At 38.4% G+C, this 288,358-nt stretch overlaps 3 protein-coding genes across 10 annotated transcripts in view; 2 read left to right on the top strand and 1 right to left on the bottom strand.

Moving 5' to 3' along the window:
- SCGB3A2 (secretoglobin family 3A member 2) overlaps positions 1 to 1,943 on the bottom strand; it is a 3,711-nt gene extending 1,768 nt beyond the window's left edge. The window contains exon 1 of the mRNA XM_003829064.5: positions 1,568 to 1,943. Coding sequence (XP_003829112.1) covers positions 1,568 to 1,622 — 55 coding nt within the window. The 5' untranslated portion in view covers positions 1,623 to 1,943. The remainder of the gene's footprint in view (positions 1 to 1,567) is intronic.
- A 32,195-nt stretch (positions 1,944 to 34,138) lies between these two features.
- SPINK1 (serine peptidase inhibitor Kazal type 1) lies at positions 34,139 to 48,747 on the top strand. 2 transcript variants are annotated; one of them, XM_003829065.6, is made up of 5 exons: positions 34,139 to 34,199; positions 41,564 to 41,809; positions 43,706 to 43,737; positions 45,209 to 45,315; positions 48,623 to 48,747. In XM_003829065.6, exons 2-5 carry the CDS (start codon positions 41,755 to 41,757, stop codon positions 48,666 to 48,668), a joined length of 240 nt encoding a protein of 79 aa, XP_003829113.1. In that variant the 5' UTR covers positions 34,139 to 34,199; positions 41,564 to 41,754; the 3' UTR covers positions 48,669 to 48,747. The 2 variants fall into 2 exon arrangements, with proteins under 2 accessions (XP_003829113.1, XP_063460738.1); XM_063604668.1 differs by having other exon boundaries at positions 41,531 to 41,809.
- Positions 48,748 to 90,511: 41,764 nt separating this feature from the next.
- Positions 90,512 to 287,863, top strand: JAKMIP2 (janus kinase and microtubule interacting protein 2). Of its 7 annotated transcripts, XR_008625448.2 has the most exons (25): positions 90,513 to 90,829; positions 177,809 to 177,938; positions 201,220 to 201,496; positions 211,736 to 212,233; positions 222,632 to 222,841; positions 224,704 to 224,802; positions 228,156 to 228,302; positions 228,955 to 229,095; positions 231,398 to 231,454; positions 232,342 to 232,461; positions 233,404 to 233,532; positions 236,118 to 236,201; positions 236,882 to 236,944; positions 240,388 to 240,486; positions 241,655 to 241,753; positions 243,422 to 243,475; positions 244,352 to 244,417; positions 249,511 to 249,579; positions 252,463 to 252,540; positions 255,148 to 255,351; positions 260,892 to 260,957; positions 271,469 to 271,539; positions 281,625 to 282,961; positions 284,344 to 284,429; positions 287,068 to 287,863. XR_008625448.2 is itself a non-coding variant. In XM_024928905.4 (23 exons), the coding sequence occupies exons 3-22, from the start codon at positions 201,368 to 201,370 to the stop codon at positions 271,517 to 271,519; spliced, it is 2,463 nt and encodes an 820-aa protein (XP_024784673.1). In that variant the 5' UTR covers positions 90,513 to 90,829; positions 177,809 to 177,938; positions 201,220 to 201,367; the 3' UTR covers positions 271,520 to 271,539; positions 281,625 to 287,863. The 7 variants fall into 7 exon arrangements, 4 of the variants coding, with proteins under 4 accessions (XP_054968739.1, XP_024784673.1, XP_054968738.1 ...); XR_008625446.2 differs by having other exon boundaries at positions 284,344 to 287,863; XR_008625447.2 differs by having other exon boundaries at positions 281,625 to 284,429.
- The last annotated feature ends 495 nt before the right edge of the window (positions 287,864 to 288,358 follow it).

The following is a 288,358-nucleotide window of genomic DNA, read 5'->3' as shown; positions in this document are numbered from 1 at the left end:
AGGGAGCGAGGCTGCAAAAGTTGAGTGAGGTCAGATTTTTTAAAGTGTTGGATGTCACACAAAGGAGTTTGGATTTTTTTTTCCTGAGGGCAGTGAGGCGCTATCAAGCCTTTTACATAGGAAAATTACATTTTATATCTTTGGCTTTAGGAAGATAACTTTCCCATAGAAGATGAATGGTGGGAAAAAGTAGAGATTGAGGAAAATATGTACGATGTATTTTTTACAAAAACATGTGCAGATATATAAATGCACACATGCATGTGAGCACACATGTAAGAACACACATCCTCCTACTGGCTAAGACCTGCCATAGTTTATTTTCCTTTGGAAACCTATTATTTCCCCATTCAAATTATTAAAATGGAGCCTGTATATATATATTTTTAATTTTCAATCACCTATTGTCCCTCCAAAATTCTCACCCAGAGGGGGCGGTATTTATTTTCCCCACCTCCTTTCTGCTGCCACCTTTGCCCATAGATACCTGTCCCTGGACATTAGAGAACAGTGAAATATCCAAAACTGGTGAAGTTACAAATTCCTTCAGAAATTCAATAAACATCAAAAGCCAAAGTTGCCAGTGTAGGTGTGGGCGGCAATCAATTTTTCATTATTAATCTCCATACTTCTTATTTCAGACATTTTGGTAAATATCTTCTCTGTATGTGTTTACAGCTTCCTGGGAGAAGATCTTCAAAGCCTTCTGTTCTCTCAATGAGCAGTGGCTATCACGAAATCTCTTTTTCCCATGTGCCCACACTGTCTTCCTGATAGTTACAATGATTCCTTCCAAAAAAATAAATCAGTTCCCATTCTCCTCCAAGAAGCCAGCTTCTATACCCTTACCTGAAAATTAAACTAATCACCCACCAATACACTAAAAGAGTTCTATCTGGATATCTCACAGTACGTTTACAGTAGTCTAGAATTATAGTAACTTAGGTAGAAGCCCTATCTACCCTACCAGAGTGGCACCTTAACAACAATATTTATGACTGCTTCATGTCTAAATCTTCCAATGCTTATCCAGTGCCCAACAAATTGTAGCCATTCAATAAATATCCACTGAGTGGATAAACAGATGAATGTAGCTATCTCAGGAGAACCAAGCTAGCAAATTGGATAACTGGAGATGATAGCAAGAATGACTCCATATAATTCAAAAGCACAAAAGAAATTATAAAGTCAAATTTTAACTCAAAATTGAGGAAAATAAGAAAAACAAATGGTGACCAATATCCAGCAGTGAAATGTGCTTTGTTGACCCTCTGTGGAAGTTGGCTAACTTCCTATGTAGGATGTATTAGAATACTTATATTGGGCTAGAGCTTAGATGGTGGGGATCTGAAATACTTTCCAACATCACCATTTTCTGTGATTCCAAAACTTCTTCCAACCCTGCAAATATGTGCAATTATTATGTGTCAGTTAAAAATAAAATAAAAAAAAATAAAATTCCTACCACCATATTCCACTGTCAGTGAGGCAAGGCTTACTAGTTGTGCTCTTATTAACAGAGAAGTAAAGAAATGTCACATATTCCAGATGTATTCCAGTTACTTACCAGAGTAACTACAAAGGCTGATGGTCACCAGCAGGAAGATAGTTACCAGCTTCATGACAGTTATCTGGGATATTTTTCAGGAGTTTTAAAATCAGAAAAATCTAGCAAAATCCACCAAGCCAGTGGTTCCACTTGCCATACAAAGTGTGATGGCTGCTTTTGCACACACATATTTATATGCCCATCGAGGACCTGAATTCTAGTCCCTACCACTTGACTCACCCCACCAAAGAAAGGGATAAAGGTTATGTTTTCTCACTAAACAATTTGGAGGGTTTTCCACTTCCCCTTGTGTTCCCATGAGAAACAAAGCTCTACAGTATAGCATTCTCAAGTACCTCTTGCATAAACCCTTGCACAGAAATAAAAGCAGAAGCCAAAGAGCCCAACGAATCCTTCTCCTGGAAGAACATTGAAAAGAAGTGAAGAATTTATATTGGGATTAGAAGGAGTGTTTTCCTCTGGTTTTCTACATTTTTCCCCAGTTTTCTAATCATTTAAAGTTTGGAGAATCACATTAGCTGATGAACTACCCAGTTGTGAAAGCAATCTGGAGGCCACCCTGGTATAATACAGAGTCAGCTTCATGACATTTAGTGCCACATTTCTCTGGAATTCACCTGCCCCCAGCCCACTCACACATCTACTATGGTAAGATTTTCACATCTCTGTTACCTTTTCCAGTGTCAGTTATTTTGAGTATGTTCAGAGCATGTCTTCTCTGAGCCTTTGAATAGAATAATAAGCTTAAGATCTAATATCAGAGTGCCTTTAGAAAAACCTGGAATTCAATTTTCACTGTTTGTGTAATCTTGGATTTAACATTTTTAATCTAGGATATTGGTCCTCTCATCTAAAATGGGAACATAAATAACAAGACCAACCATAAGGTGTGTAGCTTGGGGAAAAAATTGTTTTTGCAAGATTCTTTGGCAATCAAATCTGATAAAATCATTCAAAAATACGTAATTATAAGGTACTGGCTACAGGAGTAGTAATTTGTTTCCAAGGCTGTCTTTCTGGATCCAGGGTTCAGCCAGAGGACCTCAGGACAACTTCATTTGTGAGCACAAGTCCTGGAGTTCTTTGGGGCATCAAGTGGGCCCGACATGCAAGGAAGAGGGTAAGAAAGAACCATGAAGGGGTGAAATAGAAAGCGGAGTCCATATGGGCACAGGACCAGCTCAGGGCTCCCCGGCCACGTGGTACTGCTGGCTCCAGCCATCCCCACCACCAAAGTGGAACCCAGAAAATTTTGAGAAAACACACCTTAAGATGTAAGGCCAGAGGTTGGGGCTTTATTTATCCTCATCTGAGGTTGTGGTATTATAATGAGGATCTAATAAAATTATGCAGACAGAGCATTCTGCTATGCCAAACCAAAATTAATATCTAATTTATGTCACATTTTACTAATTTTTATGTTACCATGTTGTAACTGTCATTCTTTATCTTTCTGCTACTTTATAAACTACTTTATAAACTACGTGAAAGACACCATGAATGCCTACCATGCACCTCAATCCTGCCACTTCTCCTTCTTTCTCTACCAGTACTGCTTCCATTTCTCCTACATATTCCCACTGATGCCAGTGATATTAATATACCAAGCCCCTCAAAGAGCCAAGGTTGTGTGCATGAGTGGTGGTAAGATTGATGCCGTTGCCGGAGGAACAGGGTCCAGCTGCTTGCTCTCATGGTCCAATGATGAGATGCAGGTGAACTGGGAAAGAAGCGAGTTTATTTTTGTAACCAGCCACAGGGAGAAGGTCGGAGTAATTTACCAGACCAACTAAAAGTTATGAGTTTTTCCTTTAGTATATATAAATGAATTTCAAGCTCTATGCCTACATGCAGGAGTATTTCTACTTAGCCTAAATCTAATCTTTAACTAGTGGTCTGTGGGCTGGAAAGTTTCTTAATTTTACGTGGGTCCTGGTATGGTTTGTATGTGCATGAATGCTTTTATCACTCAATCAGGTTTGAGGATGAGAAAGCCCAGGTAGGGTCTTAACGGGTTTGTTTCTGCATTCCAGGTCTCCTACTCAGGCACCAGTTTCTCTAGTTCTTCAATGTTTAACTTACACATTCATCATTACAGCAAAGGGTTTATGGAGACTTGGTTGCTTGTGGAGATCCAGCCTGCCACAATGACGCCCTTTAGTTTTTTATTATGGTCTCTTTTGGAATATTAAACCAGTGCTGCCCTCAAATTTGTTTGCTTGCTTTTAAATCCTTTCTCTTCACTTTCATTCCTGGCTCTGTATTATAGAAAGTTGACTTTTTAAAATGTGGTTTCCAGGCTTCCTTGCTTCCAGGCTTCCTTGCCAACTGCATCTGATTAAGTTAACCCAGGGGAAGGCACAGGTGAAAGAGTGGAGAGAGAGAGAAAAGGAGAAGGGATATGTCTCCCTCTCTCCAATTCAGGAGCTATCTTGGGTAGTGGCTGCACGCTCTCCAAGGCTCATCTCCTTTCGGAAAGGTCCTTTATCTGTGGTTCCCCCTGTGCCACGCAGGCCAACATTGTTCCAGCTTTTACTGCATGGCCCCAGCTCCTAGACCCCACCTTCTGATCACTGTCCTTCCTGACCTAGAAGGAGTAACAACTTTCTGCATTTTCTAATCTCAGAGTTGATTCATCTTCTGCTTGGTTGCTTTAACTGCATTTCTAGCACTTTGTAAATTACCCTACATGTTGAATTCTTTCTGTGTGGTCACTTGGTATGGTTTCAACTTTTTGGCTGGACTCTGACTGACACAGCATCCTAAAATATTGTAGCGCTTTCAATAAAAAATAGGTTTTCCAGTTTCTAAACTGACTTCTTATAAATGCCAAGTTATAAATCCATGAGGGATAGGACCGAGGCCCTCTCAGGTGAAATATAGCATTATACATGCAGAAATGCTTCTCTCTTTTAACCTCTGAAATGATTGGTACTGTATCAGGCTTCTCTGCTGGTCCTAGAGGGCAAGTTCTTTCCAGGAGATTCCTGAGACCCCTGGGCAAATAGATTTCTGTTGGGTCTATCTAGTAGTCAGCCAGCCATGCAGTCTTGACTGGAACGTACATGAAAAACATCAACTCAAAAGCACCCACAAATATCCACATACGTATACATATATGAATAGTAGTATGTATGTGTACATGCAAATCATATTATGCATACACACATAACCATCAAGCACTATTGTTTTCACTCATTTGTTCAACAAATGTTTATTGAGTATCCATTGTGTGTCAGGCACTGTGTCAGCAATTAGGACTAGTGCAGAAAACCAGACAAGCAAATTTCTTGCCTTCCTGGAGCTGACAATGTAGTGAGATACACAGGCAAGAAACATGTAAACAAACAGAAAACACTAGTGGTTAGTGCTGTTGAAGAAGCAAATAGAAAGGTGTGAAAGACAACAAGTGGATTGGGGGTATGCTCAGAATTGAAAAGACTTGGACTTGTTCACTTCTGGGCTTCCTATGTTTTGAGCCATTGTATTAATTATGTCTTTTAATTCTGTATTTTTAATGTTTTGACCCCTTGGGGCCTTGCTGACCTTGAAAGGACTGCCCTTCCCAGGACTAGCTAATTCCTAGAGATACCACCAGGAGCATGCCTTTCATATGCAAATTAACCAATCCAGAGCCCAAAGCCCCAACGACCTTTATTGGGCTTGTGCACTGTGGGCCATTATTCCCATGCGTTAATCACCCCATGATCAACTAGGGACAGCCCCAAGACCCCAGAGCCCACCAAAATTATTCAAACTAGCCCATTTAAAACCTGCTTACCCCATCTCTCCTGTCTTCCTTCAGAAACCACAATAAAGACTCCTGCTCACATTTTCCTCCACTCCATCTGTCTCTTGAATAACCCTGGTGCTTCCTGTGTGCCTCCAGCCCCATGGTGTGTCATGGCCCCTTGTATTGGGATCTGAGCACACTAAAATCTCTTTTCAACAGCAGTCAACTCCTGATCTGTTCACAAGAAGAATAGAATCTACACTTTAAAACAGCCATGTAGCCTTTTCTTGTGCCTTTGTTATGGTATTGTTACTGTAACCACTCAACAGATTCACCTTGCCTGCTGCCTAGACAGAGCCAATGTATGAAGACAGGGGAATTGCAATAGAGACAGAGTTATTCACTTAGAGCGGGCTGTGGAGGAGACTGGAGTTTTATTATTACTGAAATCAGTCTCCTCCGGCATTCAAGGATCAGAGTTTTTAAGGATAACTTGGTGGGTGAGGGGCCAGTGAGTCAGGAGTGCTGATTGGTTAGGTTGGAGATGAAACCACAGAGAGTTGAAGCTGCCCTGTTGCACTGAGTCAACTCCTGGGTGGGGCTACTGTCAGGCCTCTGAGCCCAAGCCAAGCCATCGTATCCCCTGTGACTTGCACATATACGCCCAGATGGCCTGAAGTAACTGAAGAATCACAAAAGAAGTGAATATGCCCTGCCCCACCTTAACTGATGACATTCCACCACAAAAGAAGTGTAAATGGCCGGTCCTTGCCTTAAGTGATGACATTACCTTGTGAAATTCCTTCTCTTGGCTCATCATGGCTCAAAAAGCACCCACTGAGCACCTTGCCACCCCCACTCCTGCCCGCCAGAGAACAAACTCCCTTTAACTGTAATTTTTCTTTACCTACCCAAATCCTATAAAACGGCCCCACCCTTATCTCCCTTGGCTGACTCTCTTTTCGGACTCAGCCCGCCTGCACCCAGGTGAAATAAACAGCCATGTTGCTCACACAAAGCCTGTTTGGTGGTCTCTTCACACGGACGCGCATGAAATTTGGTGCCATGACTCGGATCGGGGGACCTCCCTTAGGAGATCAATCCCCTGTCCTGCTCTTTGCTCCGTGAGAAAGATCCACCTACCATCTCAGGTCCTCAGACCGACCAGCCCAAGAAACATCTCACCAATTTCAAATCCGGTAAGCGGCCTCTTTTTACTCTCTTCTCCAACCTCCCTCACTATCCCTAAACCTCTTTCTCCTTTCAATCTTGGTGCCACATTTCAATCTCTCCCTTCTCTTAATTTCAATTTCTTTCATTTTCTGGTAGAGACAAAAGAGACATGTTTTATCCGTGAACCCAAAACTCCGGCACCGGTCACCGACTGGGAAGGCAGCCTTCCCTTGGTGTTTAATCATTGCAGGGACGCCTCTCTGATTTTACACTCACGTTTCAAGGGTGTCAGACCACGCAGGGACGCCTGCCTTGGTCCTTCACCCTTAGTGGCAAGTCCCGCTTTCCTGGGGCAGGGGCAAGTACCCCTCAACCCCTTCTCCTTCACCCTTAGCGGCAAGTCCCGCTTTCCTGGGGCAGGGGCAAGTACCCCTCAACCCCTTCTCCTTCACCCTTAGCGGCAAGTCCCGCTTTCCTGGGGCAGGGGCAAGTACCCCTCAACCCCTTCTCCTTCACCCTTAGCGGCAAGTCCCGCTTTCCTGGGGCAGGGGCAAGTACCCCTCAACCCCTTCTCCTTCACCCTTAGTGGCAAGTCTCGGTGTCCTAGGGGGCAAGAACCCCCCAGTCGCTTATTTCCACACGCCAACCTCTTATCTCTGTGCCACAATCCCTTATTTCCGTGCCCCTAGCCCTTCTCTGCTTTTCTGGAGGGCAAGAACCACCCCCCCCAACCCCTGCTCTGTGTCTCTACTCTTTTCTCTGGGCTTGCCTCCTTCACTATAGGTAAGCTTCCACCTTCCATTCCTCCTCCATCTATCTTCTCCCTTAGCCTGTGTTCTCAAAAATTTAAAACCTCTTCAACTCATACCTGACCTAAAACCTAAATGTCTTATTTTCTTCTGCAATGCCGCTTGACCCCAATACAAACTCAACAGTAGTTCCAAATAGCCAGAAAACGGCACTTTCAATTTTTCCATCCTACAAGATCTAAATAATTTTGTCGTCAAATGGGCAAATGGTCAGAGGTGCCTGACGTCCAGGCATTCTTTTACACATCAGTCCCTTCCTAGTCTCTGTGTCCAGTGCAACTTGTCCCAAATCTTCCTTCTTTCCCTCCCGCCTGTCCCCTCAATACCAACCCCAAGCGTCGCTAAGTCTTTCTAATCTTCCTTTTCTACAGACCCATCTGACCTCTCCCCTCCTCGACAGGCCGAGCTAGGTCCCAATTCTTCCTCAGCCTCCGCTCCTCCACCCTATAATCATTTTATCGCCTCCCCTCCTCACACCTGCTCCGGCTTACAGTTTCATTCTGTGACTAGCCCTCCCCCACCTGCCCAGCAATTTATCCTTAAAAAGGTGGCTGGAGCTAAAGGCATAGTCGAGGTTAATGCTCCTTTTTCTTTATCCCAAATCAGATAGCGTTTAGGCTCTTTTTCATCAAATATAAAAACCCAGCCCAGTTCATGGCTCGTTCGGCAGCAACCCTGAGACGCTTTACAGCCCTAGACCCTAAAAGGTCAAAAGGCCATCTTATTCTTAATATACATTTTATTACCCAATCTGCTCCCGACATTAAATAAAACTCCAAAAATTAAATTCCGGCCCTCAAACCCCACAACAAAATTTAATTAACCTCGCCTTCAAGGTGTACAATAATAGAAAAAAATTGCAATTCCTTGCCTCCACTGTGAGACAAACCCCAGCCACATCTCCAGCACACAAGAACTTCCAAACGCCTGAACCGCAGCGGCCAGGCCTTCCTCCAGAACCTCCTCTCCCAGGAGCTTCCTACAAGTGCCAGAAATCTGACCACCAGGCCAAGGAATGCCTGCAGCCCAGGATTCCTCCTAAGCCGTGTCCCATCTGTGTAGGACCCCTCTGGAAATCGGACTGTTCAACTCACCTGGCAGCCACTCCCAGAGCCCCTGGAACTCTGGCCCAAGGCTCTCTGACTCCTTCTCGGCTTAGCGGCTGAAGACTGACACTGCCCGATCGCCTTGGAAGCCCCGTAGACCATCACGGATGCCGAGGTTTAGGTAACTCTCACAGTGGAAGGTAAGTCCAACCCCTTGTTAATCAATATGGAAGCTACCCACTCCACATTACCTTCTTTTCAAGGGCCTGTTTCCCTTGCCTCCATAACTGTTGTAGGTATTGACGGCCAGGCTTCTAAACCTCTTAAAACTCCCCAACTCTGGTGCCAACTTAGACAGTACTCTTTTAAGCACTCCTTTTTAGTTATCCCCACCTGCCCAGTTCCCTTATTAGGCTGAGACACTTTGACAAAATTATCGGCTTCCCTGACTACTCCTGGACTACAGCTATATCTCATTGCCGCCCTTCTTCCCAATCCAAAGCCTCCTTTGCGTCCTCCTCTTGTATCCCCCCACCTTAACCCACAAGTATAAGATACCCCTACTCCCTCTTTGGCAACAGAGACAATAAGGTATGCCAAGAAAGCTGCATGGGACAGTGTCTTTCACTTTTCTATGCCCACCACTCTTCATGCATAGCATCTGCCCATGACAGATATCGAACAATGTTTAGTTTACAATCAGACAAGCCAAGAGTGTGTAAGATGAGTTAGATGCGAGGGTATGGCTCCAGAACCCTAAACTCTGATTGACTGATAAGTTTTGTCCTTGATCTGGAATGACTTGATCACTGGGAATAAATATGAATTCTCAAGCAGGGTATCTGCTCATGGGGATTATAAAGCAGATTAGTGTAAGAAAAGACAGGAAGATTTTTCAGTGTCCGGGAAGACTCTGGCCCCACCCACTACTGATCCAAAACCTTTTAGCTGAAGTCTACCATTCGCTCCTCAGCGGCAGCATTTCCCAGTGCAGTTATTGGGCCCTTTTGTTTGGGTGTGGTCTTTTCTGATGTGTGGAATATGAATGACAGGGGTTTGGCACTTTTGGTTTACTCTTCTGATATCTATCTAAGTAATAAATGCTAAATCTAAAAGTGTCTTCTTGCATCTTTACCAGTGTAATCAGTCAGGCTTTGACCTTGGCCCTAATGTCTTGTATATGTAAGCTCCACACCCTTCCAAAAAAAATGCCAGACTGCACATCCATCATGTGGGTGCAACTCAAAGAAGAACAAAAGTTCATGTTTTACTTTGCCAAGTTATAGGTCCAGGATTAGTGTCTTGGCTACAAATCATTTCCCCGTTGCTAAATGTTTACATTGTTAAAAGAAAACTTGAGACAAATTAAATTCAAAAGGGTTTAATAGAGCAAGGAAAAAAAAGGTTAATGAATTGGACAGCCTCCAGAATCACAGCAGATGCAGAATGACCTCAGGGATACCTCGTGATCACAGCAAATTTATAGACAAAAAAAGGGAAAGTGGCGTAGAGAAAACAGCAGTGAGGTTCAGAAACAGCTGGATTGGTTACAGCTTAGTGTCTGCCTTATTTGAACACAGTTTGAACAGTCAGCAGCATATGAGTGGTTGAAGTATGGCTGATGGGATGGGCTGAGACTCAGCTGTTGCTATAGAAGCATATTCCTAAGTTAGGTTTTCAATCTTATCTACCCACTAAGGTAGGATACAGTTCATCCACAAGGACTCAAAAATGGAGTTACAGAGGCTTTCTCAGGCCATATTTAGTTCGATTTAACAATTCCCCATTTTTGGTCAGTCTCTCCATTTAGAGAGATTGACCAAACTTTAGGAATTGACACCATTCTCTGTCACCATCATGAAAGACTTCTTCAGTCTCATTACGGAATTCACAAGTCTTCTTTAATGTCAGTAGGAAATTCACAAGTCGCAGCTTTGTACCAGCTGAATGTTTCTTTGTTGTTGCTGACACAGTTGGAGTGAGACCATTTAACTCTCAATGGATAGCCACATACAAGACATTTAGGACTTGAGAGATACAGTGCACCAGGGGGGCTATTATTAGGACTATAAAGAGGATTATACCAAAATACCAAGGCGTACTTCTTAACAGGAGTTCTTGTGAAAATGAACTGAACCAAATTAACCAAGTGAAAGTTCAGACAATATAAGCAGTTCGACAGTCTTAGGGTCAAATTGGTCATAGTCCTTGCTCAGAGAGTGAGAACAGTTAAGGATCATAGCGCTCCGTAAAGTGGCCTGATTTAAAGAGGATCTCATTTTTACTGTTACCCTGGTAATACAAGCCATAATAACTTGGAAAGCCTCTAGAAAAAATATAAAGATTAAAACCCTTGGCCTCTGATTATAAGTACTATCATGAGAATTTTCAAGAGAAATTATTTGAAAGGAGCAAGGAAAATTGCATGTGCCCTTTTAGTTTTGAAAGTAAATCTCGCCCTAGCCAGTTTACTGGAGCAGTATCACATAGTAAAAAGTGTGTTATTATGAAAAGGCCCCAAAGTTAATTGGATGGATTCAGATAAGAGATCCTCTTGTACTTGATTTGAAACCCCCACCACAGGAATGACCTTTTTACTCCAAGGGATTTGTTGGCTTATTGAAGCGGAGTTTATGGTAGATAGGGTAGCTCTGGTATCCACCATGACTGTACATGGCTCCCCATTTATTTTAACCTTTGTTTCTCCATGTTTATTTAAAGGTATTATAGGGAGAAATTTACCAGAGAATCCCTTGGAGCCTCATCAATGTTGATTTTTATCAGAAGGGCTGAGGTCTCTTGGGTTCTTTTTAGGGTGGAAACAGTCGGCCTAAAGGGAGGCTTATTGGCATACTGAAATAAAAGCAGACCATCTCTTTTCAAGTGTCTTGATTGTCTGCAATGAAGGCAGACATCTTGGGGTAAAGAACTTCTTGTTCTAGGTCCTTTTGGTTGTGATTTAAAATGAGAATGAGAAGGTCCCTTCCATACCTTTGCTCCCAGTCCCTGTAACTATTGTAGTTGAAGGGTCATAAATTTGTTAGCCTTTTGAGTTTTTTCTTCCTCTAGAGTCATCTCCAAATGTTCAGTTAAGGCCACCAATTCAGTCATTCCTGTAACTTCCTATTCCAGTTTATGTGTTCTAATCAAACTGAAGTTCAGGATGGAGTCCATGTATGAACAGAGCAGTTAACGTCGTTTCAGTCCCTGCAGAAAATACTCCTTGCTATACTTTGAGCCCTACATGTTTCACAGTGTTTCTAAGCGAGTTCTGTAATCTGAAACTGGTTCATCCTTTTTCTGTTTACAAGATCGTATGATGGGCCAATCAGTTTTTTGTGGACAAATTTTAGGAATTAAATTTAAAGGGTATTTACCAATTTTTAGAGCTACTTTTTGTCCTTCTCATGAAGAACTTTTGGAGGGGTCTTTAATATCCACCTCAGGTTTGTCCCAGTCTGCTGCTGCCATCCATTCCCAAGCTTCACCAGGCCCCAACATCATGTGAATAAATTGATAAAGGTCAGGAAGTCCTGGATTGTAAGCTCCTATGAGGATTCTAAATTCCTCAGTAAAGTTTTGAGGATTTTCACTTGGATCAAGAAAGTACTTCACAATGGCTCTAAGCTTAGTTTTGGACCATGGAGTGAAAGTAGTTACAGCAGGCAGGCCCGGCTGGTCAGAAGGTCTCACTTTGTAAGACATCTGTCTGATTTCTTTTTTTTCATCATCTTCAGGGCGAAAGGGTAATTTACCAAAAAGGTTAGTGGACTCAGACTATGTAGGTAGAGATACATAAAGAGAAGGAATAGTTGAGGTTAGTTCAGTCAGAGTACAGTCCTCTTTTATCACATTCTTGGTCTTTTGCTTAAGCTTTTCATTTGTTTTTTGCAAAGAATCTTTTAAGGAAGCAATGTTTGATTCATGTCTTTTAGAGGCCTCTGCATACCAGTGAAAGAATACGTCCCACTGTTTTCATGGGGCTTTTGATCCCCCCTTTTCTAATGTGCCTCACAAATAGTTTTATCCAAATTAAAACTTCCCCATTGTGGCCATCTTAATTCTAAGTTTTCTTTAGTGCGGTTAACCCATTTTTCTAAAAATGCACATGTTCTGGGTACATAATTTTTATACATAAAATTTACATGGAGTCCTGGAAGGTGGAGTCCCAGACTCTTTGGATTCAAATGATCCCATTTTAAAAATAAGGTACCTTCCTGAGGCCTGAGACCTCTAACTGAATCCAATTCAGTTAATTATCAAATCCAATTCAATCCTGGACTCAGTCCAGCCTAACTATTGCTCAAATAAACACATAGAGCTTAGAACACAAGTTGGTGGAGCTCGGAATCTGAGAGCAAACTCACCCATGACCTCCAGCTACAATCAAGAGAGCAGTGAGCACAATAGTCTCCTCAGGTACCTCACCTGGTCACCTGGTGTTCCTGGGGGTTGCTGGAGTTTTACTTTTAATCCCACTCTGACACCAGATCTGTTAAAAGAAAACTTTAGACAAATTAAATTTAACAGTTTAATTGAGCAAGGGAAAAAAAAAGATAAAAAAATTGGGCAGCCTCCAGAATCACAGCAGATTCAGAGTGACTCCAGGGATGCCTCATGGTCAGAACAATAAAAGGAAAGTGATGTATAAAAAAACAGAGGTGAGGTACAGAAACAGATGGATTGGTTACAGCTTGGTGCATGTCTTATTTGAGCATAGTTTGAACAGTCAGCGGCATATGAGTGGTTAAGTATAGCTTCTGGGATTGGCTGAGACTCAGCTGTTGTTACAGAAGCATATTTCAGTCTTGTCTACCTACTAAGGTGGTTATAGTTCATCCACAAGGATTCAAATATGGAAGTATGGAGGCTTTCTCAGGCCATATTTAGTTTGATTTAACAACATGCGCTATGATTCTTTTGATAGTACAGGGTGGAGGAGGCCTTTTTACTGAGGTGTGTGGGCTCCTGACAAGCTTGATGTTTGCTAAACACTGTCTCCAGCTTCTCCACATATTTCTAGGGTTGAGGCTGCTCTTTTGTGCTTTGAGTGCCCTTGTTCTTCGTTTAGTGACAGAGAGCACAGGTCCTGAAGCCAGCCTGTCTGTATTCATGGCGCAGCTTTTCCAATGGGGAAGTTATTTACCTTGCTGGGCCTCAGTTTTACCAACTATTTTATAGTTGGGCTAACAAACTTCCTTCCTTCTAAGGGTGTTATAAGTCATAAGTTAACATATGCAAAATGCTTACAAAAATTAGTACTTGGGAATGAACACTCAAGATATGTTAGACTATTATTATTATTATCCCCTCTCTAGCTTTACTTTAAGCTATCCAGCTTCATAATTATAACCTCAGTCACAGCAGCCACAATCACCAAGCTCGTGAACACTACTTCTCAACACTTTAATTTTGAGTGATGTTTGGGGAGTTTTATTTGTAATTTCTCTTTAAAGAATTTTACCTTTCTTTAGCTTGTACACAGAATAGAAGTAGGAGAATGGATAATCACTGCATCCAGTGAACAAATTATAAGATTTTTTTGGTATAAGATTTTAAATTTGAGACAATTTCAAACTTACAGAAAAGATTTGAATACGGTACATAGAACTCTTTTTTTCAGAACCATTGGAGACTAAATTGCTAGCCAATGTCCTATCACTCACAAATACTTCAGTGTGTGTTAAAGGGTTATTAATACTGCCATATTTGTTTGTGTGGATTAAGTGAGATGATGTATGTGCAAACCCTTGGTTTACAGTTAAGTATTGTATTAATGAAATCATGTTTGTCATTCCATCAAGTCTAGAAAAATTCAGGATTTATTTTTTGGCTGTCAGAAAAAACTGAGGAACTGGGGAAAAAGTCACAGGCTCTATTTCAATGGTCTTTCTTTTTAAGTCAAGATAAGCGACAACAGCTCTGGTCTCAGAAATCATTTCAAATATCACAGGTTATGAAAATATGGCTGAAAAAATCTGTTACTATGAAAATGTGCCATCAAAATCAAATAAGAAAAAAATCTATTTTACAGGTTATTAGTCACAGTCAATACATTCTATTTAGATCTGAACTCAACCCAGTGAGATCATTTGCAACCTGGACCTCTCAGTTATCTAATGCCATATAACAAAATACTCCAAAATTCAGTGGTTCAAAACAAGCACAGTGTACTTTTTTCATGATTCTTTAAAAATACCATATAGTTGCTTCATCTGTTTCATTGATTGGTATTTACTGGGGCACTGGGATGGCTGGAGAGCCAGAATACTGGCATTTGTGATTGGCTTTGGCTATGAGCTCAGTGGAGGCAGTTTGCAAAGCATCCAGTAATTCATGAGTTCCAGGAAAATGCATTCCAAGATATGAAAATTAAAACCCTAGATATCCTAATGTTTAGCCTCAAAAGACACTTGGCATCTCTTCAGCCACATTCTATTATTCAAATGAAGCCATAGGACGTGCCCAGTGCCAAGAGGAGAGAAAATAAACTCTACTTCTTGGTAGGAGGAATTGCAAAGAATGTGTGGTCATATTTAATTCACAACAAACCCATAATAAGAAGATTATCCAGGCTTTTGAAGGATCATATGAGAGACAGTTAATAAACTTGGTGACATCTGCCTGGAGAGAAGATAAACCAAGAACCCCTTAAGAGATTGTTCAGATATTTGGAGGGCTATCATCATGAAGCAAGAATAGATATGAATTTAGGATTGAATTTAAGAGGTTTTTGAAATGTGACTAGAAATTACAAGAAAATAAAGTTTAATGGCTCCATACTGAATCCTACAAATAAAGGTTAGCTAATAGCAAATTTACTGTGGAAAAGGCTCTTGTAATAGATAAGAATGGATGAGATTATCTTCATTACACTTTCCAAGTCTATTAGGTTGGTGCAAAGGTAATTAATTTTGCACCATAATATCATCATATGACTCCAACAGCCTCCTTAACCTAAGATTTAATTCAAGAAGAAGATACTTAAAACTGAAATAAACAAAGCACTTTAAACCTGATTAAGCTTCTCACATATCATTTCTGGGACTCTATCACAAAAAGTATCAAATTCAATAAATGATGCACACATTATTTTCCCCCACGGGTCTCAATATTTTAAGGTTTTGACTGTCAAATCTATAATAATCTAAGTCAAAAGTACAGCTACTTAAGCCTCAACACTAATTAAAATATTTAAAACATTTCTTTTTTTGAAATATTTAAAATCATTCACAATGCTTCAATATTTTAAAGAGTTACACTATCACAGGTCCTGAGATCTGGAATCTTTGGAATGACAATATGGATTAGATTATGTCTGATATGACTTCAGCTTCATTTTCTTTCTTTCAGGGTGGAATTATTAAAGTTCAAACCATGGGAAACTATGAATGTTTGTGGAATGAGATGTTGAACATGAGTAACTTTCAAAGTGGTGCACAAATGCCCTCTTGTGACCATTTCAGGGACTGTGCTACAGTTTACAAAACAAAAGCAACCTAACAGGCAATGTTAGTGATGGCCATCTTTGTGCCACATCCTGTGCTAGAAGAAAATAATGAATTGAAAAAGGAAAAAATATATGTTTAAAGAGGAGGAAGAAATATTGTTTTTAGTTTTTGTTTTACTTCTCATATGATAAGCCAGCTAAAACAAATACTACCTCAAATGCTGCAGAAAGCTTAGGACCTTTTATATTGAATTTGGGGTGATGGAGAAACTCAGAGGCTTAGAAACTTTTATATTGGATTTGGGAATATGGAGAATTTAAGAGTAAAGACAAAGTACTCAAATTGGCTGATGTACCTTGAAGACCTGGGCCTCTAATCTTAGGAGATTTCATAGCATCCCCTAAATATTAAGCAGTATAGGGGGGATCTTCAGGATCCTTCTGTCACACTAGGATTTTGATAAATCAACAGACATTTTGGTCGACACAGGCTGCTACTCAGCCCTCCCTGCATTCCTTAGTCCATGAGTGCCAACTCCAGAAATTCCAACATATTGTCATCAAAAATTGTGGAAAGCATTTAGAAAGGACAGAACTAAGTTTATGTCCTGGACAGAAACTTAGAAAGCAGCACTAATAATAAGATGTACAGGTCACATTTGGATACCTAAGGTCAACCATTGTCACCTCCTCCACACAACCAGAAGTGTTTCCAAGAATCTCCAAAGTGGTGCCATAGCTAAATGTAATACTTCAAATGGTCTTGCCTAGCACAGAGCAGAGCAGGTCTATCAGCTTCTTTGAAGAAGACATCAGAGTTTATTAATGGCCCCAGATCACATTAAGCTTTTTTAGTTCAGATAATGGCTGCCAGAATCAAGTTCTCACACATCATAAACAATATTAAAATATCAGGCTAACAAAAAGTAGCTTAAAAGAATAAAATTGTATTGGCGTGTGAATATGCATCAGACAAGCCTAGTACTGGCTTAGCCTAGGAGTATTTATTTGACCCCAAGTTTATTTTCATTTTACCTATTGGAATAATTACAAAACCTGCTACCATCTATTAACACAACTTTCCTATAAGGCTGTGCTTTGGAAGTTTATCTTTCTTCCATGGTCTTCTGCTGGAAGGTGGAAGAGTCAGAAGAGATAAGAGATAATAAATACTTAGGCATCTAAGTATTTACCAACATATTTTGTTTTTTAAGAGTTCTGGATGAAAGTTCAATTCAAAGATATATGACCCCTTGGGTGTGTAATCATGGCCATTATGATGATATAATGGAAGAGGCTTTGTACCAGAGTCCCTGCATATCCAAGAGGGATACATTCCAAGACCCCCAGTGGATGCCTGAAACCTCGAATAGTTCTGAACTTTATATATACTATGTTTCTCCTACACATTCTTACCCATGATAAAGTTTAATTTATAAATTAGGCACAGTAAAAGATTAACAACAACAGCTAATAATAAAATAGAGCAACTATAACAACATACTGAAATAAAAGTTATCATGCACTGTGGCTGTAACTTTTGCAGCTTGAAGTGTGACAGAAAAACTAGCACAATTTTTTCTTCGTAGTTTCACAGATAAAGTATTTGTTCTTACTATAGATCTTAGCAACTTCAGCATATTATTTTTTTCTTTCCTTATTAAGTCAAGAACTTTTATATTTTCACTTAAAGGAAGCACTTCATGGCTTCTCTTTGGCATTTCCAAATTGCCAGCATCACTGCTCTTGTACTCTGGGGCCATTACAAAATAAAATAAGGGTGACTTGAACATAATCACTGTGATACTGAGACAGTCAGTGTGATAACCGAGTTGGCTGCCAAATGAGTAACAGGCAAGCAGCATCCACAGCATGGGTACTCCAGACAAAGGGACAAGTCATGTCCCCGGGCACGAGATTTCATCATGCTACTCAGAGCAGTGTGATATTTAAAACTTATGAGTTGTATATTTCTGAAATTTTTCGTGTAATATTTTTGAACTCCAGTTGGCCATGGGTAACTGAAACCAAGAAAAGCAAACTGGGGATCAAAAAGGCTACTGTACACTAGAGATTGTTCTGAGCTATTGTTAACAGGAATGTGCCAGGTTTATGTAAATATATTTCGTTTAATATTTAAATTCAGATTTATGTTCATATGTTTGTATTCAACATTTACCTCCAACACTAGCCTTTCCCCTGTCTTGCAATTTTAAAACTTCACTCACTCTTTGTTCCTCCCACAAAGTTGCCCCTCTCATCATTGAGGAAGCATCCACTTCTGACTTTCTGCACATGGGGGAGATCCCTCACCATCACAACCAAGCCATAAACAGACAGGAGCTCTCTGAGCATCAGTTTTTTCATCTACCCAGTGTCCCATGAGGATAGCCTTTCCAAATACTATTTAATAATATTGCATCCTAATAATGTCCATCTATTTTAAACCAAATCGTAAATCACACATTTGTATTATGCTTTCTGGTTGTCCAATTACCTTTATTTACTGGGTTTATTTAAGCTTCAGAGGAATATATACGGATTTTATAGCTAAAGCTCAATTAGATTAAGCTCATTTTACAGACTGGTCTCACAGTTTAGATTCAAAACTAAGCCTACAAAGTTCAATCATCTCATTGCCGTCTGTGATTAAGCAACCACTCTTTCCATTTCCACAGGGGATCCTCTGACGTGGTTTTTACAAAATCCTATCATCACACCCTTCTGATTCCAAAGTACAGAATAGTGAAGGGGTTAAACCTGCTCTATAATAAGCACTCCATAGATATTAGCTGTTACTGTTGTAATTAACGTCAAGCTTTACTATGCTCATGCACTTTTAAATTGTCTTTATATTTGTTTCAAAATCTTAGACATAAATTTCATCAAAGATGAGGTCACATTTCCTAAAGTCTTAATTATCTGGACCAGTGATCACTGAACTTCAAGGCCCTGATGAATAAAAATTGTTTGTATCCCAAGCTCCCTCCCTAAAAGAATTCTAGGCGTTTAGACAAACCTCAACACGAGCCCCCAGGTTTCTCCTTTCTACTGTATTACTTAGGTCCTCAGCACAGAGACTTCACCAGTCTGATAACTGACACAGATGCCTTCAGAGTCCCTTGGCCCCATAGATTCAAAAGCCTCCAAAATGGATTTGGCTGCTATAAAACCCCAGCAGGGAAGCAGAGCTCCAAGCTGGTGAAGGTGAGTGTGTGGGGTTCCACTACTGAGAGAGGCATAGGCAGGTTTCACAGTTGTCTGGGGGTGGCCATTTGGGGGCAGATGAAGGGTGAAAAGTTGGGAAGAGATTGTGCAAGAAGAGGAAATCTTCACTTAAATAAGTAAGCATCTAAAACAAGGGAAATAACTGGTTCCTTCTGGAAAAAGGATTCTGCTTTATATAACTCTTGATTCTATAATTTATACTCACAGGTATCATCTCATTGAATCTTTATCCTTTATCAGCACTATAATAATTAAACAAGTGTTTATGGAATGTTAATATAAATCAAATGTGGTGCATGAAACAATAATTAGGATAGTAATGATGGTATCAATAAAAAGAATAATAACCAACATGTTGGGTGTTTTTGATGTATCAGATATATTTCTAAATATTTCACTGAAATATTCCCTTAGATTACCACAACAACCCTCTGAGGTATGTATTAATATTATATATTGCTTTTAAAAATTAAGGCTGTAAAGCTCAGAGAGGGTAAATGCCTTGCCTAAGGTATTTAGTGGTAGAAGTAGAATAAGCTGTGACTCCTGAGATAGATATCAAAGCAACCATTTCTAATATGCAGGCAAGACTGCTAGAATTAAACGGACATCCGGTGCTATGAACAAACAGAGAAAGAAGCAGGTAAGTCTACTAGCATGTATGTGTGCAAGATTTCACCAACAGAAAATGGTGGAGGGGAAGGCATTCTAGGTAGCGAGAACAGCATAAACAAAAGCAGGCATTAAGTAGAATTGAAGACTGGCCCCACACATTGAGGAACTTAAAAATTGAAACAGGAAAATAGGACAGAAACAGATAGCAATGCCAACAATATGCAGCAGGCATTTCCCATAAGGAAATGAGAAAACAATAATTCATATGGGTTAGACAATAATTCATGTGGCCCCTAAATGCAGCTGACGTGACCATCTTCCCTTAAGAGAGTTTGGAGGGTCAGTCACCAGGAGAGATCCCACTTCCTCCAGGATGGACACCCACCTCCTGATGTCCTTTACCCATAAAAAAGAGCATTGTAATGAGGTGAGGAAAAGATAAGATTTGGTTTCAGGACGTTTGGGTTCAAGACCCAGGTCTGCTAGTTCCTAGGGCAGTGAGCTACAGCTCAAAGAAAACAACCTTTTTCAGTCTTTGCTTTCATATATGTCAAAAATCACTTCAATAATAAAACATTTGTCTTACGTAGCTAACATGGCATTTTGGAAATTATTAAATAGTGTGAAGCACAGGAAAGCCCTTTTGTAAACTAAATTAAAAATACGAATATGAGCCCCCCTTCAGCCCATTGAAGGAGGAATATACAGTAAAAAGAAAAAAATCAGGTAAAGTATATGAATTTTTAATTAAGCAGAACTAACGTCAAAATTCATTTCTGCTTTTTTACTGCTGAATGTTTGATTTTCAGTAATTTAGTAACCTCCCTTTACCTCAGTTTTCTCATTCGTAATCATTCTTTTCCATATGACAGATTTGTTATGGGAAATAAATTAAATGCAATATATGAACAGAACATTGGACTCCTAGTAGCTGCTTAATTCATGATATGCAATATATGGAACATAGCTAGCATAGTGGCTGGCATAGAATAAGTGGTGAAAACTGTGGTTAAGAATATGGATAAGAAAACAAGAAGAGGAGGAGGAAGAGGAGCAAGAGCACATGGGGGAGGAGGAGGAATATCACCAACAGAGAATGGCACATCCTAAAGCAGGGACATGAAAGCTGCCTGCGGTCATCATAAGAAAGGAAGTGGTGATAATTTAAGCAGTTTATGTAGTTTGAAAGTTTGAGCCTAACTATACCTTGGCTATTTTTAGGTAGCATGGAGAATGTGTCTGCATTGTCACTGCTGACTGTGGAGAGTCCGACGTCCATGTTTGACTATTGTGATGACTCTTTGGAGAGGGTCAAGTCTGCTCTTGTCATCTTTTCCATGATCATCTACACAGTGACTTTCTTCCTAGGCTTGGCTGGCAATGGCCTTGTCATTTGGGTAGTTGGATTCCACATGTCCTGCACAGTCAACACGGTGTGGGTGGTACCTCAACCTGCCCGTGGCTGACTTCATCATCATCTTCCCACTGCCTCTCCAGCTGGTTATGGTAGCTCTGTAACCCTTTGGCCAGCTGCTCTGTAAACTCAATAGCACCACGTCTATTTTTAACTTTCTGGCCAGTGTCTTCCTTCTGACCCTCATCTCCATGGACCACTGACTTGTGATCCTGTGGCCAATCTGGTCCCGGAACAATTGCACACCAGCGAAGGCAACTCTGGGGCCCTTGAGAACCTGGCTTTTGGCAATTTGTTTCTCTGTTCCCTACTTGATCTTCAAGGAAACTCGTGGTGGAAAGTGTCACCTCTTGGTACAACCAGTATGATCTGCGGAATGAAACTCAAGGAAGTCACCAACTTTGGAAAGAGATGATCATTCCATGGCACCAAAGGCTGGTCACAACAGCCCACTTTTTCTTTGGCTTCTTTCTCCCTCTGGCTATCATCACTGGCTACTACATCCTTGTAGCCTTGGAGTTAAGAGAAAGGCAGCTGGTTAGGTTCAGCTGACCCTTCCAGGTCCTTGCGACTGTGGTAACCACCTTCTTCCTCTGCTGGTTGCCCTTGCAAGTGTCCCTGTGGCTGGACTTCACATCCTTTCAGGAAGATAGAGAGGGCCTGAACCAGGTGGCCTTACTCCTAAGACCCCTGGCCTTGTCTATGGCCTTTATCAACAGCTGTCTCAATCCAGTTCTCTATGTCTTCATTGGGCATGATTTCTGGGAGCACTTGCTCCACTCCCTGCTAGCTGCCTTAGAACAGGCACTTAGTGAGGAGCCAGACAGTGCCTGAATCCCAGCTCCCAGGCAGATGAGTCCTTTATAACATGACCCAATTTCCTACTCCATTTTCCCACCACTCAATCCTCTTCCCAAACAGCTCTACCATAATCCAACATCCAACAGAATTTAAGAGAATAAACCACAACTTTTAAGTGAGCTCTATGTGCTGGGTCATGTTTTAGAATACAACCTTAAGTGCCTGGAAGATGGAGGCAAGAAACAAACAAGGTCTCATTCTTTAGAGGAAGACAGTTCACCAAGACTCAAACAGAAAAAAAGATAGTTATCTTGTGACAAAACAAGTCAGAAAATTGGGTCAGGACCTGCAGCAATGACTTTATGCTAGAATCCAGAGCACTAGCAGGAAACTGCTTAAATTTTACTTAATCAAAGTCAAGTTTGGACATACGTGTCAGGTAAAACCTAGCAGAGATGAGCTACCTGGATTTTAAAACTTCAAGGGATAGCTCAATGTCATCAAGATCCTTTTGATGACTTGAGGGTAATAGGATGTTTTTGAACCAAGGAACTTGAAAAATGGGCCAACACTCTGCTTCTGTGTATGTTACATGCTAAGCACTTGGTGAATGTGTAATGAGGAAAAGGAGTGGGGTAAAAATTAGCAAGAAACCTCAGTCGTGCCCAACATTAAAATGAACCTTTATCAATGGGTATCAATGGGTACAAAGTTACAGTTAGGAGAGATAATTCTCATGCTCAGTTGCAAAGCAGTGACTGTACTCAACAATAATGTATTATAAGTTAAAATAGCTAGAAAAGAGGAGTGTTGAGGTGAAGGATATGGTATTTACTCTGATTTTATTGTCATTTTATATATATATATATACACACACACATATACATATATATAAACATCACACTGCACCCCATAAATATGTACAATGATTATGAGCTAATTAAAAACAAAAGAAAACTTGTTTTTTTAAAAAAGAACCTTTCGTTGTAGTCCATGGGCATGTTTCAAAATCTCAATGCATGTTCTTGCACACACACACACACACACACACAATTTTTAACAATCTTTATAAATATAAGGATTGTAAATCTACTGTTCATTTTTCTCTAATAGGAGTAATTCTTTGCATTCTGGAAATGTTCCTGGTTCGAAGCCCAGAGTTACTAAGGAGGTACTCCACAAAAGATAAATGGTAAAGATGCATTTTCCTTCTAAATTCAAGGTTCCTTGACAGTTTTAACTCTCCACCTCCCAGGCTTACTTGGGACACTAATGTATATTATGAAAGTGGCTGCCATCTGGCTGCCTGAAGTAGACTCAGAAGCTGGAGTCACCACCCCTTCCAACTTACAGCAGGTAGAAGAGGAGTCAGCTCCCATTCTTGTCCCAACCCATAAATAAAGGGACAGTGATAGACTTCCCCTTCTATAGGAACCACAAAGCTGTTCATAATAGAAAAACTGGGAGTCACTAGAACAAGTATTTATAAATCAATATAGGACCAGGGTACCAGGCTCTGATCATTTTTTTTGCTATTCACCAGAGTTCTGATATATTAAATGACAGGTTTGGGGAGGGCACGAAGAGGGAAGCTTAATGAACACCAAATCTGCCAAGGCCTAAAGAAATGGGAGCCCTTCATATATCTGATATCACAAATTCCCTTTGGGTTAGAAGTAATACATCTCCTGTGGAAGTGATAGTGATTCAGCTTTTTATTTTAGCTTTTGTTAAATCAATAAAGAGAAAAAACCTAGAGGGTAGAAAATAGATTGAATACTAAAATGAAGACCTAACTCCTTAATGGATAGGAAGGAGGTAAGACAGCAGGCATTTGCCATTTCAAAGAGAGCCCTGTCTTATCAAGAATGATATACGTGGGTAAGCAGCAATCTCAAGATTTGGGCCTATGCCAGGATAGATAAAACCTAAAAGGATAAACATTTGAAATACATAATTTTAGAAACTAAGGAGAAGAGTTCCTGGGCAAAATTAAATGAACTAACCAGTCATGATAGTTGTTCCTCAATTCAGACTTATTGCTAAGAAAACACTTGAAAATCTGTAAGTCAAAGTTTCAGAGACAGAACTAAATACAAAAGAAATAGAAGTTGGAAGGAGAGCACAGCCATGGTCCTGGCAAAACAATTGTGAGTGCTGGAATGGGAAGTGGGATAAGTGGCCCCAAGAGTAGGTAGATGAAGGATGCAGGCTAAGCCTGAGAAAGCCCTCAGGGAGAGTAGGAATTTTGCCCAGGCCTGGAGAGATAAGAAGAACCTAGGAATGTCTAAGTGAAGAAGCAAGAAAGGCAAAAGGAATTCCAGCTACACATCGTCTCTGTAGCTTCCATGGAAATGTTGTCAAAAGCACAACTACCAGTTGGATCTCATATTCATTTAAATTTGTGCCAGAAACACCCAAGCAACTAAGATAATGGTATTTGGTAATCAGAACAACAGCAGGGCAGATACTGGGGTGAAGCAGCTAGCAAGACACCTGCCTCAGGTGCAAAATCTAAAAGGACACCAAAATCTCAAGCAACCAGGATAAATAAAACTTCAGTGTAGTCAGAATTAATACGAACACATCATGATAAACAAAATGTGACATTTTAAATAAAGACAGGATTCAACCCTGTGCTTGAACAACTCCATCTCACTTACCCCACCCTCATACCAGTTCCTAGTAATTAGCTAGTGTTTCGTCCTCAAAGGAAGAGAAAAGGAAGCTCATTCCATTCTATATAGTAACTTGGAACAAAGACGAACGCATTTTTTTAAGATATGTTCTCAACAAGGGTTACAGCTAAAAATATTATATGAAATAACCAACATTGAAGGCCACTTTCAATGAATGTTAGAAAACATTGTTTATGGTGACAAATAAGTGCTGAGTAATAAATATTTTTTGCAAAAGAATTTTCAGTTAAAGCCAGTGCTGTGAACCAAGGAAACAAATGGATGCTTTACCTGTACTTTGGGTCAGCAGTGTCCCAGGGGCTGGAAATCAGAACTTTTGTCTTCAGTGACTCATTTTTCTGTATATGAATGTTCAACTTCTGGAACTAACAGGGGAGAGTAATAATGGGAAAAGAGCAAAAAGCTAAGAAACCAAGGAAGGTAGGACTAAATTCCATCTGGGGAGGCAAGAAAAGTTTCACAGAGCAGATGTGTCTAAGCAAGACATGAAAAATTAAATAGGAAATTGATAGGTAAAAGAGAGAGAGAGTATTGGTGTGAAAGTTAGCTTCATGAGATACTTGGGATTATGAGAAACTGAAAATTCTAAAGCTGTGGGAGTTCTAGGTTTTTGCAGGGAATGGTGAGAGAGAGAGGGCTAGGCAAGGTCAGATTTTATTCTATTTTTGCAAAATTACCACATTTATTTACATGGTTTGAATAATACAAAATACTTTCTTAGCCTTTTTTATTTACCCTTGGATCATTTCTATATGTAAACAAAAGTAAATAAAAAATAAATTGTTTTATTCCTCCTCTTTCATACACAAATGGTGGCATACTATATAAACATCCCAGCACCTTACTTTCCCCCTACTTAACAATATGACCTGGAGCTCTTTCTGATTAATACACAGGGAACTTCTTCATTAACCCTGTTTCAGTTGTATATTTTTCCAGTGTAGGGATACATTGCAGTTTCATTACTAAGGACAAGATTTTGGATTTTAATGTCTTAATCAGAAGAACACACGTGTTCCCTAAAGGCACTAAGGAGCCACGAGAAGTTTTCGGGTGTTAAGTGGTGAGATGAGAACCATGTTCAGGGAAGCTTATTCTAGCAACTATGTGAACTACAGGGAGGCAGGGCAGGGGTGAATAGTGGTGGTGGGTAGAGAAGGAGTAAGAAGAGACAAACAATAAGAAAAACATCTATAATTTCTATCTTGGTTCTTCTTTGAAAAGGAATTGAATTATGTGTTGTCGATCCATGAAGCAGCCTGCTGTTGTGGAAAGAATTTAGGACACAGGGCCATTTGTTTCTAATCCCTGTTCCCCTTAAGACTAGCTGACTAACCTGAGGCAAGACATTTTTTCTGGGCAGGGGTTTTCAAATGAAGGGTCCCATGTTCGATAAATCATAAGCTTCCTTATGGCTCTAACATTCTAGACATCTACAGATCCCTGTCTCCCCTGACTCAACGCTCAATCTTCTAAGCTTTTCCTTTGGGATCAAAAAAATTGGAGGTCTCAAAAAAAAAAAAAAAAGTAACTGGTGTCTGACAAAGAATGTAGAGAGCCACAGATGCCCTGAGACTGACAACTGCCAATTTCTAAGCTCCTGTCAGTTTTCTTCTAGCAAATTCCCCTGATCCAACAAATCTTCCCCAATGGGACTTGCTATTTCATGAGCCCCAATACAAAACTCTTGGCACACAGCTGGCATGCACACAGCATTTCTAGGATAAGTTATTCTGAACTGGGCAAAAGCAGCCAGACTGTTTCTCTAGATTCTCATAACTATCCCAAATTTACCAACTCTCAGATTTTCTTTTGGTAGCACACACATAACATACAAGTGGCCATCTTAATCATGTTTAAGTATACAGGTCAATGGCATTAAGTACATTTACATTGCTATGAAACCATCACCGTCATCCATTACCTGAACATTTTCATCCTCCCAAAGTAAAACTCCTGTCTAGTAAAAAATAATTCCCCATTTCCCCCACCCCTTAGTAATCGACATTCTACTTTCTGTCTCTATAAATTTGACTATTCCAGTTAGCTCATATAATTGAAATAATAAAATACTTGTCTTTTGTAACTGGCTTTTTTTCACTTAACATAATGTCTTCTAGACTCTTCCATATTTAGCATGTGTCAGAATTTTCTTCTTTTTTAAGGCTGGATAATATTCCATTGCATGTATATACCATATTCCATTCATCATTTCTTCTTTTGATGGGCATTTGGGTGTTTCTACATTTGTTTATTGTGAATAATGCTATTGTGAATATGAGTGTAAAAACTCTGAGTTCCTGATTTCAATTCTTTGGGTATAGACCCAGAAGTGAAATTGCTGGTCATATGGTAATTCTGTGTTTAATTTTTTTTGAAGAACCATCATACTGTTATTCATAGTAGCTGCCCATTTTACATTCCAACTAGCAATGCATAAGGGTTCCATTCCTTTCCAATACTTGTTATTTTATGATTTGTGGTAATGGCTATCCTAACATCTGAATTTCCTTTATGATCTCTAACTTTTTTCTGACATCCCTGTTTGCAGAGCAGAATGGGAATGCTCAAGGAGCAACATTATTATTCCATTATCATAACCATTATTAGGATTTAAATTTTATACTTTACAAAGTTTATATATATATATATAATTTCATGTAATATTCACAAAAATACAGGCATGTGGTCAGCATAAATATATCCATTATGCAGACAAAGAAACAGGTTTGGTGTTTATTTGACCTATACCGGTCTAAGTGACCTATACCGGTCTAGGTAATTGATTAGATCAATCACATTAAAATGCTATTTAGGGAAGCCCCCATGTCCCTGATCCAGCCTTGTAAATGACTGGGTCTATATTCTCTTCCAGGAAAAACAAAAGTTCATGAGGTCCCAAATAACAAGGAGCAACTGAAATAGAATTATATCTGCCGGTCACCTGGTTCCAGCTTACTCAGCTGCTAAAAACATTTGCATCTTACAACTGCTTATCAATGAGAGCCTCAGATGAAGCCACTTACATCGAACAGTGGTTCTCAGCGCATGGTCCTCAGACCAACATCAAGGTCCTCTCCTGGAAATTTGTCAACAAATTCTTTTGCTCCCTTGTAGACAAACTAAATCAGAAATCCTGGGGGTGGAGCTTAGCAATTTGTGGTTTAATTATCCCTCCAAGTTAGTCTGATACATGCCTAATTTTGAGAAACTCTGATAGAGAAGAAATAATGCTTGTCTTAAGATGAAATAGACCATGATTCTAGACAACTCTTGTTAACAGGGTGGCTTTGGATCAGATACTTCATATTAGTTGCTCTGTCTTTTAAAACTTAAGAGTAGCTACCTTACAGTGTTGGTGAGTATTAGATAAGTCATGTGTATTCAAAAGCATTTTGTACACAGAAAGCTTTCAAGGTATGTGTTCTCACCACACACAAACAAAATAAGTATGTGAAGTAATGCTTATGTTAATTGGATCTATTTAGCCATTCCACAATGTATATATATTTCAAAACAAAATTTTATACGCGATAAATATATACAATTTTTATTTGTGAATTAAAATAACAAAATTTTAAAAGGCTTTAAGCCAGTGTAAGGGATTATTGTACTGGACAGGCTGAGTCTCAGGATACCTGAGGGAAGCTGCCCACTACCCCAACAGCCCCTATTACTAGAAGACCATGAGGCACACCACAAAACCCCACTCCAATGGCTCCAGAGCAGACGAGCTACAGACAGCCTTAGGACTGTGGCATAACCTGATATACACATGCACATGCATGCACACACACTGAACTAGGTCAGAGTTTGTATTTTAGGACGATGAAAGTGCTAATACAAGAAAATGAAGCAGCAGGTGGTTGAAGCTAAAAATAAAAGTCTGCCTTGAGCCAACAGGGGACATGGCAAGGTGAAATCATAAGAAAGTAGAAATTTTAAGAAAAATAAGAAAAATAATATAGAGAGGCTAATATCTGGAAAGAAAGAGCAGAGGAGGGATAATGCAGAGTTACCTTAAAAGACCAGCAAGCCAGTGGCCCACAAAAGAGAGAAGAAAGAGGAGCTGATCCCAGAAGCAATCTCAGCTTCTGATGACTTTCCAGTGCCAACTTGAAGCCCTCCTATTGAATGACTCTTTCAAGTCTCTGTTTCTTTAAAGCCAAAAATCTCAGTTCAACGCATTTTTATTATTATCGTGTTTAGACTGCAGAAGAGAAGACTTACATTGGCAAGGACATAGAAGAATGGGTCATTGCCTGCAGTTACACGACGAGCTATCATAAAAGCTAGAGAATGGGCTTTTTCCATATATCTCCAGAAGCCTAGTCCAGGAGAAAGAGATAAAGGTTATAATCCATGAGGGCTTACACAAGGAAGGCTTTCTAACAACTAAATGTAATCAACGATGATGTTCGCCTCATAGCACAGTGATTTCTGTGGCAATGGCAATGTTAAATTTGTTAGAGGGAAACTGTATAAATGCCTAAGGTCTCTTCCTAGAGTAAGATTTGATATTCTGTTGAGGAATGACAAAATTGGGTCCTGAAAGAATCAACAATATGGGTTTGGGTATATCTGAGAATGGCAGCAAAGAGAGTATCCATCCTCCATAATATATTGGAGCTCACTAAAGATAATAATAAAATGTGGCATCTGGGGTTGAGATGGAGATAATGTGGCTAAACTGGATAAAACTGAGAGGATGGAAAAAATTGCAGAGGTCACCTGTTCATCATAACAGCCAAGAATGGAAGCAATTAGGGGACTGACTTCTTGGATTTAGGCAGTAATTTTTTGTTATTTTGGTCTTCATCGTGCATTTGGTAAATTCCTCAACCTTCTACCCACAACTTTATTCTATAGCTCCTTTTACCTCAAGTGGGAAGCAAGTGTTCTTGCTTCTTACTTGATTTCAGCTTTAGCATCCTCATCTGAAAGGTGATAGGATCAACTGGAGGACCTCTGCAGTATTTTAGAGCAGCCTTAATATTGGATAAATCATTGTATGACTCAGTTGCTTTTGCCCACTCTTTTCAAGGTTCTGGCGCTGTACTAAACTCAATTATAATTCCTCTCTCTTGAGACAGAGGTCTCCAGGCTGAGTTCACTGTTTCTGATACCTCCTATTAGCTTGTTCCCTCTCACTTTACAAGGGCTTAGTTAGCCATTATAGGAGACTCTTTCCAAAGGCAGGCTTTGCAAAATGATTAGTGCTATGTGCCATACTTCATAAATAAAATTGCATTTAGGATAATTTTCTCATATTTTAAAATGTTACTTTCATGATAAAAAATAATACAGGAAAACATTCTTATTGCTTAAAAAAATCCAAACTGTACTATACAGTGAAATTACTGCTTGACTCTGACCCAATTATATTCAAGTCTTCTGTTAATAACCATTTGCAATGTTTTATACATAGATGGGATCATCCTGTAACTTATTTATTTCACAATACAACATGGGGCTCTTTAACATCAGCAGGTAAAGATCTAACTGAGAATAAGGTAATAATTTTTAAACACAATTTTACTTGGTTCAATCATTTACTTTTTAAGCACCTACTATGTGTTTGGCACATCATTTACTTTTTAAAGACCTGTGATCTACTAGGTACTGGGAAAAGGAAGCTGCAGACTCTGCATTCCAGGGACCTCCTGGTTCACATGGAAAGCTATAATAGAAGCTATTCAGCGGTACTGGGAACACAAAGGAGAGCCTGATTGATTAGGTCTCAAAGTGTCCAAGAGTTTCCAAAAACAGAACTGAGGACCCTAGAACGAATGCAGCTTATTGGGTAAACACTCTGTTTGGGAATGATAAAGTCTTTCTCACTGTCTAAAATCTGTCTCTTTCCTGAAAGACATTTGGCAAACCCTACACATTGCATTTTTCCTAGAACAGAATTTGCCCATTTTTAATCATAAGTGAACATACTATTCATTCAATGAAAATAAGCCTTTTTAAAGTACTTTGTGATAAGTACTATGCTAGCTTCTGTAGCAGCCATAAAGATATATAAAACCAAATTGCCGCCCTAAAGAAGCATTACATTTATTAGGGGGATATAAACTCGTAAACAAATACACAACTCAAAAAAAACAAAAACAAAACAAAATCTTTGCATGCTAGAGCCTACAAAGTAGCTCCTTGTTCCACAAGGAAATACCATACAGATGTATCCTAAAACCCTTCCACTGTGAACTTTGATGGAACTTTGAAAAAGACTCAGATGTTCAGCAGATCTAATTTAAAGGGCTATATGAAAATATGTCTGGAAAAAAATTAAAGTTAACGATGACCTCTGGCTCCTTATCAAATATAAAAGGAGACAACTGGGTGGCATATAGCCTCCAAATCATTCATCCTTAGTCGGCTTCAGAGATTCTGAGCCCTGACCACTCTATTTTCTCATTTACATTGAAATACCCTGAAATGCTCCATTCTGTCCTCCCAGTTCAGGCTCCCAATAGTTAACATCAAATTATTTGTCACCTACCAATGTTCCCTCCCAATTGTAATCCATTCAAATCCCCACCAAAACAATATTCCTAAAATACAGCTTTGATCAGGTAACTCTTAACTCTCCTGCTTAAATATCTTCGCTATGTGTCCTTTATATGTTAAGTGAAGCCCAAATTTTGTAGCCTGATATTCAAGCAAGACCCTTTCCAATCTGGTTTGTAGAATTTGGTTTTCCTCCTTATTCTCTGACTGCATATGCTTCATTTAAGCAACAAAACTTGGGGAAAGGCCATATCTCATTCACTTTCACATTCTCCTCATACTCAGTAGATACTTAAGGGATGTTAGACATATAAAAAGGTTTTCTATAAGCTTGAGGTCTTCTTTACTGCTCGTATCCACTCCTGCATGCATTGAATGTTAAGTCCACTGTTCACAACAGTAAAAGAAATAGCAAGTTTCCCTGTGTAAAAGAAGCCCAAGTTGCTCACGATGTAATCAGAACAATGATGCACCCCTTTTTCTCCTTTTCCTGACTTACAGTTGGTTTCCTACTCCTGCTTGCTGCCAAGTAAACTACTTGTCTTGAGCTTTGCGTTGGAGAGGCGTGGGGGAGAGTTGATTCAAATTAATGTAATTTGTTTCCTTTCTCACCCCGATTTTCTAACATAATTTATATCTGTGAATTGATAACAATTCACATAGCATTTTCAAAAACTTATTTCATTGCATCCAAACTATTAATGTCTAAAAAGCCATCACATTTGTTTTACAAATGAAGACACTGTGGTTAATTGCCATTGTGAAGATCACAATATTATTCATTCAATATAGTTTATTCAGAGTCTGCTACCATGTGGTCAGCACACTACGGAAATACATAGAAAGATTTCTAAACCCATGTTTTAATGGGAAGGGGCAGCTGATAAAAGAAGTCTTCTCAGAATAGCTGAAATTTAAACTGAGATACAGATGAATTTGTTCATAAGTAAGGAGTAAATCACAAAGGATCTCTTATGCAATGCTAGGGATTTGCATTTTATCATAATTGCAAAAAGGAATTTTAAGTAAGGTAGTTGCAGGATTAAACTGGGAATAGGGAGGCCAAAGGGTACAAAGTTATACAGATGAAAAAGTCTAGATATCGGCCAGGCACGGTGACCCATGCCTGTAATTCCAGTACTTTGGGAGGCCGAGGAAGGTGGATCACAAGGTCAGGAGTTTAAGACCAGTCTGGCCAACATGGTGAAGCCCCATCTCTACTAAAAATACAAAAATTAGCCAGGCATTGTGGCGGGTGCCTGTAATCCCAGCTACTCGGGAGGTTAAGGCAGGAAAATCTCATGAACCCAAGAGGCGGAGGTTGCAGCAAGCCAAGGTTGCACCAGTGCACTCCAGACTGGGCGACAGAGCAGAACTCCGTCTCCAACAAAAAAAAAAAAAAAAAAAAAAAAAGTCTGAATATCTAACATACAGCCTGAGGACTATAATTAATAATATTTCATTGTATACCAGAAATTTTCTAAGAGAGTAGACAGATGTTAAGCGTTCTTATCATTTTTTAAAAAAGATAACAATGTGAGATGATGAATGTGTTAATTAGCTTGACTGTAGTAGTCGTTTAACTATGTATATAAAAACATGTTGTACACCTTAAAATATATAACAATTTTTAAATGTTTTCTTAAAACATGTATATTATATATATATATAGAGAGAGAGAGAGAGAGAGAGAGAGAGTTGAGCATCTCATAGTGCCCAAAAACAAAATTTTCAACAAACAAAACAAACACAAAATAAAAGTATGTCAAAGTGCTATAGGAGCCAGTCTGAAAGCTCACCCAATGGAATGACCAAACCTGGAACAATTTGACCACCAAAATAAATAGTGTATTATTGAATTATAACCAAAATATTAAATACATATTCATGAGACTTTGTACTTATCTATCTCAATATTTATACTGATATAAATCCTTTACTAAGTACACGAATATATCAATAAAGAGAAAGAGACATATGTTCCTTATAGAGGAATTTGAAATGGTTTATGGAGATACTGTGTTCTCAAAGAGTTGAAGCTTAACTCCTCATTCCCCAATGTGGGCTGCACTTACTGGCTTTCTTCCAAATAATGGGCTATGAAAAGGGGGTCAAAATTAGTTTTATAGTTGAGAAACACCACCTGGACCAGATGATAAAGTTTAGCATCACGGGTGATGTCATATTAATAGCATGTATCCATAATATCTGATGAGAAAGGTATCTGATCTCTTTAATTTAGAGGTTCTTTCCCCAAATCCCTAACTCCAGTCTACTCATGAGAAAAACATTTTTTAAAAATTGAGGGATATTTGAAAAAATACCTGACTACTCCTCAAAACTTGCCCAGGTAATGAAAAACGAGGAATAACTGATTTTCCTTAATATTTTCTAATCTGTGACAGAAGAGACTAAGGACAATCAGTTATTTTTTCCCACATTTAATGGTTGTGTTTTCTTAGTCTGTTCTGTCACAGATCAGAAGAGACTAAGGAAACACAATCACTAAATGTGATGTTATATCCTAGATGAGATCCTGGAACAGGAAAAGAATACTAGTGGAAAAACTACTGAAATCACAATGAAGTACAGTGTTTAATTAATGGTAATATGCCAATGTTTGTTTTGTAGTTTTGAAAAATGTACCCAGGTAATGTAAAATGTTAAGAATAGGGAAAACTGGGTTAGGGATACCCATACATTTTCTGGACAAACTTTACAATTTTTTGACAAATCTAAAACTATCCTAAAATACCTTCATATTTTTAAAATAGCAGGATGCAATGAACAGTTAGGCAACTTCAACAAGTTGATAATCATCTGAATGGAGGAAGAATCAGCAAAACAAATATGGAGATAGAGTCAAGTAGGTTTAACGTGGTTTGATGACTGATATGATTTGACTGTGTCCCCACCTAAGTCTCATCTTGAATTGTAGTTCCCATAATCCCTATGTGTCATGGGAGGGACCCGGTGGGGAGGTAACTGAATCATGGGTGCGGTTACCCTCATGCTGTTCTTGTGACAGTGAATAAGTTCTCACAAGGTCTGATAGTTTTATAAGGGACTTTTCTCCCTTTTGCTCAGTACTTCTCCTTGCTGCTGCCATGTGAAGAAGGATGTGTTTGCTTCTCCTTCTGCCATGATTGTAAGTTTCCTGAGGCCTCCCCAGCCATGTGGAACTGTGAGTCAATTAAACCTCTTTCCTTTATAAAATACGCAGTCTTGGGTATGTCTTTATTAGCAGTATGACAGCAGCCTAATCCAGTGACTTTGTTAGGGGAAATAGGAGGCTGGTGAGGGAAAGAGGAGACAGGGATCACAGTGTTGGTGAGAGGCAGATCAAGTCATCAATCCAGGTCCTCTCCCTCTTCAGGACCATGAGATGGATAGCCTATAGCAAGTAGGAGAGACCATGGGGAACCGTGGGGGAATACTGTAGGCCTAGAGTGATGGAAGATGAATAGAAAGATGAATGTAGATGAAAGATGAATTAGGAAAGTTGATGATGGATTAGATCAAGAGCCATGGAAAAGCAAAGAACAAGATCCCAGGAGACTGTAAACCAAAGATTTGAAATAATGGCTATGCTCTCAAGAGAACTGGAGAAATTTGGGAAAGGAGAATTGTTAAAAAATAATCAGATATGTTTTATAAAGTATAAAAGTTTGAAATCATATCAGGGCATTATGTGGAAATGTTTCACAGTACAGTGAAGACAACTAGAGTCTGGAGACATATACAACACATCTAGAAAAGTGAGAAAAAGTAAAAAAGATCATATGAATTGGCAAGAATAAATTCATTAATAAGACATAAGAGGTTTGGTTAAGAGTATGGGACCAGAAGCCAGAATCTACTGAAACTGTTTTTATGATCTTCATACACTCTCCCTCTTGCTATAGTTGTTCCACAGCATTCTATATTTCCTTATCTGAAATGTGGTTATTCATTAATTGACCTTTTGTCCCCAGATATACACTACTACCTTTAGCTACAGAATTCTTCTTTGATTTTCATACGTTACAAGAAACATTTGTTTTTTCTTCCAGTAAACACGTTTCTCAACTGGATGCTTCCTTGTCTTATGTTTGAACATTTAGTTAATGATTGCTGTAGGGGATCAGTGCCAGATTGAGAGAAGAGCAAAGCTTCTGGAAAACGAGACTTAGAGGTCTATCAGTGAAAAGAGCTGATGGGAGGCATTCATAAAACTCTTGTGGGTCCAAGACAGGTGGCCTCCAACACGGATGGCTTGTCCCTGTAAGAAAAGTTAATGTGGCTGGGCACAGTGGCTCATGCCTGTAATCCCAGCACTTTGTGGGGCCGAGGCGGGTGGATGACCTGAGGTCAGGAGTTCGAGACCAGCCTGGCCAACATGGTAAAACCCCCTCTCCACTAAAAATACAAAAATTAGCCAGGTGCCACGGTGCTTGCCTGTAGTCCCAGCTACTCAGGAGGCTGAGGCAGGAGAATCACTTGAACCCGGAAGACAGAGGTTGCAGTAAGCCGAGATCATGCCACTGCACTCCAGCCCAGGCGACAGAGTGAGACTCCATCTCAAAAAAGAAGAAAGAAAGAAAGAAAGAGAAAGAAAGAAAGAAGAAAGAAAGAAAGAAAGAAAGAAAGAAAGAAAGAAAAGAAGTTAATGTAAGAGCAGTTTCAGAAGTTTCCTATAAATTGAACATACAATAAGGAAAGATTACACCAATATAAGGAAAGAGAAAGGGCAGGTATTTGATCCCAAATTTGACATGAGCCACCATATGGCAGCAATAGTAGCAGTAGGCACAGGAACTTATTAACCCCTTGTTGTCCTGGTGTGAGCTATGAGCCTTATGCAAAGGCATTATCCTCTTAATTCCTCATAACAACTCTGTGAAGTATCTACAGGTCCACAGTCCCTAATTCATCATTTCAAACCCCATAGAGGGGTTTGTTTTGTTTTTGTTTTGTTTCCGAAGTTTTTCTTTTGTTTCATTTTGTAACTCATTTGACAGCAAAATCGGTCAAGAGATGATTTAAGGATAATTATTTTCTCTACATGATACATTTTGCCGAAGAATTATTGGTGTATTTGATTAAAGGGTGCTGTGCCAGGCACCACTGGGCTTTCTGAACTGCATCATATAACTTTTTAAAAATTTACAAAAAAATTTGAATTTTAAACCCCATCCAGCCTGAGGGTATTTAGAGGAAAAATTGTGAAAATTGAGGGTCATAAATATGAAGTTTAGCTCAAAGTTACACATAGGTTTGAACTGAGGTCTGTCATTCTGCAAAGATTAGACTTTCAATCATTAAATCACATGCTGGAAATGTTATTATCTTTACAGCTGGCACCAGAATTTATTTTAGGGAAAGAACTGTCTTTTTTGGGAAAATATCCTGAAAAGAACTTGTTAGATATGGTATCTCCAGAGCCAAGGTGTCATCTGTTTCTGTTCTAGACAAGGAAAGAAACTGGTTGTTTCATTCCTGGCTGGAGAGAGTAGAAAAGAGAATGAAGATGGAGTAACAAACATTTGTAAGTTTGGCTACTGCTTGGCGGGAAATGACCAAGAAAAACTTCCAGTTAAGAGTAGTTATAAAGTCTGACATGTTTTTAAAATATTTTGTTGCCTAGTGTGTGATGCAATTCTTTGCAATCTTATTGAAGTCTACTATGCCCACAAATGCTTAGAAGGCATGGATTTCGCACATATTATCAGGTGCCACTGGATCTAACAGTGTACTTGACTGTGTAGATAAAAGGTCATGACATCCAGGAGTTTAGTAAAGGAGACAAATAAGAAAAATGAAAAATTAGAATTTCCAGTTTAATGTGCTATAACAGAGACGCTTAAGTGCAGGGTTTACATAGATGAGGGGGCAACCCTTTCTTTGTGGCAGTATTAAATTAAGAATCCTGGTCTCTTGGAGTTTAATCCAATGTTCTAACCATGACATTAAGTTTGTACACACACACACACACACACGCACACAAATCAGTAAATACCATATCTGTTAATCTGTTACCAGGAACAAGAAAACTGAAATCTCTGTGCTTCAGTTTCCTTTCTTATAAAAGAGAAATAACAATGATATCAGGATTAAAATGATGAAAATAAAATACTGCAGTGACTGATGAATAGAAGCTTTTGAAAAATATTAGTAGTGGCTATAGTGATAATGATGATGAGGAGGATGTAATCAATGTAATTATTAAGTGATAGCTTTACAAACTGCTATGAGAGGCAAAGGAAAGTGAGTAAATCTTTCCTAATTGCATCAAGTACCACAGACATTTTACCCAAGCTGTAGAGGATGGGTACAGCAAATAGGTACACATGCAACCTATTTGGAGAACAAGCAGCGGAATAAAAACAAGAGGTCATTTATGAAAAGCCATGAAGTTCCCTAAATAATGAAAAATAAAAGTTGAAGAATTAAGTTGCAGCTAGGTCAAGGAGGTCTCCAAATGTCAAGGAGGTCTCTAAATATAATAAGCTGTATATCTCTAGTTTCTGTCATTTTTTTCTTACTAGTTAAACTTTGGGCACAGAATGTGAAAATCAACAGGTGCCAGCCCAATATCCCCATTCCAGCATGTATTATCAACATCCATTAGAGCAGTTCTCTTGAGTTTTGTCATCACTCTTTACTCAGGTGAATAATTAGTCCTTGAATCAGAGGGGAGTAGGTCATAATATGTTTGCTTGAGTTCCCAAAGATAGACATGCATAAATATGTACTCAGAGCAGTAAAGAAGAAAAGGAAAAAATGTACACAAGGTTGAGCAATGTAAACACATTCCATATGACTAATAGTCTAGCACGGTGGCAGGATTTCTCTGGTCAATGCACTCCTCATCTCCCAGGGCAAACAATATTTATTCTGTCAAGAATTGATCGTATGAGGCCTCAGTATATTTTCTATTGTTCTAATTCACGGAAGGAGGGTGATATTATTACTAGCTAGCAATTATAATTCCTGGACATGTGAGGAATAATATTTTTGCACAATATTTACTTATGGTTTCTTGGTTTATTCTCACACCAAATGAACACTGTATGATGTGTATTTTTGTAGTTGAGAAAACAGTTTTGCCCACTCATGTCATAGTTGAAATGGCAGATTTATAATTGGAGACAGGCCCCTTTCTCCATGGGTTTTTTTAATCCTCTTTAACTTGTTGTCTGCAAAGGGCCATTCCCTATCACAAATTTAGGGCCAGTTTTTAACTAGAATTCATCTTATTATTGTAGTGATTTAAAAAACAAGATTGTCTAGGGTCCATAGGATATGTTTCTGTAGTGAAATGTTTTTTCTAATCACAGATTAGGATTGGCAAACTGAGATGGAATAGAATAAAAAAATCTATCAAGAGTCCTCACATATAATAAGACTATGTTTTATTTTTTAACAACTGTATTTGTCTGCTCACATATCTACATATAATGCATATGCTAGGCCATAACTCAAAATTTTTACTTTAGGTTCACAGTCAAAATGTTTAAAAAGCACTGTTTGGTGAAAAAAGTCCAGGCTTTGGCATCAGGCAGGCCTAAATCTAAAGTTATTACTGCTGCTATTATTATCTAATGAGTTTCTGTGACCAGATCCCAGCCAATTCCCTTCTCCCCACACTGCTTGTGAAACCCAAGAAAAAAATCCTTTTCTCATATATGAACCTTCCTTAACAGTGGTTATTGGAAGTTTCTTACGGGTCACAAAACTACTATTTATATAATGATTTGAGATGAAAAGAACCAATATATTTTCATCTCAAATCAAATCAAATATGATCTAACCAATATCTATCAATGCTAAGACTAAACTCCATGAGGGCAGACATAATATCCATGTCCCTAGCACTCAGCCAAAAATTTTTGTATAGTAAGGACTTGATGAATATTTGAATATATTAATAGTTGAATGAATAAAAGGCCAAATGATGAACCAATGAATGGCTACTCAACCGGAGGCACTGGAGACACAGAAGTGAACAAGGCATAAACCTTGGTCTTCAGAAATATATACATTTACCACTTAATTTATGTTTTTAGCAAATATTTATTTAGTATCAACTATTTTCCAGACACTTTGTTAGGTGCTACAATAAATAAAGCAACTGTATTTGCTCCCTAAAAATAAAGATATTACATAATAATCGTATGAATAGCTATAGAGTTGGAATTATTTTAAGTGCAATGAAGGGTTTTATGAGATCATACAATAGGAGGGAATAATCTAGATGCAGAAAGAAGTAAAGGAAGACCCAGAAAGAATGGCTTCTTGAGAAAATACCACTTAACCTTTTAACCTTAGAAGGTGAAAAGCTGTTTTGTATTATTTTGTTTTGTTGGTCCTAGTAAAGGGTAACAGAGAAATGACCAACGTAGCAAGGAAATGACCAGATTGAGCAAGGAAGAATCTCTTGGGGAATAAAGATAGAAAGGAGCCAAGTCATGCAGAACCTAAATTCTTCCTGAGCATTCTGAACAATGAGAAACTGGACAGAGACATGATCAAATTTGCAGTCCATAAAGATCCCTTGACCGTTCTATGGGCAGCAGCTTTAAGGAAGAAATAACAACAAATACTGAGAAACTCTTTGCAGGAAATGCAGAAACCCAGGGGGAAAGGATGGCATTATCTTAGATATGACAGTGGAAGCTAATGAGAAGTGTCCAGGATTGAGGTTATTTTGAACACGAATCCAAGAAGAGAACTTGGTAGCAAATTAAGTGTGGAAGAAGATGCATAGAAAGGGGAAAGGGAAATATCAGAGAGAACAACGAGGTTTGGGCTTGAGTGATCTACTGGAAAGAAAAGAAGCTGTAGGGAGAATAGAGACAAAAATATTGTGGTGAAAGATCAAAATAGTAGTATGGAACACATTAGATTTGAGGTAGCTGTAAAACATCCAAATAGTGATGTCAAGAACTAAACACTTCCAAAGCTTCCCTTTGATAAAAACCAAAGTCCTTACTCTAGACTGCACTAGATTTAGACCCTCACTGCTTCCATTATTTCATCTCCCATTTTGCCCTCTATCACTTTGCTCAAGCCAGAGTGTCCTCCTGGATGTTTCTCAAACATGTCAAACCAGCGTCAGCCTCAGAACCTTTGCGCTTACTATTCTCTCTGTCTGGAATGCACATCCTTGGAATAAATGCATAGTTCAAATCCTCATTTCCTTCATGTCTCTGTGTGATATCACCTGAAAAGCAAGACCTTCTCCGATTACGCTATGATACATATCTCCTTAACCCTCCAGCACCCTTATCCTTCTTGTCCTTTTCTCCATAATATTTATCTGATATATTTTATAATCACTTGTTATTTTTTGTCACTTGCCTCCCTCAACAAAAAGGCAATGGAAGCTCCATGAAGACAGAGATTGTTATTTTTATTTACTGATCTGTCTCAAGAGATAAATACAGTTCTTGTCATGACTTGGGAAGGGTTTGAGATTTTATCCTACTTGGAAGCTAAGAAGTTAGCCTGCCACATTATAATGGTTTCTGGCAGAAGGCACAGACTCCTGGCTCAGAGAAAAGGGACTTAATTATTCCATAGCAACAGCCAGAGTATTGGAATTTGTTCTGGTTTCCCAAGCCCCAATTTCCACAGGCCAATGTAAGGGGCATCAAGTGATAGTTGCAGGGAAAGTACAGTGTGTTAAAGGAAAGAAAGACCAAGCTTTTAAAAACCCGAAATCTTTTGTAAAGGGCAATTAACATGGTCTTTGCCCTAGAAGGAGATATTAACTTTATTACACTAAACAGTAAACAAACCTGCCTTTTGGTGCAGAGGGAGACATTACGTATTTTCTAAGGTCGTTTGTTATATAAACACCCTTAAAAAGATAGTCTGAAACAAAGGTTATCAGTACCTCTACTCATAAGACACACCAAAACATGAGAGAGGATGGAGAATTCTCTTCTAATAACACATGGTAGATATCCAGCACATATTCTCTTTTACCCAGCACATATTCTCAGATGAAAGAGTAACCCTTTGAGTTAGGTGTTGTTATTATTTTAATTTCCAGATGAATACACAGAAGCACAGCAAAAGTGGCTCCAACAAGCACCCTCTAGCTCCAGAATACATGCTTTAGGGAACTGAATCCTCTCTCTCTCTTGCTTTCTCTTTCCCTCTCATCTGCCACTCCATCAGCTACTTTAGGTTTTGTGAATGAGTGAGGGAAAAATAGAGAAAAGAGAAAGAAGAATAAGAAAGGAAGAGTGGAGGAAAGGAAGAAAGAATGGAGAGGTTTTACCCTACTTGGAATAAAATTCTTTCTAGTAGCTATCCATACCTGCTCATCTATCCAGAACTACAGAGTAGAAGGGATCTTTGAGTTCACCTTACAGGTGAGAAAACAGGCTTGAGAAGGGAATGACTTTCCCACAACCATAGAGGGAGCTAGGGATCAAACTAACCACTAGAACTATTTTCCTGACAGAATCTTTGCCTTGCATGTTTCAGGCCCACCTGGCTCCTTTCACCTTTCTTACACAGGTGACATTCCCAGAACCTGGAGGCCAGGCTACGACACAGAGTCAATCAATAACCAGGGAGATCTGTGATATAGCCCAGTAGGTGGGGCCTTGCTGCCATCTGCCATATGACCCTTCCAGTCCCAGGCTTCTGAAGAGACGTGGTAAGTGCGGTGCAGTTTTCAACTGACCTCTGGACGCAGAACTTCAGCCATGAAGGTAACAGGCATCTTTCTTCTCAGTGCCTTGGCCCTGTTGAGTCTAACTGGTAAGTGTTTTTGCATATTTTTCAAATTTAAATAAAACTGTTTTGACCTGTTGCTTTGTGAAGCACATTATCTTCTAGACTTTTGATGTATTCTAGTCTTCGAGAGATGTTTTGGACCTAATGAGATGAAATAAAATCAACAGGTAAGAATTATTTTTTAAGAGGAATTTTTAACCTACTATAAGCAAAACAATTCTACTAGTAAGAACTTCCCAGAAATAAAATGGTTTTCCTCTATTGATGTGGCTGACCCTTTGTTGGGATATGGTAGAGAAAAAAGGGCAAAAATATTTTAACTTTAAGTATACTTCTAATTCTGTAAATGTGTAAGGCCAAATTACAGATTTTAAATTCTCATGGGATTGCATAAAATAGATAAAATGGCTTCCAGTTATTCAGTATAAAAGGCATAATTTGACTGATTAAAAATTTATTTTTTTATTGTATAGGTTTCAGTGTACTTGAATCATATATAGTTTGTCAGATTTATCCCTGAATAGCTAATATATGTGATATAAAGTGAATTTTTTATTTTCAATTCCTGGTATTTCTTATTAGTATCTGGAAATACAAAAATTGCATTTTGTGTATTTACATTACACATTTTGAATGTTTTGAAAGAAAATATTCTGCTTGAATAGATGGTGCACATATACCTCCAACTGCATCTTGACGATGTTGACAGACAACTCTGAACCCGCAGAGCCAAGATCAGTTTCCTTTTTATCACTGGAAATGGTTAACATTTTCAACTTCACCTCTCATGTAGTGAAGGATCCTGTGGAGAGCCAAATCAGCACTTTGCTAAGAAGAGGAAGAATATTGTTTGTTGTATTTGCTGAATATTTATGGCAGAAGTCAGTGTTCCCTTTCCCCCTCCTCATGCATGTTAATTAATACAAATAGATGCCTGTGATGAGCACCTGCTCTTCAGTTTTTAGACTCAACTAGATTCTAAAAGCCAGTGGGCCCCCAACAACATCAAGTTCTGACTATCCCAGGGGAAATTCTCCAAGCTCATAGATACCTCCCTAATTTTCATTACATTTAGATACAAAGAACTACCTCTTTGCTCAGATCACCTCAAAGATTGATGATATTAAAATTAATTTTCAGGAATGTTTCCTTATTTGATTGCTATCATATTAGTTCCCCTTCCCTTCCATGAACTTATCCACAGTTATCATTTCCTATATGTTGTCAGCAAAACCTCTGCTATTTTCTGGGGGAATAGAGATTAGCTATTTTGACTACCTGTAAATTCAACGAATGTGAGTTAGACCCATAGTCCATATGATGCAATTGTTGGAAATAGCTCTTTGGGAACTGATAGTGAGTTGGCAAAAGAACTCTATTTTTTCAACAATACTTACAAAAGGGAATTTAAATGTAATTGAAAAAGCTAACTTTGTATCAGAAGACCTGGTTACTGCTTATGATAACTGTTTCACAGCTAGTTATAAAAACTCTCCATACTTTCATCTGTAAACTGAGATAAAAATTATACTTCACTAATTGTGAGATTAAAGATCTAGTAACTGGTTTTGAGAATGTTTGTGAGTATTCAAAAGATAATTTGCTCAGTGCCTGATTCATTTCCAGCAGTAAGTGCATAATTTCTATTTTCAAGGAAATAGATCAACTTCCTAAAACATCAAATCGAGATACTTTGGTCATAATCAAAGTTTTACTCAAACTTTTTAAGGTTTCGCCAAGGAAGGGGTACAGGAAAATCAGTCAGATACTTTTGGAAGATTATAGAAATCAGAAAGGGTGGGGAATGAAAGAGCCTAGTAAAGAAGTCACAATCTGCAATGAAAGCAGAGAATTCTGATGAAGAATAGATCTGACTTCTTTCATTTAGGACCCAACTTACCATATCTGATTTATTTCTAGGTAACACTGGAGCTGACTCCCTGGGAAGAGAGGTAAAGAGATATTTGTAATTTCTTATTTCTCAGACTGGAACAGTTTGATCCAACAAAAATGCAGCCTTGCTGTCACCTTTCAGTTTAGCCTGAAGTTAAGAGGAGTATGAATGCTAGGGAGGGTTAACGTGAGAAATGCAAATGGTAATAGTAGTTCCAACCCACAGGCGTATATTGAAGGACAATTTCACTGATGTATAAGCAAGTTCCATATAGTCCTACAGTGCTTGCTGTGAAGGGGTTTTTATATAGACTAGTAATAGCTGTAGACCAGTATTTGGGGTGGAAGCCTTCTCAACTTCACTCCAAGTAGCCCTTCCTCCTTACAGCCAGTTTGACCATGTTGGCATGCAGCTCTCCCAATCACCAAGGTGTGGCTCTAATTTATAATGAATGACAGAAAATAATAAACTAGGTTCTCCTTCTAGAAAAATATTCTAACTCTAGCCTTTTCATATTTTTTTGTTTAAGAGGTAATTTCAGTAAATTTGGAGACCAGAGGAAGAAGTGTCCCTGTTCTCAGTACATTTATATCTAGTCGGAGACAGCTGATAGACCAAAAGTTCATGAATGAATGCAGTATTACATTTGTGATAAGTGTTATGAAAAAGTTCTGCTGCCGTTAGGAACTTAGCCTAGTTAGAAAAATCAGGGAGGGTGCTCCGAAGTAACTGAGGGGTTATTTTGAGCCAAAAAAAAAAAATGAGTGTTAGTAAAACAAAACTGGTGGGGAGATGTAGTAGAATAAAGTAGTTAAGGGCTAAAGCTCCGGAACTCTGACTAGGTTTGAATTCTGAATTTAGGAATTCCTTAGCTGGGTGGCCTTGGCTAATTTTATTGCTTTGTGCCTCATTATCTTCACCTGAAGAAGAATATAATAGTTAGTTCACAGGATAGTTAGGAGGTTTAAACAGAAAAAATATATAAAAAGCACTAGAACAATGTCTAGGACAATGACAATCATTTGATGATTATAAACTCTTACTGGAGTAGAATGCAAAGACTTCCAACACTGGACGATGCCTAGTGCCTTTAAGTGCCTAATAGAAGACCAGTGTGTGTGGACTACAGTGTACAAGGAAGAACGTGCCCCAAGATGTGGCCAACCTGAGAGATGCCGGCACCCGCAGTAATTGCAAACTTGAACATTATCTCGCCCATCCGTGTAAACCTCACAACAACACTATGAGATAGGTGGGAAATGGTAATATCATCACCGTTTTGCAGATGAACTGACTGAGTTTCAGAAGGGCCATAGGACTTACTAATGTCACACGGCTTAGAAATAGCAGGGGCATGACTTAAAACAAGGTTTTCTGTCTCCAGATAGTAAGTTATTTCTCTTACAACACACAGTATCATTCTCCCAATCACAGTTATTCCCCAGAGAAATAAAACCATTTCAGAGATTTTGCTATGAACTCGAGAATGGAGAATAATGGGAAATGATTCTGTTTAATTCCATTTTTAGGCCAAATGTTACAATGAACTTAATGGATGCACCAAGATATATGACCCTGTCTGTGGGACTGATGGAAATACTTACCCCAATGAATGCGTGTTATGTTTTGAAAATCGGTGAGTACAAACTTGAGTTTCTTTTAAACTATATATTTTAAGTTAGTTATCTTCAAGTGTACTGATAATATGAATCTCGCCCTGAGAAAAGCAAACTATTTACTTTTTCCAAAAACAGTTATCTCTTTCTTATTCTCCCTTTTATATATTTAGCATTAAATATTATTTTTTAGAAGTCACTTGTATGATAAAAGCCTACATTTTTTACAGCAAAATAGTCGATAGCTTGGATTTTTATAAATCTTATACACACAAAATACCTTTAATTAAAAAAAATTATTAGTGGTTGCAATGATTGTGTTTTTTAAAGCCCTCAGTTATGCAAATATAAATTGTATAGATTATATAACCAAAAATATATTTTTACTTATGGATATGAAAGCCAGTTTCAGTAAAGCTTCATTTCCTCAGTGACCATAAGTAGGTGATGTGATACAGAGAAATAGATTCAACACAGATTTCCTATCTCACTCAGCAACTGAAACCTTAGCATGTGTCAAGCATCATGCTAATATTCCCTGTCTTACTTGTGCTTATGACTAAGAAAACATCATGAGCATGTATAGGATGGCTTCTTATAACTTGAGGCAAATGCCAGAAGATGAGGTGTAAATAAAGTGCAACAGGAGTGAAGCAGAGATACATATTTTTTATTAAAAGGGGCCAAGAAAGGATCCATGAAAAGAATAGAATGCCAGCCAGGTGCAGTGGCTCACTCCTGTAATCCCAGCACTTTGGGAGGCCGATGCAGGTGGATCACCTGAGGTCAGGAGTTCGAGACCAGCCTGGCCAACATGGTGAAACCCCGTGGTGGCGAGCGCCTATAATCCCAGCTACTCAGGAGGCTGAGGCAGAAGAATCGCTTGAACCTGGGAGGCAGAGGTTGCAGTGAGCTGAGATTGTGCCACTGCACTCCAACCTGGGTGACAAGAGTGAGACTCCATCTTAAAAAAAAGGAAAAAAAGAAAGAATAGAATGCCATTTAAATAGAGTTCTGAATTTTGGCAATATCAAAAGAGCATGCCAGGTTAAATAAAGGTGTGGAATGAACAAAGCAAATAAAAGGGATTCCACGAGTGACTTTAGTTTTTCTGAGATTGACTTGATATTAAAGACTTTGACTCAGGCTCAAATGACTGTGTAAATTTCCATTATATTCTACTGCATAAATTCCCTTTTCTGTAATGCAAACCTTCTTCTTGGGCTGTTTTAAACCATTTCGGAAAATTCTCAGAGTTTAGCAAGTATTGTGGAAATAGGACCTCTGGATGAGAGGTCTAATATCCTGAAGTTTTAGACCCAAAACATTAGGTATTCTACTTTGTAATAAATCTGTTTCCATAATTAAGACTTGTAAAAAGAATTTGAAGCCACCTGTTAGTTTTCTCATGACCCATGTTCTTGACATTAAGCTCAAACATCATATTTCCATCCAATGGGAGGAGAAAGCAAGAGAACAACAGCTTTGAGACTTGGGAAATTTCCAAGTGCTGCTCAACATTTACAGTGAAACATTAGAAAAATATTAGTAGAGGGCTGGAACACCCTATCTGCTTAGTCTCTGAAACCTCCGAGTTTCTGCTTATTCTTTCTATTTGTTCAAAACTATGTAAATATGGGAGGCACATTTGTATGCTAGAAAACATGACCTCTCTTCCTATATTTCTCAGTAAGAAAATTTAGGTCTAGAGACAAAATGTTGCTTTCTCAAATACAACATATTTCCTAATGTATGACATTGCCTTTTTTACTGTTGATTAAAAGTCCCAAACTTATTACCTAGTAACTAAAGCCAGACGCTGACCCTAGTTTGAGACAAGTAGATAATACCAAACAAGGGCTTGCAAATCAGTCTTTTTGGTGATTATGTGCTTGGCAAATATATTCAATAAACACTTTTTGTATTCCTTCTACGTCTTCATAGGGAATCTGTACCGGCAAATTCTTTTCCATAAACCTGCATTTCCAATAGAACCTTCTATAATGATGGAAATGTTCTATGTTTATGCTGTCTAATACATAGCCACTAGCCACAAAACAGTAGCCTTAATGTGGCTAACACTAACTTAAATGTGGCTAGTACAACTGATCAGCTGAATATTTAATATTATCTAAACTAATTTACATTTACATAGCTCTATGTGGATAGTGAATATATGAAACTAGAGTGAACAGCATAGCAACTCTTGTTTATTCTGTTTAGGTGTGTGTGCTTATGTATGCTAACTGATTTGGAAATCAGTATTAATGAGCAGTTAATGATTGTGGGACAAGAAAGCATTAAAAAATCTTAAAGAGTTTGGCTGGGCATGGTGGCTCATGCCTGTAATCCCAGCACTTTGGAAGTCCCAGGCAGGTGGATCACTTTTGTTAGGAGTTTGAGACCAGCCTGGCCAACATGGTAAAACCCCGTCTCTACTAAAAATACAAATATTAGCCAGGCATGGTGGCATGCACCTGTAATCCCAGCTACTTGGGAGGCTGAGGCAGGAGAATCACTTGAACCCGGGAGGTGGAGGCTGCAGTGAGCCAAGGTCACACCACTGCACTCCAGCCTGGGCAACAGAGTGAGACTCTGTCTTAAAAAAAAAAAAGAAAAAAAAGTATATGGAAGTCAGATGTCCTCCAGTAATAGAGAAGTAGAAGAATTTTTGTAAGCCCGTACATTCAAAGAAAAAATGGTTAGAAAAATTAAAGACCTGGAAACAGTCTTCTAGGGAACAATTATAAAATTTAGAGATATTTAGTTTAGGGAAGAGAAAACTAGTTTGGTAATGGTAGTGTGGGGCGAACAGAGAGGTTTTATCTGGAGGGGAGGATGTTTAGAACTGGCAGGAATCATGTGGAATAAATATGTGATTTACTTTTGTGAGACCTCACAGATATGAATCCCCAGAGCTCTAAGATGAAAGGTCAGTCAATTAGAAGGTCCAACAATAGCTCAGGCATCAGCTGAGATGGAAACCTGGTGGCAAAGGCAGAGGCATCAGGAGCAAAAGATGCAACAATAGTTTTGAGTTTAATTTCAGGGGTTCACTGTAACACCCCACGAGATCTGTAAAAACTGTAAGGACAGATATTTTTCCTTTCTGTTGTATCCTTAGTGTATTCAACAGTAATCAATAAATATTTGATGAATTAATGACTAAGTGAAAGTATAAATGAATGAAAGACAGAGAAAAGATTATAAATCTCAAACCTCTCCAACTTTAAATGAAGCTGTTATTTTTCCCCCTGTTTTTCTCCCATAGTCACTTTTTCATCAGTGAAGTTTAAGCTGATATATTTTTTTTAATCTCTACTGCAGGAAACGCCAGACTTCTATCCTCATTCAAAAATCTGGGCCTTGCTGAGAACCAAGGTTTTGAAATCCGATCAGGTCACCGCAAGGCCTGACTGGCCTCATTGTTGAATAAATGTGTCTGAATATCCCCTGTTGTTTCCATTTGCTTTTTCCTCAAAGGTATGTTTGATTATACCAGGGTCAGGGGACTTTGGTAAGACTCAGAATAGACCAAGTTTTAAAAACATCAGGAATCCTGTAATTTCAGACAGGGTTTCCCTCACAATTCCTTTTCTTTCCTCATCTTTCTCACATCCTGAAGTCACTGCCTTAGAAAATGTGATTGCAGATATTAAATGGCAGAGCACAGATGATCATGAATACAAGTAATTCTTTGAGGACTGGACTACTATTTTAAGGAACGATTGGAAAATACCCAGTCCAGAAACATGTTACCCATCACAGTCTGCTGATTGGAATAACTCCTTTAGGTTTCCTTGGGATTTGATTGAGCATCTATTGTGGCTGGCACAGGTCTACGTGCATGGGCATAGAGCTGCCTACATGGTGGAATAGAGTTTAGTCTTTGAGATTTTCCACTTATCTCAGAATGTAGATTTTGGGTCAGACATAATTGTCTCAAAAAGATTTGAATCATTGAGAAAACAAACAAAAAAAGTACATTTTCTTAACAAGGCTGTGGAGCAGCTTCTGGACTTAGCCTTAGTTCTTCCCCAGCAGGGCCAGTTTCCCATTAGTTACTAAGGTGAATGGTGGTAACATAGAGCCTGTGGTTGTCCCTGATAACCCGGGGCTTGGATGGAGGACTTCCTCTTGTGCTTCCCTGGGAGATCTGCTTCATAGGGCCTGATGGGTTTGTGCTGTGCTCACCTGAGGCGGGTAGGTAGGGAGGCCTGATTCTGGATTAACTTTGGGAATGGTCTCTTCTACTATCAAACCATTCCCAAAAGATAATCTGACAAGGAAAAAAGTGACTATAGACTGGATGAACTGATCAAGAGACCTTTGTGCAGCACACTTTGGTTTATGTGTGGGCCAAAACAACCCTATAAGATTATCCTTATCTTATGAGTAAACTTAGAACTAAGTGAAATCACCTGCCTAATATTGCAAGCAAACAAAGCGACAGGCTTAGGTTTTTATTATAATACAGGACTGACTTCAAATCTAATGCTTCTTCCATTAAACCACAATCACCTCACGTGAGTTACTCATTGCCTATTTTTTCTATAGAAACTTTAGATAACACCTTCTTATTAAAAAGGACTATGTGTTTATATTCAGGGAAGCAAATCAGATAAAATTAAAGAAGTTCCCCAAAAGAAACAAAAGGTATGTACAGCTATTAAAAGAAGAATAAGGAGGAGGAGGAGGAGGAAGAGGAGGTAGAGGAGGAGGAAGAGGAGGTAGAGGAGGGGGAAGAGGAGGTAGAGGAGGAGAAGAAGGAGAAGGAAGAGGAGGAGGAGAGAAGAAAGAGGAGGAGGAGGAGGGGGAAAGGAGAAGGAGGGGCAGGGGGAGGAAGAGGAGGGGGAGGGGGAGGAAGAAGATGAAAAAGCAGCTTGAATTCCCAAACTCATGAAGAACTAGCCTAGAATGGAAAACTGGGTAGAGAGCTAACAGAGCCTGAGATAACAGCAGGTTTTCTAATATACAGCAGGAAATAGATCACCCATTGAATCAGAAATAATCAGTCAAAAGCTATTGCACACTTGCCAAACACAGTTGCCTGACACTCTTAAGGTTTAAGTTAATTTCTTGTGATATTCAGAATATACACGTCTTGAGGTTTAAATCTGACCACTAGAGGATGCTGTAGTCTGCCAAGTGCCTCAGCCAAACCCCGGTCTAACAGCTCTCATTAAATATCACGCTAACAGCAGTTATGGATGCAAGATGGCTTCCAACACCTTGTCTGTGATGCTAGAGGACACTCGAAGGACATCCCTAATATTAAGGACCTTTGCCATGATAAACAGAATTTAAATAATTGAATGCTACAAATTTTCATGTCTAATTGAACCAGTCTACAAGTCTGGAGAGACAAGACTTGGGGATTATAAGCAGAAGCAACCCATTAACCCAAATTGTCTATCTTTAATGGTTCTGTTCTCTCTCTGACCCATCAGAAAGCATGTGGATTGCTATGTTCATGTATGGTAGTTTATTAGGCCATTCTCCCATTGCTCTAAAGAAATACCATGTGGCCTGGCATGGTGACTCATGCCTGTAATTCCAGCACTTTGGGAGGCCAAGGCAGGTGGATCACCTGAGGTCAGGAGTTCAAAACTAGCCTGGCCAACGTGGTGAAACCCCATCTTTACTAAAAATACCAAAATTACCCAGGCATGGTGGTGGGCACATGTAATCCCAGCTACTTGGGAGGCTGAGACAGGAGAATCGCTTGAACTCAGGATGTGGAGAATGCAGTGGGCAAAGATTGCACCATTGCACTCCTGCCCGGGTGATAAGAGTGAAACTCCAACTCAAAAAAAAAAAGAGATACCTGAGACTGGGTAGTTTATAAAGAAAAGAGGTTTAATTGGCTCATGGTTCCACAGGCTATACCGGAAGCATGATGATGCGGCATCTGCTCAGCTTCTGGGGAGGCCTATAATCATGGTGGAAGGTGAAGGGGGAGCAGTCAGGTCACATAGGCCAAACAAGAGCAAGAGAGAGGGGAGGTGCTACACACTTTCAAACAATCAGATCTCAGGAGGACTCACTCACTATTGAGACAGCCAAGTAAAAAGGGCTCCCTGGAGAACCTCCGACCAGGCTGAACTGGGAGAATGACGTGGAGCCACAGAAGTTCATGCCCTTTGCAGAGGGGAGGAGCCTGACCTCTTGAGTTCCTGTGTGGTGGGGCAGAAGCTGGATAACAGGCTTCCTTCTCACTCTACTGAAAGTTTGAAAGTTTTTCTCTTTTTCCTTTTTTGCCCGATAAATTCCGTTTTTCTCACCCTTCTATGTGTCCACAAGCCTAATCTTTCCTGGTTGTGTGACAAGAACCCAGTTTTTAGAAGAACTGAGGAGGAAGTCGTGTAACAGTATCACAGGAACAGCACCAAAGGGATGGTGCTAAATGATTCATGAGAAATTTAGCACCCATATGATCCAAATTACCTCCCACCGGGCCCCACTTCCAACACTGGAGATTTTGACATGAGATTTGGATGGGGACACAGAGCCAAACTATATCAGGTAGTTGTGTTTTAAAAGAGATGATTTACAAACCAGAATATGTTTAGAGGAAGGAAACTACCAATATTGATAAGAATTTGAAATTTTGCTCCATGATGAGTGGTTGGAAGAAGCAGGAATATTTGGGCTAAGGAAAGGAAAACCCTTAGAAGTTGGTGGGTCTTTTCAAAAGATTTAAAGGATTAAAATGTTAACACCATGAAAGCAGAAATTTTATCCTTTTTTCACTGCTGTATTACAGGCTCAAAACAATATCAAACACCTAGGAGGTACTTAATTAATATTCTTTTTGGTACATAAGTGAATGGGGAAGAGGAATGAACATGATCTGGTTGGCCCCAAACGGTAGAATTTAGACTAATTGGGTAGAGATTAAAGAGATACTAATTTTCATTCAGTGGGAAAATGTACCCTATAATGGTTAAGATCAGAGGCTCTGATTTAGAGAGGCTGAGTTTGAATCTGGCTCTGCCTCCATCAAGCCCTGTGTCCTGGGAGAAGTTGGAGAATTTCTCAAAGTCTCAGTTTCCTCATCTCCAATAAGGGTTAATAATAACAATTCCCTCATAGAGCAAATAGCACAATGCCTGCCATATAGTATGTGCTCAAGAATAATTAGTTATTGTTATTGTTATTATTCATCTTATAATACTTTGGGCTCACTAAAACAGTGACCAATTGTCTCCTGGTATATAAGCATTTCTATGACAGAAACTTTACTTCCTCAGGTAATAATTTGTTGCATTATTTATTTCTTCGGGTAATAATTTGTTGCATTATTTACTTCTTCAGGTAATAATTTGTTGCATTATTTACTTCTTCAGGTAATAATGTGTTGCATAATTTTGTAGAAAACATTCCTCAAATGCGTACAAGATTGGACTAAAGTCTCTCTGCTTTTAATTGTAAAAAATTCCAGAATTACAAACCATGCCTCCAAAATAGAAATTCGAGAGTAATGGCTGAAGACGAATTTTGTGGACTAAGAAGGGTTTTGTAGCCCTGTGAGGGAATAGGGTAATAAACCCAGCTCACACTATTAGATTCCCCATCCATGGATAAAAAAAGAACTATAATCCTCATTAAATACAGGACCACAGAACTGCAAGTAAACTCCAAGAGGGCATAGTCACAGGGCCAATACATTTCTGTACAGTTTCCTCTATTGGTTTCAGAACATTTGAAATATGAAGCTATCTGGTAGGAACAGTGTATCGAAAACAAACAAAAAAAAATTGTCCCATTGGAAAAGAAAATGTGTTTGAAATTAAACATTTTAAAATATAATTTATACTAAGCCTCTTGAAAAATAAGAACTTGAAAAATATTGTCCTTTTATTTCCATTTCTCTGACCCAATTTATCCCTTAAAAACTTTAGTTTATTCCACCTATGTACAAATACAGTTTAGTTGCATAACAAGGGAAGCTATTAAATTAAAAAACATGCAAAGCTTTTACTTTTCCAAGCCCTAGCACTGCCAATAATTTTGCTTTTTTTTACTCTCACAATCCAGTGCAGAGAGATCCTTTGTTTTCTTTCATTGTTTAAACAAAAGCTAACTTTTAGCTAAAAATATGGAAAATGTATATAACAAAATGACGTTCACAAAAACGGAATAACGCAGATCTTTTCCTTTTAAACAAATCAAAAGTCACTAAAAAGCCAAGAAATAGTGAAAACAAACAGACTGATTGGAGATCAAGTCAAAACCTTGTTACTTGGTTGGGATGCTATTTGTGGCTAGGTGCCTTTTAGATGTGTTCAAAATAAATAAATAAAAATGGAGGCTACAATTTAGATTACCCCATGGTCAACTGCCCACAGCCATGTAACCAAAATTTTAATCATCCTGATTTGCCTGAAATCTTAACCTTGAACATAAACAAAGCATAGACATTAGCATTTTGTCCTTTTCCGCATGGTTCAATGAAATTAAACCAGTAGCTACAGATAAATCAGCTTAAACAGGCTCTGTTGCCTTAAAAACAAATATATGACAGCTAGTCATGAAAAAGGACAAAATACTTCCTCCTCCAGGCTCTATAAATTGTGGTGGAACTGCTGTTAAATGGAGATTTCATGCATTCTTCAACTTGAGGTTTCCCAGTTCATGAACTATTCTTTTGTACTCACAATAAACTCTTAAAATTCTTTGTGATTTAACTTTATTTTTGACAGATAATGGATAACTCATTCAACTCATTTAATTTGTATTCATGAATAAAAGGTGTAATACAAAATAAATAGTAATTTTTTGGCTCCATATAGTCCGTGTTAAAAGAAGAGAAGAAGAAATAAGAGAAAACTAGGAATTAGAAGTCACCAGAGGAAAAGTTGTGTTAGAAATAAAGAAAAACTTTAAATGTGTAACTGTGGAAATTAGAAGGAAAAAGGCAGAAAGAGCCATGCATATTATTAAATTAAGCAAAATGTAGACATAAACACCTGAATAGACAAAGAATGAGAAGTAGAGAGAAAGACCGTGAAATTTTGGTAAGATTTATAGTAAATATGGTTGTGGAAGCACAGATGCACAATAAGTTATATTTTGAATGTTTGTGCTAAATTTCAGGTTTTTTTTTTAAAAAAAAACAACACTTTTTTTACAGAAAGAATTCTATGTGCTTTTCTTGAAAGCTTACATCTACATTTTTGAAAGTTTTTTATATTCTAGGGACCTTTAAAATACTTAAAAGAATGACTTAATAAAGATTAACTTTCAAACCTTAAAGATGCAAATTAGTACAAAGTGAAAGTTAATAAAGAATAATAAAAATTATAGGAGCTAACCTCCAGGTAAAATTCTATGTGCCAGATCCTGTATTAAATATTTCCCATGCATCCTCACAAGGAGTCCTGGGATCCTCATTTAGGAATGAGAAAACTGAGGTTTTAACTCCCTCAAGGGTTGAACCACTCAAACTGCAGAGCTCCTTGGCCCTTCCGTGATGTTACACTGTCTGTCAATCTCCTTTACTGCTGCTGTTGCCTCTGCTTTCTGTAACAGTTAGCGCTGATGACCTCCCTTTCTTTGAAAAATAATTGCTCCAAGTTCCCTGAACATGTCATGCTCTCTGGCCTCTGTCCTACTTCTCTGATTGAATCATCCTTTTTGTTTTACTTCCCCACAATACAAACACACACAGGGAAACACATGCATTCCCCAACACATACACCAGATCCATCTGTCTAACTTTTTCTTGGCTAGCAGAACACAGGTACAACCTCCTCTGGGGACCCTTTATTAATTCTCTACATCTGAGTCAAGTGCCTTCCACTTTTTACTCTGTCTCTGTGTTTGCCAATTTCTGAAATGTCTTTTTAAGATCTCTGCTACTGCAGAAGACCTGGACTCCCCAAATTTTTCTAACTTTTTCCCTTCTCTTAGTTTTTTAAGTATCCTAAGGGTGGTATTGGGATGGAGTCAATAAATTTGCTTCTTAGCCAAATATATCCAAATACTATAATCCCTTTCCCCACCCCATGCTCAGGAGAAAATCAACTGGTATCTAGCAGATAAAAATCAAGGACCAACAAAATTTTCCATGGAATCTAGACAATGGACTCTATTTCTAAAACATACTGTCTTTCCAATCCGATCTCTTTTCTTCACCCTCTTCTGACATGGTTTAATGTAACAGACCAGGGGTTCTACCTGCCCGAGTTTACTCAGCCCATCTTCCCTCCAACGCATCCTCCTACACGCCCCACTGAACAATGCCAATTCATTCCGAACCACAGAATGCTTCTAAACTACAAAATAATTACAGTAGTGCTGTCATGAAAAACCTGTCACGGCTACACACTGTCTACTAAAGAAAGTCCTAATCTCTTCTGGTGATATAGGCCCTCAATAATATTAAACCTCAAGTGTTCCAGTCTTTAGGCATTTTTCCTGCTAAATCATCTTTATGCACTCCTTTTTCACCTATCAAAATTTTACCTACTCAATAAATATCACACGCACAAGTGCTGTCACTTACAGTAGTGGTCCTCAAACTTTAGAATGCATAAGAATCACCCGAAGAGCCTCTTTACAATTTGGATGAATAGGCTACAACCTCCAGATACTCTGGATCAGTTGACTTGAGGTGAGGCTCACTGATTTGTCACCTAACTCAGCTGTGGGGTGCTCCATGAATTTTTCTTGCTTTCTCAAACTAATCTCTTCCATATTCCCATAATAATTTGATGCTTCTTCTCTAGTAGTAATTGCAGTCAACCTGAAATACAAGAAAGTGTGTGCATATTTGTTTGTTTATTTTAGTTTCCCAAATAATTATCTTTGTATCCCGCATTATACAATCACAGTAAATTATCAGTATACTGCCTCAATAAATAAAGTTAATTCTGTATCAAGAATACTGAAGCATTGAACATTTTTTAAGAGTTAAGTTTTACCTTTCATATTAGCTAAAAATTCCTGTTTGAAAATTGATCAGAGCAAATGTTTAAAGAATTTAACAAGATGTTTTCATTTAATGAGGTTGTAATGAAATTTTGAACAGTAAAACCCTGAAAAGGAATCGGAACATGTTCATGAGGGAAAAAAAGTCTTTACTAATTCAGTGCTGATTTTTTATTTTTTACTTCACTGACTATTATGTATCTGTATTTTTATGATCTTCAAAAGCCAAATTAGATTTCTTAAAATTTCATAAATAATATCCAACATAGATTTCACCTTTGCAACTACAGTTTTACTGTGCTAGAATAATTAACTAACTTTGTTTTTGTTCCTGTTAAATAATATTCTCTCTAGTGTCCCAAATATCAGGCATCAGAAATCTTTCTTCTTTACCTATTAGAAAAAACAAAAAGAAAAAGGAATCTGCTATATTTCATTTAGAAGGCTTTTAAAATGCTAATTAGAAGCTATTGATAGTACGGAATATCACATCTATTCATGATGATGAGTGCTTTGGAATTAATTCTTTTAGGGCCCAGTGCAGATAAACCAATTGTCTATAAACCCCACTCTGCTTATGTTACCTGCTGAATTCCATGTCTGAAAACTCAAGAGACTCTAAAATAAAGGTCAGGAGAGGACTACTGTTTAGATTTATGAAGATATATCACACCCCTCTTTAAAAATAGGGTGTATAATCTGTAATGAAAACAACTTAAATTTTATCAAGGATCTGAATGATAAGTTATAGAAACTTTCATAATTATAATAATGCAATCACCTTTTCAGCTGGAAAATATCACCATAATACATTCTTAAGAAATAATCTTTATATAAATGTTGTATAATTCTACAGTTCAGTGAGTTTTTACAAAGATATATGCTTTTGAAATCTCATCGTAATTTGAAAAAATGAAATATTTCTATCACCCCAAAAAGTTCCCTTTGCTCCTTTGTAGTCAACACTGCTCCTTCCAACTCCAGACAACCACCAATCTGCTTTCTATCACTAAACATTGTTTGCCTTTTCTAGGATGTTACACGGATGGGGTAAACATTTTGTATTCTTTTGTGTTCACCTTCTTTTATGTATCATTTTTTGGAATTCATCTGCATTGTTGTATATATCAATAATTTATTCTTATTTTCTTCCTCAGTAGTATTCTATTTTTGAAGATACCACAATTTGTTTATCCATTCATCTCTTGTTGGGTAATTGGGTTGTTTCCAACTTTTTATTTTAACATTTCTCAACTATTATGATTAAAGTTGCTATGATTATTCACATAGAAATATTTGTGTGGGCATATATTTTTATTAATCTTAGGTAAGTACATAGTACAATTGCTGAAGCATATTGTAAGTGTAATTTTAACTTGATAAAAAAATCCTGCCAACTGTTTTCCAAAGTGGTAGTATTATTTTGTATTCCCATAGCAATGTATGGGAGTTCTAGTTACTCCACATCCCAACCAAAACTTGATATTGTCAATCTTTTAAACTTTAGCTATTTTAGCAAGTATGTATAGTGATATTTCATTGTAGTTTTAATTTATATTTCTCTAATGACTAATGATGTTGAGAATCATTTTGTGCATTTCTTCAGTGAAGTATTAAAATCTTTTGCCCATTTTTAAATTGGTCTATTTGTCATATAATTAAGTTGTGAGTGTTCTTTATTTTCTCCCAGTATGTCATTTTGTTTGTTATTGTGTCAGTGGTGTTTTTCACAGAGCAAAAAATGTTAATAAAAATGAAGTTCATTTTATCAGTTGTACATATATGTTTCATACATTTTTCCTTGTAACAAATCTGCACATGTACCCCTGAATCTAAGTTAAAAATGGAAATTTAAAAAAAATTGCCTACTCCAAGGTCACACAGATTTTTGTCTTTGTTTCTTAATATAACTTTGTACTTTTTAAAATTTATTTATTTATTTATTTTTGACAGAGTCTCGCTCTGTCACCAGGCTGGAGTGCAGTGGTGCAATCTTGGCCCACTGCAACCTCCACCTCCTGGGTTCAAGCAATTCTCCTGCTTCAGCCTCCTGAGTAGCTGGGACTACAGGCACATGCCACCACACCCCGCTAATTTTTGTATTTTTAATAGAGACAGGGTTTCACCATGTTGGCCAGGATGGTCTCAATCTCTCGACATTGTGATCCGCCCACCTCAGCCTCCCAAAGTGCTGGGATTACAGGCGTGAGCGCTGCACCTGGCCTATAGTTTTATCTTTAGGTCTATGAACTCTTTTGAGTTCATTTCTATACATATAGTATACTATTCTATAATATTTGAGATCCATTTTTTCCCATGTCATCATATTTTTGTTTTCTGGCACTATTTGCCAATATCTCCATTTTAAGGTGAAAGAATAAAAGAAAAAAAATAGTGTACTTTTAATGTTCTTAGATAAAGAGGATATGGTATTAATTGCATAAGGAAGTAAGAAAAGAAAAATGAGGAACAGAAAGAGGTAGAGAAGGATAGCAGGAGAAAGGAAAGAAAAAGAAAAATTAAAAAAAAAATGGGAAAAGCAAGGAAGAAAAGAAAAAATCCAAGCATTTCTCTGAATCAACAGCCACATTTTTATGCTTTCTATTCTAATAGTTTTTAAAGTCAAGCTCTGTTTCCACGACTACAGATACAAAGAAGTTACTACATATTGGTTCAAGAAAAATCTCCAAATAGGTAATATCTCAATCCAAAACAGATCAAGACAAAACTATAAACTATTTAGTTGAAAAAGGCTCTCAATATTTTGTGCTGAATTTTACAGATGCCATAGGATTAAAGATAGTCTGTAGCTGCAAACAGTCCATTCAAAAGCAAGTGTCTATGTAGCAAGGATATACACCTTGTAGGGGAGGAAAAGATTGTTTTCTTTACCGGTTGCAAGGTTCTTGGCTGTGGCACCTGTAACAAAAGATAGACTAACAGAAAAAAGCATACGAGTTTATTTAATGTAAGTTTTTGTGACAAGAGAACTTTCATAAAGAAATGAAAACCCAAAGAAACAGGTAAACTTGTGCTTTTTAATCTTAGGTTTGAGGAAAATGTGGTCAGTCAGTGACAAGTATGATTGGATAATGAAGGTCTGATTTAATGGCAATACGCTGGGGGGAATTTAGCAAGGCCTGTTTATTCAGATTCTTATCTGTGTCTATGACTTCAGATATAAGAATGTTTGCTTTCTCTGGGTATGTAGAGGGCATCTCTCCAATGAGGGTTTAATGACCTTCTTCAGGGGAGAAGAGAGAGAAGAAGGTAAGAGAGACCTTCCTTTTTCTGTGGTTTTCTCAAATGCCAATGTGCCATATTTTCTGGTAGCACGTCCTGAATTCCACCTGCCTCAAATCTATACTTCAATTTGCCAAGGATAATCTGGTCATAGAGTTACTCCTTAGACATTTTCAGAAGAGAAGATCAACTGGAAACTTTTTTTGGATACTTGCATGTAAAATAAAGAATGTTAATTATTATAATGTCATCATTGGGTACCAACATAATATTTTCCCCAGTTCATTTCCTTAAATTGAATGTGGCTCAAGAAATCTAGTACTCTCCTTTCAACACCTCTAACTTTCAGTAGTCTGTGATGAATAACTCACTTGTCTTTGCCTCAGCTGTTGATAGAGAAAAGAGAAGAGAGAAAAAAGACAAGAGGGTAGTATATAGAAAAAGAGATTATGGTAGTTGGTAGAATAACTTGACTTAATCTCCATAACTGTTGGTAGATGTTGATTAGAGAATGGAACTTCAAATTGAACCCATTTATTTGTTTCTTATAATGGCATGAGACTTGTAATACCAATAAACCTATGAATGTTTTCAATGTTCTAATTTGTTTTTTATTGAACATTTGATGTAGACAGTAATAAATTAGGCACTGTTTTTACATTGTCTGTCTTCCCTCATCCTTCCACTTCTGGAACTTAGAAAATAGTCCCCTCTCTTCTCATATCTCTCTTCTCACTATGCCAGAACATGTAAGTAGGTGAAGTAGGTTTGTCTTCAGTAATGATTGGGTACCCACTGTCCTCATACTACCAACTAACTTTTTCCTGTCTCTCCATTGAACTCTCATCATCCAGGCCATTCATTCTGCATTCTCTTTCTGTGTGTGTGTGGGTGTGTATGTGTGTGTGTATGTATGTATGTGTATGTGTGCCTGCCTGCCTCTGTGTCTCTGTCTCTCTCTCTCTCTTTCTCTCTGTTAATGACTCAACCATTCACCTAGTCACCCAAACTATAACCTGAAATTTACACTTAGCTCCTTGCTTCTAATCTCCCTCTTGCTCTCTATCACAAGATCATTTATATTTACTTCCTTAAAAATACACGTAAGAAAGTCTTTATTCTCATTTTGCAGATGAGGACTCTGAACCTCAACAGGTTTAGTAATTGTCTGCTACTGAAGACTAAGTAAATGGAAAGGCAGGATGGGAATGCCTAGCTATGTGATTCTCATTGTGCCATGCTGCTTCCTCTATGTCTTAAGCAGTGTCTCTGGATGTGAATTTAATACAAGAGCTCAGTTAACCTCTACATGGACTATGCATTGTTTGTGGACAAAGGAAACTACTCCTATAAATAGGTAACAAAATTGTTCAAATATATTTGAGGGTTTGATTCATAAAAAAAAATTTAAAGGCAATATTAATTTGTTCATTTAAAAAAATACTAAAGTTTTTGTCTTTGTGCACTTTCTTAACTAATGGATTATAAACGTTTTATTTTTTGGCATTAGGGAGTTCCGCATATGCAAAGAAGTTGGAAACCAGTGGCCTTCAGGATGTAATGCGAAATTTTTTTTTTTTTTTTGAGACAGAGTCTTGCTCTGTCTCCCAGGCTGGAGTACAATGGCATGATCTTGGCTCACTGCAACCTCTACTTCCCGAGTTTGAGCGATTCTCCTGCCTCAGCCTCCCTAATAGCTGGGACCATAGGCGTGTGCCACCACGCCCTGTTAATTTTTGTATTTTTAGTGGAGACTTGGTTTAACCATGTTGGCCAGGCTCGTCTCAAACTCCTGACCTCAGGTGATCCACCCGCCTCGGCCTCCCAAAGTGCTAGGATTATAGGCATGAGCCACTGTGCCCGGCCAGAATGTGAGCTCTGTTACAGGACATAGCTGCTGGAATTCAGCTTTTGCATAGGTGCTAATTTAAACTCCAGTTATCCCTACTCTTTCCCTGTCACAGGTTAGACTTACTTCTAATTGCTTGGAACACACTTTGCTTTTGCTCATTTACTACATTTCTTTCCTTCTCTGTCACCATCTTCTAGCACTGATGAACAAGGTGGGCCATACAATTCCCATGGCCTTGCTGGCCCTGTGTGCACACCACTACCACAGCATGCCTCATGTTTTCATTATCCACTTGTGTAATCTTTATCCCTCATTATAATAAAATTCCTTAAATGTAGAAGATATGTCTAATCCATGCCTTTGTCTTCAGGATGCTCAATAAGTGCCTATTGACCTACATTTTCCTGAATAACTTTGAGTTTACTACTATACTGTCCCACAAATATACTACTATTATCCATCCATACTACTACTGTCCCCCAAAACTACAAATCCATAAATTAAAATGAAATTTTATCTTTCAGACTAATTTAAAACAAATTCCAGTTAGATGGGAGGGAGAGATAGATTCTATTATTTCCAAATATAATGTAGTGATAAAATAGAAGTTTAAAAATAATCTTAATTGAAAAAATATTTTGATATATTTTCTTTTTCTCGGTGCTGTCTTAAAATCATGTGGGGCTATTCCTAGTTGACCTTCTTCAGCTTTACATAGGACCTTCCACAGAAAGCAGGCTACAATGGGACTTCATATGATAAGTTAATTCTCAGTTATTGGAAGATAGTAAGATAATGCATAGCAAGGGCTGTCTGTGATTATTTATTCAGAATTTGAACAAGAAAATAAAGCAGCATTTTAATTTTGTTCTAAAACCTACTCAGAACACAAACAGGCCACGAAATCCTGTTCATCATTCATAGGACTTCTCACCTTTTATCTTCAGTCAGCCTGTCCATTCAGCTCCCAGAGAGTATTCAAGGGAAATAATTCCAAATCACTGTAAGTACTAGTCTTCTGTTGAACCAGGTATTCTGAATTCATGAATTCATTCATACATTAATTCGCTCGACCATCATACCTTGACCATTTTTCATATGCTAAGTAAGGACTGTTTGCTGTTCTAATCCCTGGAGCTTCAATAATATCCAAGTCAGAAAAGATGCCTCTTGTCATAGAGCTCACACTGAAATGGAAGGAGTAGGACTCATTACCAAAAGAAAACAAATACACAAACAAGATAACTTTAGATAATGTTAAGAACTATAAAATAAAGAAATATGAAATGGAAGGAGCAGGACTCATTATCAAAAGAAAACAAATACATAAACAAGATAACTTTAGATAATGTTAAGGACTCTGAAATAAATAAATAAGAAGATATGATAAAGACTGATGGGAGGACACAGGAAAGGAGGCAGGTTAGATTTGAAATCACCAAAAATTATATGCAGCAATGCTTATCAGGATGTAGAGTCTATTTCTCACCCATTAATCTTGGCTAACCTCATGATATACTTTGGCCAATACACTGTGGCCAAGGTGATATGGTGCAACTTTCAAGCAATACCTCAAGAGGCCTTTTAGTTTATGCTCTCATTCTCTGGAAGCCCAGGTGTTTTGTAAGAAAGGCCAAACTAGCCTGCTAGAGAGGCCATGTGGAGAAAAATCAAGGCCCTCCAGCTGATAGATTCCATCAACTTCCAGGCAGGTGAATGAGGACGTTTGAGAGCCAGCTCCAGGGCTCCTTCCAACTGACCACAAATGCATGGGTGAACTCAGATAACAAAATGTGAAGCAAAGACAAACTATCCCAGCAAAACCCTGACCAAATAGCTGGCCCTTGAGTCATGACTAAATAAATAGTTGTTTTAAATCACAATGCTTTTGGTGAATTGTTACATGGCAATAGATAACTGAAGCTGAAACCAAGGTGGTAAAGCTACTTTAGATGAGATGGTGAAGGAGAACATGCATGAGCAGGTAGCATTTGAGCAGAAGTTTAAACAGGAAGAAGCCAGCCCTGCAGAGGTTCGTGAGACATGATTCCAGGTAGAGGCAAATGCAAGTGCAAGGGACCTAAGGCAGGAAGATGTGCAAGAGAAACCGAAAGAAGAACATGTGGCTGGAGTGTGATAAACAATGGGGAAAGTAGCACTGTAATAGGAGATGAAGGAACAGAGGTAAGGGAGGCCTTATCAGGTAGAGCCTTGTAGATTGTGGAACCAGGTTTTGATTTTATTCTAGACAAAATGAGAAGTTATAGCAGGTTTTCAAAAGAAAACTGATATGATCTTTCTACATGTTTACATATTATCCTGGATACTTTGTGAAGAATGGATAATAGAATGGTGGAACAGGAAGACCAACTGAAAGGCTGTTGAGTTAGTTTAACTGATAGATCATGGCTTTGACTAGGATAATGATTGTGAAGATAGAGGGGAGAAAATAGGTTAAAAATGTGTGTTGAACATAAAAATGGTAGGACTGTTGATTTGGATGTAGTGGGTAGTTAAGAGGAAGACAAGAATGGAGAATTATTGCTAGGTTTTTGGCTAGATCATATCAATTAAGGAATAAATTGAGGGTACAAGAGAGGCAATGAATATTTAATTTTTATTAAAGTGTGTTATTTTGAGTGGAGATGCATAGCAGTTAATAGTAGTTAATTGGCTTTTTGCTTGAGACTCAGGGGAGAGAACACAACTAGAGATATACATTTAGGAATCTTTAGCATATAGATGGTATTTAAAGCCATGGAAGAGCATGATCTCTGCAGCGAGTTTAGGTAAAGACGAGAGCCTCGGTCCTATAGACAAGGAAAATACGTTGTACTGATGTAAAAAGAGTCACCAGTTTAATGGGAGGAAAATAAAGAGAATATGAAGTTGTGAAATACTATATATATATATAATATAGACCTGAGGGATGTTTCAGCAAGTAAAGTATTAATGACAGAGACAAGAGCAATTTTGGAGAAATCAAACCAAAAAGCTAGAATGGCATGAGCTGAAGAGTGAATGGAAGGTGAAGGGGTAGAGACAGTGAGTAAAGATAACTATTTCAAGAAATCTACTGTGATAGGGAGTGGAGAAATGGATCTGCATCTCCAGGGAAATGTGGAGTCAATGGAGGACTTTGGAACTTTCCAAAGCATGTTTTTGAACTCATATTGGGCAAAGATGGAGAAATTGATGATGCAAGAAGGTAGGGGATAATTGTAGATGTAATATGACCAGGTTTGATGACTGGAAAGTTTAATCTCCCTAGAAAAGGTTTCACATTACTTTTTGTTGTTGTTCATTTTTTGTTTTTTGTTTTTTGTTTTTTGTTTTTGTTTTTGTTTTTGTTTTTTTTTAGACAGTCTCAATCTGTTGCCCAGGCTGGAGTGCAATGGTGCAATCATGGCTCAGTGTAACCTCCACCTCCCAGGTTCAAGAGATTCTGCTGCCTCAGCCTCCTGAGTAGCTGAGATTACAGGCCCCCATCCACCACACCCAGCCAGTTTTTGTTTTTTAGTAGAGACAGGGTTTCACCATGTTGGCCAGGCTGGTCTCAAACTCCTAACCTCAGGTGATCCACCCGCCTTGGCCTCCCAAAGTGCTGAGATTATAGGCATGAGCCACCATGCCTCGCCTCATGTTATTTTTTTTTTTTTTTATAAAAAAAGCTTTTGGAAATGACACTGTGCGCTGAAGCAGTGGATGCTACCTGAGCAGGCGGCTGGGACTCCAACAGCACCTACTCCTCTTGCTCTGATGCTCCTCCCTCAAGCATACAACTGTGGCCTCACCTGAAATTCTTTAATTTCAGTTGACAGAGAAAAAAATAAATGGGTTGTGATTACAAATGGCTTTGCATATTGTGCTGGTGTAAGGCTAGAAATGCATGATGCAGAATTACAGCCCTATTAAAAGCTTTTGTGTTATAAAATGAATAAAAGAGAGCCTCCCCTTTAGAATATCTTCTCGAAGTTTGTTTGTTTTTTGTAATTTTTTCTGGGTAGAGTTGGCTCAAGTTACTAATATATACTACTTCATGGGCTAGCCAGATCATCAGACACTTGGAAAGAACACAACTGAAGATTTAGTAACAAGGAGATCTGGGGAGAAAGTATATCAACTTTCTCAGAATGAATATAGGATATAAGGATATTTGTGTTCCATGTGAATACTCACTCAAGAGTACCCACTGAAGAGGATGTTCTCAGTAATCACATGGAAAATGCTATGCTCTGCAGATGTCAGCCAGTCTCTTTCCCCAAGCACTCTAGCAGTCACTCAATCTGATGAGGTTAAAAATATTCATGGCAGTAGGGATGAAAGCTATGCATTGGCTCAACAACATGGATTTCACCAGGGCTGACCTGGCTACCACCACTGCTGAATATCCACCTGACCATAGCTGATGCTGAGTCCTTCTACTAATAGTAGCATCATTCCTCAGGGGACTAGGCAGCTACTTGGTGTTAGGTTGATTTTACTAGACCCCTTTCCTAATGGTAGGATAAGTAACTTATCATCACTAAAATACATAGTTATTTTGAAAATGGATTTCCCCTTTCCTGCACACAGTGCCTTCATAGATACTCTTGCAAAGGACTTATTTGGAATCTTCATATTCCACAGAACATTGATGCTTTATTAGTTTCTTATTGTTGCTGTAAAAAATTACCACACACTTAAGGGCATTAAACAATACTATTTTATTCAGTTACAGTTCTGGAGGTCAGAAGTCTAAAATTATTTCATTGAACTAAAGTCAATGTCAGCAGTACTGGTTTCTAGTTTCTACTGGAGCTGAGGGGAGAATCTGTCACCTTGCCTGTTTCAGTTTCTAGTGGCCCATCAATGTTCTTTGGCTTGCTACCCCTGTTTCCATCTTCAAGTTCATCATTCCAGCCTCTACTTCTGTCATCATGACACCTTCTCCTCTCCCGTGGTGGTACCTCCCTCTGACCCCCTCTTATAAGAACACTTGTGACCAGGCGCAGTGGCTCACGCCTGTAATCCCAGCACTTTGGGAGGCTAAAGCAGGCAGATTGTGTGAGCCCAGGAGTTCAAGACCAGCCTAGGCAACATGGTGAAACCCTATCTCTATGAAAAATATGAAAATTAGCCAGGCGTGGCAGCGTGTGCCTGTAGTCTCGGCTACTCAGGAAACTAAGATCGGAGGATCGCTGGAGGCCAGAAGGTGGAGGCTGCAGTGAGCCGAGATAGTGCCACTGCACTCCAGCCTGGGTGACAGAGCAAGACCCTGTCTCAAAAAAATAAAAATAAAAAAAATAAGAACACTTGTATCATTGGGACCACACAGACAATCCAGTATATTCTCCTCATCTCAAGATTCTTAACTGCATATGCAAAATCCCTTTTGCTATATAATATAATACATTTACAGGTTTCAGGGATTACTAGGTAGACATATTGGGGCATCATTGTTCAGCCTACCACAGCTAGTGACCAATGAATGTATTCCATAGAAAATAAAGTGGGTCGATGGGCTGACACTCATTAAATTTACTGATCTTGCCATGTGCTCCATTAACCAGAAACACTCGGCTCTGCGGAGCATTAGAATGGCTTACTGAAGATGTAGTCATACTACTTTCTGACTGAAAACATCCCCCAACCAGCCTGGAAAACATAGTGGGGCCCCTGTCTCTACAAAAATGAAAAAACATAGTCGGGCATGGTGGTGCATGCCTGTAGCCCCAGCTACTTAGGAGGCTGGGCGAGAGGATCACTTTAACCCAGGAGGTTGAGGCTACAGTGAGCCGTGTGTGTTCCACTGCACTCCAGCCTGGGTGACAGGGCAAGACCCTATCTCAAAACAAACAAACAAATAAACAAACAAAGACATCCTTCAAAGACGTGATGCTGTCCCAAAGAATGTGGTATATTCTTTGAACCACCAGTCAAAATATGATGCTATTTTTTTAATAATTGCCAGATTTCACAGTTACGGGAATCAGGGGTTAGAAGTATACTCAATGACCAGCTTGAAAAATTTCAATTTCCTGGCCCCATAAATTTAAACTCTGCTTCTTTTAAGGTCTTAATTCCAAAAGGAGAACACTTCTACCACATGACATGATGGTTTCATCGATCTAAAAGATAAGACCATCACCTAGCCTTTTGAGGAATCCTCATGTCACTGAAGCAACAGCCAAGGTGAGGTAACTGATCTCTATTAAGGGAAAATACAATGTTCTCCACAATGGGACATGGTTGACAACATATAGAACCCAAGAGATTCTCTGAAGTGCTTCCAGTAATAAAAGTTAATGTAAAACTATAGCAACTCAACCAAAAGGACTACTAGGGGCTCAGACTCTTCAAGAACTAAAGTTTGAATTACACCACTAAGTAAATAATATCAACCTGAGGAGGACCTGCTTGAGATTAAAGGAAACATGAGGCTGGGTGCATTGACTCATGCCTGTAATCCCAGACATTGGGAGGCCAAGGCAGGAAGATGGCTTGAACACATGAGTTCAAGACAAGCCTGGGCAACATGGCAAGACCCCTGTCTCTACAGAAATTTAAAAATATAGCCAGGCATGGTGGTGCATGCTTGTGGTGTCAGCAACTCGAGGGACTGAGGTGGTAGGATCGCTTGAACCCAGCAGGTTGAGGTTACAGTGAGCTGTGTTGTTCACACCACTGCCCTCTAGCCTGGGCCATAGAGTGAGACCCTATCGTTAAAAAAAAAAAAAAAAAAAAAAAAGGAAACATAGAAAAGCAGAAGAGGAAATTGCAACTATCACCAGAAGCTGATGATCTGTTAACAACCAGTCATAGAAATGATGACTGCAGTTACACATGATTTATTCCTCGTCTGTTATGCAATATTTGTGTATGTTAATAAGCTGTTTCCTTTTTCGTCTTTCCCTTTCTTATCCTATTTTATATATAAAGTGGGATGATGGCTATTGTGCAATTTAGTGTTTAAATTACAGAATATCCAGAGTGACAGCTTTTCTGTTTGTATGCAAAATTGTTAATTATGTTAGGTAAAAGCACCATATTGTTGTGATTGTTTTTGAATGAAATTTAAATAAGGGTACAAGGGAGGCAAATGGACACTGTATAAGCAACAGGTGAACTATGTTGACTCTTTGTCTATTAATTGCCAGCTCTACCCCTACTCTGTAGTGCTCTTTTCTGAATAACTGGCAGAGATGGGAGCCTGAAAACCATTTTTTCCAGGTTTCATTGACAGTGGAGGCTGAGAGAATATAGTATAAAAGAAGAGGGAAACCATTTTATTTTCTATTATTAATGGTCATCAAGATGTGGCAGCAACATCAGTAGAAGTGTAATCTCCTGACTTTCTGCTCAGCTGCAAGTGGTATGAATCCAACTGAAGAAGTAGCAGCAATGCATTCAGCAGCAACAGCAGGATTATAAACTCCTGCATTTCCTGCTCAGCTGCAGTGCTGTGGATCCAGCTGTAAAAGCAGCAGTCATGCATTCAGCTGCAGCAGCAGGAAGATAAACTCCTAACTTTCCTGCTCAGCTGCCCGGATGCAGTTTCAGCATCAATGGCAGCACCTCCAGCAGACAGAGGGCAAGGGCAGCTAGGCTTCAGTCCAGGTTCAATCACAGCTTCCAGTGTTTTTATAACACTTCTTTTTTGTGTTCTTTCTGTGTTTCTAAGAGCACTGTAACCAATTGTCTGCATTAAATCCCTCTTTGCTTGAAATATTTAGAATGACCTCTGATTTCTGGGCTTGGCACTAACTGACATAGATATGAATCTCTCATTTATATAATGTGTAATAAAACTATTTTCCAAGGTTGTTTGCTCTTTCTAGTCACAATTTTCCACCCTAGACTGGAATATTGTTTGGGAAATTGGGCTGACCATCTCACCCAGAGAAACAGTGATTCACAATGAAAAAGCAGTCATGTGATCTTAGGCAAGTTAAAATTACCCTTCAGGGTAAATGTCCTTAAAAGTGAAATAATGAATATAAGCTTGTCCAAAGAATTAAAATAATTATGCAAACTGAAGTATGCAAATTATTTGCTTATGAAATTAAATGGTTTAAGAAAAAAAGAATCAATAGAAGTGAGGCTAACTGACTGCTATAAGGGATTGGATGTTTCTATCTATTCTCTTCTTTTGTCCCTCTTCTCTAATATCTCTCTTTCTGTCTCTCTCATTCACTTTCTCATTCTCCCTCCCCCGCTCTCTAATGAGACTTCTATTATTCTAGAGTATTTTGCACCTATTTTTCTACTCATTCTCCCTCCCTGTATTATGGCTCCATTCCCAGAGAATGGATAGTTCAGTATCTCCCTCCCATGGTCAAGGTCACTGACAATGTAGTCCCATTATCCCAACATCTGCATCTACAACTAAAACTTAGTTTACCAGACATTATAAGCATGATCTGTATTAGTCTGTTTTCAGACTGCTGACAAAGACATACAGAAGACTGGGAAGAAAAAGAGGTTTAATTGGATTTACAGTTCCACATGGCTGGGGAGGCCTCAGAATCATGGCAGGAGGTGAAAGGCACTTCTTACATGGCAGTGGCAAGAGAAAAATTAGGAAGAAGAAAAGTGGAAACCTCTGATAAACCCATCAGATCTTGTGAGACTTATTCACTATCATGAGAATAGCACAGGAAAGACTGGCCCCCGTGATTCAATTACCTTCCCCTGAGTCCCTCCCACAACACGTGGGAATTCTGTGAGATACAATTCAATTTGGTTTCGGTGGGGACACAGCCAAACCATATCATTATCTGTGAACATTCCCCTGCCATGGAAAGAATAGAAGTTCCAAAGTCTATAGAACTGCAATTCAAATGTAATTCAATTAACTTGGAATTATCACATATCATTTAATTATCTGGGAATTTAAGTACCATGGATAGGTACTTAAATACAAATCTGGGAAGCTCTGAAGGGGATGGTTAGGCACGTTATTGGTCCAAGCTGAGGGTGAGGGGTCAGAATCCTATCTGAAGATGAAGCTACTGTGTTGATGGATCCTAGAAAAGGAGCACCACTCCCCTTCTTTGCTCTGCTGAATCATAATCCTCTTAAGGAAAGAAAAAAAGGTTGAAAAATTAAAGAATGTGGTGGAACTGTGAGATAGTACAAAGAGGGGATGCTAAGTCTGGAGAAGGAAGAAGAATGCCAATGATGCCTTCTTCTCATCCAGAGACTCCCTACCCCTGGCTGTTACTGCTAATGGGTTGTCCTTTGTGACTCCAAAGGCATAGAGTGCCAAGATATTCAACCCTGCAGCAGCCTCCTCTATGGGACTACTGCTAATCATAAGCATAACTCAGCAAAATGTCCCAATCATAGGGGATCCCTGGATGAACTGCTCCTTATGTTCAACAGATAAAATTCTAGACACAGTAGAATGGGAGAAAGGGCCACTGCCCATTTAAAAAGAAAGCACAGCCATCAACAGAGGCAAGGATGTGGTACTGGGAACTGATGCCTACTGGCATCTCTTGCTTATACCATAGAATGGTGATATAACAGAGCTTCTCAAGGGCCGGAACAGAGGAACACGTAAGGCATGGGGAAGCAAGCTTAAGCATTGGGGCAAGTCATCTTCAAGGAAGATATTGTTCTCAAAGATATCATTCCTGTGGTACAGTTCTCATTCATTTCACATCTCTATTCCCAACACACTTCCAAAGACTGCCCCAGCGTAACGTATGCAGTTACTTCTCTGCATAAGTCCTGCTTTTCCCTATCGAGTCTTACCACGTAAAGCTACAGTTCTATTGCAAGAGAGGGAAGCACATCTCTATAGATTGTGTCTTTAAGAACTAACATAAGTATTTCACCCATCTGACTAGGAAGGAGGAGGCTTATCAAGTGATAGTTTTATAAATCTAGATAGAATTTTTCTCTCAAACATTCAGAGTCAAAGGCCAGAAGTTACTTACCTGATGTAAAGTACTTTCAATTAAACATACTGGAGACAGACTTGTATCAATGACGTTAAGTTATGAATGACAAAAGAGAAATAATTCAACCTCTTCTAAGGAACATGTGTGAAATACTCCCTTGGAGTGTCACCAAGCCAGGCTAGGACAGAGAGTGAGGCCTCCAAACCCCTGGGCAGCACTTGCTTTCTTGAGATAGCATTATCTGGGGATCAGTTTCAGGTGGGAGGCAAAAAGTTAAGGAAGAGTTTGCCACTATGGCAGAATTAGTTTAGCAGTGGGAAGGTCTACATTTTGGTCTCAAGGGAGGAAATTGTGAATTTACCTAGAAAGGGTGAAGTTTTACCCAGCAGATAACCCTGCCCTTTCCTGTAAATTTACCTAGATGGGGTGAAGTTTACCCAGCAGATAACACTGCCCTTTCCACTATGACCCATGTAACCTGGACAGCCCTGTATTGCCCAACACAAAGTTACTCTTAGAACATAGAAGACCTAGGCAGGAAGACCTGGTGGTGTTTATGATGCCCACTGTGGCCTTGACACCAGCTAACCAGAATAAGAGAATTTTAGGGACCACTCCTTTTTCTTTCTTCGAAAAGGAAAACAGACAATTGAGCATCAATAGAAACATCAGCCTCTGTCCTTCCTGACTTCTGATGTCTACCCTTGGACATCCATGAAATCCCAAGCTGTCTAATTCCCCTTGGAAATGAAAAAGTAGAGAGGGGTATGCACTTCTCCGGCATGATGCCTCCACCTTATAGGAACCGGTTAAACATCCCCAGGACAATCATCAGCAATTGCCTTTGGATACGTAAGGATTCCTAGGATCAGTTGCTCCCCCTGAACTTGAAGAGATCACTTTATGTGTAAGAGAATGAAAAGCACATATATAGGGCCATCAAGGACAACATTGGCCAGAAAATGTAAGGTAAGGACCACAGCAAAACAAAGACACATTCAGGTAGGATTTCCCGGGCTCACATCATACTCACATCAAGGTCAAGGCTATTTTTAGTGTTCCCTTCCCTTCATCTCAGCTAAGGTCTGTCATTCTCACTGCCAAGTCCCAGGTTCATTTAGGCATGCACTTGATGCCGCTTCTAAATCCTTATCTTTACCTGTTTATCTTGCTGTTTTCTCAGTAGTTGTGGCTGGATGTATCTGCTGTCCCAGGCAGACCAAGTTTAAGACATGTACATTGGTCTCCCAGATCAACTTAATTTAAATGGGTATGTCCTCCTTGCTACACACAAGAGGATTTTGAATTGATAATCCAGGAAAACTGGAGTCACTTCTCCTAGGATAGAACTCTGCATTTATTTGCTCAAAGCAACCGGTAAAGAATGATGGATGAGCCAAGGTTTTCATTTCACCATATGGAATCAAAGGAGTTTGCATTCCTTGTTGCTATGTCTCTCAGTCTGTAGTCAACGGAAAATATATTTCATTAGAACAAGAGGGAGCTATTTAAGTTACCTCTTTTATGTTACTATTTATGTTAGATCATAAATCAATCTAGTCTTTGATATAAAATCTAGTATTTCTAAAGCCATTACGTAAATACAAAATTACCAATTTTCAGTGCTTAAACCAGGGATGATGCATCTATACTAAAGCATATGAGAATTTTCTTTTTGTCAAAAATACTGGTTCTCAGGCCTTTGAGATTACTTTAAATATCAATGGGAGACTTTGACTAAAAGGCTTCTTTTTAAAGATTTGCATAATGTTGTCTGGATGGTATTGCAGAACCTGGATCCTGCAATCTGCCCCTACCTTTAACTTGTTCCCACCGTGTTTGCTTGCCTTGACCTACTGGTTAGTCCTGCTCTCCCTGCCATTTTCACTGGGATTTTTCTTCCTATGTGCTTATTTGTAGGAAACTCTTCTCCATTTCAGACAACATATTCTAAATGCTCTTTACTGCACTATACTTGAAGAATGCTCCTTTTAGCATGGACTGGTCTAAAAATTATATCAGTGCCAATGCAGTAAGATTTATAAGAGGAAGGAAAATGCAGAGTTTGGCTCTTTTTAAATTCTTTTATGTAAGTAGGCTCTACAAGACATTTGAACTATACTTTACTGAAAATAATTACATCAAAATTTGGTCAACAATGCAAATTGTTGCTGGACCAGGGCCAGGGCTAAGATGATACCCCAGGCATTCAAAAACTCAGCTGAGTGCTCCTGTCACATATGAACCATGAAGAAGGACCTGCAGAGTCAAAGGGAGAAAACATACATCTCATCTCCTATCTCTTCTAGTGTCTGCTTTACTTATTTACTCTTAACTGTGTGCATTTTCTTTATTCAGTCATTTATTGGTTGGCTTTATCCTCTTGGGGGAGTTAACCAATTACAGAAACAAAACTTTTATTTTATCTGATTAGAATCAGATTATACATTTTGGTAGAAATACCTCAGAAGTGATGCTGTGTCCTTTTCAGTGCATGATGTTAAGGAGACACAGGGCCAGGCGTGGTGGCTCACGCCTGTAATCCCAGCACTTTGGGAGGCTGAGGCAGGCAGATCACCTGAGGTCGGGAGTTCAAGACCATCCTGGCCAACATGGGGAGACCCCGTCTTTACTAAAAATACAAAAATTAGCCTAGTGTGGTGGCATGCACCTGTAGTCCTAGCTACTCAGGAGGCTAAGGCAGGAAAATCACTTATCACTTGAACCCAGGAGGCAGAGATTGCAGTGAGCCAAGTTCATGCCACTGCACTCCAGCCTGGGTGACAGAGTTAGATTCTGTCAAAAACAAACAAACAAAAACAAAAAAACAAAGAGAGAGAGAGATATAGGATGTCTGTTCATTCTACTCTTGGTGATGTTAACTTTGATCACTTGATTAGAGAGATACAGTAGCCCCCTCTATCCCCTAATCTGGGGGATATGTTCCAACACCCTCAGTGGATGCCTAATGCTGCAGAAAGTACTGAACCCTATATATGGGCATACTTTAGTGAAGTTACAGGTTTGGTCCAGACCACAATAAAGTGAATATCAGAATAAAGCAAGTCACAGGAATTTTTTTTGTTTCCCAGTGCGTATAAAAGTTATGTTTACATTGTACTGCAGTCTATTAAGTGTGCAATAGCATTATGCCTTAAAAAAACAATGCGCATACCTTAATTTAAAATATTCTGTTGCTAAAAAATGCTAATGATCATCTGAGCATTCAGGAAGTCATAATTGTTTGCTTGCCTCGATACTGATGCTGCTGACTGACCAGGGTGGGAGTTGTTGAAGGCTGAAGTGGTGTGGCAATATTTTAAAGTAAGACAACAGTGGAGTCTGCCACAACAATCGACTTTTCCTTTTATGAAAGATTTCTTTATAGCTACCAATGTTGTTTGAAAGCATTTTACTCACAATGGAACTTCTTTCAAAATTGTAGCCAATCCTCTCAAACCCTGCCACTGCTTTATCAACTAAATTGATGTAATACTATAAATGCCTTGCTGCTATTTCAACAAGGTTCACAGCATCTTCACCAGGGGTAGTTTTCATTTCAAGAAACCACTTTTCTTTGGTCATCGATAAGATGCAACTCCTCATCCTCATCTGTGAAAGTTGTATCATGAGATAGCAGGAATACAGGCACATCTTCAGAGTCCACTTCTAATTCCAGTGCTCTTGCTATTTCCACCATAACTGCAGTTATTTCCTCCATTGAAGTCTTGAATCCTCAAAATCATTCATAAGGGTAGAATCAAGTTCTTCAAAACTCCTATTAATGTTGATCTTTTGACTTCCTTCCATGAATCTCGAATGATCTTCATGGCATCCAGAATAATGAATCCTTTCCAGGAGACTTTCACTTTACACAGATCCTTCCCAAGAATCACTATCTATGACAGCTATAGCCTTGTGAAATGAATTAAATAATAAGACTTGAAAGTCAAAATGACTCCCTGAACCATAGGTTGAAAATGAACATTATGTTAACAATCATGAAAAACAACGTTAATCTCCTTGTACATCTTCATCAGAGCTCTTGGGTAACTGGGTACCTTATTAGTGAGTAGAAATATTTTGAAAGGGATCACTTTTTTGAGCAGTAATTCTCAATATTGGGTTTAAAATATTCAATAAACCATGCTGTAGACAGAAGTGCTGTCATTCAGGCTTTGTTGTTTCATTTGCAGAGCATAGGCAGAGTAGATTTGGCATCATTCTTTAAGTGCTCCAGCATTTTCAGAGTGGTAAATGAACCCTGCTTCAATTTCAGGTCACAGCTGCTGTCCCCTAACAAGTCAGTTTGTCCTCTGAAGCTCGGAAGCCAGGCACTGACTTTTCCTCTTTAGGATGTTCTAGATGGTAACTTCTTCTAATAGAAGGTTCTTTTGTCTGCAATGAAAATCTGTAGTATAATATAGCCACCTTCATCAATGATCTTAGCTAGCTAGATCTTCTGAGTGGTTTCCTGCAGCTTCTACATAAGCCCTTGCTGTTTCACTTTGCACTTTTCTGTTATGGAGATGGCTTCTTTCCTTAAACCTCATGAACTAACTTCTGCTAGCTTCCAACTTTTCTTCTGTAGCTTTCTCACCTCTTTCAGCCTTGTAGAATTGAAGACAGTTAGGGCCTTACTCTAGATTAGGCTTTGGCTTAAGGGAATATTGTGGCTGGTTTTATCTTCTATCCAGACCACTCAAACTTTCTTCATAATAACATAACAGTAATAAGGCTGTTTCACTTTCTTATCATTTGAATTTTCCTCAAGCACTTTTCCTTTGAATTCACAACTTGGCTAACTGTTTGGCATAAGAGAACTAGCTTTAAGTCTATGTTGGCTTTTGACATGCCTTGCTCACTATGTTTAATCGCTTAAGTAGAATAAGTTACTTGAACACAAAGACTGCAATACTGTCAGAGTTGATCTAATAACTGAGAGAGCTACTAAGTTACTAACAGGCAGGTAGCGTATACAGCGTGAACATGCTGGACAAAGGGATGATTCATGTCTCAGGTGGAACAGAGTAGGAACATGAGAGATTTCATCATCCTACTCAGAATGGTGCACAATTTAAAACTTAGGAATTATTTATTTCTGTAATTTCTAACTTGATATTTTTAAACTGCAATTGATTGCAAGTAATAGAAACTGTAAAGCAAAACTAAGGATAAGGGGGAATTCTGGTACCAACTAGGTTTCTTCACTGTGAAGTTATTCCTTTTCCCCTTGTAAAGAATGGGAGGGGGACCTTGTAGAGATATAGTCTGACACTCCATAAATATCCTCTTCCTCATCAAACATTTACCCATCAGTTTTAGCATTGATGATTCATCCTTAGAATATTACTATGATGTTTGCTAAATGCTGATTTCCCAAATGATGGATCATTCCTTTTATAGCTATGAGTTGGCATTCTGCTGTAAGAAAAAGCTTTCCTCCCTGTTTATTTCATTTTATTTATTTATAAAAGAATGGAATCATGGATTCTAATTTTATTATATGAATTACATTCCACTACTATTATTAATCTTTTTGATGCCCAAACTCTTTCAGATTTTGTGAATGCCACTCCTTTCAAGCTGGTTCCTTTGACTTTTGAAGTGTTTCCATCTTCCTTTAAGTACTTCTTTACTTTCTACAACAGCAAGATGTTCCAGGCTCATTTTATCTTTATTGCCACAGATCTGGAATCAGCCATTTTGTCCAATGAGTCCTGATTTATTTTCTTTTAATGAAGTATGACCTTTAGAATTCATGCTCTGGATATTGTTGTGTCATTGCTACCAGGCCCTCTGAGCAGACAGATCTGGCATATACATGTCAGCAATCTCTCTCTCTCTCGCTCGCTTTCTCTCTTCCTCCTGCATCCCCCCATCTCACTACCAACTTTTGTTCACACATGCAACCTATGAGTATCTGTTCCTCCACAACCTCATCAACAGAAGCTATTTTTATAATAATCTGATCTTATAAGACAATTCCCAATGATCTGTTCTAGTCATGAAGGCCAGACTCACATGGATCTAGGAAGAGACAGCATTCACTGCGCTGCAAAAAAGTGGAGGCACAGGGTAACTAGATGTCACCAAAGGGCTCCCCTCAGTGTGGCAAGCTATGAGTGAAGTTCCGCCTGTAGCTTTTAAGAGAAGGCAGGCTAAGTGTTTCCCTGTAAACTTTGTCCATCTGCCCAAATGTATATGGGAGACATAAAAAGAAGGGTCAGCGCAAATCAGAGTACAAATTCTAAGACAGACATGAAGGCTTGTTTCAAAGACTGGTCCCTGATAATAAGCTTTGGATTATTGACACTTCTTCTAAGCACATCTAGGGTACTCAAAGGTGGCTCAATGAAAAAAAAAAAAATCTCCCTTTAAAGACTGCATCTTAAAATTTTGCCACAAAGAAAATTTAGAGTGGGAATGGATCTTGGAGAGATGAAAATGTATATGATAAAAGCAAATGGTTCTATTATTCCTCTGTGGCCTGTCTTCAGTGAGATGATTCTTGACTACAGTAAAGGTCCTGCGAGAAGGCATGATCTGAAAAGATCCTGGCCTTGATGGTTAGACTTACAAAGTTCTGGGGACAGTGTTGGGAGAGGTGAGACTGAGCATTTCATTGATGAACTTTTAATTGAACCAAAACTGGAGAAAAGATTTAAATGAGATGTCTTCTAAAGCCTTTTCATTGGGGAAGAAAGGGGCAATTCTAGTTTCCAGTTGCAGTTCTCATCCACATCCAACTGCAGTTCCCCAAAACTGAGGGTTTTACAGAAATCCTGATGACAGTCATGGAGCCACTTCTCTACTGAAGGTGTGGATGGAGGAGGGGACGGTAGGAATATCAGTGACACATTACTCACATACATGTTAAAGGAAAAGGAGAGGAATAGCATTAGGATTCCCCTTTAAGTTTGGTCCCTCAAACTAGTCCCTGGATTAAGAAATTACTATGAATTATCTTAATAAGACATTGCTAAGAATTACCATGTACTTGGAATTGTTAGTCTCAATCATCTTCATTTTCTCATCCTCTGTTTTATACAGGGGTTTCTCTGATCTGAAAATAGGGTGTCAAGTGGAGGAAAGTATGAAGGTTGAGGACACTGAATGAAGCAAAGAATTAGTTTGTAATAGATTAGTTAAGGCTTAGATTTTTTTAAAAATGGGAAGCACAAGAGATGTTAGTAGCCTAAGCCTGAAGCTGCTTTATCTTGGTCTCATACAATCTGCTTCTAAAATCTCATTTATAGCACCTTACTCAGGATAATCTGTGGGACAGAGCTCAAAAAACAGAATTTAATATTTATTACAACCTTTGATTCAAGAAATAGGAGACATTGTTATTATGATCTATAAAAGACCAGGCCTTTGACTTGGTCTAATTCAGTCACAGAGGCTGTAATTAGGTATAAATTATTCTTTCTAAGTCTGATATCCCATACTTAGATCTAGGACATGAAGATTTCTCCTTCAGGGAAGGTACATAAAGCAAATATACTCTTGTCTCCGTACTTATGATCTTTGCATAAAGTCAGACCCAGGCCATTTTCCAGAAAATTCTGGGAAATTAGGGCATTGTATAATGCAAAGCACTTTTCTCTTCTGTGACTTCTCTATGCTATAATATCCCAGGGCCAAGACAGAAATGGTTGGAAAAATGGAGAAAATATTAGATCCATTGCGTCTGATTCACACTGTTTTAACTCCAATAATTAGGTGTTTGAACAAGATAGTCATTAGACACACCACTGTATCAAAAGGAAGAATAAAAATATACGCCTGATTGTGAAGGCTAGCAAATCTCTAGAATTACAGTGGAATTTGCATGATTCTCAATATGCTATATCTTCTTTTGCTCTTATATTTAAAAAACCTACTCATCTGACAAATGGCTAATATCCAGAATCTACAATGAACTCAAACAAATTTACAAGAAAAAAAACAAACAACCCCATCAAAAAGTGGGCAAAGGATATGAACAGACACTTCTCAAAAGAAGACATTTATGCAGCCAAAAGACACATGAAAAAATGCTCATCATCACTGGCCATCAGAGAAATGCAAATCAAAATCATAATGAGATATATCATCTCACACCAGTTAGAATGGCAATCATTAAAAAGTCAGGAAACAACAGGTGCTGGAGAGGATGTGGAGACATAGGAACACTTTTACACTGTTGGTGGGACTGTAAACTAGTTCAACCATTGTGGAAGTCAGTGTGGCGATTCCTCAGGGATCTAGAACAGAAATACCATTTGACCCAGCCATCCCATTACTGGGTATATACCCAAAGGACTATAAATTAGGCTGCTATAAAGACACATGCACACGTATGTTTATTGCAGCATTATTCACAATAGCAAAGACTTGGAACCAACCCAAATGTCCAACAATGATAGACTGGATTAAGAAAATGTGGCACATATACACCATGGAATACTATGCAGCCATAAAAAATGATGAGTTCATGTCCTTTGTAGGGACGTGGATGAAATTGGAAATCATCATTCTCAGTAAACTATTGCAAGGACAAAAAACCAAACACCGCATGTTCTCACTCATAGATGGGAATTGAACAATGAGAACACATGGACACAGGAAGGGGAACATCACGCTCTGGGGAATGTTATGGGGTGGGAGGAGTGGGGAGGGATAGCATTAGGAGATATACCTAATGCTAAATGACGAGTTAATGGGTGCAGCACACCAGCATGGCACATGTATACATATGTAACTAACCTGCACATTGTGCACATGTACCCTAAAACTTAAAGTATAATAATAATAAAAAAAAGAAAAAAATAAAATAAAATAAAAATGCTAAAAAAAAATTGTTCCATGTTACAAAGGCAGATCACAGCTTCTGGGAATCTGGGGAAAATAGTAATGAAGCCATGTAACCTATTCCTCTTTCTGGGTCTCCACTTACTCAGTGACTATATGTAAAATAAGGAAGGATTGGAAATTGAGCTGTTTGGAAATGCAGAAAGCAGTGACATTTTTCTCACTCAGTGTTAATATGCACCTAATGTAGTGACTTTGAAAGCCTCACCTAGAATAATATGGTAGGCTGAAAGGGAAGGGTAAATTCACTATTCATAGCATTATTACACACGAGGCCTTTCAGGAGATAAGAAGATGGTGTAATAACAGAACAGTCAACCTGACGCTTTGGCTCAAGCCTGTAATCCCAGTACTTTGGGAGGCCGAGGCGGGTGGATCATGAGGTCAGGAGATTGAGACCATCCTGGCTAACACAGTGAAACCCGTCTCTACTAAAAATACAAAGAAAATTAGCCGGGTGTGGTGGCACTTGCCTGCAGTCCCAGCTACTCAGGAGGCTGAGGCAGGAGAATCGCTTAAACCCGGGAATTAGAGGTTGCGGTGAGCCAAGATTGCGCCACTGCACTCCAGCCTGGGCAACAGAGAGAGACGATGTCTCAAAAATAAATAAATAAAAATAACCAAAGAGTCTTGAATTTTACCACTGATACTCTGCCCCCATATTGAAAGCCAAGTATTCCAAACTCTGGAAAAGGCTCTGGCCCAATTTCTTACATCATAATATAAAATCTCCATATGCATGGAGTTGGGATGATGTAAATGACTCCAAGAGTTTCTCTGTAGTGTAAAGTCTGCTGATTCTCTGCGTTGCCCAAAAGCACAATCACCATAACTCTGTGGAGAAAAATGACTACATGGTGTTAGGCTTTGCAAGAGGAGCTTCCACTGGAAGGGACCCTAGAGAAGCAGGGTCTGCAGAGTTTACAGTTCTGTTGAACAGAGGAGAAGCATGAAGTTCTGAGCACTGAGCTGTGAAGACCTCTGCCAGACAACTCTGGACAAATCAAGGGGAATTTATGAAGCAAAAATGTCTCTCTTTTTCTTCCTGTTTCAAGAAATTCTCTTTTATGAAGACAAACCATAGGATTAACAGGAAATATAGGCATGAGCAAACTGTACAAATAAAACCATCTGTATTTTCTGCCACTGTCCCAATGCGCTCTAACATAGAGGCAATGAAGCACGAAAAGTAAAATGATAGGGATGTAGCACGGCGCTGCGCTGTTTCTATAGCACACTCGGCTTACCTGTTGGCAAGGAAGATATAAAAGATTGGATAAGGAATTTAACAAGAACTATTTGAGTGGCTCATGCTTATAATCCCAGCACTTTGGGAGGCCAAGATGGGAGGACCACTTAAGGCCAAGAGTTTGAGACCAGCCTAACCAACATAGTCAGACTCCATCTCTGCAAATTGTTTAAAAACTAGCCAGGCACAGTGGTGCATGCCTGTAGTCCCAGTTACTTGGGAGGCTAAGGCAGGAGGATTGCTTGAGTCCAGGAGTTCAAGGCCTCAGTGAGTTATGATTGTGCCACTGCATTCCAGCCTGGGTGACAGAGAATGACCCTGTCTATAAAAACAAAAAACAAAAACCCAACTATTTGCTATATAACCTCATATCTCAAACCCTGATTCATCTGGATGAATGAAGGAGATATTCACACTGAAAGACCACATTCCTGCTGCATATATTCCCTAACTGCCCTCCACATCTTCCACTTCGATGTCTCTCTTAAAGTCCCCAAGAAGTTTATTATATGAACTTAAGAATCAGTGCAGCAGCCTCTGGCCTCTGCATGTAAGGACCTGCCCTTCTTCGGCACCACTAAGCACACAGCTGCTGTTGCTTCTCAAGCACCTCACACATGGTCTGTCACCCTGCAGGAGTCCTCATCTCCTCTATGTCACAGTGGTCGGCCCATTCACCCTGGCCACCAATGTCCCCAGTCCTTGTCAGATCAAAATGCTTAGCAGTCTCTTTCAAGGTAAAAAGAATTCACTCTCACCTCTACTTTATGCTCTTTTAGAGAAGGAGAAAGCTCTTTCCTCTGTATGTTAACCTTTGTGAGTGAGGTAGGAACAATCCTCTTCACCTTCTTCTGGAAGAGTTGTCAAAGCAGGATCTCTTGGGCCCTAGTGTGTGAAAGCGTTGAATAGAAGGGATCTTTCAGTTTCCACACAGAGTACAGCATGCCTCACACCCCCAGTGTCACTGGGTCAAGAGCGGCTCAGGGTCCAGTGCATAGTCTACCTGAAAGCATTGTTTACATCCATTATCCTTTTTTTCCCTCTATATTTTGGTTATGTATCTCTTTGTCATAAATGTATAGCTGTAAGATGGGAAGATATTGTGAGAGATGAAGACATTGCTGAAACAATAACTCCAATATCTAACTTTGGCCATATTGTGTTTCAGCAGATGGGTTTAAAACCCAATCTGGCAAGACCAAAGAAAGTTAGAAGAAAGGGTATGAAATTGTATTTCTCCGACTTCAGGATCAGATAATAGTGTCCTTAACATCCAGTGTGAGGTTTCTCACAGATATGAGAAAAGAGATGAATATTCATTAATCTGTTGATTCAGGTGATGCAAAGGCTGGCTATCATGACCTCAAAAAGTCAATCACTGGCTTAGTTTATTCAAAGTCGTAAATTAGATCAATCATATGTATAAAATTTTATCTCAAGCTTGAAGCACAAGTGAGTTGTACAAGTAAACTTCCTCTTGTCCTCTTATTTGTACATTTTCTATAAAAATCTAATTTCTCAAATGTACTTTGGGTCAGTTTTAACACCTCATTAATTAATTAATTAAAATAATTGACATGAGTTCATTTTGCATTTGCCTAAGGATCCTGGTAGTGCCATTTTGAGAATTATACTTCAGCCAGAGTTAAGAGTTTAATAGATTTATTTGAGAAATGGATTGGAGTTTTATTAAGAATTCAGAAATGTATTAGAAAGAGAAATGGATGATGAGAAACAAGAAGGAATTTGGACTTAGGGTAAAAGAGGTTTAAAAGAGTTAATATGAGGAAATCTGCTGCCCTGAAGTCTAAATCCTTCTCTCTTGGCTTGGCCCTGCCTTTCTTCCAAAGCCTTAATTCAGGAATAAACCCACTAGTTTCAGGCATCTCATGAGAAAGACCTTCAGCTTGTAGCAGTAGCTAAAGCCAAGGACATGTTAAGCAAAATGTCCCATGAGGAGGCAGTGGGGCAGCGAGTGGACACAGAGATCTCAGAGATTAGCTCACAAGGTTTTGTGTCCTTGGCAGGGAAAAAAAAAAAAAAAAACCACACAAAACACAAAACACAAAACTCAAACTCTTTCATTGTACATTTTTTCTAACATGGAAGTGTTGGCAAGCTCCAGGCTCCCAATTTCACACTTTGGATCAACTGTAAGAAAGAAATCAAATAGTAATAAAATGTAAATACAGGATATGAGTTTATCAGCCAGAAAGCTGGCTCATAAACATGTGAGACAGATCATGAAATCTGTAAATGCCACATTCCGGCAACCCTTTTGTCCATCAGTCTCTCTGTACCTGGCATGTCTTTCAAAGGAAAATAAGTACTTAGCTGTTTGAGGTACCTAAAAGATTATTTGGGGGTCTTGAGGTGGGAGGTATTAAGAAAAATGTTCAAACACCTGGGGTCCTGAAGGAAAAGACTAAGGCCCTCAAGGCTTTCATAAGAAATATTCAGATCCGGGGAAGAGCATTATATAATAGAATAGCTGGCACTAAAGAGACCCTTCTACATGCCAGACTTGTGCTCAGGTCTTTACAAACATAGTTCATTTACATCTCCGCTTAATAGCAAAGGCAATTATTATCCTGGCCTCATAGATGAGGACAATGAGGCACAGAAGATATAGTTACAAGGTCTCATGGTTAGAAGGTAACAGGATCAGGAGTGTGATCGAGGGAGAGGCCAAGCTAGCTGTGGGAGAAAATGCATTCTGAGTAGGTAGAGGAAGGCCGTTTCCTATGGCAACCCACTTCTAAGGTCCGTGGGAATTTTCTGAATGAAAATCCAGGGCCTCACCTGCCCTTTTTAGCCAAGTTGCTTTCATTGCAGTAGCATAAGCTCAGTGATGGTTTGCCTGATCTACTGACAAGTTGTTCATGCCTGATTCTCAAAAGCACTAAACCTGGGGAGGCACAAAGAGGAGTCCCACAAGTTGAGCATTTAGAACACCCTTAAGTTTCCCCACATTTTCCCAGAGCCAGTGCTCTGAGGCCTTTACTCATTACAGAAGGTAATAAATGAACCTTGACAGTGTATCCTTCCAAATGAAAGAAGTAATCCTTGACACCTCTCTCTCCCTCAACCCTAACATCCAATCCCTCAGCAATCCCCAGAATTCTACCTCTAAAATGCATTTGAAACAGTCCAATTGTCTCCATATCCACCCTAATCTAACAGATATCATCTCTGGCTTAGATTATTGTAGCATGCTAACTGCATCCACTTTCACCCACCACCAATTCATTCCACAATGCTTTAAACCAAATTTAAATTCTGCAATGGCTATTCATTGCAATTAAGAAACTCCAATTAACTTACAGTGGGCTACAAGGTGCTGAATGATTTGACCCCTGCCCACCTTCCAAACTTCCCCTCATGCCAATTTCACCCTTGCTCACCATATTTCAGCCTTCAAAAGTATTTCTCATTCCTAACTTTCTCTTCAGAGCTCATCCATCCACATGAAACTCTCTTTTCTCAGCTCTTACGTGATTGGCATAATTCAAATGTCATTTCTCAGTTTGAATGTCACTCCTCAGTGAGTCACTCTCGTTTTCCCTACCCTCAGTCCTTCTTCATCCTTTCTTTCCTTGCTTCATAGTACTTGTGAAAATTTGCTACTATTTTAGTGGTTTGATTTTTGTTCTTTGGCTATCCCACACATTTGACTCTGAGCTCCACAGGGGAAAAGCTATGTCTGTTTTTTCTCTGTGCAATGATGCGTTTATTGTACTCTCTGGCTCATGTTCTCTACTCCCAGTGATGTAATAAGACATTTTGAGTCCTTAAGCACTGTAAAAATTATGAAAATTATGGTGCTTCCCATAAATGACTAAAAATAAAAACTAAAGTTACAATAAAACTTATACATATACTGAAATTAAACTGGCTTTTATTTGTAGAATTTCTGATTGTAAAATCTTGGAAAAGGTCATTGAAACAGAAGTTTTCTCATTTCTTTGGTGTCCCTGATTTTTTTGTAACCTAAGCCCATGTGTTATCTCCCATGGTAATATACAACTGTCCAGGACCTGAAAGGGAAAAACTGCTTCTCATTTCAGCCTCAGAGCAAAGGTTTGTATTATCATGTAAATCTTACTTAATAAATCTGTAATGCAGCAGTAGTTACTGTGAGCATCATACCTCTTTTTCTACTGTTAGAAGAATTAATCCTTTGGCCTGTTTTCATTCATTCTTATCTCATACAGCTTCTCAGCTCCATAGCTATTGACAAGCCCTAATCCCCTTAGTAAATTAACAGAAGAAAAATGGAAGAAAGAAGTTCTGCGTTTACGTGTGTTGGGAGATGGAGAAGCCAGATTATTTTGACAAACATGTAGGTGGCACATAATGGGTACCATGTTCTGTGCTAGGTATTAGGATTAAACAACATTTAAGCAGCATGCCATGTTCTTTCACATATCAGGACCTACATGCGTATTCCAAATCACCTGCTCCCATTTCACCCCACAATCTCTCCAGTAATATCTTCCATGGGATTCCAAACTACATTATACTTTTCTTTTATCTGCTGTCAGAGCTGCCTGATTTTCTCTATTGTAGTGCTCAACATAATTTATTTTAAGTAATTATGTAATCTCTCTTTCCTCTTAGACTATAAGCTCCATGAGGGGAGTTCTCATGCTACCTGACTCACAGCTACATCTCTGGTACCTAGTAACAGCACACAATAGAAACTAGCAATAAACATTTCTTAGATTAAGTAACATTAAATGAATGGATGAACTTTAACCTTGACCTCAAAGGCTTGCACTAAAATAAGAAAGACAAAGGAAAGAATATTTACCATTCACCGTGTTAAGTGTAGTTAGGATGTGTCACAGTACAATGCTAACCCTGGTATCAGTGAAGATCCCCTGAAGGAGTTGATGGATACATTTTAAAGGTTGAAGAATTGAGGCAACAAAGGAACCTCAAGAGGAAATGGACTGAGCAAACACAGAAATGTCTACTTGTTATGCAAGGAGTCATCTGTAAGATCATTGGCCATAAGAGTGTAGAGTTCATAGCAGAGTTCTTCTAATATATTTGCTTACTGATACTATTGATAAAGGACATACAGTGAGGTCAGAATGAGATCCTTTATTCTTAGCAAACTCAAGAAGACCCTTACTGCTTACATTTAATGTTCTCTGTAAATATATTACTATATTAATATAAATGTATACTATATTAATAATCCCTTATAAAGGAGGCAAGGGATAAACAACAGTCACTTATGAATGCCTTTGTTTTTGCCCCCTTTTTGGGGGAAATCAGGCTTTTTACTAAGTGTGACATAAGCGTCTCCAGAATTCCTCATTATCTGTTGACAGCTGGTCTGCAGCCATTAACAGCAAGCTTGTAGAATAACCCCAAGTGATCTGAGTGCTTTGGAAACATCCAGAAAAATGTGCTAGGCATAACCATAGTTAATAAAATTGTGTTTATAACCATATTGATATGACTTGTCATTTATTACATGCCAGGTACTCCTTAACATTTTGCACACAAAAACTTCAAAAATGACTCAATGGGACCAAAGACTTCCAACAACCCTAGGAGTGAGTTTGGACTCACTTAACTCAGTTAAGCCTTCATATGAGATGGCAACCACAGCCAACTGTTAAACTACAACCTCATGAGAAGCTTTGAGCCAGAAGCTCTGAGCTAAGCCACTCCCAGATTTCTGCCCCACAAACACTATGAGATAATAAATGATGTTTCAAGGTGCAAACAAATCCCTCAGAACAATAATTCAGTGGGGTAGGTACTGCTATCATATCACACAGATAAAGAAACTGAGCCACAGAGGAATAAAGCAACTTGTCCAAGGTCACTCAGAAAAGAAATGGTAAAGCCTGGACCCAATCCAGGTAGTCTGTCTCCAGAGCCCACACTTTGCAGCTTCCTCCCATTATGCTGTGGTATCTCCTGAAATTTTAATGCCACTTTTGGAGCCAAGACCCATACCCTGTACTTTTTCAGACATCTCACAGAATTCAGAAGTCAAAGTTGTAAAAGTCCCAGGAGAGGCAGACAGTTTGGTCACAATTAGTACTATTGGCCAAGAAGCTCTTAGAAGAAAATCAGGGTTTCCCAAAGAACACCATGCCTACCCACTGAGGACATGTTAGATGACTTCGAACATACGTGAGCAAACATGTTTACTTTCATAACTGTGTAGTTTTAAAATCTGTGTCAGATAAACATTATGTTAACATGCATGTGTGCTAGATGAGGTAATTAGTATCATTATCTAAGTAATTATGAGAAATATCAACAATATATCTGAACAAATGATACTATAAATATTATTTTATTTATATATATATATATATATATAAATTACAGAGCCATGATTCAATGCAGATAGTTATTCTTTTATTTATTTACTGGTCTATTCTTCAACAAATATTTATTGAGCACCTAATATGGCCCAGACACCATTCACAAAAAAACACAGAAATAAAAATCCCTACCCTCTCATAGTTTACATTCTAATAGGGAATAATACAGTATATTACTAATATACAATACAGTACACATTATAGTATAGCATGCCACATTAAGCAATGTTATATTATCCCATAGTATATTATTCATATTAATTTCATATATAGTATATAGAAAAATAGAACATGGTATGAGAGGGGATGGTAATAGAGAGGTGAGAGTTTTAATGTTTCTTTTTAAATTAAAAATTATTATAAATAAAGTTGAAGTCTTTGTTTTACTAAAAAAATTAAGAATTTGTTTTCGTTTCCTTCCTATGGGTCCATTATCTTTACCATGTCAATTTTCATTTATGTTTTGCTGAAGTCAGAGAAACATTTCATTAAAAAATGAATAAATAGCAAATCAAGTAAATCATAAATAATTAAAGCAAATAAGGGAAAACTATTATTAAATAATGATAACAGTGCTGCCTGGACGTGACCAAAAACAAATGAGTAAGTTGTATTTGAATGGTTAAACTGGATACTTCTTCAGATAGGAAACACCAAACTTTTCTCTTACCAATTGACTCTTGACCAGCTGTTTCATGTTGATGGGAGGAGAGGAAAAACTAGAATCACCCACCCCTAGACATTTGGCTCCTAGCGCTAAGGATGAAATGCTGTCCCGAGGACAGTGTGGAGGGTTCTGTCATCTAGTGTGTCATAACTTCTACAGCCTGCAGCTTCCTGGTCTGCTTACTTACAAGAACATCTCTGCAGAGAAAGCAGAAGATAAAATACAGGAATACAAAAAGAAGCGAGATGATCACATCCCATTCCTTTATGTTACACATTACACATAGGTGATGCTGACTTGGAAGTGTGTGCAGGTTGTGTGGCTGCTGAGACTTTGACAGAAGGCAGGGGACACTAGCTGCACAAAGGAGGTTGCAGGCTTTCCCACCAAGTGGATGGAAAGCCAGTGAGTGTCAAGTGCTGGGGAACTGCTGCAACTCTTTCCTCATCACCTAGTTATCTTCAAGCCAGTTTTATTAGAAGAAGCCCCTGACATTAAGAGTGACACCATGCAGGAAAAAGTCTTCTCATGTTTTAATATTAGTTACTTACAAATGAGTAACAAGTAACTGTAGCTACATTTATTGAACATTTCCTATCTGCTAAAGACCGTACATTTTACACACGTCATCTAGTTTAATTTTTGTAATGACTCATGAGGTTCTGTGATTATTTCTTTTTACAGATGAAGAAACATAGATTTGAGGAAGTTAATAAATATGTTCCAAATTATACCTATAGTAAATACTGGCGCTAGGAATGGAGCCTAGATCGTCTGACTCTGGAACTTGTGTTAATCCTATTTGAACCTGTAAATAACTCTGTGGATTAAGAACAAAGATTATTTCCATTTTATGGAGGAGTGGCAGAAAAGTGTGGTGGTTAGGAGAGCAAATGTAAGTGTTAGAAGAGTCCATTTTGATTCCGGTTCTGTCGTTTATCAGTTGTGAATTTGGGAAATGTACCTAACTCCTCTGAGATTTACAATGTCCTCAAATATCAAGATGTAGAGAACACTTAATCTCTTAGGGCCTCTCTGTCTTTGCCATCATCATCATGGTTATTACGTATTTTGGGTTTTCTCATCTTAATTTTTTCTCCTACCTGAAATTGCCATGTTATTCCCCTTAAACCCTTAGATTAAGAGATGGCTGCAATGTACTACTATGCTGCTAATAGTAAATATTTATTGTACACTTACTACATGCCAAGTGCTTTTAGTGCATTATCTCATTCAATCTTTACAACCCCTCCACGAGATAAATACTGGTGTCATCTATAATTTATAGTTAGAAACAGAACTCGCCTAGAACTGGACATTGCTGATTTCACTTCCCCCTTTTCCTGCCCACCACCCTGACTGCCAACTGACTTCGGAACTCCAAAAAAGGCATCCATGAAAACGACAGGAATTGCCTGCAGGAAATTGAATGCTCCAGGAGTTTGACACTAAAAAGATTGGGAACTGTCCACCAACTTGTGCTACCGAGAATAGTGGTTGTTGAAAGGAATTTCGGTCTCTATCCCAACTTACTTTTCCTCAGGGATGTGTCAATTACCTCCAAGTCCTGTTCAGAAGGGTAGCTGGAAAAACAGTGAAACTAAGTAACTCACCTGAGAACAAGATGGGAGTAGTGCAAAGGAATCAACCAGACTCTTAATTTATTACAAAGTCCAGCCACTCCGTTTGCTTTCTAAAAACCTTGTTGCCTGGTATTGAGTAAAAGATGCTATAAAGGACGAACACGTTTGGAAGTAATAATAATCTGCTATTATGCGACATAATTTTCTCCACATTTGTTGTTATTTTTCTGATAATAAATTTCATACATTTTATTGGAAAACCACAGAAAATGCAAAAAATAGCTAAGCCGTTGGTATGTTTCTATCTAGATTTCAATTAAATTTTAATTATTCTCTCCCCGTGCCTAGCCCCCCTTGCCCCATTTTTAAAAAGACCTGGAGTTCAGGGTAGGAGACATCAAGAGCATCCTAGAGGGCAGCAGCACAAATTCACTCCCCTCCAGACCATGCAGCTTGCTTCACCCATCTCCCCTCCCCCTTAGCTTGGTCGCTTATCATTGGTCATTGCCATGGCAACCAGCAGCTGCCGGGCCAGCAGCCTCTACCGCAGCAGGGGTGGGGCACTGGGGGAGGGGGAGAGAGAGAGGAGGAGCCAGAGGAGGTGTCTGCTGCAAGTTCCTGGCTGCTTCCGAGCTCACCCCATCCTCCGAGAGGGAGGAGGCCCAACTGGTGATGCTGCTGCTGCTGCTGCTGCCGCCGCCGCCGCCTCTATTGCTGATACTCTAGTGGGGCTGGAAGGGTGGTTCCTATTCGCACCATCGCCAACCAGAGACAGAGGGAAAAAAAAAACCGGCAGCCACTGCTGATGTTGGGTTCGGAGGCTGCATCCGACTCGGTCACAAGGAAAATGGATTCAGTTTGCATCTTTCCCTCCTTTAAACAGCTTCTCCGGGTCTCAGCATGGTGAGTAGGAAACAGTAGGGCTCCCTTCTTGGTTTAGAGTGTTATTATTTGACCTGTGTATACATTTCTGGCCTGAACTTGAACAATGACTCCCGTGCCTCAGACTAGAAGGGGGAGATGTGGAGACAGAGATGAGGATGGAGGGAGAGGAAGCTTGCCAGGAAAAGAGAAGTGAGAAGACAACCGCTTGTGTTTTAAAAAAAAAAAAAATGGTGTTCTGATTTTATCTCTAACTGGCTCAGAATGCAGACTGAGCCACTTGGTGCCTTTTTTCCTAAGCTTAGCAACAGCATCAGGGGTTGGAAAAAGAGCTAACAAGAAGAAGAGGGTGTTATTGAAAGGAATCATTTCATTTGCAGCTCTCACATACAGGGTTGGGCCTTCTTCAGAAATACATTTGGTGTCTCATAAGCTTACCAGACTCATTATAAGGTGGTTTTGCTTATTTTATTGATTGCTTAGAAAAAGTGGCCCCAGAATTTGACATTTTATTTTATATTCTAATATACTCTTGTTGAGAAATCATTTGCAAGACCCAGTTTTATTTTATACGTAGATATGACTGTGAACTTACACATGTATATCTTATGGATGTACAGATCATATATACACATGTCACTTAGCATTTATATTGCATTTATGAAGCATATTTATATGTAGGGTGTGCTTTGCAACCATTTTTATGGGTTACATATGTCCTTGCATGCCTGGAAGTAATTGCATGTTTTTGAAACTATGCTTCTGGTTTATATTATTATTCATTGGCTTTATTTGGATTAATGTGAAATTTACTCTGGTTATTGTCCCTTAGTTTCATTGTGACCGATTGGAACAGATGCCTATCGTTTGATCTGTGTCATAGAACTAGATGCAAATTTGTAGCCTGCCTCTTTATTTTTAATTGGGTTTGTGGGGGATGATATTGAGGACTCCGAATTTACAATGATGGGAATGGGAGGCGGTTTGTGGTATTATTTTGTGTCTAGCATCTTACCAAATCAATGTTGAAGCAAATCAGTTTTCTTGAAATGCCACCCCAACCTTTTCATGTTTGTGCCTTGTGTCCCAGGAAGCACAGCTAAGCTGGAAGGTGAAATGCATTCATTTTATTTAATAGTGCTGCTATCTGATGTTCATTCCTTCAGTATCCAGGAACCATTTCACAGTTCTCTCAGATGTTGTATTAAGGGTCTCCTTCTGTAAATAATTAAGTAGGAAAGTAGGATTGTTTTGAAAATCTAGGTATTCCCAAGCACCCTAGCCCAGCCGTTTCCAAATTAGTCTGCTTATACAATGAAATGAAACCAGAGAGTGAGCAAAGCGAGCAGGAGAATGTGTGGCTTGTAGCTGAAATGGGGGTCTATTGTAATTTACAAATGCTTACTGGGATCTGCTTGACCTTTTATTATGTCAAGGCTTTAAGGCAGTTCAGGAGACTAAAGATGCGTGAGATGAGGAGGTTCCATTCCCGCCCAGGATAATGGATTTCATTGAATTAAAGCCAGAAAAAATTATGTAGGTAAAGTGTATTAGTAATATTACGTTTACCACATGGGCTATTATAGTTTTATCCATTATTCTCTTCTCTAACAATATCATTGTCAGTACAGACATTTTTTACAATGTAAAATAACAATTGTTTGGGTCTTTAGTCTTGCATCTGATTCTACATACACCCCACACATTTATAATTTTCACATGTATTTGAACCAGGTTTATAGTTTAATTTTGCTGAGAATAATTGTTCTATTTGGTTTATACATGAGAAGGGCCCTTGGTGACTCAATTGTGCATGTGCTCATAGCATGTTATATATTATAGATCCATAGCTTTGTAAACTCATGCTACTTTGTGCCTAATTTTAACAACTATATGAAGTAGGGCAAGGAAAGAGGTACTGGGCTTGTATGTTATAACAAATTGTATAACACATTGCATCCTGAATCTTTTAGTGATAACACTTGACTTCCAAAAATTAAAATGTTAGATATGCCTATAGCACACTTAAAAAATTAAGATTTGTACTAGTTGACCCCATTTCATGCAATGAAAGCAGATATCCTGGGGCTTTGTTTTTGTTTCTTTTTTTTGAGTTTTCATTTGGAGGTGGTTTTATAGGCAAAGTTGGTACAGTTTGAACAGAGGCAAATCCCTTAGGCCATGTGCTTAAAACTCCTTGTAGATAGCCTGTTTCAGCTATGTGTCAGCTATTACCCTGATAGAAATACAGGTCTAGCTTTTGACCCCACTATTTAAGACAATTATATGGCCTTTGCTAAGGGGCCATAGAAAAGTGAAGTGTGTTTCAAGCACTAGAAGTTGAACTCTCTGAGGAAAGATTTTTAAAAGCTAGGATCATTTCATTTAGAGAAGAGAAAAATGAAATATGGCAATCGTTTGTTTCAGATAAGCTAAGCATGGGGCGTAAGCACAGGACATTGCTTATTGCTATTTTTTGGAACCTCAAATGTAGTCAATGGGCTTCAACTTTATGAGGAATTATGAAGATTAGAAATATGCAAATGTAGAAGTTCCTCATAGTAAGTGTGAGTAGTCAACTGGCTAATCAGATAAAGCAATGAACTCTTCTCTCATCAAAACCTCCAAAAGTGTGACCTAGATATGCATTTGTCTAGGATGTACTAGATTTCCTTCTCAAGAACTTCTCTTGCTTTTTCTAGAGTGAGTCATTTATTTGAGGGAGTACATTAGTTGTTTAAGATCAGACACTTCTAGGTTATAACAGTAAGACTCCATTTTGTAGTTGACTTCTAAATTTACAGGTTCTAGGTATTTGTAAACAAATCAGCTGATCATCTTCTTAGAGAAATTTACATGTAATCCTGCCAGAATTCAGGAAACTGAACATTTACCTGTTCATAAGAGCCCTTCTTTCTCAGCAGCTTTATGGAGTATGATGTCAAATACCTATATTAAAATTATTTCATATTGTATAGTTAATTTTGAAAAATGTAATGTGTTATTTAATGGGGTCTTTATACAAAGTAATTCAAGGGCCATCAAGTTGTTTTTTTAAAGAAAACAAATTATATGAAAGGTATATACAAATTAATGTTTAAATGTGCTGTTTAACAAACTAATCTTCCACTCAAATGCTATCTTAAAAATGTCATTCATGTTAGAATATTAAAGTTAAATATTTTGATGGGTATGTAAGTCTTTAGTAAAACTTGTTTTAATTAAGACACACACTAATTAATTTCTCACTTTGTAATAGGATGTTTCTTATTTCAAGTGACATCAGAACATATTTTGATTTTATGTGCCTGCTACAAGTCCGCTTCAGGATGACTTAGGCAATATTTGGAGAGTGAAACAGTTTTCTACATTTCTTTTTGGTTCATGAAAAGTCAATGCTTTGTTTCTCATGATTGGAGCTTATTGTGGAAGTTTTAACATAAATAACGCAATGATGGTCTTTTACTGAAAGACATAAATTAGGTTTATACTTGGTTGTTACTCTGTGAAGTGTGTTGCAATTCCCTGTTTACACATTCCACTATTATTCTATCAAGGGAAAATGTGCTTTCAAACAGGATAAATTAATAAATTGACTAACAACTATTTGTAGAGCTTTTATATGACTAGCAGCATTTGCGTATGCTAGCAAGAAAGAATTTCCTTGGAGAATATAAGATATACATCCATGAAACAGTTAATGTTGAAAACAATATAGTTGTAATTAGTACCATCACTTCACCTTATATTATTACAAGTTTTTATGATTCTGTCATTTTTCCATTCTTTTTCATTTTATATTCTATCAATTTCAGTTTATATTCTATCATTTCAATTCTATCATTATCAGCAAAGCTAGTGTCATAATAATTATTTAAAATAAGTGAAAACAGATTCAGGGAGGTTAGACTTGTCCAAATTTGTGTTTGGTGAGTGGTGTAACAGGCTGGATCCCTAGTCTCATGAGCACAAACTACAATAGTAGAAAGGTAGCAAATTATCTTACCAATTTGAATTTTAATTGGTAAGATAATTTTAATTCAATTTACTAATCTGTGTTGTGTGGCTCATTTTATTTGAATATTTCAGGTACCAAAATTTGTTCTTTGGCCATATTTAATTGCCAAATACACTAACTATGTGCTTAGGGTATCAGGCAAAAAAACAAACAAAAAACAAAAACAAAGCAAAACAAAACAAAAAAAGGCTCACACACACAAAAAAGCATTTTAGAGAAAATCTAGGCTTCTTGATATATCAGAAAAACGTAGAAGCATTTGTTTGGGTGAAAATCAGAACTTTGTTGGACTAATATGCACTTATTTTATAGATAAATATTGTTTTTGTTTTTAATGACATAGAGGTTGGGAGGTGACCACTTTTTTCTGTGTTTAGGATCCGATTAAAATTCCTCTAGGTCCTGAATCTTGAAAAAAGTTATGCCACCTCCTACCTATATATCCTAATTATCTCTCCACCTACACATTCTTAAAAGTAAAAATGATATTGTCATAAAATAAGTGTGCATCAGTTCAACGACTTTCTGATATTTTCTCTGAACAAATTCTCCTACATTTTTCTGAAATATCAAAAATATTTATTTGTTTTTCAAATATTCTAATTTTCTGGTGTCTCTTTTTCTTTATTAATGTCCTAGGCACATACTGGTGTAAGTATTGGGTAATTCAGCCCTGGCCAAATAGCAAATCATGGCGTCTGAACTGTATTCTACATTTGGAAAAAGTGTCCTTTATAATTAATTAGCTTGCAGTAAAAATGGGACCTGTCACACTAAAAAAAATTATTCTTTTAATCATTATTCATTACTACAAGTAAATTTTGTTGCTTAAAGTTTTTTTTATATTTAAAAATAACACATCCTCATTGTGGAAAAATGATAATATAGAAATGTGTAAAAGGAAGATGAGAACCACTCATAAGCCTACCATCAAGAAATCATTACTGTTAGCATTTTGGAATATTTCCTTTTAGATCTTTTTGTATATGCACATAGAGACACATGCAGACACACAGTTTCATAAATGGACCATACTGTATGCATTGTTTTATAATGCTTCTGCTTTATGTATAGTGGCCATCTATCCGTGTCAACAAATGTGTCTCTACTGAATTTTAAATTTCCGCATGCATTTTTCTTGATGATTCAAGCTGTTTTTCCCCCACTTGAGAGTCTTCACACTTTACTTTTAAATACTTCTTATGATACAGATAGATCCTGCTTGATTTAAAGCAGTCGTGAGTCAGGCATTATATTCAGGAAATATGAACTCTGTTAACCTGACCTGCCACTGCATCTTACAATGGGTATTAAATTAACCTTGGTCATTCTTTGTCTGCTGATAATGAATGAGGTCTGAATCCAAGGCAGTGAAATCCCTGTTTGAGTCACTAGGAGTTTCACCAGGTGCATATATCAGCAACAATTAGAAAACAAAAACAAAAACACATCTGTTTCAGATTCATGTTAGTTTTCCCCAGTGTTGTAGTGGTATGTCGTGTAGTTTTATTTTTTAATTTTAAATTTATTATTATTACGATTTTTGAGATAGGGTCTCACTCTGTTGCCCTGGCTGGAATGCAGTGGCATGGTCTTGGCTCACTGCAACCTCCCCCTGCTGGATTCAAGTGATTCTTGTGCCTTAGTCTCCTGAGTAGCTGGAACTACAGGTGCTCACCACCGCGCCTGGCAAATTTTTGTATTTTTAGTAGAGACGAGGTTTTACCATGTTGGTCAGGCTGGTCTTAAACTCCTGACCTCAAGTGATCTGCGTGCCTGGGCCTCCCAAAGTGCTGGGATTACAGGCATGAGCCACCATGCCCAGCCTGTCCTGTAGTTTTAACCTTGGTTAAGCAACTCAAATCCATTATGGGAAGATATTTAAATGACTTCTCAGAATAAACCAAGTGTATTAGTCCATTCTCACACTACTATAAGGACATACCCAAGACCGGGTAATGTATAAAGGAAAGAGGTTTAATTGACTTACTGTTCTGCAGGGCTGGGGAGGCCTCAGGAAACTTACAATCATGGCAGAAGAGAGAGCAAGCATGTCCTTCTTCACATGGTGGCAGGAGGGAGAAGAATGAGAGCTGAGTGAAGGGGGAAGCCCCTTATAAAACCATCAGCTCTCGTGAGAACTTACTCAATACCACGACAATAGAATGGGGACAGCCACCCCCAAGGTCCAATTACCTCCCTCTGGGTCCCTCCCACGACATGTGGGGATTATGGGAACTACAATTCAGGATGAGATTTGGGTGGGAACACAGCCAAACCATATCACCAAGATGTAGTTTTGCTATTTTTTTCACTATATTCATTATTTCATAATGAATTCATGTATATCATAGTTTTCAAATAAAACCCCAGTCATCTGACTCTTTCCTCTTTTTTAAATATGAATGGTTGACTCTTCTTAAACTTTGAGCTTTAAACATAATACCTTGGAGAAAATTCCCTAGGTATATATCCCCTTTACTCTCTGCAACCTGTGTGTTTCCTTCATAATACGTATCAAAAGTTGTAATTACAGAGCTATTTATTTGCTTTCCCTACTCTTCATTAGAATGTAAGCTCCATGAGGGCAGAAAATGAAACTGTGTTGTTCACCAGTTGTAACGAATGCCTTGGTACAACATGCATACTCAATAAAGACTGTTTGACTGAGTGGCTGAATGAATGAAAGAATGAGAGTCCCCTAAAGGGCTCCTGGCCTAAGACTGTAGAAGACTTCAACTAGTAGCTCTTTCGACTGTGATTCTCATTCTTTTAATTTGACTGTAAAAACAAAATGAATTGCATTCACATCCTCAGGATGTTATGATTTTGATAAGGCAAAATCATATTCTTAAAGGTAATATAACACTTAACAATCCATCATTAAAGGCTGCTCACTACATGCTACGATATAAGTAAGAAAGATTATGAACACTTCCGTGGATCTTTTTATTTTCTTTTAAAAATTGAATTGCAAGTCAGAAATAGTAACATCATTAATGAATACCTTTTAATTCACTGATTTATTAAAATAAGTTAGTAATTTAATTATTATAAGCAGCAAGTTATATGATACACACTCACAGCTATTGTGCTATTTTAGAAAGCTACTCTACCAAATTCACTAATCATAAACAAATCATTCCATCCTATCTCCATTCAAAAATTAAGTTGAATAAGAAATGCATCTCACTCCAAAGATAAATTAAGGCAGCATCCTGCTTTCATGAGAGTTTTGAAATCAAATATAAAAAGAGTGACTTGTACAAGAGGGTTAGCTTGACAGACACACGGACATGCCTTTGAACCACTGAGGACAGCGATTTCTACGGGTGTCTAACCTGCTGATACGCTGTAACTTAAGTATGAGGAAAAAGCCTTTGTTGCCTTTCTTTGTTTGGCACCTAAATCAAGATCATGGCACTTACTGCAATTCTTGAATTTCTGGAGTCCAGTTTCAGTTAGAATATGCATGGAAAACTAAATCTGACAAATTTTAGCTGACACTATGTGGCCAGAAAACCACTCGATATTATTTTCAAGAAGGGAAATTTGCTGAGATTATTATGACTCTAAAAAAGCCTCTGAGCATGTGCTTAGGAGAAGAGGGTGATATTTTCATCATGCCATCTTTTCCAAACTGGAAATGTTCCCCTGAAAAATGCTTATAACCACAGTAAAAACCAGGCAATTGTTTTTTACCCGCATTTCTTACCTGGCTCTTTCTTATGTAGCACTTCATGGAGAGAGGTACATTCCAAAAATAAACTGAGCTCTTACTCCGTAGTCATCACTGACGTATATTTAAGGCCCTTAACCTACTCATAGGTCAAGCATACCTAATTTGAACCTATTTTCCGAAATGAAATTATTAGGTCTTTTAAGTGCAAGAATACTCATGAAAACAACTCGACAATATTTTAAATAAGTACCATTCTGTAAAATCTAGGCTATTGTCTCATTCTACCAATAAGCCATTAAATGAAGAGCAAAACAGTCAACAAATTTTTATATGATGATAACCAATTTGGAGAATTTATATTAAAAAATCCATGCTGAGAATTCACGTGAGAATTCACAAGCTGCTAATTCTGCTAATTGACATTGGCAACAGAGAGAGAAGGACTTAGATGTTTTGAAGATATTATAGGCCCTCAACTTGCTTTCTTATGGATTTGCTAGGTAATTCAGATTATGAAAATGAGTACTCTGGAATTACAGGGGTTTCTCCATCATCTTCTCAGTTCTAGTTTCCTAAACCCAAAGGAAGGAATTATTTTGACCACTGGCTCAGTCTCTGCCTCCTGTTGTCTTTTAAGGAGTAATTTAAGTTGTAGTTAATTAACTATAAAATGGGTTTTGTATTTTAGAGAATGTATTATTTTTAGCTATATTATGGAAAACATTTGAATTTTGACTTCTTTTTAAAGCACTTCATTAAATAAAATCATCTATAAAATTTAGAATACAGAGTATTTTGAGCCAGATGCTTAAAATGTTTAGCAATAATGAAAAATAAGTCTCAGCTTTTTAAAAAATGAAGTAGCAAGGAATGCCTTCCCCCAATCAATTTCACATAGAAGGAATGCTTTACCTGTCTTGCTCTCTTCTTAGCCAGATTGTCCACATTTTTGACCTACAGGGTGCAATGCCACACTCTGAAACAAGAGAAAGGAAAATATTAGCCTACGACAAGGGAAATCGATTGTTGCATCTGAGTGTGACCTTTGGGTTTTTGCTCTCTACAGGTTTAAGAGTCCAGTATCCAAATTCACACTTAAACATGCCTGATTCATACTAACACTCTTACATGGGCAGATTTGACTACATATATACTGTTTAATCTCTTTTAACTATGGTATGTGACTTTATATTTTTCTCCTTTCATCCTACGTATGGTTATTGAAATCAAGCCTACATGGTTTAGTTGAGGCCCCTGAAACGTAGTAAAGAGACAAGAATTAATATTTCTAGCCAGTCGCTGGTCATTTGCTTGCTGAACTTTCACTAACATATGTGTAGTTTGAAAACATGAACTGTCTACATTTATTTTGTATAATCCTCTCGCTTTGAAACATTGATCTTTGGCCGTGTAGTCAACTGTAATCTAAGCAGAATTGATCAGTTCTCAGTTCACGTGGTGCCATCACTAACCATAGTCTTGTGGTGCTTAAGTGCTGTTTGACCAACGAAAGGATCCTTATGACAGAGAGTAGCTGATGAAGCAGTGGAAAAGCATCTCGTTCAAGGCAGACTTTTGCCAAAGATGCACTTCCCCCTAGGTAAATTTGAAAATTTTTTCAGAGTTGATGCTGACTCATCTTTACTCTTTAGAAGATGTGGAGAGACCCATAGTTTAGAATTTTCTTTATAATTCAAGTAAAACTATTTATTCCAGTAGTTAATGGGTTAGCGCTGACCTTCCTAATAACAAGGATATCTGATATGCTCTGAATATAGCTAGTATGAAAGGAACAAAACAGAACAACTTCCTTTTTAAAGTTATCCAGAAAATGAGAAAAAGACCTAAATTCTTTGAGCATCTATTATGCATCTAGTATGCTGAGTATTTTCATCCATGCCTGTTTTTGCAGTTCTCACAGCAGGCTGGTGAAGTAGGCATTTTTCTTCCCATTTTGCCAATAAAGATGAAGATTTGATAGGTTAAATGTTATACCCAAAGCCATTCAATTAGCGATTTTTTGAACTGAGATGGAAATAAAGTCTGTCTGATTATGTAGCACAGTGGTTACAAACTGGAGCCTTGTGGACTGGACCCAGCTCAAGAAAAGTGTTTGTAAACATGAGTAAAATGTTAGTACAAAGCAATATATGCTCCTAACACAATATTTTTTAAAACACACTTTTATCCAAATTTTATAATTTTGACATTTCAGGAGATATTAAAATATCTCCTCTTCTTAGGAAAAAAAAAAAAAGAAAATCTGGCAACACCAGGGCCACCTTTCTTCATGGCATCTGGAGTTGAACTGTGGGTATTCTGGATGGGTATTGTGCTACTTCAAATCCCTAGCCTGCCCCCCACCACCCCCTCATAATTGATATTTATTGTTCTTCAGGTACACATTCAGTTTTCATTCATATAGAAGCTGAAAATCATGAATACAGGAAATAATCCTGCAGACAAACATTTGCTAAAAATGAATTATCTGTATGAAATTTAATGCTTTAGATCTGGTTTGTGGGCAATCCCAATGACATTTCAACAGTATGATTTGCAGCTTCAAATGTTTCCCTTATGTCCCAGCAATTATTTATGTCTTTCATAATTAGTAGACTAAGGCATTTTTTTCACAATTTACATATGTTTAATACTTAATTTTTCAAGTTATAAAAAAAACTTTTAATACTTCACATTCTCACAAGAATAAAGGCAGGGCAGATATTATATATTAATATGTATATCTTAGGTCATTTAATTATCCTCATCAGATCTTTCCATTCACATGTAATTTGTGCCAGCAAATCTATGGTTCCTGTATGTGGAAACAGCAAAATAAACCAAGAGCTTTTTCTTTTTGGTGGTAGGGGGAAGAATATGAATAGATAGTTCCTGCAAGTATATTATTATCAGCAGCAGCAATACCACAAAAGCTTCACTGAAGACCCTCAAAATAGAAAATATTTATAGGCTTCCAATTGTTAGCCCTGGTCCCTGTCCAAAAGGAACTTTTGTTTTTAAAAGGATAAAGGGCCAAATATAAATGGAATGTTAATGCATGTAACAATTACAGGAGAAACACAAGTAGCACTACAGTTCCCTGTCCAAGTCTTTATTTGTGTGAACTGATCTCTGTGGCTTGTAACTAGTGGCCCTAAACTATGAATGCATACGGTGATGAGAATGCTTTGAATCAGTATTTAATCCTTCCTTTCTTCTCAACAGGTATCTTTCATTTGATGAATCAAATATAATAATGTTTATATTAGCAAATAGGAACTATTGAGATGTGTCAGTTTACTTTTTGGACTAAATCCAGGTTAAAATATATCTAAGGGTTTCTTTCAAAACATATTTGATATTAATGCTAGTTTTTGTTTTGTGTTGGTTTTTATTTTGCTTTACTACTCTTACTAGATACTAGCATTGCACTAAATTTGTTGCATACCTTTTACCATCACACTTTGAAAAAAGTGATTCTATTCTTATTTTATTCATAATTAAACTAAGGCATATTGAGGTCAAGCAACTTAATACTTACTCTAGATCATCCAACTAATGACTGATGGAACGAGATTCTGACCTTAATTCTGTCTGACTGCAAAGTTGCTCTTAACAAATAAGCTAAACTACTTTCCCCTTTTAATGAAAACATGATTGTGATTCTGAAAATTAAATGAAGAAAAAGGCAAATATATTTGAATGTTATTGTTACATATTCATCAAGACACAATTCTTGCTAAAAAGGACAGCAACGCTCTGCTTAAATCTACATTCAAGAACAAAGCCCACATAAACACACTTTCCTCAGTGAAAAAAAGAAAATAAGGGGAGAATGAATCCCAGTCCTAAAATAAACCATTCAGAGATTTTGTGTTTAAATAACTATTAAGAGATTTTGTGTGAGTTCTGTGTATTTCTACAGTGTAATCCAGGATTCACTTTTTAAAACAAAAATGTAAATAGGCATTAAATATATTTTTAAAAAGAAAATTATCTAGTTTTCCTTCCTACTTTTTTCAAGCAATAAATAAGAAAGACAAAAATTTTGTTCTGTATTTTTGACAGTTCTTTAAACTGTAAACATTTTCTTTTCCTCCAGATCCAGAGAGCAGTTTCACAGGAATTTCACCTCTGGATAAATCCCCAACTGCAAAATAGACTGGGCAGTACATATTTCAGAATTTAATGCTATGAACAATATAGTTTCTGTGGTCTTATCATTTACATGGTGTAAATTCACGCAACTCAAGGCTTTTTTGTTTAAATTTTTTGTTTACAGTAAATAGCAGGAATTATAACAAGAATAGGTTTGGATGAGAGACTGAAATTTTGATTTGGTTGTCTGTCTGTACACCCAACGGGTATTTTGTGTAGACAGCCTGGATCCTATTGTCCTTTCTTTTCCTTTTTGCTATGGCTCACCAGAAATTGTGTTTGTCTATGTAAACCCATTTAGAACCTCTGACCCAGGTGGAGCAATTTTTCAGAAGTCCTTTGGAGTCACTGTAGATAGTCAAATATACAGATATATGGATCACATATATATGATAAGTTAATTGTGACCTATCCCAAATGTGGAATGCAATGAAGCCCTTTAAACAGTATGTTGTAGAAAAATGTTTAGTGATATAGAAAAATATGTAAGATTTGTCTAAGTTAAAAAAAAGTCAAAAATCAAAAGATAGAATTTAATCCCAATTCTGTGAAAAGAAAATTACACAAACATATATACATACGTTTTAAAGGGCCAAAATAGTGCAAATGAAAATATTAAAAGGAATTCGTTGTAGGTGGTAAGTTTATGAGAAATTTTTCTTTGAGTTCTCTGATTTCCAGATTTACTAGAATGCATTTTATATCTTTAACAAAATGTGGTAAATATTTTTAAGGAAAGATGTTGATATCAAAATGTTTGAATCATCTACAAACCCAAATATTTGACTATCCAGTTTTGCTCCACCTGGGTCAGCAGTTCCATCTGGTTTACAGAGACAAACACAGTGTTTCTGCTGAGCCCTAGACAGAAGGAAAAGGCAAGGAGGATAGGATCCAGGCGCTCTACACAAAATACCCATTGATGTCCTAATATTTTGAAAAAAAAAAAAAGATCTTGTCTCAAAATAGTTTGAAACCCAATGATATAATTAATGCAATTGACATTCTGTATACCTAATTTCTTTAAAAACTAAAAATTTCAATTGTCACTGGGATATTCAGCATCCTATTTTCATTAGTCTATAGTGGGTTTAGTTCATAGTAATTATTAGAATACATGGTAATAAGACAAAAATCCAAGTTTAATACTATGTGGCTCAGTCGTAATCCATTTTTATTGAAAAGCTCTAACAAGGATTATTACATGACAGGACAAAAATCCATACACATTCTGCAGAATTCTGAGCTTTTTCCCTTTAGGAGGTAGGCACAGTCATCCTCATCATGAAGGATCTGCTTACACTTTTGCCGCCCTCTCCGTAGTTTAGATGAAATGAAATCTTTCTCTTCTTGGGCCTAATAATCATGATGATGAGGAAGATGATTATGACATCTCACACTTTGAGGGTGGGTTCCAGAGGGGCACAACTCCAGGGAGGACTGTGTGAGTGGCACCTCCCTGAGTTGTACAAAGGAGGAGTACTGAATGAGCACCTGCTGTGTGCCAGGCGGAGTTCTGATCATTTGACAACCGTGATATCATTGAGGCAGGAACTATTGTACTCCCCTTTAACTTCTGTATTTGAGGAAACTAAGACAGAGAAATGTTAAGGAACATGCCCAAATTCAACCAGCTAATAAATGGTTAGCCAAATGGCTTCTTCATGCTTGTTTTCATACTAGGTGTATGGGATAAAGATCAGGATCCTATTCTCAAAAGGCTTATGTAGGAAGACAAGTCTATAAACAAAAAAGTTAACAATAAAACATTACAAACATTGTGATAGTATGTGTCTCCCATTCAGCCACAAAAGGACCAGGCCTCAAACAAAATTTTAATACTTTAACATTTGCCATAAAGATATAAAGTCTTATTTAAGCGAAATCATATTTGTTCTTTATTGGGGAAGTAAAAGCAGAGTGTGAATTATTTTATAGTGCCTACTTCCTGATGCTCTTTATTACACATTGTAATGCTGTCCATTAGATAGTATATTTTAATACTGTCTGACCAAACCCATCTCAGTGATGAATGTTAAAATAACTCACATGACTTATTTTTATGTAAATTACTACCAAAGAGTATCTGTTTTTTAAAATGATGTCACCTAATAAACCTGTTCAATTAGGAACTAGAAACATATTTGAACATTTTGAATGGGAACAGAACTGAAAAATATATTTTAAGCTGAATGCAAACAGGTATTTGTGAAATTTGTGGTCTTGATTGTAATACAATGAAGAATTAAGTTTAGAAATAATTCTAACACCTACGATGGGTTCTTCTAAGTTAGGTGTATGTGTGGGGGAGTAAGTAGTGAGTAGGGAACCTACAAAGATGAATAAAACTTAATCCTAAAAGCACGGTAAGCTGTAAGCCTTGAGGCACTAAAATTTTGCTGAGAGACCAAGAGGCCTTTATCAGAACATAAGAACATTTACAAATTGAGTATCAAATATGTAAAAATCTATACAAGAAAACTTAAGAACATCAATCAAGGCACATGAATGAAGAAAAACAGTAAATTCATGAAAATTGAGTTTACAAACCTGAAAGTGTGTGTGTGTGTAGGGGTTTTGTAACCTGTCTTGCCTTAAAGTTAAAAAAGAATGTTAGTTACATGGAATCAAGCCATGAATGGCCATGATTCAGGGAGTAATGCAAGAAAATGGATTTTTAAAATAAAGCAAACAAAACAACACAAACAGATCACTTTGCAGAGTGAATGGTTTGCTGTGCTCAATTTCAGCATGCTTGAAACTTCATCACTTAGGAACCATTAGAAAACAGAGTATAAGACTGAAGTAAGAAATGACTATTAAATCCTACGAGAAGAATTATGAATGGCTTTTTAAAGATTTTTTTCCAATTTGAACCGTTTCTTGCATGTGAATCTAATGAGGGCATATGCATGAGAAATATTGGAAAACACATTAGATACATTGATTTCAGTTACAGTCAAGGGACTCTTTCATTATTATTTTTTCTGTATGTAATACAGAAAAATCAACCCAGAAAGTGAGAAAAATATAACCTGGAGCGAAAAAGGTCACTGAGTACTTAATGAGAGTATTGATTCTGATTTGCCTACCTTCACTTTGGATTTTTCTTCTTTGAGCTATGATTATCAGTACTTCAACCTTGGTATTAAATAATCTGTAAATTCTCTCTTGGTGTGTAGTCAAATGCCACTGAGCCAGAAACCTGTACAACTATTGCAAATCCCTTAAACTGTTTATTTTTCTTTAAGTAAAAAGGAAGTGTTGAGATGGATTCTCTACAAGGACTCATCCAGCTATAAGCCAATGTGTTTATGACTTTGTGACTGTCCATCACATTTTCTGTCAGTTCTTTGTCATAGTAAATGCTTCTCAAGGTAATAAGGCAATATCAGCTTATTGTCATTTTTCTTTTTCACTCTGTGTGTATGTGTGTGTGCGTGCACGCGTGTGCACGCACAATGTTGCCATTCAGTTTAGCCAACAGGTCATTAAATTCAAGCTGTACATCAAACAGTGCATATAATGTGGTATGCTGCCAGGCTAACTATTCAATCCAATGCATAAAAGAATTGACTACTGTTTTCTCTGCTGCAGCCCAGATACTGCATCCTTAAGGCCAATGTGCAAGCAGAAAGTGAGTGATTGACTGGCCGATCTTATTGAGAGGTTTTTGGTTTATTTAAGGGCTTTTATCAGTTTATATTACGGTCACTTTCCACTCAGCATTATGAATCTGTGCTAAGTGGACCCCCAAGGTAAGAGCATTCTCTGCTCTGCAAAATATTTGCACTTGCACATTCAGGAAGCCACTGTCTAGCTTTCCCTTTTTAGAGGCCATGTTGGAAGCCAGCTTACCCATATGTGTGATATTTTAATCAAAGTATGAATATAGCTCTCCTTAGAAGGAAAAATCAAATGAAAAAAATAAAAGATTATCTTTTTCCTTCTCTCCTATCTCTCAGGGCATGTACTGCTGTTGTATATGGAGTCAGAAGAATATCTCATAAACAGAGAATCCCTTGACTTGACAAGTGTTCTTTTCCCACAGTTGTTATTTTGGTACCAAGTTCACTTATCCCAGCTCTGATTTGTTTAGAGTAAAGCAATGTGACACAGTGGAAAGGCACAAATTTGGGAATCAGAAGTCAGAGTTTAATATTTGTTCAGCTACCAGCTGATTGTATGACATAAGCATGCATCCTGTCCATTCTGGATTTTTGTTTTGTTAATTGTTAAAAGAGAGAGATAAAAAACATCACTTATTTTTTTCCTCCTTTCAAAAGGAAAACAAGCAAAAAAAAAAAAATTCTACAGAAAAGTCTCTTAATTCCTTTGCCTTCAGATATGTAGGCATGTTTGTAAGCTGACTGAAGAAATCCTCTTCTGAATCCAAAGTCTTTTTATTTGCCAGTGGTAGTGATTACAATTATTTATGGACTTCACTTATTCTCCCATTGGCCTACAGTGTCTCTTTGAGGGAAGTGAGACCGAGAGGGAGAAGGAGAAAAGATGGGGGGAAACACAATCCTAAGGAGTAGATCATAACCCAAGGTTGGGTGAGGGAATAGCAGATGCCTCAAAAATGCATAGTCATTTAACCTCTAAGTTTTTAATATCTAGCTACAAAGTATAAAACTGCATAAAATTGCCTTGACTGGTTGGAATGTAATGAAGATATAAAGAGCATCACAAGATGGACATGTTATAAATGTTTAAACAATTATCACAGATTAAAAAATGGCTATGAACTCAAAGGTGTTTAGAATATATTCAGTGAAAATGTAGATTTGAAAACACTGTCTATTAAAATTTGTTTGTATGTGCATAGAAAAAAAGACCTGAAGGAAATATAAAAATATAAAAAGTGTTCAGGTGGTAGAATTACAGGTGAATTTTTTTTTTTCTTTTTGTTGACTTGCATTTCCCAAGATTTTGCCAATGAACACATACTACTTGGTTAATGTGAAAAGGGACAAACCAAAAAGAATTTCAAGAAGTTGTCTTTACCTGAACATTAGGAAGTCCCTGATGGATATTAGGTAGGGGAAAGCGAGCCTCATATTTTTTCCACCTTTAGAGCAAGTGATTCCTTTGTTCTCTTGGCCTTTCTTATTTTAATATGAGTGAATTAAAGGAATTCACTATAAAGATATGCAGGAAATGAAAACCCTAGGATTTAGACAAGCCAAGTGAAGACCAGCAGGGCTGTCCTGCCGTGATTAAAACTGTAATGATACTGAAGGGAAAGCCATGGTGTCACGTCAAGTGGACCAAAGTAATTACATCATCACCATCAGTTGGAAAAAAGAGCTTTCTTCATGTCCTATTTACTAATCATTATACAAATTAATACTGGGGTCATTTCTTTTTTGGAAAGTGTGACCAATTGGTTTATATTCCCAGATCTTTTTCTTATTTCCAAAATGAATTGTGATAAACCATTATTTTCATCTATTAGTATTTATTCAGTACATGCTCATACCATAATCCTCCTTGGTCATTCCAATTATTTTTTTTAATGTATCTATTATGAGCATGAATTGCTTTTTTCTTTCTTTCCTTCTTTCTTTCCTTCCTTCCTTCCTTCTCTCTTCTCTTCTCCTTTCTTCCTTCCTTCCTTTCTTTCTTTCTCTCTCTCTCTCTCTCTTTCTTTCTTTCCCTTTTAGACAGAGTCTCACTCTGTCACCAGCCTGGAGTGCAGTGGCATGATCTTGGCTCACTGCAACCTCTGCCTCCCGGGTGCAAGCAATTCTCCTGCCTCAGCCTCCTGAATAGCTGAGACTACAGGTGTGTGCCACCATGCCCAGCTAATTTTTGTAGTTTTAGTAGAGACAGGGTTTCACCATGTTGGCTAGGATGGTCTTGATCTGTTGACCTTGTGATCCTCTCGCCTTGGCCTCCCAAACTGCTGGGATTCCAGGGTCGTGAGCCACTGCCCCTAGCCGAATTGCTCTTTCTATAGATTATGGATCACTTGAAAAGCTTTTAAAATCTCTTTTACTTAACTCAATATCCCTACCATTTTTTGTGTCTTTGCTCCAGCATCCCACCCCACCCCGCCCATTTTCAATATCCTCTTTCCACAATTTCCTTCTTTAATGTTGCTTTTCCTGGAACCCCAGTATCTATGACCCAACATTTAGACGAATCTTTCACTGGCAGAGTAGCCCAGCACATTCAGACCTCCCTTGTCTGAATTCCTGTCATACTTGTGGTCAGTATGGTACTGTTCAGTGCATAATTGTTCTCCTTGTTTCACATGTTCTCATTGGAACATCGAGATTCCACATCAAGATTGAAAGGCCCTTGAAATATCTGCAATCCTCCTTCTGCTCCCAGAAGTGCAAGGACACCTCTGTTTGAGGAACAAATTCTGTGTGCCATGTACTATGCTAGGTGTTTTGTGTATTCTCTCATTTAAGCCTGACAATTACTCTGTTAAGTTGGTATTAATACCTTCATATATCATGAGAGGAGAATGAAACAGAGAGATTGTGTATTTTCCTGAAGCTATGCAGCTGGTTACTCACAGAGCTATCTGTCTCTTGGTCTGTAAGTATTTTCCATTCCCCCATGGTGTCTGGCTGGGTGATCCTTAGGTGACTTTAATGTGGCAGCTCATTTACAACGTTATTTAATTTTCTACCTTTCTCTATTCTTGCTTGGTTTAACATAATTGAGGTAAATTTTTGTGGTAGCAAACATCAAATATAACCAACTCTTGATTATTTGCTTTTAAATGGCCTTCCCTTTTCATGCCAAGTTTTCATTCTTCTCTTGGTATCTTCCCAAAGATAAAACTACATTAAAGCTCAAAGTGCCTAATTCATTAAACTACTCCTGTTTCCCAGGAACTATTGTTAAGCGCTCTCCATTACCTGGGTGAAAGAACCTACCTTCTCTATATTTCAGTTTCAGATTCCTCTCCACCTCTAAATTAAAATATTTACCCAATTGTGGAAGTACCAGTCTCCAGAGACAAAATGCAAAGAAGAAGAAGCAATGATTCCATATTTAATTTCCTGCAATGCATCTAGGATATTCGAAAGCCTGTAGTAACCTGACCCCAACAAGAGACAGCAGAACAGAGTTATTTATGAAAAGAATGCTGAGTAGGAAAAGGCTCTCCTTCAACAGTGTGCATGTAGCCAGAAGAAAAAGACAGCCTATAGCTGCCCCCAAATAAACCAGAATGTTCCCTGTCTTCTGTCTGTGTTTCTCTTTGTCAATGGGATGAACTGGGAGTTTTATCTTTCCATTAATGCCATGTGAAGAACTGAAAGGGGGTAATTTAGAATATAGAAAACAAAGACTGTCTGAACAGTCTGAACTCATCTATCCAGGCTATTCTAACTCTTCACCTTCCTTACCAATTTCTCCTCTACTCCCCTAAAATTCATATGGAACTCAGGAGTGAACAAACTGGCTGCCTGTGGTCTGGTGTTTGGAACTGGAGTAGTCTCAGGCTACTCACCCTTTGTCATAGGCAGTCAAGAGGTGATGGCTTGACCAAAGATTTAGCTCCGGGTTAGAGAGTTCTACACCACATGTATTTATTGTTCCTTAGAATGCTTGTGTTTTCATTCTCAAACTCTCCTGGCAGAAGTTTAAAGGGAAAAAACTTTCCAGAAGATTTTTGATATGAACTTGTCAATTCATATCAAAAGCCTTAAAATGACACACCCTTTGACCTAGCAATCACATCACACTATTAGGATTATATCAGTGGGAAATAATTGGATAAAAATCACTTTATAATTTATCGTCAAATGATCTATACCAACAGAAATTGGGAAACAACCTGTTATGGACTAAATTATGTCCCTTTACCCCCAAATTCATATGTTGAAGCCCTAATCTTCAATGTGACTGCATTTGGAGATAGGCCCTTTAGGGAGCTAATTAAGGTTAAATGAGGTCATAAGGGTTGAGTCCTAATCCAATACGACATGTGTCCTTATAACAAGAGAAAGGGACACCCAGATTGTGCACTACAGAGAAAAGGCCATGTGGGGACACAGCAAGAAGGTAGCTGCTGTCTGAAAGGCAAGGAGAAAGACATCAGGGGAATCTAAACCTTCCAACACTTTGGCTTGCGCTTCAAGCCCCTAGAACTGTGAGAAGATAAATTTATGTCGCTTAAGCCACCTGGTTGATGGTATTTTGTTATGGTAGCCCTGGCAAACTAATACACAGCCCAATCATTAAACAATAGGAGAAAATTACATGAATAAGAGTACAATCTAACATTAGTATATAATGTAACTATAAAAAAATAAGGGTTTGCGTCATGTTTATTGCTATAGAAAATGCTCTCAATATGATTTTAGTTAGAAAAGGAGGTAACTAAAAAATATACTAGAATGATCCTGTTTGTATACAAATATATTTATCTGTGCATGTGTGCATATGTGTAAGTGTCAAAGAATTACATCAAACAAACCCTCAAATCCTTCCTAAATATAGCTTTCTTCTTTCTTCTCACTTTCCCTCCTTTCCTTCCTTTCTTTTTTCACTTGTCTGTAAAGCCTATTTTTTCCCAATGAACATGAGTTATTTTTGGAAATATTCATAAGACATATGTATTTTTATCCCATGTTTTAAAAGTGCCTTTCAAATGTAATAAACTTATTCAGATTGTAAAATTCTTGAGCTTAGTAACTACCAGTATCCTATAAATCCATGCTTATAATATCATTAAATGTTTAATTACTTTTATTATCATTATAATTTAACTATTTTCTTTCCCATGACTAAAAGTTCCATTTTTATACCATTTGTCATATTTATTTAGCATTTTTGAGTGATGAAACATGTAACATTTTTACTCTCTGCTTCTGACACTTAGTCTAGTGTTAAGTGCCAATAATACACACTTACAGAAAGATCCAGATTTGAATATTTGCCCAGCCACTTAGCATGACCTTGAGAAAGTCACCTAACTTTTCTAAGTGCCACTTTTCTCAGCTGTTATATATAGAATAATTATATTTTCTTGTAAGTTTGTTGTAAGATAAAGTTAGATAATAAATCCAAAACACAGTGGAGAGGTTAAGGGCAAGGAGTCTGCCATTAGAGTGCCTGGGTTTGAATCTCAGGTAACCGACTTGCTGTATGGCTGTGGACTTAAGGTACTTAACCTCTCTGTGCCCCAGACTCCTCATGTGTAAAATGGAAAAGGTGATGCTCCCTACATAATCAATATTATTTTCAGTATTAAATACATTATTTATAAAATTCTTATAACAATTTTGGCACATAGGAAGACTATGTAGATATTTATTAACTATATGAAGAATTAATACAGGAGCTGGATTACCATCAGAAGAACTACATTGTCAAAATATAATAGCTCAGGGGTTTTGTATATTTTCAGTGCTTTTCTTGTACAACTGCTGGGAACACCTTGATTTAGAAGCATTTTTGAGAATCCGTTACTTTACAAAAACTCTATTTAGTATAAAAGCAGACACTAAGAGATATTAAAGAAAGAAGATTCACCCTGTGTCTTTATTTAACTGTTTTTAATTACTTGCATTTCTTCCCAGTCTATCTAATACAAATATGAGGTCATAGAATTAATGTGTCTTGGTATAGGAACCTCATACTTTTCCCAATGGGAGAGTGTCCCTGTACCTTTCCAGACCAGTGAGAAACCTAGGGGCTATGGATCCCACCCCTCTCACCTCTCAAGGTCTTTCCTCCTGCAGTTATTTGCTCATTCTCCAGAATCATCCATTTCTTCCTCTCAACTGTATCACTCACATCAGCATATAAATAGGCTGTCATACCTCACATCTTAAAAGAAATTATTTGAGCTTAACATCCCTTTCAATCATTATTCCATTTATATTCTACCCTTTACAGCAATGTGTGTTGAAAAAGTCTTCTCTCAAAGCTGTCTGCACCTACTTACCGCACACTTTATCCACAGCTGCCCTAGTTGGGCTTCCATTGTCATCATTTTAATGATACTGCATCTGTCAAATCCTTAACAAACTATGTCACTTGATGCTTAATTCTAAAGTCATTTTTTTCTCTTTCTTTTTCTTATATTGACCTCTCAGATAAGACTGTTGACCACACTTTTCTTATTAATGGCTTTCCCTTCATGGTTTTGATAACTACACACTGAGTGATTTTTTTTTTTTTTTTCACTGACTGCCTCTTCTCTTGTCCCTCTTCTGCTTTCCATCTCTAAACATTTGGGTTTATCAAGGCTCAGTGCTTGACTTCCTTGTTTTCTAGCTACATTCTCCCCAGGTAATCTCATGCATCTGCATCTCTAGGATAACACCAGTCTGCAGTCCTGACTTCCCCTCAGAAGTCCAGGCTCACACTCAGTTGTTGACTTAACATTTCCACTAATGTGTTTACAAGTCTTTCGATCTTCACAGGGGCAAAGTAAACTTCTTTACTCATATTCATGCTCCACCCCAGCACAAACGTGTCCTTCTTTCTCTCCATTTTAGTAAATGGCATTAATTAGGTTTTAAAGCCAATTTGAAGAGCTGTCCTTGATTTCTTTCTTTCCTTTATAACTCTCATTCAATCCGTTAACAATCCTGTTGCTTTTACCTCAAAACATTCCCTAAATCTGTTTACTTTTCCATCTCTATTGCCACTTTCCCATGTAGGGCTGCCATCTTCCCCTGCCTGAACTACCTCAGTAACCCACCACTGGGACTGCCTGCTTCTCTCCCCTGTATGGTAAATTCTCCTCACAGAGAACACAATGACCCTTTTAAACATTGTCAAAATTACCAAATCCTACTAATTGACTTTGCAGACTCCTCTCCTGATCTCTTCCTCATGTCTTCTTCTTCCTGTTAATCAGACACACTTTTCTTGACTTGCACTTCTCCTTACCTTATTAGGTTAGCTGCTGCTTGTCATTCAAATTGCAGCTTAAGTGTCCTGTTTTAAGGGAGGCTCTCTCACCATCCAGTCTAGAGGAGCCACCAGGTACTCTCCAGCACCATCTTAATGACCTATATTACACTTATCATTGATTGATATTTTATTCAGTGGTTGGTTTCTTGTCCACCACTAGCACTCTCTTTGCTCATTTTCATATCCCTGAAGCCTAGAACAGTGCCTGAAGAGTAGATACTCAAATTTGTGCATATATGCTCTAGATCAGAGTTCACGTAAACATTGCTTCATGTGACTGCACGGTCCACAAAACTATCTTTAAAAAATGATAATTAGTCGAATTGATATGCCATCTCATTTTTTAGACATTCAGTTCATTTTCTTTTCTTTTTTCTTTTTCTGTCTCTCTGCTCCCCTTCTCCTTTCTCTTTTTCTTCCCTCCTTTTTTTTGTTTTCTGTTTTCCAACTTCTACCTGCCTCTATTTATTTTCTTTTCTTTTCATTATTAGATAACACTGATAAGAACATCTTCTGGTATGGGCATGTATTTTTACTCTTCCTCTTAATTATTTTCTGGAAACAATTTACCCAGCCATGGAAATAGGATCAAAAGATAAGACACAACCCTTAAAATTTGTTGCCTCTCTTTCCACTTCTTAAAGTCTTTTTCATCAAAAATAAAAGAAGGTCACAAGAGAGATTTCTAAGAGTAAGAGCAGACACTTTCCAGTAATAGAGGGACTAATGTCCCTTAGTGTATGGGTCAGTGGTAGAGGCACTGGACAGTGCACCCTAAACAATGCACCTGCACTATACATAGTTCAATAAATTGCATTCTTGGGACTTTTTATTTGCTGTTTTCTGACTTAGTTTTGCATGCATATATGATATGTTTATATATGTTCTAGTGGGGATTTCATTGTATAAAACTCTTATAGCTGGTCATGATGATATGCACACCTGTAGTCTCAGCCACTCAGGAAGCTGAGGCAGGAAGTTCCCTGGAGCCCAGGAGTTCAAGGCCACAGTGGGCAATATAGTGAAACTCCATGTCAAAAAACAAAACAAAACACTTTTATATTCAATTATGTTGAAACTTTTCTTTGTGATTTACTGTTTTATTTTCAAACCTTTGGAATTATTGCCTCTTTAAAGATCTGATAGTCCATTTTCAGTTAGTTTTGTTCTATGATTTGAAGGTCATAGTTAACTCATTAAACAGCCTGAAGCTTATTTTGTTATATGGTATAAACTACAGATTATGTAAGTTTTTCCAAATTATTTTTCTTTGTTCTATGTAACATTCGATTTGTATTTTAAAAGAAGTTATTTTTACCTCTCCTAAAAATTAGCCTTAATTTGCATTTAGCTATTACTCACTATGCCTTTTTGTTACCAACAGAAATTATTTAAATTATTTAGTTGCAACATTGCCACAGACTTTTCTGTAGCTGTTTACATAAAGTTGTAAAATTTGAAACTAGTGGACAATATTCTGATTACTCTAGTATTTACATGTTCTCATTAGAGGAATTAAACTTCAGAGACCTTCATTTTTTTTTGAATCTTTACGAAACCATGTGTTACTACATTTGACTATTTTACCTAAAATAAAGTCCATGATGAATAAACTTTTAATAGATAAATTTATCCTTTGTAAGTTAAATAGCACATGATACGGCTTATGCATGAGTTTAAAAAATGTCATGGCTCATATTTTGAAGTCAAAATCAGGTTAATCAATATTAGTACTTGACACATTCCAAAGAGATGAAGAAACAGAACCTGTGGATTGAAGTTGATTCCATATATGTCAAATTTTTCATCGTATTTCTATCAAATATTATCATAATACTTTAAAAATTTGTGGATTGATGCAGAGCCTCAGGTGCAACTGCATTATCATTTCAGGATTTTTAAAAAATTGCTACCAACATCAATTAATATGTGTTAAGTTCTTACCATGTCTGATACTGTGCTAAATGCCCACACGCATTATCTCATTTCATAATTATCACAGCGGCTCTGAAAGTCAGTTATTCTACATATCATTATGATCACTCCTTTCAGAAATAAGGAAACTAGGGTCCAGAGATAACATAACTGGGCCCAGGTTAAAGAACAGAGGCTGGATTCTCACCAAGGATGATTAGACTCCAGAACCAGTGGGATCCCATCCCTGACTCAGTTGATTTGAGTAGCTCTCTTGTTTCATGAAAGCTATTACTTCTCGAAGGTCTTTTTATAGATATTTATAAAAATTTAAGGACCACATTTAATCATGTGGATGGAGAGAGTAAGAAGAGTTTCCCTAATGCCACATCACAGTCTCAGTTCTGCTACCAACATCAAGAACTAAGATAGTGACTTCACCTGTGAAGTGTTCTCCCTCACCCTTGATAGTCCACTTTACTAGAAAAAAGGTTTACAGGAAGGTTGCATTTTTGGTCCCAGTGGCTACCTCTATCCTTTGGGTTATTTTTCATAGTCATATTTCCTACAAATGGAATGGGTCCTACCTGGGTGTAATCACTGTATGGACCATGCAAACAGATCATGACCCCGCACCATGCCTCCCTTTCCCTTTATGCCTCCATGCATGCATATATTCATTTATTTCATGATCAGCAACATTAATTCACAGGGACTCTCTTCCTTTTCTCTACCAAAAAAACCAGTTTCTTTTAATCAGATAGCATAAATTGTGTGAAGGGGAAGAAAATAATCATTTATTGAGCACCTACTATAAAATATGACAGCATCTAGCACAGTTTACAGAACACAGACAGTACTTTGTAATTGTTGATTTTTCATGTCCTCTTGTTCTTTACCTCCCTACTCTGCACTTCTGCTGTTTTGTTCTCTGTTGTGCACCTGTGTTAACAGATGGTAAATCTGGAAACAGCAGCTACCACATGGGAAGGGTAGAGCACAGACTGTTTATATTGACAGGCCCTGTAGGAGGATAAATGTGAGTAGCCCTGCACCTTCTTGGTGACTTTAGAGATCTGCAGCTACCCATCCACCCTCCTTTTCTTCTCTCAGTGTTTGTTCTCCCTTTACCTGTCCCAGTCTGCATTGAGTGGAAAAGAATTCCCATGAGCAACAGTCTTAAAGAGATTTACTGGATGTTGTTTGTAAAGCTTTTTGAATTCCTCAAACAAAAAGAAATATAAATATAACACATCATGCCGAGCAAGGTCTTTCCTGTTTTAATGTCTTATAACCATGAGAACTTTTCATGAACAAAGGCTTTTTGAATAGCTCAGAAAGTAACGTCTGCAATAATTCTAAGGCTGGGTGGTTAGAATGCTCTAATTTGTGTGTGTACCAGAGTAAGGGGTGAGGGCAGGTGCCTCCCTATCATTTTTTTAAAACTGACCTTTACTGACTTAAATGATTTCTCCTGTAAAGACAACACAAATACAAGTTGTCTTTGATAGAATTCTTCTCTCTGATGCTTCAGTCACGACATGAATCTATAAGGTGCTTTGAAAGGAATAATAATTCTTTCAAGTAATTGTACTTCCATTTAATTCATTATAGTCAAACTATTTGTAATCAAAGAGAATATTCCTTTTTGAAAAGAATGTAGATATTCCTATTGGTCCCTTCCCTTTGCACTGGTATGCTCATTTATTTCTCATGCTTTCACATGGATATTTGCAAATAACCTGTGTTTCTTTTTGTTAGAGAAATACAGGATATACATATATAGGCAGAATAAATTAAATGATTTCAATTCTCATTATGGCTCTTCAAAGGGAGTATGTTTAATTGACTTATATCGTAGTATCATGGAATGCTCAGAAACCCCTAGTCATTCATTATTTGTGTATGGACTAGTTACTTTCAAAAAAGAGCTGGGGTCATTGGCATGGACCAATAGTCCCAACTATGCCGGTGGCTGAGGTGGGAGGATTGCTTGAGGTCAGGAGTTCACTATGAAATGCACTATGATTGCTCTGTGAGTAGCAACTGCACTCCAGCCTAGGCAACATAACGAGATCCTATCTCTAAAAAAAATTAAAAATAAAAGTTAATCTGCCTTGGTTAGTTTCCACCAATTAACAAATACAAATTACAGAGGTACTTGGAAGAATGGTGCCTAACATCAAATTAAATGTTATTTTTAACATCCATGTATCCATGTATCACTATTGTGGGTGTTGCTATTATGTCTGAACCCAAAAGTATCTGAGAGAGGCATCAATCAATTTAGAAAGTTTATTTTGCTGAGATTAAGGATGAGCCCGTGACACAGCCTCAGGAGGTCCTGATGAAGTGTGCCCAAAGTAGTTGGGGTACGGCTTGGTTTTATTCATTTTAGGGAGACAGGAGACATCATTTTATACATTTTAGGGAGACATGAGACATCAATCAATATGTATAAGATATACATTGGTTCAGTCCCAAAAGGGGGGACATCCTAATCTTCTTTGTCCTCACTGCCAGTATCCTTATTTAAGACTGTTGTCTTTTGTCTGGATTGTTTCAATAACCTCCTAGTAGATTTGCCAGCATTTAATTTCTCCAAAGCTTTGTTCAAAACTCTTGGATTTGTCTAATGAGTTCATTGTTGATCTTGTTATTCTGATTCTTACAAGCATCCCAAAAGTCCTTGCTACCTATGGAATAATGCTCCAACTCTATAGTCATAAAATCTGTACCCAGTTTACTTTGCAAGCCTTACACTGAAATATTCACAGCTGCTCTTCATGTGCACACCTACCCCCAAAGCTCCTTGATGCAAGCTCTCATCCACTCATAGTGGCCTAATCTGTAGTCCTCAAACCACAATATTTTATGTCCACATGTTGCTCACCCTACCTTGTGATAGCATTTACTGTTTAAAAGCCCAGGCTTTCAAGTTATATAGACTTGGAATAGAATATAAGTTTTCACAATAATTAGCTATGAGGCCCTGGATAAATTACTTCACCTTTCTGGGACTCACTTTCTTAATATGAAAAGTGGAGACTGAAAACCCAATCTTAATTGGGTTGTGAGGAATGAGTTATGAGTGCAATAATACCTCACTCACGGTAAACTTTTAGTAGCTGTTTGCTTGTATCACCCAAAATGCAACTCTTATAACTTGAATTCTGAAACTCTAGTCATCCTTAAAGTGAGAGCTGAGTTGTAACCTTTCCTCTGTAGCTTTCCTTAAGCTAGACTTCTCTCAGCTCTGCCACCATGTCCTCATTGTTAATCATCCTTTTATCTTAGTTCCCAGGGTATTTTGTAATCCTTCTATTATAGCATGTGTCTCGATATATTATTTTTATGGGTCTTCCTCCTCCACTGGAAAGATAGTGCTCCTGGGCAGAGGCAATGGCTTATATGTTTTGTATCCTGGGGCCCAGGACACATCCTGGCATATAATAGTCATTCATTGATTGTTCACCAGATTGAATTTGTTGGACACTTCAAACATCCTCTTGCTTTAAATGTTTCTCCTTGTTACAAATTAGAGGTTGTTGTGCTGAAAATTGAAAAGATAAGCCAACGATAGCATTTTAATCTCCCTTTTATGAAATTATTTAAGTTGGAACCATCAGTAGAGTAACCTGTCACCATAAACCAAAGGTAGTAACAAGAATTGAATCTTTAAAAAGGGGGAGGAGAAGCATTTAATATCTTTAATTCTAAAATCACATGGTTTGTTGGCACAGTGATGTCAGTGATGTTAGTGTAGTTGCATCATTGCGTTAGGAGGACTACAGGAATTCATTAGCCACTCAGACAATATGATTTGGAGTTTCACTCTGGTCATCATCTGAAAATGGCTACAGTGTTCCAGACCAAAAAGTAAGTGCCTAGTGGAACCTTTAGCTATTATAAGAAACATTTTTAGCAAAAAAAAAAAAAAAAAAAAAATACATTCTGCTGAGCACATAGGCACAAAGTGTTACACCAGACTCACCAATAATATTTACTAAGGGGTAGATTAGCTTTTCTACCACAAGGAAGATGGTTAGTACACTGAGGAATGTGTGAGTGGTAGTTGCTAAGACCAAATTCTTTAATGCCTGATCTAGAACAATGAGCAGGCACTAAAGAATTTATTTTATGTTTAATTGAGAAACTTCATATTTATCAAATAAACTGGATTTTCAGTTTCTCTTGAAAAATCAGACTTGACCATATCGTGTGGTTACATTTGCAAAGAGCAACGCTCGGTGGCAGCTGAGGAGCCATTGCTCACTTAAGGAAGGTCATTGCCTTGCCAGTCACCATTATTCAGTACATGGTCCCTTTCACACATTCATATTTCCTGACTCAACCCTGTAGGAAAGGCATCTGTGCTTTTCATCCTTTCCTCTAAGCCTCAGTTTCTAAATCTGTATGTAGAATTAATATAGCAGCAACTAGCTTGAGGAACTCTTGAAAAGATTAAGTAATGTAACTTGTATTAAGTGCTTTACTCAGTTCCTGATGCCATTGTAAGTTCTCAGTAAACGGTTACTATTTCTTCACTTCAAAACCAATATTTATTGAGCTTCTACTATGAGTCAGGTGCTGGGGTAGAGACGGAAATCTAATTTTGAGCAATTAGAGGCATGGTCCCTGCCTTGAGAGTTTGTGGTTTAGCATCCAAGGAAGTGCCAGCTATAATGCCATTGGTCACATGGCTTTTGTTTGTGTTATAGAATGAGGAGGAGATAAAAGTCATTGGGTTGCTTTGCAATTTCTTGTGCTGGATTGAGAAAATAACAACAGAGAGGCCCTATAAAAAGGCATTTTAAACTGAACATTCTCCAGCAGTCCTTCATTTTCACTCTTCCCACAAAGCTGCCCCTCCCCCAGAACTCCCCATCTCAGCAGATGGCCTTCTTATCCACTCAGTTGTTCTAGCCAAAAAGCTAGAAATATTTTGAGTCCTCTCAATCCTCTCCTCTATCTCCCTTGATGCTTAATTCACCAGCAAATTTAGTTGGCTCTTCTTGCAAATCATGTCCTAGATCTCTCCATCTCCCCATATCTATAGTGCCACCCCGCACCATGGGCCAAGCCATCATCACCACCATCACTTCCACCAAGGATAACTGCACAGCCTCCTGCTGCCATGCAACCAACTTTTCCTCCAAAGGCCCAGTAGCAAGTATTTTAGGTTTTGTGGGCCTTAAGGTAGGTCTCTGTCACAACCACTCAACTCTCCCGTTGTAGCACAAAAGCAGCTATAGACAATATTTAAATGACTGGACATAGCTGTGTCCCAGTCAAACTATTTACAAAAGTAGGCTGCAGGCTGGATTTGGCCTGTGGGTCATTGTATTATAGTCAGGGTGATCCTTGTTAAAATGAAATATGGTCATGTCACTCACTTAACTCTAACCCCTGCAATGATTTCTCAGGCACTAAGTTTACAGTACTCAGTTTGGTCTGCATGGCCTTGTTGATCCAGCACCCCTTTTGGCCCCAGGCACTCCATACTTCATCCAGATTTTTAAACAAAACGAGGTAATTCCCTTGACAGGGCCTCTGTACTAATTGCCTGGAATTCGCCTTCCCCATCTCAGCATGACTGATTCCTCCTTATGTATCAGATGTCATCCCTGAGAGAAGCCTTCCTGATCCCAATGCAGATTCATTCCAAATGACAACTTACAGTCATCCATTCCTCTATTTTATGTTCTTTTCTGTAGTACTCCCCATCATCAGAAAGTCTCTTATTTATTAATTTGGTTGCTTTTATATGGTAGTCTGTATTTTCATACTAGTTTATAAGCTGACGGCAGACTTTGGCTATTGCTTGACTGCTCTAACCCAGATCCTCAAAAATATTTTTTGGAAGGGAGAATAAACAGATGAGTACTCTCTATCAGTGTAAGCCACAGCACCACTTAAGCCTGCAGTCCTACAGAACCTCATCCATCCGGGCAGGCCACACCTTTATGCCACCCTCCTTGCCCAAATGTGCCAAGTGTGGCTGGCCTAAGGAGATGGAATTGTAAAAACTTTTTCCACCAGAAAGAATTTCAGAAGGAAAAAGAGTAAAATTCCTCTAACAAAGAGCCTGTGTTATTGCTGAGCGCACACTGCTTTTGGCTGTGTGGCTGGTCTTTGTCTCCCTGTGGCCCTGTGCCCTTGCTTAATGTCTAGAGGGAGGTACTTATGGAAGAGACTCCTAATAAAGACACTTTACAAAACAAGGGATATGTGAAGGGGGTGGGGGGAGGGGGAGTAATTAATTTTTCTTTTTGTTTAAAGTAGGAAAGCCAAACTACATCTCCCAAACACACCACTTGACTTGAAAGAGATACAAAAGTCCTTTCTCTTAAAAGTCATCCTTGTCGGGCGTGCTGGCTCACGCCTGAAATCCCAGCACGTTGGGAGGCGGAGGAGGGCGGATCACGAGGTCAGGAGATGGAGACCATCCTGGCTAACATGGTGAAACCCCATCTCCACTAAAAATACAAAAAATAAAAATAAAAAAAAAAACCAACTTAGCCGGGCCTGGCGGCACGAGCCTATAATCCCAGCTACTTGGGAGGCTGAGGTAGGAGAATCACTTGAATCCGGTAGGCGGAGCTTGTAGTGAGCGGAGATCATGCCACTGCACTCCAGCCTGGGCGACAGGGTGAGACTCCGTCTCAAAAAAAAAAAGTCATTCTGACTCTTAACAGGGAAAATATAACCATCACTTGTATAGGTGGATGGGAAAGAATTTAATACAAATGTTAGTGGATGATTCTACTTGGGTTGCCGCAATAGAAAACCACAGACTGGGTGGCTTAAATAGCAGAATTTTTTTCTCAACAGTTCTGTAGATTGGAAGTCCGATGTCGAGGTAATGACAGGGTTGGTTTCTGGTGAGGCCTTTCTTGCTGGCTTGCCAATGGCCTCCTCTCTGTGCACTAGGAGAGAGATCTCTGGTGTTTCTTCCTCTCTTGATAAGGATACCAATATTATCAGACTAGAATACCACTCTCAAGACCTTCCTTAACCTTCATTACCTTCTTATCTCCAAATACAGCCACGTTGGGATCGGGGTTAAGGCTTCAACACATAAATTTTGGGAAAACATAGTGCAGTTCATAATAGAAACCTTCAAATGCTGCAATTTCATGTAATATAGGTTTCTTGTGTGTGTGTGTGTGTGTGTGTGTGTGTGTGTGTATTTTCTGGCACCATGAGTGATATCTTCCTTGGGAAAGGGTGTGCTTACTCATTTTTTCTTATTGGCCTTCAGACTTTACATCAGTCTTAATCTTGCAGCTCTTAACAAATTAGAGATGAGAGTCTCTAAATAAGTGAGTATAACATGTGATCTCTCCATGAGACTGGAGAACAAAGGAAAACCCTCCCCATGGGGCCTTTATCACAAATCTTAACAACACAAAGGCGTCATATGAGGATTGTGTCCCTTGGGTTAAGAACGCAGCTGTTTACCACAAAATGGCCTCCTTCCTGCCATTTCTCACATGCTTGGCCCTTTCAGAGCACCTTTCCCAAGTGAGTGTTTTATTTTCTCTTCCCTCATCTTCACTTAAGTTTATTTCGCAATGGTTGTGATCTTTCCTGAGGAAGATATTAGATCTAGACGTGTAATTGCTGGGATAATAAGGAGCTATTCTGTAATTATTTGACTTTTTAAAAATCAGTTTTTATTTATGAAGCAAACTTTGCTGAGTGCTTACCATGTATGAGTCATGATCTCAAGTAGTTTTCATGAATATTCTTTTAATCCTATCAACAAACCTAAAAGGGAAATATTATTCTTATCTTCTATTTATAGATGGGGGAACTGGTTTGGAATGGATAAGTCAAACCAACAAACAAAAACATTTATAAGTATGGGGCAAGATAACCAGCTCAATCCAATTTCAGGGCTGAGCTTCTTAACTATTGCAACAGTTTTTTCTCATTCATTGTTCATCCATAAAGGAACTGGACTCAAGCCTCTTGCCATTATAATTTAAAGTGTTAGCATATATGTAAAATATTTTTATGCACCATTTGATTCTTTATAATCCAACTTCCAATGTGACATTAAATTCAGTCCAACATTTATTAGGCATCCACTACTTGGAAGACATTTCTAGGTAGGCGATGGTGTATAGGGCAGGGTCCTACTCTTCAGGTGACTGACAGGTTAGCAGGAGTGTGTGATATATGCACAACTCACAGAGTATCAAGTGACATAGAAGTAGCTACCACTAAGAGAACTGGAAGAAAAGAAGAGTAAGGGAATAGCTTCCACTAGGCAGGATGTTGTTTTAGGTAAGAGCCAGGGTTTGACTTCTAGCTCTGTCACATGTAAGCTGTGTGACTGAACAAGTTTCTCTAAAGCAAAGTTTCTTCCTCTATAAAATAAGGATTAAAAAGGTTTCCTTTTGCTCAATCTGCTGTAAGAATCAAGTAGGATAATGCATGAGTAGTGTTGAGTACTATGCCTGGCACATAGTAAATATTCAGTAAATGTTAGTGAATTTTTTTTTTTTTTTGCTGTTATTGTTTAGCCCTAAGGAAAATTCCTAGATCAAAAACAGACAACCAACCAGTTTGTCTATATGGCAGAAAATAAGAGGCTTCAAATTGACAAATTTATATGTGTGTTCTAGATGTCACGTATCAGCCATGTAACTTAGGACATGTTTTCAACCTTTTTGAGCTTCAATTTTCTCATCTCTTAAGTGGGAATGAAGCGGCATCATTCATCTGAGGTAATAACCGAGGTTCGTTGTCTCATGCCAAGGAAACCAACAATGCAGACACACGAAGAGTGAGGTTAAGAGTGGAGGTTTAATAGGCAAAAGAAAGAGAAAACCTCTGTCTTCCAGAGAGAGGGGTCCCAAGCAGGTCTTCTGGTTCACAGTGAAATGCAAGGGGTTTTATGGATGAGCTTGGGGAGGTGGTGTCTGATTTAGATAGGGCACAAAAGATTGGTCAGACCAAGTGTGCTATTTGCATAAGGTATGAAAAACTGGTTAGGGCTGGGGTGCCATTTGCATGGCCACCCCCACCCTAAGCTTTTATTTTGCAGATGGGTTCTCTACCTGGCCAGTGCCAGGTTGCCTGTTTCTTTATTGTACATGTGGTGACAAAGAAAAGGAAAGACAGCATCTCCATGTTGAACATACCTGGCCCTCGGGTAGCCCTTTTCTATTGGCACAGCTGCCAGTATTCATCTGTGCAAACTTCCAGCTTGCTTATCTATGTCTGCAGCTCAATTTTTCAAGCTGCTCTTTGTTAGAAAAGAAATGATTTGGGGCTGCTTTTTGTTAAAAGGGAAATTCTGCCGAGGATTCTTTTACCCTCGCTATCTGCCTAAATAATTTCTTTCTACCTCCTGTATCAGGAATAATGATGACATCTACCTTGTAGCATATTGTGAGGTACTATAATAACAGCATCAGGTATTTATAATTAGAATTGGCCAGAAACTGTTCTGTGGGATTTATATATATATATTATTTCACATAATCCTCATAGTAACTCTATTTGGTATTAGCTGTATTATCATTATTCACATTTCAAACATGAAGACACAGAATGTCAATAAACATCCAAGCTCATACAGCCAACAAGAAGTAGAGCCAGGATTTGAACCCTGGCATTCTGTACTCTACAATATTATGTTATACTTTTATCATTTTGTGAGATAAGTCTATGAAACCTTTAGCAGAGTGCTCGGAATAGTCTCAGCATTCAGTCATTCAGTCAATGTTCCCAATTATTGTTATCAATAATAAAGTATGGAAAAATGGCCCCTCAGAACAGGCAGCAGATGAGATGCACCTTGAAGAATATATGCCAGCAAGTCAATAGTTAAGCAACCAAAGTTTTGAGAGGATTTTTGTGTTTACACATTCTAGACAAAGTAGATAGCTTATGCAAAGATACAAAGGCAGGAAAACACAGGGCATATAGGAGAGAACAGTGGGAGTTCAATTTGGCTAGAGCATAGCATGAGGGAAGTAGTCTGGAACAATAAGCCTAAAAAAGGTAGGCTGAGGTTAAATGCTGGGGCAGTTTAAATAAAATGTATGGAATCTAGTGATTCCTTACATTCTTACTGATTCTGAGTGGACAGTCTCTCAGGTAGTAGTTTTGATGGCACCTGGAAGATGGTCTGCGGGACACAAGAGCCTGGGAAGGAGAAGACTAGTAGCCAGCTATGGAATTTGTTTATGTGACTTATAATGGGGTCCTGAGGTAGACCAAGTGGCCCTGAGACTGCATCAGATCAGAGTCAGCTTCTTTCTATTTAGCTATATCTTTGACAGTTACCAATTGTTATTGCTTGAATCCTCATGTTTTCAGGCCCAGCTGTGCCCGTGTTGTAATTTTTAATCTTTAACTGGTTTAATTTACCCTCAGAACAGACACTCTTGCTGGCTAGGTAGAAGTGACGTTTTAAGCATTTTTCTTGTAGGGATGTTTATATGTGTGATGATTTCCACCTTTATCCCCCACTGAGAAATGAAGAGCAGATCATTTCTGTGGGTTGATTGCCTGGCCAAGCTCAGTGGAATGGCTTAGTACTGGTCAGCCTTCTCTGGTTGCACCGTGGCACTGCCAAAGTTTAAAGGAATCTTGGTTTTTCAAAAAAGCTCCTCATGACTCATTGGGTTAAAAATAATAATAATAATAAAGCACTATGGTATGTGGGAGAGTGGGGGAAAGACATTCGAGCTTACCTGATCATCAGTAAGCATTGGACATACAAACAGCTTTCTCTGCATGGAGGGTTGGTCCCAGAATTTAGGAGAAAAATTCACTCTCCTGCCTTAAAGCACTAACTTATGGGCACTGGCTTATTTGGTGACTTCGTTTTTTAATTAGCAGAATAAATAGCTTAACAATGTTCAAAGTTATAGGAATCATTAAACAAACTGTGTTAAAGGAAACCAGTGGACTACTAGGTCACCAATTATAAAGTTAAATATGTGAATAGTAGTAATGTTTCCAATGTTACATATATGAGAATTTCTGAGTAATAACCATTTTTAGAAAAATGAAAGTGTATATTTTAATACTAATGAATGAATGAGGATACTGTATAAAAATAGAGGAAAACACAAAGCTGTATAATTGATTGATGTTTTGGTGAGTATTTAATTCTACAGTAATGGAACAAGCTATGTTTCTGGAGTACTTTCCATGTTTCAGACTCCATGATAAATGATATATAAATAGAAAATTTTATAAATTATATATTTTATTTTACATATTTGCTATTTATGTTTTGTATATTATATTTACATATATTCATTTGTTTATATATAAACTCTAGTTTATAATGCATAAGGGAACCTAAAGTCCCAGAAGGGCAATTGGCCACAGAAAATTGTTCTGAAGTTCTATCTTTGTGTTAACTCTATTCCCGTCTTTCGTCCATGAGTACAACCCAGGTCATCGAGCTTTTTCTAGGAGAGAATTTGATGAGGGAATACCTCTACTTGGCATGTCTGAATGAAAGGCCTTTAAGCATTTCTGGAAGTATGGTAAAGCCCTGCTATGCCAGGATAGCAGGGATGCTCAAAAGAATCTTAAGTATCCCTATTTCCTCTGGCTGAGTCTGATGCATGCAAAAGTCCAGTTCTTTCTAACTGCATATTTACTTTTGGATTTTTCCAACTTGGATCCTATTCTCTCAAAATTACAAACTTTGATCTCATCTTCTCAGAATTCAGTTGTCTGGAAACTTCTATCTCTTCAACACCACTAATAATCGGAAACAATAATAATTGTAAATACTTGTGTATATCAGTTAAGTGTAATTATATATAATATTGTACTCCTATTAAACCATGACATCTATTCTATTACATTATATAAATACACTCATCTTCACCAAAATTCTGTGTATAATTTTATGGATGAAGAATCTGAGACTCAGAGAGTCTCTGACAAAGTAAAAGTACAAAAATAAATTAACTAAAGTCCAAACATTGAAGTTAATGCCATGTATCATGTATTCATAATAACATTGTCCTAATGATGTCTGTGTCTTTTTCTAAGACACAGTCAACAAAGTTAGTTCTTTAATCTTTAATCTCCCAAGAAATAAGAAAGTACGGAGCAGATGACAGTCTATTCTTTGCAGGCTCAGTGGCAGATGTGATAAATATAATTGCTGACAACAAAAGAGGAGAGTACAAAAGGCCATAAAAATCAAATATCAGAGCCAAAACCTCCATGGTGGTCTGGAGTGATTAGGGCAGGATGGGTATCTTTGTCCTCCTGGATGAATCCTAAGACAATCCTAGGTAAGTGAAACCAAAGACAATCACTAGTTCTTACAGTGATGATACAGAGATAGCAAGTCAAGATTTTGTTACTGTTGGCATTCTCTGTTAATAAAGCAAGGAGTGGTTAATCAAGCAGAATCCAACAAAACTCAAAGGTTTGGAAACCTAAAATAATAGATCTTGAGTTCTCCAAATTATTTGAAGACAGCTTAGTCTTAAAATAAGATTTTCTTGCACTGGTTAATATTTTGCTGACATGCTGTTCTCAGATCATTGGTAAAGTGTTTCTTAGTGTAGATCTAAGTTGCATCTGCCAAGGTCGGTTTGTTGATGTTTTCCCTTAGGTTCTAGTGTTCAAGAAGTACTCAATGGCATCTTACAGAATCTACAATAGGTGCTGAGGCCAGACCTTATTTCTTTTTTTTTTTTTTTTTTTTTGAGACAGAGTCTAGCTCTGTTGCCAGGTTGGAGCGCAGTGGCATGATCTCTGCTCACTGCAACATCTGCCTCCCTGGTTCAAGCGATTCTCCTGCCTCATTCTCCTGACTAGCTGAGACTACAGGCACGCACCACCATGCCCAGCTAATTTTTGTATTTTTAGTAAAGAAGGGGTTTCACCATTGTGGCCAGGATGGTCTCAATCTCTTGACCTCATGATCTGCCCACCTTGGCCTCCCAAAGTGCTGGGATTACAGGCATAAGCCACCGTGCCTGGCCCTAACTTTTAAACTATATCCACACAAGGATCTGGGTACACTCACAGAGATACTGTAACAGGACTGAAAGACATCCATCACCCATTTTAAATGTTTATATTTTTGTACCAATCTTTAATTTTTTTACCATTAAACAGCTTATAGTAAACTATGATTAATTTTATATAATAAATACTGTAATTATTTTTGTAAGGAGCACACTGATATTGCTCTGTATCTTTGCTTTAAAACAGTATTAATGGGTTTAATAGGTTTAAAATATGTAACAACTTTCAGAGAATTCTTTTGGATTTTTATTCATTTTTAATGCAACTGGAGGCTCCAAAATAGAAGTGGCCTAGGCCTTACTTGGCCTTGGAGAATCTTTGGCAATTTATTTATTAACCTCAAAGAAGTCCAGTGAACTTTTAAGAGTCTGGGTGTGATCTTAATGGTGTCACATAAAGGGTCATGTGGAAGCTGGTGGCTTCTTATAGACATAGTGCCCCCTGTCATCATGAAATATGACACAGCTGGCCAGAGAAGACTTGTTTTCTTTTGGTAAGCACAGCTGGAAAAATAATTCAAGAGCCATCCTGGGTCCTCTCCTCAATATCTCTAGCTGCCCTTTGGAAACAGGCCAATTTGCTGTGTTCGTTCATTTATTTGATATTTTTTGCCCTAAGAAACAAATGAAGCAACTTGCTTTAATGAGAGAGAGAGAAAAATAGAAAGAGGAAGGAAGGAAGGAAGGAAGGAAGAAAGGAAGGAAGGAAGGAAAGAAGGAAGGAAGGAAGGGAGGGAGAAGGAGGGAGGGAGGGAGGGGAAAGAAAGCTGGCTAGCTAGCTGAGTGCTGCAGGGGAGGGTTACTGGATTCAGGCTTCTGATTAGCCTTGGAAAAATGCCAGCCTCCACAGAGGAGCATATTTCAATTCTGTTTTTCAGGGCTGAGCCTTTTGGAGAAGAACATCATTAAGAGGTTAAGGGCTTCAAGGGCCTTCTGGTAGCTCTGGAGAATTCACAAGGAAACCAGAGCCAACTCAAAACATAATACCCTAGACCAAAAACAAGAGGAGGAAGACAAATCTCCTTGGCAGAATCCTTACACTCATTAGGATATTCACTACTGTGGAGCATTCACAAATAAAAACTCAAAGTAGCATTGAACTGTCCAATCAAGCAGCCTATCTGTGAATTATTTTCTGAATAATGGAGAGACAATAAGGATAAATTACTAATCCAGGTTTCTGCGTGTCAAACCTCAACGTAATCCCATTAGTGAACAGTAGATATTTTAAAAATAACAGGGCTATAAGTTTCCTTTGAGATCAAAGTCTAATGCCTGCATTTTATTGTGAGGGATGCACAGATTCTAATGAAAAGATTTCTCCTCCACAAACACCCACTCAAATACTACTATTCAAGTACCATCAGCAATTTTTGTATCTTTAGCAGGTTAACCAGCCTTCTACAAAAAAGTCACTTCAAATTAAGTGGATAAGTTTTATTTAGATAATGCGTGTGAGAGTGATCATTGGTTTGTCTCAGGTCAGACAGCCTTGGCTTGAAGCCTGTCGCACCTCCTGCAATCCAAAAAAAGAAAAAAGGATCCACATGAGTACTTCTCTCAGTGTCAGTGTAAGGATTCATAAGATGATGACTTAAAGAACTAACATGGAACAAACTCATTTATTTCTCATAATAAGTACTCAGTAAAGTTGATTATGATTACAGGTACTATTTGGAAAGTTTCTCACAGGGAAAAAGCCTAACATTGCAGATTAGGAAAATGTGTGGAATTCTAAGGTGAGTCAAAACTTAGTTCTATTTCAGGTTTCCAGTGCTGTAAATCAAGGAGCCTTGTAAAATATCTACTATGTGCCAAGAATTGTGCTAGACTTTTTTTTAAGTCATTAGTACTTACATTTCAGTAATTTCTTCAATTCTAACACCGAAATAGTGTAGGGATGATTAACAACTCAGTAAGTTAAAAAAGAAATGCCTGGAGGAAGGACTAGCATCATTTCTTGAAGGACCAGCTGACATAAAAACGTAGGATTATGAAAAGCTGTTCATTCACATACATAATAAGCATTTATTGAGCACCAACAATCTACTTTCTTCATCATACCACATAAACTAACCCCCATCTCTCTATTCCCTTATCTTGCTGGACTTTTTCTTTTTAGCACTTGTCACCTGCTAGCCTTCAAATTTATTTAATTTATTTTTGGTCATTATTGCCTGTCTTCCCTCACAAAATTGCAAACTTCATGGGAGCTAGACTTCGTTAGTTGTTTCCCATAGACCTGGCACATAGTAAATGCTTAACAAATATTTCTTGAATGATTATGTAGGAAGGTATGAATGAGAACAACTTGCTCCTTGCCACAGAAGAGCCCAACAATGAGTTGACTTATAAACAGAGCAGAATGTTAGCGTAATCCTGGAAGGCAAGCATTGAGAGGGGACTGTCTTGCACTTTAGTTACGTTGAATAAACAAGCATCAGGGATTTTGTGACAGCTCAGGATGTCTCTCGTTATCTTAAGGAGCATATTGCAACCCAGCCAAAGTCCCACAAAAAATCCACTGAAAGATACAATACAATAGTAAAAAACAAAAATATATATATATATATAATGATCCACAGGGCTAATGGGGAACAAAGAAAGAAGGTCACAGATAAAGCAATATCAAAGTAGCAAATAATAGTACGCTATTATATATAAAGTATATAAATAATATTACACTAGTTAGCAGAGTGGTTTTATAGTGGCAAAGCTTTTGTCGTTTAATATAGAGTTCGTGTGTGTGTGTTTAAATAAAATCTTAAGCTGGACCTTCTATTTGTCCAGCATTAATACTATTGTCCCCTTTATTGTTAAGGTTGGGACATAGAGCAGCAAATGGAGTTCTTCTTGAGTTCTGTTTTTTTCCAGCAGTTTTGCTGATGCTTGTCCCCATACTTTATGAAGGCTCAAGTATTGATTATACTGACCGTTGATTCTAAACTAGTTGTCCCCATACTTTATGAAGGCTCAAGTATTGATTATACTGACCGTTGATTCTAAACTAGTAGCATTAATTCAATACTTAATTGTAGTTTACAGGCTTTCCCTAGAGCTAGAAAGAAAACACTTTCTTGTGCTTTGCTGAAGGAAAATTTTTCCCTTAGTTAAAACCTAGAATGAATATTACCCATCTTTACCAGTTTTCTGTATAATTAGTTTCTTTCATTGAGTAACAAATTTACTACCAAGCTCAATGGATAAATCAGAGTAAAACAAAGATTTCTTAATATTCTGGTGAATGTTAAAAGTAAGCAAAATTTCTTGCTTCTAGGAAAAAGTATATACTTATACCTTTTACCTTCTTATATATTAAACAAGTTATATATATTCATTTTATATGTATATAAAGGTAATGCAACTCAAAGGAATAGACATATAAATAAATACCACACGATTGTACTCTCTCAAAGAAAGAGCATTTTGATATATCACATTCTGAAGTTGGAAAATTTCTTTTTTTGAAAAGTATATATCTGATTTTCTTTTGCAATGCAGTTATCTTTGCAGTTATTTTAAATGTACTCTGTGTAACTATTAATTTATATTTGAAGAAATACTGAAATTATTTTAGTATTTAGGTAAAAGGTAAAACTTTTTTTAATCAAGTGGTATCCTAACACCTAATTTAGCTCAGCGAGCTTATATTTTAGTTGATCAGGGTTTTGCAGCAGGATATGTCTGTAATACACTTCCAGACCTGAAGGGACAGGGATGATCTCTGTACTGATCAGCTTCATCCCAAGAAGCTGGGCCAATATGATATGAGGCGATAGTGGTCTAGGATACTGTGAAGGGCTGAAATATATTATCTTATTGGACCTTCCAGCTGTAGCGATCTATGATCATATTAAAATGCCTCCCCATGTAAAAGAAAGCCACAGCCCATTTTGGAGACAATATTCCTCTTCACCAACCCTTTGTGTGAGGTTTGCCCTTCAAGATGGATTGCAGTAATGAAAATAAGACCCTTTCCCCCACCCACGTTATCATTTATCAAGCACATACTAAGTGCCAATCACTATGCTAAGCTCTGGTTATGAAGACAGAGCCTGACACTGGAGCTTCAAGTTTAGTTTTCATTATGCCAGGGGATTCCAGGAAGATGAGAGAAGAGCATTCAAGACAAAGATGACGGGCTTGCTAAGACCCCTCCACACTGCTTCTAAGTTGTCCAAAAGTTTATGGAAATTCAAAGTGTGCTGAGTAGCAATGGGGAAGGCCCTTGGGTTGTAGGGTAGGTTCATCAGCACAACTACCAGGTTCCAGCCTGGGCAAGGCTCTCAATCAACTGTTAAAAGAAATTGCATGAAATCAGGTTGTCCTTTAGAAACAAGGCTATAACCAGTCCTTTTGTCACAGTTCCCTAACCTCCAGCAATGTGCAGTCTGGCTTCACAGTGTGCTGATAATCAATAGATTTTTGTTAGGTATGTAATGGCAATCAGTCACCAATTTCTTCTTTATATCTGTGATTAGTGTATGTCTTGCATTCTGATTCTATAATTAGACATTACATCTTATTGCTGCCTACATTCCCACTTTTCATATTGTTTGGCTTTATATAAAACTGGGCTGGGTATGTCTAACAAGCACTCCTGGTGGCATCTGGATAGAGCCAGGATGGCAGGTTAGAAGTGTGACTCAAAAAAAGAAACCATTTGCTTGTACAAATAAGGGTCTTGTGTCCAGCAAGTGAGGTTCCAGTTGATTTAAAAAGGAGAAAGAGCTGTTTATACCAATAATCAGTTGTACTTTGAACAAATTCAGCTCATGGAACATGAACCAAAACCCTTTATTTTCATTTTCCATTTCTGTCTTTAAAATGTGCATACTAGACATAGTCTTTCTATGACCCTAGGTGGAAAATGGGCAGGGGCTGTGACTTCTCTGATCAGTCTAGAAAGTCCTGCAATCTCTTTAAATCACAGACAGTCTAACTTCAGAAATTAGGCTGTCTAGTCCCAGAGGATGATCAGAGCTCAGAACTTGATTTAAGCGGGAAAGGATGTCTTCTTGTCTTTTTTCTCACCCTCTATCTCCCTCACTGAAGTTGGAGCACTGGAAAGGGAAGGGGCACAGTGTGACCGAGAAGGTATTGCTTGAACCATGATGCTGCTTCAAGAGAGCTTCAAGCTCTCTTCTGTGAAGCTTCTGTTGCCTACTGAAAAATAAGTTCAAAGCTGACTCTTTCACCTTATGGACATTTTTTGTGGGCTCTTCAGAGGCTCTTCTGTGGGCCTCTGTTCGTCTCATGCACCAGTCAACGTCACTGTTTGGCCAGCCCCTCCTTGCTCCGCCGCTGGTTGTCTGGGAGAATGCTCCACTTAGATTCTTATGGATAAAGTCCCATTGCCTCTTCCAGGTGGTACTTCTGGGCATAAGTTAAAACACCCCTAGGCAGGCTTTTCTCCTCCTGTGGCATAAATGTGTGGGGAATCTCACATATTCTTTGACCCGCTAGAGAAATGAGAGAGAATGCAGTTACCCTGCAGATGCCGCAGCACCTCGCCTCAACCCTCCCAGGAAAGCCGCTCGTGCATTTCTCTGCTGCCCTCCATCTTTCTTGGTGAGAGTCTGACTCAAGTCTGTTGCCTCTAAAGTTCTGGGAGACCCATATTAAGCTTTCCCCAGCAGGCTCATTCAAGCCCCTCACCAGGCTGCTGTGAGCAGAGCCCCTTCCCCTTGGTGAGGCTTAAGGAGCAGGTGTGACCTACCGTCCTTCAAACCCTCTTGCCCCAAATCACTTAAACAAAACCCTCCTCCATTTCACCCGCAAAAATTTTATATCCTACATCTTGTTTAAAGATCCTTGGATGAAGAGCCCAAGGGTTATGAAACTGATTCTCAAAACATTTTAATCCAGTTTCTTTCTTTGATTTACAGCATCTGTTATATCTTGGGTCTTAGTAAAGACTGTGATTATCTCGTGATCTCATTAAATCCTAGTGACAATCATGGGAGGTAGCTGCCACCTTTATCACTCTTTTTCTTACGGGAAGATAAAAACTTAGTAGATAGATGGGCCAAAAGTTTGACTAAACTTCACCTTTTTGTAGTTTCACTTTTTAAGTTATATTTAGAATATATTGATAGATTATGAATTGATTGTGAAACTTTTTTCTGAATTTTTTGGCATGCTTACTCAGTTACACGAGTATAAAGGGTATTTTCAGTCTTGTTATCTGCAGTTGCAGTCTTGTTATATGTCTATTCATACAGTAAATTCATTTCAAGGTTTATGCCAGTGGGTACTATTGCTGCTTTTTGAAGTTGAGGTGAACTATCCAGGAAGGTCTTGTTAATGTTATGTTCATCTATAATGACATAGGGGAAATACATACATTTTTAATATTGTAAACATTTGTACTGAATAACCTTTCTCTCCCCCACGCCACAAGCAAAACTGGTTGAACAGCGGATGAAGATATGGAATTCAAAGCTCTAATGGACCTTTTTGAAGAGAAGTTGTGGCTTATGTGGAGTTTATATGGGGCTCTGATGGAAGAAAGCTAGTATGTTTAGTATTTGTGCATTTTACTAAAATGGCAGCTTAAAGTTGTGTATCTGCTATTGTGATTCCAATGCTGGTGTTTTAAGCGGGAAAAAAAAATGACCTCTTTGCTTCGTGCTGTGTACACAAGATTTCTGGAAAAGTAAATAAAAACCCTTTTTATGGCTCATACAGCTTAAGAGTAGCTGTCTCTCAAACGTGTGCTCACAGTTGAGCTGCTTTTGTTTTATTCTAAATAAATTGTTTCTTTTAAGGAAAAAAAAAACTTGTGAAAGTAACTGGTTCAAGCTCACACACCTGTTACGTGGGAGGACCAATATCTGATTCTGGGCTTTTATCACTCTAAAGCCCAAGCGCTTAACCATCAACTTATATTTACTAAGACACTTACCATCTTAAATCTAACGTTCTGTAAAGGAAGTTCTAAGGTAGTGTTCAGAACTAAATTTCCTGAACTATATATTAAATTTCCATGCTGTGAATTTTCTTATAAAGCACACATCTCAAATTTCTTTTGTCTGCAAGGTATTGATACTTAAACCCATTATAACATTTTGAAAAATAAGTATATCGATATATTGCACTCAATAAGACACTTGTAACTCAGACACTTAAACCACCCAACTTAATCAATCTAGAATTCTGACCACCTTTAGTGAGAATGTTACTTTCCAATAATATTATTTTAAATAGCTAAACCTGGAGGTCTGTCACAGCTTGATTGCTTTCATTGTCAGAAAGTATACCTTAAAGATTACAAAAGTAGGAGAGTTTTGGGAAGATCCCACTCAGTGTAACATTTCCAACCTTTGAGGATTTCAATTCTAAATTTATATCATCACCATTTCGGTTGAGGAAAATAAAAATCTCAGTGCTATTTATTAATAAGTGCTTTCTTCATTTCTGTCTATAGGAAAAAGTACTTGAATATCTTGGTCTAAAACTGAAAAAATAAAAAGTTACATCTTTATAGTCTTGATTTATAACACTGCAAGAGCAGAGTTATAACAAGACTAGAACAGGGCACAGAAAATTTTGTGATAATCATATGCTTCTGCTTTATAATTAGTTTTATTAAGAGATATTTTGACATTAAAGTGGGAAGTATTTTCATTCTGCCACATCAGGCAATACTTAAGTCTCAGGAATTAAAATATTACAGCGTTCAAAATTTCTATTACAATAAATATTTCTGGAAATATTCTGGCTTTTTTCTCTAAATTTGTGTTCTTGAACGGAGATTGCTGGGCCTGACATCAGATAGTCAGCCCTACAGTAAGAAGCATATGTGAACACTTGTGATCTTATAAATTATATATCTCATGCATGACTACTAACTAAGCACAACTCAAATCTTACCCTATCAGGCACAATGTCTATTGTAGAAAACCTCTCTCTTCTTCCCTAGTTTGGGAACTCAGTTGGGAAATAGTAATACTTAGCAAATATATGTGAAGATTGACCCTAAATTCCGTACATTGCCATAAGTTACCTGAATATCTTCAGTATTGAAACAATATAGGGTTTCAATATTTATATGTTGAAACCAACATATAAATATCCAACCTCATAAAAGTACAGGGTTTTGATTAAATAAACTCTATGATACCCCTTATAAATATCCAACATATAAATATCCAACCTCATAAAAGTACAGGGTTTTGATTAAATAAACTATGATACCCCCTAAATAGATAATGTTAAGTGATATGGATTAGTCTTCCTAAAATGCTTCTGGCAATGATTGAAAGAAAAGTTTAATTTTTTAATTTTTAATTATTTATTTTTTGAGATAGAGTCTTTCTCTGTCACCCAGGCTGGAGTGCAGTGGCGCAATCTTGGCTCACTGCAACCTCCACCCACCAGGTTCAAGCAGTTTTACCTCAGCCTCTCAAGTAGCTGGGACTACAGATGTGTGCCCTGACATGCAGCTATTTTTTTTTTTGTATTCTTAATAGAGACGGGGTTTCAGTATGTTGGCCAGGCTGGTCTTGACCTCCTGATCTCAAGTGATCCACCTGCCATGGCCTCTCAAAGTGCTGGGATTACAGGTGTGAGCCACTGTGCCCAGCCCCCAAATTTTTAATTTTAATTAATCAGGAAATAGATAAACTAGAAAACCCCAACTCTTGAGAATTATAGGTGAAAAACAGTTCACTGTATTTTTTTGAGCTGGTTGAAAAATGAAGGGTAGGAAAGAGTGTTGATTTATGGGCATTGCCTTATTTAATCTGTCCTGAGGTTCAGAGAGGAGAATGACTTGCTCAGAGTGGTAACAAGTTGAATGACTTTCTCAGAGTGGTAACAAGTTGCACTCCAACCTGAGACCAGAACTATGAAACTACTCACTTCAAACCAGCATTCATTCTAGTCTACTGTGCTGACTTTATTTCTTAAAAATAGAACCTACACTGAGCTACCAATAGCAGTGTTTGCTAGAAAGTACAACAGCTAAAAAACATTAAATACTATGCCTAATAAATAGAACTTTGAGCTGGCCAATTATGAAAGAAGGCTAATCATTAACAATAAATCATTCATCATCCAATTAGTGGAAACTTTTGAAAGATGATGCCTGTAATAATGATAAGTGATAGGGTTTGGCTGTGTCCCCACCCAAATCTCACCTTGAATTGTAATAATCCCCACGTGTCAAGGGTAGGGCCAAGTGGAATAGTTGACTCATGGGGGCAGTTTCCTTTAGTGTTCTCATGATAGTGAATAAGAATTACGAGAGCTGATGATTTTATAAACCGGAGTTGCCCTGCACAAGCTCTCTTGCCTGCCACTATTTAAGACATGACTTTGCTCCTCATTTACCTTCCACCTTGATTGTGAGGCCTCTCCAGCTATGTGGAACTGTAAGTCAATTAAACCTCTTTCCTTTATAAACTACCCAGTCTTGGGTATATCTTTATTAGCAGCCTGAGAACAGACTAATACAATAAGCAACATTTGAAGAGCGCTTTACCATTTGACAATCACTTTCACATTCTGTAAGTTGTCTCACTTGAATTTCACACGACGCACTTTCTTTAAATGAGGGAACTAAGACAGTTTAAGTAATTTGGCCAAGGTCTTATTGTTGGTAAAGCTAACACTCAAACTGAAGTCTGGCAGGAGAGAAACAAATAGAAATAGAGACACCTCAATAGCAGAGATCTGACCCAGCATATGCAGATCGCAGGAATACCACTTTCAGGTGTTTCCTGTCTGACCCTCTATTTGCATTCTTGCAAAACTACTGAAAGGATATTTACTCTGCTTCCTGCAGTAGTAGAGCATTTCACTCTTAAATAGGTGTCTACAAGGGCCTCGGGATACCTCCTCCATCTGTCCACTTTACACAGAGGATAAATCAGACTTTGTTTACAACCCACTAGAAACAGAAGGCAGTTTATTAGCAGTTTGTTATGATCTACGTGTAGTTTGTAAATCTTACCCCAAAATCAATTCCTGTTGTCCTTCTTGGAAAACAATCAGTTTTGTCAATAACCTTACATGCAAAAGTGCTAAAACAGCAATGGTAAATGAAAGGATGGAAAGTTTATCACAAATAAATACAAAAACAAAAAGGCGTTCCTTTTTTTTTTTTTGTATTATAGTATAAGTTCTGGGATACATGGGCAGAATGTGCAGGCTTGTTACATAGGTATACATGTGCCATGGTGGTTGCTGCACCCATCAACCCGTCATCAACATTAGGTATTTCTCCTAATGCTGTCCCTCCCCTAGCCCCCCCACCCTCCAACAGGCCCCGTTGTGTGATGTTCCCCCCTCTGTCCATATGTTCTCATTGTTCAGCTCCCACTTATGAGTGAGAACATGTGGTGTTTGGTTTTCTGTTCCTGTGTTAGTTTGCTGAGAATGATGGTTTCCAGCTTCATCCATGTCCCTGGGAAGGACATGAACTCATTCTTTTTTATGGCTGCATAGCATTCCATAGTGTATATTTGCCACATCCTATTTCTCCACATCCTTTCCAGCATCTGTTGTTTCCTGACTTTTTAATGATCACCATTCTAACTGACATGCGATGGTATCTCATTGTGGTTTTGATTTGCATTTCTCTAATGACCAGTGATAATGAGCTTTTTTTCATATGTTTATTGGCCACATAAATGTCTTATTTTGAGAAGTGTTTGTTCATATCCTTCACCCACTGTTGGTGGGAGGGTAAGTTAGTTCAACCATTGTGGAAGACAGTGTGGCAATTCCTCAAGGTTCTAGAGCCAGATATACCATTTGACCCAGCAATCCCATTACTGAGTATATACCCAAAGGATTATAAATCATTCTTACTATAAAGACACCTGCACACATACGTTTACTGCAGCAGTGTTCACAATAGCAAAGACTTGGAACCAACCCAAGTGCCCATCAATGATAGACTGGTTAAAGAAAATGTGGCACATATACAACATGGAATACTATGCAGCCATAAAAAAGGATGAGTTTGTGTCCTTTGCAGGGACATGGATGAAACTGGAAACCATCATTCTCAGCAAACTGACACAGGAGCAGAAAACCAAACACTGCATGTTCTCACTCATAAGTGGGAGTCCAACGATGAGAACACATGGACACAGGGAGGGGGACATCACGCACCGGGGCCTGTCAGTGGGTGGGAGAGTAGGGGAGGGACAGCATTAGGAGAAATACCTAATGTAAATGATGGGTCGATGGGTGCAGCAAACCATCATGGCACGTGTATACCTGTGTAACAAACCTGCACGTTCTGCACATGTATCCCAGAACTTAAAGTATAATAAAAAAAGATAAATATTTTAAAAATTGCTTTCTCCAAAGGGTGAGTGAAGTGCCTGACCAGAAGGCATAGGGAGCAAAGTGGAAAGTGCCAGCACAAAAGGATAATAATTAGGAAAGGCAAGAATGAGGCAGCTCAGTAACAGCATAAACATAAAGACATTCTTTGTTCATTCCATCCCTTGTTGAGCACAGCTCAGCATGGACTGAAGTTGTCCATTTCAGCTTTTGTATCTGAGTTGCTCTCACATCTAAAGTGAATTATATTATCATGAGTAACATTTTTGTCTATTTTTTGTCCACATTTACTCAATAAGCATTCCTGATGACAACTACCTGTCAACTATTGTGCTCATCAATGAGGATGAAACGATTGATACCATCTCTCTCCTTAAGAATTTCAGAGTTTAATGGATTGAAAAAATCCTCACCTAAACCATGAGTTAATTATAAGTTGTTTTGCACAGCCAGTCTCTATCAGCTTAAAATTCTGTAAGCATTATAAGGATCTTAATTTTGGATATTTCTTTGAAGGTGCCAGGAAGACAGAAGAATTCTAATACAATGCTTTGAGATCAAATGGAAGAATGGTGTCAGATATTTCAGAACATAATACCATAAAAGATAAACATCACAGCGTGAAATTAAGAATAAAATCAAATGCCAGAAAAACCTGGGTTTAAATCGTGTGATCCCAGCTGTGAGACACTGGGCAAGCTAGTTAACCTTTCTAAGGCTTAGTTTCTTTACTGAAATAATATAGTGATAGCACTTACATTGTGGGGTTTTGTGAGGATTAATGACATCATGCAAATAAAGTTATTTGCACCTAGTAAATGTTCAATATACAATTGCTATTATTATTTTAATAGTAGTATTACCTCATTATTACTATCTGAATACAATTAGCCTTATGTTTTCTCCTATATCCACCATTGAGGCAGACAAGGAGAAATAGCTGCATTTAAATTCTAACATACTCTTTTACAAGAGATAGAGCCATCTCTGTTTTCTGTGTTGATAATTAGCAGCTGTGAATAGAACGCTGGCAGCTCCACAAACGCATGGTGAAAGAGAAGAACATTAAGAATCTAAACAGCAAGATGGGGGAAGGGCACAAAAATGGCAATTATTGTAAATGAAGCCACTAAACATTTTTATACTTATTTTGGGCATTGTAAGAAATACATGGATTCACATGGGCTGCTTTCTTAGATGCCATTTAATCAAAGCTTTATACAGAGTCTATTAAGTGTGCTGAGAAGAATTCACTAAACATAGACTGGAAACCTAAAGGGGTAAAAATTTGGAAGTGCAAATCGGGAGTCTGTATTTACCACCTTTCTTTGAGGAAAACTCAGGGATGGAAAAGAGATCACCCATGCAGATTAGAATTTACCTTGCAACTACTTGGCAATATTTAGTTTTAAAAACCCACGTAATAATACAACATGTTCCAAGATTTTCTGTAGTGATGTTTTGTATGCACAACACACTGATTCTAATTGAAATGCTGAGTGGTTTTCTTCTCCAAGGCTCAAATTCTTGATACATCGTCTGAATATCAAATACCCAGAACAATGCTGCAACACTGGGAGATGTGCAAATAAATGTGTTGCGTCGGGTTTCTGCCATGATACCAAGAACAGCTAATCATCCTCAGCCCCAGATGGCTGGAAACAAAATAGTTTTGAAATCTAGGTGACCTATTTTTCAAAACTTTTGTTGCAGTTGTCTTGGAAGAAAATAATCTGGATAAAAGGAAGAAGGAGGCATTGCTGTGCTTGCAGAGACTCTAAATCCAAAGGTCTTCCTGGGTAAACATGACAATTAATTTAAAGGAAAATAATCTAGATAAAAAGAATAAGGCATTGCTGTGCTTGCTGGGACTGTAAATCCGAAGGTCTTCTTCCTAGAAAAACATGACCATTAATTTAAGAGATCACGAACTTAAGTATGTTATTTGAGAAACTTCTACTTTCACAACTTCTTTAAAAGCCTCATTGAGAATCCCTCCAAACAGTCCTCATTTATTCCCAAGGCTTCAGAAGTAAGAGTATTATGTATAATCTATTGTCCAGACCTGCGCACTTTTAGAACACTGCTAATAGTCGTACCAGGACAGCAGGTGTAAAGTTAGTCTTTCGTGAGCTACTTGAAATATTACCATTGCTTTACCCAGAAGTGTAAATTACCTCGCACCCCCCTCAAAGGATTTATTTCATCTTTCATGATTTCTTTTTCTAAAAATTCCAAGCAGTGCCTTTTATGGTCAAACCAGATCGTCGTGGTCTCATTGAAATCTCTCCCCTTGTCCATCCAAAATAGAACTGACGTGACCCTTGTTTCTGCATTGCATTGCCTCTGTGAATCTGGCCAGGGACACTCACTTTCATTTCCTGCCCATTCATTTTGTTCCAATCTAACAACTTTGCCTCAATTCTTCTGTTAAAGAAAAAATTATTCAATGTTATTTGTTAAAGCATGGTTAAAAAAAAAAAAAGCCTTTATTCAGGACCATCATGATAAATATAGGGACCACTGTGACAGTCTTGCAGTGGGGGAGAGAGATTGAGCTCACCTCCTAATACAGCATGAGCAAGTGGGAATGTATAGCCAAGAAGCAGAGTGAGGGTCAGTGGAAGGAAAATTACCAACAGCAAACATCAGCGGTAAGGGAAATTCTGACTAAACTAAACTAATAGGATTCTGGCTTAAGATAGGGCAGGATGGGCTGGGTGTGGTGGCTCACACCTGTAATCCCAGCACTTTGGGAGGCCGAGGCTGGCAGCTCATGAGGTCAGGAGTTCAAGACCAGCCTGGCCAACATAGTGAAACCCTGTCTCTACTAAAAACACAAAAATTAGCCAGACATGGTGGCGTGTGCCTCTAGTCCCAGCTACTAGGGAGGCTGAGGCAGGAGAATCACTTGAACCCGGGAGGTGGAGGTTGCAGTGAGCCAAGGTTGCGCCACTGCACTCTAGCCTGGCGACAGAGCGAGACTCCACCTCAAAAAAAACAATAACAAAAAAAAAAAAAAAATAGGGCAAGATGATCTGATATCACATGGGAGGCAGTGGAGGATGAGGAACCTAATCATATATTGAGGGTGATCAGATGTTGAGGGTGGAGGCTTTTTGCCAAACTGACTTAGCAGCTTCTTTGCTAAACCTGAATTTTACAAGGACATACACAGATGGACTTAGGACCCTGATGAAAGTTTGGCCAGGCAAAGAATCTTTGTCAGTTTCTAAAACCTTGAATCTGCTTACATTCTTTATCATCCTTCTAACTGGCCTGAAATGACTCAGGCTTCACCCACGGTTAACCAAATATAAGTGTATTGGTAGGAAATCACCGAGTGTGCCAGACTCTGCAGAGACCGTTTATTGAGCATTTTCTATGTGCCAGGAACAATGCCAAGCTCTTTGCTTACATTATTTTTATTTAATAATTGGAATCATCTTGTCAGATGGCTGTTCTTCCTATTTTACAGATAGGAAAGTGAGGTTTAGAAAGGTTAAACAACCTCTATGGTCTTGTAGATAATGAATGGCCAAGCTTATTTCAAACCAGGCTGAGCTGACTTCAGTGTCTGCTTCATTAACCATAGCACTCAGCTGCATCTTCTTTGACTCTTGTGTTTCCTCTGCTTTGTTCAGAAAGTTTTGCAGAGAATAAATATTTCACAGAACAAAGTTTTTTTCTTTTTTTTTGAGACAGAGTCTCGTTCTGTTTCCCAGGCTGGAGTGCAGAGGCGCGATCTCGGCTCACTGCAAGCTCCGCCTCCTGGGTTCACACCATTCTCCTGCCTCAGCCTCCCGAGTAGCTGGGACTACAGGCGCCCGCCACCATGCCCGGCTAATTTTTTCGTATTTCTAGTAGAGACGGGGTTTCACCATGTTAGCCAGGATGGTCTCAATCTCCTGACCTCATGATCTGCCCACCTCGGCCTCCCAAAATGCTGGGATTATAGGCGTGAACCACCGCTCCCGGCCAGAACAAAGCTTTTTATGTGACAACATCTAACCTTGCTTTAACCTTTTGAAATTATAATGGTTTAGAGACATAAGGCTTAGTGATTTTTCTGTCCTCCCCTGCCCCACACCCAGGGTTTACTGGTGACACCTAAGCATCTTCTTTTAGTTTTCAGAGGGCTGTCTCGAGCATCCTCTGATTTTATTCTCAAGAAGTGAGGAGGTGACCTAGGCAAGGCTGGGATTATGACTTTATAAATGAGAAAACAGTCATGAAAGGGCTAAATTCTTAGCCAAGGTCATGCATCTGTGACAAAAACTGATGTCAGCCAACTCTTAATTCAGGGACATCCTAACACTATGTGAGAGAGAAATTCCTCCCTCCCTTCCCTCTTTCCTGCCTTCTCTCCTCTTCCTTCCCTTCTCCCTTACACACCTTGCATGTAAAACTGTTTCTTCAGTAGTGTCAATTACATGTTACAATGTTAACTCTTAGCCACTTTTATTTTTGGTGAAAAACTTGGTAAGCAAGTGATTCTAATTATGTACCAGGTGTGGCACCTGGGACACCAGACAGAAGTGCAGATAAGGTCTGACACTTTCCAGCATTGCTAGGGGGAATGGCTAATTCCACATATCCCCATACCGTATGTAGGATCTAATGGCTCTAAAGCAGGTAAGCTGAACAATTTTCAAAAGTCAGAGAAGCAGTGTATGACCTTAAAGCATTTAGCAAACCAAATATCTGACCTGCCTAATTTAGGCCGAATCTCCAAATTTTACCAATAATCTTATAATTGTCTTTATTTCCCAAAGATTATTTAAGTCATGTGAACTAAAAGGCATTAGTTTTTGTTTTTCTGACAATATTTGATTTAAGCACTTATTATTTTTCAGCCAATTAATCAGAGCTCTTTCATATATAAACATCACACACACAACAGATATAAATACACAGACAGAAATAGTTTCAGTACGTGTAAGTTTTTTTCATTTGCCAGTTTTTAATGTTTCTCTTTAAAACACACAGTTTCTAGGACCTAATAATGTGGCACAGCTGGAAGACAAAACAGATCTCCCAAAATTAAGGATCCCATTTTTATATTACATCTTGAATCCCAAAAGGACACTGCAGAACAAGACAATGCAAAGATTTTGCCATGCATTTTATTGCAAGGCAACCCAAAACCAATCAACTCATTCTGTGATTAGCCCACCCTGATGGGAACCTTATCTCTCAGTGGAGGGGTGGAGACTTTTCCACACCTGCCAGATGGCCAAGAGCATGCTTCTCCCAATCCAAATGTGCAGAGCCAAGTATCCTCTCATGACTGCCATTAGCCACCCCTAAAAGTATATTTCCTACCTAGTTATTATAAATCAAAATTCTCACATACTGCGAAGTAGTTTCTGATACCCCTAAAAAGTCAAAAAAACGTCAGATAAGGCAAAGCAAAACAGAACAGAGCCTTAGATTTTAAGAGGGATCTGTCTGCTTTTAATTCCTGGGGTTTCATGAGGAAAATAGATGTTTTTCCCAAAACACAGTCTGTGGCCCCGCTTCTGTTTTTCCCAAGGAGTCCCAGGTTGTATTATCTTAGGTCCTCTCATGTGTGCATCAAGAGTAGCAAGAAGACAAAATGGAGAAAAACAATTCGGTCTACTGAGAAGAAAAGCAAAAAACCTTTTTTCCAGAAAAACACAATCCAAGAAGAGAATAAAACATAAAGACCTTTAAAATATACCTATAGCTTGAATATCTGCTTTTAATTGAGCTGACTTTTAACCGTAGTACTCCTTAAAAAATAAAATCCTTTTAAATCTCTTATTACTATCCTATGAGATGTTTTGGCTCTGTGTTGCCACCCAATTCTCATCTTGAATTTTAATCCCCATGTGTTGAGTGAGGGACCTAGTGGTGGGTGATTGGATCATGCTGTTCTCATGACAGTAAGTTCTCACAAGATCCGATGCTTTAAAAGTGTTTGGCAGTTCCTCCTGCATTCTCTCCTGCTGCCATGTGAAGAAGGTTCCTTGCTTCCCTTTTGCCTTCTGCCATGATTGTAAGTTTCCTGAGGCCTCTGAAGCCATGCCAAACTGTGAGTCAATTAAAGCTCTTTCCTTTATAAATTACCCAGTCTCAGGGAGGTTCTTTATATCAGTGTAAAACCAGACCAATACACCCTACTTTAGCTGGGCAAAACAGCCAATATTTCTGGCTTTTAAACTTTACCAAAAATAAACTCACAGGTGAAACCAATAAGGCTTAACTAAGGTTATGATTTGACCATGAATGGACAAGTTCTTTTCAAAGAGGTGGTTAGCAGTTTTTACAAGATTTAGAATCTCCACAGGTAGCTCAGAGAAAGGAAGATTCAAGAAATGAAGCCAGAAGTAGTTCATGGAGGAGAAGAGAATCAACAAACGGTAAAGGTCACACAGATATTAAGCCAGAAAGGACCCATTCCCTAAGCTGGGAATTGAACCCTGAACCCAGGCCGTCATTGTGAAAAGACAAAGCCTTAGCTACTAAGCCACAGCACTGGGCAATTTCCATTGCTCTTCCCAGAAGGAGTCTAGAGCAGCCAATTTTGAGCTTGCAAAGGCTTTTAACTGCTTGAGGTAATTTTTGGGGCTAACTACAACATGAACCCCTAAATTCCTGTCCTCTGGATAAGCAGAGACTAAGAGAAAGTACTGCCATATGGTCACAAGCTCAAGCTTCCAAGGACATAAAACAAGACAAGAAGGAAACTTCATTCAGTTGTTTTTGCTTGTTTGTTTCAGGGACCTGCAGCAAAGTTTGTTACTGACCAACTTGCCAGGCTGGCTTTAACAGTGAGCTTATGGGGTCCTAAGCCAATGTTCTATCCTAAGGTACTCCTCTTTATGGCAGTACAATACAGGAAGATAAATTTATAGCACAAAGTACACCAGATTTGCTACAGCTTCAGACGCACCTCACAAATTCTTTTCCCATTAATCAAAACTTTACAGAGGGGATAAACAGTTATTTTTGCCATTTATTCAACCAGTTTGCACACAGGGAGGCCCAAAGCCTGACTGGTAAGAAATTCCCACCCTTTTGCCAGCACGCCAGGCTTCTGCGTTCCCTTTCCTTGGGCAGCCCTAGTGACTTGGCTTGCCACACCACAGCCCTGGGGGCCAAACCGCAACACAAAGGAAAATCATCTTCTTCCATTCTGAGCAGAGCAAAATATGTGTGACAAAACATAGACATTAGCCACTCCACTTAGCACCCAATATTGAACTGGCCAGGCTCAAACTTGCCCCTACTTGGGCCTTGTCATCTTTGATCCACTCAAAGTGGGGTGGAATGATACTTCCGACCAAGTGTTTCAACATGTGGTGTCTGGGCAAATGGTCGCCCTGAGTAACAGAAAAGATATAAAAGGAGAGAAAAGGAGAAAAGCATTGTCTGTGGCAGCATGGGGAAGGCGAGGAGCTCAGAGAGGCAGAGAAAGACCCACTTCTTGCAGCAACACTGAATCAAAAGTTCAGGTCACCACTTGTCAATAGTGAAGGAATCTTCACTACTGTCCCGTCAGCTCTCGAGTTTCTCCCTTTCTGGCGGAAAAAAGCTCCCCATGTCCAGTTATCCTGTACATGCCTAATCCTGTCACCCATAGCTGTCAGCAAAGAGTGCAAGGCAGATTAATCCAAAGAGAATAGCAATTAACATCCCATCATGTCAAATCCATTTTTAACCAAGAGGGACTTCACTGAGAGAGGCCTTTAAACCTCTAAATCTTAGGAAGGACTCTAACCTTCCTAAGTTGGGGCTGGAACCCAAGTTTGGTCAAGCATCCTTGCCTTTTAGTAAGAGGGGCCTTTAACCTTCTCTGTCTTAGGAGGTACTCTAACCCAATACCATCATTTACCTGGGTAAGGTTTATCCCACCACTTACCCAAAGTCAGCCAATTGGTTCTGTAGTCTACTTCCTTTGAGTCAGGGATCTCCTCAGGATAGTCCCTTCGTGGTTGCCAGGAACATGTTGCCAAAAAGGGGTCCCAGTGCAGATCCTAAGAGAGGGTTCTTGGACCTTGCACGAGAAAGAATTCGGGATGAGTCCACAGAGTAAAATGAAAGCAAGCTTATTAAGGAAGTAAAAGAATAAAGAATGGCCACTCCATGGGCGGAGTAGTGGTGTGGGCTGCTCACCTGATTATACTTAAAATTACTTCTTTAATAATTACATGCTAAACAAGGGGTGGATTATTCATGAGTTTTCCAGGAAAGGGGTGGGCAGTTCCCGGAACCGAGGGTTTATCCCATTTTTGGACCATATAGGGTGACTTCTTGATGTTTCCATGACATTTGTGAACTATCATGGCACGGTGGGAGTGTCCCTTAGCATCCTAATACATTATAATTAATGTATAATGAGCAATGAGGACAACCAGAGGTCACTTTCATCACCATCTTGGTTTTGGTGGGTTTGGGCCAGCTTCTTTACCACAATCTGTTTTATCAGCAAGGTCTTTGTGACCTGTATCTTGTGCTGACCTCCTATTTCATCTTGTGATTAAAATGCCTAACCTCCTGGGAATGCAGTCCAGTAGGTCTCGGCCTTATTTTACCCAGCTCCTATTCAAGATGGAGTTGTTCTGGTTTGAATGCCTCTGACACCTTCCTTCCTTCTTTGTTTTTTATCTATCTATGAAGACAGTGATTAAAAAGGAAAAGAAACATCAATCTCCTGATCTAACTCTTTTAAAACCAGTTCAAACTTACCCAATTTAGGAAGACTTTGTGAAGGAAGATAGGGTGGGTACAGTAAGATCTTCCTTCTATATCATCATTGTATTTAATATACCTGAGTTTGAGTTTGAGTTTGAGCTGAGCCTCCTATTAGCCTGGTTAACTCAAGGGATTTAGTGAGTCACTTTGAACCAGAATTTCTTCTCATTACATTAAAATGAAAACGGTTTTTATTTGATAAATTTTTAGAGGATTTTAGGGACAATACCTATAAGGCACTTAGACCAATGCTGGGTACAAGAAGTACATAACACATTACAGTTTGTCTTTTTATTGTTATTATGTTATTGAAGACGAGCAAGAAAGACGTAAGAAGATATTTCTATATAACACCTTGCCATATTCTATCAAGCTGCAGGTGGGATCAATTAATTAGAGCAAGACAACAAAAATAATGGTGGTAGAAAATGTATGTTTGGAATGTTTACAGAGGGCATCATTTGTAAGCATATGGCACCTTAGATGGTAAAAGAAAACTACCTTGCATTATAAGTACTCTAGAATAAAAACAAATTTAAGGTCTGGTGCCTTGTATCCACAGGACCTAACTCAGTGCTTGACAAATAGTAAATATTCAAAAATGTAGATTTATTAATAAAAGAATTACGTAATTTGCTTCTTATCTGTGGAGCCCTATCCTCTTTCAGTGGCACAAAATAAGTCCTCACTGAAGTGTCTGGTTAAGTGAATTACTCTTTATAATAAATAGCATCTTCTGAATATTGAATTTGATTGTATTAAAGCCCCTCTGGAGATGTGAGAATACTTTCCCACGGGTAGTGAAAAATTGTTAGGTCATTTCACCACAGTATTTTCAGGTACGTTATACATCTCTCTTTGGGGGTTTTATACATTCATTATATTTTGTAAAGTGTTAATGTGTCTGGGGTTACTCTCCCTAGGCTACTGTAAAGAGACAGCCATGGCTGCTGGATAAGACAGAATGAGTACTTTTTAAGCCATGTGGCTTTCTTTCCTGTAATGTCTAATGATGGTTATATAGACTGCATAGTAAATGAGACAAATGCAGAGCTGTAATTGCTAAAAATAACTATGTCGAAAGACACAGAAGAGTAAGAGAGTCATCTTGTGAATATTAAAGAGGAATATCAACTTTTTACCACATTTGACCAATGATAACCTGTTCTAAAAAATTGCCTTTGATTAGACACTCAGTTTTGAGAGAAAATAAGTGGTTTCTTTGAAAAGTAACCAATCTCCCCCTCATAGTATTGCACAAAATTCATGTTAATAGCCCAAACAAAAAATTTTAACAGAACATACCATCGAGAATGTACAAAGTCATTGTGTTAAACTTTCCCCCTATTCTCTTTGAAAAATGTCTTTAATCATACAAATGTTTCTTATTTTTGGAAGAGTTATTTGGCATGATCTTTACATGTTAGTTTGAAAAGTATTCCATTTAACATATGTGAGAGGGCTAAGATACCAAATGCCAGGTAAATCAACCTATTTACAAAAATATATGTATATCTAGATTTTTTGTATCTGATAACGTAGGATATATGGTATTCTCTCTAATCTTATATTAAAATAAGATGAACAGGACATAAAGGCCAAGTAGCTTAGGAAAGCCAGCCCTACTAGTGAAATGCAAAATATATACAGTATTCTAAATTTTCCACTATTTCCTTTAGTTGCAATACAGTGTTGATGATGCGTGGTTAAATTTTTTGAAATTCAAAATGTAATTAATAACATAATATTCTTATTTTTCATCCCCCAAAAATGCTTTGCTGATGTTATGTAACTATACTAGTTTTATAAAAGCAATGTATTCTCTCCTGCAATAACCACATGAAATGGGGATGCAAAGGGATAAAAAAAAAAGAGGATGGAATGGAAATGAACTTTCTTTTCTATCTCTAATTTTTTTAAGTTAGATAACTTTTTAAGAACATTAATTACCTTGGCATCAAGAGAACAGTAAATGATAGGTAGTCTTGTTTCATCGAACAAAACACCAAACTTGTCATCTTCAGTATCAGATGATTTAGTTTTTTCATTTCATTTCTAATAATACCGAAATATTATCACCTTCCTTCTATGACTGACATTGTCCCATGCAACTCTTTCGTTAGCTACACTTGGCTGGGGCTAGTCATGTATTTTAAAACCACAGGTCAAATACTCTTCACTTAATGAGACAAAATATAAATAAATTATAGCCTGTGACATTTTGGAACTCATTGGTGCAAATCCTCCAAGATTTAGAGATTTGGGAAATCATGAAGAGGAATTTTTAGGAAAAAGCTGCTACTTACACAAGGTACCTCACACGTGCAAAGCAGGTAATCAGAAACAAAGAAGAAAAGAGTAGGGAAGGGGAGTTAAAAGGAGAAAAGACGGGGAGAGGAATAACTAAAAAGAGCAAGAGACAAACCTGAATCCTGTGATAGCAAGTTATAACAGCATCCTTAAATGATTGCACAGGTATTTATAAAATCATCAAGGTGAGAACTGCAACAAGAAGGAAAATACTAAGATTAGTCATTTGCAGCAAAATCAGGGAGAGATTACAAACATCAATCGGTTGATTTTTTTAAATGTTATAGATATGGAGGAGCCTTTAGGAATCATTCTGTTCCTTGTCTTTAAAATGTCACACCACCAAATACTTTTGTATTGTAAATTATTTATGAAAACTCAGAGTAAATAGGAGGGACACCTTTTGACAGGAAGTAGGTATTTCATAATTATTTTGAAATACTCTAGGGAGACTGCTTCCTAAGAGGTCCCAGCCATGGGAAATCGTCAGGAAGGTGATACCCATATTTCCTCCCACACTTTAGTATGAAAGAAATATAATTTTAAGGGCCTGGAGGAGCCAAGATGGCCGAATAGGAACAGCTCCGGTCTACAGCTCCCAGCGTGAGCGACGCAGAAGACGGTGATTTCTGCATTTCCATCTGACATACCGGGTTCATCTCACTAGGGAGTGCCAGACAGCAGGCGCAGGTCAGTGGGTGCGCGCACCGTATGCGAGCCGAAGCAGGGCGAGGCATTGCCTCACTTGGGAAAAGCAAGGGGTCAGGGAGTTCCCTTTCTGAGTCAAAGAAAGGGGTGACTGACGGCACCTGGAAAATCGGGTCACTCCCACCCGAATACTGCGCTTTTCCGACGGGCTTAAAAAACGGCGCACCACGAGATTATAACCCGCACCTGGCTTGGAGGGTCCTACGCCCATGGAATCTCGCTGATTGCTAGCACAGCAGTCTGAGATCAAACAGCAAGGCGGCAGCGAGGCTGGGGGAGGGGCGCCCGCCATTGCCCAGGCTTGATTAGGTAAACAAAGCAGCCTGGAAGCTCCAACTGGGCGGAGCCCACCACAGCTCAAGGAGGCCTGCCTGCCTCTATAGGCTCCACCTCTGGGGGCAGGGCACAGACAAAAAGACAACAGTAACCTCTGCAGACTTAAATGTCCCTGTCTGACAGCTTTGAAGAGAGCAGTGGTTCTCCCAGCACGCAGCTGGAGATCTGAGAACGGGCAGACTGCCTCCTCAAGTGGGTGCCTGACCCCTGACCCCCGAGCAGCCTAACTGGGAGGCACCCCCCAGCAGGGGCACACTGACACCTCACACGGCAGGGTATTCCAACAGACCTGCAGCTGAGGGTCCTGTCTGTTAGAAGGAAAACTAACAAACAGAAAGGACATCCACACCAAAAACCCATCTGTACATCACCATCATCAAAGACCAAAAGTAGATAAAACCACAAAGATGGGGAAAAAACAGAACAGAAAAACTAGAAACTCTAAAAAGCAGAGCGCCTCTCCTCCTCCAAAGGAACGCAGTTCCTCACCAGCAACGGAACAAAGCTGGACGGAGAATGACTTTGACGAGCTGAGAGAAGAAGGCTTCAGACGACCAAATTACTCTGAGCTACGGGAGGACATTCAAACCAAAGGCAAAGAAGTTGGAAACTTTGAAAAAAATTTAGAAGAATGTATAACTAGAATAACCAATACAGAGAAGTGCTTAAAGGAGCTGATGGAGCTGAAAACCAAGGCTCGAGAACTACGGGAAGAATGCAGAAGCCTCAGGAGCCGATGCGATCAACTGGAAGAAAGGGTATCAGCAATGGAAGATGAAATGAATGAAATGAAGTGAGAAGGGAAGTTTAGAGAAAAAAGAATAAAAAGAAATGAGCAAAGCCTCCAAGAAATATGGGACTATGTGAAAAGACCAAATCTACATCTGATTGGTGTACCTGAAAGTGATGGGGAGAATGGAACCAAGTTGGAAAACACTCTGCAGGATATTATCCAGGAGAACTTCCCCAGTCTAGCAAGGCAGGCCAACGTTCAGATTCAGGAAATACAGAGAACGCCACAAAGATGCTCCTCGAGAAGAGCAACTCCAAGACACATAATTGTCAGATTCACCAAAGTTGAAATGAAGGAAAAAATGTTAAGGGCAGCCAGAGAGAAAGGTCGGGTTACCCTCAAAGGAAGCCCATCAGACTAACAGCAGATTTCTCGGCAGAAACCCTACAAGCCAGAAGAGAGTGGGGACCAATATTCAACATTCTTAAAGACAAGAATTTTCAACCCAGAATTTCATATCCAGCCAAACTAAGCTTCATAAGCAAAGGAGAAATAAAATACTTTACAGACAAGCAAATGCTGAGAGAGTTTGTCACCACCAGGCCTGCCCTAAAAGAGCTCCTGAAGGAAGCACTAAACATGGAAAGGAACAACCGGTACCAGCCGCTGCAAAATCATGCCAAAATGTAAAGACCATCAAGACTCGGAAGAAACTGCATCAACTAACGAGCAAAATAACCAGCTAACATCATAATGACAGGATCAAATTCACACATAACAATATTAACTTTAAGTGTAAATGGACTAAATGCTCCAATTAAAAGACACAGACTGGCAAATTGGATAAAGAGTCAAGACCCATCAGTGTGCTGTATTCAGGAAACCCATCTCACGTGCAGAGACACACATAGGCTCAAAATAAAAGGATGGAGGAAGATCTACCAAGCAAATGGAAAACAAAAAAAGGCAGGGGTTGCAATCCTAGTCTCTGATAAAACAGACTTTAAACCAACAAAGATCAAAAGAGACAAGGCCATTACATAATGGTAAAGGGATCAATTCAACAAGAAGAGCTAACTATCCTAAATATACATGCACCCAACACAGGAGCACCCAGATTCATAAAGCAAGTCCTGAGTGACCTACAAAGAGACTTAGACTCCCACACATTAATAATGGGAGACTTTAACACCCCACTGTCAACATTAGACAGATCAAGGAGACAGAAAGTCAACAAGGATACCCAGGAATTGAACTCAGCTCTGCACCAAGCAGACCTAATAGACATCTACAGAACTCTCCACCCCAAATCAACAGAATATACATTTTTTTCAGCACCACACCACACCTATTCCAAAATTGACCACATACTTGGAAGTAAAGCTCTCCTCAGCAAATGTAAAAGAACAGAAATTATAACAAACTATCTCTCAGACCACAGTGCAATCAAACTAGAACTCAGGATTAAGAATCTCACTCAAAACCACTCAACTACATGGAAACTGAACAACCTGCCCCTGAATGACTACTGGGTATATAACGAAATGAAGGCAGAAATGAAGATGTTCTTTGAAACCAATGAGAACAAAGACACAACATACCAGAATCTCTGGGACACATTCAAAGCAGTGTGTAGAGGGAAATTTATAGCACTAAATGCCCACAAGAGAAAGCAGGAAAGATCCAAAATTGACACCCTAACATCACAATTAAAAGAACTAGAAAAGCAAGAGCAAACACATTCAAAAGCTAGCAGAAGGCAAGAAATAACTGAAATCAGAGCAGAACTGAAGGAAATAGAGACACAAAAAACCCTTCAAAAAATTAATGAATCCAGGAGCTGGTTTTATGAAAGGATCAACAAAATTGATAGACTGCTAGCAAGACTAATAAAGAAAAAAAGAGAGAAGAATCTAATAGATGCAATAAAAAATGCTAAAGGGGATATCACGACCAATCCCACAGAAATACAAACTACCATCAGAGAATACTACAAACACCTCTATGCAAATAAACTAGAAAATCTAGAAGAAATGGATAAATTCCTCGACACATACACTCTCCCAAGACTAAACCAGGAAGAAGTTGAATCTCTGAATAGACCAATAACAGGAGCTGAAATTGTGGCAATAATCAATAGCTTACCAACCAAAAAGAGTCCAGGACCAGATGGATTCACAGCTGAATTCTACCAGAGGTACAAGGAGGAACTGGTACCATTCCTTCTGAAACTATTCCAATCAATAGAAAAAGAGGGAATCCTCCCTAACTCATTTTATGAGGCCAGCATCATTCTGATACCAAAGCCAGGCAGAGACACAACCAAAAAAGAGAATTTTAGACCAATATCCTTGATGAACATTGATGCAAAAATCCTCAATAAAATACTGGCAAAAACGAATCCAGCAGCACATCAAAAAGCTTATCCACCATGATCAAGTGGGCTTCATCCCTGGGATGCAAGGCTGGTTCAATATATGCAAATCAATAAATGTAATCCAGCATATAAACAGAGCCAAAGACAAAAACCACATGATTATCTCAATAGATGCAGAAAAGGCCTTTGACAAAATTCAACAACCCTTCATGCTAAAAACTCTCAATAAATTAGGTATTGATGGGACGTATTTCAAAATAATAAGAGCTATCTATGACAAACCCACAGCCAATATCATACTGAATGGGCAAAAACTGGAAGCATTCCCTTTGAAAACTGGCACAAGACAGGGATGCCCTCTCTCACCACTCCTATTCAACATAGTGTTGGAAGTTCTGGCCAGGGCAATTAGGCAGGAGAAGGAAATAAAGGGTATTCAATTAGGAAAAGAGGAAGTCAAATTGTCCCTGTTTGCAGACGACATGATTGTATATCTAGAAAACCCCATTGTCTCAGCCCCAAATCTCCTTAAGCTGATAAGCAACTTCAGCAAAGTCTCAGGATAAAAAATCAATGTACAAAAATCACAAGCATTCTTATACACCAACAACAGACAAACAGAGAGCCAAATCATGAGTGAACTCCCATTCACAATTGCTTCAAAGAGAAGAAAATACCTAGGAATCCAACTTACAAGGGATGTGAAGGACCTCTTCAAGGAGAACTACAAACCACTGCTCAAGGAAATAAAAGAGGATACAAACAAATGGAAGAACATTCCATGCTCCTGGGTAGGAAGAATCAATATCGTGAAAATGGCCATACTGCCCAAGGTAATTTACAGATTCAATGCCATCCCCATCAAGCTACCAATGCCTTTCTTCACAGAATTGGAAAAAACTACTTTAAAGTTGATATGGAACCAAAAAAGAGCCCGCATCGCCAAGTCAATCCTAAGCCAAAAGAACAAAGCTGGAGGCATCACACTACCTGACTTCAAACTATACTACAAGGCTACAGTAACCGAAACAGCATGGTACTGGTACCAAAACAGAGATATAGATCAATGGAACAGAACACAGCCCTCAGAAATAATGCCACATATCTACAACTATCTGATCTTTGACAAACCTGACAAAAACAAGCAATGGGGAGAGGATTCCATATTTAATAAATGGTGCTGGGAAAACTGGCTAGCCATATGTAGAAAGCTGAAACCGGATCCCTTCCTTACACCTTATACAAAAATCAATTCAAGATGGATTAAAGACTTAAACGTTAGACCTAAAACCATAAAAACCCTAGAAGAAAACCTAGACATTACCATTCAGGACATAGGCATGGGCAAGGAGTTCATGTCTAAAACACCAAAAGCGATGGCAACAAAAGACAAAATTGACAAATGGGATCTAATTAAACTAAAGAGCTTCTGCACAGCAAAAGAAACTACCATCAGAGTGAACAGGCAACCTACAAAATGGGAGAAAATTTTCGCAACCTACTCATCTGACAAAGGGCTAATATCCAGAATCTACAATGAACTCAAACAAATTTACAAGAAAAAAACAAACAAACCCATCAAAAAGTGGGCGAAGGACATGAACAGACACTTCTCAAAAGAAGACATTTATGCAGCCAAAAAACACATGAAAAAATGCTCATCATCACTGGCCATCAGAGAAATGCAAATCAAAACCACAATGAGATACCATCTCACACCAGTTAGAATGGCAATCATTAAAAAGTCAGGAAACAACAGGTGCTGGAGAGGATGTGGAGAAATAGGAACACTTTTACACTGTTGGTGGGACTGTAAACTAGTTCAACCATTGTGGAAGTCAGTGTGGCGATTCCTCAGGGATCTAGAACTAGAAATACCATTTGACCCAGCCATCCCATTACTGGGTATATAGCCAAAGGACTATTAATCATGCTGCTATAAAGACACATGCACACGTATGTTTATTGCGGCATTATTCACAATAGCAAAGACTTGGAACCAACCCAAATGTCCAACAATGATAGACTGGATTAAGAAAATGTGGCACATATACACCATGGAATACTATGCAGCCATAAAAAATGATGAGTTCATGTCCTTTGTAGGGACATGGATGAAATTGGAAATCATCATTCTCAGTAAACTATCACAAGAACAAAAAACCAAACACCGCATATTCTCACTCATAGGTGGGAATTGAACAATGAGATCACATGGACACAGGAAGGGGAATATCACACTCTGGGGACTGTGGTGGGGTGGGGAGATGGGGGAGGGATAGCATTGGGAGATATACCTAATTCTAGATGACGAGTTAGTGGGTGCAGTGCACCAGCATGGCACATGTATACATATGTAACTAACCTGCACATTGTGCACATGTACCCTAAAACTTAAAGTATAATAAAAAAAAAGAAAGTAAATTGGCCAAAAAAAAAAAAAAGAAATGTAATTTTAAAACAATATCATTAGATATGATATGATGTATGTTATATCTTGCAGGGATATGTTTTACTCAGAGATGAATGTTTTAGGAAAAAACTACTACTACGACTATGGTCTTGTCTATTTCCCTTTATAATTTGGTCAATTTTTCCTTTAAGTTTTTTGAAGCTGTATTAATATATACATACAAATTTGGAATTGGCATGTCTTCCGAGGAGAAATGGAATTTTATCATTATGAATTATCCTATTTGTTCTAGTAAAATCTTTTTTTTCTAGTATTAATACAGCCATCACAGGCTGCTTTAAATTTTGTTTTTATGTTATATATAATATAGTAACATGAATATGTAATACATATATATTTAATTATTTTATATGTGTATATTAATAGAAAGACTCTTTAGGGAACATATAATTTTGGATTTCTGTTTGATTATTTTTTCCTGGTATCCCAATTTCTATCTTTTAATTGGTATATTTCATTTATCTAAATTTAATACAATTACTGATATTTAGATTTAAATCTACTACCTCATTATGTTTTTTGTCTGCCCAAATGGCTCTACATTAATTTCTTCCTCGTTCCTTTATTGATTTATTTTGAATCGACAGGAAATTTTTTAATCATTCAATTTCTTCTATTAACTTAGAAGCTATAGACTAATCTTTGTGTTAATTCTAGTAATTGTAACATATTCTTCTCTTATCAAAGAATAATTGTAATACATACATTTATGTTTCTTCTAGCCCTTAAAACCATATCTGCTGTTCTTGATTTACAGAATTAGATGCTATCACTTTATGATTATAATTATGTATATTTTCATATTTTTAATAATCCATGTTCTTTTACATTTGCCCAGATATCACTTTTACTCACTCATTTTTTTCTGTATCATTTCCCTTCTGTATAAGTAACATCCTTTAGATTTTTCTTCAGTGTGCATCTAAAACATCTTTGTTTTACCTTCATTCTTGAAGGACATTTTCAGTGGGTATGGAATTCAAATTTGGGTAGTTACCTTCTTTCAACCTATGAAAAATATTCCACTGTCTCCTGCTTCTTGTGTTGCTGTTGAGAAGTCAGCTCTCAGTGTAACTGTTATCTTTTTATAGGCCAGTCATCTATTTTTCTTGGATAGCATTTAAGATTTCCTCGTTGTCTGTGATTCTTGCTGGTATTCATTGGGATTCTTGACTCCACGGATAGATATGTTTCATCAATTCTAAAAAAAATTTAGCCTTTAGCTCTTCCAACATTGCCTCAGCCCCATTCTGTCTCTTGGATTCTTTTAAGTCTCTACTGAATATATGACAGACTTCCATGCTGTGTTTTCTATGCCTTTTACTTTCTTTTGTTTCTTGCATCATTTCCGTCTTGTGGTCTCTCCATGCTTTCGACCTGTTTTTCATTCCCTGATTCTTCTGTTACACCTAAATTCCAATGAACTCATCAATTGATTTCTTAATTTTTGTTGTTATATTTTTCTGTTTTATAACTTCTATTTTGTTCTTTCCCAAATTTCCTATATAATATATATCACTTTTTATATTTTCAGGTTGCCTTTCAAATTTTTCATGCATGACTTTTATCCCCTGAAGTAGGCATGGCTGTTTTACAGAACCTTTGTAATGGCTACAGTATGTGAAGTCTGTGTGTGTTTCTGTTGTCTTTTGGTTCTGCTGGTTCTTACTCATGCTGTCTCATCTCCTCATGTGTTTGGTTACCTTTTATTGTGTGTGAAGTATGGTGTTTCAATTATTGGTAGTAGAAGTTATTTGAGTGTCCCAAGTCAGTTGTCTTTTGCTTTTTCCAGGCTTGTAGGCAAAATAGCAATCTGGAATTACTTTAATCTAAATAGAGGGTTTCAGATTGTCTAGGTCACCCAGATGACTTACAGTCGGGCTGCAGTCGTCATGAGTACTCATTTACTTTTGCTTTGCCTTTGCCGTTAGAATGTGGCACTCTGAAGTCCCAGCCCAAAAACAAGAATAATAATCAAGCTTACCTAGACACCAGCTGTTTCCGTCTAGCCCCCATTAGTCTACCAAAACCTCCGTTCAGCCTCTTAGCCGTTTCTCCTGGATCAGCAAATATCACCAGAGCAAAAGTCCCTGAGTGCTCTATGTTCTTGGCTGTGGTCTCCTATTTACCCTCAGATCTCAGCCTGGTAATTCTTTATAATCTCATGTGTTCTTTAATGCTTTTTAAAATTTGCAGTTTTTCTCCTAGCCTTTTAAATTGTCTTTATTGGTTGGCGATTGTCCAGAATTACCCAGTCTGCCATTAATTAAGTAGAATTTCATATGTACTTAAAATTGTATCGTTTCCTACAGTTTTATTACTCATTGAAAAGGGGATTACCTGTTTCATTATGCTGTTTTAAGTAAACTGATCCATTTAAAGCCCCAAGTATAGTACCTGGTATATAGTGAATGTTCAATAAAGTTTAGCTTTTATTGCTTTTTCTAATATTGTCACTTTTTGTTAAAAAATGTCTCACGTAAAAAAATGGAATCTTGATGTTAGTGAAAGGCTCACACTTACAAAAAAGTCTTCCTAGTTCATAAACTGTCAAAGAAATTAAACAAATGTTAAGCAATTCTGTATTCATAAATTAAGGTATACTAATTCTATGATCCTTGAAGTTAAAAAAAAATCTGGTCTAGCTCCATTGTATCATTGCTGGCTATAGATGTCTGAAACATAAAATGTATCTAATGAATTTTACACAATACGTTATTAATATTCAGGATATGGCTTATTTATGGAGGTTGCTGGTTTTAACAGTTCCTTTTACTCTTGCTTCCCTCCCTTCCCTTAACATATTTTTAAATCGTTATCCATATTCCTTAAAGGAACCCTGACTTACTAGAATTACTTGGATTTATGAACTCAACAAAGAATTTATTTCAATTCTTAGCATTCTCTAAAAGGTTACTACTTAGGCTTTTACTTGAGAAAGAGGAAGAGAAACGTCTGTGTTTGCAGTAAAATGTATGCCCTTCCATTTTTGCTTTTAAACATTCGTAGGCATAGCTATTCTTTCCATCAGAGTGGAAGGGGTGGGTGCTGGGTGCTGTGTGGTTACGATGTCAAAATTAAGATGGATGAGGGAGCAACCAAGTGAAACATCCAATTCCTAGTTTTAAAATATCCCCTCCCCCACCTCCACTAAGCAATATTGGCAAAGCAATTTTATAATGTGTGAAAGCCACACGAAGAGATGAGAATGCAGCCCTCCGTAATATTGTTAGTGGAAGGGCTCTAAAATTTGTTCCCTGGCCTATTTGCTCCTATTTTTTCAACGGGTTTCATATGATTTTAGAAGAGTCCTGTATGTAAAATGTCATCATTTTCACACCAAAATAAATTTTACAAAAATAGAAACAAGAATTTATAAAACAATGGATTTTAAAAAGGCACTATCACATTAAATCCTGTCATTTAGTGAATGCAGAAACTGAGATTTAGAGAGGGTAAATTGCTTCGTTACAAAAAAGAAAATTGGCTGAATCCTTTCCCTGGGCTGACGAACTCCCATGGGAACCTTGATCAGGTGGCCTGTGCAGTTATTTCCTGGAGTGGCTGGAAAACATGACTTCTGTGAGTGATTGTGTGTTGTAGACAAGAAGGGCAGGCCAGAACAGAAGACAGGCGGCAAAGCCAAGGTGAGAATGTGGGATATTTGGATCTGAAAACAAAGTTCAAAGTACAACATGGCATAAATATTCAGATTCTAAGACATGAATAAAGCAAGATTCCTTGTAGAATGTTCTAACATGGCATTAAGGCTATTTAACTGGTTTAAAGTTGTATAATTGATAAAGATATCTTTATCAACACCATGAAGTCTACATTTCTTGGAAATTTACTATGGGCTGGGCGCGGTGTCCGAGGCCGGTGGATCACCTGAGGTCAGGAATTCAAGACCCGCCTGGCCAGCGTGGCAAAACCCTGTCTCTACCAAAAATAGAAAAATTAGCCAGGTGTGGTGGTGTGCGCCTATAATCCTTGCTACTGGAGAGGCTGAGGCCGGAGAATCGCTTCAACCCAGGAGGTGGAGGTTGCAGTGAGCCAAGATAGCTCCACTGTACTCCAGCTGGGGCAACAAGAGCGAGATTCTGTCTCAAAAAACAACAACAACAATTACTATGGGTTACACACTATGATTTACACTCGTTGCTTCATTTAATCTTCTCAAAGACCCATGAGATCAGTGATGACACTATTCTGTTTTTATCGATGAGGAAACTGAGGCTTAATAAAATTAGGTTGCCCCCAAATCCATAAGTGCCTCTCTCTTTAAGCTGTCTATACTCTTAACCAATATGCCCCCTTTGCTTTCCTTTTCTTTAATATTTGTTTTCTCTGCCTGATTGAAAGGTCTGGCAAGAAAATAAACCTATCCCTGTAATTCACTACTGAGGTCTCACTTCCAAGCAAAGTACCCAATGCAAAATAAATACTTGTTGAATGAACTAATAAATGAGTAAATTAATAGAGTAAGGCATTTTACCATCACTCCCGTGGACTTGCCAACTACCTCATTATGACTCTAAGAAGCCACAACAACCTCATTATGACTTTAAGGCTCTGGGTTAGATGAATGTTTCCCCTTATACTAGACACAAGCATCTGTTTCTTGGCAGTAATGGTCATATTTGCTTTTGCCATTAAGTCCTTGTTCTCAAAGTTTTCATGAGAGTAAAAATTAAAAAGTTAATTTTTAAAGTAGATCTATTCATGTCTCTACTATTGCAGACTACTGTCACTTAACATGTTACCTGTTCAACCACAGTAAATAATGTTTAGAAAGATTTAAAAGCCTAAGACTTTTGGTTTAAATAGGAAATAGTAGAAAGATTTTTATTCCTCTGTCTGTTGAGAAACATTCATTTGTTACCTAGACACTTTACTACTTGGAATGCATCCCTATAACCGATTCAGAAATCTGCATCAAGATATAAAATAATATTGCCTCACATTTGCATAATGTAATTAAGATTTCAGAACTGTTTCCCATCACATCTATCATTTTATGTTTTTCTTTAGCAGAGCCTTGGTGAATTTTGAATTCATTGTGCCATAACAATACATAGTTTAATGCCATTAAAACATTGGTATTGAGGGGTAAAACTACAACATTCCTTTATGCAGCACTATATAAACTGCTTTCACATATATTATCTTAATGGACCTCACAACAACCCTGAGAAGGAGATAAAGCAAGTATTATAATCTTTATTTTACAGACCAGGAAATGGAGCCTAAGAAGTTAATTGACTTATTTGTGAAGATCACTCAGCTAGTAAGTCGTAAAGCCCAGACTAGATTCTAGGACTACTGATTTTAAGCCTGTGCTCCTTAAATCTTTTTCTTCTCCCTGACATTTTGCTGTATATAAAATTTATACCTCTTGATTTTAGTCTTTTTAACTTTCTTTTTTTGATAGCTAATATATTTGATGGAAGCAGTGATAAAATTGTATGTTTCAGCAGAATCCATATATCACAATAATGTTATAAAGCATTTATAATATGAAAAAATTTTAATATGTGAAACAAAAAATCTGTATGATACCTTGAAGAATAACTAAACCCACCCTGTAATTGTAAGGATGAGTAAACTGGATTCCAAGTAAATTAATGGTTTGCCCGTGTTCAAGAAGGTAATTAATAAAAGAATTCATAGTGTTGTTTATATTTCCTGACTCATTTATTCATCAATACTCCTTCGGATTTTAAGCCCCTATTACAGGCTGATCACTCTATTAGGCATTGAAGAATTTCAAAGACAAGTAGAACATCATTGCCTTTGTATAATTTCCAGCCTAATAGAGACATGAGGCATGCACATTGATAAATAAAATGAAATACAGAGGACAATGGCACCTTAAAGAAAGACTACGATTAGGAGAACAAAAGAAGAAATACTAGGATGATTGTTTTTTTGTTTGTTTTTTTGAGATGGAATCTTGCGCTGTTGCCCAGGCTGGAGTGCCAGTGTCATGATCTTGGCTCACTTTAACCTCTGCCTCCCGGATTTAGGCAGTTCTCTGCCTCAGCCTCCTGAGTAGCTGGGATTACAGATGCATGCCACCACTCCTGTCTCAATTTTTGTATTTTTAGTAGAGACGGGGTTTCACCATCTTGGCCAAGCTGGTCTTGAACTCCTGACCTTATGATCCACCCGCCTCGGCCTTCCAAAGTGCTGGGATTACAGGCGTGAGCCACCCCACCCGGCCTAGAATGATATTTTTACCTCTTAGTTTCTTTATACTGACTTCACAGTAAGTCATCGATATACAAAATACTTAATTCCATTTTTTAAATATCTTAAAACATATACTGTATACATCAGTATATATACGTGTGCATATTTATATAGGTGTTTTTATAGATCTTTGTTATTATATATAGAAATATTTTTATATGTAATAGTTGGCATGTATGAATGTAAGTATAGATGTCCACATAAATATTTCTAAGTGTGTCTGGATTTACACACACAAATACATGCAAGTATGTATAAGAGTCTCATAATACAAATCCGTAACATTCTCATTAGATACTGAGATTGTCTCAATTCTGCTAATGTAATTTAATTTTTCATAATACAGTTATAAAATATCACTTAAACACTGGACAGCTCCATAAATCTATTTATGTCATTTATTTAGTAAACGTGAACAAAGCAAGTAAAATTTATTACCACAGTTCAATTCCTTGATTTATTCAAAATACTTGCTTTTAGATTAAACTATCATGCTTAAACATTTTCACTTCCATCACCAGCACTAACAACTGGATACATTGAGAGGATGATTTTAACAAGGAAACAAAATGTGCTGTTGAGGTGGTTGTTTACTTTAGGAGAGTCACTGCATCTCTAAAGAGTAAGGCCAACTTGCCATGGTGTGTAATGGCCTGCGTTCACACCCAGGAGGTAAACTCAGCTGCATACTGGCTTCAGAGTCCTCACAAATTGAACCCAGGAACCTACAATGTTACAAAGGGCTTCATGTTGTGAACCTTTGAGGTCTCTCATAACTGTCGAATTTCTTCGATTAAGACATAATTCATTGCATTTTGCAACATTGATTTACTACCGTCTTTTCAGGAAAAAAACATACATCAATTTTAAAAAGCATCTTGATTTCAGGAACATTGAAATGTGGTAGGGGGAGCAGAAAGTTAACATTAGAATTGAATAAACAGAAGTTAAAACTGTGAATGAAAAATAACAAGGTTACAGAACTATTTATTCTGTAGATTATTAAGCTAATCATAATTAACATGTAAGTGTTGGTAATTATAATTCCAACCTGTTTCTCCTTCTACGTGACTAGCTGTTAATTAAGTCAGTGTTTTGGAATGTGGTGTGCATCAGAATGACCTGGGAGCCTCCTAAAAATGAAGATGCCTAGTCCTCACCTCAGAGCTTCTAGTTCAGATTTATATGGGTAGAACCTAATTGCTGTGTGGTTTACAAACTCCTCAGGTGATATGGGTTATCTTCAAGTTTTGAGAGTTAATGTCTGAGACTCAATGCTGAGGGAAGTATGAATCTTTCTTCGGTCCACATTTCTTTACATTTGATTTTGTTTTTCATTTTTTGTTAGCTTTATTGTTTTGAAGTCAACACTATTTTTCCATTGTCACTTAAATCTTAGTCTTCACCATATGTATTTAAATGTGCAAAATAATTTCATAATCTTTGACTCAATAGTTGCACATTTCCCAGAATGTCTCCTAGGGATATCTTTTAGAAAATAGGCAAATATTTATTGATAAATATAAAATACCAATTTAAATTGCCCTCTTCTCTCACTTACAATCTTTGGGCAAAATGCTGAGACATCACATCCAGCTTAAGGTCTTTTCTAACTGACTTTGTTCAGACAAGTTGATGTAGCCTGCCTCAAAACACTTTTATTTTGTCCTGTGGAAGCATTTGGTTCAAATCATGACTCCTCCCTAATCTCCTATTTCAACTCATTTTGCTAAGAAGACTCTGTACTTACTATTGCTGATCTCATTTGCATATCAGTCATTGACTCACCGTAAATTTAGTATCAAAACCCACTGTTGTGCATTACATCCACAGTCAGTCAAATGTTTAGGAAGGGTGGTGCATGATGGAAAATGAATATATCTATCAATTTTGGAGCAGGATATGTTACCAGGGAGGGTGTACCAATGCTAGGGAAACACTGGTAGCTACATATTTCAGTTCTGGGAGCAACAACATCATAAAAGTTATGAAAGAAAATCTCATGGGGCCTAGGAGGGGGCTGCATCACTCTGAGATAATGTGGTATTAATCTAGTATTTCCCAGAGTGTGGTGTTGATGGCACATGAATAGATTTTTCCCCATAGTAATATACTTATTGTACCATGTACTAGAAAATATTACTGACATACCGCAACTTTTAACAGATATAGTGCTTACGCTGAGGCTAAAATAGCTGGACTTTAAGGAAAAGAAATGAGTTAATTTACATAGAAATGAATTAAGTAACGTTAAGTTGGCATGTGGATATGGTGAAGATTGCGAGGATGCTACAAACATGCCTAAGGTTTCAGAAACACTGCACTTATTAATACTGGTTGCACATCTAACACAGACCCCAGGCATTACTAAGAGCACATGTTCATTTCTGTCCCTTCTGGGACTCAACATGGTGGCTGCACTTGGTGAAGACTTAACACAGTACCTAGAATTATTTAATATATATTTACATCATAGTGCCTGTTTAACTGCCTGTATTAAAAAGTTTATGATTCATAACCCTCAAAAAAAGGCCTAGAAAGTATAACACACAGGTAAATACATTAGCTTTGACAGCAGAAAGAACTAAATACTAATTTCAATTCTTTACTGACTGTCATTCTCTGGGCAAATAATTAAGCTTCCCTGAGTCTGAGTTTTCTCATCTGACCAATGGAGATACAGGTTGAATATCCCTTACTTGAAAAGCTTGGGACCTGAAGTGTTTCAGATTGTAGATTTTTTTCAGATTTTGGAACACTGTATTTGCAGTATATTGGTTGAGCATCCCTAATCCAAAAAATCCGTAATCCAAAATGCTCTGAAGAGCATGTCCTTTGAGCATCATTTCAGATTTTGGATTTTCAAATTAGAAATATTCCATCAGTAATATTTGGGTAGATAATAATTTTTAGGATAAATGGTAGAATATACAAAGATTTCTAGTGCTACTTCATAGTAGGTACTCAATATTACAGTATTATTGTTATTATTTGCTTTCTTTTTTTAAGAGATATCTGTTAAGCCAGATGACCATAAAAAGTGTTAAGAAAATAATTTGTAGCTGGGCACAGTGGCACGTTCCTATAGTCTCAGCTGTTTGGGAGGCTGGGGCAGAAAGATTGCTTGAGTCCAGGAGTTTGAATATCTCAATATTTCAGCGAGAATCCCCATGCCTCTTCCTTGCCAGCCTTGACTGAAAAGCATTGCTGGTCAACACGTTGTTAGAATGCAGTTGCTCGTTCTCCAGTCTTGGGGAAGATGGAAAAAACCAGTATCCCTTCTGATCCTCTCTTGAATCAGTGAACCGAGGGAATTCACTTCTGTAAGAGTCTTTCCTTATTAATATATTTTAAGGTTTTCCTGTCAGATCTAAATTTTATTTTCCGATATCTGCATGATATTCCACTGTAGAGCTATTCCACTATAGATACTAATATTTAGGTTATTTCCAGCGTTTCACTACCTGAAGCAATACTATAATTGCATAATGCCATATACAAAAATCATTTCACACATATTCAAGTATACCTATAACATAAATTCCTAGCAGAGTGTCTAAATCAAAGGCTACTTACATTTTCAATTGTTAAATATGTTGCCAGATTACTCTGCAGAAAGCTTGTGCTACTTTATACTCCCACTACAACACAGGAGTGTTTCCCCACATCCACATCAAAACAGTCCATTTAAAACACATTATTCATCTTATACATAAAAAATAGAACTATAGTTTTAAATGGTAAGTCCTTAATTATGCATAATATGAAGGCTTTGCTTTCTTTCAATGCTTTATGACAAACTGCATAACCAGTCTCCCAGCCATACACTTTATCCTGTGGATAGAAGGTCAGAGCACTTCTGCCCTGGAAGTAACCTTATATTTCACTTGCTTTGCATATCGGAAAGGTGACGCCCAAGGTAGAGATGATGGGGTGTTGCCAAAAGTCACACAGGACCTCAGACTTTTTTTTTTGAGACAGGTCTCACTCTGTCACCCAGGCTGGAGTGCAGTGTTGCAATGTTGGCTCACTGCAACCTCTGCCTCTCGGGCTCAAATGATTCTCATGGCTCAAATGATTCTCAGCTAATTTTTGTATTTTTAGTAGAGAAGGGGTTTCTCCATGTTGCACAGGCTGGTCTCAAACTCCTAGGCTCAAGCAATCCATCCACCTCGACCTCCCAAGGTGCTAGGATTATAGGCATAAGCCACCATACCCCGCCTTATTGTTTACTTAACAACTGACCATTCACTGTCTCTGAGTGAAGGGGTTCCTGGAATTCCCTTCCTGGCTCCAATAATCCACTGCTTATGATGCAGAAGATAAGTGACTTTGTTAGAATTTGAGGGTTCAAACTCAGCTTGATCAACACAAGTTTTTCACACACTTATAATGGGTTTAACTGATGTAAAAGGCATTTTAAGAAACCAGAGGAAAATTATTCTTAAAGCGAAGAACATTCTGTTTTGCAGCAACAACGAACATATTCCAAAGAGATTTCACTCATGTATCCTGAATGTGGCATCTGATGAGATAAAATTATCCTGGCTGATTTGTGTGCAGATGTTTGCTTGTACCTTGTAATTCATACTCTGCTACATTATTAATGCTATTTTCTCTTCCTATAAAATGCTGCATCCTTGAGAAAACAGCTCCAGTGGGCCTATGACTACCTACCTTCAAACACAGTCAAATAAAGTGCTTCTTTGGAGAAGCTTCTTCCTAACTCTACCATAGAGCCTTTCTGCAAAATCAGAATAACCACAGTATCAAGTAGAAATGATTATTGACAGCCAAAGATATTTACAAGTTAAGGAAGTGAAACCTCTGCTTGACTTGACTTTTGAGTAATGACTGGGGCAATTGATTACCAGAGGGAATCCAGTTGGCTTTCCATGAAGAAGCTAATAATGACTAATTTAATCTTCTGGGTGAGTGAATCATTCCTCACTCCCTGGTTGTCTTTCCTCTTACCTTGCTCTGCCTCTAATGTTGGAGCCTCCTCCTCTCTTCCCTAACACCAAACTTCCCAGTAAAAGGAGGCCAGGAGAGAAATGGAACATACAGCCATGTCCTACACAATGATGTTTCTGTATGATGTTTCTGTCAAAGATGGACCACATCTACCATGGTGGTCCATCCCATAAGATTATAATGGAGCTGAAAAGTTCGTTTTGCTTAGTGACATTGTAGCAGTCGTAACATTGTAGCACAATGCATTACTCACGTGTTTGTGGTATTACTGCTGTAAACAAATCTACAGCATTGCCAGTCTATAAAAGTATAACACATATAATGATGCACAGTATATATTTGATAATGATAATAAAAGACTATGTTGCTTATGTATTTGCTACACTATACTTCCTTGTTATTTTAGAGTATACTCCTTCCACTTAAATATAAAAGTTAACTGTAAGACAGCCTCAGGAGGTATTCCAAAAGGCATTGTTAATATAGGAGATGACAGTTCCATGCATGTTATTGCCCCTGAAGACCTTCTAGTGGGACAGGCTGTGGAGATGGAAGACAGATACTAGTGATCCTGACCCCTGACCCTATGCAGGCCTAAGGTAATGTGCGGTTGGTGTTTGTGTCTTAGTTTTTAACAAAACATTTAAGAAGTAAAAACAAACATTTAATAGAAAAAGTATACAGAATAAGATATAAAAAAGAAAATGTATTGTATAGCAGTACAAAAATATTAGTGTTTTAAGCTGTTATTACAAAAGAGTCAGAAGTTTAAAAATTAAAAAGTTTATGAAGTAAAAAAGTTGAAGTAAAAAAAAAGTTTATGAAGTAAACAAGTTACAGTAAAGGCCAAGCACAGTGGCTCATGCTTGTAATCCCAGCACTTTGAGGCTGAGGTAGGAGGATTGTTTGAGTTCAGGAGCATGCGACCAGCCTGGGAAACATAGTGAGGTCTTGTCACTAAAAAAAAAAAAAAAAAAAAAAAAAAAAAGTTACAGTATGCTAAGGTTAACTTCTTATTGAAGAAATAAAACTTTTATGTAAATTTAGTGTAGCCTAAGTGTTTATAATGTCTACAGTGATGACTAGGTCTTCACGTTCACTCACCACTCACTTATTCGCTCACCCAGAACAACTTCCAGTCCAGCAAGCTGCACTCCCTCCATACAGGTGTACCATTTATTTTCATCTTATATTTTTATTGTACCTTTTCTATGTTTAAGTATGTTTAGATACATAAATACTTATGACTTAACAATTGCCTACAGTATGAAGTACAGTTGCATGCTGTACCCATTTGTAGCCTAGGATCAATAGGCTATAACATATAGCCTGGGTGTATAGTGGGCTTTACCATATAGGTTTGTATAAGTACATTCTATGATGTTCACAGGATGACAAAATCACCAAAAGATACATTCCTCAGAATATATCTCCCTTATTAAATTACACATGACTGTATATCATTATCTCTTCCTGAGGGAAGAAAAGTATAGAAGACCTGGATTTTAGCATGAGATCCACCACTCACTCACTATGGGACCTGAGGCAAGTCAAAACATTTCCCTGGGTATCTTCTTTATCTCTGAGATTCTTTACTTCTTTGAAATTCTAGGATTTTTAATGTCTTGTTAAACTCCTATTGGAAACAAATCCCATTTATTGCAGAGTTTCCCAAGTATATTTGTGAGAAGTCTTTCTTTTGCAGTTTGCCAAAACACAACTCAAATTGACATAAGCAGGAAAGATAATTTATCTCATATAAATGGAAAGTATAGAAATAGAGCCATACTCAACCATGTTTGGATCATCAGCTTCTGTCTTGCTGCGTGTCAGTCTCCTTCCCCCTTGGCTTCTGCTCTTTTCTTTTTTTCTTTTCTTTTCTTTCTTTCTTTCTCTTTCTTTCTTTCTTCTTTCTTTCTTTCTTTCTTCTTTCTTTGTCTCTCTCTCTCTCTCCCTCCCTCCCTTCCTTCCTTCCTGTCTTCCTTTCCTTTCCTCTTTTCTCTTCCTTCCCTCCCTCCCTCCCTTCCTTCCTTCCTACCTTCCTTCCTGTCTTCCTTTCCTTTCCTCTTTTCTCTTCCTTCCCTCCCTCCCTCCCTCCCTCCCTCCCTCCCTTCCTTCCTTCCTTCCTACCTTCCTTCCTTCCTCTTTCTTTCTTTGTACATAAGTTCTTTAGTGGTGATTTCTGAGATGTTGGTGCACCCATCACCCAAGCAATGTACATTGTACTCAATGTGTAGTCTTTTATCCGTCACCCCCCTTCCACCCTTTCCCCCTAGTCCTCAAAGTCCATTGTATCATTCTTATGCCTTTGCATCCTCATAGCTTAGCTGTTTCTTCTGTTTTGGTTCTTCCCTTGTGTTAGCAAGGTAGCCACTAGCAGGTTCAGATTAATATTCCATCAACCCCAGTAAAATAGTTCCATCAAAAGTTCTAGAATTGGGTTTCACTAGACAAAAGTGTGTTTGCTGTAAGTAGTTGCTCTGGATCATGTTTCGACTTTTGTGTCAGGCAATTAGAAAGAGGCAGAAGGAAAAATGCAGCTGACTCTACTAAAATCATATGGACTCAGAATGAGAAGGGATGTTTCCTCAAAGGCAGTTCTGTTATCAGAAGAATGGAGAGATAATGTGCAAGCAAAATGAGTGGTCAGTAGTGGCTTAGTCCATTCTAGCTGCTATAACAAAATACCTTACACTGGGTAATTTATAAATGATGGAATTTATTGCTCACAGTTTTGAGGCTGATAAGTCCAGGATCAAGGCACCAGCACATTTGGTGTCTTGTGAGGGCTCATTTCTCATAAATGGCACCTACTTGCTGCATCCTCACATGGCAGAAGGGGCAAACAAGCCTCCTTGGGCCTCTTTCATAATGGCACTAGTTGCATTGCCTATTCAAATTTGGTGCTGTGTGAAGGACAAAATTATTTTCTGGCATGGAGCCACAAGTCATCCTTCCTGCTGGTGTGTGACCTAAATGTATGCCATCTATGTTAGTTGAAACATATTGGCTGAAAGGCCAGTGCTCCCAATGATCAAAGATTGATGAGGGTCAAGCCTTTGTGACCTACTCACCTCCCAAAGGCCCCTCCTCTTAATACTGTCACTGTAGGGGTTAGATTTCAACGTATGAATTTTAGGGGGATAAAAGCATTCAGACCATAACAAGTAACTTTTGCTCACAAGAAGATTCCTTCCTTCCTTTTCAAGTAGAGGCTGCTTTTCATCTTACTTGCACTAACTATGAGGGTAAGGAAAAGGAATCAGCACTCCTTTTATCTTTAAAATATTCTGTCTCCACTAATCAACCACAAACCAGTATCTGATCACAAAGTAATTTAACTTCTTTCACTGCCTCTGGATCCATCCTTCTTGAGTCTAATCCCAGGATACCCTCTTCCCTTTCCAGAATCATATTCCTTTTATTTATCTTGTTTCTCTCCTTTGAGACTTTTTCCTTTATGGCATTGGTCTTCAGCATATTTTGACCTTACAGCTTTTTTTACAAAACAAATTCTTACCATAGCCTACAGGACTCTACATAATCTCACTCCTAGCTCCCATACTTTTCTTTATTATTATACCTTCCTCCAACCACATACATATGCCAACCAAATGAATATGCTCAAATATCAAAGACACCACCCTTAGTTTCCACTTTCTGCTAGAATGAAGTAGCCCATGACAGCTCCATGCTTCAACAATTTAAAAAGCAAGATATGTTACAAAAATTATATATTAAAGGCATCTGAGAGCTACAAAAGAAAGCAAGTTTAGGGGGACTAAAATTCCAGAAAGGCAATAAACTTCCAGAGGTGATCTGAAGATCAGCCGTTGCTTTTTCCCTCAGAGATTGCTAATTCCTGGCTATGGCTAGGGGCTGAGAATCTAGACTTGGTTCTGATCAAAGCTTTTAGTAGTGACAAAATGGGGAAACAAATACACAGGTGAATTTCTCCCATGAGACACTTAAAGACAGCTAAATTCTAAAGCTGCTGTTATATCTCCTCAAATATTAGTATACTTGTCCCAGGTTTGCCTATTTTCTCCTCCTAGAAACTGCATAAGATATATATTAGCCTTTCTCACTCTGATTTCCATTTGTCTTAACCATGTATATATATTTTAAATATCTGTCTTTTTGTTCCTACTATTGAATAATTTCTTTAGATCTATTTGCTAGTTCACTAAATGTCTCTTTATCTGTATCTAACCTAATGTTTACCATCCATTTAATTTTCAATTATAATTATTTTTCTCCATCCTAAAGGTTTGATTTATTTTTATAGCCACTAGTTCTTTGTTTATATCCGTTATTTTATTTTTAATATTTTTCATATTTTTAACTATTTTTAGTATAGTTTGTACTCTATGACTAATAATTTCAATATTTGAATCTCTAATGGTCTGATTTTATTTCTGTTTCCCTCCACTCCATGAACTTTTCTACTTGAGAACTTTATCTGGGGAAATGTTTTGAGGTCTGTGTTAAAAGGGTGTTTCTCCAAAGAGGTTTTGAATTTGCTTCTCTTTGATCATTGGGAGCACTGGCCTTTCAGCCAAGATGCTTTCAACCAACATAGATAGCGTACATTTAGGTCACACACCACCATGAAGGATGACGTGTGGCTTCATGCCAGAGAATAATTTTCTGCTTCACACAGCACCAAGTTTGAATAGACAGTTTTCCTTGGTGTTCTTCAGGAAGGGCAGGTTGCTTTTAGTTCTCTTTGGAAACCCAATTTTATGCAAACTCCTTCATACAAAGAAAGTCCTACTCTTGAAACACTAGCATTTGTTGCCTATCCCCAGTGTACAATAGGCATCACATTTTAGCTGATGCTGTAAGGATAGAGCCATCTGTGGTGTTTGTATTTCTGGAATTCTATTTTTGTTCTGCGATTGGCTTTTGCTATTGTTGTTAATCCAGAAATTTTAGGGTTTTTTTTATGAGTAAGATGTTCAAGAAAACTAGTTCATTTATGGCTGGGGTAAAAAATGTTTCTTAATTCCTCTCTATTCCCCAAGCCACTCAGCCTTCATCCCACCTCACTTGCCTCTCTGCCTACCCTCTTTTCTTGTGGTCTTGCTGTTATTTAAAGAGTCCCTCTCTAATTGTTTTTTTTTTTTCACCAATGTAAACAACTTCCCTACATCTTTCAATTACTTTCTCTTGCCCTGGAATTCTCTCTACATCTGTTCTTCACCATTTCCACCCAGGCTAGAGCCTGATTCTGTCTTATTTAACAATTGTACACGTTTTCTTACTGTAACCCATCTTGACTTACTTGAACACAACTGTTCTTATGTCAACACCTACTCAAGCCAGCAGCAATTCTTTCAACCTACCAAATCAGAACTTTAACTGCCATTATTTTCTTTAAATTTTCTTTACCCTACATTTCAAATGTGATATGCTTTAGTGTTTTTCCTACTGTATGTAATAATAGATGGGTGTATATTTTCTCTTTTATTGATTAGATCATAGCATGAGCAAAGGCCTGGGGGATAGAAGAGCATAGACCAATTACAGGAAAAGGTAGGCAGTGAATAGATCTTATATGGCCAAATCTTAGATAACGTAGATTGTGATAAATGAGGTTCAAGCCAGACTGTGAAGAGCCTTTCAGAGCTGAGGAGGTGGCATTTTTCTATGGCCCACAGAGTACCAGTGAAAATCCAGATTATTTTTGTACAACCACTTTCCACTTTGAGCAACTCTAGGAAGCTATATTAGTTCATTCTCATGCTGCTATGAAGAAATACCTGAGACTGGGTAGTTTATGAAAGAAAGAGGTTTAATTGACTCATGGTTCCACATGGCTAGGGAGGCCTCAGGAAACGTTCAATCATGGCAGAAGGGGAAGCAAACACGTCCTTCCTCACAAGGCAGCAGGAGAGAGAAGTGTTGAGTGAAGGGGGAAGCCCTAATAAGACCATCAGATCTTGTGAGAACTCACTCACTATCATGAGAACAGCATGAGGAAAACCATCTTCATCATCCAATCACTTCCCACTGGGTCCGTCCTACAACACATGGGGATTATGGGAACTACAGTTCAAGATGAGATTTGGGTGGGGACACAGCCAAACCATATCATTCTACCCCCATCCCTCCAAATCTTGTGTCCTCACATTTCAAAACACAATCATGCCTTTCCAACAGTACCCCAAAGTCTTAACTCATTCCAGCATTAACCCAAAAGTCCAAGTCCAAAGTCTCATCTGAGACAAGGCAAGTCTCTTCTGCCTATGATCCTGTAAAATCAAAAGTAAGTTAGTTCCTAGATACAATGGGGTGCAGGCATTGGGTAAATACACCTGTTCAAAATGGGACAAATTGGCCAGAACAAAGAGGCTATGGGGTCATGCAAGTCCAAAATCCAATAGAGCAGTCATTAAACCCTAAAGTTTCCAAATGATCTCTTTGGACTCCATATCTCACATTCAGGTCACACTAATGCAAGAGGTGGGCTCATGGCCTTGGGAAGCTCGACTCCTGTGACTTTGCAGGATACAGCCCCCCTCCCAGCTGCTTTCACAGCTGCTGTTGAGTGTCTGCGGCTTTTCCAAGCACACAGTGCAAGCTGTTGTTGGCTCTACCATTCTGGGGTCTGGAGGACAGTGGTCCTCTTCTCACAGCTCCACTAGGCAGTGCCCCAGTGGTGACTCTGTGTCAAGTCTCCAACCCCACATTTCCCTTCTGCACTGCCCTAGCAAAGATTCTCCATGAGGACTCCGCCCCTGCAGCAAATTTCTGCCTGGACATCCAGGCATTTTCGTGCATCCTCTGAAATCTAGGCAGAGGTTCCCAAACCTCAATTCTTGACTTTTATGCACCAGCAGGCTCAACACTATGTGGAAGCTGCCAAGGTTTAGGATTTGCATCCTCGGAAGGCATGGCCCGAGCTGTACCTTGGCCTCTTTTAGCCACAGCTGGAGCAGCTTGGATGCAGGGCTCCAAGTCCCCAGGCTGCACACAGCAGGGTGGCCCTAGACCCAACCTATGTAACCCTTTTTTCCTTCTAGGCCTCCAGGCCTGTGATGGGAGAGGCTGCTGTGAAGTCCTCTGTCATTCCCTGGAGACATATTCTCCATTGTTTTGGTGATTAACATTTGGCTTTTATATGATTTGGCTGTGTCCCCATTCAAATCTCAACTTCAATTTTATCTCCCAGAATTCCCACATGTTGTGGGAGGGACCCATGGGGAGATAATTGAATCATGGGGGCTGGTCTTTCCTGTGCTGTTCTCATGATAGTGAATAAGTCTCATGAGATCTGCTGAGTTTATCAGGGGTTTCCACTTTTGCTTCTTCCTCATTTTTCTCTTGCTGCCACCATGTAAGAAGTGCCTTTCACCTCCTGCCATGATTCTAAAGGCTCTTCAGTCATGTGAAACTGTAAGTCCAATTAAGCCTCTTTTTCTTCCCAGTCTCAGGTGTGTTTTTATTAGCAGTGTGAAAACGAACTAATACAGGCTCCTTGTTACTTATGCAAATTTCTACAGCAGGCTTGGATTTCTCCCCCAGAAAATGGGTTTTTCTTTTCTATTGCATCATCAGCCTGCAAATTTTCCAAACTTTTATGCTCTGCTTCCTCTTGAACACTTTGCTGCTTAGAAATTTCTTCTGCCAGATACCCTAAATCATCTCTCCCAAGTTCAAAGTTCCTCAGATCTCTAGGGCAGGGGCAAAATGTTGCCAGTCTCTTTGCTAAAGCATAGCAAGAATCACCTTTATTCCAGTTCCCTACAAGTTCCTCATCTCCATGTGAGACCACCTCAGCCTGGACTTCATTGTCCACATCACTATCAGCATTTTGGTCAAAGCCATTCAGCAAGTCTCTAGGAAGGTCCAGACTTTCCCATATTTTCCTGTCTTGTCTGAGCCCTCCAAACTGTTCCAACTTCTGTCTGTTACACAGTTCCAAAGTTGCTTCCACATTTTCAGGTATCCTTATACCAGCATGGCACTCTCTGCAGTACAAATTTACTGTATTAGTCTGTTCTCACACTGCTGTAAAGAAATACCCAAGACTGGGTAATTTATAAAGGAAAGAGATTTAATTGACTCACAGTTCTGCATGACTGAGGAGGCCTCAGGAATCTTAAAATTATGGCAGAAGGGGAAGAAAACACATCCTTCTTTGCATGGCGGCACAGAGAGAAATGCCGAGCAAATGGGGAAGCCCCTTATAAAACCATCAGATCTTGTGAGAACACACTCACTATCATGAGAACAGCATGAGGGAAACTGTCCCATGATCCAATCACTTTCCACTGGGCCTCTCCCATGACACATGGGGATTATGGGAACTACAATTCAAGATGAGTTTTGGGTGGGGACACAGCCAAACCATATCAGAAGTATACATGAATGGCATCTCCTGAAGTTTTGCAACATGTCGGTCTCAGTAAACCTTATATAGAGCAATATCTTAAATATGGTTGGCACTCAGTATATGTTTACTAAATTTTATCCAACCTCCATAAGGCATATGATGTCCTAACCTTTATTGAGATAAGGAAAGTTAAGGCTGGTAGAAGCCTGTAATTGGAAAGATCTCCATAAAATATTGTTGTATTTTTGTCTCTCCTTTAAAATGAAAGCAAATATAATATTATGTTCAGACTTTAAACATTTCATCTTTGTGGGCTTTAAAATGTATAATATAATAGAACTATGTGTTATTCTATATAATTTTGCCAGAAAAAAAGTTTCTATTATATATAATTTAGGTCTCAGTCTAAGTCAAGCAGTTACATCAAGAGTTAAATCTCAATTTCTATCAATCAGTACATAAAAATTAGTATAAATGAGGGGGAAAAGTTTCTGAATTTGCTCACTTGTTCTCCCTCTCTTTCTCTGTCTCTGTCTCTCTCACATACACACACACACACACACACACACACACACACACACACCTTTCACTTCCGTAACAATAGAGGAAGAAATGAGAAACGCAAACCTTACTTGCTGGTCAGAAGCTATGGAAGAACATATAATAAATATCTGGGCTTGATGCCCATGCTAGGGATGCTACTATTGGAGAAGTGCCATTGCCATTCAATAATGCCCTAAGAAGGAATCCTATTCATCTGGCTCTCTCGAGACAGGATATGTGGGAACTGATGTAGCCAAGCTGCAGACTAACAGAAGCCATTAATCCAGTGTCCATCATAAACCTCATCTATCTGGAGTCTATGAAAAGGAAGTCTGGATCCTTGAGAGTCTTCTACCTTAGAGGTAGGTGTGGAAGGAAGCCGGGCAATTGGTGCCATTTTCCTTTTCTTTTTTAGCCTCTCAACTACTAAATAGGCTTTTCTTTATTTAAGCGTGTATTCAACAGCACTTTAATTTAGTTGGATCATTGGCAACTGTCCATAAACTGCCAAACTTAGTACAAAAAAAATCATTCCATAAGAGTCCTGGGTGTTAATATTTAACGCATTGTTAGTTTGTTTTGAGTATAGCTTGATCATAAATACTCATGCCTAGCAGAAATTTGAGAATGAAGGGAGAAAATCCTTCTGATCCTGCATCTGAAATGGTTACATATAAAACAAATTGGCTCGCTTGCATGTGCTTTTATTATCCTGTGCCTCCAAGTTACTCAGCCTCCAGTGTAAAACCTTAAACAAACACAAAATTTGTCACAATTTGATAAGCTCTGAGCCCATATGTGCATACTTTCATCAAAACTACAACAGACTTAAAATTTAATTTCTATGCCTGACAAAACAGTTTAGTACTCTGTGTTTTATTTTCTTCATTTGACAGTTGTTTTTATTTTCACAGTAAATTTTTCAAAGATGAATTCTGGCTATTCAACAGCAAAGAAGAGTGAATCTGAAAAATACCAAGAGATAAGTTTTAGAAAGATGCAGTCTCAAAAGTAGAAGTGACACAAAGGCACATTCAGGGAGACATGAGAGGCCAAATTACACATCAAATTGTAAAAGCTGTAGATGGACATTGCCAGTCACCAGGAGGGAGGGAGAGACAGGAAGGGAGAATGCCAAACAGCAGCTTTGACAAGCATAGCCTATCAATTTCACTAGACAATTATAGGATCTGTAGGAATCTTGTTGCCTTGTTCATTTTCCTGTACACCCTCTTTATTTCTCAGGAAGTCCTGACCCGGGGTAATGACTGCTTGTGGTGTAGACAGCCCATCAAGGAGTCCTGTTCCTATTTTAGCTGCCCATGATATGACTGTGACTCCACAATTAACCACAAAGACAAGATGAGAGACACCCAAAAAGAGCGCAAGCTGCTGACATCTCCCTGGAAAATCAACTTTATCCTCTCTAGCCAAAATGGATCATTAAAGGGGTTTTTTCTAAAAAACCTGGAATTTTCCCAGTGTAGGCAGTAGTGATTTCCAGCAGACAAGTCAACATTAAATCTGAGGTTGAATGAGAGTGATCACATTTGACACCAGGACAAGAGCTAGGTTCTAGCCTGGCTATTCTGATACCAATTTAAAAATATTAATTGGCTCTCTTGGGAGAGGAGATGTGGGAATTGATGTAGCCGAGCTGCAGACGAAGAGAAGCTATTAATCCAGTGTCCATCGTAAACTTCACCTATCTGGAACTTCAACAACCAAGTTCTTGAAAATGTTGTTAGTAGAAAGGATTTATTTGAGAAGGGGCCACCACAGCAGATATGCTTAATTACTTTGATTTTATGAAATTCTGTTTATTTGATCAGAAGTATAACCCCCAGATTAATTGTAATTCTAAGGATTTAAACCATTCAGTTAACGTAAAATTTTAACAGTTGTTTGAAATTTTGACTTGACAGGACTGAAACGAAAGTGCAAAAACTTGAACTTAAAAATCTACCATAAAATAAATTAATGCTTTCAAAAGAATGAAAGCAGGGAGTTTTAATTCCAATTTTTTTTATTGTAACATTTTATTTTGTGCCTCTTACTTTCTTGCCACAAATTAAAACATTTATGTTTTCAGCCCCTTTTTTAATTAAAAAATGTGTTTGTGATATCTCTTTGCCACCCTTAATCCCACACATCACTCACCTATTTTGTTCATTGCTTTCTGATTCTTAAAGATGAAAAGGGAAAGTGATTTGTAATGTGTAGTTCTGATGTAAGTAGGTGAGAAAAGCTGAATGACTACTCACCATGATCTCATCAAATGTCACATGTCTGATAATATTAATGGTGAAAATGTATGGAGGTTTACAATGTGCTTATTACTTTGGTATGTATGTACATGAACAGTATTAGTTTATTAGATGCATCCAAACAACTACTCTGTGAGAGAGAAATTAAAAGCTGGGCAGAGAGATGTTAAGTAACATGCCCAAGGTCACACAGTTAGTAAGAAATAAGAGCTGGCCTTTAAGCCTAGGGTCTGACTCCAGAGTTCTTGTCCTTAAGCATAAAGCAACATCATTCTTCCAGTAATTTTTATGATATGTGAATATCATATTATATTTATAAATAGCTAACTTTAAAGATAGGAAAAAATGTATAATTTTACTGTTTCCCTCAAATAAAAATTGTTTACAATTTTAGGTCATATACAAAATTGGTGGCACACATAATTATGATTGTGCTGGTTGATAATAAGATATAAGATAAAAAGCATTCATTTTCTCTAACAGAAATGATTTGTTCTCATTTTTCACAGTTTTACAGTAATTATCATCAGTGTTAGTGTTGACAGTTTTCCCTGATATTATGAACTGCTTTGTCAATCTTATCATTACCTATAGACTTTTAAAAAGACCATCGTTCAAATCTAGATGGAGAAAGAGAGAGCGAGCTTTATTATGCTTTCAAATGGACCGTTTCCGCATGTCCCCAGGCCAAAACTACAAGTGCTGTACTCTCTTCTTGTCATTCATCAATCCATTCATTCATTTACTCTTTCTTTCATTTAAAAAATGTTTATCATACTGTTTTTATATTAGTCATATGAGCAAACACTCTCCCTACTTTCACAAGTCTTTCATTTTAGTGGGAGAGATAAATATTGATTTAAAAAATCAAATTTATAACCACAAGCTGTGATACATGTTATTTAGAAAAATAGCTGATATTGTGAAAACATGCACTAGAAGAACCTGGCCTGATCTGAAAATCTCAGGAAGATCTGTATTTATTTTCTAGAGCTGCTGTAACAAATTACCACAAACTGGTGGCTTAAAACAACAGAAATGTATCCTCTCACAGTTCTGGAGGCCAGAAGTCTGAAACTGGGTGTCAGCAAGCTTGGTTCTTTCCGGAGCTCTGAGAAGACTATTCCATCCTCTCTTCTAGCTTCTGGTAGTCACTGGCATTCCTTGATGTTTTTTGATTTGTAGACACAATGCCCCAATCTCTGCCTTCATTTTTACATGACATTCTCCCCTGGATATATCTGTATGTTTTTGTCTAAATTTTCCTTTTTAAAAGGACATCAGTCATCTTGATTACATTTGCAGAGACTCTATTTCCAAGTAAGGTGACATTCCTTGGTACTGGGAGTTAGGACTTAAACATATCTTTTGAGGGACGTGACTCAACCAACAACAGCTTCCTTGAGTCAATGACACTGGAGCTGAGATGATTAGAATCTATGGAAGACAGGACTTTGCAAAGGGAGTGGGACAGGTAAAGTCCCCGGAACAGGAAGGACCATCCTGTTTAAAGACTTGAGAGAAGGACAGAGAGACAAACACATGCACAGGGAAACACAGGAGCAAAAAGTCTCAAGGAGTCACCCACGGCGCTGCTTAACCGCTCCCATGCACAGACTCCCCTCCCGTGAGGCGTGGACATCACATCGCCTTTGCTCCAGGTCTACCTCCACTGACCAGCCAGCACCCTCATGTGCCCTTGAGTCAAAAGAGAAGCAAACACTCCTCTCTTCTGGGCTAGACTTTAGGAGAGAAAGTCTATGTGGTAAAGAATCCTTCAGGGCCAAAGCTTGGGTTGTGCTATATGAACACAAGGTTCGGGAGAAGGCTTGGGTTAAATCCCAGCTTTGTGCAGCCTTGGGTAAGTGCACGATTCTGAGCCCCAGTTTTTTCATATAAAAGGTGAGGTGAGTATAGCGTCTGCATCGTATTCAAGTACTTTGTAAATTTCAACAATAAGGAGAAAGAATGCTACTTGGAATAGGGAAGATGAAAAATCCTTGGCCTTTTAAGCCTAGCATAGTTCATCCAAATTACTTCACAGTAACAGAAGGAGCTGGGTGGGGGATGGGGGGAAACTATTAATAGCATTCCCCAGTCTGTGTACCGTGGAGGAGGTGAGAAGGTTAATAGTAACAATAACATTTCATCTGTGCACAATGGAGAGGGTGGGAGAACAAATATTAATCATTTTAATGATGGAATATGTTTACAGTGGTTTATGGGTAACAGTGTTTTCTCATATACAATCTTATGCAATGCTTGTATCTCCTATCCCACTTTTAAAATAAAACTCATGTATCTGGGGGATGAGAGAGTTTTAAAATACCAACCTCCCTATCTGCTAGCACTTTGACTGGAGTAGTCCATCACATTAACCAATCTTGAGAAGGCTGAATGAGTGGGTGAGATAACCCATGAGGAAAAGGAGACCAGAATAGAGCTTCAGGCACCTACCCCCAGGAAGGTGTTGGAGACAAGGGAGAGAGGAGAAATCCCATTTTCTCCCAGGACCCATCCTGTGTACCCAAAGGGTCTCAGCATTTCCAGCAACAGATCCAGGTATATAATTTGTCAGAGTTGTGGTCAAGGTTAGGTTTATCCTGCAGAGGGCCACACAGTATGCATCATGCAATGGCCACGAAGCACTGGAGAAGGAGCTACACACTCACCTGAGACACATTCCCCAGAGGGTTTGCAATGAACCATGTGAGGCATCCAGGAAGACTTTTTGATCCCTCAGTGAGATGGACCCTGTTACCTCATATATCTTTCCAAAATGTTTTTATGCATGTATGTACCTATAGGTCCACATAGATGTGTGTGCATATGTGCATATATATATATATATATATATATATATAATCTCTTTAGTTTTTTACATGAATGACATTATACTTTGGACTTCATTCGTCATCTTGCTCTTTAAATGTTTTGAGGTGCAACTAGCCTCATTGGTTCATGTAGATCTTCCTATGTGTTTTTAAACTATTGCATAGTAATTTATAGACTGGACATACCACTTTATTATGCTGGTCCCTTTTTTATTTTTGTTTTTTAAGGTTTTTTTTAGGGACAGGGTCTCAATCTGTCACCCAGGCTGGAGTGCACTGGTGCCATAATAGCTCACTGCACCCTCAACCTTCTGGGCTCAAGTGATTCTACCACCTTAGCCTCCCAAACACCATGCCTAACAATTTTTGTTTGTTTGTTTGTTTGTTTGTGGAAACAGGGTTTCACAATGTTGCCTAGGCTGGTCTCAAACCTGTGGTCTCAAGCGATCCCCTCGCCTCAGCCTCCAAAAATGCTGGGATTACAGTGGTGAGCCACTGTGTCCAGCCCAAGCTGTTCCCCTTTACATGGACAGTGCATTGTTTCTAATTTTTCACTATGACAGTGTTGCACAGGTGTGGGCTAGATCATCATGAAGTCTCTCATTACCTTTTAACATACTATATAACTTACATAGTTATCTTGCTGATTTTTGTTTCACTCTGCTAGAGTATAAACTCCAGGAAAGCAAGGATGTTTGTTTGTTCTATCCTCAGCTCTATCTCCAGCCCCTAAAACTGTGTATGCAGTGAATATTCATTGAACAAGTGTGCTATAGCCATATTCTGCAGCCACATATAGTTATGGTGTAACTATTATCCTCTTAATAGGAGGACAGCTCTCTGAGGGCATGGACACCCTCAGAGTGTTTTAGCTGCAGTGCCTGGCACAATGCCCTGCTTAGAGTGAGAGCTTTATACATTTTAGGAACAAACAGTAACGTGTACTGTTTAACACATCATCAGATCAACGTGGCTCTGCATCTCAGCTCAACTTACTGATCCCATGATTCTGATGAAACATCCACCCAAAAAGGATTACCATCAGCTTGCATCTAGTCCTATCACCACCTCCCTTGCTTCCACTCTCTAAGCCGCTACCGTCTCCAAGCTGGACTTTTGCAGTGACCTCCAAACCAGTCCGCTTAATTCCACCCTTATGCTCAGTCTTCTCCTTTTACTAGAGCAGTCAGAGTAAAATGTTAAAAGCTAAGTCAGATCAGGGCACTGCCCCTCTCAACTCCTCCTGTGGCTTCCTACCCACTCTGAGTAAAAGCTTAAATCAATGCAAAATGGCCTAAAAAGCACAGCATGGTCTGCACACACTGCCCTCCCATTAATGTCTGCCCTCTCGTTGGCTGCTGTCCTAGCTCACTCATTCCTCCAGCCTCCCCGGCTCCCTGAAGTTCCTGGAACTTGGACGTCTGTGCTCACTGTGGAGCTCTTGTACTATTTCCTCACTACCCTGGCACGCTTTCCCCCCCAGGCATCAGCCTTTAATCAAATAGCAACTACTTAGGCTTTCTCAGATCTAAAATCACAACACCACCTGGATCCTTCCTGTCGACCTCTGTTCTGTATTATTTTTTCCCATAACACATTATTATTATAATCTAGCACAGTATATTTACTTAGCATGCTTATTATGTGGGTCTCCAACTAACATAGCAGCTCCATGAGCCAACGATGTATGTCTGTTTTATTTATTCACTGCTGTATCTTCCATACCAAGTACAGTGCTTGGCAGCTATGCAGCATTCAATACATATTTGTTGAAGAAGCTGATTTTAGAACAGAGCACTTATTTGACACATACCAGGTGAAACGCTTTACCGGCCTTATTCCATGTATCTTTTGCCACCATCCTTTAAGGGTGGGACTATAGTGATGCGGTTGAGAGAATGGGCCCTAGAGTCTAACAGCTTAGATTAAATCCTATCTCCATTGCTTACCAACACTGAACAGAAGGTCAATTATTTATCTTCACTAAGTCTCTGTTATGTGAATGATTAAAAGGGAAATATTAATGACTATTATTTATTATTATTAGTTGCATTTAATCAGACTCTATGAAGCAACCAGTGAAACATCATAAGAAGTTTTTCAACCACAACCCTAGATCTAGGCACCAAATCCCCTTTTATTTAATTATCTATCTCATGTGATCATTTTACAATGCAATAGCTATGTTGTGCATACGGTTTTGCAGGATTAAAGCACTCCCTTGCCTGAACCCTATTTCACATAGGAAAAATATTAACTGCTAGTTTATAACCACCCTTAAAAATGGGATTTCTAAGTGAAAAGCCCTAAGCGATTAATTCAATCAGTGCTCAGAACATTATGACAATGAATGATACATAGCCTTGTGTTAAATCTTCATAATGCTCTGGACAGCAAATGTGTTTAGTGGCCTTACACTTTGACTTCTATAGAACAGGACTTCTTTGTAAGTCATCTGAGAGTTCTAAAGGCAATAATAGATATGAAAACGAGTGTTGTGTTTCTGGTCCTAAGAGAAAGACAAGGACCATGCAGCAGTTAACACAAATGTTTTGGAATCAGGCTGAACTGATTTTAAATTTTGTCAGACACATCACAGGCTCTCAAAAAACATTAATTGAGTCAATGAATGGGTCCTAGGCATACAAGTTGCATGACATTGGGCAAATTTAAAAGTCTTCATTTTGTGTTTTATGTAACTGCAAAATGATACCTACCTCATGAATTTGTTTTAATGAGTTAATACATGTACAGTGGTAAATACTGTGCTTGGCATGTAGAAAGATTGCAATAGAGTTATTATTAAATAGCTTATTTCCATTCTGCAGTTGAGAAAATAGAATTGTCTTCTCCCAAATTAAATGTTTTACCTGTCGTGTGAAGGGTAAGAATAGACCAGTTTTAATATCAGATATAAAAATGAGCCCTTTCTAAATTCTCTCCTCCTTCTGCATGTTACCTGCAACTCCAAGCTAATCAATAGTCTTGATACATCCATAATTCTTACCAAATTTTCTTATGTAATATTTACTCAATTCTTCTTTATTGCCAGGACCACAGGGCAAATCCTCTCTCATCTTTCAAGACTCAGTTTAGCCATCCCTTCTGTTAGACACACTCTCTGTCTTTCCCAGGGAGTTGGAGCTCCTCCTCTGAGTACCAGTAGTGCCTCGTTTGCTTCTCTGTTGCAGCACTCATTACATCTTCAGGCCTGCAGTTCATTATTTACATGTTGGTCTCTCCCAGTGGGGAAGAGTTGTAGAGAGGATTCATAAATCATACGTTCAAGGCTGGAAGATGACTTTTAACACTCACCTCAGAGCATTAAAAAGATAATGCATGTAAATAGATTTGCACAGTGACCAGCAGTAGTAAATGGTCAACAATGATAATTATGATGATGATTAGCAGTAGTAGTAGTAGTATTCATCTGTCACAGTAGGAGGTGAGTAAGTGGATGAAGAACAGTAATTATCCTTACAAGTGCTATGATGATCTAGAATATTATAGGCCAGGACTCCAGGGCTTTGGAATATCAAAGATTGCTTACTATACAAAAAGAAAACAATGGCTCCCAGAATCTTCTGAGATTTTAAGATATATAAGAAAAAATTATGAGCCCTGGAGATTTGTTTTTCCTAATAAGTTGTCTATAGAAATAGCTTAAAACTTAAAATGAGGAATTGTAATTCCTAGTTTCATGTGCCAGGTAATAAAGAAAATGCTAGGAGGAAAATGTGTTTCTCAAATATAAATTTCTTACATTTGGAAATATATTGCTCAATTTTTAAGTATATAAATACAATTAATATACTACAGAGTTTAATGTGGATAAAACATCATTTGGTTTACTCAATGGTAAGTGACACTTCATGCTGTAGTCATCTGTGCTTTGGAAGAACAACATTAAAATTTTGTGGGTTTAAGGAATTCTTTACTCTTGCCAATGATAAGTTCATTTTGGCTCCATTCAGGTACCCCTTCAGCAAACATTTTAGAGTTCCTACTATGAGGCACTGTGCTAAGCACTGCAGATACAGTGGTGAACAGGCCCAGGGAAATCCCTGCTTCTATAGAGCAAATACGTGATAGAGACATTGAAGGGAAAACAGGGAACATTATAGGGTATCCAATTTATTTCCTTGAGTGATTTGTACCCGTGAGTTTGGTAAGATATGCGTGAGAGAGGCTGGCTTCCCTGAGAAAGGTAGATTTGATGGAAAACAGTGCCCCCCCACCAACACTGATTTCCAAAAAAACGATGTATTCAAGTTCCAATCTAACTGACTGCACAGTCCCTTCATGAAAAGAGACTGGCATACATTCAGAAGTTTGTTCTGGCCTTGTTGATTCCAATTAAGTCAGGTTTTGCAGAGAGGACAATTGTGCTGTGACTCGCTATGATTAATGGCTGGTTCTCTGTTTAATGAAGAGGAGAGGCACTTTAGAGCCCAAAGCATTTCAGATTAGGAACAAGGTCCCTATGTTTGCATTAATTCCAGCTTTTCATGATGCTATGTCAAAAGCATGGCCATTGTGTTCCAGCCTCACTCCTAGCTTCGGCTGGTTGTCTACCTTATTTTCCCTTTGCTCCACTTGTCCTCACTGAATTCTGTGTTTTGCTTCCCACCGTACCCGCCACCCTGCGCTATGCCAGAAACATTATTTTATTCTGATTATAGAAGCTATACAATTATAGAAATCTTAAGGAAAAGAAAAGCCTCAATTATTTTAAATTAAGATCTCTGATCATCTGCCATTCAAAAAAAATTACTGCTATTTGAACACCTATCTTTATATATATAAACATATATGCTATCTACTTCATTTTAAATGCCTTACGTCACATTATGTTGAAGTTTATTTCTATAAAGTGCTTAGAAATTGCTTTCAAATAAGTTGTGGAATAAATTTTTTAAGTAGGTAAATCAATAAATAGTAAGAAGATAGTACTGCTTTCCCTCAAATATGATTGCTGTAAAAACAAACTGAAGTATTTCTAGTACAGTATTTCTGGTACAGTTGGGCTTACAGGCTCCGGAGTAAGGCTAGCCATGTTATTATGCACTGCCTTTGCTATTTACCACCTACAATTTTGCACAATCTATATTTCTTCTTTGAGCTTCTTTTTCCTTAATATAATAGTTAATATAGATCATTTACTGTAGTGCCTAGCTTATATTAAGCCCCCTGAAAATATTAGCTTTTCTTATTTTGAAACACATGGGTGACTTCTTTGATCTTACTGAGTTCATTGATGTTACCTACATTCTTCCAATGTCCCTTACTGAGAGTTGGGTATCATCTTCAAACTTTCCTTCTCTCTTTGACTATTGCCTAGTAATGAGCACATTATACAGACTTTTTCTGCATTACATACTAGCTTGAGAGAAGCACTAAGAAGCTTCAGGCTCAAACACATTCTAATTATGTCTTTTGCTAGCACTGTGACTTTGCGTAAGGGATTGACCTCCTATTAACTCAAGTTATAGGGAAATAATAACTCCATGTATCTCATAATCTTGTTTTAAGTATGAAATGGAAGGATGCACAAAAATTGCTACATTGTACAGTGGTCAGCACACACTAAGTGCTCTCTGAAGAGAAGATGTGGAATGATGAAGAAAATGATAATGGTGAGATGAGTAAGTTCCTTTAGCTTAGGAAAGAGAAAAGCTCTTCTACCCCTCCATCATAATCCAAGCTTCATTTTTTATCTCTGAACATTTGCAATAGATTTCTATCAGGACCTACAGCCTCTAATTTCTTTCTCTTCCCTTCTGCTCTGCATATAACTTCAAGATTAGCCCTTCTTAGAAAAAAAATAGAGCATGCCTCTTCTCTTAAAAATATTTATCACATTCCCAGTAATTATTAAACCAAGTAAAAATTCACTACCTAGGCAGGCAAGACATACATAGTTTGCCTCCAGTTTATTTTTCTAACTGCACACCTATTGGTTTCTCAGATTAAACTTTCCATACCAAACACAGTGATCTACAATTTATTCCTCACACTTATCTCCACTTGTCCTACCTTTTTAACTTGCCTCAATCCCTCCTATTCACCCTTCATTTCCCAGCCTTAATCATAAAATCTTCTGTTTTGGTGAAGTCATCTATTTATTCAGAAGTATTTTTTCAGAATTTACCTATGCCCAATATTATATTAGACACTGGGATTTAACAGGGAGCCAGATATAGTCTTGGCCTCATGATACAATTCCTCTTGTTCTCAGTGTGTGTGTGTGTGTGTGTGTGTGTGTGTGTGTGTGTGTTCTCTGGCACTTAGAATATGCAGGCTTTTTTGGTAGATACATATTGTATTATCTTTAACTCTACCACAATGCCTTGCACATAATTATGGTCTAAAAGTTAGTTGATGGTCTGATTCCTGAAGTGATTTTCCTGTGGAATTTGGCCTATGTGGATACATTGACTACCTTCCATTAGTCAACCTAACAGTCTTGCTTTTAAGATCCCATCAACTGGACAGAAAATGTAGGTGAGCACTGACCCCTGGGACAAAACTCAAAAAAGAATCCTCAATGTTAAAAACAGATCTGTATTGCTCTGTAATTTATTCCTATATTATAGATACCATAGTATAACATAGGGAAAATACTAATAGCCAGTTTCTCTTATGTAAAGTATGGAAAATTAAATGCAATTCTTTATAATAGAACTATGTAATATATCCGAAAGCTATTTTATCCAACCTTCATGTACTTTTACTTAAGTAATATTAATCTGTATACATCTTTATATTGAAATTGTTCTGCCTTTTTTAAGTAGCAGGCACACATTATTCTCCTATATATAGACATTTCTGCTCATGTCTGACACCTTGAAAAGGTGGCTTTATGATAGCTTTTTTAAAAAATTCAAGACCTTTGAAAACAGTCACCAAGGAAACAACAGAATAGGTTATATATGTTTCACTTATGCCTAAAATAGAAAATCTTGCTGTCAGTTATAAATATGTTCTATGAAAGCCACTCCCTCCAATAATTTGGGCATTTTTTTTTAACTTTACATGCTAGGGATTTTTGTTGTTGTTGTTGTTGTTTTGTTTTGTTTTTAAGACAGAGTCTTGCTCTGTTTCCCAGGCTGGAGTGCAGTGGCATGATCTTGGCTCACTGCAGCATCCACCTCCCGGGTTCAAGTGATTCTCGTGCCTCAACCTTCCGAATAGCTGAGATTACAGGCATGTGCCACCACGCCCCGCTAATTTTTGTATTTTTAGTACAGATGGGGTTTCACTATGTTGGCCAGGCTGGTCTCAAAGTGATCTGACCTCAAGTGATCTGCCTGCCTTGGCCTCCCAAAGTGCTGGGATTACAGGCATGAGCCATCACACCTGGTCGCCAGATTGTTTTTAGTAACTGTGCACATATACAGCAATTACCTGCCTCAGGTGGGGGCTCTGATGCATGTTTCTTGCTCTGCCTGACCTTGAATACATAATTGCTTCCCGCTCTGTTTGAGATTTCTCCTTCATGTCCAATGAAGTTGACACTTCTTACTCTGCAACAGCTGTAAAACACTTTGAATCCAGAGAAAAAATACAATAAAATAAGACTATATGACACTTAAAGACTTACTTTGTTAAATTCATCCTAGCAAAAGCCTTCTAAATCCAGACAAAAGAGTACAATACAATATGACTTACCCAGTGCTGAGGAGTGAAATTAAGCTTGTTACTATGATGGATGGAGGCAAGGATTAAGAAATGTCAGCAAGTGGCTTAAAGAAAAATACATTTAATTTTATTGTTTATTCTAATGTTACATCAAGCTTTAACTTTTACCTGAAACAGCCATTCAAGGGCTCCTGCAAAATAAAAGAAATTTCCCATAATAAAGCTTATTATAAATGGTCTCTGTAGAAATTACAAAATATGTCATTCAATCTCAGTGTTTTCCTTGGATCTGGATCAATGTTAATTAGATTGAACTTCATGGTAGTCATTGTTGACAGGTACAATGAGCACAAAGATGAATAACACACAGTTTTACTCTTAACTGGGACTCAGTCACCTGAATAATAACTATTGAATAGTTATCATTCTGTATATATACTGGATTATGGCCACATTCTCCTAACTGTTCTTTGTATACCTGTGTTCACCTTCTTAGTTCGTTCTACCTTCTACTGCCAGAGGAATATTACTAAAACCAACATTTCATCAAGTCACTCCCCTATGTGAAATCCTCCAGTGACTACACATTGATTTGTGGATGAAGTCCATAACTTTGACATAGTTTAGACTACCCTCTACCATCTGCCACTGCTTACCTCTCCAAGCTGACCTCTTGCCATTTTTCTATTCACTCACAAAACTTTTGCCAGTATGTCTCTCCAGAGCATCATTCTTATTCTCTTTTACCTCTAGGTCTTCATGCTTAGCATTCCTTCTGCCTAGAATATTCTTCTTTCCCACCCAAACCCTTTGCTTACTGGTTCCTTCCTTCTTATTTTACAGATCTTAGTTACATATGTCACTTTTCTTTTTCTTTCTTTCTTTCTTTTTTTTTTTTTGAAACAGAGGTTCATTCTGTCACTCAGGCTGGAGTGCAGTGGCACGACCTCAGCTCACTGCAACCTTGACCTCCCAGGTTCAAGTGATCTCACCTCAGCCTCCCAAGTAGCTGGGACTACAGGCATTTGCCACTATGCCGGGCTAATTTTTTGTATTTTTTGTGGAGATGAGATTTCTCCATGTTGCCCAGGCTGGTCTGGAGCTCCTGGACTCAAGCGATCCACCTGCCTCGGCCTCCCAAAGTGCTGGGATTACCGGTGTGAGCCTCCACGCCTGGCCAGTATGTCACTTTTCCTAAGGAATCTTTCCTGACTCACTGAGATTCCTATGATGCCCATCTCCTGTCCTCTGTATGATTATCACACTGCATTAAATTGCTGATTCCTCCCCTAGGGTGGGCAAGTATGCTGTCTCTCTTGCTTAGCACACACATGTCCTCCACCAGGCACTTCATGAATATTTGTATTTTAGTGAGTTAATAAATTGAAGAATCAGTGATGAATGCTGTAAGAAATATCTTCAAAGTGAAAATGAAAACCCGGATGAAGGAATAATTTATTCCACTCGGGGTATGGTGAAGAGGTATGAAGAAAAGTGGTATGACATGATATTTGATCTGGCCCTAAAAGATGAGTAGGATGGAGTTCACCAGGGAGTTGAGGGAGGAAAAGGGAAATCAAACAAAGAATTGCATGAGCAAAGTCAAGGGTTTGCTTAGTAGATCAGTTCTGGATGAATACTACTTGCTTTGGATCTCAACTTAGACATTACTTCTACCAAGCCTTCCTGGCAGTCCCCCTTAAAGAGGCTGGATGTCTCTGGTATGTGTGCTGAATGCTTTCTCTCCATACTTTATGAAGCATATTTCAAATGTGAAGTTTTAAACCTGAGATCCAAATTATTTATTTATCATGAGTAATAACTTTTTGGTTATATTTATATAGCATTCTTTTCATGTGAAACAGTGTATTGACATTAAATAATTTGTAACAACTACTATTATGATGATGTGATAAAGAGAGCGATTTCATACACTAGGAGAGAGAAAACAAACCAAAAGTCATACAAACCTGGAAATTTACAATCCAAAAGGTGCAAAATTGCTACTATGCTGAATGTGAATATTTCACATTCATTTTTCTCTAACTGACATGTAATGGATTAAAACTTTTTGACTCTATAGCCATGCCACCACATTCCCTTTATTAAGAGAAGGTAGAACTTCAATGTTGGACTGGCTTAAATAGCAGCCCTCTCTCCTTTACATTAAATTTTTGGGTCAAATTTATGAATACACAGTGTGACATTTTTCCTGCATGGAGACGGGTTTAACAAGTAACAGGATGTCACTGCAGGTGACCAGGAATAAAGTATGCAAGTTTACTTCATTCATTTTAAACACTAATAGCATCTCATTGAAAAGCATCATATTTGGAAAAGAAGGGAGGCTTAGAAGAACTAAGAAGGCTTTGTTAGAATTGACATATCCAAATATTAATTATAGAGAAGGGTTGAAGCATTTAGCTTCATACATGTGAACGCTAGCTATTTTATATAACAGTTGCTTTCACATCACAATGCAGTGGCAACAGCCATATTGGAAACCTTGAGATTAATAATGACTTTATTCAGCTTATAGCTTGGGGCAGAACCAGCTACAAAGCCAAGACCCCTGGGAATACTGACCCTGTCAATGTAGGTCGTATTTCCCCAGAAACAGAAGCATGAATTTCTTTAGTCTCTTCAGGGATCTCTGTGCTTTCTCTACCCTGTCCCTTTAACACAAATAGGTGATAAATCAGTTTCCTATTCCCTCTAAATTTAAGATGATGTTTAGTGGATAGTTAGGTCATAAAAAAGGAAATATAACAATGATAAAGATAATTTGCTAGTTATCTTATATACTTTAACTCATTTATTCCTTGAAACAGCTCAATGAGGTAAATACAGCACTTTTCCTATTTTACAGTGAGGAAACAGAAGCTTAGAGAGTTTAAGCAACTTCTCAAGAATATACAGCTAGGAAATTTTATTCAAAACCAGTTTCTGATTTCAAATTCCAAACTCTTAACTGTTACTAATCACCATTCTATTTTGTAACCCCAGCTGACACCTTTGCCACCTCTGTAGCCTATCGGCAACCAGAGCTGAATCCTGCCCTCTCTTTAGGAAAGTGTTATTATAGCTAAGCCACTTTGGAGACTGACATGTGTATTTGAGTTGCAGCTCTGCCATTTCTTAACTGTGTAACTTTTTGCAAGTTAATTAACCTCTCTGAGCCTCAATTTCCCTATCTAAAAACTAATAAAAGTAAATGTCTGCAAAGTTTAATTGGAATAGTTCAATGAGTTAATGCCATTGCCTGGCACAGAGTAGGAGCTCCATTAAGGTAGGTAATATCATTCAGGCTCAGCTCAATGCCATCCTTTTTATGAAGTCTTCATGCTTTATCACTCCACTCTGAGCTACATTCATAGCATTTACTATTCCCTGCTTTCTAGAATTAGTTTTCTTTTTGCAGGTGTTTGTCTCCTCTTTAGGTTGGAAGCCACCTAAGGGTAGGAATGATACATTTTTTAACATCTACCAAAAGCCAAGAAGAGTACTCAGTAAATAGTGGCCATATTTTCTTGACCACATGTGGCTACATTTCTGACAAAGAATTGTGTGGTATTTTATGATGTGAGAATCAGTAGAAAATGTAGTTGGAGGCTGGGCGTGGTGGCTCACGCCTGTAATTCCAGGACTTTGGGAGGCCAAGGTGGGCAGATCTCTTGAGCACAGGAGTTCAAAACCAGCCTGGACAACATAGAGAAACCCCATCTCTACTAAAAATACAAAAATTAGCCGGGCATGTTGGTGCATGCCTGTGATGCCAGCTACTCGGGAGGCTTAGGCATGAGAATTACTTGAACCTGGGAGGCAGAGGTTGCAGTGATCCAAGATTGTACCACTGCACTCCAGCCTGAGTGACAGAGCGAGACTCCATACTAAATAAATAAATAAATAAATAAATAAATAAATAAAAATGTAGTTGGACATCAAAACAGTATTTCTAGGATATTTTTACTTTCCTGGACAGAGTATACAACCAGGATTATAACCTAAGATCGATAGCATGAATTCATCACATTTTTTTCTTCTGAAAAGTTTTTTTTTTAATTTTCAATTTTTATGGGTATGTAGTAGGTATATATATAAATGAAGTACATGAGATGTTTTGATACAGGCATGCAATGTGAAATAAGTACATCATGGAGAATGGGATATCTATCCCCTCAAGCATTTCTCCTCTGAGTTGCAACTCAGTTACACTGTTACAATCATTATTTGTAAATACTTATAAATCGATTTGATGTTTCCAATTTCTTGATTTTAATATTGCAGTGTTTGTCATTAAAAAAGAATAATGCTATTATTCACAATAACCAAGATATGAAATCAACCTCAGTATCCATCACCAAATAAATGGATAAAGAGAATGTGGTATAAAGTACTATTCAGCTTTTAAAAACAAAGAAAATTTTCATTGGTGACATGGATGGACCCAGAGGACATTATATTAAGTAAAATAAGCCAAGTACAGAAAGACTGATAGTGCATGATTTCATTTATATGGAAAATCTGAAAAGGTCATACTCGTACAGTAGCAGAGAGTGGAATGGTGATTAAGCGGGCCGGGGGTAGCCAGGTGCGGTGGCTCACACCTGCAATCCCAGTACTTTGGGAGGCTGAGGTGGGCAGTTCACGAGGTTAGGAGTTCGAGACCAGCCTGAACAACATGGTGAAACCCCATCTTTACTAAAAATACAAAAATTAGCCAGGAGTGGTGGTGCATGCCTGTAATCCCAGCTACTCAGGAGGCTGAGGCAGGAGAATGCTTGAATCCGGGAGGCAAAGGTTGCAGTAAGCCAAGTTTGCACCACTGCACTCCAGCCTGGGCAACAGAGCAAGACTCTGTCTCAAACAAATGAACAAAAAAAAGGTGAGGAGCAGGTGGGGAGGGAAGAATAGAGAGATGTTGGTCAAAAGATAAAAATTTCAGTGAGTTAGGAGGAGTAAGTCTGGATGGAGATCTGTTGTATAACATGGTGAGTATAGTTAATAAAAATGTGTTGTATACTCAAAAGTTGCTAGGAAAGTAGATTTTAAGTGTTCTCACCACAAAAAATAAGTATGTGAGTTAACGCATATGATAATTTGCTTGATTTAGACATTCCACAATTATACATATTTCAAAACATCATATTGTACACCATAAATACATACTTTTTGTCAATTAAAAAAGAAGAATGCTGAATGGGAATTTTTAGACCTGAAAATTTGTTTATCAAGAATGGATTTGGAAGCTGCCTAAACACTAAAAGATGTAAAAGGACTATATTGGGAGTAGATGATTCAAGATGATTTCAGATGGGGCATCCCACTCCTGGTCTCTAGAAGTAACCTGCCAGGAGGAACCTTGGTGAGGAGGGACAGAGGCTGCATTTGCCTCTGCTGATGTCACTCCTCTTCTCTCAGTGGCTTCTCTCCCTCAAGAGTTTTGTGCCAGTTCCTAAATAAAGGGCTCTTTTAATATATAAAGTCTTCTGTAAGTGTAGAACTTGAGTTGTCAATAATTTTACACATCCCCTGTCATTCTTATTCAATTTAAGCATCCTGAAGACAGCGCTTATAGGGTATTTTATTTCCTCCACTGTGGCTAACAGTAGAGATAGAAAGCACTCAATAAATGGTTAGTTCTTGCGTCGTGAGCTGTGCAAGAGCATCACTTACATCCGTTTGTTTAATTGCCAAGCAATCCAGTGTTATAGGTACTACATATCCCCGTCCCTCCAAACGCCATTTGAAAGATGAGGAATATTGAGGCCTAGAGAATTAAGTGATTTAAGATCATACAGCTACTAAAGGCAGAGGTGGGATTTAAACAGGTTTGTCTGACTCCGTAGCCCATACTTTTAATCAAATGTTCTCAGAGATGCCTGTGTATCAGAATCATGTGCCAATTACTACATCAGAATCTCCAGAAGTGGAGCTTCTTATCACTAGAGCTCTCAAGTAGATTTTGATGTAACCAGACCAAAGATTCAGGAAGCCCTCCTCTAAAATACTACACTATATTTCCTTCTCAATACATGTCTGATAAATGAAGGAATGATGCCTGTAATTCTTTCACTAATGATCCATTCCTCCACAAAGGTGTGCTCTTAAGCAATGATCTTCAAAATGCAAAACTTTCTAAGAGGCTGTCTCTAACTTCTCTAATATCTTTATCAGAGATAGAAACCATTACAGAGAAACAGCCTCAGTGGTTGTAGGAGGTGCCTGATTAGGGATAGTGGAAGGCCTGAAGAGTAAGCTAAAATTCACATATTTGATGCCTCACAATGTTGCCTGGGGCTACTGCTGCCTGACCATGCAGCTAGGAGCTAGAAATCTAGGGCTCACTTAAAGTTCCTTCAAGTTTTTTATGTTGTAAAGCTCCTGTAGAGATTGGCCCTTAGTGGATGGAACAAGGCTCCTATCCTTCCTCCGGATAATCTGCTGGGTCAGACATCATCAGTGGCAAGGACTCTCGGAGTGTCCGGAAACATTCCACCTGTGTGCAGTGATACCTTCAGGCACGCTCTTTTATTTTATTTATTTATTTTTTTTGAGACGGAGTCTCGCTCTGTCGCCCAGGCTGGAGTGCAGTGGCGTGATCTTGGCTCACTGCAAGCTCCGCCTCCCGGGTTCACGCCATTCTCCTGCCTCAGCCTCCCCAGCAGCTGGGACTACAGGCGCCGGCCGCCACGTCCGGCTAATTTTTTTGTATTTTTATAGTAGAGACGGGGTTTCATCGCGTTAGCCAGCATGGTCTTGATCTCCTGACCTCGTGATCCGCCCACCTCGGCCTCCCAAAGTGCTGGGATTGCAGGCGTGAGCCACCGCGCCCGGTCCAGGCACTCTCTTTTTTGCACTCAAGAGTGATGTCCCTTGTGATGGCTGGCAGCTTCCGTAGAAGCCTGACCTTAAGCCACTTACACAAAGGCAGCAAGAGGATCCATCAGGCAATGAATGAATAAAGAAGATGCAGTTTATCCCTACAATAGAATATTATTCAGCAATAGAAATGAAGTATCAATCCATGCTACAACATGAATGAACCTGGAAAACATTATGCTAAAGTGGAAGAAGCCAGTCACAAAAAAAAAAAAAAAAGTCATATGATTCCACTTATACAAAATGTCCAGAACAGACAAATCCAGAGACAAAACTAAGTAGAGACAAAACACTAAATAGACTTAGTGGTTGCCTAGGGCTGAGAGAGCTGCGTGGGGAATAGTGAATTATGGCTAACAGGTATAGAGTTTCTTTTGGGGGTGACGAAAATGCTCTAAAATTGATTGTGATGCTGTTTATGCAATCTTGTGAATATACTAAAAACCACTGAATTGTACATTTTAAAAATGTGAATGTTACGGTATGTGACTTATATCTCAAAGAAGCTGTGAAAATAAAAAAAAAAGCAGCACAAGGAGACAAAAGAGATGCAGTAAAATTAGAGTATGAGAATCACGAGATTGCCAGGCACCCATTACAACTGGAGAAGAGCTTGGAAAGTTCTCCTCCACCAGAGGGGTGTATAGGACCATGGATATGAAGTTGCTCACCTTAAGGCACCCATAGGCTGATGCTATCAATAACTTCCTGTGATGCTTTTTTCTCTTCTGAATGTGCATCTATTTTTTTCACCTTTTCCTTTTCCTCACCCTTTGTGGGACTAAGTTCACAATAATTCCCAGGCTAAAAATATATAAAGTCCGGCACATAATATTATATTTTGAAGTAGAATTATAAATTAAGATGTAAAATGTATCTATCGTATCTGTCCCTTTGCACATTTTTGCTACAAGCAATTCTGTAGAACTCATAGTCGTTATTTACAATGGGAGAGAAGAATGTTCAAAACAATAGTAATGTTTAAAAATTGGGCACGATTCCATCAATGACTCCATGTGTCAAAGTTGCCACTTTCTTTTTATCTGTTGAGGGCTGTATTACCCCTCACATGGACCATTAAATCAGCCTAACTGACTTTCTTCCACCATCTTCCATAATACTGACAGTTACCTTCCTAAAATGCAAATACAAGGCAGTGCAGTCCAGAGAAAAAGAGCTTGGTTCCCGGTCTCAGATTGCTTAGATTTGAATCTGAGCATTACCACTAATGAACTTGGTCAATTTAGTTAAGTTATCTAATCTTTCAGTTAATCATATTTCCCTAAACTTTGTGAGAATTAAGTAAGAACAGTATGTTAAGCCCTTCGTCCAATGATGGGCTCGTTGTGAGCAGTCAGTCTCTAGCAGCTGTTATTGTTATTACACATATGTTCAAATGCTGCCATGTTTCCTCATGCCTGTAAAATCCACTCCAAACTCCCTAGCCTATCATGCAACAACCTTCGAAATCTCACCTCGTCTCTCTTCTTCCATTTCACAACCTTTTCTAAATACACCAGGCAAATTTGTGGCTTCAGGTTTTTGCTTAAGCTCTTTCCTCTACCATTTCATATCTGCATTTAGAAAAGCCTATTCTTCATTCAAGAAGACAACAATGAAGGGACTATGAAGCTATTCCCAAGCTCCTTTTTTACTCTGTGTTCCAGCAGCACTTTGGGGATTTGAGGGAAATTGGCCAAAGCGGATCAGATTTTATATACAAAGCAAGCAGAACTTCTTAGTGAACTGAATAAGAGAAACAAGGAATAAAATAGAAGAAAATATAATTTCTAAGCTTATATCTGGGACAATTGGACATGTGGTTTTGCCATTTAATGATCTAGGAAAACCTGGGGAGAATAAGGTTTGGGGGGACTAATGTAACAAAGACATCTGCATTAGTTATGCTAGTTTTGAGATGCCAATCAGATATTCAAGTGGATTTGATAAGTAAAGTGTTGTATGTATATACAAGTCTGGTGTTTGCATAATGGAGTGTTGTATGTATATACAAGTCTGGTGTTTGCATAATGGTCAGGGCTGTGGATATAGAACTGTGGGTCATAACTACATAGGAGGCTGGTGGAGGTCATCTGGAAAAGCCCAGAACAACAACAACATTTAGAAATCAATATATAGAGAGAAACCTGTTAGATAGATATATATATGTGAATTTACTCACTCACTACCTACTTGAGTTTAAGTACTATCTTATTTATCCTTTTGCCTATTGGTGCTGGTCACACAAATGTTCAATATGTGCTTGCTGAATTCATTCCAAGACTAAAAGCAAAAAAAGATGGCCTCTCAGAGACCTCGCAGCCCTGCACTTTAATAATTTGGCCAGATTTGCAAAGGAAGCATGAAGGACAACTCCAGCATCTAGCACAGGATGGAATGTGGTGGACAGTTCCATGACTGCTGCCGACAGTCTCATCCTTCCTGTCTCCTAACCTCTCCCTGCCCCCTTCCCCCAGGGACACACTCCAAAGAGCATAGCTTCAGTGCTCATGAGCAGATGGCACAAAGCCCAGGATCCCAGCATGCTTGTCAGTGCTAGATACAAGGGTCTTAAGAGAGCAGCAGCTGCCAGAACATATGGGTGGTCAGCAGGAGTTCCCCTTAGCTCTGGACTGAAGCTCCTCAACATACACAATGCCCAATTTTCTGAAAGGTTGCAAGAGAAGCTTTCTCTAGGATCTTGTCATGTTTTTCCCATTGACTTTAATGATTTAGTATTCCTATTTTTCTGGGCCCCTTGTTCCTATGAAGTATTCAAGAATTTGTAAATCAAGACACATCTGCCTTCCCCCACCCCTTTTCTCTCCTCTTCCCACAATTCTGATTAGGCTTTCATCATTCTTTACCTGGACAAATTCAGTTGCCTTCTATGTGGTCTTCTTGCATTCATTCTCTCTCCATTCTGCCACCAGAATAACCACAACAAAGTACTGCTCTGTTAGGGCACACACCTGCCAAGAACTTCAATAGCTTTCCCATTGCTTACTGAAAAAAGATTCCAACATTCTAAGCTTGGAATTCTAGGCCTCCCCGCCATCTATCCTTTCCAGGAAACCTTTCCAATATTAGTGCCCGTCAACCACATTTAGGGGTGTAATTAATCAGGCCCTATTTCTTCCCACAAATAGTCACTGTGATTTCTCTCTGTTGTGTCTCGGCACCTGCTTTTTTCTTTGCCCAGGATGCTTCACCTGTTTCTCCATCTGTTATCATCTTACCCACTCCTCAAGGTCCAAGCCAATGGTGTCTTCTTCAGTGAGCCTTTCTTATTCAACCCAGGTGGAAAGACAGTTTACTGTTTATACTTCTGAAACAATTCATGCCTATTTTTAAAAAAACTCTTATCAGATTATGGATGGTGATGTAGATAGATAGATAGTTGATAGATAGATAGATAGATAGATAAATTTTTTCCCATTGGAAGGCTGACTTATTTTTCTATTTCCAAATTCTATACCTAGCACAGCATATGGAAAGAGCTCTAACAATACTGACTGATTGAATGAATGAATGAATATATGAGTGACTCAGTTAATCCGGTGATTCATTTATAGTTATTCCCCACTTCTCACAGTTTAGCTATTACATGTAATCCTGTCTCTATACATTGGCTTTTCTTAAAGTTGGGTCTCTCTGCCTTTTGAGGTCATCACATAGGTGACTTCCTTTAATGACCATGTTCCTTATGTTTGGAGTATCAGTGAGTGACATGGAGGAGATAAGGATAGAAGAGTGAGCAGTTTCAGGTAAAAAGAACACTCCAAGACATGAAAGAGATATGCTTACAGGTGAAGGATTTTAAGCAAGATATTGATATAATTAAGTTAGCTATTTGAAAAAAAATCATTCTAAACTCACGTACAAGTGGACAGGAGATACTGAGGATAGGAGAGCCTCAGGAGGAGGCTCTTACAGGTAACTCAGGCTGAGAGTAGACTGACTGGCACTTAGACCAGGTCTTTGCCAAAACAATAACTACTATCTCTGCCTCTTCTCAGGGCTTCCAGGGCAGCGATTGAGGAGACCTTACCAAGGAGCACCACACAGTAGATGCTGAGACATCGTACTCCAGGATAAGAAACAGTAACATGGCAGCACCTGCTTGAAAGAAATTAAAAACCAACAGACTCCATTTAGAAAGGAACAATGTCCAAGAAAGGGCGAAATAAGGGCGAGAAGCCCGAGGCACTCATTGTTGCCCTTCAAGCTGCCAATGAAGACCTCAGGACCAAGCTCACAGACATTCAGATAGAGCTGCATCAAGAGAAGTCCAAGGTGAGCGAGGGCTACCTGAGGTCATGGCATTAAGAGCAGCTCTGGCTGTGTCCACATGCAGCGAGCACAGCTCTGCCTGCTGGCCTACCCCAGTGGACTCCTGCCCTTTGCCAGAGAGGGCAACGTCCCCTGTAAACATGGAGAGCTTATTGCATGTGGCAGGAGGGAACTGAGCACAGGACACACAGAAAGTGAAAATAGCATACTCACTAGACAGATCTTAGCCTCCTCTGGAAGCCCGGTTCAGGAAGCCAGATATGAAAATTCAGACAGTGTCCCTTACCACCACCAAACACTTAATAGTTGCATGACCTTGGGCCAGTTCCACTCTTGCCCTCTATAGGTTATTAACTCCCAGAGCATTCAGAGAAGTCCTTCTGAAATGTAGCACATCACGTTACTCCACTGCCCAATACCTTCCAAGGGCTTCCTATCTCTCTTAGACTCAAAGGACTTTCTCTGCCACTACAGGATATTAGCTCCATCCCCCTCTTTGACTCATCTCCCACTTCTCTCTCTCTTGATCATTCTGTTTCCTATTTTTGCTGGATCAAGAGAGAGACCCCGATGACATTTAGGGCCTTTGCACTTGTTCTTCCTGGACAGCTCCATGCTCCTTCACTCACCTCTTTCAGATGTCTGCTCAACCATCAAGCATCTGACCACAGTCTCTAAAACAGAACACTTCCCCATTGTCAGGTACTCCCCATAGCCTATTCTTAGCTTATTTCATAGTAATTTATACATTTGCTTTTTACTTGTTTCGTGCTGTCACTCCTCAATCTCTACAAAAGCAGAAATTCAGTTTACTTAGTGTCCCTAGAGCCTAAATAATATCCAGAACTTAAAATCTCAATATGTATTTGTTGAATGAATAGAGGAATAATTTAAAGATGATGCATTCCTTATACCTCAGTTTCTTCATCATGTCACAGCTGTACTGAGGTATGAATTAGATAAGTATATTATGTGCTTATGAGGATTGAACAAAAAAATTTATGTCAAGTGCTCAGAGAGCTGCCTGACACATAATAAACTTGCAAAACATTATAATATTAGTATTCTTTTTAATGTTCTATAGATTTAAGTCAGTTGCTAACTAGACTTAGAAGTCTCTTTACTTCTCTCAATCCCATCGTCTAAATGGACAAGCAAACACATATCTCACCAAGGTGGTGTGAATATCAGAGAGGGTCATGTCTAGGAAAGCATTTTGAAATCTCCAGCATTCGTAAGATGTTTTCGCTCCTTGCAAACCAGAGACCACCATGACAGCATAAAGTTGCCTTATTTAGATAATTATACAGTAAGAAAACATTCTTGATCAATAAGCAATAGTCACAAGCCAACAAATATATTTATTCCATTTTTGTCTACCTCTTCTTCCTTGACATCATTATTAAATTTTAATTTGTTATTTCTCCCAAAATCTATTTCTCTTCATTTTTAACAATAATACAATAATAAGTGGCCTTTGGATCTGCCAAAGCCTCTTGCTCCCTGCCTTAGCTAAGCCTTGACCTTAGATAAAGAGACTGTAATGTAAAGTTTGTGAAGAAATTTTTTAGTTTCCTTGAAGCCAGAGGGAACATGATGTCATTTTAGAACAGCATTTGTTTGAGAGTCAGAAGACACGGGGCATTATTTGTCTTTATCTCTCCTTGGAGATGAATTTAAATGTCGCAGTATCTCTATCTGTAATTCAGATGACTGAATCTGCTTCTCCATATTTGTGCTTGTCAAGCATCACTGTGCAATGGTATAACCTGGGGGACCTGATTAAATATTGAGATTCCTGAGGCCACAATCCAAGAATTCTGATAAAGTAGTCAGGTGAGAACCAGGACTTGTAATTCGGTAAAGCAGCCCAGGCAATTCTGATGCACTACAGATGTAGATGACTTCCAGCCTTCGTGTTGACAAACACTCGCTGTAAGATTCCATCCAGGTCTGACAATCTCTGAACATTTCATTGGCCTTAACTCTCCCTGCAGCAACATCACACTTCAAGGGAGGCAGACTCCTTTAATTGTAGTTATGACAGGATGACAATCTACATTCCTAGGAAGAAGCTTGTCAATCTCGAGACTGGGAACCCTAAACTGCTGCTGCTTTCCAGAGAACAAACTGATGAGATTCTCAGAAACAGAGGCTCTGAGGACTTCAACACTGCCAATACTCCACATATTCAAGCCTTTTAAAATGGGTAACTCTCAAGTTTGAACCAGGCTGCCTGTTTATCTTGGGCCTGGCACCGTTGTCTAAGCCCGCAGGCCAAGCATAATCTCCCCTTCCTCTAACAATTGACTGGCAGCCAGCCTCTTAAATGAGAGCACACAGCCTCGTCCTTTTCTCTGCTGGCTGCCCCTGCCTGGCTCCCTCTCCTTGGCAGTTAATTACGGTCCCAGCTCAGGAGCTAAAGGGAAGTCTCATTGCCTGTCAGCATCCTTCGTCAAAGAGCAAAGGGAAATTAGAGGGCAAACAAGTCATAAAGCACTTTTATTATAAATAAATATGATTGTATTTTCAAAGGGCCAGGCTTTAAGAGAGAGAATATGAACAATGCCAAGATGTGAATTTATACTCTCAGGTTGGCTCTGAGGCTCTGATGACAAAATGACAGTTCAGCTACTAGGGAATGGATAAGTTAAAAAGTGGAAACCTTTGGGGTAATGGGGCAGTATTCATTTATCCAGCAAGACAAATAATCCCACTGATATTTACAGAACAGCCATTGTGTATAGAGCCAAATTTTAAGACCTTTGGGCTGATAATATAAATAGCTACAACTTATTGAATGTTTACTATCTGTCATGGGCTGATAAGCACATTTCATCCTGCCAGAGTCCCAGCTGCTTCACTAGCACCTGACTGGCCCGGAGAAGGTTATAAAACCCCTCTGTGTTTTTCCTTCTTCATCTGTCAAATGGGACAATAATACTATCTGCCTCACAAGGGTGTATGTGTGAGTGCTAATTTTTGAGCAATTAGTTTGTGTCAAGCATGTTAAGTGCTTTCATGCCATTATCTCATTCCATCCTCATTTCCACCTGCTGAGGTGGGCATTGTCATCCCTACTTTACAGATGAGGAAACTTCCTGGCCTGTAGGAGGTGCTCAAAATTACTTGTTGAATGAAATTACATGATTCTCTTTAACAGCTTTCCCCCAAACCATGTGGCATAAGTACCGTTACAGTACTCACTTAGGTGAGAACTCCAGGCTTGGGTAGAGAAAGGATTTCCACCCAGATCTGTCTGCTTCTTGGAGCAGCACCCTGAGCCACTAAGTTGCGGTATTTGCCCTGTTTGTCTCTTCTATGGACACCATGAGCGCATGATCCATTGGTTAGTGTGTATGAACATGCCAGGGGCTGCCCCAGGGCTTTTTACTCTCCCTCAGAGATAAACTATGGTTTCGTGAACAGCATGGGCACAGTGACAGAGGGAATGAATGGACAGGAGCAGGGAACGGGGTTCTCAGGGCAGAGGCAGAAGGGCAACAGGCCTGGGTTGCAAGACTGAGAAGAATCAGCTCCAGACAGGAGCTGTCCCATTGGCACAGCCCTTCAAACTGCAAAGCATTTTCACATCGAGCCTCACAACCATCAGAGCAAGCCCGTGACAAAGACAGGGTGCAATTACTATTCTGCCTTCACTGAGGAAGAAAATGAGGTTCAAACTGTTTAACTCATTTGCTCCAAGAGACACAGCTAGTGGAGGAGCCACGATGGGAATTCCTGTCTTCTGTAAGATGGTGGTGATCAAGGTAATGCTCACTGTCTGATTCAAGGCCTCTATTGCCTCTAGGGCATTCTCAGAAAATCAACCAACATTCTCTACCCTCGAGTGACTGTCCCCACAGCCTCCAGACACAGGTACCAAATTTGGGATGGGATATATTTTCCTATCTACTCCTTTAGTTCTATTTTCAGGAAGCATAAGTAGCTGAAAACAAGAAATTTAAAAAATAGGATCCTTTGCACTGGATTGTGTAAGGTTGTATAGGACTTCCCTTGTAAGCAATCTTCCTAGAGTGACTCCTTCACACCTCCTCTCTGAGAGTTGCTTTGTGCCCATGAAAATCCCTGCCAGTTTACTGTGTTCCTCCAGGAACATCCAATGCAGATAATCCAAGCCAAAGTTTGTGTTAGCTTAGCTTGCCTTGATAACCTCTCGACCTTTTCCTTACCTTTGACTGAGCTGTCCAATTTTTAATCCTACATTTCTAAGATCACTTTTAAAGCTCAAATCATCACTATCTTTCTCTTGGCAGAATTTACATTGGCATTTTGCAAAGGCTAGACCAGAAGTAGAACAGAATAGAAAAATACAACATGAGGTCTGTGTAAGATAGTCATAAATTCTTTTTTCCCTGTCATAGTGTAACCTTTCCTTGGTAGGATTAAACTTTTCTAATGATCTTTTTTTCCCATAGAACCTCTAGGGTAGAAAGGATTTGGAAACCCATCATTCAAAGCCCTACCGAGTGCTCTCCCCTTCACCCTGCCCCACCCCGCACCACTCTTTAGGCCCATATGCACCCCAAGTGTCTTCCACGTCAAGATTAGATGCTGCCAATGCCAGAGAACACAATACGTACTGAAGAAACTCAGCTTTATCTTTGAACATCTCTTTCTGTTGGAAAAACAGTTACCATCTTAATGATGTAATATAGTAATGTTAGTCTTATCAGGATGATATGGGTACTTTTATATTTATGTTGTTGGTATTAATGTAATAGTGTATAATATTAATATATACACAGTATTTATTAAAATTAATATTATAATATCCACCATGTATTAATAGTTATTAACCTCTAATATGTTCCAGCTTTTTCAAAGGGCTTTTGATCCATTGCCTATGTCAATCATCACAATAGCCATGAGAATGATATCGACAACCCCAGTTTTCAGATGAGAAAACTGAGGCTGACAGAGGTGAAGCAAGGTTTCAGGTGCAAACACTAGGTGTCCAAGGTTTCAGAGCAAACAAGGAGGTGTAGGATCTTACCTGGAGCCGGCTCCTGGCCCACAATGTACTTTAGTGAGTCTTCTTTACATTGTTCTTATGTAAAGACTGTTTCTCACTTTTCTTATTACAAATTGTGATGAAACAAAGACTTCCTACATCATAGAGCCGCCCAGGAGGTTAAATGCACTGATATGTGTAAAGCCTGTTTAGAAAGTTGTCTAACTCATATTAAACCCTCAATAAATGCTAGCTATTATATGGTTGAGCTGAAATTTTTCTCCATAAAACATCTCCATGTATCAAAATTGGTTTCTTTCTTCTACTAAATAATTTTCTTCATTTCGAAGTATTATCATCTTTATATTTTCATTGTTACTCAGGAATAGTTTATAATTTTATATATTCGTTTTAAGATTTATATTAAGATTTAAATCTATATCCTTAGTGGTGCCATCTGCACTGCAAATAATTTTCAGAAAATTTTTATTGGCCTTTTTCCCCCAAAATTTCAGTCACATTGTTTGGCTTTTCTTCAGAATAAAACACTTCTTCCAGACTTAAAAAGAAGCCATAACTAGAAATCCTGCAAAAAAATGTCAGTTTTCATGACAACCAAAATAAGTAAACATAAAAACATGTCAAATATTACTCAGTTCCTTTGAATTCTCTCTAGTTTTCATGGATTATTTTAAGGGATAGACAGTGTTTGTTTTTGTTTTTGTCTTCAGGCTGGAATACATGTTTCATGCAACTGTATTGTTACTTTTTCAAAAATAATTTCCTTCATCTCCCCTTCAGTTCTCATGCAAAAGCTTTGAGTTGATAATTTGGGGTAAATGACAGAATCATAGGAAGATACAATTTGATGCACCTCCAGAGAATTTGACATAAATAATTTTAGATCAAGGAGTATCTCCTATTATATCCAGTAATAATATTACCTTACACTTCATAGTACTTTACAGTTCAAGGTACTTTTCCGTACACAATCTAGTTTAACCCTAAAAATAACCCAGTTACAGACATTTTTAAGTGTAATCAAAAATCCTCAGAAGGATAAAGCAACTTTCTTAGAGATAGCAAATAGTGAAACAGGAATAAAAACCCAGAATTTCTTACCCTTTGTCCACTTTTAGTACAGTTTTTCACTGTTCTCAGAAGAATGGCTAAAAGTTTCCCTTGTTACCCACCAGCCATTGCAGTCATGATACTGTTCCAGATGCCTAGTGTAAGTGCATCCTGCAGAAATTGAAGATGACTAAATTCCTATCACTTGAGCTGAAGTAACTTTCCCAAGGACTTATATGGAAGGTAAATTGTCGTAGTTTCTAAATCAATAGAAAACAAGGCTTTTCCTTTCAAAAAATGCATTATCTAGAATAAGAATCAGCAAACTCTTTCTGTGAAGGGCAAGATAGTGAATATTTTAGGCTTTGTGGACTAGACAGTCTCTGTGAAACTACTCAACTCCATTGTAGCATGAAAGCAGCCTTAAGCAATATGTAAATGAATGGGCATGGCTGTGTCCCAATAAACTTTATTTATAAAAACAGGAGCAGGATGGATTTGGCTCATGGGTGGTAGTTTGCCCACCCCAATCTAGAAGATGCCCACTTCCATTCACTCTAGAAAGATGGAGAGTAAGATCTAGATTGTCCTTATTGAAGCACCAAGAGAAACACCTAGCAGAGAGAAGTGAATTCTTATATGTTAGGGTTTTGTTTTGTTGTCATTTTATACTGGGAAGGGGTTGAGGAGGGGCTGATCTGGTAACCCTGCAAGCCTGTATTCTCTAAACTGTATGACAGAAAATATTATTCTTGCCTCTGGCTAGGGGCCTAGCCAGAGAGATATAACAGCATACATCCTTAGTTCTACACATGCCACCTGGTTTCTTATATATTGTTCTGGGAGTCACTGGGTACACAGAGATGAGGATGGCTCATTGGCAACTTTCTAAAAGTTACCAGCCTGCGGTAGGGTAGAAGAGGAGGTGATGAGGACAGACAAGTGGGCAAAAAAATGCAAAGAAAACTGTGAAAACCACTACTAAGGAGGTGTTTCAAAAGTATACTGAGAAGACAAAGGTAGGAGAAATGAGCTTTGTCCTGGGTGAGTAGGGTGGCATGACAGGAGAGGATGACCTCTAGCCAGGCCATGAGGAATGTGAGGATCCCAAAAGGAGCTGATGGAAGAATAAGTCAGGAAGAAGAAACTGTGGCATCTGGGTACGAGATGCAGGCATGTGCAGAAAATAGCATAATCCCCCCCACCTAGAGCACGGGACAGGTGAGGAGACAGAGAGGGAGAAGCAGGAGCTGGAAATCCAACCAAACCTTCCTGAGAGCCTGAAAGGTGAAGCTGGGCTGTTGAGATTTTATTCCACAACATAAAAGAGCCTGGGTGGTTTTGAGCAGATATGTAAGGAAAACCAGAACTGAGCTTTACTAAGAGAATATCACCAGGAGTGTGGGAAAAGCTAGGTTCACCAAATGAACCTTTAAGAACTCCAGAGCAACACTGTCCAAGAGAAATATAATGGGAATCCCAAATGCAAGCCATATCTGTGAATTTAAAATTTCTTGTTAGCTGCAATTTTAAACAGTAAAAAGAAACAGAATCAGTTGTAATAATATCGTTTAGAATAATTTATCCAAAACATTATAGTTTCAATATGTAAGCAATATAAAAATGATAAAGGAGATATTTTACATTCTTTACCTCACACTAAGTCTTCGAAATCCAGAGTATATTTTACATGGAGAGAAAATCTCACTTCAAATTTGCAGTATGGTAACTAGTGGATGCCACATAGGACAAGCACAAGTCTAGAGCCTAAGAAAGAAGAGGCCTCCAGGAAGGGACCGTAGGTGTAAGCTGGAGGTGAGATCAGAGGATGGTTATTTGAGGATATCTGGCTGCTTATTTCACCAAATCCCCTTGTGCCCCAAGCTCTTTTAGAATAACCATCATGGGAATAATTGCTGTGCCTTTAAAAATAAACTGTTCACAAAATACTATGCAAACTTAGAAAATACTGTTCTAGCTAAAGGTAGGTTAACTATTAAGGTGAGTAAAATCTCAGACACTGTATATTAGTCAGGGTTCTCTAGAGGGACAGAACTAATAGGATAGATGTATCTATAAAAGGAGGTTTATTAACGAGTATTGACTCACACAATCATAAGGTCCCACAATAGGCTGTCTGCAAGCTGAGGAGCAAGGAAGTCAGTTCAAGTCCCAAAGCTGAAGAACTTGGAGTCTGATATCCAATGGCAGGAGGCATCCAGCACAAGAGAAAGATGTAGGCTGAGAGGCTAAGTGAGTCTAGTCTTTTCACCTTCTTCTCCCTGCCTTTATTCTGGCTTCCCTGGCAGCTGATTAGAATGTGCCCACCTAGACTGATGGTGGGTCTGCCTTTCCCAGTCCACTGACTCAAATGTTAATCTCCTTTAGCAACACCCTCACAAACACACTCAGAAACAATACTTTTCATCTTTCAATCCAATCAAGTTGACACTCAGTATTAGCCATCACAGACACTTTATATTACAGTGGTTAAAATATGGAGTCTCAATCTTAAGATTTTTCAACTGGAAAGGTTCTTAAATATTATTTTGTAAAACCTTCCAATTTTACAGATGGTGGAGACTCAATATCACTCAACTAGCTATTACTCCTGGGACTCCCCAGTTTTCTTCCTTTTCTCTTCTTTTTTGAGACAGAATCTCACTCTGTCTCCCAGGCTGGAGTGCAATGGTGCAATCTTGGCTCACAGCAACCTCTGCCTCCTGGGTTCAAGAGATTCTCCTGCCTCAGACTTCCCAAGTATCTGGGACTACAGGTGCCTGCCACCACGCCCAGCCAATTTTTGTATTTTTAATAGAGACGGGGTTTCACCATGTTGGCCAGGCTAGTCTCGATCTCCTGACCTCAGGTGATCCATCCGCCTCGGCCTCCCAAAGTGCTGGGATTACAGACATGAGACACTGCACCCGGCCCCCTTTTTCTAGGTTACTCTGTGTATGTGTGTGTGTGCATGCGGGGGTTGTGTGTATCACAGAGAGAGACAGAGAGAGAAGACAGAGACAGAGCCAAGCAGCAGAGATGAAGTGGGAGAGGAGGACAGCATAACAGGATCACGGAGAGTCTTTTTCTAGACACAAATGTCTGGGCCCCACCTGATCTACTGAATCAGAGACTCACAGCCAGATTAGATCAATAGGTAGTGCCATTGCTAATCTACAAGGAGGCCTATATTATCACAGGAAATTTAGCAAAACATAGAATAGTTTTAAACCGGAATTCCTGAGAGGTAAAAAGCTTATTCGAAATATTTTATCAAACTACTTGGAGTGTTGGCTTGTGGGGCAGGAAGGGAGAAGGAGGAGTGAGAGTGAAAAGGGACTCAAAGAGACATTCATGGCACATTCAGAAATAACAATGGTCACTAAAGTCCTTCATCAGAGAGAGGACCCAATGATCTGCAGTTTTGTTGTTGGTGGTGGTTTTGTGTGTGTGTGTGTGTGTGTGTGTGTGTGTGTAAAATCTGGGGATGAAACTAACCTGCCATACTAAGAAAGGTAAGGTTGAGGCTATTATCAACTGTCTTCATTTTTCACCTCCTTGGCAGCAGCAGCATCTCTTCAAAAAAAAAAAAGAAAAGGAAAGAAAAGAGGGAGACGGATGCTCAATAATATCACTTGAGGCACTAATTTATTAACCTTATCACAATATCAAACTGTGAGCTATTCTAAGACACACATTTATCAGTTTGGATCTAGCTAGGGTTGCGTAGTCTAAAAAGCTCTCCAGGCGATCTGTTTTGCAGTCCTCCCCGTAAAGGGAAAAACCATGATAGCGATACTTTCTAATTTTAAGGCATATACCAATCACATGGGGATTTGTTAAGATGCAAATTCTGAGTCATAGATCTGGGGCTAAGCCAGGGATTCTGTGCTTCTAACATGCTTCCTGGGTGATACCGAGGCTGCTTGTCTGCAGACCACACATTGCATAGTAAGGCCCCAGAACATCAAATATTCATCTGAACAAAGTAATATAAATATCCTCAGGTATTTCCTCCTTTTACACACTGTATTCCCAGCTTCAAGGCCTGTAGTTCTTTTTTCTCAGAGGGCCTGGAATTGGAAAAGAGATGAGGAATTAAGAGATCACAGCGGCCTGAGCTGCAAATCCTGCCTAGGAGCACACCCGTCCTTTGAGGCTCATTTCTCTTCACCCTTTCGCCTCTCTGTTTTTAGGTATCAAAGCTTGAAAGAGAGAAGACTCAAGAAGCGAAGAGGATTCGTGAGCTGGAGCAGCGCAAGCACACGGTGCTGGTGACAGAACTCAAAGCCAAGCTCCATGAGGAGAAGATGAAGGAGCTGCAGGCTGTGAGGGAGAACCTTATCAAGCAGCACGAGCAGGAAATGTCAAGGACGGTGAAGGTACGTGACGGAGAGATCCAGAGGCTCAAGTCTGCTCTCTGTGCTCTCCGCGACGGCAGCAGTGACAAAGTAAGGACAGCGCTCACCATTGAGGCCCGGGAGGAGGCCCGGAAACTGTTTGACACAGAGCGCCTTAAGCTCTTACAGGAAATCGCGGACCTGAAAACGGCCAAGAAGCAGGTGGACGAGGCTCTGAGCAATATGATCCAAGCAGATAAAATCAAGGCTGGGGACCTTCGGAGTGAGCATCAGTCCCACCAAGAAGCCATCTCGAAGATCAAGTGGGAGTCGGAGCGGGATATTCGGAGGCTGGTTAGTACAGTAATCCCAACAGACCCATGTAGAACCCATCTCTTCCAGGTTTCAGAGCGCTGTGGGGTTTGCTTCTTCATGTGTTTTCTTGTCAGTGGATTGTAAACAGTGCCTACCTTTTGTCCAGTGCTCTATCCAAGATAGATCAGTATGTAGGTAGGTAGATCAATCGAGAGATATGCTCAGGCCAAAATTGAAATTGTAAAGTGTGAGAGATTTTGGAAATCACCTTTCTCATAAAAACTGGATTCTCCAAGGACCATATATATGGAAAATATCTCCAAGGACCATATATATGGAAAGGACTCCTGTTTTCTTAGGTATTTATAAAAATATTCTAAATCGTGGATTCTTCTAAAGTCAGCATGTTTTTATGGGCTTTTCCTTTGTAGAGTTTTATTGTTTGTTTGTTTTTATAGAGGGTAGGAGAAGACTTTCATGATGTCTGAAAACAGCAGCTACTGAGAACATCTTGAGTCTTTTCTTCCAGAAACCATGACTGAAAAAAGATACAAAATGATAAAATCCCTAGTCATTTTAAACATAGATATTTTTCCCAAAGTATACAGGAGTCATTTAAAACAGGAGCCATTATAATTTTTAAATTGGATGTCATCCCTAAGTAGGTTGTTTGCTATTTATAGTTTCCAAGACTTACCTCAGCCCCTACAGAGTTGGTCTTTCCTTCTAACATGTTTGACCAAAAACCAGGTAGGCCTCTCACTATGCTTAAATATAATACAAATATAATTATCATCTGAAAATTAGAATGTCCTAGGTTGACCTTGTTTAATTATTTTAGACCAAAAAATTTTATATTCATCTGCATTCGGATGTTTAGCATCTGTTACATCTTACTTTAATGTTATCACATCAACTATCGCCTGTTAGAATGTACTTTATGCTTCTCTGGAAATAAGGCTTTTTTTAGGAAAAACCACACTTTTTCTTTTTTGTCTTCTAGTTCTAAGCCATTACTTTCTGAGAATTCTAATTATGTTCCTTGGGTGATATCTCTAGGCTTTTAATTTTAAGTTCAAGGTGGTTACCATAGAGCATTTTTAAAAGTTGATGTTTATTTTTCTTTATACTGCAACAGAGTGTAACTGTAAAATATTGCCATTGCCACATTTTCTGAATTCTTTATGTCAACTCATTCTATTGCACTGTTTGACAATAAAGACCAAACACAGTGCAGAAATATCGGTCTCTGCCCTGCCTTTGGTTTTTGAAACGACAGTGACTGATGAAGAAAGAATCAGGACTTCGAACTCTGGAGTTGGCAGGTAAGTATTCAATGAAAAGGCAGCTTTGCATTAAATATTTTCATTTGTTGATGGTTTTCAATATAAAATCTATAAGTATATCCACTTGATCTGCTAATTTTTGCACGACTTCCTTTCACCGGCATATTGCTGAAGTAGGCATGAAATCCCTTTTAATAACAACGTGAAGGGGAGGGGCCAAGATGGCCGAATGGAAACAGCTCAGGTCTGCAGCTCCCAGCGAGACCAACTCAGAAGGCGGGTGATTTCTGCTTTTCCAATCGAGGTATCCAGTTCATCTCACTGGGACTGGTTTGGCAGTGGGTGTGACCCACAGAGAACCAGCAGAAGCAGGGTGGGGCGTCGCTTCATGTGGGAAGTGCACGCAGCCAGGTGACCTCCTTCCTCCAGCAAAGGGAAGCAGTGACAGACTGTGCTACCTGCCCAAGGTACTACGCTTTTCCCATGGACACTTGCAATCCACAGATCAGCACATTCCCTCATGAGCCTACACCACCAGGGCCCTGGGTTTCAAGCACAAATCTGGGCAGCTGTTTGAGCAGGCACTGAGCTGCAGGATTTTTTTTTTTTTTTTTCATACTCCGGCGATGCCTGGAACTCCAATGAGTCAGGACCACCGTCCAATCTCCTGGAAAGGGGGCTGAAGCCAGGGATCCAAGCAGTCTCACAAGCGGGTCCCAGTCCCACTCCCATGCTCCCATGGAACCCAGCAAGATAAGAAACACTTGCTTGAAATTCTCACTGCCAGCACAGCAGTCTAGAGTCAGCCTGAGATGATTGAGTTTGGTGGGGGGAGGAGTGACCGTCATTACTGTGGCTTTAGTTGGTGGTTTTCCCCTGACTGTGCTAAGGCGACTGGGAGATTTTTGGACTGGGCCGAATTCACCACAGCACAGCAAAGCGACTGTGGTCAGACTGCTTCTCTAGAGTCCTCCTCACTAGGCAAGGTCTCTCTGCAGGAAATCCAGCAGCTCCATTCAGGGCCTTACAGACAGAACGCTCATCTCCCTGGGACACAGCACTTGAGGGGAGGGGCGGCTGTGGTAGCAGCTTCAGCGGATTTAATCTTTCCTGCCTGCTGGCTCTGAAGATACTGGCTGATCCTGACAGGGGAGATTCTCCCAGCACAGCGCACCAGCTCTGCTAAGGGACAGACTGCCTGCTCAAGTGGGTTCCTGACCGCTGTGCCTCCTGACTGGGAGAGACCTCCCAGCAGGGGCCAACAGACACCTCATACAGGAGAGCTCTGGCTGGCATCAGGCCAGTGCCCCTCTAAGATGAAGCTTCCAGAGGAAGGAGCAGACAGCAATCTTTGCTGTTCTGCAGTCTCCACTGGTGATACCTAGGCAATAAGGGTCTGGAATGGACCTCCAGCAAACTCCAGCAGACCTGCAGAAGAAAGGCCTGACTGTTTGAAGAAAAACTAGCAAACAACAACAAACAAAACTAAAACAGCAGCAACAACAACATCAACAAAAAGACCCTCCCACAAAAACTCCATCCGAAGGTCATCAGCCTCAAAGATCAAAGGTAGAGAAATCCACAAAGATGAGGGAAAAACACCAAAAATCGCAAAAGCCAGAATGACTCTTCTCCTCCAAACGTTCACAACAACTGTCCAGCAAGGGCACAGAACTGGATGGAGGATGAGATGGACAAGTTGACAGAAGTAGGTTTCAGAAGGTCAGTAAATAACAAACACCTGTGAGCTAAAGGAGCATGTTCTAACCCAATGCAAGGAAGCTAAGAACCTTGATAAAAGGTTACAGGAACCGCTAACTAGAATAACCAGTTTAGAGAGGAACATAAATGACCTGATGGAGGTGAAGAACACTGCACGAGAACTTCGTGAAGCATACACAAGTATCGATAGCCAAATCGACCAAGCAGAAGAAAGGATACCAGAATTTGAAAACCATCTTGCTGAAATAAGGCATGCAGACAAGATTAGAGAAAAAAGAATGAAAAGGAATGAACAGAGCCTCCAAGAAATATGGGACTATGTTAAAAGACTGAACCTACAATTGACTGGAATACCTCAAAGAGATGGGGAGAATGGAATCAAGTTGGAAAATACACTTGAGGATATTATGCAGGAGAATTTCTCCAACCTAGCAAGACAGGCCAACATTCAAATCCAGGAAATACAGAGAACACCACTAAGATACTCCATTAAAAGATCAACCCCAAGACACACAATCATTAGATTTTCCAAGGTCAAAATGAAAGAAAAAATGTTAAGGGTAACCAGAGAGAAAGGCCAGGTCACCTAAAAAGGGAAGCCCATCAGACTACCAGCGGATCTCTCAACATAAACCCTACAAGCCAGAAGAGAGTAGGGGCCAATAGTCAACATTCTTTTTGTTTGTTTGTTTTGTTTTGTTTTGTTTTTTTTGAGACGGAGTCTCGCTCTGTCACCCAGGCTGGAGTGCAGTGGCGCGATCTCGGCTCACTGCAAGCTCCGCCTCTTGGGTTCATGTCATTCCCCTTCCTCAGCCTCCCGAATAGCCGGGACTACAGGCGTCCGCCACCATGCCCGGACAATTTTTTTGTATTTTTAGTAGAGACGGGGTTTCACCATGTTAGCCAGGATGGTCTCGATCTCCTGACCTTGTGATCCACCCGCCTCGGCCTCCCAAAGTGTTGGGATTACAGGCGTGAGCCACAGTGCCTGGCCATCAACATTCTTAAAGAAAATAATTTTGAACCCAGAATTTCATATCCAGCCAAACTAAGCTTCATAAGTGAAGGAGAAATGAAATCCTTTCCAGACAAGCAAATATTTTATCACCACCAGGCCTGCTTTGCAAGAGGTCCTGAAGGAAGCGCTAAATATGGAAAGAAAAAACCAGTACTTGCCACTGCAAAAACACACCAAAATATAAAGACCAATGACACTATGAAGAAACTGCATCAATGAATGTGCAAAATAACCAGCTAGCATCATGATGACAGGATCAAATTCACATATAACAATATTAACCTTAAATGTAAATGGGCTAAATGTCCCAGTTAAAAGACACAGACTAGCAAATTGGATAAAAAGTGAAGACCCATCAGCGTGCTGTATTCAGGAGACCCATCTCACATGCAAAGACACACGTAAGCTCAAAATAAAGGGACAGAGGAAAATTTGCCAAGCAAATGGAAAGCAAAAAAAAGCAGGGGTTGCAATCCTAGTCTCTGATAAAACAGACTTTAAACCAACAAAGATCAAAAAGACAAAGAAGGGCGTTACATAATGGTAAAGGGATCAATTCAACAAGAAGAGCAAACTAACCTAAAAATATATGCACCCAATACAGGAGCACCCAGATTCATAAAACAAGTTCTTAGAGACCTACAAAGAGACTTAGACTCCTACACAGTAATAGTGGGAGACTAACACCCCACTGTCAATATTAGACAGATCAATGTGATAGAAAAATAACAAGGGTATTCAGGACTTGAACTCAGCTCTGGATCAAGTGTACCTAATAGAACAGAACTCTCTATTCCAGATCAACATAATACACATTATTCTCATGCCACATGACACTTATTCTAAAATCAACCACATAATTGGAAGTAAAACACTCCTCAGCAAATGCAAAAGAACTGAAATCACAACACACAGTCTCTCAGACTCAGGATTAAGAAACTTATTCAAAACCACACAACTACATGGAAATCAAACAACCTGCTCCTGAATGACTGCTGGGTAAATAACAAAATTAAGACAGAAATCAAGAAGTTCTTTGAAAACAATGAGAACAGAGAGACAATGTACCAGAATCTCTGGGATACAGATAAAGCAATGTTTAGAGGGAAATTTATAGCACTAAATGCCCACATCAGAAAGATGGAAAGATCTAAAATCAACACCCTAACATCACAATTAAAAGAACTAGAGAAGAAAGAGCAAACAAATCCAAAAGCTAGCAGAAGACAAGAAATAGCTAAGATCAGAGCAGAACTGAAGCAGATAAAAACACAAAACACCCTTCAAAAAATCAATGAATCCAGGAGCTGGATTTTTGAAAAAATTAACAAAACAGACCACTAACTAGACTAATAAAGAAAAAAAGAGTGCACCAAATAGACACAATAAAAAATGATAAAGGAGCTATCACCACTAACTCCACAGAAGTACAAACTACCATCAGAGAATACTATAAATGCCTCTACACAAATAAACTAGAAAATCTAGAAGAAATGGATGAATTCCTGGACACTTACACCCTCCCAAGACTAAACCAGGAAGAAGTCAAATCCCTGAATAGACCAATAACAAGTTCTGAAATAGAGGCAGTAATTAATAGCCTACCAACAAAAAAATCCCAGGACCAGACAGATTCATAGCTGAATTCTACCAGAGGTACAAAGAGGAGCTGGTACCATTCCTTCTGAAACTATTCCAAACAATTTAAAAGGAGGGACTCCTCCCTAACTCATTTTATGGGGCCAGCATCATCCTGATACCAAAACGTGGAGAGACAACAAAAAAAGAAAACTTCAGGCCAATATCCCTGATGAACATCGATGTGAAAATTCTCAATAAAATACTGACAAACCAAATCCAGCAGCACATCAAAAAGCTTATCCACCATGATCAAGTCAGCTTCATCCCTGGGATGCAAGGATGGTTCAATGTATGCAAATCAATCAATGTAATCCATCACATAAACAGAACCAATGACCAAAACCACATGATTATCTCAATAGATGCAGAAAAGGCCTTCAATAAAATTCAACATCCCTTCAGGTTAAAAATTCTCAGTAAACTAGGTATTGGTGGAACAAACCTCAAAATAATAAGAGCTATTTATGACAAACCCATAGCCAATGTCATACTGAATGGAAAAAACTGGAAGCATTCCCTTTGAAAACCAGCACAAGACAAGAATGCCCTCTCTCACCACTCTTAGTCAACATAGCATTGGAAGCTCTGGCCAGGGTAATCAGGCAAGAGAAAGAAATCAAGCGTATTCAGATAGGAAGAGAGGAAGTCAAATTATCTCTGTTTGCAGATGACGTGATTCTGTATTTAGAAATCCCCATCATCTCAGCCCAAAACTCCTTAAGCTGATAAGCAACTTCAGCAAAGTCTCAGGATACAAAAGCAATGTGCAAAAATCACAAACTTTCCTATACACCAACAATAGACAAGCAGAGAGCCAAATCATGAATAAACTCCCATTCACAATTGCTACAAAGAGAATAAAATACCTAGGAATACAGCTTACGAGGGACATGAAGGACCTCTTCAAGGGGAGCTACAAACCACTGCTCAAGGAAATAAGAGAGGACATAAACAAGTGGAAAAACATTCCATCCTTATGGATAGGAAGAATCATCATCATGAAAATGTCCATACTGCCAAAAGTAATTTATAGATCAACACTATTCCCATCAAACTACCATTGACATTCTTCACAGAATTTAAAAAAAAAAAACTACTTTAAATTTCATATGGAACCAAAAAGAGCCCATATAGCCAACACAATCCTAAGCAAAAAGAACAGAGCTGGAGGCATCATACTACCTGACTTCAAACTCTACTACAAGGCTACAGTAACCAAAACAGCATAGTACTGGTACCAAAACAGATATATAGACCAATGGAACAGAACAGAGGCCTCAGAAATAACATCACACATCTACAACCACCTGATCTTCGACAAGCCTGACAAAAACAAGCAATGAGGAAAGGATTCCCTACTTAATACATGGTGCTGGGAAAACTGGCTAGGCATATGCAGAAAACTGAAACTGGATCCCTTCCTTACACCTTATACACAAATTAACTCAAGATGGATTAAAGACTTAAATGTAAAACCCAAAACCATACAAACCTTAAAAGTAAACCTAGACAGTACCATTCAGGACATAGGCATGGGCAAAGACTTCATGATGAAAACGCCAAAAGTAATTGCAACAATTGCCAAAATTGACAAATGGGATCCAATTAAACTAAAGGGCTTCTGCACAGCAAAAGAAACTCGCATCAGAGTGAACAGACAACCTACAGAATGGGAGAAAATTTTGCAATCTACCCTTCTGACAAAGGTGTAATATCCAGAATCTATAAGGAACTTAAACAAATTTACAAGAAAAAGCAAACAACTCCACCAAAAAGTGGGCAAGGTATATAAACAGACACTTCTCAAAAGAAGACATTTATGCGGCCAGCAAACCTGAAAAAAAAAGCTCATCATCTCTGATTATTTGAGAAATGCAAATCAAAACCACAATTGGATACCATCCCACACTAGTCAGAATGGAAATTATTAAAAAGTCAAGAAACAGTAGATGCTGGTGAGTCTGTGGAGAAATAGGAACACTTTTTGCACTGTTGGTGGGAATGTAGATTGGTTCAACCATTGTTGAGGACAGGGTGGTTATTCCTCAGGGATCTAGAACCAGAAATACCTTTTGACCTAGCAATCCCATTACTGGGTATACATCCAAGGGAATATAAATCATTCTACTAAAAGGCACATTCACACGTATGTTTATTGCAGCATTATTTACAATAGCAAAGACATGGAACCAGCCCAAATGCCCATCAATTATATAGACTGAATAAGGAAAATGTGGTACATGTGCACCATGGAATACTATGCAGCCATAAAAAAAGAATGAGTTCATGTCCTTTGTAGGGACATGAATGAAGCTGGAAGCCATCATCCTCAGCAAACTAACACAGGAACAGAAAACCAAACACTGCATGTTCCCGCTCATAAGTGGGAGTTGAACAATGAGAACACATGGACAAGGGAGGGGAACATCACACACTGGGGCCTATCAGGTGGTGGGGGCAAGGGGAGGGAGAGCATTAGGACAAACACCTAATGCATGCGGGGCTTAAAACCTAGAGGACCGGTTGATAGGTACAGCAAACCACGATGGCACATGTATACCTATGTAACAAACCTGCACATTCTGTACATGTATCCCAGAACTTAAAGTAAAATAAACATTAAAATTTTAAAAAGTAAATCTGAGCCACCTTATGAGTAGTTCACAAACTGCATGAACACAGAATAACATAGGAAACTTTTTTGATAGCGCAGATATACACATCTTCATTTTTTCCTTCTTTTTACTCTGTGCCTACCCCTACCCCAAGCTCCATTTTTGGAACTGAAAGGGAGAGAAATGGGAGTTGTTCTGTCTAGAAAATTTCCCCAGAGAATTCTGGTTTATACCCTTTCCCATCTAAGTAGGGCTTTGGTTGATTTACAGTATTTTGAGATCAGAGTCCATGCTCATAACTGCTACGCAATAAAGCTTTCTCAATGCTAATTACTATATATCCCACAGGAAACCACTTTGGGAAATGCTTAAAGTATATGAATAATCTTAAAGCCAGTATAGCATAGTACCTAACAGAATGGGCTCTATAGTTAGAAGATTCCATTAAAAATACGGCTTCACAACTTACTAGACATATGACTATGACCAAGTTTTCAAGCTTTCAGGTCCTCAGTCATCACCTGTAAAATGATGACGACTGAACCTACTGAATAGGATTGTTATAAAATAAGGCATATTAAGCTCTGAGTATAGTACCCTGAATATAGTGAAAGATCAATAAATTTCAGCTGTGATGATGGTGATAATGAGGCTGAATGTGGGCAGTAATAGAATGATTTCTCGACAAGTCTAACAAGGTGAGTACATAAAAAACAACTAGAGCTATGTCAACTCATAAAAAGTAACTAGAGCTATGTTAACCTGCAAATAAAAGTAATGCTCCAGTTGACAAGTCTGACAAATGAACATGCTGCTCAGTTAAGAAAAACACAGGTCTCAAGTCTTCTACAAGGAGACGGAAACCAAAGACAATGCTATTATTCCCAATTAACGGGACAATATTGAATTCTTACCAAGTTATCAGATGATATTACAAGATCATGCAGAATTTAGCCCAAAGCTCTCTCAGAATTGACCTAAAATTTAAGCATGTGACTCACAGGCAGTAGCTCACAGATATTTATATGTGGAAAATACGTGACTATGTAACACCATTTCTGTTGCAATTTTTTTTTTCTGGTCTAAGAGCATACAGCAAAGAAAAATTTATACAAAAGTATTTGTTTTGTATAAGGAGACACTTTTAGAAAAAGCAAAACAGCGTAATGTTGTTTGTATTAAATGTCTTTTCCTTATCTCCATTTTGAATGTACACATAGAATATAGTGAAACAATAAGAAAGGTTTCACCCAATGGCTATGCTCTCTTTAAAAACTGTTTATAGACATTCACTTCATTAGCCCTCATCCTAGGATGGCAAAAAGGTTTCATTCCAAGGGAACTCAAATCAACTGGTATTGAATGCCTGTGGCCTTTAGTTGAGAAATTCTTCTGAGGCCATGCCCAGGCTTAGCAGAAATGCATATTTGGATCAATAAATATATCTCACACATGTGGGAGGGAAAATAGTGGTTAATATTGCCAGATATTTTCTATTCCTGTTAATCCCAACCATGATTTTCTTACAGTAATGATAAAATGGTTGCTAAGAACTGGCTGCTCTGAAATACAAGTGAGAACAGAAAGAGATATAACACATGAACCATGGAAGGACCTCCCTCCAAATCCATCACCTGAATGCAAGCATGTTAGTCTTGGAAAAATGACTAGGCCACTGGGAAGTCTGAAGTTTCTTCAGTTACAAATGACCAGCTACTAACAGGAGCAACAGCTATTTTGATTGAATCTGAATACCCATTTGCCCAAAGAAGAAGTGACATCAAAAAATGTCCTAGGAAACATTAGAGTGGAATATTTAATGTTCATCTTATTAAAATTAATGGCTATTTTAAAGTTAGACTGTCCTTTGCATATCTAATCAACCCAGACTATTTCAAACAATATATTGAGTCAAAACATCTTCACAGGATATACTAGAGAGAAAAAAAATTACTCTCCTTGACACCTAATTAACCCAGGATACTTCTTCATTACACAATGTTGCCTCATCTTACTCATGAAACCAATACACTTATCAAATCCGTGATTTTTTTTCTGTATCAATCAGATAAAAGAAGTTAAACTTACACCATTGTAAAAATGTATTTCTTTACAGCATTGTTAAATAAAATGTCCTGGGTCTCATTTAATTCAGATGGATGAAATCAAAGCCAAGGACAGGATCATCTTTTCCCTGGAAAAGGAACTGGAGACCCAGACAGGCTATGTACAGAAACTCCAACTTCAGAAGGAGGCTTTGGACGAACAACTCTTTCTGGTCAAGGAGGCTGAGTGCAACATGAGCAGCCCAAAACGAGAAATTCCAGGAAGGGCAGGTGATGGTTCTGAACACTGCAGCAGTCCTGTAAGTCCATTCTAGTTGAAGTTAAGAACGCACAAGTCATCTTTTATTTAGCTCCCAAGTTTTACCTTTTACTTAAGCTCTTTTCTTGTTTACTACAAAGAAATCAATCTACCTTCTACTATAAAATCAGCTAGTATCTTGAGAACAGGGGTTTCTAAACTCATAGACAACTAAGTGGTCTGCACTACATTAGCAGATCACATGAGATAGATTTCTTTAAATCCTTCCTAGAATTTTTCTAGCCAGGCAATACCTATCCAAACTTAAGTCTATTATAAGAAACATAAATTAGATGAAAATATTTTGCCTCTTGCCTACACTGGTAATTTTCCCTTTTGTTAACAATTGGGTTGGAAATTGATAAAGATGGTTGTCATCTACAGGGGTCAAAATGTATAACTGCATAAAAGACAAAACCATTTTTAATCTTCATCTGAAGACTTATTGTCTGATTGAACTTACCACTTATTTCCATGAATTTTCATCATTTTATATGAGAAATTATTTTCGGAAGTGCAGCAATAGAAATGGGCTTCTATGCAGTTGGCTATAACTCTTATACCTTTCCAATTATTTAGCTGCTATAATAATGGAAATGTATTATTTAGGAACAGAGATGGGTTCCAAAGTACTACTTAGAACTAAGTAATGAATAATTTATGAATTGATATTCAGAATAAATATATATATATGTATATAATCTTAGTAGGTGGTGGAAAGAGTACTTATCTAGGATTTAGCAGTTTCTGTAAGTTTTAGTTCTGACACTGACAGGTACCTGCAATATAGCATAGTTGTCAAGAGAATGGGCTCTAGAGTCAGACTCTTTGGTTCAAATCCCAAATCTGCCATTTACTGTGTGTCCTTAGGCAAACCACTTGACCATTCAGTTTCCTCATGTGTAAAATAGAAGCTATAGTAGTACCTCATAAGGCTAGTCTAAAGATTAGAAGAGATAATATGTAAAATGTTGAGCATGGTGTCTGGCACATAGCATTTAATACATATTAGTTACTTATCTTTTGACATTAGCCACAAGACCTTAAAGGAGTTATTACCTATCTGAATTTTACCTGTTCTACTGAATCCTTTAGGATATTATGAATGCTGGGATATAATGTATTTGAAACTACTTTGTCAACAGTACAGCATTATCAAAATGTAAGATGATAATATAATTGTTAGCATATGATAATAACAGTCCTGTATAACTCTACAACATGAAATTAAGCCATGAATGCCCTGTGTAAGGTGATTCACAGCCATTCTGCCAGTGGAGAAGCCAGTTGCATTGGGCAGAATATACTAGTGAGGCCTATCCTATAAACTACTGCCCTTTATACATGAAGGTAATACATCAACATTTTCTCACTTTGACCTTTTTCTTCAGGAGTATGAAGGAATTGACTATATTCATCCCTACCTCCTACTCTCTCCCCTCTGTGGCTAATGGTAATACCAGGACAGCTGTCTAAGCTGTGGGAAGCAATGTGTGGCCATGACACAAGGGATGCCCTTTGAACCTTATGTAATCACATCATGACCTTGGTCCCACAGCACACAGCTCTGATAAGTTGATCCAACCCTCTGCACTCTCCCTGCCCTGAGTCCTGGATCCAGGGAGTATCTGCCACATGGAATTCATTTGCAATTACAACCTGGTGTGGTCTTCAACCCAAGTGGTGAATATTGAGAGTTATAAAAGGGTAAATATTTACTCTTTGGATAAAAGAATATTTTATTCTCACTTCAGGAGCCAGATAAGAGAACTGAGCCTATTACTTTTATGAATAATAAGTGATATTCCCAAACTTTGTGAAAAGTGTTGTTGAAGAAATACCCATTTTAATTTTTCTTTGTAGGATTTGCGAAGAAATCAAAAGAGAATAGCTGAATTGAATGCCACTATAAGAAAATTAGAAGACAGGAATACCTTGCTTGGAGATGAACGAAATGAACTGGTGAGATATACTAAAAATTTTTGTTGATGTTGTTGTTAAGCATTATGTTACAGAATTACATACTATGTTATAGATACATACCATAATAGAGAAAAGTGTACAAATAATAAAGATACCATTCAATAGATATTCACAAAGTGGCACACTCAACAAACCACCATCCAGATGAATAAATGGAAGATTACCAGCATCTCACACCCCTGCTTCTTGTGACCCCTCCCAATTAGCATCCTGTTAAACTTAACCACTATTCTGACTTCAATCGCCATAGATGTCTATCACCATTAAACATTTTTTTGTAAATGAAATCATACAATATTTTCTCTTTTTCGTCTGACTTCTTCTGCTTCTTTTACTCAGCTTTGTTTGTGAGATTTATCCATTGTGTTGCATGTAGAATTCATTCATTTTCATTTCTCTATAGTATTCAAATAATATATCACAATATACTTATCCATGTTATTGTTAATGGACATTTATGTTGTTTCTTAAAACTTCTGAGCTGTTTTGAGAAGAACAGTGCTTCTACATGTCGTTTGTGAAAAAAGATGCCCATTTCTGGTGGAATATACAGAGGAGTAGAATTACCGGATGTTAGAGTATGGATGTAGTCAGCATCAATAGTTATTACCAAACAGTGAGTTGTCACAATTCCCACCAATAATGAATGAAAGTGGTAGTTTCTCCATATCTTTTCCAACATACAAAAATAATTGTTAGTCATGTTGGTGGATGTAGGGCATACTCTTACACCTTACATTATGGTTTTAATTTTCCTCATTATTAAGAAGGTAGGGTAACTTTTCAAATATTTGCTAGCCTTTCAGATATAATTTGTCCTTAGCCTTTTGCCCATTTTCTGTTATGCTGCCTTTACTGTTTCAGTTACTATTAGGATTTTTTTATCATCACTTGTGGTACATTTGCATTTAAAATATCTTGCTCTATGGCTTACATTTTTGTTTTTAATAGAGCTGTTCATATAAGAGTTATTTTCAGCCTTTCCTTTTGTCAAATATATGCATTTTAGGCTGTAATTGACCCTCTAAGCCTTGCTTTAGTTTAATATATTGTTATTTCATTCAAAAATTTTTCTAATATCATGTAATTTTTTTCTTTGATATATGGGTCACTTAGAAGTAGATGGCTTAATTTCAAAACATTTAGAGATTTTTTTAGTTATCTTTCTGGTATCCATTTCTACCTTAATTCTACTATAGTCAGAGAATGTACTTTGTATATTTCGTTCCTTCAAAATTTGTTGAGATTTGCTTTATGACCTCAGCATACAGTCAATTTTAGCAATGTTACATGTTTACGTGAAAAGGAGGCATACTCTGTAATTATTAGTTGCAGTTTGATTGAAGTTTGTTAATAATCTTGTTTAAAATTTTTCAATTCTTACTGATATTTTTGTCTGCTTGTTCTCCCAATAGATTTGTCTATATCCTTCTTAGTTCTTTAAATTTAACTTTATATGTAGAACAATAATATATATTTATAATATATTAGAAATTATGTTACTAGATGAATATAAATTAATATTTGTTATTTTTTTGTGTATTGACCCTTTAATCATTATGCTTTTTTTTTCCCTCTGGTAATACTTCTTGGCTTAAAGTCGTTGTTATTAGTTGAACTGTATCAGATTTTTGTTTTAGTGTTAGCGTGCATATACATGTGTATGTGTATATATATGTATTTATAACTATATAGACATACATATATACATACATATTTACACATACATATATACACACACAAACACACTTTTTTCCAACCTTTCTGTGTTTTATTTAAGGTGTATCTTAAAAGGAACATTTTGTTGGGTATTGTGGGACTATGGTTATTGATGTATGATGTGATAGAATTATAGATATTTTCTTTATGCATATCTGCATTTTCTGTGAATTGTATTAATAATTTAAATATTTAAAACTCACATCATTGACCTTCAGAAGAGACAGATTAAAAAATAAGAATAACTTATTGTCCTTATATGTATACAATATTTAATATTAATGATTCAGGCACTAAGGACTAAGGCATTAATGCTTCAGGACTAAGTCAGATTATTTGTAAAAATAAACCCAGTTTTGGCCTTTAATATGAAATGGAGTTCTTTCTTTAATACGAAATTGAGATTGAGATGGATTTGCGGAAGTGCTGTTTAAGAATCGTAAGATGAGATTTTACAAATATTCATAATTAGCTAAGTCTTCCACCTCAGCACTTCCCAAAATCTTAGAATCTCAAGAACAGTAGTGCGTACTTTAAAAAGTCTTCTCAAATATTTCTAATACACCCCTCCTTTTTCCTTGCTCTTCTCCCAATACATATTCACATTCAGAATCATTAGTAAGAAAAGAATAAGCTAATCATGAGAAGCTGAAAATGAAAATCTATAATGTATAGGATGATCACGAAATATACAAAAAGGAGTGTTTTAAAAGTAAAGGGGAGGACTATCAACAATCCCCTCAAGACAATTTTCATAAACTTAGACCAGTGGTTCCCAACTACAGGCGATTTTGGCAATATCTGATGTTTTTGATGGTCGCAATTAGCAGAGTGTTACTGGCATCTAGCCAGCAGAGGCCAGGGATGCTGCTAAACATCCTCCACTGCACAGGACACCTCACATCAAAAAAACATCTGGCTCAAAATGTCACAGATGCCGAGACTGAGAAACCCTGCTTTAGACTAACCAAGCAAATGAGAGTATGCTCACTCTTAATTATGGGTGGATAACAATACAATCATACTTACTAAGCTTGGGGAGAATTTGATATCCTTACACAAACATCCATAGAGTTTCAAACTTACGTGTGGTTTTTTCTTCCCTCAATAAAATTTCTTTTAAAATAACAACTGTAGTGCGAGTCAGGAGATTTCCACAAGATCTCTGAAAGAATGACCTTTGGATTCAGCTCCTGGTCGCATTACTTAGTGACCGTGTGGTCTGGGTGAGCTCCTTTATCTCTGAGCTAATGCAGGTCATTCCAGGTGCAGGGATTGCAGCTGAGCACGGTGGAGTAACAAGTGGGGGAAGGGAAAGAAAGCAAGGAGAGCGCGTCCTCCCGAGCATTTCCAAAACCAGTCTCTGGAGTACTTTCCTTAAGACAATGGATTGATATAAGGCTATGAAGGCTGTGATGAAAAACCGTTAGAGAAAACCGAAAAGAAAGCAAACAGTCTGTTAAATGAAGGATTGGAATGTCAGTGGTCAGTCCTCAGCCACATAGTGAAGCAGACAAGGCTGGCTCCAGAGGTGCTTTCACTCCCACCACTTTACTCCCCTTCCCCCACGTCCCCCAAACGCAAGACACAAATCTTCACTTATTTCTTCCCAGTTAAAACGTGTGCGGGAAACCGAAAAGCAATGTAAACCTCTCCTGGAAAGGAACAAGTGCCTCGCCAAGAGAAACGATGAACTGATGGTGTCCTTGCAGCGCATGGAAGAAAAACTAAAAGCCGTTACCAAGGAAAATTCAGAAATGGTGTGTATCACAGACTCTGCAAAATTGCAGCTTCCTTGATTATATTACCTTAATAACCTGAATTATTGCCATTTCTCAGCTTATTTTAAAAATACAGTGCTATTTGGATTTTTCCTTATGTAAGCAAGGAAGCCTTAATGAAGAAAGTAAGAGAAGGTTGCTGGCTCTGAATTTTATGAGGTTTCTATATTTGCAAAACTGTAGGAGTGCTTCCAGGAATTTGCACACTTTCCAAAAGCTTGGAAATGGAGAAGGAAAGCTTTGACATAACTTAGCCACAGAAACCATCCATGACTTCACTAACATGCTATTTACAGACCTATACCCCAGGCACACCTTGTCTTCTAAGATCGTGCATGATATTTGGGAAATAGATACCATTACTTGTGTTATATGCGGACAAGTGAAATGATAATGTACTCCTTAATAGACTTTCAATACATCTATAGAGATCTTCGACAATCCCCAATGATAATGACTTATTATGGCAGATAAAATGTGCTTGAGGATTTAGTTGGTGTATGTGTATTCAGGCTGGGCAATTTCCAAATTTAGCTGGAGCCTCATAAACTTTCTACAGATATTTTATGTTAACAACCAAAGTTTGAGGTTTTTAAAGTCTCCACCTGTACTTTCTTCTTTTCCAATCCAGAGAGAAAAAATAACATCCCATCCACCCCTGAAGAAATTAAAATCTCTGAACGACCTCGACCAAGCTAATGAAGAACAAGAAACAGAGTTTCTAAAACTTCAGGTCATTGAGCAACAGAACATTATTGATGAGCTCACAAGGGTACGTGTCAATCAATCTGTAAACCCTAAGTTGTTCCCAAGGACAAGTAGCCAACAAAATATACACTGAAAGCAGTTAATTTTAGTTTAACCCCAGAGGCCCAAGTTCATATGTTAAATATGTAATTTTGTTCTAGAGACTGTATTCCAATATTTTATATTGTTCAACTGCTTTACACCTTTTAAATTATAATCCTTTGTTAACTAATTTGGTAGCACAAATAGTAACAGCAAAGCACATTAAAAGAACTTTTAAATGCCTCGTTGTATAAGTTTGTAGGTAGGTTGGGTGTGTCTTGTAACTGCCTTCCAGTAGCAGGATCCCGAGGCTCAGAGATTTAATATGTTGTCTATGCTAACAACATCACATATATATCTTGTTTCCCAGGTCTCAATTCAGTGTCTAGCACATAGTTACAGTTCAACAAATATTTATTGGATGAACAGCAACAATATAATTACATAACAGAGCTAAAATTTCAGCCCAGATTTTCTGATCATTACTTCAGTACCTACTGAGTGGGTAGAGCAGTTATTACTTCCATCAGAGTTTGGCTGAGGTTTGTGTTACTAGTAAGGATGCACTAAGACCTCTAGGTGCCTTTGGGTTTTCTTCTTTGCCTCTCCATCTGTGATCTGTGAATGACATCGCTTGTTGCTCTCACTTCAGGACCAAGTCAAGGCCTAAAGACTTGAATTGCAAGGAGGGAGTTAGGCAATAGTCTCCAGAGTGAGGTGAGAAAAGTGATTCACTGCCACTGAGACAGAGAAAGGTTATAGCTTCTGTTTATAATTACTTATGATTCATCCTTTTTAAAATTTCTATGTTGACCATATGTTACAATGAATACATTAGATTAGGAAGGTAATTTAAATATATAATTGTATTAGGGCTCTCTAGAGGGACAGAAGTAATAGGATAGATGTATATGTAATGGGGAGTTTATTAAGGAGTATTGGCACACACGATCGCAAGGTGAGGTCCCACAATAGGTCATCTGCAAGCTGAAGAGCAAGGAAGCCAGTCCAAGTCCCAAAGCTGAAGAACTTAGAGTCTGATGTTCCAGGGCAGGAAGAATCAGGAGAAAGATGTAGGCTGGGAGACTCAACCAGTCTAGTCTTTTCACGTGCTTCTCTGCCTGCTTTTATTCTGGCTGTGATGGCAGCTGTTTAGATTGTGCTCACCCAGATTGAGGGTGAGTCTACCTCTCCCAGTCCACTGACTCAAACGTTAACCTCCTTTGGCAACACCCACATAGACACACCCAGGAACAATACTTTGTATCCTTCAATCCAATCAAATTGACACTCAATATTAACCATCACAATAATGTGTAAATTGTAAAAGTCTCATATATAGAGGCTGCATTTTTACTTATGAAGGTGAAAAAAAAAAGCCCGAACACCACTGGCTTAAACCAGATTACTCATTAAATGTGGTCTCCCTGTTTTCCTCATTTCATTTTCACATCCTAATAACTCATACATTTTACAAATTCATGAGCCCAGGAATTTGCCTGGCTTTGAGTATCCTGAGATTAAGCTGTAAATTTTTTATAGAATTTTGGGCTATTTAGGCATACTCATCAGACTTTTCAAAAGACATTCTATCTAGTTTAAATTTTTACAGTAAATACATGGAGTGCTTAGTGAATAAACCCCAAATTCCCATGATATCTCTATTCACAGCAACAATAAATCATGAAATTGATCAATATTTCTAGGCATTCTTTGAGATTCCCAGAAAATTTTTTAAAAACTGAAGACAAAACAGAAACACTAAATGGCTCCAACCCACTAGCTACTCTGTTCTCTGTCCTATTTTCAGGGACTGCAGGTGAGAACAAGGATGCAAAAATAGGCCAAAGACAGCTTTCTATGCATTTCAAATGACTAAATGAAAAGAATACGGTTTTACTTTATTGTGAAATTATATTTTTAACACAAATTTAAAGTAATTTTGGATCTAGGAGGACTAAAGTACTGTGCTTTGGGGGAATATAAGTAACTATTTTCATAGCTACTTGATGTTCAAGTATAAAACAGGATTCTGATTAGGAACACAGTACACTTTCTGATCATGAGGCTCCTTGATCCACATAACTCATCAGGAATAGTTGTAGAAGATTCTTGTTTTGAATATACTTAAGTATCAATCCCAAAAGTTGCCAAAATTTAAAAAACAAAGTCTTATTCTTTTCCAAATATAATGCCTTATGGGAAAGAACACTCTGTCTTTGCAAAAAAACTATAAAGAAACATCTACCAATTCTGGATCTGAAAATCTTTCTTCTGTTTTCCAGGACCGAGAAAAGCTCATCCGTAGAAGAAAGCATAGAAGAAGTTCCAAGCCAATTAAGGTAATAAGAAATCAAAGTTATCAGGCATTTGCCACAAACAGCCAGAGAGATAAGGCTTGGCATGGAATTTTCCTACAAAGATGTGATGAATCAGGTGTTCCAGAACTGTTGCAGCAAACCATGGGCATTATTTGCTAGAAGAAAATATTTTCTGTTGACATTTCTTCGAAGTCTAGAAATGATTCTGTTGTAAATTTTAACCTGAAAGGGGTTTGCTTTAATATAACTTTCTCTAAATGGAGATGCCCCTAGGTTTGATGTACAAAGGATTACCTGACAAGTTGGAGAGTCATATTCAAGAAATGCACATGATTTGATGTCTCCCACTTATGACAATTAATACATTTTCATTATTCATTCAGACAATCTTATTGATAACAATGCTCCCAATCCATCAATATCTGTATAGCCTCTTATAATCCACAAAGTTTTGTTATTCAGTTTGTCTATTTGATTTTTATTTTGTTTTTTACCAAGTATACCATTTGTTTTTAATGTGGACTTGGATGAAAAGACTTAAGATTTGATCATCTCCATCACATAGATACCTGAGTTTTCAAAATCCTTTGGTCATAGTTTAAATACAGGAAAGAGTAAACCACACTAGCTCATCATGATATAAAATGTAATATGAAAGAGGCTTCAGTGTTTCTATGAAAAAAGCTACATATTATGAATTTTTCTTAAGATGTCAGAAGTGAAATAGTATGAGAGAAACACTTATTGGAATTATTATGCTCATGCCTAATGTTTTTATTTCAACAAAGAAGCATAGAGGATCCATGTCTTCTATATTCACTTACACGTATGCCAGTTGACAGTATTTTAACATTCAACTTTCCCTACTGTTAGCTGTGTCAGTAAATAGGTACTTTCCCTCCATTTAGAGGCCTGTTTTGGACCCGTTTATTGGCTATGATGAGGACTCCATGGATTCAGAGACATCATCCATGGCCTCATTTAGAACAGACAGAACACCCGCTACTCCTGATGATGACTTGGATGAAGTAAGCTTTTCTACTTCTCTAGCCTAGGGTGATATTGTCACCGAATCTTTGATTTAAGGGGGAAGAAAAAGGATTTCACTTTTCATCTCCTTTATATAAACAGCACAAAGTGATCTCATAATAGTAACCAATTTTGAGGCTGCACTTTATTATCTCTTGAAAAATAGCTTCACTTATAGCGGTAAACCTTTTAGAAATTTCTCTCCAGTTCAACTCTCTAATTGGAAGACTTCTTTCAAAATAAAAGTTACTTTCCAATATTCTTTATCTAGGGAAGGTAGGAACCCAAAAGGCCTTAGCAGACTTTTGGATGTGGTCTGACACTGTTGAGTGAAGTGTGTTCTGTGGACCACCCTCATCAGAATGATCTAGAGGGCTCAGTTACAATGAAAAGTCCTGGACCCTACCATGCAACTCCTGACTCAGGATCTTAGGAGTGAAACACCCCAGTCTGCATTGTTTCCCAAAATTCCCTGCTGATTATGTTATGTCCGGAAGTTTAAGATGTAATGCAATAAAACAGATTTTATGATTTATCTGGGGGAAAAAAACAAGTTGCTGGAGATGAACATACTGAAAAGAAATAAGAAAATTCTAGAGAATCATTTCCTCAAATTTAGGTCCAAAATCTGGGTATGACTTTTTCTTATTTGGATCCAAAATTGACTACATTCTAAGCTCAAATGATAACAATGAGAAATGTATGAAATGCTAAATGCTTCTTTTACTAAAATAAATATTTATGTATTTCTGCAGTGTCCATCTTGAAAGTGTTACAGTATTTGTGCCCGTATATACACTTCAGAGCTAAAAATAAAATCAAATAGACTGTTAAACAACCTTTTACTTCTTGTAAAAAGTGGGCAAATGTTAATATTTCACTTTGAAAACAGGACCTGAACATAACACAATTGTTTTGGGGCTTTTTTTCTTAACCTCAAGAGTTTAGCAGCTGAAGAATCTGAACTAAGATTTCGACAATTAACAAAAGAATATCAGGCCCTCCAAAGAGCATATGCCCTCCTACAGGAGCAGACGGGAGGCATCATCGACGCTGAACGGGAAGCCAAGGTTAGTGTGTATCTGTGAGAGTGCTCTGAATTAGCGTGCAGCAGTCACAGCATAAAAGCACCGTGGACATAAAAATATCAATAAGACAGCTTTCCCTGTATTCTTCTCTCCTCTGCAGCTTTTGAATTGTTATGGCTTTTATGTCAACAAACCTTGACTCTAGAAACATTAGAACCAGCTTAGATCAATGCTTTTGTTCTTTTAAAGATAGTTGAGTACATAGTTCTTGTTCTTGCTGTTTGAAAACATACATTTTCAAAGCTAGACAATATTGGATTTTGTTAAGCCATTTTTTAGTTTCTTGCTTAGAAAAAGAACCTTTTTATCTTTCAAAAGCAATAGTGAGCCAGTGTCTTCTCTTCGTTAATAAGTGCCCAGCATTTACGTATGACAACTTACCAGAATTTTCACAGACACTATCTCATTTAACCCTTGAGACAGTCCCCTAAGGCAGATATTTTATAAAAGAGAAATTTGACACTCAGAGAGGTTAATTGAATTGCCCCAAATCGCACAAATAGTAAATGGCAAAGCTGATATTACAACTTAAGTCTTACTGGGTCAAATGTTCTTTCCTTTATATCATAACTGCCTCTCATGAGCCTATTTCAACAAAAAGAAAAGATAGACATGTACTATACTAATTCTTAATATTTATTGAGTGCTTGCTGTGTTCCAGGCATTGTGTTGACATTTTACACACATTATCTATATAATCCTAAAACAACCCTAGGAGCTAGATATGATTATTATCTTCTTTCTATAGAAGAGGAAATAATAGCTTAGTAGAAGTTAAATGTAGTTTAGTGAAGTTAAATTATTTACCTAGGTTTACCTAGGTTTCCTAGCCTTGTGACTTCACAGTCATAATCACCAGGCTATAATTGCCTCCTAGGTAAATTTACATGAGCCAAAAGGCAGCATGACCACCGAGACCACCCAGTGATTTCATCCTACTTTCTTTCTGGAGGGTCTACAATGCACTGAGGAGTTTTGTAGAACTACTATTGTTCAGTGGGAAAGGGTAGATGTAACGCAGTTATACATTTTTCAACAGTAGCATGCATACACACATATATAAGTAAATAAGCAGGTTTTTAAAAAACACCGATTTAGAACAGGCAAGCAATCATTACAAAGGAATGTGCCTGTAGGCTGTCATATATATGCCCCAGTGCTATAATATTTGTGGTTAAGTGTTCTTACCAACATGGATTGGGGAATTAAAATAATAGCATATTATTTTATTTTTATTTTTTGGAGATTCCTCCAAAAAAAGGAGATTTCTTTTACTTTTTGGAGATTCCTCCCTGTGTCATTTAATTCTTCTACCTAAATAAAGGTTTAGCGTTCTCTCTGACCATTAAAGTCAGGAAAACTTACCATTCTTAGAAAAATAATCTAAAAGAAATAAAGATGTTAGAAAAAGAACAACAGAGTAAATTTAAAGAGACTAGAAATTAAAAAATAATACAGATGAAAGCATCATTGAAAACAAAAGATAAAATTAGGTACAAGAAAAAATAGGTTACAGTCAACATCAATTCAGTTAAAATAAATCTTAGCAAAATTAATTATTTTTTGGACCTGATAGAGGTAAATGTAATATTTAACAATCAAAAGAATTATTCTCCTCACAATGAATAAGGATATCTTTCATCGCTGTTTTTATTCAACTTTGTACTAAAAAACCTATCCAGATTGTAAAACAACAACAAAAAAATGGGTTTACAGGCAGGAAACAAATTACTAGGCTAAATCACATAGGACAACAAAGTTGCTCCATACAAGATTAGTATTCAAAACTACTTACACACACAGACACACAAAATATGATATATAAAGAGAAAGACAGAGAGAAATTGATTTGGGGACTTAAATTTAGGCACAAAGTTTGCTCTGAAAGAATGGAAAGGCCGGGTGCACTTTGGGAGGCGGAGACGGGTGGATCATCTGAGGTCAGGAGTTCGAGACCAGCCAGGCCAACACGGTGAAACCCCATCTCTACTAAAAATACAAAAATTAGCTGGGCGTGGTGGCTGGTGCCTGTAATCCAAGCTATTTGGGAGGCTGAAGCGGGAGAATTGCTTGAACCCAGGAGGCGGAGGTTGCAGTAAGCTGAGATTGTGCCACTGCATTCCAGCCTGGGTAACAGAGTGAGACTCTGTCTCAAAAAAAAAAAAAAAAAAAAAAAAATCAAAAGAATTTGGGGAGGCAAAATGGAACAAGGCTTTCATGAAAGAGAAATCATTCAAATAAAGAGAAGAGTGGAGAGTTACAAGGCATATTTAGGAAACAAGAATTATGCCAGCAGGTAAGGGTTTGACTCTAGGCTGATGAGTAGTAGGAAAAGATTGGAAATATAATAGGAGTTCTTGAATGCCAAGCTAAAGAGTTTGAATACTAACCTGAAAATAAAGAATGCTACAGGGAGTTTTAAACAAGAATTTAGATCAGAAAGATTCCTTTGTCATAGAAAATTCTTCTTTTTTTCCTCTCTCTCTCTCTTACTTGTTGAGTTCTAGTCAAGAAAGATATTGAATAACCATTTTACTTGCTGAGTTCTGGAATTTCGGTTTCACCAGGCTCAAGAACAGCTCCAAGCAGAGGTGCTAAGGTATAAAGCCAAAATTGAAGACCTAGAAGCGACTCTGGCTCAGAAAGGGCAGGTAGGCATTTGGTTGCTAGCTCTTCTGCAGATGCAGACAATTCAATCTGACCTTCCTCTAGCTCACCTGTGCATGGGCCGCACCCAGGACACAGCTTGGCTCGCCACAGTGATCTTTCTCAAACTGCCTTAGAATGTTCAACTCTGTACTTCTGTCTCTGGTGTTTTTCTGGCCAGAGTGTGAACCCAGCCACAACAGTGAATGAGCTTGGGCAAGAGAGAGAATGCCAGAGGAAGAGGAACCCTGTACAAATAGCCTAGAGTTGTCATAAGCTGCTAAGACCAAGACCCACCCCTCCAGCTGCGTTCTTTGCCTCTATGCTACATTTATGGTTCTGCATTTTAATGTTTTCCATCCATATGTATCTAGCCTGTGTGCATTCTGACCCTTTTCACTTTTTGCCTGTGTGGTCACTTCTGAGTCCCCAGAAGGCTGGTCCTGGATTATTCAAACTGGAAAAGGTAGAAATAGGGAGTGATGATGAAAAGGGGATTAAATTTTCCCGGCAACTTTGGCCCCAATTTCTTTGAAGGAGCTGGCAGGGGTGGGTGCTACTTACCAGTCTTTGGCAGGCAAACAAACAGGGTGGGGAGAAGGCAGCTCTGGCAAAGTGGTTTGACAACACAGGCTCTTTCGTGCCACTCTGAAATGCTGACTGCGCGATATTCTTTGTCAAACAGGATTCACACTGGGTAGAAGATAAACAACTTTTCATTAAGAGAAACCAGGAGCTTTTAGAAAAGGTATGTTGGGCACAACACCCTAGCGGGGCAGAGGAGAAAATCATGAGAGATCCAGGAGCAGCAGGGGGTGCTCTCAGGAGTGGCACAGGGGCCAGGGGAAGGGGAGGCTTTTCCGGCACTGCTCTGTCCTCGGCTGCGTGCTCAATGGCATCCCTGTCACCGCCATCACCATCAGTGAAGTGGCACGTGTGCATGGCTCTGCGCTGGGCATTGTGCAGACTTGAAAGGATGTGATCCCTGAAACCTCCTGATTTGCTAACCATATACACTGTATATATACTGTACATATATATACACATACACACACACACACACGTGCACATCCTGTGTAGTTGTTTATCTACAACAAAACCTCTACGAGGGCCAGGCACAGTGTCTCAAGCCTGTAATCCCAGTAATTTGGGAGGCCGAGGTGGGTGGATCACCTGAGGTCAGGAGTTTGAGACCAGCCTGGCCAACATGGTGAAACCCTGTCTCTGCTAAATACAAAAAATTAGGCAGATGTGGTGGCACATGCCTGTAATCCCAGATACTTAGGAGGCTGAGACAGGAGAATCATCTGAACCCAAGAGGCGGAGGTTGCAGTGAGCTGAGATTGCGCAATTGCACTCCAGCCCGGACAAGAGCAAAACCCCATCTCCAAAAAACAAAACAAAACAAAACAAAGAAACCTCTATGAATAGAACTTGTTATTTTGTGAGAAGAAGTGACAGAGTATGACTCCAAGACCATGCCGAAACCTAGCATAGGCTTAGATTCCCACTTTTAGTCTTTTTATTAAGCTTGAGTCTTTTTTTTTTTTAATGAAAGATTTTTTTAGATGAATACTGTTTTTAAAACATAAAACAGTATTCCTGGAAATTACTTAACAAATTAAGAAACAAAAACATGGCTTAGGCTTGAATAGATATAATTAATTTTGGTTATCTGAACATAGAGTCAATTAAACATAACACATTTTCAGTTCAAAGGTGGCTTTTCCTTTGATATTTACCTTCTACAAATCTAGTGAAAGATTTCAAAATAATTTTTTTTTTTTTGAGACGGAGTTTTACTCTTGTTGCCCAGGGTGGAGTGCAATGGCACAGTCTCAGCTCACGGCAACCTCTGCCTCCCAGGTTGAAGCGATTCTCCTGCCTCAGCCTCCCAAGTAGCTGGGATTACAGGCATGTGCCACCACATCCGACTAATTTAAATTACAAAATAATCTCATATTATGTTTGACAAAAACAGAATTTGAAAGCCCAATTGTGTAAGGGAAACAATTGTGTAGGTCAATCCAAAGTTATGCAGAAATTATTTTAGAATTGTTTCTATGAATATTTCTTATCCCTGACAAGTAATAAAAATTAACCACAACATCCTGGCTGGTAAGCATGAGAAGGAGGAAAAAGATGCTTGTCCTACCTCCCCTCTAGTCTGGCAAAGTGAAGACATTCTATCTCATGCTTTGCATGCTGTGAGACAGAGCTGATGTGTTCATCACATAGATGTATAGATGATGTATATGTTATATACAGAGTGGGCAGGTATTCAAAAATCGAGAACTGGTGCTTTCAGGAAGGTTAAGCGACCCTATAAAGAAACTTTGTTGGCATTGAATGAATTACAGTCTGTGAACCACTGATCTAATTGTTTCATTAACCACTAGAACCAGCAATCTCTCTAAATATTCCACCATTGATTCAGTAGAAGATTCTAGGAAGTAGAATCTCCTTTATAATGTTAAGTTAACTTCTACAAACTTTTGAAAGTTTACTAGGCCACAAATATCTAGGGTAGAAAACTTGACTACATTTATTAATGTCACATAATTTCTCACTATTTCCCTATCTTTCTTTTCCTATTAGTTTCAGAGATGCCCAGTAATAAGTGTTATTATATTTCTTTATCATAAAAAAAAATCCCATTACGTCTTCTATCTGATTTCCGTTAGTCTTAATCTTTTTGGGCTAAAGGAGGAATTTTTATGCTCAGGCTTCTAAGAATAAATAAACAAAATAAAGGGATGGCAGAACTGACAATGAACCTAAATAGGTAACTTCAAATGTAAATACTTGGGAAAGTAAGATTCGTGCTATGGTAAAAAGGCCCTGGTTTGTATTTCTAAATTCAAGATTTTAAATAGTTACTGTATGTAATGCCCACCTATACAGCTAATATCAAGGGAAGCTCAACATCCATTGTACTTCATAAAGATTTTCTGATCCCTTAAAAGCCAAAGATGACAGCTGGGCACAATGGCTTACGCCTGTAATCCTAGCACATTGGGAGGCCGAGGCGGGTGGATCACCTGAAGTCAGGAGTTCAAGACCAGCCTGGCCAACGTGGTGAAACCCTGTCTCTACTAAAAATACAAAAATTAGCCAGGCCTGGTGGCAGGCACCTGTAGTCCCAGCTACTAAAGAGGCTGAGGCAAGGGAATTGCTTGAACCCAGGAGACAGAGGTTGCAGTGAACTGAGATCATGCACTCCAGCCTCGGGGACAAGAGCAAGACTTCATCTCAAAAAAAAAAAAAAAAAAAAATCCAAAGATAACTCAGACATGAACCCTGTCTACAGGGGAAGGTGCATTTGTACACAGCTAACTGAAATCCATGCTTCCTCAAGTTATACTAGAGGTCCTATAAGAAAGTCTAGAGGAAAACAAAAGGAGAGGTGTCACTTCTGAATGGATTGACTAGGGAAGGCTCTTATGGACATTAGAGCTTATTTAAGTGCTAATGCTTAAGAGCTTAGCTTTAAGGTGTATAAAGAAGTGTAGAATTTTCTCACATAGCAAAGGAGATAAAGTGAGCCATTTTCAGGCAGAGCTGAGTAGCTACAGAGTTCCTGGAGTAGTCAGTTCATTGGGTAGGCCACAGTTTCTAGATTCTAGTGTTTGCATGATCATGTGTGGGTGTGTTTGTGCAGAGATGACAGTGATAATATTTAAAACTGGAAAGCTAGGTGGTCATCAGATTATTAAGGTTTTTGAATTCAGTGTTAAAGAGCTGGTTTCTTCTGTAGTAATTGAAATTCAGCAAAGTTTTGTGTATGATGATAGCTGTTAAAAAAAATTTCTGTAACAAATATAACTCGAGAAATGAGAAGTATCAGTCCCTCTTATGTATACCATTAAATTTGGTTCTAGTAGACTGTCTCTGACCCATCACAAGGGCAAAGTGAGTATTCTCAGATTCACTATTCACAGAATTCCTAGATTTTAATTCCAAGGAACACAGATGTCTTCTGGCATTTTTCTCTGTGACTCAAAAAACTCAACCGAAGGATAACTAGAAGGAAAGCCAAAGCCAAATACTTATTTTATTCACATCTATTTGGGGATTTTTTTTCATGGTCTGGAAGACTTATTCACTGAGTAAACTGAACACTATTCATGCTTTGCAAAGTTGTAGGTGCTTTTCTCAATGCTTACCTAACTTCAGGATTTACTTTATTAGATAGAAAAACAGGAGGCAGAAAATCACCGGTTACAACAGGAACTACAGGACGCCAGAGACCAAAATGAGCTGCTGGAGTTTCGAAACCTAGAGCTAGAAGTAAGGAAATGATGATGATAATAATAAAAATAATCGTAATGATTAACATGCACAGAGCACATTGAGGAGCTAGGCGCTGTATTAAGCATTTCAGATTCATACTCTCATTTGGACCTCACAATCACCCTCAAAATTATATAGCGGAGGCAACTGAGATTAACTAACTTGCCTAAGTCCTGTGACTAGTAAGTGGTAAAGCTCTGATGCAACTCAAAACTGTCTACTTAGATACTGTGCTTTTCAACATTACTATCTTTTATAAGCAAGACTAATAAATAATTTTTAAATAAGTTAAATAATAGATTTCAACCATCCTCAACATTCGTTGTTTTTAAATACTCATGTCCATCCTTAATTAAATTTTGACTCATTAAAACATGTTACTTCAGTACTTGTATTTCAAAATGTGCTATATAAAAAATATTTTGTAGGTAAATGTGAATTTATAAGTAAACGTTTTAGTCCCTAATGCATTTATGAAAAAAAAGACTAAGAAGCAAGGTAACTTGTCTTAGAAAATACCTTGATTAATCTGACCAAATTTCAGGTGTTTGTTTTTTATTTTGCAAGTAAAACATAGAAACATCAGATTTTGATTGTATCCTGCAGAATCTGACTTAGGATCTGGTTCAGTGTATGTTGATATATAAAGTATAAGAAAAATTCCCATTTGATTTCTGTTATTTTGCCAGTTATTTCTTCTTTAGGCTATTTTGAATTAGGTCTGGATAAAAAGTTAGGTGTTAGTAGGCTTCAGTGAAGAAGAGTCATTCTTTTGTAGCCCACGTATCTTTCTCATAAAGCTTGAATAGATTGAATATGCAAAAGGCTGTTAGCGGCCATAAAACTTCATGGCAAGACCACGCTGAGATATTTGAAAGCTCCAAATATTCATACAGTTTAAACTGGAGCTCCACTTCCTGCATTTCCCTGATCAAAACATTTGGAAGAATGGATGACACCATCTATAAATTCTTCTTCTCAATCTCTTAGTTGACTAGTCAGCTTTTTCCGTCACATTTAATCATGAACATCTTGAGATTGAATTTTTTTCTTTTTGCCAAATGACAGTAATAAACTGCTGAAATAGCATAAAGAGACCACTGGTTTAGTGTTTAATTAATCAGTTTTGTTTTTAATTTCCATATATTCTTCACTGTGTTTCAAGGAGAGAGAGAGACGATCCCCTCCATTTAATCTCCAAATTCACCCATTCTCAGATGGTGTGAGTGCTCTACAGATCTACTGTATGAAAGAAGGTGTTAAGGTAGGCAGATATTTAATTTTTTATGTTTGTAGAAATTAGAAAAACTGGGAATTGGAAAAGGGGAGGTTACTTATGACTATTTTGTCTTTCAGTCACTAGATGTCATCATTTTGATACAAACTATGTAGGAATTGAAAATAGTCACTTCTACTAGAAAATTAATCGAATGTTTTTTAATGTGTGACAGATATACAAATGATAACAGAACAAAACAGAGGCATCCATGATTATTTAGAACAGAGTCATATGAAGAAAGACGCTGCATCAAAATTAGCCTTAATTACCTGGGAGAAATGTGAATTCGATTTAATACTTCAAGAAATATATTTCAAGTCTGCCAGATAGAAAAGTTTGAGTCCCTTTGTTGAGCCATTCTAGGTGCTATGGAATTCATAATCATGGAATTGCAGAGTTAGAAAAGGTTTGAAGTCATCTAGTCCATCATCTCTTTTGATGTGTTTAATTTAGGGAGGATTCCTCTTTTGGAAGGGCTTAGGGTTTATAACAGGTTGCATATTAAATAGAATATAATTATCTTTTTAGTGCTACTGGATATATTTTAAGTATTAGAGTTGAATTGAGGTAGCTCTTCCCCCGGGGAAATATACTGTCCTTCAGTGAAATCACATTGTGAATATCTGTTCCTGGGGTAAAGCTGGGATGCTGCCTGCTATTCCTGGTGTCTCCTTACCTTCTGCATGGCCCTTCCTGCTCCCACTCTGAGCTGCCAAATATACTTGCTTCAATTGCCTTCTCTGTACTTATGAGATTGAGCTAGACCTTCCCTTTCCTGGTGGTAGGGCTCTACTATACTGCTGTTTGAACATGAGAAAGAGGAGAACATAGTACTAATACGGTAAAAAGTGGAGAAAACTTTGGTAGTAATATTGTGCTTCCTTGCCTTCCATCTTAAACCATTGTCCTGGTGTTTAAACTTCTGGCCTTCCTGGGCGGCATGGTAATTTGTCAACCAAAGCAATTTTTGGATTTCACTGTAATCAAATGAAAAGAATTTACTTTGCCTTTTCCTTCGAGGCATTTTTTCTCAGATAAATCACAAACAACCTAGTCCAATGAACTCTTTCGAATGGAGTTCAGCTGCTTCAAACTGACTCAAGGAACAGGGTAAAAATAAGATAGATGAAATTAATGCTAACCACCTTTAAAAAAATGATACTGCACTGTAGTTTTCTACATGGCAGTCAAAATTCAATCAGGTCAGAATTTTGCTAATTAGAATAAAATTGGTTGATTCTTTATATTTATTACCTATTACTTTTTTATACCTGAAAGCCTATCACAATTGAAAAAAAAAAAGGTTTGGCAGTCATGAGAAGAAAGTTAATGAGAATATTCCAAGTCTTTTACTACATGCTAGACTCTTTCATACACAGTCTGTTTATCCTGAAGATCAGCTCAGCCTATGAAGTAGGAATTTATTATCTCCATTTTGCAACTAGCAAAATTAAGAATGATCTGTTAAGTACCTGACCCAAGTTCACACAGCATGTAAGAAGCAAAATTGAAACTTAAAACTAGGTGTGCCAGATTGAAAACATCCCAAGGAAGTTCAGGCCCTAAAATGTCTTCCTCTAACTTCATGTTCAGGCACTGATGGAATAGGAGGCCACATTTGTCTTTGACATGAGTTTCTGCTTGATTTTGCAGGATGTGAACATCCCTGATCTCATAAAGCAGCTTGATATCTTGGGTGATAATGGGGTAAGTAAACAATTGATTTAGTATAGATATGAATTGGCCTAAACAGAGGCAAGAGATACTTAACAATGCATCATGTGTAAAGTAAGAGCAAGTGAGATGCCATTTCACTTAAGGCTGTTGCTCCTTGGGAAGAATATACAATTTATCAAACAACTTGGCTAAGGGGTTGTAAGGATCTCTGGAAGGTAGTAGCAGAAATGAGACCTGGTAAAGTGCTTTTTGTGGGCAGGTTTCAGGTTTGAATGTCGACCACATCTCCAATAAGTAAAGCTAATTATTGTCTGACTCTGGCTCAAAGGCATCCAGTGTGAAATTAATCAGTCACGCATTTGCAAAGGCTGCTAAATGCTAGGGTTGTTGGCAGTGCCATAAAAATGGACCAGGAGGCTATAATGCATTTTCTTTCCGAAAACGTCTTCCAGACAGGGTCAAGGCACATTAATTCAATGGGAGGACCATTTATTGTGATACTATGTGAATGGTGCTTGTAGGTTGAAAGAATCACCGTTTTTCCCTTGAAAAATTATCAAAGGAGAGAACAGAATTAGTAAAATTACATCAAAACTTCTATGAAGAGACTGTTTTTTATTCCATTTTGGTTTCTGTTTTTCTCATAACATGACTATTAATAAAGTATGCCTCCAGTGACACAAAATCAAATCGGTGTTAAGGAGATATTTAAAAAATCACGTTTAATATACTTCTTCCAGGTTTTGATTAACTCTTTGTTCATAATTATTACTAAACAGAATAGGAATTTGTTAAGATTCTATACAGGCTTATACAGAATGCTCTGTAGCAGTCAGTCAGACAGTATTTTCTTTGGGGTAAATAATGTCAGTATGTTCAGCTGATGGCCTTTCTTATTTTTTACAGAATTTAAGAAATGAAGAACAAGTGGCCATAATTCAGGCCAGCACTGTGCTGTCCCTGGCAGAGAAGGTAATGAGCCGTACAAACATTTCAAATCATCTCGGTGTCTGGCTTAATACTGAACGAGCAGGCTAGGGTGTGAAGGACATTCCGTCTGCACATGACTGTGTGTGAATACCTAATACACATTTTATTTTTAAGGGTAGTACAACCCAGATAGAATGAGAACACCCAAACGAAAAGTCTATACACTGATTTGGGATGGGTGGCTAATTTTTGCTTTGAAGTTCCTTAAAAATATATATAATTTTTTAAAAACAGAAAACCTTCTGGATTACATTATTTACACAATCCCTACCAAGCTGGGAAACCACAAAGAAGAATTTTGTGGGGCGATGATAAACTGGAGCATTGCTCTTGTCATAGACTTATCCTGGGGTGTGTACCTACCATTGCTCCCAACTGATCCTGTGACTTAGTAGGGGCTCATTGCCTTCTCATTCAGAAAGCCCGACATAGAGACTGTCAGGAGAAAATCAACACTAACTGCGCTCTGGCTCCACCTTGTGTCTAAACCTGGTAAATGGCCAGATAAATTGGTGTATTCAGAGTACCTCATGAATCAATGCATAAAGCCTGGCTGGATGGTATGTATAGCTATAGTCCTAGCTACTTTGGAGGCTGAGGGAGGAGGCTCACTTGAGCCCAAGAATTTGGGGCTGTAGTGTCCTATGATCATGCCTGTGAGTAACCGCTGTACTTCAGCCTAGGCAACATAGTGAGACTCCATCTCCTTTAAAAAAAAAAAAAAAGGACCAGTAAATACTTGAGAGTCATGTGCACATGGTTGGATAAAATGAGAGCAAGCAATCAGCTCTCTCCAATCTGAAATGAGGGAATTCTATGGGCCAAATAACAGTTAAGTTACTCAAACAAAAGAATGAAATAAAAAACAGGGAGAACAAAGAAGTATAGCTATGAAATAAAAAGACACTTAACCAGGTGTTTTTTAAAAAGGACATTTTGTTGACAACTGGAGAAATTTAATGTGGACTGGGTATCAGATGACAAAAGTAATTAATGTTAATTTTGTAAAGTGTACCAATAACCTTGTGGGTTTTGTTTTGTTTTGTTTTGTTTTTTGTTTTTTTTTTTTTTACAGAAAGGCTTTATCTGTTAGAGATACACATTGAAGTATTTACATGTGAAATAAAATGAAAGCTGGAATTTTTTCTTTTAAAAAGCTTACTTCCTACACAGTTTAATTACAGACCTAATCACTTTCTCTGATCCCTCCCCAGCAAATGCCACATTATCTCTAACAGAAGGTCCAAATTTAGAATTTGGCATACAGACCCTCTGGGATTTGAGTCTTATCTACCTATTTCTCTAGTGTCTCCTCTCCCTTCTCTCCCTCCATTCTCTCTCTCTCTTTCTCTCTCCATTCTCCACTCTTGGTCCTTTACACTGATCTTTTTACCTGGAAGATAGTCCCATCTTGCCTTTCTACCTCTGCCTGGCTAAATCTTGATCATCAGACTTCCCCATAATGAGGAAGCCTGCCTGTTCATCCAAGCCCCCTTAGGTGTTCCTGCTCTATGTTCCCACAGTGGCCTGTGCTACTGCTCCCATGGCTTTTGACAATTGCATTGCACTGTCCATTTGCATTTGTCATATGGCTCCATCTAACTACCACTAGACTCTAAGGCCCATGAGGACAAATAGTTGTGTCTCTCCACTCCCCACCCCCTGTTTTTTGCCCTAGCTTTTCACACCAGTCCAGCACATGTAGTAAGTCATGAATAAATGTTAACTGAAGGAGCAAAGGTGTGAATTTGTGAATGCTCACAAGACACCATTTCAGTGACAACACAAAGATGAAAAAAACACAGTCTGTGCCTCCAGTGCTGCTATCATCTGGCAATGATAGCGAGAGAGCCTTATTCAGCTGGAATCATGAAGGGCTGCAATTCTTTACTGCAAGAAAAAATCGCCTGGGTTTAGGGCTACAAACAAAACATGGGCTGATTCTATGGAAGATGAGGACTGAGGAGGTGAAAGAAAGGAAATACAGCCTTGTGTGTCTCACATTTACTGAGACTGATGGGAGAAATATCTTCTGCTCCCTGCCCTGTGTGGGTGCAGTACGACTGTACTTATCAGAACCAACAACTGTGCTTATCAGAACCAAGACTTGCGCAGTGCTCCTTTTGAGATAGGCACTTTCTAACTGCTGGAGACTAGGTACTATTGTGACCTTTATTTCACACAAGGAATCTGAAGCACAAAAAAGGTAGATAACTGCCTAAGGTCACACAGCCTGAAGTTGATGGAGTCAGGATTCACACCCAAGGAGTCTGGTTCTAAAGCCCATGATCTTACGTCTTGCACCAAACTCCTCCTCCTGCGGGAAATAGGCTTTGCAGACCCCATGGGAGCTGGGCTGTCGGAGCTGAGGCAAATTAGCCCATGCCTCTGCTTACTTTTTTTGCAAGAAAGGTATAGGGACCAGTTGAACAAATACAGGGTGATGACTCTGTGCTTAGCACTGTGGTAGAAAGCTAGGAACCAGATGAACAAGACACAAGCCTTCCCTGAAGTGCTCATGGTCTGTTCAGCTGCCTTTTGTGCAGACTTTTGCAATGCACAGATTAAATTTACCTCTTGTCTGTGGGATTCACAGAAAAGTTTCTACATCCAAGTGATTCTAAACAACAACAATGAATGTCTTGAGACTACCAATTTGAATAGCACTCTGTTATATGGGAGTATGATCTTTAGCCAGAATTTGAGCCTAGACAAAATTCCAACAAGCAAACCCAGTTGTCACTTTGTATTAAAAATAATGGCAGTGACCTTGAGTGAGAACATATTAGGGGCTGGATACTGCACTCAATGCCATAAGTACATTATGTACTTATGTACTGTTCCTTACAACCATTCTACAGTTGCCACTATTTTTTAATTTGTATAAATTTACGGAGTACAGGTGTACTTTTATTACATGGATACACGGTGTAGTGGTGAAGTCTTGGCTGTTAGTGTATCCGCCACCCAAATAATGTACATTGGGGTACCATTGTTTTTATTTTATACATGAGGAAACTGAGGCTTGGGATATTCAGTAACTTGTCCTGTATTACACAAGTAGGAAGGAACAGCAACCAACACACAAATCTATATCTAACGCTCATGATGTAATGACTTTAGTTCACAGTACTCTTAAAAACATGATTTTAAAAAATATGTTTCTTGATAACAAATGGACAGCAAGCAAGATGAAGGATTTTAGGTTTTGGATGGGTACAATTGCAATATGAGTCTATTTACACAAAACCCATGATTGACTGAAATTTGTTTCAAGGGGAAACCATGTGTATGTGCAAAGAACTTAGCACCTCTCCAGTCTCGGCATGCCTCTTTTCTTTCACCATGTTCCCCACAGCCAAGGAGTGGTTGAACATGGTATCCCCTTGTAAGTATCAAGGCTGTTGTGTATAAAAGTCTCGCTGTGCTGCATAATTTATCACAGGTAACCTAGAAAGAACTATCTGGGGCTGGGTGCAGTGGCTCACGCCTGTAATCCTAGCACTTTGGGAGGTCGAGGTGGCTGGATTGCCTGAGCTCAGGAGTTCAAGACCAGCCTGGGGAACACGGTGAAACCCCGTCTCTACTAAAAATACAAAAACTTAGCCAGGCATGGAGGCGTGCACCTATAATCCCAGCTACTTGGGAGGCTGAGGCTGGAGAATCGCTTGAACCTGGAGGCAGAGGTTGCAGTGAGCCAAGATCGTGCCATTGCACTCCAGCCTGGGTGACAGAGTGAGACTTTGTCTCAAAAAATAAATAAATAAATAAATAAATAAATAAATAAATAAATAAATAGTACCTTGTAGTGAGATACCACTAGTACATCCAATACACAATGGATACTGCCTCATGTTTTTTACTTCCTTAATCTTTACTTATTATTAATCCCATTTGACAGACAAGAAACTTGAGACTTAGAGAAATCAGGTAACCTTTCCATGCCACCCACCCATGAAAAGCTGGAATTGAAATTACGGCCAAGGTAGTCTGTCTTCAGAACCCACTTAATTATTATGCCCAATTGCTTCCCTAAAATATAAGCTGACATTTAACTTGCTAGAGATTCATTATAATAATTTGTTCTATAAAAACCTGTATATGGTAGGGTCACATATTATTCAAAGTCTGCATTCAGAGTGTTTATCAATGCTAACATAAATATCATATATTCTGAGTACTGGGAAAGATAAGTTTTTATGTGATTTAGAACACCTCCACTTCACAAAAATAATTCTTCCCCACTTTGCTGTAATCAGTTTTATATACTGAAAAATTACTGTTGTCCCAATTCTCCAGTGTACCTGGCCTTCTTTCTCTCATCCTGCTTCCTCCAACAATAGAGCTATTGGACATGATGTCCCTTCCACTTGGAACTTCCTCTTCATTTTTTCCCAGTCATCTCTCACCCATTCTTTGGACCCCAGTGCAATTATCACTCACAAGAAAGCCTCCCATGGTGTTCTCCAATAAGGGCAGGAGTCTTGTTGATCTGGTTCACCACTGCAGCCCTAGGACCTGGTACAGCACCTGACACTTGCTAGTCATCCATAAATGCATTTGTTGAATGGGTGAATGAATGAATACAAGGAAGACTGTAGTCTTGTTTCTGAACTATGAGATAAAAATGTGGTTCAGGCACGGTGGCTCGCACCTATAATCACAGCACTTTGGGAGGCTGAGGCAGGTGGATCATGAGGTCAAGAGTTCAAGACCAGCCTGGCCAAGATGATGAAACCCCGTCTCTACTAAAAATACAAAAATTAGCCAGGCGTGGTGGCAGGCGCCTGTAATCCCAGCTACTCGGGAGGCTGAGGCAGAGAATTGCTTGAAAGCGGGAGGCGGAGGTTGCAGGAGCCGAGATAACGTCACTGCACTCCAGCCTGGGCAACGGAGCGAGATTCCGTTTCAAAAACAAAACAAACAAACAAGCAAAAAAAGGTGTTGTTTTTGCTTCAGTTCTCAGTCTTCTTCCTGAGATATAAGGGGAGGAGACGGAGCACCTCATGGGGGCACACAGATATACACCATATCAAGCAGCCATGTCAAACACTTTTGTCTTGTTAACCCCTTAGTGGATCCAGCAGATTGAAGGAGCTGAGGCTGCCCTACACCAGAAAATGATGGAATTGGAAAGTGACATGGTAAGTACAAGATGAGATATTGTAAAAATTAAGAAAAACTTACAAGGCAAATGGAAAATTAAAGTTGCCTCTACCAGTTTTATCTGGCACTGATGAAAGTTTGTCATCTTTCCATTATTATTTTATGTACAGAAGATGGAAAAAAAATTACCAGAAGTACCAAACAATTTCAGGCTATATTCTCCCCCCAAAAAATGTTAGTTTTTGGAAAATATCCAAAACTAATGCCGAAGAAAATTGAGTTTTCTTATGTTTTCTTTCTTAGGCTAAATAATTTTTCCACTTTATTTAATTAACACGGAAAAATTACAGAAATGGAGGGTGTAAATCTGATTTTAAAAATCCCTAAGCCACCTTACATCCATTAGAATAGCTCTTATCAAAAAAAAAAAAAAAAAGAGTAGAACAAAAGACCTAGTGCAGTGGCTCACACCTGTCCCAGCAATTTGGGAGGTTAAGGCAGGAAGTGTGCTTGAGTGCAAGAGTTGGAGACCAGCCTGGACAACATAGTGAGAACCCATCTCTACAAAAAATAATTAGTGGGCATAGTGGTACGTGCCTGTGGTCCCAGCTACTCAGGGGGCTGAGGCAAGAGGATCATTTGAGCCCAGGAGGTGGAGGCTACAGTGAGCTATTTTTGTACCACTGCATTCCAGCCTGGGCAACAGAGCAAGACCCTGTGTTCCCACAACCAAAAAGATAAAACAAGTGTTGGCAAAGATAAGGGGAAATTGAAACCCTTCTTTACTATTGATGGGAATGTAAAACTGGTACAGCCACTATGAAAAAAAGTATGGCGGTTGCTCAAAAAAATCAAAATAGAATTACTATATGATTCAGCAATACCACTTCTGGGTGTGTATCCAAAAGAATTGAAACCAGAGTCTGGAAGAGATATTTATACACCCATGTTCATAGCAGCATTATTCACAATAGCCAAAAGGTAGAAGTAACCCAAATGTCCATCAATGGATGAACAGATAAACAAAAGGTGGTGTATACATATCATGGAATATTATTTAGCCTTCAAAAGGAAGGAAGTTCTGATACAAGTTACAATATGGATGTACTTTCAGGACACTACGTTAAGTGAAATAAGCTATTCACAGAATTGTAAATACTATATGAATCCACTCATGTGAGGTGCTAGATTAATCAAACTTAGAAACAGACAGTAGACTGTGGTTGCCAGAAGGTGAGAAGGGGAAACATAGAGCTGTTGTATAATGGGTATAGTTTCAGTTTTGCAGCATGAAAAATTCTGTACATTGGTTGCATAACAATGTGAATATACTTTGTACTACTGAACTATACACTCAAAAATGAATTAAAAATGAGTAAGGTTGTAAATGTTATGTGCATTTTACCACAATTTTAAAAGTTTCTTTTTACTCACCAAGTCTAAAAATTGGTTATTATTAACTTACAGCAATGCATAGAAATTTATAACAAGATTCGTCTGGGCACAGTGGCTCATGCCTATAATCCCAGAACTTTGGGAGGCCGAGGCAGGCAGATCACCTGAGGTCAGGAGTTCGAGACCAGCCTGACCAACATGGAGAAACCCCGTCTCTACTAAAACTACAAAATTAGCCGGGCGCGGTGGCACATGCCTGTAATCCCAGCTATTCGGAAAGCTGAGGCAGGAGAATCGCTTGAACCCAGGAGGCGGAGTTTGCAGTGAGCCGAGATCGCGCCATTGCACTCCAGCCTGGGCAACAAGAGCGAAGCTCTGTCTCAAAAAAAAAAACATAAATTTATAACAAGATTATGATTAATGTTATTATAACTAGAAAACATGTAGTGGATTCCTATTGGATGAGGGAATCCTATAAAAACAACTTGCATTTGTGTAGCACATTATAGCTTATAAATTATTTGCTTATATTTTATACAGTGCTCACATTTTACTAAGAGGTTAGGCTCCAATGTCAAAGCATATAAAAAGAACAGTTTGTTATTTTATTTTATTTTTATATTTGTCCAAGAAAGCTTTCCAAATGAACAATTTCTCTTCAAAATTACCCTTGAAAGCTCTTTAAAAACACAAATATTAATTAAGCAATTAGTCTGTATCAGGCACTGTTCTAGGTACTGGAATTCAGCAGTCACCAGCAAAGTCAACAGCAAAATTACTCCATACAGATACACGATCTCTCAAAAGTCAACACCATTGAGTTTTTCTTCAGAGTTGGAAGAAGTCTTTGTTCCTTCAGTTAAACACCCAAAGAAACAATTGACTTGTGCTTGGGACTATGTTGTACCCAAAATATAGTTTTAAGTGCTAATGGCAAGATGCTCATTATCTGAGAAGCACACAGAAACTGAGAACAAGAGAGGGAACATCAGATTGACTTTTCCCAGCTCACACTGGCTTGTGGCAAAAGCAGACACCCACTCATTAAGCAGCAGTGTGGGTGGAATCACTCCCACTCTTTAAGTTGCTATTTTTGTCCTTATGTTTGCTAGTTGTACACAGATGAATTTGAATCAGTTAAACTTGTTGATTATGCAACCCAGCTATGTTACATTTTATCACATTCTTACAAAAATATATTATCATAATACTTTTACATAGATAGGCTTATTATTATTAAACACTAGTCAAAATCTATACTTAATCACGTGCTCTCAGATTAAAAATCTTTTAGAGCATTCTATGTGGATTTTTCATTATATCTTTTATGCTGCTTTCCATTGATTTTCACATTCCTGTGTGAGACTATGAGAGTTGAACTATTTCCCTAACAGACAAAATTTATGACTCTACAAATACTAGTGATTTGTCTTATGGTAGAATTAGAGGAAACATTAATCAACACCATTTGTATGTCACTTTCTAGTTAACTAAGCTGACTCTATCTATATGGCCCTTTGTTATAGGAACAGTTCTGCAAAATAAAAGGCTATCTGGAGGAAGAACTAGACTACAGAAAACAAGCTCTTGACCAAGCATATATGGTAGGTACAACAAGTGATAGAGATACCTGCAGTATTTACAGTTATGCACTGTGGAATAAAGTATCCTATTTAATTTTCCATGCTATGTACTTGAATAGATCACGACATGCAGTTCATTCATTTACTGGTTTTCAGATCTAATTTTAGAACAAATACATTCCTAGCTCTTTACTTATTCTAAGATTCTTATAAGACATTCTTATAATACCTAATAAATATTTAATTATACTTCATTTTTTAACAATTAAAAGGCCAGACATGGTGCCTCATGCATGTAATCCCAGCACTTTTGGGAAACCAAGGTGGGCAGATCCCTTGAGCCCAGGAATTCAAGACCAGTGTGAGCAACATGGTGAAACCTTGTATCTCCAAAAAATAAAAATACAAAATACAAAAATTAGCCAATCATGGTGACATGCACTTTGTAGTACTAGCCACTAAGGAGGCTGAGGAGGGAGGATTCATTGAGCCTGGGAGGTCAAGGCTTCAGTGAGTTGTGATCGTGCCACTGTACTCCAGCCTGGGCAGCAGAGCAAGATCCTGTCTCAAAACAAAATAAAACAAAAACAATTAAATATATGTTGTTGGATAATATTAAATGAAGAACAGTTTGGATGGCAGTGTAGATTAAAGAGAAATTTTATTAAGCCAAATCCAATCATTTGGGAGTCTGATCTAGTGGTGGAATAATGTGTTTAATGTTTGTTATGCATATTTTTAATTCATTTATCTCTTACAACAACTCTGTGAGATATAGGTAAGATTATTATTCATATCTTACATATGAGGATAGTAAGATTTAGAGAATATAAGAACTTTGCCCAAGTTGATAAATAGGTAGTGTGTAGATCTGACTCCAGATCCTGTGGCCTACTATAATCCAGCCACAGTAACTGAGGCTTCCATGGTAAATGGGCTGTGCCTTCTTATCTCCCACAGAAGATTATGCTGATTAAGGAGCACATGTGATCCATTCCCCTCTACCAAATTCCTATTGCATGCTTCTTCATAATGAACTACAGCTCACATTTCTTCTCTCCTTATGCTCCACCCTCCATTAATTCACAATTATGAATCAAAAGAAAAAGAGCAAGTTAAAGGAACATTTCAAAGAATTCCTAGCAGAGGTTTTTATAATGCTTTCCTGGAAGCAGCTTGAGTCACTTTTGGGGAAAGATTGAAGCACTTAGTCCCTGCTTGTAACAAAGATGAACTTGTCTTTGCGTTCCAAAATGAGTAAGAGATTCTGAGCTTGTTTGATGGGGAAAGAAGAGAATGGGTATTTGATGCTAATTAGAGACAGAGAAGGAAGTGAGTTTTGCTTCACTTCTACCTTTCACCCTTGCCTCTTCTACCTATACGAAATTAAGTTGTGTGTTTATGTGGGTCCCGAGACTACTGAGTACTCATTCAGAAAACCATATTTATCCTTAAAAAGATGAGACCTGCTTAGCCCAGGACAAGAGCTAGGAAAATATTTCTCACCAAAGCATGTCTGGTCACTTCTGTCAAACTTAGAAGGGATAAGATTGTAGATTTTAGCAACTGTTATCTGAAGCATATCAAAAAAGGAAAGAAAAAGATGAAGGCAGTGCATCCGTCATCTACAAAAGAAAGACTCAGAGAAATATTATAATGAGAGCAGCCATAAATCTCAGAGAACTTAAAAACAGACCAATTCCAAAACTTTAGGTCATTTTTTGGATTTTATTTCTCAATTTTATTTCAAGAAAAAATATGGCGACCATAAAGCCATCTTCAAGTACCAGAGGTTTGTCATGTATTAATAAAACGGGGGCAGTATTTTGTGCATAAGATATACCTCCAATTTGAAGTATTTTGTTCTAACTTAGACTATTTATTTCCAGAAGTATGGCCACCATGGTAGATGTCTTTAAATGTATGAAGAGCTGTCTTGTTGTTTTTTGTTTGTTTGTTTTTTGTTGCTGTTGTTTTGAGATGGAGTTTCACTCTTGTTGCACAGACCAGAGTGCAATGCGTGATCTCGGCTCACTGCAACTTCCGCCTCTCGGGTTCCAGTGATTCTTCTGTCTCAGCCTCCAGAGTAGCTGGGATTACAGGTGCGCACCACCACGCCCACCTAATTTTTTATATTTTTAGTAGAAATGGGGTTTCACCACATTGGCCAGGCTGGTCTCGAACTCCTGACCTCAGATGATCCGCCTGCCTCGGGCTCCCAAAGTGCTGGGATTACAGGTGTGAGCCACCGTGCCTGGCCAGAGCTGTCAAGTAGAAGTGAGAACACACTTATTCTCAGCTACACTTTAGGATAGGAACTACAGTTATTATAACAAAGCGAGGGCTTTCTAAAAAGGAAAAGTATATAAAATGGACAGGGTCCCAAGAAAGAACAAATGTTCCCTCACTAGAGAAGTTCATGAATTGGCTAGATGACCCTTATGGAATCTCATAAAAGGAGATTTTCAGAAGTGTAATTAGGCTAGAGAAGTTTTGAAATTATTTTCTTGCTAAGATCCTATAAGCCTAAAGTTGGCAGCCATACACATATACATACATAGCATACACTCCCACACCAGATATCAATGCCAAGTTCCAAAGTTAGACTTTTCTAATTCTATTTGCCAGAGAATCCAGGAACTAGAAGCTACTTTGTACAATGCTCTACAGCAAGAAACTGTTATCAAGTTTGGTGAATTATTAAGTGAAAAACAGCAAGAGGAGCTGAGGACGGCAGTAGAAAAATTACGGCGGCAAATGCTGAGGAAGAGCAGAGAGTATGACTGTCAGATTCTTCAGGAGAGAATGGAGCTCTTACAGCAAGCCCATCAGGTGAGGACTGAGTCACTGCCTCTGCGTAGGGTTAGTACTAGCAAATGGAACTTAGTACTAAGTACACAGTATTGAGTATGGGTATGGAGAAGCCCAGGAGATACAAGTTATTTTCAGAGAGTAAAATAAATAACCGTTGTTTTCTACCTTCATGCACATACAAAAGTGACAGTTTTATAATAATTCAATCTTGAGAAAATTGGCATTTCAGAAGGACTGAATACTGCTACTATTTTTAGAACTACGTTTTCATGAAATACCCTTTGAATTTCATGGTGTCTGATTATCTGCCTTATGCAGGGAAGCAGGACACTCTCCAGGGCAAAAATAGTGCTTCCCATGTATTGCTCACTGTAGTCCATAAACAAGCCTGATAATAATCCGAATAGTGTAAAAGAGAGCAAAGACCACCCACATTACAAACATCACCACCAACAAAGCCTGGCAGCTGCTGTTTACTTACTGACATTTGCTTTATGTCAGTAACTAAACTAAGGACTCTACTTACATCATTTCATTTAATCTTCATAATAGCCCTATGAGGTAAGTATTTTTATTGTCTCAATTTTGGAGATAACAATACTGTAGATAAGAATGCTTAAGTGATTTGTCCAAGATAACACAGATGGTAAGCAACAGTCAGGATGACAGCCTAGGTCTGCTGAACTCCAAGGTCAGTGTGTCTAACCACTGTATTGTACCGTCATCCATGACTTATGTGATTCATCAGCAAGGTCCAAAATAGGCACCCACTACTAATTTCCAGCCAAAATTTTTAATTGTAACTCTTTATTCATGCCATAGCCTGACAGTTGAGGGCTGAGGTCCTGGTCAAAATACAGATTCAATAAGGATTCCAGTATTGAAAGTGTCAGGTTATAGTATTCAATCCTCAGAAGCTATAAGAAGCAACTGGTACAAAATTCAGATGGTATGAATAGGCGGTAAGAATCGTGTGGTCTTCAGCGATCAAGGTAAGTGGAAAAGAGGCAGGGGTTCTTTTATGAGGCAAATAAAAACAATTCATGGGGGACATGACACTTAGCACACTTCAGATGCAGGCAGGAGCTTTGTGGATTTTATAGGCTAATAGATTACCCAAGTAGGTGGAGAATTCTGAAGCCACGTGTCCCAGAAATGATAAATACCTACATGTTCCTATTAATGCCCCTTCAGATTCCATCACAAAAGTTTGAGTTTTGACCCATGGAAAGACTTCTTAAAGTCTTTAATAATAGACTCTATGCCATCATTGCATTGCTTCATGCATTCTTTTCTTCTAGCAGGGGATAAAAATGTACTCTGCACAAATTTCTTGTGCTGCAATACCATGTAATTACTTTCAACAAATTGGGAGTTATGTCATGGAAACACTGAAGTGTGTACTTTTAAGATGGACTCATAGTTATCTAAATTTATTTATGATAAAAACTGTATTCCATTTGAGTATTTCTTTAACCATTTAGCTAAGATACTTCACCCCTGAAAGAGTTGGTTTTGTTTAAGTTATCCAGTAGTGCTGATAGTACATTTCTGAACCTCAGGGAGTTTCATTGACATTTTCCATCCATCTTCTAAACAAATGTTCATTAGAATATGCCTTTCCCAGTTATTTCTTACTCTTCTTCTTCCCTTTTAATTAATAGCTGCGTTTCATAGAATTATTCCAGAAGATATTGGCCAGGATTTTTTATATATAACTATGTAATACACTCTAATTTCTAAAGTATATCACTAACCATGTATTACACAGTTCTGCTTGAATGTTTAAGAGTGAACTGATGCGTTCTTATCCTTACTTCTCTTCTCTCTCCCCATCTGCCTGTCTTAGTCAGTAGAATTACCATATCTGAAATCACTCCGGCTAGAAACACTGGAGTATTCTCTGTTCTTTCCCTGTAAGCATTAATACAGCACCACATCCAACTGGCATTTCCCCTGAAATGTTTTTGATACTGGTCCATTTTGTTCATTTTTGTCACCCCAGGCATGTGCAGGACCTTTCATTATTCCACCAGCTTCCAGGTACTGCCAAATGTTCTCTATGTGAATCTGACTCCATCATCTATGCATTTATTCAGTCAAACTTTTAAATGTGTTTCCTAGGTGCTAAGTACTGTGCTAGACAGAGAATTCACCGTGGACCTTGCCTTCACAAAACGTAGAACCCATAGATGGTTATAAAATGATTAACACAAAGAAAGATAATTATGATATATCATAATAAATAGCATTTTTAAAAGTACATGCAGGTGCCATGAGGACCTAGTTCTAGCTCTCCCCTTTTCAATCCACCACACATCTCATCACAGGTTCTTCCATTTTTCCTCATGGTACATTCTTGCCCCAAAGCCTCCATGATCCAATTTACAGTTGAGTAGAGTCTTACGCAGGTCTCTTCAGGTCCTTCAGTAGCTGACTACCCCGCCCTCCAAAACCAGATTTGACCCAACCCCAGAGCATACTTCCCTCTCCACTCATGCAAAACATCCTGGTCCCACTTGTGCTGTGATTTTCCACCTCTAAGCCCTTGTTGCATAATTGCTTATCCTAAAGTGTCCATTAGTTTCCATTGCATTGATCCAAGTGTTCTCATTTTTCCAGTCCCAGTTTAAGATCCAACCCAGTCAGGATCCTCTCCCTGATGAAAATTTTAAAAATGAACCACATACTGCTCAAGATATCTACATTCTATATTCTGTTATGCACTCATTCACAACCATTTATTGAGGGCCTGCTGTGTAGCAGGTGCTGGGAGTATAATGGTAAGCAAAGACATACAGATCACTACTCTCATCTATCTCACAGAGGGACAGGGACAGAGCCACAGCACAAATGAACAATGACTGAGGCAATTTCTGAGAGTGGCAATAAGTGCTATGCAGAAACATATACAATGTGTATGTGAGTTTGGGAGTAGGATTGGCCACTTTAGGCTGGCTGGTCAGAGGAGGCCTCTCTGAAGATACCTAAGATCCAAGAAATGAGCCACACAAAGATCTTGGCCAAGTGTCCCAGAAGACAGGGACAGCAAGGGCAAAGTCCCTATCATGGGAATAAGTTTGGAATAGTCAAGGAACAGAGCAAAGGCTAGAATGTCAGGAGCACGCAGAGCCAGAGTGAGGTTGATAGGAGGAGACGTTGCAGAGCTAAGAAAGGGCCACATCACACAGGGCTTTGCAGGAGTTTGAGTTTTATTCTGAGTACAACTCAACTAACTCTTCCTTCTTTTCTTCCCCACCCGCTTAAACTCAGGGGACCGTGGAGATCATTTTTACATTCTGAGAGTTCACAATGGCTGCTATTGATGGAGTAAGATGGTCAAAATAAAAGGCAGGAAGAGCAGGTAGAAGCTGCCACACCAGCCCTGACAAGGGAAGACAATGACTTGGTGAACTTGGTATCAGTAGAGATAAAAAGAAGTAGGTAGAAAAGGAATGTTTTAGATCCAGCAAGGTTTTCTGTTGGGTGGATGGCAAAGGGATGGGAAGCAAGAAGAAATCAAGTATATGTCATATGATGTAGCATAACACATTTATTTGACAAAAAAATATGTGTGGACACCTTCTCCATGCTAAACACTGCACTAGGAATTGGAGATGGGTGACAAAGTTATTCAGTTTTTTTCCATCGTTTACCTTTTCTATTTAATTTTGTTATTTCATCTGGATCTGATAGTTCTTTGAAATTAGGAACTAACTGGTGCCTTATCTGTACTGTCCATTACATTCAGCACAGTCATGAGCATGTAAGGAGGTGCCCAACAAGCATAGATGTGATGGCTGAATGGATACTGCAGTAATTTTACATATTCATGATTTTGTCCATATAGTACTTGCCTCCATATCCAGCAGACATGCCAAGGAATTACTTGAACACTCAAGGTGGAGATATCTAGCAAATTTATTCTTTTACTGTGTAGCTATGGAGCACTGACAGCACTATGGAAATATACACCAGCACACAAATCATACACGTATAAACACACCATCAGCATTCCAGTTCCATCCCTTTCTCCGGCATTCATTATGGTATAATTTCAAGGTTAACCTTTATGGTCTCACTCTGACCAAAACACACCATCTCGTGTTGCACAAACTTTAGCCCCCTTACTTTAAAGAAGATTTTCTCAATTTCAGCACTACTGAAATTTTGAAGCAGATAATTCTTTATTCTTTTTTAGGGGGAGGGGTGGCTGTTCTGCGCCTTATTGGATGTTTAGTAGCATTCCTGGCTTCTACTCGGTAGATGCTAGATGCACATACTCCCAGTTGTGACAGTACAGAAATGACAAGACATTTAGATAGTGGTGATGGTTGCACAACTTTATGAATATACTAAAACCACTGAATTACACAACTTAAAATAAATAAACATATTTACTAACTTTAAAAAAATGTGCAGAACTGCCAAATGTCCCTGGCTGGGGCAGGGAGAGACAAACAGTTGAGATCTACTCTTTTAAAGAGAAGGAGATATGCTTTCCAAGTTCAAGTACCCCTTGTTCTAGTTTCCCTTTTTTTCTCCTACCATTGCATTATAAAAACCTCTCTCTATATATTATCATCCCATTTGGCTTCTAGTGTTTTCTCCATAGACTCCATTTCTCTGTTTTCTAATTATTCCCTACAGAGGTATTAAATAAGAAGCCTGCGTTATATAACCATGTACATGAACACAAAAAAACCTTCAGATTGCCAGATATAAATGTGAAGACTTTATTTTACTTGTAAATAATTGTTATGTAATGTTGATTTCAAATATTCGGTGTTTAAATTAGTGGAATTTTGTTACATAATTGAGAGGTAAGTTCAAAGACAGTCTTGGAACTTTTCATCTTTAGGATTACTTGTGTTATGTTTCTTATATTCTGGTGTTTTCCTAATTTACCAGTTCCCTCCTGGGAATGTTTGTTGATGTGTAATCTCTACTTTGTTTTGTGAGAATTTACCAATTCTATTTTGTGAGAAAATTCTATCCTGAAACAGGGTTGAAATGGGGTTAGGATAAAAAGGTTAAGAAAGAACAATTGGATTGTTTACATCTATATGAGTCAGCCTCAACCATCTTTAATGTGGTAACAAACAATCAAAATCTCAATCCAAATGGTTCATAACAAAGCTTGTTTCTTGCTCTCTACTTCTGAGACATACTACACCCTCTACAAGGATTTGATATTCCCAAATCTTATTCCAACTTGCATTCCACTGGCCAAAACAAGTCTCTTTGCCAAACTCAATGTCAGTGGTGTGGAATCTACACCTCACTAGGAAGGGGTCTACAGGGATAGGCTCAGTAGAAAAGGTGGCAAATATTTTTTGAAAAGTTAATCAGTAACAATGATTTTCTACCACAAACATAGATAATTTCTGAAACATGCAACATGTTTTTGGGTGGGGAAAACATACATGCGATGTTTCCAGCTGCTTGTACAAATATTCAGGTTTGTATAGGAAGTTTCGTGTTTTCATTTGGTAAATTATTTTTCCGCACAACTTACCACCTACTGATGCTTTCTTTCTTTTCTTTTCTTTCTTCAGAGAATTCGTGACTTAGAAGATAAAACAGACATCCAGAAAAGACAAATAAAAGACTTAGAAGAAAAGGTAGGTGTCAAATTGAATAACTATCTTATTATTTGTTTAATCAGAAAGCAATATTGATTTTGCTCACTGTATTTTCTTCCTGGCTTCTCAGTTATTGTGTGTCTTGCAGAGGCAGGTATAGTTACAGTAAACCTAGCTTTCACCTTCAGTCAAACAGAATGTCAGCAAAGTGTCTGCCATCAGTAACCCAGCCTTCACATATTTGTCTTTTGTGTTGCTTTCCTATTTTTTCTGTGTTTTCTTTCCTTAGTTTCCCCTTCCTTATCTTCATTTCCTTTCCAAAAGTTTCTTCAAGTTTTGTTACCCTACTTTGCTCTTTTTTTAAAAAAATCTTTTAGCACCTTTGTTTTACCTTTCCCATTATCATTCATAAAAAGACCTTTCATCCTTGTGCTGCAGTTTCACCTTAACAATAAGTTCAGAAACTTGGGTTGATATATGATAATCATGTTGTCCTGTCACTTCCCCAGTGATCTCAAAGAGTGGCTGCTTCTTCCAAGTCAGCCAGTGTTTTTGAGGGATATAACAACATGGCTCTTACAGAGGGCACTTGGAAATGCGTGTGGGGTGGGAGAACAGACAGAGCTCAGGCTGGGATGCTGAACAAGCTGCAGCGAGCTACACAGGCTTGCACAACAAAAAAAGCCAAAGCCTGGAATTCCCGAGCAAGATGGCTGAATAGGAACAGCTCCGATCTGCAGCTCCCAGCCAGACCAACACAGAAGGCAGGTGATTTCTGCATTTCTAACTGAGGTACCTGGTTCATCTCATTGGGACTGGTTAGACAATGGGTGCAGCCCATGGAGGGTAAGCCAAAGCAGGGTGGGGTGTTGCCTCACCCAAGAAGCGCAAGGGGTCGGGGAAATCCCTCTCCTAGCCAAGGGAAGCCATGAGGGACTGCGCCGTGAGGGTTGGTGCACTCCGGCCCAGATACTACACTTTTCTCATGGTCTTCACAACCCACAGACCAGAAGATTCCCTCAGGTGCCTACACCACAAGGGCCCTGGGTTTCAAGCACAAAACTAGGAGGCCGTTTGGGCAGACACTGAGCTAGCTGCAGGAGTTTTTATTTCATACCCCAGTGGCACCTGGAATGCCATCAAGACAGAACCGTTCACTCCCCTGGAAAGGGGCCTGAAGCCAGGGAGCCAAGTGGTCTTGCTCAGCGGATCCCACCCCCATGGATCCCAGCAAGCTAAGACCCACTGGGTTGAAATTCTACCTGCCAGCACAGCAGTCTGAAGTCAACCTGGGTGCCCGATCTGGGTGGGGGGAGGGGCATTCTCTATTACTGAAGCTTGAGTAGGCTGCTTTCCCCTCACAGCGTAAACAAAGCCATGGGAAAGTTCAGACTAGGTGGAGCCCACCACAGGGCCACAAAGCTGCTGTAGCCAGACTGCCTGTCTAGATTCCTCCTCTCTGGGCAGAGCATCTCTGAAGGAAAGGCAACAGCCCCATTCAGGGGCTTATGGATAAAACTCCCATCTTCCTGGGACACAGCACCTAGGGGAAGGGGCAGCTGTGGGTGCAGCTTCAGCAGACTTAAACATTCCTGCCTGCTGGCTCTGAAGAGAGCAGTGGATCTCCCAGCATAGCGCTCAAGCTCTGTGAAGGGACAGACTGCCTCCTCAAGTGGGTCCCTGAGCCCCCCCCCCCCGTGCCTCCTGACTGGGAGATACCTCCCAGGAGGGGTCGACAGACACCTCCTACTGAAGAACTCTGGCTGGCATCTGACGTGTGCCTTTCTGGGACGAAGCTTCCATAGGAAGGAGCAGGCAGCAATCTTTGCTATTCTGCAGCCTCTGCTGGTGATAACCGGCAGAGTCTGGAGTGGACCCCCAGCAAACTCCAGCAGACTTGCAGCAGAGGGGCATGACTGTTAGAAGGAAAACTAACAGAAAGCAATAGCATCAACATCAATGAAAAGGACAACCATGCAAAAACTCTATCCGAAGGTCACCAACAGCAAAGGCCAAAGGTGAATAAATCCATGAAGATGAGGAAAAACCAGCACAAAAAGGCTGAAAATTCCAAAAACCAGAATGCCTCTTCTCCTCCAAAGGATCAAAACTCCTTGCAAACAAGGGAACAAAACTGGATGGAGAATTAGTTTGACGAATTGACAGAAGTAGGCTTCAGAAGGTGGGTAATAACAAACTCCTCTGAGCTAAAGGAGCATGTTATAACCCAATGTAAGGAAGCTAAGAACCTTAATAAAAGGTTAGAGGAATTGCTAACTAGAATAACCAGTTTAGAAAAGAACATAAATGACCTGATGGAGCTGAAAAATACAGCACAAGAACTTTGTGAAGCATGCAGTATCCATAGCTGGATCAATCAAGTGGAAGAAAGGATAACAGAGATTGATCAACTTAATGAAATAAAGTGTGAAGACAAGATTAGAGAAAAAAGACTGAAAAGAAATGAACAAAGCTTCTAAGAAATATGAGACTATGAGACTATGTGTAAAGACCAAACCTATGTTTGATTGGTATACCTGAAAGTGATAGAGAGAATGGAACTAAGTTTGAAAACACACTTCAGGAAATTATCCAGGAGAACTTCCCCAATCTAGCAAGACAGGCCAACATTCAAATTCAGGAAATACAGAGAACACCACAAAGATACTCCTTGAGAAGAGCAGCCCTAAGACACATAATCATCAGATTAAGCAAGGTTGAAATGAAGGAAAAAAATGTTAAGCACAGCCAGAGAGAAAGGGCGGGTTACCCACAAAGGGAAGCCCATCAGACTAACAGTGGATCTCTCAGCAGAAACCCTACAAGCCAGAAGAGAGTAGGGGCCAATATTCAACATTCTTAAAGAAAAGAATTTTCAACCCAGAATTTCATATCCAGCCAAACTAAGCTTCATAAGTGAAGGAGAAATAAAATCCTTTACAGACAAGCAAATGCTAAGGGATTTTGTCACCACCAGGCCTGCCTTACAAGAGTTCCTGAAGGAAGCACTAAATATGGAAAGGAAAAACTGGTACCAGCCACTGCAAAAACAACCCAAAATGCAAAGACCATCAACGCTATGAAGAAACTGCATCAACTAATGGGCAAAACAACCAGCTAGCATCACAATGACAGGATCAAATTCACACATAACAATATTAGCCTTAAATGTAAATGGGCTAAATGCCCCAATTAAAAGGCACAGACTGGCAAATTGGATAAAAAGTCAAAACCCATTAGTGTACTGTATTCAGGAGACCCATCTCATGTGCAAAGACACACATAGACTCAAAATAAAGGAACGGAGGAAGATTTACCAAGCAAATGGAAAGCCAAAAAAAAAAAAAAAAGCTGGGGTTGCAATTCTAGTCTCTGATAAAACCGACTTTAAACCAACAAAAGTAAAAAAAGACAAAGCAGTGCATTACATAATGGTAAAGAGATTGATGCAACAAGAAGAGCGAACTATCCTAAATATATATGCATCCAATACAGGAACACCCAGATTCATAAAGCAAGTTCTTAGAGACCTACAAAGAGACTTAGACTCACACACATTAATAGTGGGAAACTTTAACATCCCACTGTCAATATTAGACTAATCAACAAGGCAGAAAACTAACAAGGAAATTCAGGACTTGAACTCAGCTCTGGACCAAGCAGACCTAATAGACATCTACAGAACTCTCCACCCCAAATCAACAGAACATACATTCTGCTCAGCACCACATAGCTCTTATTCTAAAATCGACCATATAATTGAAAGTAAAACACTCCTCAGCAAATGCAAAAGAAACAGAAATCATAACAAACAGTCTCTCAGACAACAGTGCAATCAAATTAGAACTCAGGATTAAGAAACTCACTTAAAACCACACAACTACATGGAAACCGAACAACCTGTTCCTGAATGACTAATGGGTAAATAACGAAATTAAGGCAGAAACAAATAAGCTATTTGAAACCAATGAGAACAAAGACACAACATACCAGAATCTCTGGGACACAGCTAAAACAGTGTTTAGAGGGAAATTTATAGCACTAAATCCCCACAGGAGAAAGTGGGAAAGATGTAAAATCACCACCCTAACATCACAATGAAAAGAACTAGAGAATCAAGAGCAAACAAATTCAAAAGCTAGCAGAATACAAGAAATAACTAAGATCAGAGCAAAACTGAAGGAGATAGAGACACGAAAAACCCTTCAAAAAATCAATGAACCCAGGAGCTGGTTTTTTGAAAAAATTAACAAAATAGATAGACCGCTAGCCAGACTAATAAAGAAGAAAAGAGAGAAGAATCAAATAGACACAATACAAAATGATAAAGGGGAGATCACCACTGATCCCACAGAAATACAAACTACGATCAGAGAATACTATAAACACCTCTATGCAAATAAATAGAAAATCTAGAAGAAATTGATAAATTCCTGGACACATACACCCTCCCAAGACTAAACCAGGAAGAAGTCAAATCCCTGAATAGACCAATAACAAGTTCTGAAATAGAGGCAGTAATTAATTGCCTACCAACCAAAAAAAGCCCAGGACCAGGTGGATTCACAGCTGAATTCTACCAGAGGTACAAAGAGGAGTTGGTACCATTCATTCTGAAACTATTCCAAACAATAAAAAAAAGGGACTTCTCCCTAACTCATTTTATGAGGCCAGCATCATTCTGATACAAAACCTGGCAGAGACACAACAACAACAACAAAATTTCAGGCTAGTATCCCTGATGAACATCGTTGTGACAATCCTCAATAAAATACTGGCAAACCAAATCCAGCAGCGCATTAAAAACCTTATCCACCACGATCGCATCAGCTTCATCCCTGGGATGCAAGCCTGGTTCAACATATGTAAATCAATAAACGTAATCCATCACATAAACAGAACCAATGACAAAAACCACATGATTATCTCAATAGATGCAGAAAAGGCCTTTGATAAAATTCAACACCCATTCATGCTAAAAACACTCAATAAACTAGATATTGATGGAATATATCTCAAAATAATAAGAGCTATTTATGACAAACCCACAGCGGATATCATACTGAATGGGCAAAAGCTGAAAGCATTCCCTTTGAAAACCGGCACAAAACAAGGATGCCGTCTCTCACCACTCCTATTCAACATAGTATTGGAAGTTTTGGCCAGGATAATCAGGCAAGAGAAAGAAATAAAGCGTATTCAGGTAGGAAGAGAGGAAGTCAAATTGTCTCTGTTTGCAGATGACATGATTGTATATTTAGAAAACCCCATTGTCTTGGCCCAAAAACTCCTTAAGCTGATAAGCAACTTCAGCAAACTCTCAAGATACAAAATCAATGTGCAAAAATCACAAGCATTCCTATACACCAATAATAGACAGAGAGCCAAATCATGAGTGAACTCCCATTCACAATTGCTACAAGGAGAATAAAATACCTAGGAATACAACTTACATGGGAAGGACCACTTCAAGAAGAACTAAAATCCACTACTCAAGGCAATAAGAGAGAACACAAACAAATGGAAAAACATTCCATGCTCATGGATAGAAAGAATCAGTATCATGAAAATGGCCATACTGCCCAAAGTAATTTATAGATTCAATGCTATTCCCATCAAGCTACCATTTACTTTCTTCACAGAATTAGAAAAAACTGTTTTAAATTTCATATGGAACCAAAGAAGAGCCCATATAGCCAAGACAATCCTAGCAAAAAGAACAAAGCTGGAGGCATCATGCTACCTGACTTCAAACTATACTACAAGGCTACAGTAAACAAAACAGCATAGTACTGGTAACAAAACAGATATATAGACCAATGGAACAGAACAGAGGCCTCAGAAATAACACCACACATCTACAACCATCGGATCTTTGACAAACCTGCCAAAAACAAGCAATGGGGAAAGGATTCCCTATTTAATAAATGGTGTTCAAAAAACCAGCTAGCCACATTCAGAAAACTCAAACTGGACCCCTTCCTTACACCTTATATGAAAATTAACTCAAGATGGATTAAAGATTTAAACGTAAGACCTAAAACCATAAAAACCTTAGAAGAAAATCTAGGCAATACCATTCAGGACATAAGCATGGGCAAAGACTTCATGACTAAAACACCAAAAGCAATGGCAACAAAATCCAAAATTGACAAATAGGATCTAATTAAGCTAAAGATCATCTGCACAGCAAAAAAAACTATCATCAGAGTGAACAGATAACCTACAGAATGGGAGGGAATTTTTGCAATCTATCCATCTGAAAAAGGGCTGTTATCCAGAATCTACAGGGAACTTAAACAAATTTACAAGGAAAAAAGCAAACAACCCCATCAAAAAGTGGGCAAAGGATATGAACAGACACTTTTCAAAATAAGACATAATGCAGCCAACAAACATGAAAAAAAGCTCATCATCACTGGTCATTAGAGAAATGCAAATTAAAACCACAATGAGATACCATCTCACACCAGTTAGAATGGCTATCATTAAAAAGTCAGGAAACAACAGATGCTGGAGAGGATGTGGAGAAATAGGCATGATTTTACATGGTTGGTGGGAGTGTAAATTAGTTCAACCATTGTGGAAGACAGTGTGGTGATTCCTCAAGGATCTAGAACTAGAAATACCATTTGACCCAGCAATCTCATTACTGGATTTATAACCCAAAGGATTATAAATTATAAACCCATTACTGGATATATAACCCAAAGGATTATGAATCATTCTACTATAAAGACCCATGCACACGTATGTTTATTGCAGCCCTATTCACAATAACAAAGACTTGGAACCAACCCAAATGCCCATCATTGTTAGATTGGAAAAAGAAAATGTGGCACAGGGCCAGGCATGGTGGCTCACACCTGTAATCCCAGCACTTTGGGAGGCCGAGGTGGGCGGATCACCAGGTCAGGAGATCGAGACCATCCTGGCTAACACAGTGAAACCATGTCTCTACTAAAAATACAAAAAATTAGCCGGGTGAGGTGGTGGGAGCCTGTAGTCCCAGCTACTGGGGAGGCTGAGGCAGGAGAATGGCATGAACCTGGGAGGCGGAGCTTGCAGTGAGCCAAGATCATGCCACTGCACTCCAGCCTGGGCGACAGAGCAAGACTCTGTCTCAAAAAAAAAAAAAAAAAAATGTGGCACATATACACCATGGAATACTATGCAACCATAAAAACGATGAGTTCGTATCCTTTGCAGGGACATGGATGAAGTCGGAAACTGTCATTCTCAGCAAACTAACAGAGGAATAGAAAACCAAACACTGCATGTTCTCACTCATAAGTGGGAGTTGAACAATGAGAACATATGGGCACAGGTTGGGGAACATCACACACCAGGGCCTGTTGGGGGGTGGGGAGCAAGGGGAGGGATAGCATTAGGAGAAATACCTAATGTAGATGACGGGTTGATGAGTGCAGCAAACCACCATGGCACATGTATACCTATGTAACAAACCTGCACGTTCTGTGCATTTATCCCAGAACTTAAAGTATAATAATAATAATAATAATAATAATAATAATAATAATAATAAAATGTCTGGCCCAAGACACCAGGAATATTCTGCTGAGGGAAATAGCAAGGATGCCAAAGACGTTTTTCTCTGGAATTCCAATCAGATTGACTGAAAGTAGCTACCTGAATCCCTGTATGGTAAAATGATATGGCTGTTTTATAATAGCTTCCATAGGCACACAAGAAGAAAACAGCAAACTATCTGCCCTTCCTGCAATAATGGTTAAAATTTGGTTCATCCCAGATTGTTTCTATAATTATCCATATATGTGAGGTTAAAGGGAGTTGGTGGGCTCAAGTAGCCAGACCACCAGGCATCCAGATTTTTATATAGGGTGGGTCTTCAGGTACTCATTTGACCCTAGGTAAATAACTTCACCTCCTCTCTCTAAGCCATATCTCTAAAACAGGGATGATAACACTTGTCCCTTCTTCCTCCCATGGGTTCCATGAGGAACAAATGAGGTCACTTATGTGAAAAAGGAAACACTAAAAATGTGTAAGTCAAATTCTAAAAGTGTAATTTTTAAAATTTCTGACCCAAAGTATACATTCTCTGCAAAATTTTAAATTTGAATTTCTCACATTTCAGAAGGGGCTATTTAGTTCTGCAGGATTGAATGAGGCAACAATAACATACAATAAATTTCCCAGTGATTGGCAGGAAGTCCCACAGAAGGCAGGGATTGCTTTCAGCTTCCCTGTTTGTCAAAGACCACACTTAATATCTTCCATTTTCCACACTTGTGAATGGCTAGCTCTTAGCTCTCTCTCTCTGCTAATTCATAAGCTACCCTAGGGCTGACTCAAGGAAGAAGTCAAAGTTAAGGCTATTCTTCCCCCAAAACTTGATGATACCCATTCAGTCCCCATCCAGCTGAGGTTTAAAAAAAACAAAAAGGGGAGAAAACAAAATCTATCAACGTCATCACCCTAGCCATTCTCTAAATAAAACCCTCAAAAATTTTGGAAGAAGGGAGATTAAGATCATGTTCATTGTTGGAATTCAATGTAAACTTTTTCACAATTCTTTTGCTCAGTACACTTTACAGGTCTGAACTTCCTAAACTTTTATGATAATGGGGTAATAATCTTACTTCAAAGAAAATAAGGATCTAATTATCAACATTGCATATTTCACATATGGTAGCAAATTCAACCACTTCAAAAACAATCCAGTTGACTTCTGATTAGATATTTGACTAGAGATGAGGTTTATGATTCACCTTCTACTCACTGGACTTCAGTTCTCCTCACCCTTAAGTCTAGTAAAAAGGCTAAAGATCCTGTATGCCAGAGATACTCTTCATTCTTCCCTTGTGGTACTTGAACACCCACTCAGGGTACATGTAATATCCCCTCTTTATTGTTTATTTCAATGCACACAGTTAGTATGAATCAGGTGGTAACAACAAACCTAGCAAAATTGCTTCAGCTGTGTGCAGCACTTATCTAGAGCATAATATCTGTATGCACCATATCTAGAGCACTCCCACTGCCGTCATTTCATCTGATTCTCATAATTACTCTATGAGACAGACACTACAGATATTATGATCCCCTTTTATACAAATAATAAAACAATGGCTCAAAGAAATTAAACAACTTGCCCAAAATTATATAACCAATTTATGGCAAGTCAAAACCAGAGATCAGGGTGTCTGACTCCAAATGGCATGATCTGCCCACCACACTGCAGGGATTAAGACTCTCATTACAGATTAAGTGATGGGCATCTCCTCATGCCCAAAGAGGTAGCTCTGATATCTGATCTTCTCATAGAAATAGCAGGAATGGGAATTCGTCCATTACTCTCATTGTCGAACTTCTCCTGCTATAAGTCTACCTTCAAGGAATGAAGAAAAGCACCAGTTTTTGCTTTTCAGAATAATAGACTAGCCACCAGTACATGCCTCTTAGAGCCATACTCATAACTTGTTTATAGAATTTAGCCATAGTGAAGCAAGAACCTTATAAGCAGTAGCGTTAAAGGAAATATGCTAATAACATTCACAATATGAGAATGCCAGACATAACCCTTATTCACAGATGTGTCCAACGGTATGTTCCTGGAGTGTGATAATCAAGTAAAAGGCTTACTCTGTAAAATAAAACCACCAAGGAAATCAATTATTTTTTTTAAAACTGACCTGACCCATGACTTTTTATAGTTAGTATACAGTTAGTTATATACCTGTGCTACTCAAGCACTGTTTGTCCATCCAATTATCTGTTTCTCAAGTGAAAAATTTGGTGAAGAGAAACAAATCAGACTCCATTTAACTTCCATGACTCAAATAAGAAGAAGTCTATCTTGGAGGTGGAACAACATCACGCATTTATTATGTGAAATGCCCATTGATGCAGAAGCAGGTTTTATACCAATAGCTTGACCAGATGTCCCCACTTGCCTAGGACAGACCCAGTTTTTACCCATCAACCCAATGTAATTATTAACAGTGTCCATTTCTCTCTCTGAAATGTTCCACTGTGAGTAATTAAGTATATATTTAGCCTACAGATTAATATTCTCCCAGCTGTGCCTTAATCCTAAAACCTATCATAGTAACCAAAAAAGATAGTACTGCATGATTAAGTGTATGTTCTGATCATATTTTGTGTTTTTGAAATACCCTCTTGTGCATGAAAGAGACAGTGATATATAATAAAGTAGGATTCAGGCTAGCTAAGCTTTAGCCCTCACTGTGCCATAAAATTGTATGGAATTAAACTATTGATTTACTGCTCTGTGCTTATTTTTCTTATCTGTAAAATTAGAAGCTTAGACCAATTGTTCGTAAGACCACCTCATGATTCTAAAATGTATGAATCAATGTTAGTTGAACACTGATACTCTGTCAGTAGCTACATAAAAGGTGTGGATTTTTTTAAACAAAAAGGTGCTTGATGTTCATGTGTGAAGTGATTAGACTTGAGCAATATGGAAAAGCTGAGGTTTTGTACTACCTGAATGGCACTACAGAAATTCAGATTTACATAATCTTCTTCTTTTTCTTCTGCAGTTTCTGTTTCTATTCTTGTTCTTCTCTCTTGCCTTTATTCTATGGCCTTGATGTCAAGGTGCCTCTTAAAGGTAAGATTCCATTTAATTCTCAAAATGTGGTTCTAATAGGTATTTGATAAAAAGGATGTTACCTATAGTTACTATGCCTTTCTTTAGTTTTTTGTTTGTTTTGTTTTGTTTTGTTTTGTTTTGAGACAGAGTCTTGTTCTGTCACCCAGGCTGGAATGCAGTGGCACAATCAGATCATTCACTGGCAGCCTCAATCTCCCAGGCTGAAAGCGATCCTCCAACCTCAGCCTCCTGTGTAGCTGGGACTACAGCCATGTGTCACCATGCTCAGCTAATTTTTTTAAAAATTATTTTTAGTAGAGACAAGGTCTCACTTTGTTGCCCAGGGTAGTCTTGAACTTCAGAGCTCAAGCAATCCTCCTGCCTTAGCCTCCCAAAGTGTTGACCAAGCCATCAGGCCTGGTCTATATATTTTAACTATGCTCTATTTTTAAAAAACAAACACACTTGCTTTGGTTAGCATAAATGCCATAAATTGAGAAACAGATCCAGTCTATTTGGGTGATTATTAGAAAAGTGAAGAAACCAAATATTCTGGGAATCAACAATCTGTTCCAGTTAACTGTATTACTTTGGGAAGTCACAATGTCTGTGGATGTTAGCATTCTCATCATAGTCTCCCATTATGCAGAAAGTTGCATCTGTATCTGCAAAGTGAATAAATAATGATGTTATCTTTAGTGTTGCGTTCAGCTTGAAAATTCTGATTCTGCTAATCTAACAAGCTAGTAATGACTGCTGTTTTTTTCACCCCTTTTCCCCAGTAGAGACTAGGGAGTTCATTAAAACTCAAGAAAGCAGGCTAAGTGGATCTTGTTTTCAAATAAGTTACTTTTCAATGTCAATATAGAAAACAAAAAGGAGAATCTTATAATTACTATTATTAAGTCCATGTCTCATGAATACATGCATAAATAATCTTAGTGATTCCCAGTGCTTAAAAATATAGATTTTTAAGCCCCACCTCAGACTTGCTGAGTCAGATCACTGGAGATAGAGGGAGATAGAGAGAGGGTGGGAGAGATGAGAGCAAGGACTGGTCTGTATTTAACAAGCACGCTATGTGATTCTGATGGCCGGCCAAATAGGGAAACCACAAATCTCAATACCACTGTTCAAAAAGAAGAAGGGCCAGCGGCTATTCTAAATCCATTTTATCATGGTTCATGTCAACTCTGATTATCCTATTAAATTATATTAGCCTGAGATCTTTCCTGGACCTCAGGTGATTTAACATTTTCTACAGCAAGTTGGAAAACAGAAGACAGGCACTTTCTCCCTCCATAGGTATGAGATCTGTTACCTGGATATGGAACAGACAAGTAAAAGTGCTTTAGAATAACCTGATACAAGCAAAGAGTTAAGTAGATATGCTCAGAAAATGTATGAACTCATAACTCACTCTCTGGCTATATTCTTTCTTCCAAAATATTTTCTTTTCAGATTGACCACTATCCTTTGTCTGTCAAGAAAGGTGACAGCCTTGTAGGATGGAAAGAAGAGGACTAAGTCTCTTAAATTGAATGGGAATATCCAAATTGAAGTGGAGGGAGATTCACTAGTAAAGGATCAAAATGACCAGAGTATCAGGAAACAAACAGCCTCCCCCCACCAAAAAAAAAAAAAAAAAAAAAAACAGTAAATAAATTTTAAAAGTAGGGAAAATAAATTTCAGTAAGAGACAAGTAATACATGGTGGTTTACAGAAGAAATATCAAACCTTGTAAGTACTAGGTAGAAAATGGATAGGCTTCAGCATTAACATCAATGCTGGCCAAAGCTGATTATGTCCTGGGAGCTGTTCTAAGTAATAGATACATTTAATCCTCATGAAATCCCCTGTGGGGTAGGTATTGCTTTTATCCCTAATTTGTAGTTGGAGAAACTACAGCATGTGACTTTCCCAAGACCATCCAGCTACCAATTTGTACCCAGGCAGCCTCAGCCCAGAATCCACTTTTAACCACCAAACTGCCTCACAAGTAAAAAAGGGCCTTTCTCCCATGTTTCAAGCAACATTGGCGTCCATATGTATCCTCATCAGAAGCATCATCTATTTGTGTAGTACTACTTAGCTACTGGCTTTTGACATTACAGTGTGCTCGTCTCTGTACCTTTTCCCATTTTGTGTAACTCCTTGAGGGATGTACAAGATTTGATGTTTTTCCTCCAAAGTAGCACATAAATGACACTTAGTAATTGTCTGTTAAGTGAATGACTATAATGATAATTAATAATATAGCCGATGAATGTGACAGTGAATCTGGGCAATAAATATATTGCATATGCAGTAAAATGGCTGAGAGGTTAGAGTGCACAGCTTACAAGTCAGATATAATTTTAAGCTTGAGTCCTGCCATTTACTAGTTGTGTGATGATAGGCAGTTTATTTAATCCACCCAAGATTAGGTTTCCTATTCCACAAAATGGTTATAATCATGTTACCTACAGCAGGGTGTTGTGTTGAGAGAATGAGACGAGGTTTTGCATGTCAAAGGCATAACAGTGCCTGGAAAATCATTAATCAGTAACTCTTAGCTATTATTAGATTTAAAAATTAGCTACCACATTTACTGAATTCAAAATTACACTAAATTATACTAGTATTCTAGTATACAAAATTATACTAAATTCAAAATTATAACCTCTAGTACTGCCAAGTAGTTTTCAGCCTAAACCCAAACAAATAGTTGCTTTTTCATCTCCTCTTCTCAGGGAATAATCTGGCTTTAAATAATATTAGGGAATAAAACATCACTGAAAACTGATCAATGCTACTTATGTCTCCAAAGTTGGCAAGATAGAAATAGGAAGAAGTAAGGGAAAAAGTGCTTCTTTATTGGTAGGTAGTGAAAGCTTACTGCAAATTACCACAAATTTTTTTCCATACTAAATTAATGATTTGTATTGTGTTCATAAACCCAAGACTAGCTTAAATGACAAAGTCCTCCTTAAAATGGAGTGACTCTTACTTCTTTTCTTTTAGTAATTGCCTAAGTCGTTATTGTCAGTAATGATATAGAAGCCATCGAACGCTCCCTAGAAGGCACCTTACTGGACTCAGTGCTGGCATTGACTAAATAACTGCATGGATTATATCAGGACTTTTACTTTAAACAAGGGGACTCCAAGTAGTTCCAGAAGATATTATCTGGCTATGCATTCTGGTTTTCCAAACGAATGGCATATCAATGTATTAGTCAGGTTCTCCAGAGAGGTAACCAATAGCATAGATAGATAGATAGATGATAGATAGATAGATAGATAGATAGATAGATAGATAGATAGATAGATATAGATGATAGATGATAGATAGATTAGATAGATAGATAGATGATAGATAGATAGATAGATAGATAGATAGATAGATAGATAGATGATAGATGAAAATGAGAGTGGCTTTATTAAGAGAATTCGCTCACCTGGTTATGGGGGTGGAGAAGTCCCATGGTAAGCCATCTGCACGCTGGAGAACCAGAGAAGCAACATGGCTCTGTTCAAATCAGAAACCCAAGAACCGCTGGTGGCTCACACCTGTAATCCCAGCACTTTGGGAGGCTGAGGCTGGCAGATCACAAGGTCAGGAGTTCAAAACCAGCCTGGCCAATATGGTGAAATCGCGTCTCTAATAAAAATACAAAAATTAGCCAGGCGTGGTGGCGGGCGCCTGTACTCCCAGCTACTTTTGGGAGGCTGAGGGAGGAGAATTGCTTGAACCTGGGAGGTGGAGGTTGCAGTGAGCTGAGATCGCACCGTTGCATTCCAGCCTGGGCGACAAAATGAGACCCCATCTCAAAAAATAAAGAAAAAAAAAAAAGGAATAAGAAGACCCAAGAACCAAGGAAGCCAGAGGTGTAACTCTCAGTCAAAGGCCAAAGGCTTGAGAGCCCCAGGAGGCTGCTGGTGCAAGTCCCAGAGTCCAAAGGCTGAAGGACCTGGAGTTACTAGGCATTCACTCCACCTTCATGGCCTCTCATCAGGTTCCAACTCCCAACACTGTTGCATTAGGGATTAAGTTTCTAACACACGCTTTGTGGGAGACACATTTAAGCCATAGCAACGACTCATTGTGTCACATTACATGGTTACACAGGGAGACAAAGGAAAGAAAAAAATGAGAGGAATACAAAAATAGCTATCACCAGATTAGCTGCTATACCCAGGTTGCAATGACCCATTGAAAATCCTCCTCTTCTGAGCAAGGATGAATTAATGAAGAACATGACAGCACCAGTTTTGCTCATTATGAAGTTGGGAGGACCACAGAACAGGTGATCATGATTATTTATCCACATACACTGGTCTAGCTCATTTTTACTGTCTCCCACTAGACAAATTTTACATGCATTTGGATATATATATATATAAATTTTAATGATATTTCTGCAGTGTTAACCATAAATTTTTGAACTTGACAGCCCAATATTTTTACTTCCTGTCTAATAACATAAAAAATGTTAAAAGGCACATAATACTATGTTATTGTTCTAATGGAAAAAAACTTAAGAAAAATTAAATACTGTATTATTTGTTAAAATGTGCAAATATTTACTCAGGTAGCCTGGGGAAAACAAATGGCCACATGACCAGTCTCTATTATATTCGTCATTTAGAGTATTAGTAGGATTGGCCAGGCGTGGTGGCTCACTCCTGTAATCCCAGCACTTTGGGAGGCTGAGGCAGGCGGATCACCTGAGGTCAGGAGTTCGAGACCAGCCTGGCCAACATGATGAAACCCCATTCTACTAAAAAAAAAAAAACATACAAAAATTAGCCAGGCATGGTGGCCCGTGCCTATAATCCCAGCTACTTGGGAGGCTAAGGCAGGAGAATCACTTAGAACCCAGGAGGCAGAGGCTGCAGTGAGCCAAGATTGTACCACTACACTCCAGCCTGGGTGACAGAGTAAGACTCCATCCCCCCACCAAAAAAATAAAGTATTAGCAGGAAAATTTTACTCCTTAGTTTTTACATGGATAAGGAAAGTCTAAGATGAATCAGTTTATGCCAGTTAGTAATTCCTTTTTGTGTAAATATATCCATTAGCTTTATCCAGTCATATATAAATTGTTTCCCTATTTGTCTCACAAATTGTACTAATAAAGCATAGGGTAGGAGTAATGTTTTATTCATCTTTGTATCTTTAGTGTCTATAACAGTGCCTTATCTATCCTAGGTGCAGAATAAATTTCAGATTGACAGATGAACTGAGAGGCAGATGGATTAATGAATAGCTGGGAAAATGAATATGAAAGCAGATTTGGGATATGTTAGATCAGAACCATGAATAGAGTTGTCGTATCTTTCAAAGATAACTCATATTCGATTTGTTTTTTTACATACCATTTGAAGACTACCTTAAAGAATGCATTGACAAAGGAAAGAGGACATAAACAAATATATTATCCCCTCCTCCACAGGTGAAGTAGCCCACTAACTGGGCTCAGTGTTTCCACTCTAAACATTCTTATAACTCATTCTCCACACAGCAGTTAGAGTGAGTTTTAGAAAGGCAAACCTTACCTTGACCCCCGTCCTAGGAAAATATCACTGTGTTAGGATCAAGTTCCTTCAACCAATCTATTGATAACAAGTTCAAAAAAAAAAAGATCAAATTTGAATTTTTTAAGTTGGCCAACAAAGCCCTGCATGGTCTAACCACACGGGCAATCTCTCAGGCTTCCTGTTGCTCCAGTTTCCCTTAATGAACCATGTGCCTTCCTGCCTTCCACAGGGTTTGCCCAAGCTGACTTGGTGCACAGAATGCTTCCCTTCTGCTTTAACTAGTAAACACCTACTACTCACCTATCCTTCGGATCTCAATTCAGTTGTGATTCCCACAAGGACATCTTTCTCGACTTCCTTTCTGAACAAATTTTACATACATTGGGGAAATATATATATAAATACATATTTTTTTAATTAATGTCACTCTTTCTCATTGTAAATAAGCTTGATGCAGATAATGACCATATAATTTTGTTCAACCTTGTATACCAAATACCTAGCACATAACCAACAGTGTCTAGCACACAGTCAACAATCAATAAATACTTTTAAAATAATATTAATGATATTTCAATAAGGAAGGAGAGTACAACTTGCTTTACAGTTCAAAAGGTACATTTATATTTATTATTTTATGTAATACTTACAACAATTCTGCATAATAGAGACCATTATAACTCTCTGTCTTAGTCCATTTGTGCAATTGTAACGAAATACCTGAGACTACCAGGTGTTGCTCACCACTCTGGAGGCTGGAAATTGAAGATCGAGGCACCAGCAGGTTTGGTGTCTGGTGAGGGCCTGGTGTCTACTTCCAAGATGGTGCCTTGTTGTTGCATCCCCTGGAGGGGGCAAAGCTGTGTCACAGGACAGAAGGGACAGAGGGGCAAAAGAGCCTAAGTTAGTTCTCTCCAGCTCTTTCATAAGGCACTAATCCCTCATCCATTCTGCACTCATGGCCTAATAACCTCCTAAAAGCCTCACCTGTTAATACTCTTGCACTGGGGATTAAGTTTCAGCATGAATTTTGGAGGGGACAAAAACATTCAAAATATACCACTCTCCAAACATTAATTTCCTAATATAAAAAATTAGCAAGTAATAGCACCCATTATTTTTCTGAGGATTGAGTAATATTATACAGGTAAAGCAACTAGTTTAGTAGTTGGCACATAGAAAGGCTCATTAAAGGTCAAGTCTGTATACATACCAAGCATTCTGTCTTGAATCATGCCTTTCAAGATGTGCTTCCATCTTCCGGGACTACATTTCCCACATCACCATTAAATGGTTGACACCCATTCATCCTTCCCATCTCAGTGGAAAATCAAGGAAGCTTTCCCTGATCCTCCAGCTTCAGTTACATTTCATACAATATTATTATGTCTTCCCTACCAGGATTTTTATGGACCAATTATTTAATAATCTTCAGTCTCAGTGTACTCATCTGTATTGTGGAGGTAATATTAATAGCTACCATTTATTGAATACTTTATGATAAATTGCATATAAAGGGTGAGGAGTGGAAGGTGTCAGAGGTGGCCCTTGTGTTCCTGGATGGTGTAACTGGTTAAACGGTGGTGCCCTTACAGATGCTACAACCACAAGTCAGAAGCCACATCACTGTACTCAAGACTTGGAGTTTGTGGCATTAGCTGGGCACAGTGGCTCTGTAATCACAGCATTTTGAGAGGCTGAGGCAGGTGGATCACTTGAGCCCAGGAGTTTAAGACCAGCCTGGGAAACATGGTGAAATCCCATCTGTACAAAAGTACAAAAACTAGCTGGGTATGGGGGCACATACCTGTAGTACCAGCTACTTGGGGGGCTGAAGTGCAAGGATGGCTTAAGCCCCAGAGGTCGATGCACAGTGAGACAAGATTGCACCACTGTACTCCAGCCTGAGCAACAAAGCAAGACCCTGTATCAAAAAGAAAAAAAAAAAGAATTTGTAGCATGCAGTAAAGTCTCAAAAATGATAGTGGCAATTGCTGTTTTCCACAGATGAGGAAACTAAAGTGTAGCACTGTTATGCAACCTGTTAAAAAGAACTCCTGTTACCCACTCAGAATGCTAATTTGAATAAATCTGGCTTCACTATAGAAATAATAGTTCCTTTTACAAGTACTTCTCAATTCATAGAAACTTAACATTCCAGGAGACTACCTGGACTGCCTGTAAGTCCATTGGTTTTTAAAACCAACATATGTTTACTCAAATAAGGGGTTGTACCTCAGTTGTGATAGGTGGAAATGATGCATACATGCTTTGACACAATATATAGGATTTAATCTTTGATATGCTATACATTGAAAGTTTGCAAGTAAAAGACTTTTTGTGTTTGTATATTTATTCTATATTTAAAAACACACAAACAAAAATACATCCCTGAAGAATTTTTTATATACATTCAGATCAACTCTCTTATTTACCATGGAATAGGAGAATGTTATATTTGTAACTAGTTATTTGGGGCTCTCATCCCAGTGGAATGTAAATATGTACTCGATCTATTTTCTCAAATCATAGCTTTCTTCACTCAGGCTCTGTCTTATTTCCCTCTGTCATCTTTTAATTAAATATTAGGTTGGTCCCCCAACTTCTCAGTCACTTTCAATCCTCAAAAGTCTTAAGCCAGTTTAAAAGTTCAATTTCAGACTCTGTTTTATTCTCATTTCTTCCCTTATCCTACCTTAGGCATGAGCCAAGTACCCCCATGGAGCTGTAGTTCAGGGTCTGACTCTAAGAGAACTCTTCCTCTTCTCTTCCTCTTCAAGGCTCAGCCGTTCTGGAGAGCAGGGAGGAAGAAGAGGGAAAAGGATTCTCCCGCTCAACTCCTTTGACAGTGATTGCAGATGTTTCTTTGGCTACTGTTGACCAACATTTGATATCTTTTCTATGAGAGGTGACCAAAGGCTGGCCATTCTGGGCAACATATGTGTGAATTCTTCAGAAGGGTGTGCAGGGGATGCCCACTGCCCTATTCCCAGTCTGGCCAAGGCCCAGCCTCTTCCACTGCCTCACTGGCTCCCATCGTTGGTGGTACAACCCACAGCTTTTTGCTAAGGAGGTAGCTTTTTGATGGAGTATGGAGCAAGGAGACAACTACGCTGTGGCGCCTGTCTCTGCCCTGTCATCACTCTTCAGTTCTCTGCTCACATATAAGCAAGGGAAGATGAGAAAGTCTATGTCTGAGCAATAGGAGGCAAGTATGCCTCTGTGAATCCACCATCAATCTCTTTACGCCTCTTCTTACCTCCTCCTCATTCCCTCAGTGTGATCTCTCCCCGACCACTCTACTTCCTTCCCACAGGTTCTCCTCTGTGACTCTGTCACTCTTCCATCCCAGTCTAACCTTGTCTTGGGAGCAAAATGGCTCTGCAAATATGCCTTTGGATCTTTAAGCTGCCCCTGGTTGGTAGACTAGAAGTATCTTTGGGGTACTAAGTGCCTCCTTTTCCTCCACTTTAGATTGGGGTTTTAACATTTAACTTTGGATTTAACATTTCTGGAATAATAGTAAAGTCTTTCTACAGAATCAGTATCCTTATTTTATAGATGAGGAGATTGAGGCTTAGAGAAGTTAAATAACTTAGCTTTGGGCATACAGCAAGAAAATAGAAATCCCATTTTCTCTATCCATGTTGTTCAGACCCTAAAGGCCATTCCCTTAATAGCACATGATAGCACAACCTCATAGCACATCTTCTGTGCTATTTCTGGCTTTCGTTGGAAGACAGCATTACGACCTAGACTTCTACACAAGTGAAAACTCAGACATATGGACTTACAGAGGAACAGGGCTAGGAGTCCTGACTGGCACATTCCCAGGGTAGCACCTTTTCAGGGGCATCTCTGGGCCAACCAAGAAACCTGTGTGGCAGAATTCCCAGGGAGTTCTTCAATCAGGACTTTAGGTGGAGACAATTTGCCAATGGTTACAATTTTGTTGGGGAGGAAATGTGACATAGAATTAAGTCACTGAAGGAAATAGACAGGTCTGCTATTAAAATAACATCTTGCAGAAACAGTAGATACTGGAGACTCCAAAAGTGGGGAGGTAGAGAAGTGGCAGTGTTTGAAAAACTACCTATTGGGTACTATTTTCACTTTTGTGTGATGGGTTCAATAGAAGCCCAGACTTCTGCATCATGAAATATATCCATGTAACCAACCTGCACATTTACCTTCTGAATCTAAAATAAGTTTCAAAAATAAAATAACATCTTAAATGGATATGTTGGGTATGATTATTCAATTTAACTTCTTAGCTATCACCTTGGAAGGCCTCAGAGGAAAAAGCAGTCATGATAATAATATTTCAGGAAACTTACTTTGAGACAAGAACCATTAACTGTTTTATATGCATTGTGTTGCAACAACCTTTGACATAGAGACTTCTATTTTCTCCCTTAAAATTAAAGTAACTAAGCTTAGAGATGTAACTTGCATAAGATCATACACATCAAAGCAGTGGTAAAGAATAAAAAATTTGTGTCTTTTTTTAAAGTTTGTTTTTTATGATTCAGCTATTAACAAAATTGATATATAAATAATTTTTTTCCTCTGTTTTACAGAGTAACCGAAAACATGGATAAGATCCCAGGAAGACAAATGCTTCTAAACCTTCAAAGATGGCAAAATTGTTTACACCAGTGAGAGGGAGATCAAAAGCTAAGAACTACCCTGTAGCCAGGACTACAACTGTGTATTTTAAAGCCATTATTCAAGGTTTCTTACTTGACAGTTCCTACACAACCCTGTTGAAAATCTACAATATATGCTGCATTTAATGAAACATGTATATGTCAAATCAGAAGAGAAGAACTATAAACATATATTGTGTAAAGAAAAAGTTCAGCAATGGAACTAGTTTCTGCAGATCAAGCAAAGATGTGTCTTGGGCATGGAACCAAAGTTACAATGAAATATTCAACCCCTGCTGTGCAGGGGGGTCATTTTAATGTAACACCACACCCCATGGAAACACTAGTCCTGATAATAAACATCGTTTTAAAAGATCAAAACAAACAAACAAAAAAAACAAGGGTGGGTGGGGAGTGAAGCACGAGGAATAACTATGAAGAGCTATTTACAATAAAATGTTTCATTTGAAAAGTCTGGTTTCTTAATACAGGGATTTGCTTTTCTGTCTTTATGATTGTTTTAAACTCAGGAACAGAGACATCCACATCGTAAATGGGAAGAAAAACACTCTCTGTTTTGTTTTTCTGCAAAAGGTGGAGCTTGTGGAATTCGTTCCACAGACGACAGATGAGAAGTGGATCACAGTGACCATAACAAAACTGGTAACGAAGTCAAAGGACCCGGGCGAATGTGACATGTGAAATAAAAGCAGATTCGATGCTTCCTTGTCCTACTCTCACATCTGCATTCCTCTATCAACAATGGACTGATCTCATTCATATTGAAAACTAAGAAGATGATACTGTAAATCACATGCTCCCTGACTTAGTTCTGTTTAGAACGCCAACATCTATAGGGGACATGGGCCAGAGAGCATCTCTGAATCTTTCATTTCCAAAATACTGGTTTTCAAATGGCTGCTTAAAATTGCCTGCAAATGAATATGCTATATGATTTGGGCAAAAACACAGCAGAATCAATGAATAAATTTCTACCAAGAGTCGGGTTTGCCACAGAGATGTGAATATTAAACTAAACTATTATTTTTTAAAGAATCCTCATATGCCTAGAGCATTCTGACCTCTTCTTGTTTAGAGTGATAACATTTTTTCCCAGACAGATGACAGCAACAAGATAGCTCTACTTTTTTATATGGAAATAACATTATGTTACTGACAAGGTCATTTTCTACCAGAGACAATTAGAGGACTGGTACTTTTCCTAAGTTGTGTATTACTGAGTCTTGGAGTCATCTCTGAGAGCAAATGTATGTTCCTGAAAAGCTAATTTTACACCTCATTTACTGTAGATAACAGAACAACCTCAATTTTTCAAATTTTTGAAGTTTTATTTATGGGGCTAGAATTCCCATGCATAGAGAATATGTGTAGGGAGCCAGAAACTCTTTCTATGAAATGCTATACAAATCTTTCCATATGTGGGTTCACTATCATCCTTCAGTTTTAGCACTGGCATTTGCAAAGCCAGAACAATAACTGAAGAATGTACAATAAAAACTGGAATGCTGGGGTCCCACTTTTTGTTCTTACATTTACTGCTGACCCAGGTATCTTTGGCCCAGTCACTTAACCTCTCTGTGCCTCAGTTTCCTCATCTGCAAAATGGGGTTAAAATGCTTTTTCATAAAGTTTTATTTGCAATTTTAGAACAAGAGGTGCTTAAAGTAGCACAATGTGCTTTGTAATTATTACAAGTGCTGTATTATTTGACTTTCTTGTGTTGTTGACAAAAAGATTCCCTCATGTAATAAAATAGTGCTTCAGTTTGGTTAAATTTAAGCACTATAGCACTGAAGCTTGCTTATCAAGCTACTTGGGACATTATTAGCAATAAAAATTGAGAGATTCAAAACCAGAATCTTTAATAATCTATAGCAAATAGATCATCTCATGCTATTGAACAAGATAGAAGAGTGTGTCATTTCTATGATAAGCATCTCCCAGCTCTCTTGATTGCATATGCATGCCATCATACAGAACCCCACTTTTACCACGGGAGAGCCAATCATTAAACAAAGGCTTGGAGCAAACTGACAGTATCACATAATTAGCTTGATTATCTTTTATTCTGGAGGAAAGTCAGGTGGTATGTCCTACTGGGAAGATACAAAACAGACTATCCTGCTGTATTCTTTTTTTTTTTTTTTGAGATGGAGTCTTGCTCTGTTGCCCATGCTGGAGTGCATTGGCACAATCTCGGCTCACGGCAAGCTCCGCCTCCTGGATTCAAGTGATTCTCCTGCCTCAACCTCCCTAGTAGCTGGGATTACAGGTGCACACCACCACACCTGGCTAATTTTTGTATTTTTAGTAGAGACAGGGTTTCACTATGCTGGTCAGGCTGGTCTCGAACTCCTGACCTCAAGTGATCTGCCTGCCTCAGCCTCCCAAAGTGCTAGGATTACAGGTGTAGGCCACTGTGCCCGGCCTCCTGCTGGATTCTTTATTCAACTAGGTAGGTTCCAGATTAAATATGAGCCATATGCTCATTAGGCAAGAAATGTGAAAGAGGGTACCTCTACAGTGTTGGTGACCCAACACTAGCCAACTTGAGTCAGAAAATATGGAAGAGGATAAATTACTCTCACATATCTAAGACTTTTCCATTTTTCTTCACTTTCTGTTGCAGGGCCCATATGAGTAAATCTATATTCCATCTGCTCCAACACACACCTTCCTTCTCTTAATTTTGCTTTCCCACCCACCAAGAAATTTGTAAGTCAAAATTTATTTCCATGAATAACTATTTCTAAATGATTGGAAATTTTTGCAAAAGTGGTATGGTTTATATACCTAATCTGCTTATCTGCTATAAGTCATATGAGAACAACAGCTAGGATGATTGTCCAAGCAGCTTTAGATGTGTTTAGGGCCAGGCAAAAGGTTTGCTTGTTTTTTCTTTTTGCTTAAGATCCGGGAGATTAGCAAATTTCTCAAGACTATAGACTGAACTGTAATTTTTACCAAGTCTTGCTCATGAGCCTCAAAATGAATATATCCTTGAATAAAGTATAAATATTTCAATAGATGCATCTCTCTATTATCCATTTTCACAATTATAAAAGCATCAGCAAAATTGTGGATATGTGTTCCAGTCACTCATGGATCCATGGAAATGGACCGTGTTTAAATGAATGCTTCCCTTGGATGGGATGTTCAGCAATAGCAAAAAAAAAAAAAAAGTTATCAATAACTGGGATTTCCTGTGGCCCCACTTCTGCATCTGTACTACCGAGATGCATTTGGCTACTGAGTTTGTAGCAGTCAGAACAGCATTCTTCCGGGTTCATTAACTTAATTTTTCTCAATAAAATATTCATACCCTGGAAAATAAACATAACTGACTACTAAAGATAATTTGAGATAAATAAAAGACCCAATTTAAGTAGTTATTCAGGATAGAAAAATTTCATGAAAGAGGGGAAAAACATAGAGAGACTATCTTTGACTATCATACTTAAAAAGCATCTATTACTAAATTGAATGTCAAACTTTTCTTTAATGCCACCCTACTTTTAGGAAATAGAATTTGCTGAAAAAAATTACAACCCTTCTGACTTATGCTATATAAATTAAATTATTACCAACAGTTAGGTTTTAGGGGTGGAAGAATAGATCTTGCTTTAATTTTTTTTTTTTTTTTTTTGGCCCACAAATAACTGCTCATACAGGTTGTATGTGTCTTCCCAAGTCCATAAGGTAGAGCTGATATAGAAGGCCTGGGTTATCACTTAGGTAGAGAGCAAATGTGTTCTCCACTAGTAATAGGAGAAATAAAGTTTGCCAAATAAATTTTGCTGCAGTATTTTGTTTCAACTTTGCTTTCAATTTTAAATAAATCTCTGGCAAACTTGTTCCTTTTTGCCCATTGACTGTCAAATTTTCCTGTAAACCCATTGTGTAATTCTTATGTTTGCTTTAACATAATTCACAAGTTCATTGTTTCAAAATGAAGCACGTCTTTTTAACCTGCCTAGGTTTTTGTAGAAACTGTAAAAAGAATATTCATTGGTTTTGTGTTGATGTTTAAATAATTGGATCATCTGTGTTATATTACATCAAGATAGATGGACAGCATAGAAATTTTATTTTTAAAATATTTAATTGCATTATTTCAATCTGTCAAAGAGTGGCACAGAATACACACACACACACACACACACACACAGAGCAATAGAAATTTGCTCTGTAATTTGGGAGTTGCATTGCTTGTTGCCTTTTGTGAAATTTTCATAACAGTGTTTTGGTAATTAATGACAGCTTTTGGCAGTTTAATTCTATCATTTTACTAATTTAGATTTATCTATTATATTGAAAAAATTCAATATAACTTTTGAATGATAAACATTCAAAGCAAATCTTAGATGACTGTTTATGTCATGAGTTTATGCTTCCAATATGGACCCAAGCCCCTCTTTAAGCAGTCTTCTAGGTCTTAAGTGAGGAAAGATGTCATTGTGTTCTACTGCCTTGTCATTTCTATATAATGTAGTATCTTGAGATCTAATTTCAGGCATATTGGCAAGAAGATACAGACATAATGGAAGGTTGGAGCTAATCCCTGTAAGGCCTCTTCAAGTGCCAAATTCTATTATTCCATTTCAGAACGGGGCAGGGCAGATTCACAATCCTTTGTTGTCGTTAGTTTGGCGGTTTAGTTCTTCTTAAATACATCTCTTGCTGGGAGTCCAAGTCTAATGCTTAATCAAAATTCCTAAAGATAGCTACTCAGAAGGTTAAGGTGGCAGGATAGCTTGGGCCCAGGAGTTTCATAATGGCCTGGGCAACATGGTGAGACCTCGTCTCAAAAAAAAAAAGAAAAAAAAGAAAGAAAAGAGGGAGAGAGGAAAAAAACTACTGAAGATATACTTATAGGGGCAATGTAGCAAAAATAGGATTATAATTTCCTATGTTCAAACTAATGTGTCAGAGGTACACGTGGTTGATTTGGTGAGGGTTCCTGTTTTTGCTTTTTTCTGCATTACGGTCTTTGTACCCATGCCTATATTTTCATCCTTGTTATATGCAAAGTTCTGTAGGGTGAGAATGGTAAAGTTAAACAACTTTGAGCCCAATTTTGCCCACAATCAAGATCCCATGAACTTACTAAAGAATGGATGATGCAATTTTCCAACTAAAACAGATCCCCAGCATCTGTTAGTAACAACACTTCTATTTGACTGACATCTCACAGACTGTGCCTATACCAGCCATTAACCATAGCAACTTCCCACAATGAGGCAGATCAAAATCCAAACATTTTTATAAATATGTGATGTAAATATATGCACAGATATATTCTGTACATAGTATGATGGTGTGAGCGCTTACTAAACGTGTACTTCTGTTCTAGGATGCAGGACTTCAAGAAAGGTTTTTTCTGCGCTGCTGCTGCTTCTGCTGGGAACTCATGTTTTTGTCGAGCATTTAGTGTTTGAACTCTTCCCATCCTTGACTACCTCTTCTCTCCCTTACCCCACCTTCTGTTCACTACTATTATTTCCAATTGTTGACTGAGGCAGAGACCACTCGGTTTTTCAATTATCCAGGCCCATAAACCAGCAAATAGGTTTTTTTTATTTGTTTGGTTGATTGGTTGATGTTTTTTTTTTTTTGAAAGAGCAACAGAAAGTTCAGCACAATCTACAGTATTAAAATTAGCCAAAAGTCCCATATCTTTATTAGCTAAAAATTCCATCTCAACAAGGTTCATGCATGTTTTAGACTTCAAGATCCAATACTTTGGGAACTCAAGTATAGAGCTAATGTGTTTGAATACATAATTCCCCAGGTGTTTACTGTGTTAATGTAGCCAAGGGTCCAATTTCACAGAGCTTTCATTCAATCAACTGCCTCAATTGGGGTTCTTTCTTTCCATCTCATTAGCATGACTCCATATATCACTTCAGTGCTTGTTTATTAATGAAAGAAAAATAAAAATTGACTGAGTTTTACCAGAATGATCCTCTGAAGTACACCGAATATGTACATGTACTGTATGTATTACCGTAGAGATCGGAATCAACTTACTGTATGTAAAGTTTTATGAATGGTTATTTTATAATTTATGTATTTAATATAGGAATCGATGAACTCTGGTGTTTTAGTTTATATAAAAATAAAACAAGCTGCATTTTTAAAAAACTTTATCGTTCACTGTTTATAGCTGTTTGTTTAATGAACTCTTCCACTTGTTTTTTTCTAAGACAGTCTTTGTCTGTTGCACAGGCTGGAGTGCAGTGGTGCGATCTCGGCTCACTGGCTCACTGCAACCTCCGCCTCCCGGGTTGAAGCCTTGGCTTCCCAAAGTGCTGGGGATTACAGGCATGAGCGACCGCGCCCTTCCTCTAATCTACTTTTGAAAAACAGGGTGAGGCAAATCAGGGCTATCAGTGTAATGTAGGGAAATAAACTCTATATCCAGGACAGTAAATAGATTTATTCTTGTCTTCCCATTCTGCATTTGTTACTGTGTGTGCTATGGGCACTATGATAAGGAGGCCAAAGCAGAATTTACACCCCTGAGGAAAAAACTATCATCATTAGCATCTCTGTTCTGAACATAGTTTGGGAGAGAATCTTGCCTGCTATTTTCCATCCTTATTCTGAATATTACTTCTTCTACTCTATCCATCTACCTTTTT

This window comes from Pan paniscus, chromosome 4 (genome assembly GCF_029289425.2).
Source record: "Pan paniscus chromosome 4, NHGRI_mPanPan1-v2.0_pri, whole genome shotgun sequence".
In the NCBI taxonomy this organism is placed as follows: Eukaryota; Metazoa; Chordata; class Mammalia; order Primates; family Hominidae; genus Pan; species Pan paniscus.
Note: the sequence above shows the minus strand (reverse complement) of the source record. Positions and strands in the feature narration are given on the sequence as shown.

What these genes read in the sequence shown, in the direction of transcription:
- JAKMIP2 (XM_024928905.4), top strand. Translation starts at nt 201,368, where the DNA reads ATGTCCAAGAAAGGGCGAAATAAGGGCGAGAAGCCCGAGGCACTCATT. An exon ending in CTGAACACTGCAGCAGTCCT is followed by an intron (nt 222,842 to 224,703) that starts GTAAGTCCATTC and finishes TTTTCTTTGTAG; the next exon opens with GATTTGCGAAGAAATCAAAA. An exon ending in CTGATGATGACTTGGATGAA is followed by an intron (nt 232,462 to 233,403) that starts GTAAGCTTTTCT and finishes CTTAACCTCAAG; the next exon opens with AGTTTAGCAGCTGAAGAATC.
- SPINK1 (XM_003829065.6), top strand. Translation starts at nt 41,755, where the DNA reads ATGAAGGTAACAGGCATCTTTCTTCTCAGTGCCTTGGCCCTGTTGAGT. An exon ending in GGCCCTGTTGAGTCTAACTG is followed by an intron (nt 41,810 to 43,705) that starts GTAAGTGTTTTT and finishes ATTTATTTCTAG; the next exon opens with GTAACACTGGAGCTGACTCC. An exon ending in CTGACTCCCTGGGAAGAGAG is followed by an intron (nt 43,738 to 45,208) that starts GTAAAGAGATAT and finishes TTCCATTTTTAG; the next exon opens with GCCAAATGTTACAATGAACT.